The sequence below is a fragment of the Eschrichtius robustus genome, chromosome 3 (assembly GCF_028021215.1).
Source record: "Eschrichtius robustus isolate mEscRob2 chromosome 3, mEscRob2.pri, whole genome shotgun sequence".
NCBI lineage: Eukaryota > Metazoa > Chordata > Mammalia > Artiodactyla > Eschrichtiidae > Eschrichtius > Eschrichtius robustus.
Genome location: NC_090826.1, coordinates 168,413,684 through 168,702,041, shown reverse-complemented (window position 1 = coordinate 168,702,041; position 288,358 = coordinate 168,413,684). Strand labels below are relative to the sequence as shown.

Below are 288,358 nucleotides of genomic sequence, written 5' to 3'. Positions count from 1 at the left end.
CCTCACTTCCCTTTTTGCCTCACTGCTGCTTCCCTGGGATTGCACCCCCAATAGAGTGTTACATTATAAGATTTTGTTTCTGGTTCTTTTTTCCTAGAACTTCAGCTGACACACTAAATAAATATGATCTCTTCTTCCTTTGCCCCCAAATTGTACTTTTAACATCTCATTGATGATACTCTTTTCATTCTGCTTTGTGTTAAAGCTATTTCTGATGGATCCGCCCACACCATTTGCTATGTACTTTATATGTAGTGGACACTCAATAGTGCTATAGTTAAATGAAATTAAATTTGTATCATTAACTTCAAGTCAATGAGTAAAAACAATCATTCTAGTGATCAAAATATATTTGTCCCATTGGCCCCATAAACTATATTACCTTCAAAACTCTACTCCAATTTCTGCTTTTCCCAGAAGTATTGACACAAAACAATGCTTTGTTCCATTGGACCTCACTATAAATAGAAATATGAATACTTGCAACAACTTCGTGGGGATGCAGAAAGGCAGAGAAAACATATGGCTAATTAAGGACGGGGCGAGGGGACAGTTAATATTTCTAAATCCTTAATAGAATAACAGAGTTACCACCCCCTTGCCACCATCATGACAACGTCCTCCTTCCACCTCTGTGTAAAGAGTACTTCTAGATGTTTCCAAACACAGCATGTTCTCATAAATCACAGTGGCATTAACTGAATCTCCTTAGACTCACAAACTATCACTACAATGATAACAACAGGAAAAATATTACAAAATCCAATGCATTATTGATGCATTGTGTAAAGAATGCCCATTCAGTAATTACACTCCCTCCTATTAAAAATGCAGGATAGTGTAGTTGGCAAGAATTAAAATGTTTGCTATAAAAATAAATTTGAGGATTTTCTCTTTTTTTAATTTTTATTGGAGTGTAGTTGATTTACAATGTTGTATTAGTTTCAGGTGTACAGCAAAGTGAATCAGTTACACATATACATATAGCCACTCTTTTTTTTAGATTCTTTTCCTGAGGATTTTCTGATTCAAAGGCACTGTTGTTGTAACATTGGGAATATTTATGCCAGGATACTTACAAGCACCATTACCTTAGCATAAGCAGTGATTCACTTGTTGTTTTTACCCACTCTCCATAACCCCCTTCCCATGCCTCCACCACCAAATCCTCACTTGTGGCCCACTCTCTGTAGAGGATCTTTTTCTTATAGCCAGAGGCTTAGGACATGGCAAAGTGAGTAACAACAAGTCAGGGTCCCAAAATGAGACAAGAACAGGGAAAATTTCCAAAACGCTGTACATGGCTCTGCAGAAAAGAGCATGGAGAGAGCCACAGCGACAGGACAGCTAACGGACAACAGCCCTCCTCCCCTGAACTCGTGTTTTGGAGCCCCACAACCAACTGGGGTTCGGTGCGGGGGGGATGATCTCTATATGGAAAGGATTCAACGCTCATCGTGGCCACAAATCAATCTTAAACAGCCCACCCCACCAACATAAATGCTCTGGAAGGTCACATCCTCCCATCCAGACTTCACCCCACAGGTTGCCCTCTTGTGGTTTCCTTTGCCCTCTGAGTATGGTTCACTTTCATGCGTTTTCCAGAATAATCATTTTGCAAACAGAAGAGCAGGTGATACAGTGTTCTGGGATCCTGAGAAAGCCAGGGATAGGGGCAGGGGAGGAGCAGCCTTTGAGCAAAGGAGGTTTCAGTTCCACGAGACATGTAGGCACTTTCTTATTAACAGATAAACAGGACTTTTTAAAGTTTCATTTGCCTGAAAACATTATTTTGAAACAGACCCTTTCTACCATTTACAACTAGAAATGTTTTATGCCTAGACTCAGAAAAAGAGAGAGTAAAAGATAATTCCCTGGGGGACATTGACAACCTGGACCCTGTGAATGAAGATGAACTGGTTAAGGAGGAGCCTGGAAGATTTGCTCTATCAAGAACAGTTAAGGGGACTCAAGCACTGTTCTAGATTGAATTGGCTCTCCCAGAAAAGACATGTTTAAGTCCTCACCTCCAGAACCACAGAATGGGACCTTATTTGGAAATAGGGCTGTTGCAGATATAATTACTTAAGATGAGGTCATACCGGCATAGGGTAGACCCTTAATCTAATATGACTGGTGTCCTGATAAGAAAAAGAGAGAGACACAGAGGGAAGATGGCCATGTGAAGACACAGAGACACAGGGAGAATGCCATGAGAAGATGCGAGCAAAGATTGGAGTGATGTCGTTACAAGCCAAGGAACTCCAAGGAGCATCTGCCATCACCAGAAGCTAGGAGAGAAGCATGGAACAGATTCTCCCTCAGAAGGATCCAACACTGCTGACACCTTGATTTCAGACTTCTAGATTCTAGAACTACGTAAGAATAAGTTTCTGTTTTTTTAAAACACCCAGTTCATGGTGCTTTGTTACAGCAACCGTAGGAAACCAGTATTGATGCTGACCATGGAAAAGCTGTCTCCCCACATGAGAATGACTGCTACATCGAACAGGGTGTGTACGACCTCTGTGCGGAGTCAGCAAGAAGAAACAGGATCACTGGTCGCAGGACACAGCTCAACATAAAAAGAATCATGTAACAATTAGAGCTGCTTACCTAACTGAGTGTGGACCACCCAGAAGTCCATGAGACCCTTCACTGTATTTTGACTGTTCCTACAGAATCTAGATGACTTTTTATAAGGGGGATGGTACAAGGGGTTCATAGTTAAGATGATATTTTCACCTCTAAGATGTTTTAATTCTGTGTGTTTTTCACAAATATGGTTTGCCGCCATCCCCATCCTGATCCCCCAAGGAGAGCCATAGGGTTTAATGAGTCTCTGTACACCTGTACGTATTTGCCCTGAGGTGCTGGTGTATTATACATGTTTGCTAACATATTCGCGTTTCTTATTTTGTTTCATGATGCTGGTAATAGAATGGGTATGCATTTCCTAAAAGTACCCACCAGTTTTGTTTTGTTTTGTTTTGTTTTTTGACAGGAGGAAATGCTGTAATATGCTGATGGTAATGGGAAGTGGTGGCTGGTTTGCAGATGGATGATCAAGATTAAAAACAGAAAAAAAAAAGAAAAGAAAAAAAAAAAAAAAAAGCTTTGCATCAGGACACAGGACGCTGTTTAATCCATGGTGAGAGGGCTTGTATGTCTTGCACTAAAAATTACCTAAAACCAGTCAAGACAATTCCTGGCACTTTTTTGGTTGCTTTTTCCAGCTTTGAAATAAAATGCTATTTGCATTCCTTAAAAATCTAAGCAGTGAGATGAGTAACGTGTCTTACAATTAATGAGTTACATTTAAACCTGAGCAGCAACTCCGTGTGATCTCCAAGTCTAACAGATCGGGGAGGTCCTGTAAATGAAATTGCTATTCAGCAAACATATGTCCTTGGCGGTCCCTATTTGAGGACAGTCAGTGGGAAAACAAAAACAAGGAAAACCAATTACTGCAATTTGTGTACCAAGAAGGACTGCATTCGATCTATGCGTAGAAAAATTCCTGGGTACAAATGGAAAAATGGCACTTAAGTGGTTTCACCATCATTTTTACTGATGACTTTTCACAAGCATCAAAAGGCAGAGGATGAGAAGTGAGGGAAAAGGGCTTATGGTAACAGCAAGTTACTTCCAGCCTCTGGTTTGGATTACTCTACCCCATAACGACTACAGTGAAATGGGCTCTCTAGTTGATAGAAAAGAGAGTGAGAGATCTTGCTAATGATTAGTTAAACCAAGTGGCTCTGTCCTCTGTTTCTACCCCAGCTGGGTATTCTTCAACAACTCAATTCTGACACTAACCATCCGGGGTTATTATCAAACTCCACAGACTTAAAAACTCAGCCCTCCACGAGACCACCCTTATTCCAGCTTCCAGCCACAAGTTTCAGGGGTCCCCAGGCCACCCACATGTCTGACAAAATTGTTACAAATTTGGGGGTTCCCAGGACCCCCTCAGGTTCAATAATTCACTGGAACAACTCACAGAACTCCGGAAAGTGCTAACTTAAAATTGCAGCTTATTACAGAGGGTCCACACAGGGCTGGGTCTGGGAGGGAGTCAGAGCCTCCGTGCCCTTCCCCTGTAGAATCAGGCACCTCCCCGTCCCAGCACATCAGTGTGTTCATTAGCCAGGAAGCTCCACTGAGCTTTGGTGGACAGAGTTTTTATTGGCATTTGATTACACAGGCATAACTGATTCAATCATTGGCCACATGATTGAACTCAATCTCCAGCCCCCTCCCTTCCTCAGAGGGTGAGTTGGTCCAAGGTTCCAACCTTCTGATCACGTGTCTGGTCTCTCTGGTGACCAATATCCATCTTGAAGCTATGGAGGGATCCACGACAATTCACCTCATTAGCATTACCAAGGCACTCCTTCACTCAGGAAATTCCAAGGGTTTTTGAAGCTCTGTGCCAGGAACCAGGGACAAATATACCCAAATTCCATCACCGAGGTCAACCACTAAAGACCCAGTCCCGTCCCATCTCCTGTGTTCACCACACACTTGACCAGCACAGGTGTTTTACAGGGAACCCAAGACATCCGGCCTCACCCCGTCCCTAGGCAAGGACGCACTCAGTTATTCCTCTATCTGGTATAAACTTTTTTAAAATGTCATCAACTTGACCTCACAGTATCTTCTATAGTACTCTGCTAAATGCAAAGCAGCTGCCATCTGCAGTAGTAAGAGGAAAGGGACAGACAGAATCGTTGAGTCTGGGTTCTGTCGTCATCTCTCACTAGGCTCAAGTGAGGACAGACCTAGGAATGAAGCCCTGTGCTTGTTCTGTTAATAGACATATGGTTCTGGCAGAACTCAAATGTAAGCAGTTATTCCTCTTTACTAAAAACTCTGAAACCAGTCACTAACATTTAGTGAGCACTTAAGCATTTTATGTGTATTTAATTATTCAAACCCCTCAAATATCTTATGAGATATTAACCAATCCCCTCTTGATGGACATTTAGATTGCTTCTGATGTTTTTCTTAACAAAAGCAGTATTACAATGAAAGACAAGGGTAAACTCCAAGGTTTGGGTGTCACGAACCAAAACTTCAGCCACTTATTATTACCCCCATTTTATAAATGAGGAAACCAAGGCACAGAGAAAATAAGGATTATGGTTAAAATTTCAAAAACTATGGAAAGGTATTAAACGATAAGTTAAAATCCCCCTCCCTCTCCGACCCTCAGACTATTCACTAAAATTAATAACTATTAAAATTTCATTGTGAATCCTTCCTTATTTTAAGAATATCATTCCAAAGTGTTTTATTCATCAGTTAGGACAGTAAAATAGATGATAGATAGAGAGATAGATAGCTCTTTTCTTTATAAAAATGGAATCATAGTAAAATATATATTCCTTTTTTACTTAATGTTATTAATTGGCTATTTCTCCAGATTAGCACATACAAATTTACCTTACTCTCTTTTTTTTTTTTTTTTTTTTTGGCTGCATTGGGTCTTCGTTGCTGTGCACAGGCTTTCTCTAGTTGTGGTGAGCAGGGGCTGCTCTTCATTGCGATGTGCAGGCTTCTCATTGCAGTGGCTTCTCTTGTTGCGGAGCACGAGCTCTAGGCACGTGGGCTTCAGTAGTTGTGGCGTGCGGGCTTCGGTAGTTGTGGCTCGCGGGCTCTAGAGCGCAGGCTCAGTAGTTGTGGCACACGGGCTTAGGTGCTCCGCAGCATGTGGGGTCTTCCTGGACCAGGGATCGAACCCGTCTCCCCTGCATTGGCAGGCGGACTCTTAACCACGGTGCCACCAGGGAAGCCCCACCTTACTCTCTTTAATTATATATCATAATGTATTTAATCCATCCCCTCTTGATGGGCATTTACATTGTTTCCAATTTTTTTCTCAGTAAAGCAATATTACAGTGAATGATGAGGGTAAACCCCAAGGTCTGAGTATCATAAACCAGCACCTCATTTATCTCTCATCTCTCATCCAGAGCCATGGTAGAATCACAGATACCCTCACAATATTGGCCCTGAGACAGCCTCAGAGTCTGTGCCCCAGCAGTGTTCATGAAGCTATGCAAGAAGCATCTTGGGTCTGTGTTTCTGCTCAGTGCAGGGATGCAGACCCCAATCAGGGAACTGTCCCTCCCACCAAAGCAAAGTAGAAGGTAAAACTTCCCAGTATTTCAAAACAACAGAGAACACGGAAATAAGACACCCAAGCAGTTGGCCAAAACACAGAATACTTATATCAGAGTAAAGCCCAAAACCTGACCTGGACCTTCCATGGGGGAGGAGCATCCTGAGTGGAAGGGCAGGTATTTCAGAGTCAGGAACCACTGCGACCCTGCCTTTTACCAGTGATCTGACCTGAGCATTAGCCTCGTTTCCTGATCTAAAAGGCAAAAAGGAATAATAATTTGGGGCATACAAAGGAAAAATGTATGCAAAAATGTTACATAAAATACTGTGATACCAGCTAATGATACCTTCCAAATATTCCCTCACATACGCCCAGGTAGCCAGAGATGTTTGTTATCATCTTGTCTATGCAGCACTTCATTCAGGCACTTTACATCTGCCATCTGCTTCATCCTATAGTAAAGATGAAATTAGGCAAAATCTTCCCCGGTTTACCTATGGAGAAAGCATGGCAAAGTAGAGAAGTATGTTAGGGGCAGGCAGATATAGTTATAGCTGAAGGCACTTTACAGGAGAACCAGAGCCAGAATGCTGCCGGCTGCCAGCTCAGAGGGCTTTTTCTAGTCATTTACATCCTTGTTTTTTGCTGTGGACACCAGCACATAATATAATGCCATGTTCTATCATCTCTGGACTGGAGTAAAAGATGTAGCAAAGTGCATCATTATCATGATCATGTACCCACTTTCGTGACTCTATTTTCCCTGTTTTCCTGTGGTGGCTTACTTCCCCTGGATGCACCGTTTTCGTTCTACAATCATTAGCTGCAGACATGAGTTCCAAGGATTAGAGAGACACAGTCAATCTGCATGATAGATGGTGGTCCTGTGTTCTTGCCTCTCCTGGCCGGGGCAGCTCATGGCTTGCCAGAACCAGACCCCAGAGCAGCAGACTCCACATAAGAAGAAGTGAACCTCCATCAGCTTAATGCAGGGCATGACCAAAGGATGCTGAGTGTTAATAGGCTGGATTCCCTCTCTGGAGAGTCTAAAGACAGGGATCAGAAGTGAAGCGATTAATAACGCTGGATAGTTCCTAGGCACTTAGTACAATGATTCATCGGCCTCATAAAGCACTTAGCAAGACCCTTGCGGAGTTCATATATACACTTTCAACGCAGAACGGCACAGAGCAAAACCATAGGCTCAGACTTCAAAGAGCTGGTTTCTAGTCCAAGACCTGCCACTTTCTAGCTGTGAGAGCTCAGGCAAGTGTCTTACCTCTCTGGGCCACAGTTTACTTATCTGCAAAATGGCGATAAATGATACCTGACTCGTCTACCTCTGAGACTGTTGGGAGAATCAAGCAAGATCACTCACTTGACAGTGTTTTATGAACTCGGAGATATGACATAAAGTGGTTTCGATGACACAATGATAGTGACGATTGATCGATCGATCGATTGATTGATTGATGGCGTCCTTCCTTCCCAGACCTAGTACGGTCCTCATTATCATATTCATCTTCCGTGAACAGGAGAATCACGATTAGACTTTTGTGAAACAGATTTACTCCTCACAGGATGTTCTTTCTGTAAATGAGTTTTCGGTAATAATCCTGCACTGAACTTCCATAGCGGGAAGAGACTAGATTCCAGAATTCCTCACTTTTCCAAGGCCCAGTCAAGAGGCAATGGGAAGTTTGATGCCGTGTCCTCTCGGCTAAAGGTCAATGTCTGTGAGCAACTAGTAAGTTCAGGCATATGTGTATCTCTCTTTCTCATGCTAAATTTTCAATTAAAAGGACTTATCATTAAAACCATTAGCTTTGAAAATTGGTTTGCTGAGCCTGACTCCCTGCCTTGATTGGCAATATTTTGCAAATTTAAATGTAATTTGCAGAATTGCAAGTATACTTTTATTTCCTGAAGTCTGTAAAGAAGACAAATGTCCTTGTTCTAGGAAAGAGTCACAGGCACTATAAAGTTTTTTTTTTATTTTCTTACTTGTTCTCACCACAAAAAAGAAATGATAATTATGTGTCATGACAAAGGTATTGGCTAACACTATGATGGCAGTCATATTGCAATATATAAATTTATCAGATCAAAACATTGTACACCCCAGACTTACACAATGTTGTATGTCAGTTATATCTCAGTAAAATAGATATATGATAGATTGATAGGGAGATGGATAAATAATCAACAAACAACTTAATCCCTGGGACCCATGACTGTACCTCACAAGGAAAAGAAAGCTATGTTGCCGAGCTGATCAAGTTAAGGACCTTGAGATGGGGAGACTGCCCTGCCAGTATTATCCAAGTGGGCCCTAAATATAATCACGTGTCATATAAGAGCAAGGCAGCAGATTTGACACAGACATATAGAGGAGAAGGCAGTGTGACCATGCACAGAGGCTGAGATTGGAGTGATGCAGCCATGAGCCATGGAAGGTCCCAGCCACCCAGTTGGAGGAGGCAAAGAATGGTTTCTCCCCTAGAACCTCCCGAGGGGGCACAGCTCAGCCAACACCTTGATTTCAGTTTAACTACACTGATTTCAGACCTCTGGCTTCTGATACTGTGAGAGAGTAAATTTCTGTTGCTATCAAGTTGTGGCCATTTGCTACAGCAGCCACAGGAAACTCATACATTGATGTTAGAAATCAATAATTCCAGGGTAATCGGAAAGATGTGGAATTATAAAAATCAAAGAAATTAAATATACTGTACATACTACTATTAAAATTAAGTTGAAACTATCAATATGAACTCATGGATTCTTAAATAAGATATTGCATTGACTCTAAGAATTACCTTTTTGGTTAGTTTTTTATTGAAGTGTAATTAACATATAGCATTGTGTTAGTTTCAGATGTACAACATAATGATTCAATGTTTGTCTACACTGTGAAATGATCACCTCAAGATGTCTAGTCAACATCTGTCACCTTACATGGAGTTGACCCTTGAACAATACAGGGGTTAGGGACGTCAACACCACACACAGTCTAAAATCTGTGCATAATTTTGCAGTCGGCCCTCCGCTCCACAGCCATGGTTCCACATCCCTGAATTCAACCAACCATGACCATGTACTGCCTAGTACTGTAATACGTATTTAGTGAAAAAATTTGTGTATAGGTGGACCCTTGCAGTTCAAATCCATGTTGTTCAAAGGCCAACTATAGTTACAAAAATTTTTTTCTTGTGACAAGAACTTTTAAGATTTATTCTCTTAGCCAATTTTCAATCTGCAATACAGTGCTATTAGCTACAGTCACCATGCTGTACATTACATTTTATGTTTTTACTTATTTATTTTATTTTTTTAAGTTAATTTTTATTGGGGTGGGTAGAGTTGCTTTACAATGTTGTATTAGTTTCTGCTGTACAGCAAAGCGAATCAGTTATACATATACATATATCCCCTCTTTTTTGGATTTCCTTCCCATTTAGGTCACCACAGAGCACTGAGTAGAGTTCCCTGTGCTATACAGTAGGTTCTCATTAGTTATCTATTTTATACATAGTAATGTATATATGTCAATCCCAATCTCCCAATTCATCCCACCCTCCCCCCACACCTTGGTGTCCATAAGTTTGTTCTCTACATCTGTGTCTCTGTTTCTCCTTTGTGAATAAGTTCATCTGTACCATCTTTCTAGATTCCACATATAAGCAATATTACACAATATTTGTTTTTCTCTTTCTGACTTACTTCACTCTGTATGACAGTCTCTAGGTCCATCCACATCTCTGCAAATGGCACAATTTCGTTCCTTTTTATGGCTGAGTAATATTCCATTGTATATATGTACCACATCTTCTTTATCCATTCCTCTGTTGATGGACATATTGGTTGCTTCCATGTCCTGGCCATTGTAAATAGTGTTACACTGTTTGTGGGAATGTAAATTGGTACAGCCACTATGGAGAGCAGTATGGAGGTTCCTTAAAAAACTGAAAATAGAACTACCATATGACCCAGAAATCCCACTCCTGGGCATATACCCAGAGAAAACCATAGTTCAAAAAGATACATGCATCTGGTGTTCGTTTACTTATTTATTTTATATAAAGTACCTGATTATTCTTCCTTTAACAGATATATTAACCCTAAAGACTAATGCAACTCTTTCTCATTCCTCTGACAGAGTAGAGTGTTAGGGGACAAGAGGTTGGCTGGTCCTGGTTGTTCAGTTCCTTGGGGTCCAGGGTGGAGCCCATGGAGGGCGGGAGGGGGTCACAGAGGTGAGACCAGTGAGGAGAGTCATGTGCCGTGTCCTGCAGGAGAGCCGGAGCCAAATTGGAAATGGATGTCAGACCAAGCTGTCAACCCTGAGGATTTAGCCAGCAATGGAATAAAGACAATGGGCCAAAAAGGGACATCGAGCAGTGACAATATGTCCCAGTGTCACTATCTACGGGATCATCGTATCAATTGCCAGCATCCATTTGCCAGTGTGCGCCAGGATCACCTAAGTGAATTAAGACGATGTAATACTTTGTGAGCTGCATGACTCCAGAAATCTGCTCATCTAAATATTTTAAATTACCTTGTTTAAAATGTGCTTCTCTACTACTCTTTAATATGGAATCAAAAAGGTACAGTGTGGGAGGGGAGTAGCAATTATCTAATCAATCTCCCTGCCTATAGGCAGGCTTCCTTCATTTATTCCAAGCAGACAAAGGTCTATCCTCAAGAAGTCTGAAGAAGACAAACTCACAGCTTCCCCAGGTAATTTTCCTATAAATTTAATCACGTTTGCCAAAAGAGACTTCTCCTCCTGGGATTGTGCTTCCCAGTTCTAAAATCACCAAGCCCATATTTGCCTTCCCTCCTCCATTTTTTCTTGATCTCTGCTATATTTTCCTAATGACCCCTTCTCACGTAGCTTTTCTAGCACACCAAATTTGCTTTTTATTTCCAATGGCATCAAAACAGATATTATACACTTAAAAATGTATGTGCCAGAGACTATGTAAACAGCCAAGTCTAAACTTGACTTGTTTATCAGGCAGGAAGACAGAAGCTCCCTGGCACCTAACTCAGGACATGTGCACAATTAGAACCAAAAGGTGCACTGCACTCCGTCCAGCTGGACACATGCCGTGGCTTAAGCCAAGAAAGTGAGCATTGGAGCCCCATCCAGACCTGTAACACACGAGCTCTTACAAGGAGGCTCAGCACTAATCTCCCCTTCCACCAGGTCACCGTCATGCCAACCACTCCAAAGACACTCCTTTTCTGAGCCCTTCCTCGAAGAAGGAGCTGGGGATACGGCCAAGAATCACATCTTCCATCTGGAAAATGGATCCCAGGGGCATGTGTGCACTGATACCAGGGTTGGGTCTTATGGTGCTAAACTTCCAGACTCTATTTAGAGGAAGGGAAGCTGCTTCCAACTTCCCAATCACCTTCCTGTCTCCCCAGTACTCTCTCCCCACAAACACACACACACATATAAGGTCACGGACAAATGTCTATTAACCTCCTGGAGGAAGTGTGGCCCTGCCTGCAAGACTACAGAGGTTCCATTTGTATTTTGAATTGTTTTATTAGGGCAAGAATTTGTTAAGAGTGTAGCATACACATACACATATGACATATCCCTGGCAAGCATACCCTCTGTTGCACAGATTCATTTATCCAACAGAGTGCTGGTATCCTTAGGAATAGAAGTAGTTGTGGCATCAGTAGTAATAGCTAATAGCTACCATTTATTAACTGCCTCCTATGTATTAGATATTGTTCTGAGTGCTTCACATCCATAATTTCCAATCATCACGTTCACACTTTGACTTGAGTTTTTGCTTCTTCTTCTACTGATGCTGAAATGGAGGCTCAGAGAAGCTTAGACACATGATCAAAGTCACACTGCTCATCAGCAGAGACAGAGCCAGGATGCAGGTCCAGCTCCATTCTGGTCCAATGCCTGGGCTCTTCACACTGCGCCACAACCAACCCCTTCTCACAGTGAGAACGAGGTGGAAAAAGGAATGTGGGTTCCAAGTCCAACCCGTCTGTTGACTAAATCTCCTTGGATGTAATTTATGACCCCAGTACTTGGTTGAAATAGAGTTGGCCTCTTTTATGACTTTTTTTTTTCCTTGCAGACATTTTGGCTCTCTTCTCTGAGTGCTTTTCTCTTTTCTTAATCTACTTTTAGCATGAGAATATTTGCACATATAAATAACACCCCCTCATTTGCATCTTACCAAGACACAAGTCAAAATGCTCTTGGGTGTGTTATCTATCTTCCACTGTATGTTCTCCTCTGCTTTGCCAGTTCCACGTTTTCTTTTTCTTTTTCCTTTTTCCAATTCAGCCATGTAGGATAAATAATACACTTGTTCTATAATTGAAAATTAATCTGGAAACAGAGGGCTAAGTTGTACAGCATGTGAGGAGGACAGGTCCTGGGGAACATTTCATCTCCCTCCTAATATTAAATGGTTTCACCAGATGTTATGAATGTGAGGATATAAACTTTAGCCCCCAGAAGTCTGAGTTAGTAAAAAGTTTTTTAATTAAAAATAACAGAATAAGGGCTACTGTAAGTGGAAAAAATTGCCAAGCTATAGACTATATTATTTAATAATAGGCTCTACATCTCCAGATTATCATTAATTTTATGAACCTAGGCACTTTATAAAACATTGATCTATTTAACATTCTTCTTCTCTCTACCTGAAACAATCATACCCTCTTCCTTGCCCTACTTTTCCCTCCCCTGGCTAATTTCACTCATCCTTTGGGACTCATGTTAGCTATCACTTTCCCAAGAAGTCTATAGACTCCCCAGGTCTGGGTTAGAAGACCTGCCTATGGACCCACAAAGTACTGTATTCTCCCCCCATTATAGCCCTTTAAGTCCTCACTCACAGTCCTTTCCACTCTTACTCCTAACCAAATCCTAGATGATACGCATGTCCAGGAAGGTAAACCACCCACGTGATGATACATCCAGCAATGTGATCTTGAAGTTCATGGATCTCCCTAACTCTGCTCATTTACTCCACTGCATTTGGACCACCTATCCTCATGGCCACACCCTGATTTTGTCATCATCCAAAAATCGTGAACTCCAATATTCTACTCTCTGGCCATTCTTCTAGCCTCTAAGTTCCCATAGTTTCTCATTCCTACTACACTTACTCCCTGGGCTCACAGAGTATTCTAGTCCCTTGGCTTCTCAAATTTTTGCAATCAGCAGTACTTTTCCTTCCCATCCAAGCCTACATCCCTGAATAGGTTACCTGAACTATCCTGTCTGCTAACCTTGATTACCTTGCATTGTTATCTGTCTACCACATTACCTAGGAATATTCCAACCTTGAGTCAACCCTCCAATCCTCCTTCTCCATCCCTGTATCCACCAACTGCACCACTGACAAAAATCAGGCAGCTCTCAGGCTTGGTTCCACTACATATTCATGGCTCCAAAATTCATCTGAGCTCTAGCACCAACCAGCAAACCTTTGACTTGTCCTTGGTCAGTGCCCTCTTCCATTCTCTGCAATAATTATTCCAAATGTTTACCATTCTCTTTCTATCCCTTAGATTTCTTTCTTTCAGTGGATGATCTTACCTCATTCTTCATCAGTGAAGCTGAGGTTATGAAGTGTGATCTTCCTCATCTTTTCTCACAATTATCTGTTAATTTATTTACACCCATATCAGTTTTGATTCCTTCCCTCCAACCTCAGAAGATGTGGTATCCTTCCACCTAGGACCTTGCTCTTATCTCCCTGGACATGGTCTCCTCCAGAAACCTCCATAACTTACCCCCCACCCCTTCCATGAAGAACATGGAAGAAACAAAAATCAGCATACCAGCCTTCAAATAATTTAAAATCTGCTTAGAAAGACAAGGTGGAGAGACATTGGGCCAAATAATAAAGCAGATGAGTAAAATCCTCAGCCTAGTATTGTCTCATGAATCTACTACCCAATCATAAAAGTCAATACTGAAAAGGACTACGAGGTCATCAGATGCCTCTGTTCCAGGCAGGCATCCAACTAAATGGACCAAGAAAGATAGTTGTCTCATCGCCCATTAAAATCCTCCAGAGATGGAAATTCCAACAAGTTTCCATTCCAAATTGGCAATTGAACTTCCCTTAGGAGCATTCAGAAGAGATGTATTTTGACGGTGAGCCAAACCTTTCAATTGTCTCCTCTTTCTTAAAATGCCTCATTCAAAAATACCACAAGGCAATCAACTAAAATTACTTTCTGGAAATGAATAATGTGAAACTCTGGGAAAGTACAGTCAGCCCCGGGACTATCAGAGTTACAATAGAAAAATTTCTTCTTGGCGGACTTGAAGATAACTTACAAGAGTAGGGTGATCTTTGCCTGGTAGCCAAGAGTAACCATATCTGGAGAGTGAGACATGCACACACGCACACACACACAGCTTACTTTGCCCCAGCCAGAATCTCTGATGTCCCTCTCTCCCTTCCTCTGCTTTTTCATTTCTCCCTGGGAGGCTCAGTCTGAAGCCCTGATATTTGCCCAGCCTGCTTGATAGAAGTCATCCAACCCTGTGTAGTGACTGATAAAGGCCTTGCAACAAGGTCATTAATCCTGGACAGTCAGCCAAACCCAATGCAGCAATCACAAGGCTGATGCTCTCTGTTAGCCATGGAGTAACTCCACTTTTCCTCTAGCCTACAGCATCACAGATGCGAGACACTGGAACCTAAGAGCAAGGACCACTGCACAGGGGCAGCCAGAATCCCCCAAAGAAGATTCCTGCCAGTGAATGTGAGACCGTCTGTAATAGTCATTAGTAAAGTAAAGCCATGTTTTAAAGCTCCTGCTTATACGATTTAGCCAAACTTTATGTCCAAGATATATAGGCCCCAGATTTTCCACTCCTAAAATAGTTTTCCTTCTTGGAAGGATTTTGTCACTGAAATACATGAAGAAGGCTTGAAGTTATTGGGAAACAGTGTGGTGGTATGTATTAAAGGGCAGGGAACCCAGTTAAGAACAGGACTGAGAACCTGGACCTGTCTCCACCACTAATGTACATACAACAGTGACCAAGTTGGAGCTCTCTGTATCCGTGACCACAAAATAAAGAAAAATTAGGGAACTAGGAACACAATGCAGGTAACTAGAAGTAAATTATATATATATATATATATATATATATATATATATATATATATATATATATATATATATATATGTATATATATACACACACGTATATATAATTCATATATATGTGAATATATATACATATATATCCATGACATTATTACTGCTGCATATTTATAAAATGGACCTTACTTTTAATAAAAAGAACTAAATAATTTGACGACTTAATTTATTCATTTCAAATCATCTGCTCCTTCCATCAACTTTGAGAAGCATCATGGCATGAAAGAACAGAGTACTATATGGGGAGTCATCTAAATTCATTTCACCAGTGAGAAATCCAAGACCCAGAGAAATTAGAAGACTTATCCAAGATCTCACAGCTTTTAAATGGCCAAGTCCAAATTCCAGCCCAGGTCTTCTGATTCCAAAATATGGTTCATTCTCTACAAAAGGAAAATGCTGCAGGTTCTGCACAACTTATTACTGAAACTCACCAGTTATTGCCCCTCCTAGAATATTCTTCCAAATTGCAATACCACATGGATCTTGCTGAGCAAACTCTATATCAAATTTAAAGCCTCCCTGACTTTAAAGTTCTACCTGTTTTAACAGGTTCAGTGCCTCCAGTCTCAGTACTAAATATGTGGAGTTCTGTATAATTTTTCTGTTTGTATGACAGCTATTCAAAAAGAACAGGTCTCAGAGGAATTGCTGGTACAACAGGTGTAGTTTGGGATCTTGCAAGGAGCTCAGTACCCTATTAGAAATGTGTATTTGGCATTGCCTATGACTGTTTTGATGTAGTCTTTAAGAAAAAAAGGCCACTTTTCTAGACTATAATGGTCAAAGAGTTCTCCATGGAAAGAGTTTTAAACAAAATACTTTTGTGCAGATATAGATCACCAACTTACATGAAGTTCTTTGGAATATAATTACTTATTAAAAAGAATGGATTAAAGCAGTGTTGTCCAATACAAATACAATGCAAGTAATTTCATATCTTCTGGTAGCCACAATTTTAAAAAGTAAAAGGAAATAGGTGAAATTAATTTTAATAATATATGTTATTTAAATTCAGTGTATCCAAAATATTATCATTTCAACATGTAATCAACAAAAAAATTATTAACAAGATAGTTTACATCCTTTTTATTTTCATTCTAAGTCCTGGAAATCTGGATTAGCCACATTTCAAGTGCTCAATACCCACACGTGGCTAGTGGCCCTCTATTGAACAGAACAAGGTTAGAGAAATGTATTCATTCAAGGGGATGCTCATGGTGTGTTTTTAGGGGGGAAATGCAAGGTAGAGGATATTAGATAGTAAGAGTTCATGTTTAAGGGGAAAAAGGAACCTACACATGTCAGGTGTGTTTATGTAGGCTTGGATGAGTATGAAGAAAGATGTTAAAGAGTATGTACATCAGGCTTTTAACACTGGTTATTTCATGAGAATACGATTTGAATGGGCTGGGTGGTAGATAGAATATTGCTAGCTATTTTATATACATCTTTGTATTGTTTCCCACATTACAATGAGTCTGTATTAATTTTTTACTTTGTCTTCAATCTACCAAATAAATTGACAAAAGCTGGGGGGCAATGGGTTTAAGAAGAGGAGAATTTTAGTTGATACAGCAATCAGAGCACAAGCTTTCAGAAAGAAAGCAAATTAAAGAAATTTTATATTTAACTCAACACACTTAATGACAAAAACAAATCTGTTTGGAGATGACGTAGAAAAATAATAAGTTGTTATTTGAATCTTAGAATCAAAGAACATTGGAGAATCAGAAGTCAACTCCTCCTCCTGCTCCATCAAAGAAATTCTTCCACCTCAGCTTAAAGGGAAAACATTTGGTGTCTTACCAGATATAGCCAGAGCTAAAAGGCCACTCCTTTGTCAGGAATCCCATTCCAAACCAACAGCCTTCCTAACCCAAGTTTCTCTCCACATTTCAAATGAAAACACCAGAACTTAACAAGTCAGTTAATAGCAGGCAGAAGTAAAAAGACATTGCCCCAGTCAGACCAAGGCCAAAGGCTACTTTGAGAAATGGGTAGTGGACAGCAGGGTATCAATATAGTTCTGAAGGTAGATAAGGATCACCAAACCCAAACCCATCCCAGCAGAGAGGGGCCAGGAAACGGCTAGAGAAAGGAGTTCAAGGAGGGCTCAGAGTAGATCCTCAAGATCACCCTCACCACTACCACTTGACAAATCTTCCTATTCCTGTAATTCATCAAATTATGGCTTAATCTTTGCACACTGCAAAGTAAAATGGAAAACTGTGTCAATAAAAATGCTGACAAAAATACAGCCTAAAACATACACCTGGATAATTCAGAGAAATTAATTGGAAACAAGAGTTGGCTAAACAACTGGTTCTCCATTCCACTGAGGTTAGGAAAGCAGGCCCCTTAAAAACAAGATAGAATGGAAGCCTTAAACTTCATTTAAAAAGTAAAATCTTAATAATAAAAAAAAGATAGCATGACAACTCTTTTCCCATTCAGCTGAAATTATTTTCCATAGTCCTTTCCTGAAGATTATTCTCCATGTCCTCCTGTAATCAACATAAGAGACTTCCACTTACAAATCAACTCATCCATGAGCCATATCAAATGATGAGCTAATGCCTTTTGATCTGGCGGACTCTCTTACAAACATGTGAAAGAGACTCCCACAATAATGACTCAATACCAGAGTTCTGAAAAGAATAAATCAGCAGACACTGGTGACTTTTTTAAAAAGTCAGCTGTGGGACTTCCCTGGTGGTGCAGTGGTTAAGAATCCACCTGCCAAGGCAAGGGACACAGGTTCGAGCCCTGGTCCAGGAAGATCCCACATGCCATGGAGCAACTAAGCCTGTGCACCCTGACTACTAAGCCTGTGCTCTAGAGCCCACAAGCCACAACTACTGAGCCCGTGTGCCACAACTACTGAAGCCCACATGCCTAGAGCCCATGCTCTGCAACAAGAGAAGCCACCGTGATGAGAAACCCGCACACCACAATGAAGACCCAACGAAGCCAAAAATAAATAAATAAATAATTTTTTTAAAAAACTCCCTAAACCAACCACTTGAGAGTAAAGGGCAGTCTGGGACATCCATCATACTGAAATAAATGTGACACCACCCCATGCCAGCATGGTGTGAGGCACAAGGAGAGGGGAACACTAAGGGCCTCTGCCCTCAAAGAGCTTCAGTTCAACCAGAGCCCTCAGATGGACGAACACGGAAAGTCAGCTCTAGCAATCCCTGAAATAGGCCAAGTGACAAGTGGGGTTGGCTGGGGACAGTCTCAGTGTGTTGTTCCACCATAAAGATTAACGGCCTTCCTTCCCACCCCCCCAAGAAAAAAAAGCTCCCTCTGCTTAAATAAATAAATAAATAAAAAGTCAGCTGTATGGACTCAAGGTCTAAGGAAAGGAAGCAAGGAAAGAGGAGATAGACAGAGGACATATGGATAAAGCATGATGGGTGGAAATGAGTAGTGAGACATGTAACAGAGCTTCAGTTTGCTATTTGCAGTTAATCATAGCTCTCTGATGCTATAAGTCCCTCTTCCAGAAAAAGAAAAAGACCGCAGAGTGGGAAGACCCTGAATTTACCTTCTGCCACAGACACCAAAATTACAACTACTTACAGAGCAACTATTTATGAGAATGTCCTAATGATTAGCAGAAAAGAGTTCCCACAACTAAAGACACAAAAAAGGAACCAGAACAAGATTAGTAAGGGGGCAAAGATGCAATATAGTCAGGACCCACACCCCAGGTCAGTGACTTACAAATGGGAAGAATATCAAAATCATACATGTCCTCCCCAAGAAGCTAGGGGTCTGAGCCTCACATTTGGCTCCCCATCCTGAGGTCTCCCATTAGGAAAATGAACCCCCAGAATGTCTGGCTTTGAAGGTCAGCAGGGCCTGCATGTGGACAACCAGAGGGCTATAGGAAACAGAGACATCACTCTTAAGGGTGCACACAAAATCTCACACACTCCAAGGCCAGTGCAGAAGCAGTAGTTTGAAAGGAGCCTGGGTCAGACCCAGTTGCTGATCTTGGACAGCCTCCTGGTGAGGCAGGAGGCAACTGGGACACTTCCCCCCCAAGGATGGAGACACTGGCAGCAGTCATTTTGGGGAGCTTGTTCTACTGTGATAACACAAATGGTAGCAAGCACACACGTTTTGGAATCCTCCCTCTAGCCTATAAGCATCAGGGACCTGGCCCCACACACCAACAGGCTGGAACCAGCCCAGAGCCCCTCTGGGCTGTGCAGACAACTACAAAAGAAGCATAACTCACCCTCCAGCAGACCTGCAGCCATTGCACAAGACATGGGCTTGTAGCAAACCATGGTGGGGTTCATCCCCGCCTGCCAGTGTGCCCACAAAAGTCAGCCCTGCCACAAAAGAAGGTCCCACACAGCCTACATAGGAGGCACTCCTAGAGCATATTGTTCTAGTGACCAAGGGGAGCATGCTGCTGGGCCCCATAGGACATCTTCTACATAAAGCCACTTCTCCAAAATCAGGAAATGTAACCGACTGACCAAATACATAGAAATAAAAAGAGAATTAGGCAAAGTGAGAAGACAGAGGACTATTTTCCAAAGTAATGAAACATAACCTCAGAAAAAGAACAAAACAAAGTGGAGCTAAGAAAACGACCTGATAAAGAGTTCAAGGTAATAATTATAAAGATGTTCACCAGACTCATGAGAAGAATGGATGAGTGATAATTTCAATAAAGTTATAAAATATAAAGAAGACCAAATAGAGCTGAGGAATACAATAACTGAAATAAAAAATACACTAGAAGGAATCAACAGTAGATTAGATGAGATAGAGGAATGGCTCAGCAATCTGGAAGACAGAGAAGTGGAAATCATGCAAGCTGAACTGAATAAAAAGGAAAAAGAATTTTTAAAAATGAGGATAGTTTAAGAGAATTCACGTTATAGGGGTCCCAGAAGGAAGAGAGAGAGAGAAAGGAGCAGGGAACATATTTGAAGAAATAATAGGTGAAAATTTCTCTAACCTGGGGAAGGGAACAGACACACAGGTCCAAGAAGCAAAGAGAGTCCCAAACAAGATGAACCCAAAGAGGTCTATACCAAGACACATTATAATTAAAATGGCAAAAATTTAAGATAAAGAAAAATATCTTAAAAGCATCAAGAGAAAAATAACTAGTTCCATACAAGGCAAATCCCATAAGATAATCAGCTGACTTTTTAGCAGAAACTTTGCAGGCCAGAAGTAAGTGCACAATGTGTTCAAATGATGAAAAGAAAAAACAACAACCAATGGACAGATCATTGAGGCAGAAAATCAATAAGGAAATACTAGCTTTAAATGACACCTTAGACCAGAGAGACTTAATTGATATATAAAGAGATTTCCATCTGAAAACAGCAGAATGCACATTCTTTTCAAGGGCACATGGAACATTCTCCAGTATAGATTACATGCTAGGCCACAAAACAAGCTTTGGTAAGTTTAAGAAAACTGAAATCATAGTAAGCATCTTTTCCAACCACAAAGCTATGAGACAAAATCAACTACAAGAACTGCAAAAACCTCAAACACATGGAGGCTAAATAACCAATGAGTCACTGAAGAAATCAAAGAGAAAATCAAAACATACCTGGAGACAAACGAAAATGAAAACACAATTATCCAAAATGGCAAAAGCTGTTCTAAGAGAGAAGTTTATAGCAATACATGCTTACCTGAGGAAACAAGAAAAATCTCAAATAAACAACCTAACCTTACAACTAAAGGAGCTAGAAAAAGAACAAGCAAAACCTAAAGTTAATAGAAGGAAAGAAATCAAAAAGATCAGAGAAGAAATAAGTGAAATAGAGACTAAAAAAATATAGAAATGATCAGTGAAGCTAATAGCTTGTTCTCTGAAAAGATAAACAAAACCTTTAGCCAAACTCATCAAGAAAAAAGAGAGAGGGTCCAAATCAATAAAATCAGAAGTTAAGAAAGGAAAAGTTACTACTGACACCACAGAAATACAAAGGATCATAAGAGGCTACTATGAACAATTACATGCCAATAAAATGGACATTTATATGCCAATAAAATGGACAATTATATGCCAATAAAGTGGACAGAAGAAATGAACAAATTCCCAGAAATGTATAATCTCCCAAGACTGAACCAGGAAGCAACAGAAAATATGAACAGACCAGCTTCCAGTAATGAAATTGAATCAGTAACTTTAAAACTCCCAATAAAAAAAGTCTAGAACCAGATGGCTTCACAGGTGAATTCTACCATTTAGAGAAGCGTTAACACCTATCCTTCTCAAACTATTCCAAAAAACTGCAGAGGAAGGAAAGCTACTGAATTCATTCCATGAGGCTAGCATAGAATCACCCTGATATCAAAATAAGACAAAGATATCACAAAAAAAGAAAATTACAGACAAATATCACTGATGAACAGATGCAAAAATCCTCAACAAAATATTAGCAATCTGAATCCAACAATACATTAAAAGGATCATACACCATGATCAAGTGGGATTTATCCCAGGATTTTTCAACATCTGCAAATCAATCAATGTGATATGCCACATTAACAAACTGAAGAATAAAAACCATATGATCATCTCAATAGATGCAGAAAAAGCTTTTGACAAAATTCAACATCCATACATGTTTAGAAAAACTCTCAAGAAAGTGGGTGTAGAGGGCAGATACCTCAACATAATAAAGGCCATATATGACAAGCTCACAATTAACATCATACTTAATGGTAAAAAGCTGAGAGCATTTCCTCTAGGATAAGGAACAAGACAAGGATGCGCACTCTCACCACTTTTCTTCAACATAAAATTGGAAGTCCTAGCCACAGCAATCAGACAAGTAAAAGAGATAAAAGGAATCCAAATTGGAAAGGAAGAAGTAAAACTGTCATTATTTGCAGATGACCTGATACTATACATAGAAAATCTTAAAGATGCCACCAAAAAAACTATTAGAGCTCATCAATGAATTCAGTAAAGTTGCAGGATACAAGATTAATATACAGAAATCTGTTGCATTTCTATATACTAATAACAAACTATCAGAAAGAGAAATTAAAAAAACAATCCTATTTACCATTGCATCAAAAAGAACAAAATACCTAAGAATAAATCTGCCTAAGGAGGTAAAAGACCTGTACTCGGGAAGCTGTAAGACACTGATGAAAGAAACTGAAAATGACACAAACAGATGGAAAGATATACTATGTTCATGGATTGGAAGAATTAATACTTTTTTTTTCAATATTTATTTATTTATTTACTTAGGCTGCCCTGGGTCTTAGTTGCAGCCTGCAGGATCTTCATTGCAGCATGCTAACTCTTAGTTGTGGCATGCATGCAGGATATAGTTCCCTGACCAGGGATCAAACCCAGGCCCCCTGCTTTGGGAGCGTGGAGTCTTTACCCACTGGGCCACCAGGGAAGTCCCAAATTAATATTTTTTAAATGACCATACTACCTAAGGCAACCTACAGATTCAGTTCAATCCCTATCAATTTCAAAATGTGTATGGAAAAACAAAAGACTCTGAATAGCCAAAACAATCTCGAGAAAAAAAGAATAGAGCTGGAGGAACTATGCTCCCTGACTTCAGACTATACTACAAAACTACAATACTCAAAAAGGTATGGTACTGGCATAAAAACAGACACATAGATCAATGGAACAAATTAAAGAACCCAGAAATAAACCCAGGCACACAATTAATGGTCAGTTAATCTACAACAAAGGAGGCAAGAATATACAATGGGGAAAAGACAGTCTCTTCAATAAGTGGTGCCGGGAAAACTGGACAGCTACATGTAAAAGAATTAAACTGGACTACTTTCTCATATTACATACAAAAATAAACTCAAATTGATTAAAGTTATTTAAATGTAAGACCTGAAACCATAAAATCCTAGAAGAAAACATGGGCAGTACACTCTGACATTGGTCTTAGCAATATTTTTGGGGGGTCTCCTCAGTCAAGAAAAATAAATGCAAAAATAAGCAAATGAGACCACATCAAATGAAAAAGCCTTTGCATAATGAAGGAAACTATTAACAAAACCAAAAGGCAGCTTACTGAATAAGAGAATAGTATTTTATTCTTTTAGATGCAATTGTAAATGGAGTTGTTTTATTAATTTCTCTTTCTGACAGTTTGAATAGATATTTGCAAATGATACATCTGATATTTGCAAATGATACATCTGTTAATATCCAAAATATACAAAGAACTCATACAACTCAACATCAAAAAAAAATAAACAATCCAATCAAAAAATGGGCAGAGGAGCTGAATAGACATTTTTCCAAAGAAGGCATACAGGCACATGAAAAGATGCTCAACATCACTAATCATCAGGGAAATGCAAACCAAAACCACAGGATGTCACCTCCTCACACCTGTCAGAATGACTACAATCAAAAAGACAACAAATAACAAGTGTTGGCGAGGATGTGGCGAAAAGGGAACCCTCATGCACTGTTGGTGGGAATGTAAGTTGTTGCAGTCTTTATGGAAAGCAGTATGGAGGGTCCTCAAAAAATTAAAAATACAATCCAGCAATTCCACTTCTGGGTATTTGAAGAAAACAGAAACACTATTTTAAAAAGATATATGCACCACTATGTTTGTTGCAGCATTATTTATAACAGCCAAGATGTGGAAGTAATCTAAATGTCCACAGAGAGATGAGTGGATAAAGAAGGTGTGGTGTATATATATATATATATATATATATATATACATATACACAATGGAATATCATTCAGCCATTTAAAAAAAATGAAATCTTACCATTTGCAACAACATGAATGGATCTAAAGGATATTATGCTAAGTGAAATAAGTCAGACAGAGAAAGTAAATACCATATCATCTCACTTATATGTGAAATCTAGAAAACAAAACAAGCAAAAAGAAAGAAAACAGACTCATAAATACATAGAACAAATGGGTGGTCACCAGAGGGGAGTGGGTGTTGGGCAGGAGGGGGGAATAAGTAAAGGGGATTAAAGGGTATAAACCTCCAGTTATAAAATAAGCAAGCCATGGAGATGTAATATACAGCATAAGGAATATGGTCAATAATATTGTAATAACTTTGTATGGGGACAGATGGTTACTAGACTTATCATGGTGATCATTTCATAATGTATGAAAATGTCAAATCACTATGTAGTACACCTGAAACTAATATAATATTGTATGTCAACTATTTCGATAAAGAGAGAGGCAGAGAGAGAGAAGTTCAAGAGAGTGTGCAAATAAAAACATTCTAGATATATATTGCTTGGGGGACAAGCATTGTCATTGTCTTTTGGAGTCTCATGACCATCTCTTCCAGTGTCTCCCTTTGGTAGCATTTGAGGCATTTTAAGACTTCCATGATGTCAAAACTTGATGGTAATGTGATTTATTCCAAATATCCCTTGATTCCTCTAATAGCTCATTATGAAGCCATCATATATTAACTTGTCCAAGGTCTTGGACTTTTCTGTAATCTCAATCTGTGATGTGTTTTAGAGAATAAAAGTTCCATATAACAGAGTCAATGAAGGCTTTGCTTGTGTTTGTCCTTAAACTGTTTCTCTAAGCCTTTAAGGGTTGCCTCTAAATTCTGTTACTGTGAAATTTACCATCAAGTCCATGTTTGTGCTATGTTTGTTCCCTTATAGTTTTCTTAACTTCTAGTGTTCCACCCTCAACCTGTACATACTGGACAGCCAGAAAAACAGACAGATTGGACTGTTATTATTTTTGCCTGGAAGGGTTTCACAGTGGAGGATTTTCTACCAGAAAAAAAAAACTTTAAAAGCCTTAGCCTCACATTAAGTCCCCACTTTATATCAAGGTATGAGGTCCATATGGAACCTCCAGGAAAGAATATAAATAGAAAAGTGGCAACAAGAAACATGGCACCTATTTAACAAATTGTTTGCTAGACTAAGAGCTTTAATCACCTGTCCCTGGCTCTTTATCTTCTTACCTCCTACCTATCCTCTGGTTTAAGATGCAGTATCACTTCCCCCAGAAAGCCTCCATGACCCACCAGTTCCAGGTTGTAAGCTCTCAAGGGCCGCTATAACACCTTCTCACTCGCCATTTCATCATTATATTATAGTTGCCTTTTATTTATCTGTACCATGTTCCCTGAACCGGACCGTAACTCCCATGGCAGTCTTGGTTTCAGACATTATGCCCAATGCCCATCACAGTGCCCCCAGACAGTGCAATAAATAGATGAGAAATGCATGGGTGAGCCATTTTATCATAAATAACAAACTTTTGACTGCATTAACAAAACAATGTAATGTGCATCCTTAAAAATTTATAAGCCATGTGTGACCAGGTCGCATATGAAGCCTCCATCACACTATCCACTCCTCTTACAGCAGGGCTCAACACCTCAATATACCCCAAAAATTGATTAAAATTCATAATTCAGTAATAAAAGTGAATACTTTATTGAAGAGTTCATGGGAAGACAAGGAATAAGGTTTACATTCTCATACCATAAGGAAAATTTTCTTTAAAATCCCCTGCATACTTTTCTATTCTTTCCCATGAAGTTCTCCTAATAGCCCCATCACCCATCTTCTCTTCTCACAGCCCCCTTTCCAGCCTCGGAAGCCCCCGGACACAGCCCCCTTCCTCTCTCAGCCCTTCCTCAGCTTCTGTCCATCTCCATGCTTTAGGTAGCAAAGATTCATTCCAACTTGCATTTGCCCCATCATCACCCAGCCCAACAAATAAATGCTTCACCTTGGGATCCACCCTCATTAGAAAGCTGAACTATATATCCAAATTACATAAGCTTTCCCTGAAACCTACTTGTAGATTGCAAATTCATAGAGGGTAGAGATCATGTCCACTTAACCAGCCAGACCAATTCCACATCCAATCTACCTTCTTGGCCTCCACTCCTGAAAGATTTGACAAAAAGATCTTTCCTTTTATTCTGTGTATTCTGTGATCATCACCTGTCCGATCAGAAGTGGGAGGGGACAGGGGTTTCAGCAGAAATTGTTTTTAAATACGTTTCAAGAACCTTGAAATACCTCTTACCAAGTGGACATCAAATACTTTGAATACTAATCATCTCAGTCAAGGTTCAATCAGAAAAGCAGAAGCAGTAAGAGCTTATATTAAGAGATTCATTACAAGAAATTACCTATGCAGTTGTGGGCACTGGCTGAGCACACTGCTATCCCTAAGGCAGTGAGTCAGGAAAGAAAGATCTCAGTGTTACCGAACTCAGGTCGGGCTGCTCACCGCTCAAAAATCAATACTCGAAAGAGAGACACATGTTGGTAGAAAGGAAAGTTGCTTTTAATCAGAATGCGAGCAATCTGGGGAGATGGTGGACTCAGTGTCCCCCAAAAACCATCTCCAAAGAGTCTGCTCGGCCATGAAAGTTTTTAAAGGGAAAAAGGGAAGTAATCTCAATCATTGAGATAGGGGGTCAGAGTCATTACCATGCTCCACTGTGTGCAGGCTTGTGTGCAGGCTTGTTGACTCCTTGTGATCTCCCTCTAGATATTATCTTGTTCACACAGTTTAGTCACACAGTTTGGGAGATTACTGAAGGGGAAGCTAGGGAAGAGATCTGGTCATCTGTTAATCACTTATTCTTCATTTCCACTTACTTGATCTACGGAGAGAACCAACACCTTAGGCAAGGTATTGTGTGATCAAAAGATTTGAAAGGTGTGCTTGGGCCAGAGATGAGTAGAGCATGCGGGGGGAGGGGGGGGGGTGCTGGTTAAAGGTTAGTGACAAGACAAAGGGACCTCCCGCAGAGAGCTCTTTCCTGCCAAAAGCTGCTTACGTCGGTGGGGCTGGAACACACAGGCACAGGCTCAAGCTGTCATCCAAGAGCAGAATTCCTTCTTCTCCTTGGGAAGCCGCAGCCCTGCTTTTAAGGCCTTCCACCTGATTCAGTCATGTCCCCCCCAGGTGATCCAGCATGATCTCTCTTAGTTAAAGTCACCTCCTTGGGGGCAACATGATAGATAACTATATCTGCAAAATGCCATCATAGCAAGACCTAGATTAGTGTTTGTTGAATAACTGGGGACTGTAGCCTACACAAGTTGACACATCAAAGAAGCCATCACACCATAGTAAACACAATAAGAAGAAGAAGATGCACCTGTGGATCATTCCATGCCACACGCTTCACATATGTTATCTCTTTTACTTGCCATAATCACTCAATGTGACATCACTATCTCATTTTACACAAACTCTTCCGGATGACGATTAGGGCTAGAATGCCATTGGGAAGGCAGCAGCTTGTACAATACTCTGATACGTTTTAGAGTTATTAGCCAACTGCTCTCCATTAGTACAGACAGGAACATGAAGGGTGGAGAGGAAATTCCTCCAGCATCTAGTGGAGAACGTGACAAAAGGCTCCTGGTTGGTGTCCCCATATCCCATCCACCAGGGCCCACCTCCCACTTGCTCCTTCAGGGACTGTTCATCAAGGAACTTCAGAGGCCAGAGACTTAGTACAGAGATTTAATGCAGACCAGGGTTTCTCGGCTGCAGCATTACTGACATTTGGGGCTGAAGAATTCTTTGTTGAGGTGCTGTCCAGTGCATAGATAGGACATTTAGCAGCATTCCTGCCTCTGCCCACTAGCTGCCAGTAGCAACCCGCCCTCCCTCTAGTTGTGACAACCAAAAATGTCTCCAGATGATGCCAAATGTCCCTGGAGATGGAGAGGAGGGAAAGCAAAATCCGGTTGAGAACCACTGGTGTAGACCAAGAGTTCACACAGATGACACGTAGAAGGAAAGTGTGGAGGCTACAGCGTGATCACTCCAAAATAGAGGTCAGTGGTCTCTCTCCAGGAACGCACTCATTATTTGGGAACACAACGTACTCTCACCTTTAGGCATGCTCTGCTCCCCCAGCTACATGTCCTCTTTGCCTGGATAATTTCCAATTGTTTCAGACTCTCTGAGCACCTCAAGTCTGGGAAAGGTGCCCCTCCCATGTGTCCCCCACAGAGGCATTCATTGCCTGGTCTCCTGGCCTGTCTCCCCCACTAGATATAGGTTCCATTCCAGCACTAGCTGTGTCTTACTCAGCACTCCATCACCTATGCCTATCACAGTGCCTATCAAAGACTGGTGCTCAATTAATACTCTTTTTTTGATAATAGTAAAATCTAAATTTTATTAACTTTTTCACCCCGTGCCAGGCACTGTGTTAAGAAAGAATGAAAGGGTAACCTGTTAATGAGGAATGAATGAATGAATATTGAATGGGAAACCTAATATAAGCTATATGTTATCCATCATGGTCAGAATTATACTAATTATCTCAATACTGAGCATATTCCTAAATATGCAATGCAAAGACTAACAATTTGTAAAGAATTTGTATCCTGTTGTGATATTGTGATTATAATAAATATATATTTGGGTCATCCTTCAGGGTTCCTGGTTCAGCTCCCAAAACCCTTGGAATTTCCTGAAAAATAAAAGAAATGGGATCACTTTTTGTTATAATATTTTGTCCTTTATCCTCATTTCCTGAAATCCCTTCAGAGCCCTCAAGGTGAAATGGGTATCACGTTATCAGCCCCTTTCCACCACAACTGAGTTTATGTTAATGAGGGGACTTTTGGAAATCACCTAAGAATGGGGGCTGGTTGCCAGGGGAACCAAGCTGAATAGATGGTTGGAATTTTTAGTCCCACCCCCTGATTTCTGGGGAGGGAAAAGGGGCTGGATGTTGAATCAGTCACCAGTGGCCAATGATTTAATCCATCATGCCAATGTAATGAATCCTCCATAACAACCCCCAGAAAGGACAAGTTTTGAACAGCTTCCAGGTTGGTGAACCAGAACGCTCCCACGTGCCATTGTGTTGGGACCCAAATTCCATTAGGACAGAAGCTCCTTTGCTCGGGAACTCACCCTATGTATCTCTTCACCTGGTTGTTGATTCCTATCCTTTACTATCCTTTGTATTAAACCAGAAATCAAGTGAGTTAACTGGTTTCCTGAGTTTTGTGAGCCCCTCTAGCAAATTAATTGAACCCAACGGAGGGGTTGTGGGCACCTCTGATCTATAGCCAGTTGGTCAGAAGCACAAATGACAACCCGGACTTACAATTGGCATCTGAAGTGGCGTGCAGTCTTGTGGGACTGAACCCTGAGCCTGAGGGATCTGACACTATCTCCAGGTAGATAGTGTCAGAATGGAGTTGAACTGTAGGTCACCCAGCTGGTGTCTGAGAATTGCGTGATGGTGTGGAGAAAAAAGCCCCTACGTTGTAATTGGTCCCAGAATTGAACCTATGAAATACATCTTACATTAAAACTTCAATGAACATAGTTTGTCCATCCATAATAATATGGGGGGGGGGGCATTTAAGGTATTTCCATCTTTCAGAGACATAAGTAGGAATATCAATTCTCACATTTCACTGATGGGCGATGAGTCGCTTGATATTCAGTTCTTGTTGATAGAACACCGGATAAACAGCCTTTTCTGAGGCAAAGACATGGTTTCTACACAAACTTAGTCACTTTTGAACCCCTGAACCATAATAAAAGGATCACCAATTTCCCGTTCCCCCAAAAGGCAGTTACCATGGGCCCATAGAGACATTTCTATTCTGTACTTAGCCTAGATTTTACACAAGGGACTAAAATGTTGTATTATTTGAGCCCAATCCATCAAAACTAATGAGCCTTCTGTGCTTTATGGTTCCTCCTCTCCATCATAGGCTATTATCGGTGACCTATGTATCCTCCTCTTTCCAGAGCTGCCCGGGGGCTCAGCTACATAACTCGGGCATAACTGTCTCGTAGTCCTGCAAGCAGCCCTGCATGTTTGTGCAGATGGCCGTGCTGAGAATCAATTCATCAGATGGCTCCAAAGAGCTCTGTGCAATTAAGGATATGCAATGTGGAAAAGCCCCAGACCCAGACAGCGTACCCAGCGCTCTCCATTCAGACCTTCCAGTGATCACTGGCTCAGCCCTGTTCCTCCAGTGGTGAGAGGAGTGACCTAGAAGGAGAGGGACGGGCATGCTCCTGTGCAGTGCTCAGTGACCGTTCTGAAATCACAGAAGGAGAGCAGTTGGAGAAGTAACCTCAAATAAATATTCATGAGAAGAAAATCAATTATCCACCTTATGTGCCACCTGCCCTACCAACCCAACTTAGCCCACACCTGTGGCAAGCAGAGGGGGGCATACACACAGATCACGGGCTTCCCCTTGAAGGCACTCACAGAGTCCAAGGGTCCAATGCCAAGCCAGGAATTTTGGCACACCTGACCTGAAAAGATGGAATTGTGTGTGTGTGACCTTTAAAACAGGAACCAAAGCCATCGAGAGATGGCATGGGGTAATGGAAAGAGCACAGCTTTCCGAGTCAGACTGGCCTGGCCTCATATCCCAGCATTAACCCTCCTTAACTCCTGCCGCTTAGCACTGATTAGCTGGACAGGTTACCCAGACTCTGAGCCTCACCATCCTCACCTGCAGAGTAGGGAGAGACACCTACCTGTGTCGAGGGCTGGGAGACAGGGCAGAGGGACTGAGATAACAAACGTGAAGCATCCAAGCGTGGCTGAAATGAACAACTATTAGTTCCTCCTGTCGCCAAGGATACCATGTCATGGGGGAGAGACTCGATTTGCCAGGGTCAAAACCATTAACACTGTGTCTAGTGGTGGACGAAGGTATGCAAATCCTAGAAGTTTATTGACTCCCCACAGGACTTTTTAAGGACTTGACATATTTAAAGGATTTGGTATTAATATAAAATATTTCTTGACTATTTTTCAGTTGTTTTAAATAAGGTAGCTCGTTGCATAAATTCCTTATTTCTGCATCCAGAGCTATGACAAGGACAAGGCCACCAGGGTTTACCCAGCATTAAAACATTTAGAACACCTCAAAATTATAAACTGTGCTTTCAAAAGTGTTTTACAAAATGGCAGAAATGAATGGAACCAGAGAGCCGAGGTCAAGAGCAAAGACCCCCATTCGCCCAGGGGCCGCTTCTGAGCTCAAGGACTGTAGTCCCACGCTCACACCCCACTCTCCTCCCCACCACGCCCAGTGGGAGGCAAAGGATGGTCTCCATTGCCCCGAGGCTGATACTCCCTGGCAGTACACTATCCCCAACTTCATGAAGCCATCCGAAAGCAGACTCTGGCTTCCTACAATGAAAATTCCAGCTTTCAACATCACTCCAAGTGGGTGGGGTAGGAGAGATGGCAGTTAAATGGGGGGACCCTATGAAGAAGACGATTTCTATTCTAAGTGCTTATGATTTGCGTCCAGGCTGTACCCTTTTTTGCTTTGTTTTTTGTTTGTTTTCCCAGTTTGTTCATCTGAGTGTGTGTTTGAAAAACCAGGGAATAGAAGGAGGAAGAGAAAGGATTTGTGTGATTGATTACTCCACCCGATAAACGCCCTGGGCTCATGATTCAATGGTGCCAAGAGAGAATCGAATTATTCTAATTCTGGGCTGTGGAACCACTTTCCTTCGCCAAAGCAGAATAGGGAGCAAGTCGTTGGAGGCACCTGGGCCCCTTCCTGCCTTTCAGACAGCCAGGTGGCCATCGCTGCTGCCTCCAAGCAGAGACAGATGTCAACCACCAGAGCCTCTGTAACCTGGAATTCTGCTTTTACATCAAAATTTCTCACCCTCCTCACAGGGAGGGGGACCAAAGTTTGACTCAGTGTTGCAAGCTGGCTTCACCCATGTGTCACACCTGCCCTCTCCCGGCCTGTCCACAACATTCACACCTCCCACTGATGGCCATGACTGCCCCTCAGCTCCCGGACCCACACAATTCCCCCAAATAGAGATGGACAGTTTGCAAGAGAAAAGGCAGCAAACAAGAGACCTCTCGTGCAGTCTCACCGCCTCTCCTACCCTGAGGGGAGACACACACACTCGCCAGCCCATTATCAGAAGCCTGAAGTATCTACGTTAGAGCCTCAGCCTTTGAACCCATGAAACCTCATGCTTGAGGGTGGGAACAGAATGCAGGTTTTCCCCTCAAACCTGGAGTTGTGCAGAGTAGGGCAGCCCGGAAGAGGAGGGGGAGGGAAGGAGGAGAAAAAGAAAAAGCTTGGTTCATAAGACCCTGCTCTTTTGGGTCAAGTCTTCTTTTCACAAGTTCATGACCATCCTCCTCCACCATAGCCTTTCTAAGGGTTTTGAGAAAGAGCCCTAGAAGGAAAACTGTAGCTCCTTCCCTGCCCTTGGCTCTCTGGAAGCCCTCTCCATCTCAACGCCTGGGCCCACACAGCCTGGCCTTGGCCTCACCTGCGACACATGTGTTCACTCCTCCCTGCCCCTCTCTCCGAGGCCCCTTGGTACCCAGCCTTTCCTCCCTCCTGCCTTTTGCTTGTAGGCCCATATGCTGGTTGGCTCTGCTCCCCCAGCTGTATCCCAGTCCTGTCCATTGGAAACACCCCCAGATCCAGCTCATCCTGGGGAGGCCTCCGTGAACGGCCTCGACTCAGAGCGCAAGAAGGAACTCAGGAGGCCACGGAGCTGGTGTTTGTCATTATCGCCCCGGGTTCTCTTCCATACATTTTCCTACTGTTTCCATTCCATAAAAACCGTGATGAAGGTCACTGAGGGTGATGCAGAGAAATAGGAAAAAGCAAACAAAGTCCCTCGTGCATCCTTCTCCGGGGACGCATGGGCCTCGTCCGCAAGCAGAGCTGCTAGAGCGACATGCGGCCTCAGGCCAGTGTTTATCAGCAGAGCCTGGCCCAGCTGCGGCGTCAAAGGGAGGCTGAAGGATTAGAGAAGGGCAAGACGGATGCGGCCCCTGTGAGTAGTATGGAGGTCAGCAAGTCACTCTGTCCAGCTATAAATACACGAGGTGTGACATCTTGACAAATGCGGAGATCTCCCTTATGTTCTTTTTGATGGCAACTCTGGACATATTACAACCCAGTCGCTGTATATATATATATTCAGGACCTGACAGCTCCGCAGAATGCCTTTCCCCACACAACACGGGTATTCTCTGTTGCGGCCTGCGACTCGGAGCTGGGACAGCGCTGGCCTTCAGGCACCAGCAGGAAGGTGGCTCAACCACAGCTGGGAAAAGGGCTCACTTGTCTGCCCCGAAGGTTCGGGAACAAGTAAGGATCCTGAAGGGTCCTGCCATCACCTCCACACTGCCTGGGCCACGTGGTGAACAATCATATTAAGTTTCAGCTTTAGATGTAGCACATGGCTTTGCAAAAGTCTGGACAGAGGCCTTGTCATTCCCTCTCCCACTGTCTTTCCGGGAAAAGAGATGGAGGATGAGATGATAAATCTCACGCCCCTTAGACAAAACCAAGCCCATGATTCTCCGCCAAAGATAATTTCGTTCTCCATGTGGTGACTCGGCGTAACACCTGTTATATTAAAGGTATTTGAACGTCCTCTTCCCTACCCTGTATCCTTGAACTGTGGCCTTCCTTTCTGCTTTTCCAAGCCCTGCCCCAAGCCTGCATCCAGGAGCTTGTGTTTTCCATCCAGGGGAAGTTCCTCCCCAACCCTCACTGGCTACAGAAACCTCCTTATTCTCTTTCACACATTGTTACCTCTGCCTGGAATGTCCTTCTCTCCCTCCTTGCCCTTTTGTCCAACAAGAAATTCCCACTTCCAAGCTCAGCTGGGACCCCCGCTCCCAGGCTGCGCTGACCCCTCGCTGCCTTCCCACCTTGTAAGTAAGTGCCTCTCCTAAAGCCTTGACTACACTGTTTTGCAATTACGTGTTTACATGTGTCCTCCCAGGAGTATCTGATTTTGTTCATCTTTATTTTCTTCATTGCTCTGCCCCCAGCCAGCATGAGAAGCATTTTAGATGAATTGAATACACTGACCAAGACCCTGGTCTCTCTACTTAATTCTCCAACTCTCTCCCAAGACCAGCATTATTCAGCCGGAGCTGCGTTCCCGCCCTGCTTTTCAGAGCAGGGAGGGAAGTCATGAAGGATGCTCACCATCCCTGACAGTTTTCTGTCACACCTCTCACTCCAGATAACGTCCTAGGACAGGCCACCTAAAAGAAATCTTTTTAAACTATGCTTTGGAAACCAGGTTTGGTAGCAAAACCCCTTTGTCACACCAGGACGGTCAACAACACACTAGGAGAGAGTCAGAAGAGGGAAAAGCAGGAGAAGGGCCTCGGATCCTGACCTGACAGCAGCGATGTCCTGAGGATGCCAGCCCTGTGCCAGCTCCCGAAGCCCCAGAGCAGACCCTTCCCCCGAGGGCCTTTAGGCAGAAGCGCCTCCCACACAGGGCATCTGAGGATGAGGGGCAGCCCACAGGGAACAGGACGCTTCATCAGACATGTTTACCCTGCTGGCTGCTGGTGGCCAACTATTCTTTACCAGAACTAGACGATACATTTCATCACCCACCTGAACTTCAGCAGATGGAGAACTTGATGGGGATGACTTGATGAAAGAATCACTTGAAGGGGGAGGGATAAATTGGGAGATAAGGATTGATATATACACACTACTATCTATAAAATAGATAACTAATAAGGACCCACTGTATAGCACAGGGAACTCTACTCAGTACTCTGTAATGGCCTGTATGGGAAAAGAATCTAAAAAAAAAAAAAATAGAGTGGATATATGTATATGTATAACTGATTCACCTTGCTGTATACCTGAAACTAACACATTGTAAATCAACTATACTCCAATAAAAATTAAAAAAAAAAAAAAAAGAATCACTCGAAATAGGAGGATTATAATATAGGCTGTGGGCCTCTGTTAACCCATCTAAATATCTCTGTACTCCAGACTCAAGGGAAGCCACCTCTTCATCACAATAACTCCTAAATTTATGGGACCTGGCCACCTCTCAAACATTTCTCTTAGCAGAGAGATGTTCCTACAAGGTGGAAGGTCTTGACTGCCTCCATCAGGAAGAAAAAAATATCAAACTTGCACCTGACTGACCCTCAAACTAAGTCCTTTAGTGTTTCCCATCTATCCCCTTTCTGCCTCCTTGGTTAAAAATGGGAATGGCATTATGAATTGGCGAAGTAAAAAGAGAATGTGATCTGGAGTAACAGAGACCAAGGTTCCAATCTCAGCTCCACCGTTTACTACCTGTGTAACCTGGAGCAAGCTCTTTGATCTTGCCAAACCTCATTTTCTTCATCTGTAAAATGGGAATGAAAACGTACACTTCAGAAGGCTAATGTAAGGAACAACCTAATGTCTATAAAGCATCTAGCAGGTTTCCTGCAATGGAAGAAGTTCAGTAAATGCTACTCCCTTCACTTTGACCCAGGTTCCCAGAAGGTAGGTGTTATATGTGTAAAAAGGGCTTCATAGTCAAATAAATTTGGAACATGCTTGGTTAGACAACTTGAAACCCATTTCTTCTCGGCAGGACTTTTCAGAACCTTTAACCTGCCAATATGAGCTGTGAATCTCCAGGAGGTACTATAGTACCGAGGCTTCCCAGGCCACTGTGACCACAAAACCCTCCTCATAGACACCACTCAGGGGCAGTGCTCTGTGGCTTATCATTTAGGAAATGATGCTTTAAATTAAAGAGAATATAGCAACTAAATGTCACACTGTTCAGACGACCTCTTCTGGAATATGTAAATAGCCACTGGTTCCCTTTAGGGAAACCATCATCAAAGTAGAGAAGTCGAACTCAGTTTTCTTCCCCCAAAATTACTGCATAAAAGGAGTGCTTATCCCAGCCCTAACTTTTTGCTAGACATGGACCATCTAGCAGTACCCGCTGCCTCGGCTTCACTGCTAATTATCTCTGTTGATGTTTCCCAGCACTCGCTTTTCTGGAAGAATCAGGGGCCAAAAATAAAAGTAGAGGGGTGAATGATTCAGCATTTTTTTAGGTGTTTGTCTGATTGGATGCCTCATATATGATTGTACTCTAAATAGGGATTTCTGGGCCAATTTGTAGCAGCAGAGAAATTTTCAGCCATTTTATTAAGTTTTCACACCCTGGTAAAGGAAGCAGGCTAAAGACTTGCATGCCCGGTTGGCAGAGATAGAAACAGACAGCCAGATAGTGCGGCTGGAGAGCAAACCACCACGAGAGGAGGGCATAGCCTCCCTGAGGCTCTGGTTTAGGCTTAAAATTGTCTTCTATTGTCATCGTCACTTCTACTCATCAGTTGCGGATCCTGGCATGTTGTGAAACACGCCAATCCTGCTTGTAAGTAAATTTCACCCTGCAGAGGAAGGGAATTAACATGCATGCTCCCTCTTTCCAAAACTATCTGCCAGGTGTGAAGAGCCCCTCTAGACGCCGTGGTCCAATCAAGCTCTGCCTAGTGACCGGCCGACAAGCTTCACACGAGGTTGTGGATTAGATGCAAGGACAGTTTATCCCTTCATGCAGATGAGAATGTCAGACGGCTCGCCTTCACCACCGTCCCCTGAATCCCAGGGCACACTTAATCCCGCCGCTAAATCAAATGCAAAGCATAATGGTATCGACTTGGGCCAGATGGAGGCGAGAGCTTTAAAAATAAGTGTTAATGTTACCAAGTTGCAACCTCAATATCCCCCTGTCCCCGCATACCCCTCCCAGCTCCCTCCAGCTGCTTTCCTCTCAGTACCATCCCATGCCTAGAGCAGTGCCTGCTCCAACAAAACACACGGTCATTTCTGCAGAATGAAGAACATCTGTTGAGCTCTTATGCTAGGAAGCCCTGTGTGGGGATCTTATCCTCACACCAGCTCTGCTAAATAGATAGTCTTCCCATTTGACAGATGATAAAATCATGGCTCAGACACGTTCAAAACATACCCAAGGATGCTCTCACAGCATCTATATCCCAGGCAAGGCCAGAGAGGACTGAGGAAATGGACAGCCAACCTCCCCATGTCTGAAGTGGAGGACATCTGACTGAGTCACTGTTGAGTTGCCATTCCAGAAACTTCGAATATCGTTGAAAATGGGAAAGAGTAATGCTCCGTTTGTGATCTTGACACAATAATTTCCCTCATCCATCAAGTGCTTCCTATTTGCCAGGCATTATTCTGCATAATTTATATATGTTACATATTTAATCCCACAACAACGTAATTAACTAGGTATGATTCTTGTCTCTCATTTCAGAGAGGAGAGGACTAAAGTAAATAAAAGTCAAATGAATTTTGAAACGTGCAAGAGCCAGAATTCAAATCCAGACAGGGCAGCCTGGCTCCAGAGCCCACACAGACTCCAAGCCCTCCATTTTCCCATCCTCCTGCTTTACTCTCATGGCAGGGAAGACTTCTTTTCTCATTAGATTAAGCGTAGTGACCAAATTTTATTCATCTTGTATATATGTGTATGTATAAACACACACAAACACACCCTTAGCACAATACATGGCACATAAGTGCCTTGTGAAATTTTAATTCTTACATTAGTTAACTCTACCTGACTGTCTCTTTTATGTTCGTACTTTGTAAGTGAGAAATCATGTATTATTTTGGTCCCATTTTTATAGGCAAGAGGTTGCCTTATCTCTTTCCAAACAGCTTTCAGAACTCATCAAAAAATAAAAAGGGAGTCCACTTGGAACAAAATAGCAGAAGCCACATCTGAAAATAGGCTCTTCTTAACAAACACACCAAACTCTCAGGAGGAAGTTTAGGGAAGCAATTTGGGGAACTGATATGACTCACTTTCACCAATGATCATCGACAAACTGCCTGCTGACGGCTGAAGAAAATCTAGGAGCTTCTATCCTGCAAGATTTTGACAAGACCTGCTTCAGCCCTGACTGCCACTAAAACCACCTGGGAAACTTAAATGATGCTCAGGCCCATTCAGAGGCCAATTTTGTTGGTCCGGGGAGGGGTGGGGGGTGTGTCCCCTCTGGCACATCAGCCTCTTTTCAAAGCTTCCAGGTAAGTGTAGCCAAGGTCGAGCCTCAATATACTGCGTTCAGAGCGGGACAGATTTGTCGGTGGAAAGACTCAAAGAATGTTCCTTACAAATACAGCCCAAAGCATAGGTCCTCACTTTGGAATGGTGTTGCGTTTTCATTCAGTTTTTCAGGGCATCTTCACAAACAGAAGGTGTATTGGTGGGTGACTGACCTCTGCCCACTGAGAAGACAGAAAGCTGAGGTAAGTCCATTGCAGAGACAGGTCAGCGGCAGGTGAAGACTTTAAAAATCACCAGCTCACCATCTATGGGGTCAACCTGGCACTCCCCAGCCCACCCCGTGGAAACAGCTTCTGCCCCCAGCCCCACCCCAGGACACCTGGCAACAGTCCAGCCAGCACAGCCCACGGTGGGACCCCCAGGGGGTGCTCACAACACGGGCACAATGTCTGAACTGTCCACTGCTGCACACCCAGGGCCTGGAACAATGTCTGGCATGTAGTAGGTTCTCAATAAACATGTGTCAAATGAGTCATAATATCGGGAACACTTCAAGCAGGACAGTCAACAAATTCTCAAAAAGTCTGTGGGAGGAAAATAACTCAAATGACTAAGGCCACAAATATTCCAAAAGCACTCGACTCAACCAACAAACATTTCCAAACTATTATATAGAGAATGGATAAAAAACAAGGTCCTACTGTATAGCACAGGAAACTATATTCAATATCCTGTGACAAACCATGGAAAAGAATATTGAAAAGAATGTGTATATATATATATAACTGATTCACTTTGCTGTACAGCACAAATTAACACATTGTAAATCAACTATACCATCAATTTTCAAAATAATAATAAATAAATAAACAAGCGTTTCATCGGAGCAACTAAGAGCTTAAAAAAAAACTACATATTTTTATGATCTCATGTATTTTATGTAATGTCCAGGCATGTGCTCAGCATTGTATAAATAGGTATTTATACACAATCTAACCTAAGCTTCAGAGTTACTAAAAGCTTCAGAGTTACAAAAAGGTAGAAACTAGGATTAACTCGACTTGAATGTTACAAATGAGGAAACTGCAGCTTATACAGTAATTTGGCCAAAGTCAAGCAGTGAGTAAATGGTGGGGCTCCCTGATACGGAGTCTGTGCCTTCTCACCCCACTCCTCCAAGGCAAGGTATGGAATACTCTGGATTAGAGACTCACAGCTGCAGGGAGAGCTAGAGGAAAGAGAGCATGGATGACCACAGACTAGATCCTTCACCCCCTACCCCGGCCGGGGTGTTGAGGGCAACAATATGACCTTGTCATGGTTTCAGAGAAGCAGCTGTAAATCCTCCCAGTTCTCCCAGATTCAGGAGCCCAGGATGGAGTCAGCGAGGTGATTCAGTTGATTCCCAATCTCTCTAGCAAGACTCTAGAGAGCAGTGTCCCCACCTTCCTTGGGTCTCTCCCACCTGTGTCAGCCTCCCTCATCACAGAAGAAGGAATCAACACCACGGAGACCACCTGCACTTGGTCCTTGGAGGGAGGCTGGTCCTTGGTGGAGGCAATGGTGCGGTCATGGAGGGAACTGTGGCATGATTCAGACTACAGAAACTGTAATCAACCTCGGTATGGATATTTGTGTCTCACCCAATCACTCACCTGCAGAACAACTTAATAGCCGAAGCAGACCCTTCAAACTAAATAGTACTGTAGATCTACTAACACGTGATTAGTAGGAGGCTCACATTCACCCATCCTGCAACTGTCAGCTCCTCTCTCCTTCCCTTCCTCCCTCCCTCCTCATGCCCCCTCACCTGTGTTCCTGAGCACCCTATACCCACACATCTCTGAACGAGTCCGTGCACACGGCAGATGAGTCATTCATGTATGTATCTGTCTCTTCTGCTAAGCTGGGATACCCTCAGGGCAAGGTCCAGGTCTTAGGCATCAGTAGATCTCCAACATCTTGCCCTGCTCCTGGCATGTGATTGGTCCTCACGTTGGTGGTCCGGGTTAAAGTCCAACCATCAAGCCAAAGTGAGGAACATTACCCAGGTCTTAGATGTCAGAAGGTCCTTGTGCCTTTACAGGGGTTCAGCATAAGCTGTTAAAATATAAATCAGAATACATGGGATCCCTCTTAGGCCAACTTTCCTTCCCCAGACACCAGGCTACTGACACACTTCAGTGTTGTCCCCACCACTTCGGCCTTCTCATCCCCAGGTCTCTGACCCACAGAGGCACAATGAAGCATTTTCTTTCTTTCTTTCTCTTTTAAGATTTTTTTGATGTGGACCATTTTTAAAGTCTTTATTGAATTTGTTACAATATTGCTTCTGTTTTATGTTTTGGCTTTTTTGGCCACGAGGCATGTGGGATCTTAGCTCCCCGACCAGGGATCGAACCCGTACCCCCTGCATTGGAAGGTGAAGTCTTAACCACTGGACCACCAGGGCAGCCCCACAATGAAGCATTTTCATCACTGTGATGACTCATTAATACAGACACACAGATTGGCCTATTCGCCAGTGCACGTGAAAAACTAGATATGGAAAAGGAAAAACTTGATCCCAGGCCAAGGAGTTTGCACAGCTTAAATTTATCCAAATTATTTTGGCTTTATCACCACACTGCAAAGTCTACAAGACATGGAAGCAACCTAAATATCCATCAACAGATGAATGGCTAAAGAAGATGTGGTGTGTGTGTGTATACACACACACACACACACACACACACACATATATATATATATATATAATGGAATATCACTCAGCCATAAAAAAGAATGAAATAATGCCATTTGCAGCAACATGGATGGACCTAGAGACTATCATAGAAGTAAGTCAGACAAATACAAATATATCATATAACTTATATGTGGAATCTTTAAAAAATGTACAAATGAACTTATTTACGAAATAGACTCACAGACGTAGAATACAAACTTATGGTTAGCACAGGGGAAAGGGGGAAGAAAAGATAAATTAGGAGTTTGGGATTAACAGAAACACACTGCTATATTAAAAATAGATAAACAACAAGAAGCTACTGTATAACACAGGGAACTATATTCAATATCTTGTAATAACCTATAGTGGAAAAGAATCTGAAAAAGAATAAATATATATATATATTATATATATATATGAATCACTTTGCTATATATACCTAAAAGTAATATAACATCATAAATCAACTATACTTCAATTTAAAAATAAATAAATAAAATGAAAAAAAAATGCAGAATTCTGGTAATGGGCAAGTTTAAACCAAGACCCCCTCCTGCAGTTACTTGCAATTACCACTTACTGCCTGAATCTGCAGTGAGCTGTGCAGAAATAGCCAGTGTTCCCCTGGGGCTCTGCATGCCACCTGTTGAGGTCTCTGGTGCCACCTGCAGCCTCCCGATGCCATCTCCATCCTCAGTAAGGCGGACAGAGTGAGGGTAGTAATGTTCGGTGTGAGAGAGGGAGAGGGTGCATATAATAATGAGATGACAATGGAGATGAGGCCTTGTGTGAGCAGCCTGGTGACAGCAGATAGAAGTATAAGAAGGATCCAGACTTCTTGGCCTGTAAAATGTTCTGAGCACCTCAATTCCAATGGGACTTGGAACCCAACGCTGCCAAGCAATTCTCAGATACCAGCTGGGTGTCCTACAACTCGACTCAGTCTTGACACTATTTACACAGAGATAGCATCAGATCCCACATGTTAAGGGCTCCGTCCTACAAGACTGCCCTCCTCACCCCACTTCAGATGCCAGTCAAAAGCCCCGGTTGTTACCTGTGCTTCTGACCAACTGGCTATGAATCAGAGATTCCCACAACCCCCTCCTCCGTTTTGATTAATTTGCTAGAGCAGCTCACAGAACTCAGAGAAACATTTTACTTACTAGATCTCCAGTTTATTAAAAAAAGGTTATAACTCAGGAACAGCCAGATGAAAGAGATGCGTAAGGCAAGGTATGGGGAAGGGGCATAAAGCTTCCATGCCCTCTCCAGGCTCACCACTCTCCCCAAATCTCCATGTCTTCATCAACCAGGAAGCTCTCCTAACTCTCTCTTTTTGAGTTTTCTATGGAGGCTTCTTTACAAAGTCATGATTGATTAAATCATTGGCCAACCTTGATTGATTCAACCTCCAATCCCTCTCCTCTCCCTGGAGGTCTACAGTGGGACTGAAAGTTCCAGCCCTGTAATCATATGGTTGGCTCCATTGCCAACCAGCCCCCATCCTTAGGTGAGGACCAAAAGTCATCTCATTAACACAACAAAAGACATCTTTATCACTCTCATCACTTAGGAAATTCCAAGGGTTTTAGGAGCTCTGTGCTGGAAACGGAGACAAAGACCAAATATATATTTCTTATTATAAATCACAGTATCACAGCCTAGCGTTCAGTCATCCAACAAGACTGGCTGGAGTCAAATCCCAGGTCACCACGTAAGAGCTGTGAAACCTTGGGTAAGTCCCTGCCTGTAAACTGGGTTATCATGACTGCATGTCATGGGGCCGCCATGAGGATTAAGTTACTATCTGTATATAACTGTGTTGCAACAGTGTCTGGCACATGATAAGCGTCATAAGTTTGTTATTATCATTATCTGGATTTCAGTCCACATTTCTGATCACCTAAGTGGCATCAGACTCTCTTAGCCCTAGTTCATTCAACTTTCCTTCATTCATCCAAGAGATACCTCTTTTTATTTTTTTGAATTTTTTTAATTTAATTTTTATATAGCAGGTTCTTATTAGTTATCTATTTTATACATATCAGTGTATATATGTCAATCCCAATCTCCCAGTTCATCCCACCACCACCACCATCCCCCGCCGCTTTCCCCCCTTGGTGTCCATACGTTTGTTCTCTACATCTGCGTCTCTTTTTCTGCCCTGCAAACCGGTTCATCTGTACCATTTTTCTAGGTTCCACATATATGCGTCAATATACGATATTTGTTTTTAAGAGATACCTCTTAAGTGCACAATAAATTGAACTACCTGATCATCTCTGTACTTGCCCTCAGAGCTTTCCCACCTAGACCATATTTCCTTCTCTGCACGGCCAAATCCAAACTCTTTGAATTCCCAACCACCTCCCCTATGAAGCCTTCCAGGTTAATCCCAGTGGGTGTGGCCCCCTCCTCAATTCACAGGGCACTTCATTTTTCCTCTCATATAGCATTTAATACTGTATAACTCAAACCTTAGCTTGAAGCTCCCTAAGGACAGAACCAGTATGTTATTCATCTGTATGTTTCCCACAGTATAATCTCTCACATATAGTATGAAGTCAATAAATAAGTGTGGAATAAATGAAGGAGAATTTAGGCTAGCAACCAGGAGAAAGAGGCTCTCTGGCCTCTTACAAGAACCTGTTTAAAGAAACAGGAGATCATCAATTCAACTCCCCTCCCCCAAAATTGATGCCAAAATCTCAGCTTCTTTGTACACCGGTGCCGAATTGAATCTCGGAGACAGTTTTGGGTGAAGTAGAAAAGGATAGCTTTATTACTTTGCCAGGCAAAGGGGGGACACAGCGGGCTCCTGCCTCAAAAAACTATGTGTTCCCCACTTGGAGAAGATAGTGAGAAGTTTTATAGTAATGGTTCAAAGAGGGCGTGGTCAGCTCGTGGACATTCTTCTGATTGGCTGGTGGTGAGGTAAGTAGGAGTCGGCATCATCAACCTTCTGGTTCCAACTGGTCTGCGGTCTACGTGCTTGTGGGCAGCATACCATTGTTAATCGTTAACTTCTCCCACCTGGAGGGGGGTTCAGTATCTGCAAAACAGCTCAAAGATATAGTTGTGTGTATCCATTGATGGGGAACCAGGACCCTGCCCCAAGGGTGCACTATTGTTTCTCTTGACTGTTTGTTTCTCCCTGGTCTGGCATCCCCTCCCTTCCCTAATTAACAACTGCTTGAACCTGCCCATTGGAACTCAGGGAAGGTCATGGAGGCTGAACGAAGCCTATTTCCTGTAATGAAAGAAATGGGGAACACAGAAAGGTTTTGTGCCCAGGAGCCCCACAGGGCCCTGCTCAGTATCAAAATTACTGAGTACCTATTATGTGCAAGACATTGCACAAAGCAACACAGAATTGTTTCTTTTTTTAATTAGAAAGATTCAATTCCTTCACTGTAGGATCTAATAATCAAGAAAAATGCCCAGTGCCCATGTGCAGCTTAGAATGCTCCCCCATCTCTGCTCCAGGACCAGGAGGTGAAGCTGTAGCAGTCACCAAGTCCCCTGAGAATCCAGGCACCCAATTCCAACCAGACCCCAAACCCAGCAGCTCTGTGAGTGAAGCCGAATCTGGCCTCTGTACCCCAACACCAAATAAGATCTTGGAGACAGAGTTTTGGGTGAAGTAGAAAAGAATAGCTTTGTTTGATTTGCTATGCAAAAGGGGCAACATCGGGCTAATGGCCTCAAAACCGTGTGTCCCAACTTGGAGGGTGTAGTGAGAAGTTTTATATAGTGGGTCAAAGAGGGCGTGATCAGCTCGTGGACACTCTTCTGATGGGTTGGTGGTGAGGTAAGTGGGAGTCAGCGTCGTCAACCTTCTGGGTCCAACCGGTCTGGGGTCTAGTGCTTGAAGGCAGCATACAGTTAACTTCTCCCACCTGGTGGGGGGTACTGTATCTGCAAAGATATTGTTGTGTGTATCCATTAATTGAGAACCAGGACCCTGCCCCAAGGCTGCAGTATTGTTTCTCTTGGCTGTTCTTCCCTTGTCTCTGAAAACCCTCCCTTCCCTAATTAGCAATTGTTTGAACCTACCCTTGGAACTCAGGGAAGGTCATGGAGGCTGAATGAAGCTTATGTCCTGTAATCAAGAAATGGGGGACACAGAAAGGCTTTTGTGCCCAGGAGGCCCACAGGGTCCTGCTCGGTTTCATGAGGCCTTCCCATATGCCCATAGCACATAGTTCAAACCTTCTTTGCCCTCCCTAAAAACTGCACAGTCTCTCACGGCCTACCACCTCATGGCACACTTTACCATTATCCTGGGGCCACCAGAGTGAATGCCTCCATTTCTCCCACTTACGCCCATCCTCCCCCCTTCCCCACATTGCTAGGAGACCCAGCCTTCTTCCTTCCAAAGGCTGCCCTTTCCTGTGCTCAGGACCCCGCTCCTTATTTTGATTTCTCCCAATCTTTCTCCCTCCCTCCAGCATCTTCCCCTTTAAATTTCCATAAATTATTTCTCCTTTGCTTACCAGGATCAGCTCTGCCCAGGGCAACCTTGGGCAATTCACTTAACCTCAACTATAAACATTAAGATAACAAAACCCATCTCTCAGATAACGTTAGGTCTCCTTGAGAACAGAGATCACTTATTTTTACTCTTATTTGGGCATTCCTCAATATCTTGCAATGGGCCTGGCATATAGTAGGTATACAATAGATGAGACAGGGCTTCCCTGGTGGCGCAGTGGTTGGGAATCTGCCTGCCAATGCAGGGGACACGGGTTCGAGCCCTGGTCTGGGAAGATCCCACATGCCGCGGAGCAACTAGGCCCGTGAGCCACAGCTACTGAGCCTGGGCGTCTGGAGCCTGTGCTCCACAACAAGAGAGGCTGCGATAGTGAGAGGCCCGCACACGGCGATGAGGAGTGGCCCCTGCTTGCCGCAACTAGAGAAAGCCCTCGCACAGAAACGAAGACCCAACACAGCCAAAAATAAATAAACAAATAATAATTAAAAACTTCCTTACAATAGACGAGACAAACATAAGATTAATGAGTAAGTCCCAGTATGAACCAATCAAACCTCCCATATTAATTGAATCAGTTTTTCTCTGAGGAAGAGCATTTGACATTAACACCTCACTCCCAATCAAGTGAGAAAATCCTGGCTGGGCCCCTTATCTCAGAAAGTCTTTTTTAAAAATTTTTTATTGGACTATAGTTGATTTACAGTGTTGTGTTAGTTTCAGGTGTACAGCAGAGTGATTCATTTATATGTATACATATATCCACTCTTTTTTACATTCTTTTCCCATATAGCTCATTACAGAGCATTGAGTAGAGTTCCATGTGCTATATAGTAGGTCCTTATTAGTTTTCTATTTTTTATATAGTAGTGTGTAATGTCAATCCCTATCTCCCAACTTATCCCTCACAGCCCCTTTCCCCCCGGTAACCATAAGTTTGTTTTCTAGATCTGTGACTCTATTTCTGTTTTGTAAATAAGTTCATTTGTACCATTTTTTTAGATTCCACATATAAACGATATCATATGATACTTGTTTTTCTCTGTCTGACTTACTTCACTCAGTATGATAATCTCTAGGTCCATTCATGTTACTGCAAATGGCATTATTTCATTCTTTTTTATGGCTGAGTAATATTCCAGTGTATATATGTACCACATCTTCTCTCCCCATTCCTCTGTCGATGGACATTTAGGTTGCTTAAGGAAACCATAAACAAAATGAAAAGACAACCCACAGAATGGGAGAAAATATTTGCAAACAAAGCGACCGACAAGGGATTAATCTCCAAAATATACAAAGAGTTCATGCAGCTCAATATCAAAAAAAAAAACCAAAAAACAATGCAATCAACAAATGGGCGGAAGATCTAAATAGACGTTTCTCCAAAAAAGACATACAGATGGCCAAAAACACATGAAAAGATGCTCAACATGACTAATTATGAGAGAAATTCCAATCGAAACTACAATGAGGTATCACCTCACACCAGTCAGAATGGCCATCATCAAAAAATCTACAAACAATAAATGCTGGAGAAGGTGTGGAATGCAATTTGGTACAGGCACTATGGAGAACAGTATGGTTACTTAACTAAAAATAGAGCTACCATATGACCCAGCAATCCCACCACTGGGCATATATCCGGAGAAAACAATAATTCAAAAAGCTACATGCACCCCGATGTTCATTGCAGCACTATTTATAATAGCCAAGTCATGGAAGAGTCTTTTAGATTCAGATCAAAATGTGATGCTATCATCCAGATAGCAATGCCATCCTTAAGCCTCTCACATCTCTAGGCAGAGCTGAGCTGCTGGGCAAATTCACGACTCTCATCGATGTGTAATATAGACCTTGATCAATTATAAGACTTCAGTCGTTTATGGGAACAGAGTTGTTATGCTGTTGTGTTATATAAATGTGATTTCTTTGTGCTGGTGTATAAATATTATTTGTCAGTATAAATAATTTGTTATATCAATTTGCTGGTTTTACTCATCTGTAAATCCTGAATCTCTAAAAACCCTGATATGTGACTCATGTACCCATGCTTCCCCACTCCTAAGGGACAGAAGCCTTTCCTGTCACACATGCTGCCCTCTTAAACTGCCATCCTGGGTCTCACCTCCCTTTCCTTATCAAACCCTGCTCACAGTAACTTGAATCATGCCCTCCCATACCTGAAGCTCCTGAAATGGGGGCCACCCTCTCCCATTCAGCTGCATCCTCCAATCCCACTGCCAGATTGGTTAGCATTTTCTTGGACTTCTCTACAAGATTTCAAACCACTAAGCAGCCCCTCTTTCCGGAATCTCTTGCCTTGGTTGCCAGGACAGGACAGCACCTCCTGGCTCCCTTTCCGCCTCATCCCTAACCCACCCCTGTCCCCCAAGTTCCAGCCTCAGACCTCTGATCCCTCATTCCTGAAGAGCTCACTTATGCTTTGGCTCCCACCTCCCCTTCATGAGGACACAACCTCCAACTCGGGCCCCTCTAGGCTCCAGGCTGGAATTTCCAGCAGCGCCCTGGACACCTGCACCTGGGCGTCCTGCCAGCTCCATGTTTCTAACACTGGATTCCTCATCATCTTCCCAAAGCACATTCCCAGTCAGAGATGCCACGTCTCTGTCCATCCACTTGTTCCGCAAGCACGGGGCAGGTCATGCAGCAGCGGGCAGAATCAGGCCCCCGCCCTCAGGGATGAGAGAACTCAGACAGTAATCAAAGAAATAGATATAAACTACAACCCAGATGGTGATGAAAGAAAATACAGCAGGCTTCAGAGACAGCTGCAGCGAGAGGCTCTATTTTACGCGGATGTTTATCGCTCTAGGTCAAGATGCGCTCCTCCAATAAATGAGTCTGGAGAGAGAAGAGAAGAAGATCTCACCGTGGGACACACTGATGTTTAGAGATGAGGAGGAGGAGGAGGGGCAGCCTGGGAGACAGAGGAGGAGCTGCTAGGGAAGTAAGAGGACAATCAGGAATGAGGGCCTAGAGGCAAAGGCAGGAAAATGTTTCAGGAAGGTCAACCGAGGCCAGGGCCCCAGTGGGGTGAAGACTGAGAATAGACCCTTGGATCTGGCAACATGGAAGTCACGGAGACGAGACAGTGGCGTGTGGAGAAGGAGACGGATGAGAGAACGAGAGGTGAGGAACGAACTAGAAACAGCAAGTCTTCCGCAGAGCTTTGATATTCAGCGGAGCAAAGAATTGGAGCAGCAGCTAAAAGAAAACAAAATCTAGGGTGGGGTTTGTTATGTTGGGAGATTACCGCATATTTGTATGCTGGTGTAATCTAGTGGAGAAGGAAAATTTATGGGGAAAAGAGAAGAGGTCGTTGCAGAAGCAAAGCACTTGATGGGAGAGAGGGTTTAGGACCCGGCGCGCCTGTGGACAGTGTACTTCCAAGAGGAGCAGGAAAGGGTCTCGTTGACACCTCCCTAAAGCCCTAATCTCGTCTCTAATCTACACTCCAGATTCTTCAGTCTTTAATCAATGGCCAGACATGGTCTTTTATTCACCCCGTACTGTCGATCACTTTCACCGCTTGGTTTTTGTTCTCACCGCCCTCACTCACAGCTCTATTATTACAAGTCTTCTTCTCTACAAAATATGTTTGCTTCAGGGTTCAAAGCACAATCACAGGGAGCCCTTGCCTGCCCAGATGAGCAGGGCAAGAAGTTTCTCCCCATCGCTGGACATGGTCTGTGGAGAAGGGGAGCTCCTTGCGGCCTGTTCCCGCAATCATGGCCCTCCTGATGCTGCTCTCCGCTGCCTCCTGCCCATTTGCTGTCTCAAGGCAGAGGCCTGGGCTCCCCGATGGAGCCCAGAGAATGAAAGCAGGGCAAAGAGAAGGCCCCCAGTAGCCACAGCTGCTGTGACCAGTGCTCTCCACACTCACCCACGGATCCCAAGACGACCAGACCTCTCGTCTTCTGACCTGCTCATTCAGCAGAAACAGCCTGGACCAGGGGCAATGGCTCGTAGCAATGACCTCTTTCCAGCCACAAATTCTTTTTTTTTTTTTTTTTTCAATAAATTTATTTAGTTAGTTATTTAGTTTTTGGCTGCATTGGGTCTTCGTTGCTGTGCGCGGGCTTTCTCTAGTTGCACTGAGCGGGGGCTACTCTTTGTTGCGGTGCGCTGGCTTCTCATTGCAGTGGCTTCTCTTGTTGCGAAGCACAGGCTCTAGGCACGCAGGCTTCAGTAGTTGTGGAACGTGGGCTCAGTAGTTGTGGCTCGCGGGCTCTAGAGCGCAGGCTCAGTAGTTGTGGCGCACGGGCTCAGTTGCTCCGAGGCATGTGGGATCTTCCCGGACCAGGGCTCGAACCCGTGTCCCCTGCATTGGCAGGCGGATTCTTAACCACTGCGCCACCAGGGAAGTCCCACAAATTCTTTAGGGAACAAGCACAGCTCTGTGGATGCCTAAAATCAGTCCTGGCTTCTCCTGTGGCTTTGCATGGAGGTGTGCACCTGGCAGGCACAAGGCAAACACTGTTGAAGCTGCTCTCCGACTGCCACAGCTGGGAGTCACCCTGCAGGGTCAAGGGTAGCTCATCCCCAACATCGGAGGTGCCCCAGGCCTTCGCACAATCAGAGTCTGGGCCTGAAAAAGAAGGAAGGTGCTCTTTCTCCCAGCCCAAGGACTGCCTTACTCTTGCCCAGGATGATTGACAGCTGAAACATCAATTTCTTGAACAGTAAAATCCCATCCCTACCTGTAAGGACCTGGCCGTTTTCTAGGAGCTCAACGATAAAATAATCCAACATGAGTATATTTTCCAAAGTCTAAGCTATCCAGGCCTCTCAATGGCTTGTCAATGAAGGTAATGCTAAGTGTTATACAGATAAACCCCCAAATATTAAGAGTGAATCCAACAGAAGTTAATTATTGCTCTTATAAAATCCATTCGGTACTGGAGAGCTGGATGGACTTCTGGTCCATATAGGCATTCAGGAGCCAGGCTAAGAGAGCGTCAGGCATCTTCAACACCCGGCTTCCAAGGTCACTGCAGGGCAATTCTGACACCAACTATCTAGACTCAGCAAAGACCACACAAGTTTAGGGCATGGACCCCACTTAAGACACCAGCTGCTAGCTCAGGCCACCCACACTTCTGCCCAACTAGCTGCAAATTTGGAGGTCTCCACAACCCCCTCAGGCTTGATAATTCACTGTGACTTGCAGAACTTAGAAAATTATTGTATTTGCAATTACAGTTTTGTTACAAAGGATACAAATCAAGACCAGCCAAATGAAGGCAAGGTCTGGGAGGGTCTCAAATGTGGAGCTTCCATGTCTTCTCCCCAGAGAATCAGGATGTGTCACCCTTCTGCCACATCAGTGTGTTCACCAACCAGGAAGCTCACCCAAGTCTCAGCATCCAGAGTTTCCATTACACAGACGTGATTGATTGAATCATTGGTCACATGATTGAACTCAATCTCCAGCACCCCCCCACCCCCCCACCCCCGTCCCTTTCCCAGAAGTCAGGAGACCAGGCTGATATCACACGACTCAAAACTTCCATCTTCTGATCTCATGGTTGTTCTTTCCCATGGCCAACCGCCAACCTGAAACTATCAGCGTGCCCATAGTGAGTCACCTCATTAGCACAAACCCAGCTGTGGTCCCAGGGCCCATCATGAATAACAAAGACAAACACTCCCTCCAAGGAACCTGGGACAAAGATCAGACAGATTCTTTATTATACAATGGTCACCTTGGTCCTGATAACGGAAGAGAGAAAGTAGACAATTTCCCAAGAAGTAGGTATGAGTCAGGCCTGGAGGCGATATACATGGCCACACCTAATTGCAAGAGGATCTGGAAATTTTGGTCTAACTGTATTCCCGGGAAGAAGAGAAAACACATTTGTTGAACAATAATGCCACACGGATACCTTATTAACCTGGGATAATAATATTTGTCTTAGAGGGACAGGCTGAGGATAAGAGATTATAAAGTTTCTTAGCATATTACTTGGTACATGATGGGCAAATGACTAGCCTCCTGACTATTCTCCCTTCCTCCTTTCTCCCTGGTCTGTCTTCTCTCTATTCTTTTCTACCCTTTGTTTCCTCTTTAATATTTCTGAAAGTTCTACTTTTCTCAAATCTTTGCCTACTCCCCACCCCATCTGGAGAACGTTGACAGTTCCCCCGTTGCCTTCAGGGCAAAGTCCAAACTCCAGAATCTGGCATTAAGGCTCCCACCCCAAGTTTCCTACTCCCCCACCAGTAACCCCCCATCATGAAACAACTCCTGCTCTCAGAACATACCATGCAGGTCTGCTTCAATTAGATTCTATCTGATCTCTGGCCCCGCCCAAATCATATGCATATTTCAAGAACTAACTCATTTCCCATTTTCTCCATGAACCTCTACTGACCACCCAGGTGTCACTCCCTCAGACTGAACATGTCATCTCTTCCTACGGGGCATTTGTGATACTTCTTCATATTATTCATTAACTTCCATCTGTGTAAGTCTTCCTCCCGCAACTCTATTCTAATTCCCTGAGGGCAAGAACCATGTCCTGTACTCCTTGCATCTCTCTAGGTTACGTAGGGCAGCACTTCTTTGCAGAAAAGAGACCTAAATAAGTACATGTTGATTGAGGCATAAACTTCAATAGTACAATGCACTAGGAAGAGTTCAGATCTGAGCCTAAAATCCAATTACAACATTTTCAAGCTGCATAATCAGAGACAAGTTCATCCTTGAAGACATCTCTAAATCCAGGCTAATTAGTGCTACCAGACAGGGCGGTTGTGAGTAGTAAGTGAGATAAATGTATGTAATGCACCTCGTGAGTCCCTAAAACACAGTGTGCCCTCAACAAATGTTAGTTCCCTTGCCCAGCCACCCTACCTGAAACTGACGACACAGAATGACCTGGGAGGAGACAGGCAAAGCTGACAAATGTACTTTACATTCCAAAGCTCAAAGATCCTGGCCCCGGGGAGGGCGGTGGGGCTCAGCTCTTTTGACAATATGTGGAAGACAAGATGCTCTTTGACTCTCGGGAGGCCTGAAACGGGGTTTGGGAGATGGCGAGATGCTAGCAAGTTCAAAATCAGAGTTATTTCAAGAATCATTTGCATCTCAAAGGTCTGACCTCAGCAGGGAGCTGGAGACTGTCCACCGCTCTGTCACTTTGGCAGGAAGGTGAATGCTCAGCCCCGAAGAATCACTGGCCCAGACAGCCCTGGTTTAATAGCCCAGCAGTAAGGGGACTGGCCTGTCCCAAACCAAATGGGGGAGGATGGGGGCTCACTTGCTCTGGCCTGGACCAGCAAGCTCATGTCCCCCTTCCATGCTGACAGATGTCTTAAACTGGCCATTAGGAGAGTCACCCTGTGGGACACCCAGTTGATTCCATGGCTCTTTATAACACGATGAATGTGTGCAACTCGGGATAAAAATAAAGCCCTGCACCTACGTGGAGGAGTAGATGTATATCTGTATGTCCTTCGAATTATCATCAGTGATTAAACGAGAACTCATTGCATATTCTTTCCAGAGCAGCCTCTAGGCACTTTCTAATCCGAGGGAAAAGGCAGAGTCTCTGCTTCTCATATGGGGCAGTTGAGTCTCCTGCCTACTTGCTTCCTCAGAGACCTGAGCTAGCCTCCCAGCTCTACCACCCACCTGCCCCAGGACTTTCCGAAGTGATTCACCTTCGTTTCCTCAGATGTACTGACCTTGAACGTGCCGTGAGCATTAACTGAGAAAGCTGATGTCCCTAAAGTGCTAGCGCTGCCCCTACTGCGCCGTCCATGAGAGCTATCAGTACATTATTACACGTCAGGAAACTGAAGAGCAGACACTAAATTGTAACAGTTTATTAAGCATGTGTAGGGACCGAGTCGGGGCAGACACAAGCAAAAATGAAAAGGGACTGAATTGGTGGGAATGGCATCAGCCCATCTCAATTCGAGGCCCCTCTACTGGCTTGAACACTTCCTCTGACGTCACGTGTGGCTGTCTGGCCACCTGATTTGCAAACCATCTCAGGTTCTGATCGATGTGCATGCTTTTGGAGAAGTTCAGGCCCTCTCGCAACCATCCTGCCCATTCAAGCTATATTTTACAGATGACAGCAGAACACGAAGGCTTCAGTGAAATGACATTTCCAAGGTCAAAGAGCTAGTTGGTGGCAGAGCTGGAATGCAGGACTGTTGGGTCTGCAGTCACTTTCTCAATCCTGTTACCTCCCTTTCTAAAGCCCTGACCCACGTGGGACTTTGCAGTAGTGGCTACAGATTGTGGAGACCAGTGGCAAGATGATTGTGAATTTGCGTCAGAGCCAGTGAGTCCAAATCCATTTACAATTGGGTTGGAGAGCCCGCATGGTGACTGCTGGCCAGAGGGGCCAGTGAGAAGTTTGGCCCCATCACCATGACAACATGTAAACAGTACTTCCTCCTTTCCAGTCCCATCCATGGCCACCTGTGATCTTCACTCTGCTTACCTTCTAACGTGGGCCAGAAAAGTGATCCCTATTCTAAGTGGTAAAAAACCTGAGGGTCAAAAAAAGTGGCATGGCTGCCTAAGTGCAGGGCCAGGCCGCTCATAATTCAGGAAGAGCTAACCAGACAATTAGAAGGGTCTTCGCATGATGGCTGCACATTTATGCAAAAGTCGTGACAGAGGCACATCAGTGCCAGATCCCAGGCCTATGGCTGAGCTCAGCTGCTTCTCATTCTCTTCTGAGGCCAGGCCTGCTGGGAGGTTTCATTTAATTGTGTATTTTTATCATTTGATATATGTAGCCAGATGCCTGTAAGCAATAAATGCCCTTTTCCATCAGTTCCAGCAAGAGAATGTACCTGCCATGGTAGTATTTGCTTCATTGGGCTGCTGACTTATTTTAAGAACTAAATCTTTCCTGTTACTATATTTTTCACTCTGGGGTGCATGTACTCCAAGACTGACATTAATAACTTAACACGGAAGGCACCGTCCTCTCGCGTGAGAACGTAGCGCCACCTAGTGTCCACTCGCGCAACCGCAGCCAAGATAAATAACGGTGGTTAACCTTGACAAAAGTTTCGTGTTCTGAAGGAGAACTGCTACACGCGTTCTTCCCTTCTCGCATAATAGAGCTTGCCTAGCAGTATTATATTTGTCTTATTTTTAAGATAAATAAGTTAAGACACAAGGCTCCAACAAGAAAGCTGAGTAAGTTTTCTACTTGCCAACTCCGGGTCATACTTTCCAACTTGGGTGGCTGTCATTTATAAACGATGAGCTCATGAGAGAGGAGGACTAATGCAACCCCCAGGTGCCCGAAGCACAACCGTGGAGCAAGGCAGCCCTCCCGCGGGACCTGATGCAATCGTCTTGGCTTTATTTAGCCTTTCATACCAGCGACTCTAAGCTCTGGATGCAGGATTATCCTCACAGAACCCCTAAGGAGTATAAATCTCAGTGTTATTATTACCTGTAGGAACTCAAATGTAAAGAGGTGTTAAGTCTTTCCTCTGTGGCAACTACCCAGAGACGGGGCTGTTTACAGCCCCCGTAAACTCGGTGCCCCTTTGCTTCCCTGCCAGTGCAAGAACCAAAGTCTATCATCCCATTATCACTCAGTGGTTCTGGCCTTCAAGCTCCCAATTCTTTCCAGATACCTAGAGCAGAGTTTCTCGACCTTGGCACCATTGAGTTGGATGACTCTTTGTTTGGGGGGTGGGTGGCCTGTCCTGTGCACCATGAATGTTTAGCAGCGTCCCTGGTCTCTACCCACTAGATGCCAGTAGCACCCCTCTCCCCCGTTATGACAATCAAAATATCTCTAGACATTGCCAAATGTTCCCTGGGCGTGAAAAATCACCCCTAGTTGAGAACCACTCTTCTAGAAGGCAAGTACACAGAAATATAAAAACAGTAATACTAACAACAACTACTACTGCCACTGCTACCATTTAAAAGGCACAAATTGCATGCCAAGGGGTTTATGACATTATCTTATTCAATCTTCACAACCAAGAAACCAGTTTGTGTTGACTCTCTAAGGAAATACGTTACAGATAAAGAGACTGGAGCTCAGAGATGTCAGGTAATGTGGCCAAGGTCACACAGCCGGCAGTGGCAGAGTTACCATTTAAAACCAGGCTTTTGTGACTCCAAACCCTGAGCTCATCACCACCTCCAGATCCTGGGACCACAGATCACAGGTGTTTCTGGAACAGTCTTGATTGTCCACAGTCCTTCTAGAGTGTGCTAGCACCATTAAAATAGTATATCCAGATTTAGGTTTAAAGACATGAAGACTGTAGCTCTTCTCTGTAAGAAGATCAATCCAAAGTGTTATGGCAGAGGAGATTTTGCTCCAGGGGAAAGCCCTGGGTCTGGGTTCAGACCCTGTGGTCAATAATTGAGTGTATCGCCTTTATTTGGGGTCAATTATTTAAGCTCTCAAAGTCTCTGTCTATTCATCTACAAGATAAAAAGGATGGGTTAAATGAGGTTTTCAACCCTGGTTGCACACTAAAATCGTATGGGGAGCATACTAAAAGGAATGCCTAGGAGTCACCCCAAACCAATTAAACCAGAATTTCTGGGGCCTGGGCAATAACATTTCTAAGCCCCCAGGTAACTCAGTGTGCGGCCAGAACTGAGACTCATGGGACTAAGCCCCTTAAGTTCTGTGTTTCTACCTTAGGACCCAACTCCCCTTTGACGGGAGGTCCTCTTTTCCCCCTTCCACGACACACAAAGCTGTTTCGGGGGTGCCTAGCTTCTCTGTCTCCTAAGACTGTCCCAAAAGCCTTGAACAATTTCCTGGGACCCCCTCAGTGTCTCAACTGCCCTCCAGTCCCTGAACTCAATATTTCCAGCCTCTCATCCTACCAACCCAAAGTCTGGAAATCCCACCCCACGGTCTATGGCAGGTGGTGGGTGGAAACTCCTTCTACAAAAGGCTGCAAAGAGCAGGGAACATGACAGAAGACAGCTGACAGCTGCGTCCACTGAAAGACTATCCCCCGCCTGGCCTCACTGAGCGCTTGCCCTGTCTGACTTCAATAAGGTTAATTCTAATCCGTGGTCTTTGGGGAGGTGAGAGAATCTCCTCTTTCTGAACATGACTCACTGCCTCCTATTTCAGCTCAAAGGAGAGTGATAACATCTCACTCAGCAGGTCCCCGAGAGGAGCTCTGGCTGCAGAAATGGGACTGCATCCCTTCTTTTGCCTCCTGCCACCTCCGTTTCTGTGAGCAACACTCCCACAGACGATAGGAGGGCTTCACTCAGTACTTCCAGGTACAGATGAGTAATAAAAGTAATTTACATCAGTAAGCGCTCCCCAGACACCAGGCTCCGGATAGAGTATTGACACGCACTGCTTCATTTCTTCTTCCCAAGTACCCACATGAGAAGGCGTTATTGTTATTAACATCATAATCATCATTATCCCCATTTTACAAATGAGGAAAGCGAGTTGTCTGCATTCACCGTTCCTGTTCCTCGGCCTTGGTCCCCATGACGCCACCAACTATCTGAATGATGGCGGTTTCCCACCAGCCCATGAGCTCTGCAGGGACAGGGACCACATCCGGTTTGGTTCATCACTGACTCCCAGACTGGCAGGAAAAGAGCCAGAATTCAGACTCAGGTAGGCTGGCCCCTATGTGCCTGGGAAGTCTGTAAAGAAGGCTGAGAAACCATTTCCTGGGAGCTGAGCAGCCTGTCAGGAGTGTGGACCATGACGGACACGAAAGAGAGTATCGAAGGAGAATAAATGGCCAGTGGCGTCAAGTGCTGCCAAGACACCAAGGTTTTATCCATGACGAGGCCAGGGAGGGTCATTTCAGGGGAGCTCTGGGGTAGAAAGGAGCTGGAGAGTTGAATGAGTGGCAGATGAGAAATGGAGAGAACCGTTACCAAGTCCAAGCTTGTACTGCTCACCGCAAGACGGGCCAATAAATTGAGAGACAAATTGTTGGGGCAAGAAATAGCGACCTTATTTGGAAAGCCAGCGGACCAAGAAGATGGCGGACTAGTGTCCCAAAGAACCATCCTCCTCAAGTTGGAATTCAGGCTTCTTTTATACTAAAAGACGAGGGGGGAGAGTCCTGGTTCCAGCCAAACTCCAGAGGAGATGTGTTCATTTCTTCGTCCCTGCAGCCATTCACACGTGGGCCTGGGCCTGTGAGCTAAACAAAGGTATTTTAGCTTAATGCTCATTACCTGGGAGGCAGGGTTCCCAGAGAGGGGCCATTATGTATAATTTAAGCTTATAGGCAACATCCCTTTAGTGATTAACTTGTAGCAGAATACAAAGTTTCTTCCCTGTTACAGAACAAGTGAAGACAACTCCCTGGAGTGGAGGGAGAGTTTGTTTTGTTTTGTTTTATTCTGTTTTATTATGCTTTTTGTGAGAGAGACTCCAGCATGTTAAAAGCTGATGGGAAGTGTCCAGTGGAGATTGAGATGTCTCGAGGGATAGAGGGCAGAGTGGGTATTGCAGGGGCCCAGCTGTCTCTGCCACAGCCAGAGGGAAGGCCAGAGAGCCAACCAGACCTCGCAGGTCCACATGGTGGTACCTGAAGGGGAAGTGAGTCTGGCCCTGGGCTGGCATCTTTACACCAGAATTTTGTTCTATCCTCACGACCACCCTGGGAAGGATGGACACTTTAGCCCCTCTGCACAAGTGAAAAAAACGGATCCTCAAAAGTTAGGTAACTTCAGTGCAGCCAGCAAAGGGCAGAGCTGGGCTGGGCACCAGGCCCCTCTGACAATGAAGACTGAGCTGGTCCATGGTGCAGCCTGGAGCCCTCTGCAGTCAGCAAAAGGTGACCAGGACCAGGTGTCGCTGGATTCAAACTCAGTTACCAGACCCCGAAGTCCATGGTCTTCCCGCTGCCCTGCCCTCCCCCTGCCTTTTGATCTGCAAGTGATCAACCCTCACCTTCCCGGGGTGAGCCAGTCTTTGTTGGCTCAGTAGCTCATGAACAGATGCCAGGATCAGCGGCGCCAACCAAACGAGACCTTGTCTGAGCTAGTAAATTAGCTCAGCAGGTGGTGGGGCTAGGGGTGCATCTTCTCCAGCCTCTTTGGTCTTCACCCCTCCAGATTCCTCCCCCCCAGGACAACCTAAACACCAGCAACCCCGGTCCCACCGCTAACTGGCCGTGCACCCTGACCCAATGACGCCCCTGCACGGCTGGTGCACACCTAGCTCCAGACTCAGAATTGAAGCCCGTGCATCAATCCCATCCAAAAGGCCAGCAACCTGATTAAAATTCTGTCTGAGAGAAGTCTATCTTGCATGAGATGGGACCAACATCCAGGAGCTGAATTTTGTTACAATGATTTTAATAAGCGGGTGCTTTCCATCCGGTATAGGGCAGGGAGGCATTCGTTCTTGAACTGCCCCCAGGAAGGTCAGACTCTGCCCACCCACGTGTGGGAGGCGTCTGGCCTGTTAAAATCAAACACAAACAGAGACCAGACTCACAAAGTCCCTGAGCAGACAAGACCAGTTTAGTTATACAAGCAAAGCTTAATTTAGCTTCTTTTGCCAAACAAGCAAGGTTAACGTGACCTGGATCACTTCTTCTTTATGCTGCTGAAAATCAAAAGCAAAACTTAAACTGTTCCCCAAAACTGATACAAGGTAACCAAGAAACCAATTCTTTTTCATTTCAGAGAATTCTAATATTGTAAACAATTCTAATACTGTAACCAATCGCTGCAAAGAATCAACAGTCACAGACTCTACACTATATAAGCTGCTCTATAGCAATATTCCTTGGAGCCTCGTTCCATGGTTCGGTTTGAGTGTTCCCCATTTGCAAACTATCCTTTTGGTGCGTGCACAATACTCTTACTATTTACTGCTTCAGTGATTCATTGGTTTTACTTCTGTTTTTTTTTCTGAACTCTTGACAGCCGGAAGCGGTGTGGGTCCGGGTTGTTGAGAAGAGCTGTGTGCCCTGAGTCATTCTGGAGGATGCTACAGCCCCTCCCACCAAGGGTCTGGGCAAATGGAGGAGAGGGTCATCTAGGACTCAGGGCCCCTGACTCCAGCATCCCAGATTCTGAGCCCCTGAGCCCCTCCTGTGTCCTGAGTTCCTACCAACCTGGGTGTGGGGTGGGGGGGGAGGCGGGTCAGAATTCAGACACCTGAGCCAGGCAGCCAGCGTCACTGGACACCAAGAACATTGCAGTGCACTCGGGTATTCATCCCTCCTCTCTGGCACTGAATGGAAACCTGGATGGCAGGGATTCCTATCCTGCTCATTTTGAATCTCCTGTAACTAGACAACCCTGTATGCTCTATGCTTCCTGAGACACGGGGCCACAGTCCCTAACTGCTGTCACTTCCACTTGTGAATCTGTGTCGGGTTTATAAAACAATAGGGTCCTCGGCTTCCTGCCCCTCCCCTTCTTTAGTGTTGCCCCTCCCTCTCCCCATGCCCAGACTCTGGGTTTCTCCCAGCTAAGGGGTCCTATTCCCACCCCACACCCCTAGATCAGTTGTGGGTGGGTGTACAGAGGGACCAGATCCCAGGGACGACCCTCCAATTTCCTCCCTCTCTTCACATCCTGACCCTCGGGTCCCCACTAAAGAGCCTACCTTTCATCTTGGACGTCAGCCCCTTCCCCTCCCGGGGCCGAACTTCCTCATCTTCAAAATGAAGCGCCGGCTACATAAACTTGAAAGTCCCCCCTGACCCTTACACCTCACATCCTCACCTGATTTTGGATGGGATAGAATAAGGCCTGCTCCCAGGACAGCAGATGTAGGAACAGTGATGCCAAGGATGGTGCAGGAGAGCCGCTGCCCCAGGTGGGTGGAGAGCCGACCTCTGTCCTACTTCCCCACCTCCGGGATGCAGGAGACTCAGCCCTGCACAGCTGGAGAGAAAGGACAGCTTGTGGGTGACGGGCAAGCAAAGCAAACTGCCATGCAAACTGCTGCCTTACAGCAAAAAAAAAAAAACAAACCACAGCATAGTTGAGGGACTTCTGTTTCCATCTCCTCCTCTCCCTTCACCCAAATTGGACCTTGGATGCCTTCCCTGCTCCCAGTGCCTCAAGCTGGAATCTCCCGCTGAGATGTTCTGCTCTGGGTCAACCATAGACTAGGGGGAGATGTTCAGCCTATGAAGAACAATGCCTATCATGTTTGTATCTGGCACTTCACAATCTCTGACCACTTGTCAAGTTCACAACCGTGTTGAATCCCCCAAAGTGCTCTGAGATAGAGCCAAAATGATGGCCTCCATTTTACAGGTGGTGAAAGGGCTTGAGCTAGGGCTCGATGGAGGGGGTCAGGAGAAGGAGGAAGGGATATAAAATTAAATATAAAACCCTCCCAGGCATGTTCCTCTAATGCCGTGCTACTTACAAGCAAATTAAAGTCTTTATAGGATGCCCACCCAACTGATCTTTCATCCCGTCCTTCATCCTACATTTCAGAAGTTTGAGTTGAGAGGAGAGGGTCCATTTTTCCATCACATCCCACCCGCGGCTGCCTGCAGATCCTCTTCACCAGGGCTGTGGGAAAGGCTGGTGCAGGTGAAAATCCCTGGTGAAGCTCCCACTGGCCAGAAGCAGCATGGGATCAAGGGAATGGAGGGAGACCTTGCTGCTGCCTTGATTCAACGCCTGACCTACTTGTTGCAGGTTAAATTGTGTCCCCTCAAAATTCTCACGCGGCAGTCTTAACCCCCAGTACCTCACAATGTGGCCTGTTTGGAGACAGAGTCTTTACAGAGGTAATCAAGTTAAAGTGAGATCGCTAGGGTGGATCCTAATCCAACATAACTGGTGTCCTTATAAAAAGGGGAAATTTGAACACAGAAATGGACGCATATAGAGGAAAGAGACACCGGGAGAGGACAGCCATCTACAAGCCAAGGAGAGAGGCCTGGGTGGGATCCTTCCTCAAAACCCTCGGAAGGAAAGAACCCTGCCGACACCTTGAATTTGGACTTGTGGCCTCCAGAACTGTAAGACAATGCGTTTCTATTGTTGAAGCCCCACCGTGTTTGATATTTTGCCAGGGCTAGAAACAAATGCACTCCTCAAAATCACCTCCGATGGAAAATAAGCCAGTTCTTGGTGCTTTTGGCAAGATGACGTGAGACGTTAAAATCAGGCTAAGATGTTACAGGCAGAAGAAGCCACGTATAATGAGAAATGGAGGGGTTTCCTAGGCTTGCTTGAGAGGGAGGAGAAGTTTGTATGCTAAAAATGAAACTAACCGAGGAGTTTGCCCTTTATCCTGAGAACAATGAGAAGCCCCTGGAGGCTCCTGGAGCAGAGGAAGGAGGAAAGCCTCGCAATAGGACAGTCAATCTCAGGGCAAAGGGCGGGGAAACAGGACAATAAGAAAATCTGATAGGCCAAGGAAACTAAAGGGTGTTAAAAATTCCAACTTGTATGGAGAGGCTGTGGGAGTGGAAGTAAAGGAAAATGATGACACGACACCTCCCAAAACGTCTCCCTGATTTCTCCTGGCTCACAAAATGAACATCATAGTAGACGTCATTCATTCAGCATTTATGGAGCACCTACTGTGTGCTAGACACTATTCTAGATGCTGGGAATACAGCGGGGAATAAAACAAAAACCCTTGGCCTCAAAGAAGGAACATCCTAACCTGGAGAGAATAACAGACATAATAATAAGCACATTATCTAGAAGGAAAGAAAGTTAAGTAGCATGGGGCAAAAGGGCAGGATAAGGAGGACAGTGCAGCTTTAAAGGGGCGGGGGCGGGGTGGGTGTCTTGTTGAGAAACGGAATGTGAGCAGACACCTGAAGAAGGTAAGGGAGAGAAGCCTGCAGACCACTGGGAGCGCGTGACCATCATCCTCTCCTTCGTGCGCTGATGGATCATGCTGCGGGCATAATTTCATTCCTTCAGTAAAGAGTTAATTAAGCAAAAGGAAATAAGGCATCGTTTCATGATCCCAATCATTAAAAAAAGAGCAGGGACAGAGCTTTACTGATTCACTCTGATGTCTAATAGTATGTAATTACTCAATAAATGTGTTGAATCAATTAATTCATCCATAATCAATAACTTATTTAATTTATAAGAACCAAAGACACCCCCCATAACTTCCCTACAAGTGCGAAACTTGATACAATTTGTCATAGAAACAGTAGACTGGAGAATTTTTTAAGACGTAAAGGTATCACTCATAACATCATCAGAACATTATTTCATTTTTGCATTTTCCCTTCCAGCACTTATCTGTATGCATAACTTATCGTAGGTATGATTTAGTATTTTGTAATCATAAACATACAATTCTGAGACTGGGCTTTTTTCTACTTATTATGTTGTCTCTATAATTGTCACTGATAGAGGATGCACAGGGTCAGTTTCAGACTGCCAGAAAGCAATGTTGCTTCCAATGTCCCTGAACTAGAGAAGGGCAGGTAGCAAGTAGGCTCCATAGCTCAGTGGTTAGAGCACTGGTCTTGTAAACCAGGGGTCGCGAGTTCGATCCTCGCTGGGGCCTTATGTTCACTCGTGCTTTTTTTTTTAAAAAATCGTCCTGTGTAAACACACACCAAAATGCAAAGTGATTTCTGAACACGTTACTTCTGACAGGATTAAAAGTTACTCCTGAAATGCAAATCATGAGCATCCTTACTGTGCTTTAAAAGTGACCCGGAAGAGAAAATCCTGGAATGCAACAAAGAGCAGGAAAAAGAAAAGAAAAGCGGTCCTCTGCGACCCAGCGCTACCCGGACCTGAGGCCCAAGCACCGGCAAAAGGGAGGCGCGAGGCTCCACCGGCTCGTTTTCAACGCCCTGCAGACTCCCAGCACTGAGTTACAAAAGGCAGAGGAGCGGCCCGCGTTGGGAACTCGACCTCGGGCGGGGCGCGCGGAGGCGGTGCTGCGCTTGCAGTTACGCCGCGCGGCCGGCGGGCGGCGCTGTGGCCAGGCTCCCACTCTCCTGTTCCCGGCCGGCGAGTGCACGTTCCGACACTATTCCCGGGGCTCAGAGAATGGCCAGCGTGGCCTGGACTGAGGCCCGCGCTGTGATGACACGTGGCAGCCCTGGCTTCGGAGCCCAGCCTGGCTCCAAGGTCCTGCCCCCTTCGAGAGGAAGGGGGAGCGATTCATAAAAATAGTCTCGGGCTGTTTGGGAAGCCAAGTTTTGCAACCGGTTTCATTTCTCCGTTTTTTCCCTGAATTCCAGAATGTCGCGTGACAGTAGGGTCACGAGAGCCTTTTCTGAATAAATGAATTCTCTCCACCCAGGATTTCTTGATAAAGGATTGCCTGGAAAGTAGCCACTAACCACATGTGGCCACTGAGTGCCTGAAACGTGGATATTCCGGATTGAGATGTGCTGAAAGAATAAAGCACACATTGGATTTAGAAAATTTAGTACCAAAAAAAAAGTGAACTGTCCCATTAGTAATTTTTAATTGATTACGTATTGAAACGATAATACTGTAATATATTGGATTAATTAAAATAAATACATTAAATTTACCTATTTTTTTAATGTGGCTACTAGAAAAATTTTAATTACATGTGTGGCTCCCATTTGCAGCTCTCATATTTCTGTTGGATGGTGCGGGTTCAAGGAGCCAGGGTCCTGTGACCTTGAGTTCAAGGTTAATTCTTAACCTGTGCTCACACCAGGTAAACCTTTCATCTCTGGGTCTCCCAGAGCCAGTACTGTGCCTGGCAAGCGGTAAGCATGGCATTGGTTGAAATGAAATCACATATCTCCCCAACATAATCTAAAACTCCACAGAGAACAAGAGAATGTTTTTGTTTTTGTTTTTTAACACCTTTATTGGAGTATAATTGCTTTACAATGGTGTGTTAGTTTCTGCTTTAAAACAAAGTGAATCAGCTATACATATACATATATCCCCATATCCCCTCCCTCTTGTGTCTCCCTCCCTCCCTCCCTATCCCACCCCTCTAGGTGGTCACACAGCACCGAGCTGATCTCCGTGTGCTATGCGGCTGCTTCCCACTAGCTATCTATTTTACATTTGGTAGTGTATATATGTCCATGCCACTCTCTCACTTCGTCCCAGCTTACCCTCCCCCTGCCCCACCGTGTCCTCAAGTCCATTAAGAGAATATTTCTTAAAGGGGTTTAGTTTTGAGAATGATGTAACTGTAAGAATTTCTATCTTGGCTTGCAAGATTTTAGCTCTGGAAAAACACACATGCTTTTGTTGGTTATTTTGCCCTTCTATGGTCTGGATATCTGCTGCTAGGAGTGCTGGGAGACAAGTGGTCAGAGTGCCTTGAAGAAATAGGCCCCATTCATGCAAGAAAAATATACATAATTATCACATAAGGGGTATCACTTCACTGGCGCTGAATGCCTTTTTGCAAAGCCATTTCAGGTCCTCAAATACCTTAATACCAAGACTCCTTACCCTGGCTTTACATGGTCATCAAGTAACAGAGTTAGTAAGAAAAAGATGCATTCCAGTCCCATCTCCCTCCAGCCATTCCCAGTCCTCATCTTTCATCCCCTTCTCCCTCCTCCTGCCGGTTTCTATAAAGAACAAGCACATGAATGTGTGCATTTTTCTGAACCTTTCAACTCCTCAGGCTCTAAGGAAGTTGAATACATGTTGGCTGTGACCTAGTGGTTGTTTTCTCACAGTCCTACCCCTTCATGAAAGTTCACGGGCATTGCCAGCCATCTTCCAAAAAATAAAGCCACTTTGCCGGAAAGGAATACCCTGCCTCTCCCCCAGGTTCCCGGAGTTTCAGGGTACCTGTTCAGTTCCCTTCTCTAGACCCGCTATCCTGTTGAAAAGCTGTGTTCGGAAAGCCTTGAATTTGATGGATGTGGTCCTCTATTTTAACACATGAATTCTGAGCACCTTTCTCCCAGGGCTCAAAACACTTTCCAGTGTTTAGGACTCTGCTCTTTCACTGCTGAGGGTGCAGGTTCAATCCCTGGTCGGGGAACTAAGATCCCACAAGCTGCCCAGCGTGACCAAATAAATAAATTCATTAAATTAAATAAAAACATGACACAAAAAAACCCACTTCCAGGCCAGAGCCTTTTTTTTTTTAATTGAAGTATAGTTGACTTACAATACTGTGTTAGTTTCAGGTGTACAGCAAAGTGATTCAGTTATATATATACATTTTTTTCAGATTGTTTTCCATTATAGGTTATTACCGGATATGGAATATAGTCCTCTCTGTTATACGTAAATCCTTGTTGCTTATCTATTTTATGTATAGAAGTTTGTATTTGTTAATCCCATACTCTAATTTATCCCTCCCCACCTTCTTTTCCCTTTGGTGACCATAAGTTTGTTTTCTATGTCTGTGATCTGTTTCTGTTTTGTGTATAGATTCATTTGTATTATTTTTTTAGATTCCATGTATAAGTGATATCATATAATATTTGTCTTTCTCTGCCTAACTTCACTTAGTATAATATTCTCAAGGTCTATTCACGTTGCTGCAAATGGCAATATTTCATTCTTTTTTATGACTAATAGTCCATTGTGTGTATGTGTGTGTATACACATACATACATATATATATATATATATATATATATATATATCACATCTTCTTAAACCAATTGTCTGTTGATGGGCACTTGGGTTGTTTCCATGTCTTGGTTATTGTAAATAGTGCTGCTCTGAATATTGGGGTGCATGTGTCTTTCCAAATTAGAGTTTTCATCTTTTCTGGGTATATGCTCAGGAATGAGATTGCTGGATCATATCATTACTCTGTTTTTAGTTTTCTAAGAAACCTCCACACTGTTATCCATAGCGGTTGCACCAATTTACATTCCCACCAACAGTGTAGGAAGGTTCCCTTTTCTCCACATCCTTTCCAGCATTTATTATTGTAGACTTTTTAATGACCAGTGTGAGGTGATACCTCGTAGTTTTGATTTGCATTTCTCTAATAATTAGTGATGTTGAGCATCTTTTCATATGCCTGTTGGCCATCTGTATGTCTTCTTTGGAGAAATGTCTGTTTAGGTCTTCTTCCCGTTTTTTGATTGGATTGTTAGTTTTTTTGATATTGAGTTGTGTGAACTGTTCGTATATTCTGGATATTAACCCCTTGTCAGTCGCATCATTTGCAAATATTTTTTCTCCCATTTCATAGGTTGTCTTTTAGTTTTGTTGATGGTTTCCTTTTCTGTGCAAAAGCTTTTAAGTTTTATTAGGTCCCATTTTTTAATTTTTGCTTTTAATGCTTTTGCCTTGGGAAACTGAGCTAAGAAAATATTGCCACGACTTATGTCAGAGAATGTTTTGCCTATGTTCTCTTCTAGCAGTTTTATGGTGTCATGTCTTATATTTAGGTCTTTGAACTATTTCAAGTTTATTTTTGTATATGATGTGAGGGTGTGTTCTAATTTCATTGATTTACATACAGCGGTCCAGCTTTCCCAACACTTGCTGAAGAGACTGTCTTTTCTCCATTGTGTATTCTTGCCTCCTTTGTCATAGATTAATTGACCATAGGTAAGTAAATTTATTTCTGGGCTTTCTATTCCATTCCATCAATCTATATGTCTGATTTGTAGCTTTTACTGTAGCTTTGTAGTATTGTCTGATGTTTGGGAGGGTTATACCTCCAGCTTTGTTCTTTTTCCTCAGGATTGCTTTGGTAATTTTGGGCCTTTTGTGGTTCCATATAAATTTTAGGATTATTTGTTCTATTTCTGAGAAAAATGTCATGGTTATTTCAATAGCGATCACATTAAATCTGTAGATTGCTTTGGGTAGTATGGGCATTTTAACAATATTAATTCTTCCAATTCAAGAGCATGGGATATCTTTCCATTTCTTTTTTTTTTTTTAACATCTTTATTGGAGTATAATTGCTTTACAATGGTGTGTTAGTTTCTGCTTTATAACAATCTTTCCATTTCTTGAATCATCTTCAGTTTTCTTTATCAATGTTTTAAAGTTTTCAACATATAGGTCTTTCACCTCCTTGGTTGAGTTTATTCCTAGGTTTGTTTTTTTTTAACCCAATTTTAAACAGTTTTTTTTTTTTTTTTACTTTCTCTTTCTAATATTTAATTGGTAGTGTAAAATACAACAGATTTCTGTGAATTAATCTTGTATCCTGCTACCTTGCTGAATTCATTTATTAGTTCTAATAGTTTTTGTGTGGAGTCTTTAGGGTTCTCTATATAGAGGACCGTGTCATCTGCAAATAATGACAATTTTACCTCTTCCCTTCCAGTTTGGATACCTTTTATTTTTTTTTTTCTTGTCTGATTGCCGTGGCCAGAACTTCCAATACTATGTTAAATAGAAGTGGTGAGAGTGGGCATCCTTGTCATGTTCCTGAATTTAGCAGGAAGGCTTTCAGCTTTTCACCATTGAGTATCATGTTGGCTGTGGGTTTGTCATACATGGCTTTTGTTGAGATATGTTCCCTCTATACCCACTTTGGTGAGAGTCTTTATCATGAATGGATGTTGAATTTTATCACATGCTTTTTCTGTACCTATTGAGAAAATCATATGGTTTTTGTCTTTTCTTTTGTTAATGTGATATATCACATTGATTGATTTCCATATGTTGAACCATCCTTACAACTCTGGAATGAATCCAACTTGATCATGTAGTACGATCCTTCTTATGTATTGCTGGATTCAGTTTGCTAATATTTTGTTGAGGATTTTTGCATTTATATTCATCAAATAGGGCCAGACCCTATTTTTGCCACATGTCTTTGAAGAAAGATTGTACAGGAAAAAAAATGAGACAGAGTGAGCTCATACATTCTTTCCAGAGGTTAGATCCAGTCTCCCTGAACTACACCAGGATTTTCAGCCATCTTTCAACAAAATGATGCAGGGTGTAAGCTCTCCCATCTTTATGTTGATATCTTCATCTGAGAAGCTAAAAGTGTAAAATATCAGGGTTGGTCAGACCCTGAAGTTCATTTCTATCCTGGAGAGTGTGTACAAAGAATGTCGCCTGCCATTTCAGTAAACAAAGGATGTTGTGGCTATCAAGCCATCAGCCACTGCAGCCTCCCCTGACAGTGCACCCTGAGGGGAATTCAGGATGGAGAAAAACAGGAGACTGGCTCTAGAGAGTTAAGATGCATACCTAAGGAATAATTTCAATGAGCCCAGACTCTTGCATCTTCCATACGTAGAAAAGCACTAAGATCTTTAACTTGAAATGTCTCTTTTTTGTGATTAGCATTAATCTTTTGATGTTCAACCACATGTTGTTTGTTTGTTTTCAGCAAAAACTCCCATATGTCCTGGCTCCTCCCTTACCTCTTTGGAACAGTCCCTCAGAGCTACCTGAGAGGCTGCTATCCTGTGCTATAGTCCTCAGTAAGTCTGCCAAATAAAGTATAATTCTCAACTTTTAGATTGTGCGATTTTTTTCAGTCAACTAGAGTGTTCATAAGAGCTACAAAGGTAGGCAAAAGTAAAGAAAAGCAAAACCATGAGACAGGGCAAAGGAAGGTAGCTAAGACATGATCTAAAAATGATCTTCAGAAAATGATGACCAGTGTTTTGCATCTTTAATAAAGACAAAACAAGAGGAAGAGAATCAGAGAGGCTTGGTGTATTTAGATTAGGTTAGGTTACCCTAACAAATGGAGCTTGCTAAAGAAAAAAGTGGAATCTACTTCTTTGGAAGTCTAAAATAACCTGTCCAGGATATGTCTAACCTCATCTAAAGCAAGGATCACGTGACCTCTAAAAGTCCTTAACAACCCGGGCACTTTTGTTTTTGCTCTGCTTGAGTCAAATTGCCTATACCGTTCTGGATGCTTTGCACAATTTGGAGAACTTCTTGAAGACAGGGATCATTTCCTCTCTTAGCTCTTTTCATTCCTCAAATACCTGGTTAAAAGCCACCAACCCTCACTGAGACCCCTCCAGGGAAGCAAGTTCACCAGAGGTTGACAGGGGCATTGGCTCAAGTCCAGCTGAACAATTCCCTGCTCCCTGGCTGCTGTGGTCTAGGGCACATGGCTTAACCTCACCAAGCCTCACTTTCCTCACCTTCAGCATAACTTATATGGCAATACATAAGAAGCAAGGTTTTGAGGTTTCAGATAATATAATATATAAACTTAGCACACGACAGGTATGCAAAACATAGTCACGTTTATTATGCTATTTGCCAGGGCAAAATAATAGGCACTGGAGGTACAGAACAGGACCTGACCTTATTCAGACCCTGATCTGTACAGGGGGCAAAGGAGATGACCATTTTAGAGGGGCTCTCCTTGGAAACCTGTTTCTACAGTCCTCCTCTTTGAGCTGGGATGAGGTACGGGAGTGACATCGTTCTTAGGCAAACTGGTGAGGCACGTCACATTTCTTAATGCCAGACAAACATAAAGGAGCTCAAAGGAGCTTGTGCGTTTGAGCAAGTGCTGATTTAGTACCTTAGGTCACAGGCATTTACAAAGCAAAACATAAAAGCATAGTGGAATTCCAAGCAGGTTTACAGACCAGTGCACATGAGTAGCCAGGTGCCCAGGCAACATGGGGTTTGGTCTCCCCGCAGAAGCTGACAAGGAGCATCCGTTTAGATGGAAAAATTCCCGTGGACAGGACAACCACAACCGTGCCGCCTAAATCAAGCTCTCTCCGCCGGTTCCCACCTCCACCCCCGGCTTCCCATACGTCTAAGGTCACCTTCAGCGGTAGCAGCTTCCGCGTGGCAAGGTGGTTCTCTGGGCCCTCGTCCCCTGACCAGCCGCCGAGACCGAAGAGGCAGAGGGACACTCCTGCCAGCTCGCCTCCACTGTGCCAACTGGCTGCCTCTGCCTCGGGGGCGTCTCGGGCTCTTCTTCCTCTTCCCCTGGGGGCCTGGGGACCACGCTGTGGCTCTCTGCTTTGCACCAGACCTTGGAAAAGTCTTCCTGCTGCTTGTGGCAGAAGCCGGCTTCTTGGAGGAGCCTTTCTGAGACGAGGCCCGGTCTGGACTGGAGGCTAAAGTTGCATTGGACAGTTTTCTAGCAGCTTCCTCGGACTGCTCCTTTAGCAAGTCCAGCACCGTTTCTGGGAAACAAGCGTTTATTTAGTAGAAATATTAGTTCTGGAAAGTAGCTCGAAGGGAAGTGCCGCCCAGGAATCCTATGCCCACTTGAGGGTTCTTGAATATAAATTCTTTTGAAATTAATATGTTTAATTCCCTGACCTTGATCTAAATAGATTACTTTTGTAATGGGACCACTCCAGAGATGCATGGCTCTAGAATAGTTCCCTTAAGATAGTGTCCCTCCCCTGTAAGTCTTTCCTGACTACCCTACCGGGAGGAAGAGGTTCTCACTCTGAGGGCCCTCTCAGTCCCCTGGACATCCTTCTCGCCAGAAGGATAATAATGCTATATTTACTTCTTCATTTGCCTGCGCTACATGCCCTCCTCTCCTTTGAGTTTAAACTCCTACAGGTCAGGTTCACTGCTGTATCCCCAGGGATTGGCACAGGGACCGCCACAAAGTAAGTACTAAATGAATGAATGAATACTTGAACGAACGAATGAATGAATGAATGAATGGCAGCAGGTCACAGCAGAAGCAGGTGCTGCCCCCTCTCACCCTGGTACACAGAGGAGACATACAGACTGAGCCACAGGTCATAGCCCTCAGCCAGAGGATAAGCCTTAGGTGAGAAAATAAGACCTGCCACCCCGGGATTGCAGCTGTTTGCAGAGGGCACTGTGCTGGCACCTCAATGCCAAGGCCTGAGCCTAAAGACAGAGACGGACTCACTGGCAAGTGGCCTGAACTGGACCCGCTTACTCTTGGTTTTCACCGGCACCGGCTTGTACTTGCACTTGCCAGGAGGTGCTCGCCTAAAAACAGAGAGAAAAAGTGAGGATACAAGACTCTGAAGATGGAACCACGAAATCCCGGTCACCAGAAGGCATACATGTGCAAGAACTGGGTTCAGCCCTCCCTTATCCATAGGGATGGGACAGATGTAACAGGAAATCTGCGATGAGCCCAGACAGAGAGGAGAAAGGACATGGACATCACAGGGACACTGCAGGCCCTACGGGGACAGTGTAGTGAGGGGGTTGGAGCATGGGCTTGGCAACAGAGAGAATAGGGTACTAATCCTGGGGACCATGGGCAAGTAAACCTTGCTAAGTTCCGATTTTCGCTTCTATAAAATAGAAAAAGTAATATCACCCATCCTCACAGGGAGACGGGGAGAATTAAATAAGAACTGCGTGCTTGGCACACCATAAGTGATTGATATATAACTTTTTTTAAAACACTTCGGCAGTTTCTTTTTTTTTATTTTTTATTTTTAATTATTTATTTTTTAAATTTATTTATTTATTTATTTATTTTTGGCTGCGTTGGGTCTTCGTTTCTGTGCAAGGGCTTTCTCTAGTTGTGGCGAGCGGGGGCCACTCTTCATCGTGGTGCGTGGGCCTCTCACCATCGTGGTCTCTCTTGTTGTGGAGCACAGGCTCCAGACGCACAGGCTCAGTAGTTGTGGCTCACGGGCCCAGTTGCTCCGCGGCATGTGGGATCTTCCCAGACCAGGGCTCGAACCCGTGTCCCCTGCATTGGCAGGCAGATTCTCAACCACTGCGCCACCAGGGAAGCCCCGATATATAATTTTTTAAATTATTTTTTAAATGAGATTTTTAAAAACGCTTGGAGCAGTGCTCAGCACATACAAAAGTGATTCCCATTAAAGAAAATCTCTTCAGATACTCATGGCATGGCCCCTTAAGTAATGGCAGCCTCTCTGCCTCCTAGTATTCTGATTCTTAAACTGCTGTCCCCTGGGTGCATCTTCTGAAATAAAAGGGACTTTGCAGACTAGGAACACTCCCAGCTAGTTGGTGGTAAAGCCAAGATTCAAACCCAGCATCCAGGGTCTATGATTCTAAGGGAAGGGCAGAAGGAAAAGATGGAAGGGGGAAATCATACATAAATAACCCAACTGCTCCTTAGAATGCTGGGGAGGGTGCATTTAGTGCAAAGACGGGCTGAAGAAGTAAGCAGAGCAGAATCTGAATCCACTGCTACAGAAGTTTGTACAGTTCAAGTCGTCATTATAACTGAAGTGAACAGGCAGTGCTGAAATGACTGAGCCAGAAAGAGGAATGCATTCCTATCCTCTGTCACCTCTCACCAGCTCTACCTCGGGCAAGGGATTGAAGGCAGCTAGGCTCAGTTACCTAATCTGTAGACTGAGGGTGTTACCCTGTCTCACTGGGATTCTGTCAGCATCAAATGTCAGCCTGCACACACAGCACCCAACACAGTGCCTGGGACACGGAAATGACTCCATAAATGTCAACTGAGAGAAAGGTGCATGAGAAAGGATGTCTTCATTGTGAAGCAGCCTCTACAGTTGCTTTATGATTGACCTCTCATGCCACTAGAGGTAAGCTAAATTATCCCCCAACGAAATCAGGAAGCTGTCAAAGGAAAGAAAAAGGGATTCACATAGGAAACCTGTTGATAGAAAGAGCAGAAAACTCCCCACCCAGGCACCGTCAGCCACTGGAAGCACTTTAAAGACCCTGGGTTTGCTGCATCCCTCAAGCACAGGAGATCTGCATGGAGTGGACCCAGCAGTGGAGACAGCCTGTCCCTAATTCACCCCTGACAACCCTGCACTCCACCAGGAGAGCCCCCGGGCACAGCCTCAGGGACTGAGTCTCTTCTGGGAACTTCTGAGAACACCAAACCTGAGCCCGGTTGCCAAGGGGAGCTGTGCTGGGCTGGGCTTCGGAGCCCTCACCAGCAGCAAAGGTCCTCTGAACACCACCCCGGATATGGTAACATAAACCTCACAGGGAAGTCTTCCTCTGCAGGTCTACCTTCAAGCTGACTCACGGGGAGACTTTCTGGCTTTGGGTAAGAATCCTGAGATAAATCCCGCACACTGCCCAGAGCTCTCAGGATGTATACACTGCATCTCTCTCCCAGGGACAGATAAGGACACACCTTCAACAACCTCACAAATGGGAGGCTGTAGTATGGCTTTTGCCTGATGAGTTGAAGGTTGGTTAGTCTCTGAGAGAGGTGGGCAGAGAAGCAGAGTTAAACATCATAGAGTCTACCAAGTGAATAAATACTGTCACTGAATTCCAGAAAGGATCAGGTGGAGACACTGAGAAACCTGACAGTTTAAGATACAGCTCCCGGGGATTGGTCCCAGGACCTCGCAGATACCAAAACCCACTGATGCTCAAGTCCCTTATGTAATATGGTATGGTGTTTAGCATATAACCTACGCATTCTCCATATACTTTAAATCATCTCTAGATTACTTACGACACCTAACACAATGTAAATGCTATGTAAATAATTGTAAATAAATATAACTGCTATGTAATTAGTTGTAAATATTACATAAATAGTTGCCAGGGCATGGCAAGTTCAAGTTTTGCTTTTTGTAATTTTCTGGAATTTTTAAAAATATTTTTGATCCACAGTTGGTTGAATCCACAGACGTGGAACCCACAGATACTGAGGGCCAACTGTATGTGCCAAAGACCAACCCATGGGATAGGGCATCAATATCTACTCAGGTGGGCATAGGTGTACACCCACTGTCAGATGATCCCAGACAGAAGTTTCCAGAAGCATATTAAAAAAAAAAAAAAAACAAGACAGGAGCCACAGGTCTAGACTAGTCATCCTAGAAAGGCTCAAGAGCCTCATTTCCAACCACAAAGAGACCGTTTCCCAAATATTCCATAATTCCTACAGATGCATTGTCCTACACATTTGTCTGCCCAATCTGCTTTTTTTTGTTTTAATTTATTTATTTGGTTACTCCGGGTCTTAGCTGTGGCACGTGGGCTCCTTAGTTGCAGCATGCATGTGGCATCTAGTTCCCTGAACAGGGATCGAACTTGGCCCCCCTGCACTGGGAGCTCGGAGTCTTAACCACTGCGCCACCAGGGAAGTCCCAGACCAATCTGTTTTGCATCTAAAAGAAAGATACGCTTCGTTGATCATATCTGGTAACTCTCGGGGAGTGAGGACTGTTTTTCTGACCTGCCATGGCGATAAAGACCAATTCCAATCACCTGAGAAGAAAAGGTAACCCAAGTCTCACCTCGATGGGTCAACAAATTTGTAAATGGATCCATGCGGTGTGTAGGCGCTCGGGTAAGAGGTGGCCAGGAAGTAGAGTTCCCCTGATAAAATAGGAACAGGCCATCAAGGACAGGACACAAGGCCGGGCCAAGACAGCTGAACGCACAGAAAATCATCACCAGGGGTTGTGGCCCTGAAATGCGTGAGCCCCAGGAAGGGGTCCCTGAAATCCCGACTGACAGTGAGGCTGTCAGTGAGCTCCCCAAGGAGAAAGTCCATCTCAGCCCCCGAGACCGGCTTGGGGTGTCCCCCAGCAGAGGCACGTTTCTGCTCCTGTTCCCTGAACCAAAGGGCTTCTCATCTCATTTATCACCTCTTTACTTTCAGAAACTTCACCTCGGTGAGCCTCCATCTCCCTCCCCAGTTCTTCACTACTGATAAGGAGTCTCCGTGAAGCCCAGACGTAGGCAAGCCACAGGCTGAGGACCACTTATTAGATACTTTATATTCTATTACCCCTTCCTTACTGTGTTAGTCCCCCTTCCCCCATCTCACTGTGTCCTCTAGCTCCACCTTCTTCAGGCTTGGGTTCCTTATTTCCTGTGACATCCCCCACTCCTCAGCACCCCCTTGGTCTTCTCCACACCCCACAGAAATCACCTCCACCCACCATCTTCCACATCTCTTTTACCAGGGGTCCCTGTTTCCTCCCATTTCCTAGTGTTTGAACTCCAGAAAACACCGCTCCCTTCTCACAGTAAGTACCTCATTCCACCTCATTTCATGGTTCCCTGTGAGGGACAGTGTAGGGTTTATGAGCCCAACTTTGGTTAGATAAATCTGAGTTTGAAATCTGATAACACCCATTACCATCTGTGTCGTCTTGGGCAACCTCTCCACCTAGATAACCCTCGTGTTATTTATTCATTTGTAAAAGGGAGATAAGAATACCTCCCCTAATTATTAGGTAGTAAACGAGAAAGTGTTCCGTCATCGGCAGTTCCTCTTACTTCCTTATGTCTCTGTTCCCTAAAGGCTGGCACCGTGACAGTTTTGTAAGCCTGACACAACTTTTGTGCTATCACACTGGGTTTAATGCACTTGCTGTTGTGCGCTTTACACAAGCTCTCCCTCAACCTGATGGAAGGAAACGTCTTAATAAGGTGCAAATTGGAAAAGCCTAGAGCTTTAGACAGCTCTGAGATAGTTAAACAATCTTCTTCCTTGAATTCGTGGAGAGCAGTGACTAATGTTTGTCTCCGGCCGACTGTGAGACTGATGTTCTTTGCAGAGGTAACGCACACAAGGTAACAACTGCCTAATAGACTTTGGTTTTGTGTATTGACAAACTGTATTTATAATCTTCCCCTTGTAAGGGGGTCTGAGGATTTAGGATGAACCCTTCCCTAGAGCCAGTTTGCCCCTCTGATTAGAAACTCCAGGTACCATCCAAGGTGATGCTGACTTTAGATAAATGAGGTGTCTACCAGCTGTCTGCATGTGCACAGGTCACCCTCGGGCAGGGGTCCCTCCAAACCACGCAAACAATTTCTGGTCTAAAAGGAGAATTGGAAACCCTGCATTGCTGCATATTCCCTACACATGACTACAGTCGGTGTAAATTATATGTTCCAAACATGCCATAGATTTCCCACTGCATTTTTAGGGGAAGACAATGCTAGAAGTGAATTTCATCTGTAGGGTCTGACATTTTTTTAAAATGTATTTTAGGGCAAAAAAAACACACCAAAAACCTATAACAGGCCATGTAAAGCAAAATGCATGCAATGTGAATTTACTGCAAGCTTTATGACCTCAGCCAGTCCCCTTGAGGATGTGCTTCAGTGACTGACATTCAGAAATCCAACCCATCAGAACTCAGCGACGGGTAGCCCCACGCCCGCCACTCACTCATTTATTTACTCACTCGCTTATTTGTGCCAGCTGTTGGCTAGAAGAACTCAGGAAATAAACTGTAGCAACAGTGAAGGCAGAGCTCTGGCGCAACTAAAATGTGGCTTATCTCAAGCTGGTGACTGATAGTAAAATAATGAAACAATACTGACTTCTAAATAGGTCAATAATGGGAAAGACCATAACACATGCAGAAAATCTGAATCACTCTTTGCAAAAACACAAAAGCAAGCAACTCTGGAAGAAAATAACTTGCCTTGGGGAGAGCCTCCCTGGCTTTAGGGCTGCCCTTGGGCAAAGTCTGGCTTGGGAACACTTTGGCAAGTCCACTCCATCGAATCGGCCAAGGACACTTCGTTTTGTCTGCCAAATGTACTTGAGTGGTATTCAAAAACTGCCTTGTTTTCTCCTGCAAGAAGTCTACCGGCTCAACAAACCAAACCTCCAAAACCTGGGTTTTCTGTGGCATCCTGAAAAGGAGCAAGCCACAGAATGTGGCAGCCCAGGGGCCCCAGGCAGGCTGCCTCCTAGGGTCTCCAGCCTCTGGGGGGGTCCAGCCTCCTTGGGGCACCAGCAGGAGAGAGGCCCCACCACGGCCTGTGGTTTTCACATCATCTACTTTCCAGTAAGCATCACCGGCCAGCCTGTGGTTTCTCTGCTTTTTTGTATGTTTGGACTTCCAATGTGGAACTCACAAAGACTTTTCTCTGTTAAGAACGCTTAAATTTTCCAAAATATCCTCTCCTATAAAATATTCATCCTGAACTATCTATTCATAAGCTAGCTGAGAGGGAACGGTGCAGCTGCTGACCGGTTTTCTTTATGTCCAACTCAAGTGAAGCTCTCGTACAGCCAGCCATGGTTCAGAGTGGAAAGTAACCAAACACTGAGGAAACCATCACGGCTTTGGTTTACACTTGTAGAGAGTCCTGTGTCTGGAAGGGACCCCTAAGAGATCATTTTATTCTCTTCCTTGCCTCCAAGCAGGGCTAGGTGCAGTGCCAAATACCGGAAGGATCACAGGCCTTGTTGCCACTTACATAAACAAAAAAAAAATTTAACTTTCAAATTGACACATAACTTATGTAAAGCTGAAATTAAAACCTCATCTTCTGATTTCAAAATTTGAGGATATTTATTAAAGCTGAGTCCCTCTCTCTCTCTCCCTCCCTCCCCCCCGCTTTTATGTGCACGCGTTCCTTGCTTTGCTGATGCCCTTAACATATGCCTAATCTCTCTAGGGAGTAGCCTCCTACCTAGCTGTCTACCCTTTTCTCAGATCTCTCAAGAAAGAAATTCTCGACAGTTACAGAAAGATAGAGAAGATGAAAAGGCAGAGGGCTATGTACCAGATGAAAGAACAAGAAAAAACCCCAGAAAAACAACTAAATGAAGTGGAGATAGGCAACCTTCCAGAAAAAGAATTCAGAATAATGATAGTGAAGATGATCCAGGACCTCGGAATAAGAATGGAGGCAAAGATTGAGAAGATGCAAGAAATGATTAACAAAGACCTAGAAGAATTAAAGAACAAACAAACAGAGATGACCAATACAATAAATGAAATGAACACTACACTAGAAGGAATCAATAGCAGAATAACTGAGGCAGAAGAATGGATAAGTGACCTGGAAGACAGAATGGTGGAATTCACTGCTGCGGAACAGACTAAAGAAAAAAGAATGAAAAGAAATGAAGACAGCCTAAGAGACCTCTGGGACAACATTGAACGCAACAACATTCGCATTATAGGGGTCCCAGAAGGAGAAGAGAGAGAGAAAGGACCAGAGAAAATATTTGAAGAGATTATAGTCGAAAACTTCCCTAACATGGGAAAGGAAATAGCCACCCAAGTCCAGGAAGCGCAGAGAGTCCCATACAGAATAAACCCAAGGAGAAACACGCCGAGACACATAGTAATCAAAGTGGCAAAAATTAAAGACAAAGAAAAATTATTGAAAGCAGCAAGGGAAAAACGACAAATAACATACAAGGGAACTCCCATAAGGTTAACAGCTGATTTCTCAGCAGAAACTCTGCAAGCCAGAAGGGAGTGGCATGATATACTTAAAGTGATGAAAGGGAAGAACCTACAACCAAGATTACTCTACCCGGCAAGGATCTCATTTAGATTTGATGGAGAAATCAAAAGCTTTACAGACAATCAAAAGCTAAGAGAATTCAGCACCACCAAACCAGCTCTACAACAAATGCTAAAGGAACTTCTCTAAGTGGGAAACACAAGAGAAGAAAAGGACCTACAAAAACAAACCCAAAACAATTAAGAAAATGGTCATAGGAACATACATATCGATAATTACCTTAAACGTGAATGGATTAAATGCCCCAACCAAAAGACATAGACTGGCTGCATGGATACAAAAACAAGACCCATATATATGCTGTCTACAAGAGACCCACTTTAGACCTAGGGACACATACAGACTGAAAGTGAGGGGATGGAAAAAGATATTCCATGCAAATGGAAATCAAAAGAAAGCTGGAGTAGCTATACTCATATCAGATAAAATAGACTTTAAAATAAAGAATGTTACAAGAGACAAGGAAGGACACTACATAATGATCCAGGGATCAATCCAAGAAGAAGATATAACAATTATAAATATATATGCACCCAACATAGGAGCACCTCAATACATAAGGCAACTGCTAACAGCTATAAAAGAGGAAATCAGTGGTAACACAATAATAGTGGAGGACTTTAACACCTCACTTACACCAATGGACAGATCATCCAAAATGAAAATAAATAAGGAAACAGAAGCTTTAAATGACACAATAGGCCAGGTAGATTTAATTGATATATATAGGACATTCCATCCAAAACCAGCAGATTACACGTTCTTCTCAAGTGCACATGGAACATTCTCCAGGATAGATCACATCTTGGGTCACAAATCAAGCCTCAGTAAATTTAAGAAAATTGAAATCATATCAAGCATCTTTTCTGACCACAACGCTATGAGATTAGAAATGAATTACAGGGAAAAAACGTAAAAAAGACAAACACATGGAGGCTAAACAATACGTTACTAAATAACCAAGAGATCACTGAAGAAATCAAAGAGGAAATCAAAAAATACCTAGAGACAAATGACAATGAAAACACGACGACCCAAAACCTATGGGATGCAGCAAAAGCAGTTCTAAGAGGGAAGTTTATAGCTATACAAGCCTACCTAAAGAAACAAGAAAAATCTCAAATAAACAATCTAACCTTACACCTAAAGAAACTAGAGAAAGAAGAACAAACAAAACCCAAAGTTAGCAGAAGGAAAGAAATCATAAAGATCAGAGCAGAAATAAATGAAATAGAAACAAAGAAAACAATAGCAAAGATCAATAAAACTAAAAGCTGGTTCTTTGAGAAGATAAACAAAATTGATAAGCCATTAGCCAGACTCATCAAGAAAAAGAGGGAGAGGACTCAAATCAGTAAAATCAGAAATGAAAAAGGAGAAGTTACAACAGACACCGCAGAAATACAAAGCATCCTAAGAGACTACTACAAGCAACTCTATGCCAATAAAATGGACAACCTGGAAGAAATGGACAAATTCTTAGAAAAGTATAACCTTCCAAGACTGAACCAGGAAGAAACAGAAAATATGAACAGACCAATCACAAGTAATGAAATTGAAACTGTGATTAAAAATCTTCCAACAAACAAAAGTTCAGGACCAGATGGCTTCACAGGTGAATTCTATCAAACATTTAGAGAAGAGCTAACACCCATCCTACTCAAACTCTTCCAAAAGATTGCAGAGGAAGGAACACTCCCAAACTCATTCTATGAGGCCACCATCACCCTGATACCAAAACCAGACAAAGACATTACAAAAAAAGAAAATTACAGACCAATATCACTGATGAATATAGATGCAAAAATCCTCAACAAAATACTAGCAAAGAGAATCCAACAACACATTAAAAGGATCATACACCACGATCAAGTGGGATTTATCCCAGGGATGCAAGGATTCTTCAATATACACAAATCAATCAATGTGATACACCATATTAACAAATTGAAGAATAAAAACCATATGATCATCTCAATAGATGCAGAAAAAGCTTTTGACAAAATTCAACACCCATTTCTGATAAAAACTCTCCAGAAAGTGGGCATAGAGGGAACCTACCTTAACATAATAATGGCCATATATGACAAACCCACAGCAAACATCATTCTCAATGGTGAAAAACTGAAAGCATTTCCTCTAAGATCAGGAACAAGACAAGGATGTCCACTCTCACCACTATTATTCAACATAGTTCTGGAAGTCTTAGCCACGGCAATCAGAGAAGAAAAAGAAATAAAAGGAATACAAATTGGAAAAGAAGAAGTAAAACTGTCACTGTTTGCGGATGACATGATACTATACATAGAGAATCCTAAAACTGCCACCAGAAAACTGCTAGAGCTAATTAATGAATATGGTAAAGTTGCAGGATACAAAATTAATGCACAGAAATCTCTTGCATTCCTATACACTAATGATGAAAAATCTGAAAGAGAAATTATGGAAACACTCCCATTTACCATTGCAACAAAAAGAATAAAATACCTAGGAATAAACCTACCTAGGGAGACAAAAGACCTGTATGCAGAAAACTATAAGACACTGATGAAAGAAATTAAAGATGATACCAACAGATGGAGAGATATACCATGTTCTTGGCTTGGAAGAATCAACATTGTGAAAATGAGTATACTACCCAAAGCAATCTACAGATTCAATGCAATCCCTATCAAATTACCATTGGCATTTTTTACGGAGCTAGAACAAATCATCTTAAAATTTGTATGGAGACACAAAAGACCCCGAATAGCCAAAGCAGTCTTGAGGCAAAAAAATGGAGCTGGAGGAATCAGACTCCCTGACTTCAGACTATACTACAAAGCTACAGTAATCAAGACAATATGGTACTGGCACAAAAACAGAAACATAGATCAATGGAACAAGATAGAAAGCCCAGAGTTTAACCCACGCACCTATGGTCAACTAATCTATGACAAAGGCGGCAAAGATATACAATGGAGAAAAGACAGTCTCTTCAATAAGTGGTGCTGGGAAAACTGGACAGCTACATGTAAAAGAATGAAATTAGAATACTCCCTAACACCATACACAAAAATAAACTCAAAATGGATTAGAGACCTAAATATAAGACTGGACACTATAAAACTCTTAGAGGAAAACATAGGAAGAACACTCTGACATAAATCACAGCAATATCTTTTTTGATCCACCTCCTAGAGTAATGGAAATAAAAACAAAAATAAACAAATGGGACCTAATGAAACTACAAAGCTTTTGCACAGCAATGGAAACCATAAACAAGACGAAAAGACAACCCTCAGAATGGGAGAAAATATTTGCAAATGAATCAACGGACAAAGGATTAATCTCCAAAATATATAAACAGCTCATTCAGCTCAATATCAAAGAAACAAACACCCCAATCCAAAAATGGGCAGAAGACCTAAATAGACATTTCTCCAAAGAAGACATACAGTCGGCCACGAAGCACATGAAAAGATGCTCAACATCACTAATTATTAGAGAAATGCAAATCAAAACTACAATGAGGTATCACCTCACTCCTGTTAGAATGGGCATCATCAGAAAATCTACAAACAACAAATGCTGGAGAGGGTGTGGAGAAAAGGGAACCCTCTTGCACTGTTGGTGGGAATGTAAATTGATACAGCCACTATGGAGAACAATATGGAGTTTCCTTAAAAAACTAAAAATAGAATTACCATATGACCCAGCAATCCCACTACTGGGCATATACCCAGAGAAAACCGTAATTCAAAAAGACACATGCACCCGAATGTTCATTGCAGCACTATTTACAATAGCCAGGTCATGGAAGCAACCTAAATGCCCATCAACAGACAAATGGATAAAGAAGTAGTGGTACATATATACAATGGAATATTACTCAGCCATAAAAAGGAACGAAATTGAGTCATTTGTTGAGACGTGGATGGATCTAGAGACTGTCATACAGAGTGAAGTAAGTCAGAAAGAGAAAAACAAATATCGTATATTAATGCATGTATGTGGAACCTAGAAAAATGGTACAGATGAGCCGGTTTGCAGGGCAGAAGTTGAGACACAGATGTAGAGAATGGACATATGGACACCAAGGGGGGAAAACTGCGGTGGGGTGGGGATGGTGGTGTGCTGAATTGGGCGATTGGGATTGACATGTATACACTGATGTGTATAAAATTGATGCCTAATAAGAACCTGCAGTATAAAAAAACAAACAAAACAACTAATACTAAACTTTCATTGGGTTATTTGTATGGAAATATGTTAATATAAATGTTTCAGACACTACATGAAATTTCTAAAAATCTTATATTTGTATTTGTATGGAAATATGTATGGAAATATGTAAAAAAAAAAAAAAAAGAAAGAAATTCTCCGTCGTTCATTCACAGAAATTGCCTAACAAACTGTTGGCAGGGTCAGGAAGAGCCCAGCCCAGCCGGGGGATCATCAGAGGTACTTTCTCTCAGGCAACACCAGCAGGATAAACACCCACTGTCTGCCCCACTGTTGGCCCTGTTCACATTTGTATAATTGCAGATTAGAATAAAATCAGGAAAGAAGGAGCACATGCACCTCCTTCATAGTCAAAGGATTGAAGAGACTACAGTGTAGACCTTGGTCTGTCCTGAACAGTGAGCTGTGCAGTTCAACAAAGAAGGGGTAAGTCGGCATAGTCAATCTGTTTCCTCATTGGTGAAATAAACATAATAATTACATCATGGGGGTGTTGTGATTACTAAATAAGATTTTAAAATGTAAAGTGCTTAGAACAGTATCCACTACATTATAAAAGGTGACTAAATGACAGTGAAAATAGAAAAAGTGGTAGTTGCTTTTACAACAACAATAATAAGAGTAATAATAACAATAGTAATAATAATGATTATTATGATAGTAAATGTTCAGTTCACAATGCCTGTGATTATCTAAGTTCCAGTAAGCAGAAATAGAATAACCTTGTACGTTTGTTACCTGCTTCATCTTCAGCAAAAGAGATGATAAACTTGCTGTATGTGCTGATCAACCCTGGGAAGGCACAGGACTCAGTGCTGCCCAGGCAAATGTCCTTTTTCTTCCATTTCTTGGTTTTTCTATCTTCCTGCAAAGCCATAAGTCGACTAGATGAAAAGCAAAACCTTATATTTTAGGAATCCATATTTCCACCATGCAGGATATTTTTTCCTCCTAGAATCAGGGAATCCTTGACTACTAGGACTGAGTTTCCCACAGGAGATCAATAACTAGCCTCCCTCAGGAATCAAAAAAGCTGCTGCAGAGATATTTCAGTCACCCACTTGCCCTAGATGGGGAAGTTCACTTGCTATTATAAGAGGAGCTTGGTGCCCTGTGAAGGTTGCACCACTACAAAAGACTAATCTAATTTTTATTAACTGGCTAGTTGCTCTACACCTCTAAGCCTCTATAAAATCTATCAATCTATAAAATGGGGGATGGTAAGAGAATTTACCATAGGCAAGCATTGTGAATGTTAAATAAGATAATATATATAAATATCTCACTAAGTGTCTGGCATATAGTGAGGGCTCAAAACCAGTAACTATTATTATTATTATGTCTGTATAGTAGCAGATAGATGTCTCCTATTCCTCTGTCATCTATCTGAACTAAAAGCAGGTTTTTAGAAGAAAAAAGAAAGGAAGTTGGGTAACCAGGGGTGTCACCTGAAGAGTTTTATAGAAACAGAGATGCCCAACCACAGGTAATTCTAATGCATATGCTTTAATTAAGAATCACTGTAGATGCGGGTTATGGGAAAAACATAAAGAACAATTAAATCCCAAAGATCTAACAAGTGATGACAAAGGAACTGACCCAACTACTAACTCTACCTGATCTCTGTAATGAAGAATTGCAGCATGAAAATATTAACATCCTTTGTAACTAACATGGGGTAACAGGGACTAGAATTACCATTCCACCTTAAATAGTCAAAAACCTAGACAAAATAGAATAACAATGGTTTAAAAGATACTAGAGATCAGACAATGGAGGACTGTGTTCCCTAAGAGAGAAATAAACAAAGTGAACCCTACAATTGTCCCAGCTTACTACCTTGAAAGAGTTTCTAGCATAAGGAAGAAAAACATAGGCAGAGCCTAGCACAGGCCTTGAGTTGAAAAGACAGAGATGAGAGTCCAGGAAGACCAATGCAGGAAGAGTCTGTAGGACAGGTATTGGAGAGAAGAGAGCTGCACAGAGAATGGACTCCAGAGATCTGCAAAGGGTCATCCTCAAGAATCTATCAGTATACTTAACAGCAGACACATGTGAGGAAAATAGCTAAATCAAGGAAAGTAATTAGAACTAAAAGTACCTGGCACTTACTCAGGGTCAGAAATATTGGGAATGTAATTCACAGGGCATTGGGTAGAGTTTTTGGGAAAGTCTTGCCTCAATATTGAAGAATAGATAGTTCTAGAATAAGCTCTATGTTGGTCCTGCCTAACAAATATTAACAGCAAGATTTGAAAGGATCGAACTATTTCCAAGTAACTGAGATGTGTCCCAGAATAAAGCTCAAGAATATTTATAGGAATACAAAAATATTCAGCGCCCACAAATTAAGTTAACAATGTCTGGCATCCAATCAAAAATCACTAAGCAGGTAAAGAATGAGGAAAATATGACCCATAATAAAGAGAAAAATCAACAAAGCCTGACACAGAATTGACACAGGTGTTAAAATCAGCAGACAAGAACATTAAAAAGGTGATTATTACTATATTCTGTATGTTCAAAACATTAAATAGAGACCTAGGAGATATTTTTTAAAAGTCAAGTTTCTAGAGACAAAAAATACGTCTGAGATTTTTTTTTAAACCCACACTGGATGGGATGAATGGAAAACTAGACATTACAGAAGAAAAGATTCATGAACTGAAGACATAGAAATAGAAACTATCCAAAAATGAATTTAGCCAAAAAATTTAAACACGAATAGATCATCATTGAGCTGTAGGAAAACTTTAAATGCCCCAGTATAAATGTATCCAAATGAGAGGAGAGAAAGGGTGTGAGGAAACAGAAGTAAAATTTGAAAAATAAAAATAAAATTTTCCAGATTTGATGAAAGCTATAAATTCACAGATCCAATAAGTGCAACCAAGTCCAAGCACAAGAAATATGAAGATAACTACACCAAGGTATGTCTTAATGCAATTTCAGAAAACCAGTGATAAAGAGAAAATGTTAAAAGCAGCCAGAGGAAAAAAATGACACATAAATGTGGAGGAAAATGTATAAGGATGACAGCAGATTTCTCATTGGAAATGATGCAAAGTAGAAGATAGTGGACATTTTTAAAGAATTAAAGAAAGAATATGTCAACATACACTTCTATACCTAGCAAAAATATCTTTCAAAAAATGAAGGGAAAATAAAGACTGCAAAAGTGGAAAGAATTCATGACCACTAGACCCATTTTTCCAAAAATGTTAAAGGAAGCTATTCAGGCAGAATAAAAATGATCTCAGAAAGAAATATGAACCTCCACAAAGGAATGAAGAGTATTAGGAATGGTAACTGTATTCATTTTTACTGCCACTGTAACACATTACCACAACCTGGTGGCTTAAAATGACACACATTTATTCTCTTACAGCCTTGGAGGCCAAAATTCTGAAACGGGTTTCTCTGGGCCAAAATCAAGGTGTTGGCAGGACTGTGCTCCTGCCAGAGGCTCTAGAGGAGAATCTGTTTCCCTGCCTTTTCCAGCTTCTGGATGCTGTCCTTATTTCTTGGTTCATGGTCCCATGTCACATTGCCTTTTCTCTCATTGTTTCCATTGTCACATTGCTTTCTACCTCTTCTGTCTTCAAATTTCCCTCTACTTCCTTCTTCTAAAGATGCTTGTGATTACATTTAAGACCCATCCAGATAATACAGGATAATCTCCCAAATCATATGCAGTATGTTTTGTGACCACAATCAAACTAAATTAGAAATATAGCAGAAAGATTTTTGGAAACCTTCAGATAATTTGGAAACTAAACAACACACTTCACAATAAACTGTGGGGCAAAGACTCAAAAGGGGAATTAGAAAATATTTTTTTTAACTGAATGAAAATGGAGACAGATATCAAAATTTATGGGATGCTGTTAAAGCAGTACTTGAGGGGAAATTTATAGCACTAAACATATACATTAGAAAAGATGACAGGTCCCAAATCAATGAGCTCTGCTTCCATCTTGAGAAACTTTAACTAGAATAGCAAATTAAACTCAAAGCAAGAGGAAGGAAGGAGAGAGTATAAATCAATGAAATAGAAAACAGGAAAATAATAGGAAAAAAGTCAATGAACCCAAAAGCTGGTTTTTTAAAAGATCGATAAATTTGATAAAACTCTAGACAGACTGATCAGGAAAGAGAGAGAGAGAGAGAAACACAAATTACCAATATTTGGTATAAGTGACACAGTTATTAAAAGGATAATCAGAGACTATTTATGCCAATAAATTTGACAAATTACATGAATTGGACAAATTCCTTGAAAGGCAGACTACCAAGGCTCACTCAGAAAGAAAGAAATAAACTGAATAGCCTATATCTATTAAAGAAATTGAAATTGTAGTTAAAAATCTCCATGAGGAAAACTTCAGAGGACTTCTAGTTTCTGGTCCAGCATGTAAGAAGTTTGGAAGTCAGCACACCATCCTAACAATAAGCAAAAGGCTGAAAAAACTGAAAAATCAACAACTATTCTTAGATCCCTAAGAGAAGTGAGGTCACAGGGCAAACCACTGCCCCCAAAATTGGAGAGACGAACAGTCAGATACAGAGAATTACAATTTATAGAAAACCACAAGCAGAAACCTTCACAGGAATCAGTTCTGAGGTTGGAAAACCTAACCTATGATTGACAAATTGCTAGAAGTTCAGTGTGGGCAAGTCTGAGAGTTAGAAGCTGCAGGAGTGCCCAGTCATCGAGGGTCCCCACACTTTTGTGACTTTTACCTCCAGAAGCTGGACCAGTTTCCCACAGTAAATATCAGAACAAAATCTCCTTGTGCTTCCAGCAGTGGGGAGGGAAAAAGGAACCATTTTGAAATACACCAGTGCTTTCTGTTTTTCTTAACAAATGTCTCTCCTCAGGAGCAACTAACCAGAGACTAACCTGCCAGGATTTTATCAGAGCCTCACAGACCTGGGGAAGGTAAGTACCTAACTCCAGCCCACTGTAGCCATCCTGTCCCACCTAAATGTGTATGGAAGGGGGAGAGAAACTGAGAAACACAGATGACGTTCACAGTCCGGAGGCACAGGCTCACTAAAAAACTGAGACCTAGTCATAAGACTAGGACACTTCCCTTCCCCCACACCTCAACACCACTTTGCTAAAGACCTATTTACAGCAGTTCCTTTTACCCAGTACATCATAATCAGCAATTAGGAAAAAATTACAAGGCATACTGAAAGGCAAAACACACAGTTTGAAGAGAAGCAAGCACCACAACCAGACTCAGACATGGCAGGGATGTTGGAATTATCAGACTAGGAATTTAAAACAATTATGATTTATATGCTAAGGGCTCTAATGGATAAAGTAGACAGCATGCAAGAACAGATGGGCAATATAAGCAGAGATAAGGAAACTCTAAAGAAGAACCAAAAAGAAATGCTAGAGATCACAAACACTATAACTTAAACGAAAAATGTCTTTGGCAGGCTTATTAGTAGACTGGACATGGCTGAAGATAGAATCTCCGAGTTTGAGAATATCTCAATAGAAACCTCCAAATTGAAAAGCAAAGAGAAAAAAGACTGGAAAAAAAAAGAGCAAAATGTCCAAGAAAAGTGAGACAACTACAAAAGGTATAACATAAGCATAACAGGCATATCAAAAGGAGAAGAGAGAAAGGAACAGAAATATTTTAAACAATAATTATATAGAATTTCCCCAAATTAATGTTCGATGCCAAACAACAAATCTGGGAAGTTCAGAGAACACCAAGCAGGATAAATGCTTTAAAAACTACTCATAGGTATATCATATTCAAACTACAGATAATCAAAAATAAAGAAAAAAAATCTCAAAAGAAGCCAGAGGGGGGAAAGAACTTTACCTATAGAGGAGCAAAGATAAAACTTACATCAAACTTCTCCACATAAACCATGCAAGCAAGAACAGTGTGGAGTGAAATATTTAAAGTGTTGAGAGAAAAAAGCCGCCAGCCTAGAATCCTGTACCTGTGAAATTATACTTCAAAAATGAAGGAGAAATAAAGACTTTCTCAGACAAACAAAAATTGAGGTAATTTGTTGCCAGTACCTCTACCTTGCAAGAAATGTTAAAAGAAGTTCTTTAGAGAGAAAAAAATGATATGGGTCAGAAACTCAAATCTATATAAAGAAAGGAAGAGTATCGAAGGAATAAGTGAAGGTAAAAATCAAAACTTTTATTTATCTCATTCTTCATTGATCTAACAGATAGAAGTTTGTTCAACATACTGATAGCAACTATGTATTTGATTATGTATGCTTATGTATATAGTAAAATAATAGTGTTATTAAATTATAAAATATATTATTACGTTAATAACTATTATTTATTATATCACTGCTATAATTATTATATATTAATAATTATTATATATACTTATGTATGCTTACATATAAGTGAAATAAATGGCAACAGTAATACAAGGGACAAGAGGGAGGAAGTGGGATTATTTTATTATTGTAAGACACAGACTACCCTTGAAGTGGTGCGATGTTATTTGAAAGTGGACTTAGCTTAGTTGTAAATGTATATTGCAAACGCTAAGCAACCACTAAAAAAAGATTACAAAAAACAGTATAACTGATATGCTAAGAAAGGAGAATAAAAGGAATCAGATAAAGTGTTCAATTAAATCTGCAAAAGGCAGAAAAAAGAGTAGAAGAAGAAATAGGAACAAAGAACAAGGTCAACAAATATAATAGAAAGTAGTAATGAATATGGCAGATATTAATGCAACTATATCAATAATCTCTTTGAATGCTGATGGTCTAAATGTACCAATTAAAAGACAGAGATTGTCAGAGTGGATCAAAAAACAGGACCCAACTACGTGTTATCTACCATTAAACATCAGATCTAGATGGCTTCACTTAGAAGGAAGAAACACGTATTTTACACAAACTAGTCCAGATAATTAAAGAAGAGGAAATACTCTTCAACTCATTTTATAAAGTTCACATTAACCTGATAACAAAATCTGACAAAGATAATACAAGAAAGGAAAACTACAGCTCACTATTTCTTCATGAGCATAGATGCAAAAACTCCAAACAACATATTAGTAAATTGAATTCAACAATATATTAAAACAAAAACAATATGTTAATCAACTATAGCTTGACCAAGTGGTGTTTATCCCAGGAATGCAAGATTACTTCAATGATCAAAAAAATCAGTCAATGCAATTCACCATATTAACAAGCTAAAAATGAAAAAGCCACATGATTCTCTCACCAGATGCAAAGATGCATATGACAAAATGCAACATCCACAACTAATACAAACTCTCAGCAAACTAGGAATTGAAGAAAATGTCCTAAATCTGATAAAGGGCATATACAAAACATCTACAGCTGACATCATCCTTATTGGTAAAAAATTGAATGCTTTCCCCTACTTCTATCCAACATTGTACTGAAGGTTTGAAGTGAAGCAACAAGTCAATAAAATAATAATAAAAGGCTTCCAATTCAGAAAAAGAAAAAAGTATCTATATTCACAGCAAAATGATCTTCTACGTAGAAAATCTAATAGAATCAACAAAAATGTCACTTTAATAAGGAGTTCAACAAGGTTGCTGGATACATGCTATAAATATATTTAACAAAATTTAACATAGCACCAAACACTATGAAATACTTAAATGTGCAAGTCCTTTGCAGAGAAAACTACGAAGCCTTGTAGCAGTTTTATTCACAATATCCCCAAACTGGGAACAGACAAAGCATCCATCAATAGGAAAACAGATGAATAAACTGTGGCATATTCATGCAATTGAATATTACAAAGCAATGAAAGAGACAAACTACTGATACATGCAACAACATTGATGAATTTCACAGACATCACTGAATGAAAGAAGCATACCCAAAAAAAGAGCACATACTATATATATCCCATTTATATGAAGTTCCAGAAGCAAAATTAATCTGTGATGAGAGTGGTTATCTCTGGCTTAGTGTGTGTGTGTGTGTGTGTGTGTGTGTGAGAGAGAGAGAGAGATAGAGAGAAAGGGGTGGTACTCACAGGCAATAGTCAAGAAGGAGCCTTCTAGAGTGATGGAAATGTTCTGCATCTTGATATGATTGGTCTTAATATGAGTGTATACATTTGTAAAACTATCCATCCATGCTCTTAACACAGTGCATGTTGTCATATGTAACTTATACTTCAATAAAAATATTAAAAAAAAGAGAGAGGACATCAGTCCTTCCTTACCCACTCATGAAGTCCCCGAAGATGTAGAGGCCATTGAGATTTGGGGATTCACATCCACGGTAGACGTAACCTCCAGTGACAGATTTCCCCACTGCGTGGCCATAAGCATAGATTGGCAGAATATCATCTGTCCAGAAACAAGGAAAAAGAGTGAGTGTCATGGCTAAAAACTGGGAGCTTCAAGGAGGAAGAAGGGAGCTTTTTAATGCAGTTGCCTGACTAAGTGGAGAACATTTCATCTCGTGGTCTTTGGGAGGACAGGCAGCCAAGCGTATCATGTCTATTTTTCTCAACAGACCAGCCATGATATTCTTGAGCTTCCCATTTGACTGGTCTCTGAAAGCAGAGAGGAAGCCTAAAATTCTCCCATATGTGGGGCAGTGACCTGGAAATCCACACACCTAAATTTTCCCCCTAGGTTGATATTGCAGATCCTCAGGTTTAAGGATTTGGAATATTGCAAGGATCTGGATGTCTGCTTTGTAACTTAAGAGTGTAAAGAACAGGACCCTCCAAGGCCTTCCCAGGACAGATTACCCGAGCCCTCCACATGCCTTTTGTCTGTAGAAAAACGTTAGACAAAGAATAAATTTAATCAGAGAAATGAAAAAATGCAGAAGCAAGGAAAATAGTCAAACAGGACAAAATAATAATAGTTTAGTCATTAAACAAAGTCAAGGATATTTAGTTCCTCCTCAAAGGCAGTAGATAATATACTGAGCCATATCCTTTGAGCTGTTTTACAGATACTGAAACCCTCACCAGGTGGAAGAAGTTAACTACATGATGGCCAGACTGTAGCCATGACATAAGCTGCTCCATCTTCCACCGTTCCAAGAAATGGCCTCAAGAAAATAGAAACAAACCAACCCTGGAACTAAAGATTAACTGTATTTAAAACAATCCAGAAAAAAAAAAATCCAATCAAGATGACTCTGATCAGACCACACCGCATGACCAATTTCAAGATGATTGTCGGAGATGCCTGTGCTGTCCTGCATGTAGCCCTCTCCCTCCACCTATACACCCTTGAAACCCCCCTTTAAAACTCTTCCACCTGAGTGGCAAGGGGAAATTGGTTCTTTGGGAAATGAGTCCACCTTCTCCCCAGGATGGCCAGCTTCCTCAATAAAACTATCTTTCCTTTTACCCAACACTTGTCTCTCAGTATTGGAATCTTGAGCAACAGAGCAGCCAAACCTGAGTTCGATAACAAGAGGACAAAAAAGACTAAGCAATGGTGATAAAGTCAGAAAGTTGGAATTTTAAGCCAAATGAAGTTTCTAAAGCACACCTTGATTATTGATGCTTAGGCATTATACTATTACTTGATTGTACACAGAATATCATTTCAGTGGGCCCTCCCAAATGGTAAATAAATAAAAACATATAGCCACCTGTTTTCCTCTGCCCGTGGTTCAAAATTGTATGCCTGAAAATCACATGAGTAACTTATTTAAAGTATAGATTCCTAGGTCAATCCCACCCACCCCCAATCCACCCAGTATTTAAATTAATTAGGTTAACAAGCACCAAGGCGTTTCAGGTGCCAGTGGCTGGAGGACCACCCTAAGAAGCACGAGCCCACAGGACACAAACAAAGGCACCTGCAGGGCAAGACACTCCCAGGTTTTATTCCCCCACGTCCACCTGCAACTCACTGAACTCATTCAAGAAATCAGAGAGCTTCGCACTTACCCAAAGAGGCGTTGTGACAAAGTTTTTTGTCGTAACATTCAAACCCTTCCTTTGCCCTCCAGCCATAGTTCCCGCCTTTAACAATGATGTCAACTTCTTCAAACCTGTTCTGTCCCACATCCCCACAGAACATCCGGCCTCGGCCCTGGCGCGTGATGGGGTCCCCTCGGTCCACGGCACAGCGCCACATGTTTCTGACCCCGTAGGCGTAGACGGCTGGATGGGCCCCTGGCTCAGAAACAAACGGATTGTCCAGGGGCACTCGGTACCGCCTGCCACCTGAGCCTGCCCCATTCACATCGATCCTTAACACTTTTCCCAGCAGGGAACTTCTGAAAAGAAGAAGGCCAAGAAACAGGCACAGGATAAATATGCAGATGTGAGACTGCTGGATCAAATGCTAGTTCTATTTTTAATTTTTTGAAGAGCTTCCATAATGTTTTCCATAGCAGCTGCACTATATGTTTTGCATCCCCGCCAATAGTATACAGAGGTTCAAATTTACCCAGATCCTGCCAACACATGTCCTTTGTTTGTTTAGAATACCCATCTTAACAGGTGTGAGGTGATATCTAATTGTGCTTTGGATTTGCATTTCCCTGATGATTAATGACATTGAGCACCTTTTCATGTACCTGTTGGTCATTTGCGTGCAAGATGAATAAGTTCTAGAGATGCGCTGTACAACATTTTCCCTACAATTAACAATATTGTATTGCACACTTAAAATTTTTAAGAGGGTGGATCTCATGTTACGTATTCTAAATAAAATAAAATGTCACAGAACTAGAGGAGACTGCCCAAGACAGCCTACTGATAGTTGATCTCAAGTGACAACCAAGAATCACATGGGGAGGTAATATACACACACATACTCGCTCTATATATACAATATATAGTGTTAAGACTTCCCGATTTTTGACTCAAAGAGAGCTACTAGGCAAAAGTTTGATGTAGTCCTGGTCCTTGTGACACAGAGCAAGTTGCAGCTTCAATTTTTCTATTTTTATAACGGGATGGTTTCTCTCAGGTTTGGTCTAATACTATGAATTTTTTAAAGGAGCTGGTTCTATTCTTCCTCATATAACAATGTCGTCAGTGGAAAGAACAGAGGCTTTTAAGAAGCTCTACCAATGACTGTGGTTCTGAGCCTCTGTTTCCTCCTTTGTAACTACCTTGCAACGTGGTTGTGATGTAAGGGTTAAATGAGTTATTGTGTATATAGCATGTCATGCAATTCCTGACATACAGTCAGCATTCGACATATGTTAGCTCTTTATTATTGTATTACCAACCCTAATATTTTTATTACTAGGGATACTGAGAGCCACGTGCTTGCTGGGTGCAAAGGGCAGAAAGATCAGGTGTCGTTTATCTAGCTAGCACAGCCTCGCTGGGCTCCTGTGCCAGATTGTCTGAGTTTGAATTCTGGTTCTGCCACTGACTCCCTGTGTGACCTTGGACAAACTACTTCACTCTTCTCTGCCTCTATTTTCTTGTCTATAAAATGGCTAGCATAATACCTACACTTCATAGAATCCATTCATTCCAAATGTATTTATGGCATGACGCCAGTGCCAGGCACTATTCTAGGTGCTGGGGATACGTCAATTAAGAAAACAGACTAAAATTTTTGCCCTTGTGGTTGTCAGAATTACATGCTCAAATAGACATAAGCCTTTTCGAACAGCACTGGACACCCAGTGAGCATCCAATATACATTAGCTCTTATTAACTGACTTCTCATGTGTCTCCACATGAGACACAGTGCCTGGAACACAGTGATCAATAATACTGTTGAGTTGAATTGAACTGGATGGTCAGATCTTGGCATAGTAAATAATGTCTTGCTAATACATATTTTTTAAAAATTCTGAATTCATCTCTACATGGCCCTCTGAGAGTTACATTGAGCACCCATAATATTAATTACCAAATTACATTATGCCTGAAATGTATAGGACAGAAAACCAAATATTCTTCCCATTGCGTCAACAGAGGGGGTTACATCTTACAGTAAGTGATCTGGGTTTGACCCTCTGCAGATTCCATCTCAGCAAAAACGTTACACCAGGGCTCATCCTAAATTTTAGGGACAGGGGCCCAGCCTCCATCCAGCTTACTTGTTCTGAGCATTTCCAAACTTGCCGAAGGGATCCCCAGCCTGTCCTCCATCCCCAGTAAATATGTACATATAGCCATCCAGGCCAAAAAGAAGTTGTCCACCATTATGATTTGAGGCTGGTTCTTCTATCTCCAAAATGACCCTGGAAGGAAAAAGAAACCATGCTTTGATACAAACTGAAACAGCATCCTCTTGAGACATCCGGAAATGACTGGTCCAAGCCAGCCAAGACCTGCTTCAGAGTTCCCAAGGATCACAAAGCAGGTAGCTCGGGGGCTCTGGGACACCCCTCATCTCCTAGTATGACTCCCTCATGGATCATTTTTCTTTCATATCCTGAATTCATGAGCTGTAGACACAGCTGGGTAACAATCACCCTTTTCTGGGGCTCAGCCTTACTCTCTGCTCTACAAGAACTCTCAGTCCCTTCCTTCGGGCAACCACACAGGGGTCAGTCTACCACTTCTTCATGCTCTTCAATCCCCTAACCTGTCTATATGGGAAGAGAGAGACAAGGCAGAAAGGAGAAGGAAAAAAGGCGGAATGGTAGAGTGGAAGAGCAGGAGCGTGGGGTCAGTTAGAACTGAGCTCTTCATCTGACCAGGCATTAGTAACTTAACAGCCTTGCGTCACAGCTTCCTGCAAGGATGAGAATTCCCATGTTCATGGTAAAGGGCCTGGGATCTAATGGTCACGCAATAATCAGAGGCTGCTATTATATTTAATATATTGATATTATCTAAAATCATTTCTCAAACCCTTATGGCTGCCGGCCTTTGCTTACCCTCTGTAAAATCAAGCAAGCATGGTTCTAGGTATAACAACTGTAAGGTGGGTGGCTATAGCCATGAATAAGCCATGGACTCAAGAAGCTAACTTGGGTTAACCTCAATAATCAACAATGACTCCTTTATCATCATTATAAGCTAGTAGCTCGAAACCCAGGAAAGCTCCCCTATATCATCTCAGAGGACTGACTGGCAATATTTTGAAACACAGTACACAGCCATAGATTCTCGTGTGTATGCCTCACCTCTCCGATTTGGGATCAGCTTTGTTGGGATCTGCCCGAGAAAGCTTCATCTCACTAATCCGGATCTTTTCGACCCTCTTCTTGCCCAGGCATGAATAATAAATATAGAACTTGCGGTTGCGGTGGAACTGGGGATGAAAAGCCAACCCCAGGAAGCCTCTCTCATCCCCAATCCAGGGAGTGGTCAGCACGATGCTCTTGAGGTCCAGGAAGGGTTGCTCCAGGCGACTCCCATCAGGCAGATAGACCCACACCACCCCCACCTGCTCGGCCACGAAGAGGCGATGGGTGCCGTCCCCAGCGTGGACCATGGAGACCGGGTTCCTCAGCCCGTTGGCCACCTCGGCCAGGCAGAGCTGCAGGCAGCCGCGAGGGTCCTCGGCCACCACCCCCAGGTTGCGGTTGAGATGGTCACTCCTCAGGACGTTAGGGAAGCAGTAGTCCTTGTCGGGAACGTTGAGGAGGTGGCAGAAGCGCGCGCCATCCTTGTCATGGGATTCCTGGAGGCGGCGGTCATTGGTGAGCAGGGAGATGGCAGAGTGGCAGTTAGAGTGGAATGCAGAGCAGTAGTCAGAGCAGAGGCCGGGAAGGTTCCGGAGGGGCGTCCGCGGGTTCTCAGCATCGTAGAGGTGGGCTGCGTAGGGCGAGCACTCCTGGAAAAGAAGAGGCAGCTCAGCCCCAGCGGGCAGACTGACCACGGTGGAGCTGGAACCAGTTTTTGAGCAAACAGTGGAAAAAAAGATCTGGGAAAGAACCAGGATTCTGGAGCTCCTGTTACCAACTACTGGTAAAGTTCCTCTCTGGGACCCAAATTTTCTACCCAGTTAATGCTTCTGGAAAGCAGAAAGGAAAAAAAAAAAAAAAAAAAAAGCCTCATATTCACTACACTGTCTCTAGCATTTTAAGTTCATTCTTGACATAGTTTTATTAAACGATCAATTTTTTCTAAAAAAGAGAGAGTACCAAATGTCTCCATCTTTCCCTTTATCATAGATGCTGTGTCTGTAAGATTTAATTTCTTTATGCACATCTGAGGCAATGTGGCAAAAGCTTTACATTTGTTGAATCTCAGTGTTGGATCCGTAGTGTTAATTACTTAATTTTCTGTGCTTTCCCGTATGTTCAAAATATTGTATAATTTAAAAATAAAATGATCAAAATGAACACGCTACATCATTCCCAGAGATTAGGCCTCTAGCAATTTCTTCCCTTATTTATTAAAAATATTGAAGTGTTTAATATATACAAAACACCATGCTGGGAGCCACAGAAATTTAAATTGTGGCTATGGGGCCATATGACTGCTCTTGACAAACATACAAGGACTGTGAATCAAAGGAATATCTGCTACTTGGGCCTCCCTAAACTATAGCGTTTTCTAGGAGGAAAATAGAATATTGTGGGCAGACACCCAACTCTCAGTAGTGATGAAAGGCAGAGGCAAGTGAGATGAGGAAAGTAAGAAAGACCAATTTAAAGGGGGTAGTTTGGGGCTGTGGAGTAGGGCAGGGTCCTCTGGCCCAGAACCTGCTTCTGACCACTGATGCCTCCCCCAGGGCCGTCTCATTCACGTCTGTTCTCTCATCACTTAACAGAGGGACCAGCAGCGTTTCTCGGATATGTTGAGTTCCCCATTCTTTCTTATTTCAGCCCTGATTGCAGACTGCAGAGCGACTTCCTGGTTACCGGGAAGGGCAGAAGAAAGCCCAGAGAGTCACAGCGTCTCTCCCTGGGCCGTCTGTTTCTATTTAGGATACTTGTCAGAGCTGCTGACAAGAAGCCATAGGAACGGCTCTGAGTCCCTGACTGAGCTGTCCACCGCTGGGGAGTAGAAAGAAGAAGAGGGATGGGAGACAAAAATAAGGATGAAATACCCAGGAGCAAAGGAGGCTGTGGACATATAATCACTCCCATGGCACACTCTTATGCAGCAATATTAGAGTTTGCACAGTTGCCTTTACTCAATCAGCTCAGGAACTATCATTTCTCTGTCTTAGAAAATGAAGGCCCAGGAAGAGTCTCTACTGTGTGCCAAGCACTGTCCTCTGCACGGGGGCTATGACAGTGTGCAAGGTGCACAAAGGCTCTGTTCTAGTGGAGCTTACGCTTGCCCCAGGTCAGAGGACCCCTGAGTGGATGGGCCAGGGCTGTTGTGACTCTACTTTGGCGTGGTGTGATCAAAAGGGCACGAGACTTGGAGCCTGAGCCTCCGGATTTGTGCCCCGACACTGTTTGACTTTCAGTAAGTCCTATAAAACTCCTGATTCCTCATCAGTAAAATGGGGGGTCCTAGTAGCTGCCTACAGGATCATTGCTGGGAACACACCACGTGTGGGGGGGGGGGGAAGAAAGAGGGAGAATAAAGTTGTGAATTTTAATAAATAGACACTTGTAGCTTATTCTTTTTTGTTTCATTTTTGGTTTTGTTTTTAATTTTATTGAAGTATAGTTGGTTTACAATGTTGTGTTAATTTCTGCTGTACAGCAAAGTGATTCAGTTATACATATATATATTCTTTTTCGTATTCTTTCCCATTATAGACATGTGTAGGTTATTCTTATTCCTCAAATCCTTAAAACAGGAGAGCTGTTGAATTTGGCTTTCTGAAACCTCACCCAAAAGGGAAGCGGGAGGCAGGAGAGAGGGAGGGAAGAGACATTTTTATCAGGGGAATATCTCAGAAATTAAGAGTCTCAGTGTTGCTCATAAGAGCCCAGCTTCTGCCCAGATGGTTATCCCAGAGTTAATTCTCCAGGAAACAGCCAAGGGGTGGAGCCCGAGGTGAGAGAGGACAGCCCGGAGCGAGGCCTCACAGGTGGCTGGCTTCTGTGCCAGGCTCTGCTATGTTCCCTTCACTGGGAGTTGGGGTGGCCAGTTGGCTCTGGAATCACAGCAGGAGAGCCAAGTAATTGCGCTGCCATGCCCAGGCGGGTCTCAGATCAAAGGTCTGCCTGGATTTGCTGTGTCTCACCCCCAGCACGTCATTAGAGCGCTACTCCTCACGGCAACCTATTTCACCTGCTCTCCAACACGGACTCTCCCCTCTACCCCTGAACCCCTCTTCCCACAAAGTCAGTGTGTGCAGTCTGCATCCAGCGTGGGTTCGGGCTGAGCCCTACTGAAGTGATGTCTGCCAAGGATGTGGGTTTTGGCTACTGGAGAGCCAGGAGAAGCAGAACCTCTGAGTCACTGCCACTCAGCAGCTTGAAGCTCTCCTAGGCCAGGTCTGGAAAGCTGGGGAGAGCCCCCATCATCACACCAGAGACCCCCTGGCACAAATGACCCGGATGAGGGCTGCATCCCAACGGATGCCACCACTCCCCCCATGTGCTCTGTGAGCACCACAGGTGTGTGCTGTGCCCAGCTCTCAGAGCCCTGCAGGGAGGACCCAGACCACGGCTGCCCAGAGAGCTCCGTGAAGAATACCAATCGCGTTCTTCTGGGGCCTGAGAAAGCATCAGGGCCCGCAGTACCCCAGAGGGAGAGCTTTGGGAAACCTGTGGGAACCAAACTCTGCCTCAGTGTGTCTGTCCAGAGCCTAAAGCCCCAGGTGGAGGCAGCCGGCGGGTGAGCAAGCTTCTAAAGGGCTGGGCGCCCAAAGAGCCCTCCCTGCCAGGACCCCCGCCGGCCAGCCCAGCACCCCATCGGCTGGGGCTGGAGGGCACTCTTCTAAGCTGGCTCCCTCACTTCCCCAGAGGGTTCCGCTCAGACCTACCTGGCAAAGGATGTCTTTAATGTAACCGCCGCACCGCTCGTGGCCCTTCAGATCAAAGTATTCCATGATGTCCCAGTACCGGGCAGCGATGCGGTGGTCCTTACGCTGGTCACAACAGCCGAAGGACTCATAGTCAGAGCAAAACTCAAGGTGCAGGAGGGGCTGGAAGGGGGGCCCATAATCCAGACACTGGGGGTGCCCCTGCAGCAAGCCCCCCTGGCCCAACAAGACCGTGAGGCAGAGGCAGAAAATTCGAGAAGAGGTAAGGAGCCAGGGGGCCCGACCACCCCTGGGAATGGACCTCCTGAGCATCCTGGTCCTGGCACACTCCGGCTGCTGTGTGCTCAGGCTGGCTTCCTGCTCTCTGCTCTTTCCCTCCCTCCCTCCCTCACTGAGTTTTTCTTCCTTCCTTCTCTCCCCCCCACAACCAGGTTCACTGAGGCGGTTTCTGAGCCATGTCCCTTCTGGGAGCTGGGTAGCTGTCTCTTGTGAAAGCAGTGAGAGGCGTCCCTTCTCCTCCAGTCCCCTAAACAGGAAGCTGGTACAAGGCCTGCCCTGACTGCGGAGCTACTGGGGTGCTGGCAGAAAGGTGCGGTGATGTCCACGGCAGACATGCCGTGGTTCATTAAAACTGCAAAGAATTCCTGCAGGAAATCCCCACTTTGTTTATAGTCCTTCACAAGCTGAGCAGCCCAGGATCTCCAAGGAGAACGCCACACGTTACACGGTCCCAGACAGCAGACTGGAAGGCGATGCCGTGCCAGCAGCAACACGGGAACATGGGTGTGGGTCTGGGAAGACAGAGGGGGGATGGGGGAGGCAGTGGATGGTGCAGTTCCTGCCATCCGGAAGGGTGGGTATTCTGAGGGGACATCTCACGAGTTAAGAGGAGACGGTGAATATAACTATCGTGGTGATCGTTCTGAAATGTATGGAGACAGCGAATCCCTACATTGTGTAAAAGGAACTAACGTAGGGTTGTGGGTCAATTACACTTCAGAAACAAACTTATAGAAAAAGAAATCAGATTTGTGGTTACTGGCAGGGGCAGGGGGTGAGGAATTGGATGAAGGCCGTCAAAATGTACAAACTTCCTCCTTACGTTATGCTATGTTATAAGCTAAATGAGTACTAGGGATGTAATGTACAACATGACAAATATCGTTCACACTGCTGTATGTTTCATATGAAAGTTAAGAGAGTAAATCCTGAGTTCTCATCACAAGGGAAAAACTTTTTTTCTATGTCTTTAATTTTGTATCTATGTGAGAGGATGGGGTCATCACCAGACTTATTGTGGTCATCATTTCATGATATATGGAAGTCAAATCATTATGCTGTACACCTTAAACTTATACAGTGCCGTAACACAATAAAACTGAAAGAAAAGAAAAAAAAAAAAGAGGAGATGGTGAAGGAAAAGGAGGGAGGGTGGCCTGGTGAAAACACGGCATCGGCAAGGACTTTTAGGGACAGTTTCATCAGGAAGCACAGAACATCTGGGTTCTTTATTTTTGCCAAATCTATACTTGCTTTGGGGGCATCCCTCCTCACTTAGCATATGTTTCAACATTAGTACTGAAGAATACTAATACATCTTTTGCTTTATACATGTCCCTGGCACATAACGGGCCTTTGATAAATATTTCTTGAATGAGTGATAAAGGACACGGCACCCCAAACTCACACGGCCCCAAACCCAAACCCAAACAGAGGCACGAACAGGGGCTCAGGCTCACAGGGAACATTTGGTACCTGAGCTCACTTTCCTTTGGGTATTTTCCACGGTTTCACTCCAGCCTGAAATGTCCCTACTGGCAAAAACTGCCCTTTGAAATGCAGAAATGCAAAGTCAAAGATTCTTCTCACTGGCTCCCCACCACCACCACCAATAGCCTTTGCCACAGCGTCACCAAGAAGGGACACTGAGCCTCAATCTAGCCAAGGCTGTGCTCATGATGCTCTGGATTAGGAAAGCCCAAAGTAGCTTTTAAAATACAAACAACGTTTTTGTAACTAAGAGAAAAGTCAAGGGGAGGGAGTGCTTAGAATGATCCCCAAACAGCCCTGCTCTCCTGGGGGTACTGTTCAACATCATACCTCGTTGAATGTTGCGTTTTAAAACATAATACAGCATCAGTAATTCATTGGTGGCTGTGCTGATTCCACGGGGTTGTTTGCTCGAAGGTCAGATAACGTCATCGCTCTGGAAGCCTTGGGCGGGAGGAGCTACACTTGGACCAACTTCCGCCAGTGAATCTACAGCCCCGAGGCCGCCTCAGAAATGGGAGGTGACCGTTTACCCTGTGATGTGTAAGAATGAGTGCATTCTCCTCTTGTTCTGTGTAGGACCTGAGAGTACCTTTTGATTGTACTAACGTTTGTCTCACTTTTCCTTTGCCATGAAAAAAAAAAAACTGAGTCCAAAGGAATGCCTCCTTTTTGGAAAATAATTCTAAATGATTCTGTTTACAGAATTAGAACTCGGCATTAAAAAAATAAACTTGGACATATGAAAACACAAATCTTCCTACCTACTCAGGACAGATCTTATTGCTTTGGGCAGAGTGGATTACAAAATTAGCAGGGAGAGATTGGCTTGCAGGTCCCATCAGATGTAATGACAGCATGAATTTCTCATTATTAAAATATGTAATATTTCAGATGGGACTGCATAATATTTGAGATATAATACCATAATACATGTGGTTATATAATAATTATGCAGTAATTAATTTTATAATAGATGTCGCAATGTCAGTTCAGTAGGTTTGTATGATCATGTGCAAAGCTTATGCTGGAAGAGGAATGTTGAACAGAAAACTGATGCATGAAACAAACTTTTTCAAGAAGCTTATGCTCTGAGAAGAAAAGTTAAAATAAGTTTCCAAATAATACAAGGCAGATTATATTGAGATAATAAGGAAGGAACAAACTGCCAGTGGATTCCAAGGAGGGAGAGATGACATCAGGCTGGAGGGGACAAAGAAAAAAATCTTAATGAAGGTTGAGCAGGGTTTTGAGATAAGGCACAGATGGGGAAGAACTGACGACAAATTTTGACTGTGAGGTGAGCTTAGGAGATAAACCTGGAACCACCAGCTGGGCCAAGACTGAGTATCTGAAATCACTTTAGCTCTCACTTTTGAAGCAGGCATGATATTTTCTTTAAAAATTATTGTATTAGTTTGCTAGGGCTGCCGTAACAAAGTACCACAAACTGCAAGGCTTCAATAACAGACATTTACTGTCTCACAGCTCTGGAGCCTGGAAGTCTGAGATCAAGGTGTCGGCAGGGTGGGTTCCTTCTGAGGTCCAGGAGGGAGAATCTGGCCCTCGTCCCTCCCCTAGCTTTTCAGGGTTTACCAGCAATGTTTTGCATTCCTTAGCTTGTAGATACATCACCCCAATATCTGTCGTTGTGTTCACACAACTTTCTCCCTGTGTGCATGTCTGTGTCCAAATTTCCCCTTTTTATAAAGACATCAGTCAGATTAGCACTCACTTTAATGGTCTTATTTTAACTTGATTACCTCTATAAAGATCCAATCTCCAAATAAAGTCACATTCTGAGGTTCTGGGGGTTAGGATTTCAATACATCTTTTTGGGGACACACAATTCATCCCATAGCAGTTACACATACACACACGTTGTTTCCTATGGCAAGTGCCTTTTTTTAAAATTTATTTTTAAAAATTTATTTATTTATTTATTTATTTATTTTTGGCTGTGTTGGGTCTTCGTTGCTGCATGCGGGCTTTCTCTAGTTGCGGCGAGTGGGGGCTACTCTTCCTTGCAGTGCGCGGGCTTCTCATTGCAGTGGCTTCTCTTGTTGTGGAGCACGGGCTCTAGGCACACGGGCTTCAGTAGTTGTGGCACGCGGGCTCAGTAGTTGTGGCTCGTGGGCTCTAGAGTGCAGGCTCAGTAGTTGTGGCACATGGGCTTAATTGCTCCACGGCATGTGGGATCTTCCCGGGCCAGGGCTCGAACCTGTGTCTCCTGCATTGGCAGGCGGATTCTTAACCACTGTGCCACCAGGGAAGCCCAGCAAGTTCCTTTTAAAAACGATGTTGAGAGGTTAAGAGTCTGGTGTTTATCCTAGAATCAGGTCATGGAATAAAATAGAAAAAATAGAAAAAGAAATGTTCCAGCTCAGTAGCCTCTCATATAGTTTACTGATTTCTCTGGCATCTATCTGCGTTCTCTCACAGTCTGAAAATGAGCAGGCATGTTTGAGCTCAGGGAAAGTATTAACAATTCTTCTCATTTGTATTATGTACTATAGTTTATGAAGTATTTTCTCACTTCATCTCATGTGATCTTCACAATAATTCTATTAGCTAAGCAGGGTAGATATGCCATTACCAATGTATAGACAAGTGGCTTAAGTCTGAGAGGTTCCATGAAACATTTAGGGTCACGCTTTAGGTGACTGCAAAAGATGGCAAGAAAATTTAGGTGTTCTGAATTACATCCCAGATTTTTCTCATTCCATCATGATGCATAAAAACATTTTTTTAAAAGAAAGTACACAGACTTCCCTGGTGGTCCAGTGGGTAAGACTCTGCGCTCCCAATGCAGGCGGCCCAGGTTCGATCCCTGGTCGGGGAACTAGATCCCACATGCATGCCGCAACTGAGTCCACATGCCGCAACTAAGAAGCCCGCATATGGCAACTAAAGATCCCGCATGCCTCAACTAAGACCCAGCACAACCAAAATAAATAAATAAATATTAAAATAAATAAAAATAAAAAAGAAAGTACAGCAATCAATTTTACTTGTCTCCATTCTGTAGGTAAAGAAACAATGAAAGCTTATGATAAACCCAGGATTCAAACCTAACAGTCTCCTGGGGCCCTACCCTTGGCAGAAATTCACCAAGATTATTACTGCCTATGGGACAGGCGTGCTCAGTCCATAACTTTCATAAATTTTCATTCAGTTCTACTCAATATTTAATAAGCCAGAAATTCTGTTAGGTGTTGGTGATATGGAGATTATTAAGGCTACATAATACACAACTGAGAAAGACAGATGTACAAAGACTATTAAACAATGTGGTGATTTCACAAGAGGCTGTATGGGGAGGGATCAGTGAGGACACAGAGAGGGAACCTTCCATGCCCAGGAGAAAGGATGGGTGATGGATCCCCTCTATTCTTTTTCCTGCTCCCTAGCTCAGGGCGCTGCAGGTTATAAACATGACTAAACTGGAAGGCGGTACACATAGCACAGACGGAGTGTGACCTTTGGAACCACACTGATCGGATTATAGTCCTAGAGCCAGCACCTACCAGCCGTGACCCTGGGCAAGTTACTTCATCTCTGAGGACACCACTTTCTTTCTTGTTAAGATAGGGATAATTCATAGGACTGCAGTGATGAGATGACGAAATGTAAAGCCCAACGTGCTTGATAAATTTTAGCCATTATGACTCATGAAACTAGCTTTAATCTTAGTGGGCTTAAAAAAATTTCACATTGCTCTTATTGTGCTATTAGATACGAACATTTGATAACCATATCTACTCATTTCTCCTTCATTCTCACCTCCATCCTGCTAGGGATCATGAGAATTCATAAATCCTATTTTAGAGTTTTTGACTATAGGTTTCAGGGAGTAGATGCCCTGACGATCTTGGCTTAGGCTTTGAGATTTTGTCCACATCCTCTGGGACTTTCACCCTTATAGTGTTGATCTTATACGGAACTCCTTTACCACCCAAGCATGGACTCCCAGTGGTGAAGCTGGCCCTATTCATTGGTAGTTTTCACTTGCTTTACTTTGGTTCTGTGGGGCACCTACTTGTTTCACACAAATATTATAAAGTTGGGTAGTTATTTGTTGATAGTCATTTATTTACGAAGTATAAAATATCGAATTAAATTATTGACAAAGCATAATTTGTCCCCTAATTTTCTGACAGATGGTTTGAAATTGGTAGGAATATAAGCCAATGGGGAAAACGTGTGGTTTGCCATCTTAATATCGGACTTGCTCTGAAGTTAGGGAGCCTTCATGGAACTCAAATACTAGTTATCTGAACAGTAAATGTATATGAGCCAAGACAGTTTTCAAGAAGCACTTACTCCACCAGTTACCACAACATATTATAAAGCTCAGCTGATATTCCAGGAAAGTTGTTCTTGGCTTCTGAGCGAAGCTTTCCCAGTGGGCTTCCTGTATGACCCTGGAACACTATTTCTCCACTGTCCAGCTACCTACTGCTGCACTGCATTCTGGTTTCCGAGAGAAACGAGAGGGACACAGTAGTTCTAGAGCATGTCTTAGATTGCTGTGCCAGGCAAACATGCAAACCAACAAAGCTGGAATCCTTTAAAGTTAGGCCAGTGCCGCTCTCTTTTTCATTCACTCAGGACCCAAGTCTAGTGGAAACCAGCCGCCATGTCATGAGGACACTTAGGCAGCCTGTACTGAGGCTTTCCACCAACAGATATGTGAGTCATCTTGGAAGCCAGTCCTCCAGTCCTGCTCAAGGCTTTGGCTGACAGCAACCCATGCCAACATCCTGACTGCAACTTCAGGAAACCCTGAGCTATGCCTGCCCAGCTAAGCCACTCCTCGTTTCCTGACTCTCAGAAACTCTTCATCCCTACATACCTTACATGCTCCCTCAGAAACATGGATTTACAAACGCAGAGTTTATCACATGACTACTGGATCTGAGATTTCCTGGAGCAATCCTAAACTATGAATAAAGAAATGGATACTACAGGGGTCATCTCTTTGGGGCAGTCTGTGGTTACCAACTGACTGATGCACCTCTGGTTCTTCTTTCTGGAAGGAAGAAAGAAGAGGAGGAAACAGTGGCCTAGTAGGCATCTTCTTCCCTCTCACTGACCAAGACTGTGTGTTGCATGACTACCCCCTGCTACAAGGGAGCTGGAAAATCAATTCTTTTCTTTTATATTCTCCACATTAGAGATAAGAAAGGGAGAAAGGAGTTAAAAATGGACTCTGAGCTAGCCAACCCACAGTATCAATCACAAAAAAATGCCCAAAGAACTTTCAGAGATACATAAACCCCCAAAGAAAGGAGAAATTCTAAGGAACCCTACCACCTTACCAACAATACACTTCACAGATGATTTTCTCTCCCAACATAAAACTTGCAAACTTGGGCTTCCCTGGTGGCACAGTGGTTGAGAATCCGCCTGCCAATGCAGGGGACACGGGTTCGAGCCCTGGTCTGGGAAGATCCCACGTGCCACGGAGCAGCCCGTGAGCCACAATTACTGAGCCTGCGCGTCTGGAGCCTGTGCTCCGCAACAAGAGAGGCCGCGATAGTGAGAGGCCTGCGCACCGCGATGAAGAGTGGCCCCCACTTGCCGCAACTAGAGAAAGCCCTTACACAGAAACGAAGACCCAACACAGCCATAAATAAATAAATAAATAAACAAACAAACAAACAAACAAACAAATAAATAAATAGATAGATAGATAGATAGTTAGGCCAGTGCCAGCTAAAAGCAACCAGGCCCCTCTACCCTCTCTGACCCAAATGAGTCCTCCAGAGTCAAAGGTAGCTCTCTACCAGAGGTCACTTAACCCCACACTGCCATGTCTTACTACAAAAAAGAGAAAGAGGAGTTCTTTTCTAAATCCTTCTGTGTTTCCTCAACAGAACTCATCACCAATATATTCTTCATGGTGGTAAACCTAACATGGATCATTGAGCATGTAAAAGAATACACATGTTCATTTAACAGTCCCACAAGTTATATTTTATTACACAATTATCAGAGGCAAATTATCTGCAAACAGCAATAACTGCTGTAGAGCTATATGCTCTGATTAAACAAATATATTTTTATTTGAAGATTATTCCTTAATAAATGTTACATTTGACAGTACAAAAAAAAGAAAAAATATATTTACGAAGAGCAAAGGCAATGAGACTGTTTCTCTAGCTATAACGGATAGTAAAAGAAAATATAAAAAAATATAAAAATAACCTTTTCATAGCCAAATAAGCTACCTTCTTAAAATACCAAATAAATAAATACATTTAAAGCTATCAACTGAGTTACTACTCTGTAGCTACTAATCTGAAGTAACTAAAATTCAGTATCAGAGTCCTGGATTTACAATGCTGTATTTTTTCACTGATTTCTTCATCTGTTTAATTTTCTTCTTTAAGACTTGATGATCTTGTTTTGAAATATTCCGAAAATATCTACAATCTAAGAAACAAAACAAGGCAAAATAAACAGAAAGTTTTAATACTTATCATCAAATTCTTCAAGTATATTTCTACATTTTAAAAATTTTGCTTCAACTCTGGCATACTGATGATTATAAAAGTAGACGGATTTGTATTACCTACACCAATATGTCTAAGCCCATTCTCAGAGCTGTCACCAATGAAATCTACTGCTTCCTACATACAAAAATATTTCTGATCCATCATAATTAAAGCATATACTTTAGCTTGTTTTCTACCTTCCCTCCTAAACCTTAGTTAAGGTGATATGCATATTATATATATATTCATATATTAAATGAGCCTTCTCCAGAAGCAAACTACTAGAGCTTCCTTCTCAATGATAAGTTGGTAAGAGAGCCAAAGACACATCTATGACAATAAGGAAGTTCTCTGTAGAAAACCCTGATGTGAAGAATTAGAATAAACAAATCATAGGTTAGAAGAGATCAAAAATTTAATCTAGCCATTCCCGCCATCTAGCAGGCAGCTGGATGGTGATCATGCAGATATGCCAAAGGTGCTCATCACAAGTTCTACCTGCTTTTCATAGTCTTACAAAGCTAAGAGGATCACTAGTTAAGTATTTCAGAGACATGAATCAAATTCCTGTAAGAAAAATGTAAACTAGATATTATAAGAGATTTTCTCTATTTAATAAATGAGACCATAAAAAAATAGGAAAATTAATTTTATTACAGTCTCAGCTTGCATTTATTCATATTCTCTGGGAAATTGCTAGAATATATATTGTACCTAGAGTAACAATTTTATTATCCCTGAAAATAGTAGGTGAGAACTGCTAATATTTTATTAGCTGGGAAGCAGTGGTGTGTGTGGTGTTAATATAATAATTTGTGTTGCTAAACACATCTACCACTTCAGCAAAAACAAAATACTTTGTACACAGATTTCTGCTTCTGTCTAGAACACAGAAAACTGGAAAAAACTCTGCTACCAATCTAACACAGAGAAAAAGCCAAATAAACTACCATTCCTAACTTCAAGCCCACCGAGCTAAAGTCACAGGGCAGCCAAGCAGCCTGAAGTGCTGGGAGGAAAGGCCCCTCCAAGGAGAAATGGGCCTGGTTCACCCTGAGCAGAGCATGGGAGGAAGGGCAGCCACGGTACCCTACTCCAAGCACAAAGCAAAGGGAGGCCACGACTAAAATTCGAATCCCAGGATGTGATGAGGGTAACCAGATCAAGAACAAAACCCAGCACAACTCCCAATAGACTGACTCAACCCCCATACTAACACCCGGAAAGAAGAAAAGGTGAGCCCATTCTCAGACATTTTATGCCTGATATTCGCAGGATACCTCAGAATGTATAAAGCACTTTGATGTGGTGTTTGTGTGATGCTTACAACGATCCTGTAAGCAAACAGGGCAGGTGTTACACTGCCCATCTCAAACAGAAGGCTCCCAAAGGTTAACTGCTTGACCTAAGTGACCTGGCAAGTAAGGGAGAGAATTGGAAAGTTAACCCAGGTCTTCAGACCCCACTCAAACACAGGTACCTTTTGATATCTGTACCAGAAACCTCTATACTCATGAAGTAGAAAGTCACAATCCAAATCACATTTGTTTCTTGTCATGAGTACATCAGAGAGAAATTTTTAAAACTACTTTCATGTTTACTAATCCCTTTCCTCCCATAAAATCAGTTATTTTACTAATCTTAGTAACCATCTGAAACATTAACTGAGAATACTAATTCCAAATCAATACAAATTATATCTAAACCGACCTGAAGAATCTCTTTAGGATACTTTAAACTCCCTGGCCACACACTGCTTACTCATGGCCACTGTGAGGTCACTTTCTTCATCTCTGGACACATTCTGTGGCAGTCTCATTTCAGTACTGGCTACCTTTCTATATTTCAGTGGTACAAAGCAGGTGAGCGTTTTAACAGCCAAGATATTCCCCAAAGAAAAGACCAATTTCCCTTTCTTTTAAGAGGACTTTTAAGTAAGTTAATAGGAGGTATTTTTTTTTTCTTTTCTGAAGGGAAGAAAATGTCTCATCCTTACAGCAACAGGTAAGTAAATATAAATAACAAAGCTGTCATAAAAAAATGAGGTCAATAAAGAATATTTTTTTATGTCTAATATAGTAGACAAACTCAGTAAACTTTCTCTACAGCACAGCCAAATGGTCATTTGCTGTGAAAACGGTGCATCCTTTATCTTAATGGCCCCTAAAGATACTCAAGGTAGCGCATAAAAACCAATGACGATGAACAATATGAAATCACTGTTTCTAATCCATGGAAATTCACTACAAGCAGATCACCTGGCCCGAATTCAGTATTCATTTTTCCACTCAGCAGTTATTTTTCCAGCATCTAATACCCTTAGATACTGTTTAGGTAAACTCTAATATGAATGAATGGTCACGCTTTGTAATTTCAAAATCACCTGAAAGCTATGGCTAGATAAAAAGAAAACAAAACATGCACCTTTTCCTAACAATAACCCAGCTACCAAAGCTTTCTCACAAGCCAAAGCTTTATCTTCCTTCCAATCATTTTTTGCCCGAAAGTAGCTGAAGTGAAAGCTTGGCCACCAGTTTTTCCTGGAGTTCCACTCTTCTTGAACCCAGGCAAGATGACTCCTGGAAAAGAAAAATGTTAAAAGGGAAGGTCACTGATGAAGACAGACCTATAGTGTCAGAATCTGAACTTAAGTAGGGTCTGTGGAAAGATGACAAGGAAGATGTTTCCAAACTAGCTTCTGAGTATGGCCATGGCATAGCACACGCATGAAAGCAAATCCTTTTTCATTCTCTTTGATCTCCACGTCCCATTTTCCATTTAATGAAAGAGCCAGTTCAGTACAGCACAGCAGTTAACAGCACAGACTCTAAGGTCAAAATCTCAGATTCAAATCCCAGATCTTCCATCTACTATCTATGTGATCTTCGGCAAGTTGCTTAATCTCTCTGAGCCTCAATTTCCTTGAGGATATTAATGGTGCCCATCTCGTAGCATTGTTATTAAGATTAAACTGGTCTATAGTATAGCAAGTGTCATATAAAGCTCTTTGCATGCTTTATATGGTACAAAGTAAATTTTCAACAAATGTTAGCTATTGTTATTTATTTCTTAAAAGTTACTTTAAAACCTTACTTTAAAATTATATGCTACAAAGAATTACTATCCAAATTGAGATGGCATTATTATACAAACACAGGAACACATAGGTTTGACAGTTGAACCCAGGCAATGCTAAGTATTCATCAATAATTTAATAGAGCAAAGACTTATTTAGTACCTATTTGTCCCTGTGGCAAAACTTCTAGAGGTTTAAAAAGTGAGCAGCACATTTCTCTGCCTTCAAGAATCTTGGGGTTAGTAAGGGTTTGTACAGTGCTTTAGATTTGGAAAGTGGTTTACAGTGAGTACATCAACATATCACACCAAAAATACTTCCTCATCAAGACTGTTCTAAGGTCAAGTCAGGTCTGAAGCCTGAAGCAAGTTCCCACTGATAATGAATTTCCTAAGCAACTAAAATGGATATAATAAATCAATGAAATTTAATTTTTGTGATATCCTTTATTCTCTCACACACAAGGTAAAAATGACAAGGGCCACTCCTTTTCTTTTACTCAAAATGTGGCACTGATGATTATTTTGATCAGAGGGATAGCTTTAGATACCCAGCTCACAAGGGACTTAATAAATATTTGCTGAATGAATAACCGAGACGATTTTATGAGGTCCTAAAAAACCCACTGAAAATGACTGAGAACAGTTGGGAGAAAAGCTGCTTCACATGTGATCTTACAAGTTGATGACACAAATCACAAACAGCTTTACAAAGAATCTAGTGAAGAGTGGAGGTGACCCCTTCTGGTCCCTATTCCCAATTAGAAAGCACAAACTTAGCTCTTAGCAGAGTAGTGGTAAGGGCTATTACCCATTTTGATAGCACAAAAAATCTGGATAGAATTTTTTATGTTTTACTTGTGACTTCCTATTTCCTGTTCTTCTGATGTACTCAGAAAAAAACAGCTGAAGACACAGTTCAAGAAATCCAAAAACATAAACAAAGAACTTTATTAGCTAAAATATTATAAAACATTATTTATGCTGATCCAGTAATAAACGCTGTATGTTTCTTACTTACCCCATTAAAGTCTGTCTGAGATATTTTGCCAAATATTTCCAAGCAGTTATATTTTTAGTGCATCCAGCAAAATCTAAGACTCCAAATAATACCTCCAACCCCAGTTTATGGTGTTCTTCGTTTCCTGCAATGGTCACAACAGCTAGAGTTTACAGAAAGCACTGAAGAGCGCAAAGCTAAAAGATTATATTCCACTGATAAAGTATCACTGAATCATAAGCCTTCTAGTTTGATTAACAGTTTAAAACAATTCATTGTGATCATACTCTCCTGTGATGAATCTGAAGAATTCGATAATTTAGTCCACATTAATGAAGGCAGGGTGGTGAGTTTGATCTCTATATGGTTTATACTACTGAGAACATTACTTAAGGTACTGGCCCTATTTGGGCATTTTATATATGTTCTCTTCTATTAGGAGAAGAACCGAGGTAGTCCCAGTACCTACTGGACTTAACAAGCGGATTTCCTATGAAGAATTATGTTCTTTTCTATACTGAGCTGAATCCCAGTAAAGATTAAAATGAGCTGAATCATATAAATTGAAGCCGTTTTTCTTTTGCAACCATTGTCTAAATTCTATAGCAGAGGTCAGCACACTTCTTCTGTAAAGGGCCAGACACTATATAAGTTTTGCAAGCCTTACAGGCTGTCATAACTACTCAACACTACTGTCGTAGGGCAAAAGCAGCCAAAGACTGCTTTTATATTTATGTATATAAATAAACGGACATGGCTGTGCTCCAACAGAACTTGATTTATAGAAACAGGCAAGAGGGGACTTCCCTGGTGGTGCAGTGGTTAAGAATCCGCCTGCCAATGCAGGGGACACGGGTTCTACTCCTGGTCCAGGAAGATCACACATGCCGCGGAGCAACTAAACCCGTGCACCACAACTACTGAGCCTGCGCTCTAGAACCTGCACACCACAACTACTGAAGCCCGCGCGCCTAGAGCCCGTGCTCCGCAACAAGAGAAGCCACCGCAATGAGAAGCCCGCGCACCGCAACAAAGAGTAGCCCCCACTAGCCCCAACTAGAGAAGGCCCGGGTGCAGCAACGAAGACCCAATGCAGAAAGAAAGAAAGAAAAGAAGGAAAGGAAGGAAGGAAGAAAAGAAAGAAATATTAAAAAAACAAAACAAAACAGGCAAGAGGTGGATCCGGCCCATAGCCACAGTCTGCTGAGCCCCAGCCCCAGTCTACAGCTTGTCTGCACAAAGAGATTTAAAACAAACTACTTACCTGACTTTCTCAGTAATCTATGGAATTCTAACATCAGTTTATGAGATGGTACAATCTGATACAAAATCTGGAAGAAAGGATAATCTTGTAATTTTTACACATTCGAAAGGCGTTTCTCTAATTTCAGCTTACTTTCAAATAAAGTTCTTACTATCTAATATGCCCTCAGTAAAGGAATCAAGGATTTAAAAGATACTTTGCTTTTATCCAGTTCAATTTTGGTATAGAAAGGTGTTCTATGTAAAGCTATTTAAAAAAAAAAATCCCTCCTAATAACAAGATAGTTGGTTGGGAGGGTGGGGGGATGTGGATAGACGGAGACTTTTTATTTTCTCTATACTTATACTGTTCACCACACTTAAAAACTTAATTTTTTTTCAGTAGCAGGACTGAGGAAAAAAATAAAGAAAAAGAGAATCAATATCACATAGGAAAGATATTTAATATTTATTGATCACAAAAGGTCCCAGAATATACAAAACAAAACCCAAAAAAGGCAAGGCTAGTTATTTTGGAAGATTGTATTCAGGAACACAGTACATTAAGAGTATTCAAGTCAATATTTTTACAATCTTTTTACACAATAGGGAGAAGTTAAAGGTTTTTCTTTCTAAAAATAGGATGGACAATTTTTATGAATATGCAAAAAACAGGATTGAAAGTATATTTCTCACTTAAACACATTTAATATTAGAGATGAATTTATTCTGTCTGCTGCTGAGGTAATTTAACCTTACACTGAAATAATTTCCCACAAAATGAAAAGTAAATTTGTTAATTTCTCTTAATAGTTTTTAAATTAGAGATCAATCAACATGATCAATATACCAATATCAGAGAGTATTATTAAAACTCAGTTTTTACAAAATCACATTTTTTTTTTTGATTTAGGGAATTCTGTACATGGTTCAATTCACTTAGATTTTTTAAAAATATTTTATTGAAATATAACATATGTACTAGAAAGGTACACAAATCATGAGTGTGCCATTCAATAAACTTTCACAAGCTATACACATTCACATAATCAGCACACAGATCAAAAGATAGAACACTATCAGAACTCTGGAAGTCTTTCATCAGTTTTGTAAAATTCTTAGCCGTTGACTCATTAAATATTGTCTTTGCCTGTTTGTTTGCTTCTGAACCCCATTCTCTCTCTCCTTTCCCTGGGCTCCAATTACAAGTAGTTCAGACCTTTCACCGAGTCCTTTGTACACTCTTTTCCACACTTTTTATCCTTTTTGCTCTTCCTTCTTTAGCCTGATTTTCTACACAGTTCATTAATTCTCTCTTCTGCTATGTTCAATCTATTTAAACCCATTTATTGAGTTAATTTCAAATACTGTATTTTCCAAAAGGAAAACCAGAATTTCTCTAAATCTATCTTGTCTTGAAGATAAGAGCTGAATACAGTTATTTTCTGTTCCATTTTTAAAAGTCTTTTCAAAACACCATTAATGATTGACAATTAAAATTTAAAAGTATATTATGCAGTTTGCAAGTAAGACTGTGGTACTGATATAAAGATAGACATATAAATCAATGGAACAGAATTCAGTGTCCAGAAATAAACCACATATATCCATGATCAATTAATTTTTGACAGTGGTGCCAAGACAATTCAATGGGAGTATGAAAATTCCTTTCAACAAACAGTGCTGGGACAACTGGATATCCACACGGCAAAAGAATGAAGCTAGACCACTACATCACACCACATACAAAAATTAACTCAAAATGGATCAAAGACCTAAAGGTAAAAACTAAAATTATAAAACTCTGAAGAAAACCTAGGTGTAAATATGTGTTACCTTAGACTAGGCAATAGTTTCATAGATATGACACAACTAAAGCACAAGCAACCAAAGGAAGAACACTAAATTGGACTTTATCAAAATGAATCATTTTTGTGCTTCAAAGAACACTATCAAGGGAACTCCCTGGTGGTCCAGTGGTTAGGACTCGGCACTTTCACTGCCGAGGGCCCGGGTTCAATCCCTCGTAGGGGAACTAAGATCCCGCAAGCCGCCCCACTCAGCCAAAAAAAAAAAATAAACCATTATCAAGAAAGATAAAGATAACCCACAGAAAGGGAGAAAACAGAAAATAGTTGCAGATCATATATCTGATAAGGGTCTAGTATCCAGAATATATATAAAGAACTCTTACATCTCAACAACAAAAAGGTAAGCAACCCAATTAAAAAGTGGGCAAAGGAATATTTCTCCAAAGAACATAAACGAATAGCCCATAAGCACATGAAAAGTTGGTCAACATCATTAGTCATTAGGGAAATGCAAATCAAAACCACAATGAGATACTACTTTCCATCTACTAGGATGGCCATAATAATAATAATAATACAGTAACAAATATGAGCGAGGATGTGGAGTAATTAGAACCCTCATACGTTGCTGGTGAGAACGTAAAATTGTGCAGCTCCTTAGCAAAACAGCTTGGCAATTCCTCAAAAAGTAAAACAAAGTTAGCATATTCTGGTGATTCAACTCCAAGGTATGCATACCCTTTCAATTCAAGACAATTGAAAATGTCCCACAAAAAGTTTTACACAAAAGTTCACAGAAGTATTATTCATAATAGCTGAAAAGTAAAAACAACCCAAATGTCTATCAATTGGTTAATGGATAAACAAATGTTGTATATTCATACAGTGGAATAATATTGAGACATAAAAAGGAATGAAGTATTGACACATGCTACAAAATGGATGAACTTAAAAATATGCTAAGTGAAAGAAACCAGTCACAAAAGGCCACATATTGTATGACTCCATTTATATGAAATGTCCAGAATAGACAAATCTATAGAGACAGAAAGCAGATTAGTGGTTACCTAGGGTTTGGGTGGAGAGGGTGGGTGTGGGCTAATGGGTACGGTGTTTCTTTGGGGGGGTCATTAAATGTTCTATAATAGATTATGATAATGGTTGCACAACACTGTACATATACTAAAAAAAATTGGATTGTGCATTTAAAACAGCGAATTTTATGTTATATAAATTCTATCTCAAAAAAGCTGTTAGGAAAATGTAAAGTGCCTTGAATCAAGAATAAACCAGATTTTCTTTAAAAACATTTTTTTAAGTATTATGCAGTAAAACAAAGCCTGTTGAAAACTTTATAAAATGTACAGTTTCCACATCTGAAGGTTTGATAATGTCAATTTTGATGACTATACAAGTACAGATTAGAGCTAATTGGCTTTTTAAAAGGAAGACTGGTAGAAAAGGATTTTTCTCAGTCATTTGTATAGGCTGAAAAGGACCTTTCTTTTTCTTATTCCTCTAAAATATGATTAGAAACTGACCATGAAATACATAAAGAACTCCTAAATTCAATAACAAAAAACTGAAATACCTAATTCAAAAAAAGGATGTAAACAGACATTTCTCCAAAGAAGGTACACAAATAACCACTAAGCACATGAAAAGATGCTCAACATCACTACCATCAGGAAAATGCAAATCAAAATAAAAATGAGATACCACTGCTTCGTACACCTCAGGAGACCTATTATCAATTTCTTAAAAAAGGAAAGTAACAAAGTGTTGGTGAGGATGTGGAGAAATTTAAACCCTCATGCACTGCTGGTGGGAATGTAAAATGGTACAGCTGCTATGGAGACAGCTTGATGGTTCCTCAAAAGGTTAAACAAAGAAGTATCATATGATCCAGCAATTCCACTCCTAGGTATATACTTAAAATAACTGAAAGCAGGGACTCAGACACATACTGTACACCGATGTTCATAGTGGAGTTACCCACAAGAGCCAAAAACTGAAAACAACCCAAATGTCTACTAAGAGATGAATGGATAAATAAAATGTGGAATATATTTATATAATATATATATGATATTCCATTATATATATATAATGGAATATTATTCAGGCTTAAAAAGGAAGGAAATTCTGATACATGTTATAACATGGATGAATCTTGAAAACATTATGAAATAAGACATAGAAGGACAAATACTGTATGATTCCACTTAGATGAGGTTCCTAGAACGAGCAAATTTATAAAGAGACAGAGTAGAATAGAGGTTGCTGTATGCCTGAAACTAACACAATATTGTAAATCAATTATACTTCAATATATTAAAAAAAAAAGTAGAATAGAGGTTACTAGGGGTTGGGGGAGCCATATTGTTTAATGGATACAGAGTTTCTGTTTGTGATGATGAAAAAGTTCAGGAAGTAGACAGTGGTGATCGTTGCACAAAATTGTGAATGTACTTTATGGCAATGCAATTAAAATGTGCACTTGAGGGACTTTCCTGGCGGTTCAGTGGTTCAGACTTCGAGCTTCCAATGCAGGGGGCACAGGTTCGATCCCTGGTCAGGGAACTAAGATCCCAGACGCCACATAGCATGGCCAAAAAAAAAGAAAAAATGTGCACTTGAAAATGGTTAAAATGGTAAATTTTGTATTACATATATTTTACCACAATAAAAAAAATTTTAAGGAATACCATATACAGTGACAATCCCAAACTTGAAACACTTAGGGGTAAATTTAACAAAATATATACACTGAAAACTACAAAACATTTCAGGGAGAAATAAAATACCTGAATTAATGGAGAGACATACCATGTTCACAGTTTGGAAATCTCAGTATTAGTAAGATGTCTATTCTCTCAAAATTGATCTACAGATTGAAAATCCCAACAAGATATTTTTGTAGCAATTGACAAGCTGATTTTAAAATGTACATGAAAAGTCAAAGGACCTAGAGAAGCTAAAAGCAATTTTGAAAAAGGACAAATTTGTATGACTTTCATGACATGATTCCAAGACTCGCTGTAAAGCTACAGTAGTCATGATGTGCGGTATTGGTATACAGATGGAAATACACATTACTAGAACACAATAGAGTCTATATGCATGGTCAGTTGATTTTCAACCAAGTTACCAATGTAATTCAACAGGGAAAGGATAGTCTTTTCAATGACCCTTACCTCACACTACACAAAAAAATTAGCTCAAAATCTGTCACAGACCTAAACATAAAACTGTAACACTTCTCGAAATAAAAACACAGAAGAGAATCTTCATTATCTTGGAGTGGGCAAAGATTTCTTAGACAAAAAATACTAACTGTAAAAGAAAAACGAGTAAATTGTACTTAATCAAAATTAGAAATTTCTGCTCTTTGAAAGATACTGTAAAGAAAACAAAAAGGCAAGCCACAGACTGGGAGAACATATTTACCATCCATATACCTGACAAAGGACTTGTACCCAGATTATATAAAAAAACTTCCAGGGCTTCCCTGGTGGCGCAGTGGTTGAGAATCTTCCTGCCAATGCAGGGGACATGGGTTCGAGCCCTGGTCTGGGAAGATCCCACATGCCGCGGAGTGACTAGGCCCGTGAGCCACAATTGCCGAGCCTGCGCGTCTGGAGCCTGCGCTCCGCAACAAGAGAGGCCGCAACAGTAAGAGGCCCGCGCACCGCGATGAAGAGTGGCCCCCGCTTGCCGCAACTAGAGAAAGCCCTCGCACAGAAACGAAGACCCAACACAGCCATAAATAAATAATTAATTAATTAATTTTAAAAAAATGGTACCCATTCTCACAATTTAAAAAAAAACAAAAAACAGAAAAAAAACGAAACAAAAAAAACTTTCAAATCAATAAGAAGACAAATAAGAGAAACTGAACTTTCATACTTTGATGGTGGGAATGTCAATGGTATAGTCACCTCAGAAGACAGCTGGGCAGTTTCTTAAGTTAAACATATACCTTCCAGTAATTCCACTCTTAGGTAACTACCAAAGAAAAATGAAAATATGTGTGCACACAAAAACTTGTACATGAATGTTCACAGTGGTATTCATAATAGCCAAAGAGTGAAAATAACCCAAATGTCCATCAAGAAGTTAATGTATAAAAATGGAATAATACTCAGCAGTAATAAGGAACAAATTACTGATACAATAATATGGATAAATCTCAAAAACATTCTACTGAGCAAGAAAATCCAGACCTAAAGAAAAAAAAAAGAGTACATACTGTCAGATTTCATTTATATGAAATTCTAGAAGAGATAAAAACTAATCTATAGTGACAGAAAGCAGATCAGTGACTGCCTGGGGCCAAGAGTAGATGAGCGGCTTGGCTGCAAAGGGAAATGAGGGACTTTGTAGGGTGATGGAAATGTTCAATATCTTGATTATTAGAGTGTTACATGGATGCATGTATTTGTTAAAATGCATCCCAGTGTACATTTAAAGTATCTGTTTTATTGTATGTAAGTTAAATTTCAATAAAGATGATTTCCTAAAAAAAAAAAGCAATGCAGAACTTTCCAACCAGGGTGACAAACAGTTTCTGAAATACTGATCCTCTCCCCTCCGTCTCACTTGGGCAGAAGATGGGGGAATGGTAGTGATGGGGGGTCTGCCGGGAGCCTGCAGCCTCCTGTCTTTACCTCAGTGTACCATACATACACTATCGTTTTCTCTGGATGCTATAACATGAAAGTTGGAAAGCAGTGACCTAAGAATGTCTTAAAGTAGATCCCCAACCCTGTTCAAACACTGACATAAAAATTCTCTACCTTAAGCACACTTATCAGTTTCTCTCTTGGTGCCTTCTCTCTCTTTAAAAAGTTGTATAAGTAGATATGAGCATTTGGATTTGATGGGAACTTTTCATCATAGGCGTAATTGGTAAGCACCTCTCGGGCTCCATCTTGATCCCCATAGAATTCCAGCATCTATATAAAATAAGTCATGATATCTTAGCTAAATTCTGTAAGATAGCTATATGAAATATCATGTACAACTTAACTTTATTGATGAGCACAAAAAAAGTCATACAACTGAAAAACAGCATTCACTATATAGGGAACAATAGTGATGCCAGTTTTTGCTTCCACCAGCATATGTTACAACCTCCATAGAACACAGAAGATCATAAAAAAGGGCTACATGGCTTCCCATATTTCCCTTATCATATTTCATTACTGAAAAATGCAGCAACTTCAACATAAGAAGTGTTCCTATGAGAAATAAAGTCTTCAAAGTAGGGCACACTAGGACCAAAAAAAGACCATACGATGCAACTAACCTCAGTGCCCTACACAACTTTAGCCACAAAAGGAGTGCATAAGGAATTATAATTCCTTTCCTTTCATTCCTTCCCATCCTGACACAGGAATTTCCAGATTCACTAGCATACGGTTTCAGAGATTATCTTCGGACAACATAATTATCACTTTAGCACTAATGAAACTTTCAAAAAGCAAGGGACTTCAGCATCCATGAATACTGAGGGACTACTGCATTTGGCCACGACACATTATCCAGTGGTGAAAATAAACACAGTAACGTTTACAGTATATTGGTAAAATAAACAAAAATTATTCAGACCAAAAAAAAGCATCATATTCTTTTTATTTTTAAACAATTTTCTCCATTAGTTCCTTTCTGATCAATAAAGATTAAGCTTATAACAAAATGAAACTAATAAAACCTTATGAAAAGTTTACTTACCTCTACATAACTCTTCACAAAAGGGTCCCAAACTCCAGGAATTTGAATCAATGCACAAAGGTTTATAGATGTCTTCCAGCTGTGGTTCAGCATATTCTGGGACGCTGTGTTGTAAGCATAATCATCCTCATCTGTCCAAAGACAAAAGATTTTTTAAAGTATTCAGTACTGAGAACTTCCGCAGAATCAGTAATCAATAAACTACCCACAAGAAAAGCTCAGACCCTGATGGCTTCACTGGTGAATTCTAACAAGCACTTCAAGTATAGTACTAATTCATCACAAACTCTCCCCCTAAAAAAAGGACAGAGAGAAAACACTTCCCAACTGATCTATGAGATCAGAATCACCCTGATACCAAAACCAGACAAAGACGACACAAGAAAATTACAGACCAATATCTCTTATAAGTATAGACGCAAAAATTCTCAACAAAATACTAGCAAACTGAATCTAGCAACACATAAAGTGGGATCTATTCCGGTAATGCAAGGTTGTTTAACATCTGAAATCAATTAATACAATATTCCAAATCAATAGAAAAATGACAAAAACCTCATAACCATCTCAATTGTTGCAGAAAAAGCATTTGACAAAATTCAATAACCCTTTCATGATAAAAACACTGAACATCTAGGAAAAGAAGGAAGTTCTTCAATATGATAAAGGGCATCTTATGAAAAACCCACAACTAATATCAGAATTGATGGTGAATGACTGCAGGCAAGAGAGAATGTCCTCTCTTGCAACTTCTATTCAACATTATAATGGAGGTTCTAGGCAGGGCAATTCAACAAGAAAACAATACAAACAATGTCTAGATTGGAAAGGAAGAAGTAAAACTATCTCTACTTGCAGATGACATGATCTTGTACATAGAAAATCCTAAGAATACATTAAAAACGTATTATAACTAATAAATGAGTTGAAAGTTGCATAACATAAAATCAACACACAATAATCAATTGTACATCTATATATTTGCAATGAACAATCCAAAAATGAAATTAGGAAAATAATGCCATTTACAATAGCATCAAAAACAATAAACTACTTAGGTATGAATTTTACAAAAGAGACATAAAATTATAGTCTGAAAAGTAGCATTGTTCAAGGAAATTAAAGAAGACCTAAATAAATGGAAAGACATTCTGTGTTCATGGGTTGGAAGATTTATTAAATTAATCTATAGCTTTAATGCAATTCTTATCAAAGTCCCAGCTGGCTTGTTTGCATAAATTGACAAGCTGATCCTATAATCCATATGGAAATGCAAGGGACCAGGAATAGCCAAAACAATCTTTAAAAAGAAGAACAAATTTGCAGGATTCACACTATGACCTCAAAAGTTGCTATAAAGCTACAGTAATTAAGACTGTGATATGGGCATAAGTATGGATATATATAGATCAATGGAAGAAAATTTAGAGTCCATAAATAAAACTTCATATATGGGCAACTGATTTTTGATAAGGGTCCCAAGACAATTCAGTAGGAAAATAATAGCCTTTTCAATAAATATGCTGGAACAACTGAATACCCACATGCAAGATAAAGTTGAACCCCTACCTACCTCACGTGCTATAAAAAAAAACTCAAAATGAATTTTTAAAAAACAACTGTAAAACTATATAACTCTCAGAAGAAAACATAAGTCTAAATCTTTGTGACCTTGGAGTAGGCAAAGGTTTCTTGGATGCGACAACAAAAGCACAAGCAACAAAAGAAAAAAAAAACTGAACATCAAAATTAAAACCTTTTGTGACTCAAAAAACACCATTAAGAAAGTAAAAAAGATAACCCACAGAATAGAAAAAAAAACATTTCCAAACCCTACACCTATCTGAAAAGGGACTTGTACCTAGAATATATAAAGAACTCTTATAACTCAATAATAAAATAATAAGTAATTCAATTAAAATAGGAGAAAAGGATCTGAATGCAAATTTCTCCAAAGAAGATATACAAATGGCCCACAAGCACATGAAAAGATGCTCAACATTATTAGCCTCTAGGGAAATGCAAATCAAAACCACAAGATACTACTTCACCCCCAGCAGGATAGCTATATCAAAGACAGATAATGGCAAGTGTTGGGAAGGACGTGGAGAAATTAGTACCCTCCTCATACACTGCTGGTAGGAATGGAAAATGGCACAGCTGCTTTGGAAAACAGTCCAGAGGTCCCTCAAAAGTTCATAGCAACATTATTCAAAATAGCCAAAAAGTGGAAAACAACCCAAATGTCCATCACCCGATAATGGATACATAAACGTGGTATATCCATACAATGGAATATTAATAAATAAAATAAATAAAAAGGAATGAAGTGCCATTACATGCTACAATGTGGGTGAACCTTTAAAAAATTAGGCTAAGTGAAAGAAGTCAGTAACAAAGAAGTCAGTCCTACATATTTTAGGACTCCATTTGTATGAACTGTCCAGAATAGATAGATCTCTAGAGACAGAAAGTAGTTTAGTGGTTGCCTAGGACAGGAGGAACTGGGGAGAGTCGAGAGTTACTGCTAATGGCTACAGTGTTTCTTTCTGGGGTGATAAAAGTGTTCTAAAATTGATTGTGGTAATGGATGCACAACTATGAATATTCCACAAACCACTGAATTTATACTTTAAGTGGGTGAATCATATTAAGAATCAGATCTCAATTCTCAATAAAGCTGTTGTTCTTAAAAAAAACATGAGATTACCACACCCAATAAATTGGGTGACATGAAAACTCTGACAATAACAAACAATGAGGAGAAGACAGACAAAAGAAAGCCCAAATCAGACTACTAGTGGAATATAAATTGGTAACCACTTTGGAAAGAGTTCAGCCTGTTATACAGTAAAGCTGAAGACATACATACTCTGTGACAACAATTCTACTCCTAGAAATACACACATATGTGTGTCACTACACGTGCCCAAGAATTTCAAAGCAGCATTAATTACAATAGCCCCAAACTATTAACAACCTAAATGGCCATCAATATATAGAAGGAATAAATAAATTCCATGAATATCATACAATGTATGGTTTTACAACAATAAAAATGAACAAACTAGAGCTAATTCAACTATATGAACACATGTTAAATGCTGAACAAAATATGCAAGGCCCCAAAAGAATATATACAGTGTGAATCCAAATATGACACTGAGACATAGGCAGAACTAAATTACAGATACATACTTGAGTGGTAAAAGTATTTAAAGAAAACAAGGGAGTAATTACCCTTGAAGTCAGGACAGTCTTCTTGAGACACTGGGAGGAAGTGTGATTAGGCACACGTGGGGAACTTTTAGGGGGTCAGCCATGTTGTGCTCCCTAATCTGGGTGCAGTTACACGGATGTCTGCTTTATAATTATCCATTCTACCAGACATTTGTTTTACACACTGTTTCGGGATATATTTCACAATCTTAAAGGTTTAAAAGGAGAATCAGTCTTTCGAAAGCAACAGCTGATAGAAGCACAAACACTTTTTGGTACCAGTGCCACTTTTTGGCCAAAAAAGTAGCCCCCACCCCCAAACAGGGATTGGTATTCTCTTCCCAGTGGATCAATTGAATAAATATCAATATGAACCTGGAAATGAAGTGGTAACAGGAAAGTAGGTATGAAATGATATCAAAAAAAAAAAATGGTTAAGAAAGAAAGGCAGATCCCTGAGTAAGTACAAGTTAGGTATGGATTTACCATGGAAGGGGATTCCCAGCCACCAAGTGCATCAAAGCCAACGAGCACAGGCCACAGCAGCAAGGAAAAATCCCAAACCAGCTCTGAGCATACATTCACATGTTCCATTCTTATGAGTTGGTTATACAAAACCAGTCCTAACTTTTTTTCTCATTAAACAGAAACATGAGGTTAAAGACCATCTAAAGAGCGCCACATATTATCCCATCTTTATCTCTTGTTGCTACAGAAGAGTGTCAGCTGCAGAAGGTACTGAATTATCTATCCATGGCAGTGATGGTGTAAATGCCACATTCCAACTGCTTTAATCATCATATATTTGCTTGAGTTCTACTTAAAGTGTAAGAAGAAAAGTAAATACTGACTTTAAAACTTACCTAAATCAGTATCAGCAAGCCTTTACGGCAGACATTATGGCACGGTTAGCAAAAGAAATAGAGGACAGATATATGACCTCAAAAGATTGATGAATCTAGACAGGGAGATACAACACAAAACACACATGAAAAAACTTAGAATGATTAAAAAGCAAGAGGTGAAGAGCCAAATGATATAGGCTGAACATGCAGCTGATACGTTAGACTTAAGGTAAAAGAAGGCAGGGTCTAATGAGTCTTGAAGGGCAGATGGCATTCTAGAGGAGGAGAATGCACAAAGGCCTCACAATATTATCATGATGAAGACAGCATTTCAGAAGTGTCTTGGGGGAGATCAGAGATGGGAAGCAGGAAGGGAATTTTGAGATTAGTGAACCCACATGCCCAGAGACCAAGGAAATACTATCACATAAGGACAGTAAGGAAACACTGCTTAACACAAATGATGTGATAAATGTCAGAACTGAGATTTGGGTGGAGGATGTGAAAATAGAAAGGAAGGGGTCAATCCTAGAGGAGTTATGGAGAAAAACTATACAAGGGAAAAAAAGTACAGAGAATCACACTGCTCCAAAGAACAGAAATTTAGGGACAGGAGAGGATGACATCACCACGGAAAGTCAGTTTGAGAAGAACACATAGTCAATTTTTGGGGTGGTCAGTAAATCAAGAAAACTGTCTGTTCTGACCTTTATACAGAAGTGAAACAACATTATCTTGCCCTACTCTTTAAACGTATTTTCCTAAGAAACAACATAATGAAACAAACTAAACTCCACTGTAAACACAGAGGAAATAATGCTTCTTATATGCAATAATGCCTGCTGAAGAAAATTTGTAACCTATCTTGGAAATCATGTTTAAGAAAGCAGTGAATCTAAAATGGTCATGAACTTAATCTATAAATCACCTAACTGATGTCTGAAAAGTTTTTTTAAATATCAGAAATTTTATAAAGGATGATCAAGAATTTTACATCCACAGAAATGTCTGTTCTCTGTACTATCTGGATAAAGCCGGGCTTGGAAGTAGGGGAATTAGATTACTCCTCCAGACCCTTTCTGTCCCTCTGAGTCAGCCTTACTACTTATCACTCATATTCACTCACCAAGCTGAGACAATTCCATCTTCTTTTTAGACCAAATATAATACTGCAAAAGCCCTTTATAGGCCTGAATAAGGTTGATTAACACTTCCTGAGAAGATGACTTTTCACCATATCGCCATGTCTCTGCCTGGCTGAGATTTCTGTTCGCATCCTCAAGCATACCATGATGCAGAAGGTATAATGCATGTTGTAAGGAGATCTGCAACAGTAAGAAAAAGCCCACCGTCACATAGGTCATTAGATAACCCTCAGTCAAAAAGCTCAGTAAATATATGATACATTCGGGCTAAGACCTTGGTAGGACACAAATGATGGAGCAATATTGTCCTCATTATCAAAAATTTCAATCTAGCAGAAAGACAAATGAAAAAATTATCATTACGTAAACGAGAACTAAATTATATAAACTTACAAACAGAAGGCAGTGTGAAAAGAACAGGGACGTTGAAGACAGAGTCCGGGCTCAAATGCTACTTTAAAGCTACACAAACCTGAGTAAGTTACTCTTACCCTTTGTGAGTCTCCTCTTTCATATGGAACAATTATTATTAACTCTTCTGAAGGCCATTAAGGGGATTAAGTGAGATGATATTTGTATACCACCTAATACCTAGTTTAGCCCATAGCAGACAATAAATTATTTTATACATGTTACATAAACTCAGAGAAAACATCTTAATAAGGGGTGTTGAAGAATGGCACTGGTTCAAATGGAAAGTGTATGCCTGATACAGGAGAAGCAATAAGAATAATTCCACACAGAGGGGAGGGGCAATATAGGAGTGGGAGATTAAGAGGTACAAACTATTATGTGTAAAATAAGCTACAAGGATACATTGTACAATACAGGGAATACAGCCAATATTTTACATTAACTATAAATGGAGTATAAGCTTTAAAAACTGTAAATCACTATACTGTACACCTGTAACTTACACAGTATTATACAGCAACTATACTTCAATTTAAAAAAAAAAAGAATAATTACACAAAGAATGAGCAGTACAAGTAGGGAGGACATTAAGGAGGAGAATAATGGGAAGTACAGTTAATCATCTGAACAGAGTCAGAGTTCAAACCTTCATCTTAAACTACTGTAATAATTTCTCAACTGGTGTCTCTAATCCTGCCCCACTACAATCCATCTTCCAAAGATGGATCTGACCGCCAAAGAAATCTCATTAGTCATTTGTGTAAGATCTTTCAATAGTTCCCATTGCCTACAGAATAAATATCTAAGCTCCTTAGAAATGGCACACAGAGTTCAGCTTACTTCCCCTGGCTTCTCCCCACGTGATTTTTTAGAGTAACTAAAGCATTAGACACAGAGCTATTAAACTCTTTATTACCCCCTGCCATGCTAGACTACTCTTTCCCACAGTATGCACTGTGAATACCCACTAGCTTTATCAGACTCATCTCAAGCCTCATTTCCTTTCTTTTCCGACTCCCCTACTCATTCAATCCCAGCCCTTTCCAAAATTCCAGAGAGCCGACCATTTTCCACTTTGTCTTCTCACTGTACAGTACATTTCTACTATGGCACCCATAACCATTTATTCCATTTACATGCCTGTCTCCCCCTACTGCAAGAACCATGGCTAGCACATTGTCTGGAAAACAGCAGCAAGTGTTTTTAAAATTATTAACAGCAAAACATGTTTTATTGCCTATCCTAACTACCACCCTCAGACTCCAGAGTATGAAATAAGGTTCCTCTCAGGTTTCTTTACTTCAACTGAGTAGATTCTATGAGCTTAAAAGGATCTAACCAATAATTTACTTAAAACTCTACCTTCCCTCCCCAATCAAATGGCTATCCAGTTTCTCCCTGAAAGAAGAAAATGGGAGCACACAACACCAAGGCAGGCCATTCCCTTTTTCCAATTGTTCACACACAAAATTCTTCCTGAAGTAGAACCATATGCTGCCTCCATTTAGTTTTTACTTATAATGTATGTGGTCTACCAGAAAATAAGATCATAAGAGAGAACCTGGCACATAAGAGAAGCAAAAAATTTTTCCTAAATTAATAAAATCTGAAAAGAATCCTAAAATAGGTAAAATCATTTTTCAAAATTAGAGAGCAGTGGGAATACAAAATGCTACAGCCACTATGGGAAACATTTTGGTGATTCCTAAAAAAGTTAAACATAGAATTATATATTCATACATACTTTATATATATATATATATATGTATTTGTATATATGACAAAAAATATGACCCAGCAATTCTAGTCCTAGGTATATATCCAAAGGAATTGAAAGCAGGAACTCAAATAGATACTTGCACGCCAATGTTCACTGCAGTGTTATTCACAATAGCCAAAAGGTGGAAACAACCAAACAAGAGATGAAAGGATAAACAAAATTTCATAGATACATACAATAGAATATTGTATTGTATTGAGCCATAAAAAGGGATAAAGTCTGATACATGCCAACACATGGATAAATCTTGAAAACATTATGCTAAGCGAAACAGCAAAACATAAAAGGACATATTATATAATTCCACTTATATGAAATACCTAGAATAGGCAAATGCATAGACACAGAAAACAGATCGGAGGTTACCAGGGCCTGGGAGGAGGAGGGAATGAGGAGTTATTGCTTAATGGGTACAGAGTTTCTATTTGGGGTGATGCAAAAGTTTTGGAAATACTGGTGAGGGTTACACAACAATGTGAATGTAATTAATGCCACTGAATTACACACTTAAAAATGGTTAGAATACCACATTTTATGTTATACATATTTTACAGCAATTTAAAAATATTTGGAAAATAGGAAAAGTAAAAACAAAAAACCAGAGGGTAAATATTTTAGGCTTTGCAGGCCATATGGTCTCTACCACAACTCTGCCATTGTCCTACTAAAAGCAGCTACTCACAATATGGAAATGAATGAGTGTGGCAATGTTCCAATAAAACTTTGTTTAGAGGCACTGAAAAAAAATTAAAAAGCAAAGCATTTAAAAACTTTATTGAGAAAGTGCTTTTAGTCTCATATATACCAGACAGAGGGAGATGTCATAACATTTTGGAGTGTATCAATTCTTTTGGATAAGGCTTTTATTAAAGGAGAAAGTTCCACCTAAACATTAGAAACATTGAAACATTTTCACACATGGATCAGAAGAGTCAATATTGTGAAAATGTCCTTACTACCCAAAGCCATCTGTAGATTCAATGCAATCCCTATCAAAATACCAATGGCATTTTTTACAAAAATAGAAAAAAATAATCCTACAATTTGTATGGAACCACAAAAGACCCTGAATAGCCAAAACAACCTTGAGAAAGAACAAAGCTGCAGGTATCACATTTCCTGATTTCAATCTATATTACCAAGCTACAGTAATCAAAACAGGATGGTACTGGCATAAAAACAGACACATCAGACAAGTGGAACAGAACTGGAAGTCCAGAAATAAACCCATCCATATATCGCCAACTAATATTTGACAAGGGAGCCAAGAATACTCAAATGGCAAAGGACAGTCTCTTCAATGAATGTTGTTGGGAAAACTAGATATTTACATGCAAAAGAATGAAACTGGACCCCTAACTTACACCACTCACAAAAATTAACTCAAAATGGATTAAGGACTTAAAGGCAAGATCTGAAACTATAAAACTCTTAGAAGAAAACAGAGAAAAAAATTCCTTGATATTGGTCTTGGAAATGATTTTTTAGGGTGTGACACCAAAAGCACAAGTAATAAAAGCAAGAATAAACAAGTGGGACTACATCAAACTAAAAAGCTTCTGCACAGCAAAAGAAACCATCAACAAAATGAAAATGCAGCCTACTGAATGGGAGAGAATATTTGCAAATCAAGTATCTGATAAGGGGTTAATACCCAAAATATATAAAGAATTCATACAACTCAATAGCAAACACAACAAAAAACACATTACAATTAAAAACGGGCAGAGGACTTGAACAGACATTTTTCCAAAGAAGATACACAAATGGCCAACAAGTACATGAAAAGGTGCTCAACATCACTGTCAGGGAAATACAAATCAAAACTACAGTGAGACATCACCTCACACCTGTCAGAATGGCCAGCATCAAAAAGACAAGAGATAACAAGTGTTGGTGAGGATGTGGATAAACGGGAACCTTTGTATACTGCTGGTGTACATTCTCTTCAGAATGTAAAGTGGTCCAGCCACTATGGAGAATGGTATGGAGGTTCCTCAAACAAATTAAAAGTAGATCTACCATATGATTCAGCAATCCACTTTTGCATATATATCCAAAGGTGAAATCACTATCTCGACAAGATACCTGCACTCCCATGTTCACTGCAGCACTATTCACAAAAGCCCAGACATGGAAGCAATCTAAGTGAGCACTGATGGATGAATGGATAAGGAAAATGTTACACACACACACACACACGATGGAATACTATTCAGCCACACAAAAGAATGAAATCTTGCCATCTGTGACTACATGGATGGGCTCTGAGGGCATTATGCTTAGTGAAATAAGTCAGACAGAAAATCGTAATATTGTATGATCTCACTTTTATGTGGAATCTAAAAACATCCGACCCATAGAAACAGAGTAAAATGCTGGCTGCCACAGGCTGAGGGGTAGAGAAAATGGGGAAATGTTGGTCAAAGGACACAAACTTTCAATCATAAGATGAGTAAGTTTGAGGATCTAATGTACAGCATGGTGACTATAGCATTTTTAACTTGAAAACTGCTATGAGGACAGAGCTTTAACCTTCTCACCATAACAACAACAACAAAATGGTAATTATGTGAGGGGATGGAGGCGTTAACTAACCTCATTATGGTAAACATTTGGCAATATATCCATGCATCAAATCATCACATTTTACACCTTAAACTTACATGATATATGTCAATTATATCTCAACAAAGCTGGAAACAATTTTTTTCTCAAGTATTCAAATTCCCAATTTGTTTAGCTGTTTCCCTTTTCCAAAAGCATCAATTCTCAGAGACCTCAACTGACTTAAGTAAACATATTAGAATTTGGCCCATCATCATAATGACGCACTACTGCCATCTCTGAAGGACTGATTCTGGCAGCCAGAGATACACAAAGAGAAGATACTTTCACTCAGACAACGTGGTAGGCAACAGGAAATGGAGAAGTAAATGGTTCTCACGATGCTGCTTTCTTTCAGCTTCTCTTATTGACCCAGGTGTCTTACCCCTTTTCTCATGCTTTTTACATTATTACCTACCTCATCACTGAGACAAGCAATTTTTAGAAATGAATGCCGCAGATGTAAATTCACAAAACCTATATACTCACCTTCAAGTAATTCATGACACCAATATTTTTCATCCGGTCAGCAAAGGTATTGAAAGTCTCCACATTGCTTTTGGGATGATAATAAAGAATTTCACTTCCAAGCCTCCAAATAATCTGTCAAAACAGAAATTACTAACAAAACTGTAAAATCCTTGCCTAAACCAGTATCTAAGAAAGCTATTTTTTTCTGATTACAACGTTAAAAAACCACCTACAGTTCCTTTTTCTAGACACCACTACCGTCAACATTTTACTGTACTTTACCCAGTGAAACTAATATTATATCTTATGGGGTAAAAATCTTTTCTGTTGATTAAATAAAAATACCAGGTAACTATAATAGTAGTTAGTAGTCTAAAGAAGGTAAGCAGTTAAGATACATATTGAAAATAACATTTTTAACTAGTATAGCAGGAAGAATATTGTCAGAAAACTTGGGTTCTATTAATATTGGCTTCTTCACTGCTCTCAGCCTCATATTTATTATCTACCAAATGAGAGCTATGGACTAGATGTTTCTTGAGATCCCATCAAGTTCTACAACTATTGACTATATTTAGTCTATATTTAGAGCTCCAATTTAAGAATTTTCATCAGCTATGGACAAATTTTAATAAAAATATTTTTGTCCCAGAGCACCAAAACTTTGGTGACAGAACTTGGAGCTCTTCTTTTGCATGGTCTATTCTCTTACCCCAATTTAAAGTAATTCAATAATAGTGACTTCAAAGTAAATTTAAGTGGATTTTAAATCAATTCTTTCTCTGAACATACATACTGATTGTTTTGTGTAATCATAATACTCATCTTCCCAACTCAGAAAGATCAAGATTTCATTTACAGAACACCAAATTGCAGTATTTTGATGCTTACAGAAAATGTGGAGATTATCCTATCACAGTGGTTCTTAAACCTTGTTGTACGTAAGAATTACCTGGGACACCACTGAAAGATAAATATTCTAGGGATTCAGACTTCAGTTCAGTAGAACTGGAGTGCAGCACAGGAATCTATATTTTAAACAAAAGCCCTATGTGATTTAAACAGAGCCCAAACAAGTGTCTGGAAACCACTGATTTAATTCTTTCATTTTGTAAAACAAACTCTGGACCAAAAGAGACTGTAACTTGCCCAATGTTTTACAGATCTATATAACTTTAGTCCATTAAGTAAACTTTCAATCAATGGTTAAATTTTTTTCTTTAATATTTTTTGGCTCTATTAAATATCTAACTGATGCAATGGTTACTGTAACAGTAAAAGTTACTTGAGATATTCATGTGAAGTTATTTGTGGATAAAGTGTTTACAGAATAAATTTAACAATATATGCCAGGCACTGTTCTATATCCTTGCCCTTGTGGAATTTACATTCTATTGTAGAGAGACTGACAATAACCAAGAAATATAATAATTAAATTGGCAAGTATTATGGGAAAATAATGAAGCAGGATAAAGGGATCAGGAGTGCCAGTTGGAAAGTGAAGGGGGTTGGTGTGCAGTTGCAATTTCATTTTATTTATTTATTTATTTATTTTTGGCTGCGTTGGGTCTTCGTTGCTGCACGTGGGCTTTCTCTAGTTGCAGTGAGCGGCGGCTACTCTTCGTTGAGGTGCGCAGGCTTCTCATTGTGGTGGCTTCTCTTGTTGCGGAGCACAGGCTCTAGGCACGCGGGCTTCAGTAGCTGTGGCTCACGGGCTCTAGAGCGCAGGCTCAGTAGTTGTGGCACATGGGCTTAGCTGCTCCACGGCACGTGGGATCTTCCCGGACCAGGGCTCGAATCCGTGTCCCCAGCATTGGCAGGCGGATTCTTAACCACTGCGCCACCAGGGAAGCCCCAGTTGCAATTTTAAATAGTCAAGGTAGGCCCCACTGAAGGTGTGACTTGAAGGAGGGTGACCACAGTGATATTTGAAGAAAGACCTTCCTAAGTAAAAGAAATAGCAAAGGCAAAGGCAATCAGGAAGGAGTATGGTTGTTCAAGAAAGAGCAAGGAGGCCAGTGAGGTTGGAGAAGGAAAAGCAAGTTGGACAGTAATAGGAGATGAGGTCAAAGGGGGAAGGGGAGTGGGCAGAGCACGGAGAACTTGCAGGCAATCAGAAAGACTCTGGCTCTTACTCTGAGTGAAATGGGAAGACACTGCAGTGTTTTCAGCAGAGGAGTGACATGATTTGACTTATGTTTTAAAGGGACTATGCTGCATCATTAATCATTAGGAAAATGTCAACCAAAGCTACAGTGAGATACCACTTCACAACCACTAGGATGGCTAAAATCAAGAAAACAGACAATAATACGGTTGGCGAGGATGTAGGGATGTTGGAACCCTCGTATACTGCTGGTGGGAACGTAAAATGGTGCAGTCACTCTGGAAAACAGTCTAGTGGTTCCTTAAGAGGTTACATATATTTTATGCCCCAGCAATGCCACTCCTAGGTATACACCCAAGAGAAATTACAACATCCATACAAAAGCTTGTACATAAAAAAAAAAAACCTTGTACATAAATGTTCAAAGCAGCATTATTCATAGTAACCAAAAGTGGAAACTACCTAAATGTCTAAAAACTGATGAATCGATACATAAAGTGAGATAGAGCCATACACTGGAATATTATTTTGCAATAAAAAGAAATGATGTACTAATACGCTACAATATGGAAAGGCTTGAAAACATTATGTTCAGTAAAAGAATTCATTCACAAAAAGCCATATGTTATATGATTCCATTTATATGAAATGTCCAGAATAGAAAGTAGATTACTGGTTGCCAGGGGCTGGGGGTTGGAAAGGAGCGACTACAAGTGGGTACAGGGCATCTTTTGGGCAAGATGAAAAATGTTCTAAATCTAGATTGCTGTAATGGTTGCACAGCTCTGTGAATATATGAAAAAACACTGAACTGCTCAATTTAAATGGGTGAGTTGTATGGTGTGTTAATATATCTCAATAAAACCAGTTTTTTTTAAAAAAAGGATCAGTCTGGTTATTATGCTTAAAATAGACTGCGGGGGTAGGGGAGGGCAAGAAGTCATCTAAGTGAGGTGAGAGGGACTTGAGTCCAGGTGCAGCAATGGAGGAGGTGAGAAGTACTCAGACTGCAGGGAGCGTGTTTTCAAAGTAGAGCTAACAGGATTTTCTGATGGTTTGGATATGGGGTATAAAAGAAAAAACACCCCCGAGTTTGGCCCTCGCAATTAGACACATAAAGGAAACGTCACCTGAGATGAGGAAAATCAGGCCGGACAGCGATATCAGAAGACCTAGTTTAGATATGTTACTATGATGTGACGTACCATACTAGCTGATACTAGACATCAAGAGGTGACGTTGAGTAGACAGCTGGATACAGGAATCTGGACTTGAAGAGAGATGTCAGGACCCCAGATACACAATTGGGGATCGCCAGCATGCAGACTGAATGTAAGGCTATGAAACTGAATGAGATCATCAAGAGTTCAGATAACGATAACAACTAAGGGTTAGAGTTCTTGGGTAGTCCCACGTCAGAAAGCAAAGGAGAAGAGGAGCAGTCAGAAAAGGAGACCGAGGAATGGCCAGTGAGGTAGGAGAAAAAACTGAGAGTACCGTGTCCTGGAAGCCAGACAAAGAAACTATGTCACACAGGAGGGAATGATCTACTATGTTTAATATTGCGGACAGATCAAGTCAGATGAGCACTGAGAATCTGCCACTGGATTCAGCAACATGGAGATCACTGTTGACCTTGACAAAGCAATTTGGTAGAAATGGTGATGGCTGGTGGGCAGTCTAACTGAAAAGGGTTTGGAAGGGACAGGTACACACAACTCTCTCAAGGAGTTCTGCTGAAAGGCAGAATGGAGAAATGGGGCACAGCCTGTGGAAGAAGTAGGGGTCAAGAGATGATGCTAAATGGGAGAAAAAACAACATGTTTGTTTGAAGATGGGGAACGTCCTACAGAACGGGGAAAATAAGGACACAGGGAAAGAATTATTTAAATGAATGAGTATTGGGGAATCTGAGAATTCAGATTTAAAACTATTTTTGTCTCCTTTAAAATGATAATAGGAAAAAGAAGTGTGCAAAAAAATGTCCTCATACAAACTCTCTACCCAAAACCACTTTTAGTAGCTTTTAGTAAAATCAGTCAATAGCAAAAGCTATCCTGGGTGGAGTTCAAGAGGCAGAAACTCCCAGGATTCTGTCCTATCTTCCAGCAGACTCAGACTTTACTTACCTCCGGTGCAATCTGTCTTTTGTTGCTATCTGAATCTTCCAAGATCTGAAAGTAACTGTGCATGTATTCTGCAGCTCGCTGCCACTGGTGCTTCAGCAGAGCTTCTTGGATAAGACTTAAACAAGCACTTGTTGTCTGAGCAAAATCCTTCTCCTGTTTTCCTCCAGTCGCTATAAAGGTTAAAGAGGAGAGTCTTGACCCACAGTGACCCCAAATCAACAATTTAAGAAACTTATTTCTGATAAGCATAGTTTTAACAAGTAGAGCAGTAGGTATTACTTAACCCAACCCATCCCCAATTCCAAAGCTGGCTCCATTTGAAACAAACTCTTCCATCCATTTTAACTAGTTCTAGCAAATGAAAAAAATGTCTAATTAGAAGATGTCTAATTTGACATTCTCGGGCTACTGGGATCACCAGATCCTTCAAATCTGATTCAACTGTCCTTTCATCCTTGCACTAAACAATCTGGTAAGAATCTCTTAAAGAGGGCCCCAAAACACAGTCCCAAGTATTTAGAATGGGTAAAAATCATCAGGGTCATCCTAGGAAAGTATGGTCTTTTTTACCTACCTATGTTCTGAAAACACCAAGAGGTGCACTTTTATTTTTTAAGGACTGAGTTCCCAGTAACTCAGTGATGTAAATGCAAATGAGATAATAATTGTAGACATTAGCATTTGTATCTCTAAAGTACTGACAATCCTCTTAAGAATATTTGGGCTTAGTTACAACCCCAGTTATGAGTAACAGGTGGCATATTGCCACCTCTTCTTCCCTTCCCACGCTACTAAAGACGCGTACAGGCCAGCAGTCTTCCATTTGGGGTACCGTCACCCCTGGGAGTACACAGAGACTAGTAAGTACCATGCAAAGATAGTTTTACAGCAATCAACCTGCAGATCTTCAACTTTCTCACATATTCTTTCCTAAAATTGATCTGCTAGAAAACTGTGCCTATACACAAGGCTTCATGATCAAAATCATTATATTTTACCTTAAGGTGAAAATACAGGTGTTTAGTGTTGAGAAAGTGAACGACTCTAACACATCCATTTGCAAGTCAGGTGATTTTTAATTCTTTGCTTATCAAAATTGTAGGAGAACCTAGTAATTTTTTATTTTAGATCACTAAGTAATTTTTTCATAAATAATTCAGAAGGAATCCAAAGACATGATACATTGCTATAATTAAACTCCATTCATTGCCAGCTAGTTACTTATGTGACTAAAGTTTCTCAGAATTTCCACCATTTAAAACAAAATACGGTAGAATTGAAGCTAAATCTTTTCTCATTCTAGGAATACGTAATATTCATCCACAGATATAAGAACTGGAAAAAAGTGATAACCTTACCCATTTTATTGAGATAAATAAGCAATAAAAATTTACCTTTAATACTTAAAATTTAACAAAAATTGTAACACTACTTATGTTATTTTGATTAGGTGGGTACAAAAATCAATTACAATGATTTCTTAATCCAGAAGAGATTTTAATACTTAAAACCTTACAGGATATTAACAAAAATTAATTAAATGTAGATACATACTTTATGGCAAGAATAAAAGTATAAAGAAAAAGAAACAATATAAAATTTCCATCTATTAAAAGCTTTTTCATAAATACTAAATGGATGATAAAGGTATCACATCCCTATATTATTTAGATTCCACCAAACTATTTTTTTAAGTCACATGATAATTTCATTTAAAATTGCCAATATATGCCAAAAATTATGCCTTTTGCAACTCTCAAACTTATGATACAATTTTTAGATGGCACCTTAAAACTGTACAAGACAGTACCTAATTCTTCAGGAAAAAAAAAAGTAGAAGACTATTTCTCTTTTTTTTTTTCCCTTAAAGATTTATTTATTTATTTGGCTGTGTTGGGTCTTAGTAGCGGCACGCGGCATCTTCATTGCAGCACGCGGGATCTTCAGTTGCGGTGTGCCAGATCTTTTAGTTGCCGCATGCAGGATCTAATTCCCTGACCAGGGATCAAACCAGGGCCCCCTGCATTTGGAGCACAGAGTCTTAACCGCTGGACCACCAGGGAAGTCCCAAAGACTATTTCTCTTGACCAGTGCTTCTCAAACTTTTTAAATGTACATACAAATCACCTGGGGCTCCTGATGTAGTCTTAGTATCCCCAGGGAGCTTATTAGAAATGCAGACTACTATGTCCCATCCACCTCTCTGAATTAGAAGCTGCATTTAACAGGATCTACATCCAAACTCCCAGTATCAGCAGCAACACCAGGCAGCTAGGCCAACAAAGTGACAAAATACCTCTTCCCTAAAACCTCGGTTATTCACCTAAAGGAAAACTGATCTCAGGCCAGACTCCCTTCTACCTCTCAAGTTTTCACAGCTCAAACTGGAACTCAACTTTAGACTAGGATACATAAATCCTTGGAAAATTCCCCTCCTGTCTTCCAACTGAGCCTAATTACCTCAGGAGTAGCTCTCATTTCATCCTTCGTGAGCAAAAGATAATCTTCTTTGTTGCTGAAAAACTTTAAGAATAACTGTCAAGGAAAATAAATTTGATGGAATGAGGTACAATAAAGAACCAGTGCCATCAACCTAATTTCTAATTTCCTTGAAATAACCTGGAAACTTGTCAGCCTGTCAACAAATATTTTTTGAGCACTACCACAGCCAAGCACTATTCTAGGTGCTCAACATACAGCTTTATTACAGATTGGTGCCCACCTTCCAAGTTTTTATTCTAGGGGACACACCCTTCAAAACGCCAAAAGAAATTTAAGAGAATAAAAAATAAATAATTGTTAGGCAATTGTGTTTTCCTACTATGGTTAATTACCACTACAATGTCAATATTACCTGCAACTATATTCTCATTGCAGACAGAAAGTATTTGGGGTTTAACAGGCTATCTGTACTATATGAAACATGTCTAAGCATGTAAATTCTGGTCTTAAACCTACTTGTTTGTGGACTGACTCAAGCTCTCTATAGAACACTGGTGACAGACACATGCCCAGGTATGCCTTAAAACTAGCAGAAACTTTAGATTACTAGTTCCCTACAAGGGGTGAGGTAGCATCCCCTCTGAAGTACCATTCATTCAAACCTGGCTCAAACCATGTACATTAATTCAGCAAAAATAAAATGAGGAAAGAGGAAGTAAACTATTATTTTTTCAACACTCACTATGCATGAGGCTCTATGCTAGGCACTTTACATATATTATCCCTTTTTTCAATACATGTATCTCAATGTAGGCTTTGAGATCAGATAGGCCTGGATTTGACTCCTGATACCGGCATTAAGAATTTTAACTTCTTCTGAAGTTCAGTTCCCTCACCTCTAAAATGCCTTGCACATAGATTTACTGAGGATTAATTTACTGATAATTAAATGAGATAATATTTAGATTAAAAAATAAAGAAATAAGAGCTAAACTCTAGGAGCCAGGGAATCTCAGTCAAGGGAAAGAAAGCCAGGCTAAGAAAGATATATTTGTGGGCAATTAGAAAAGTGCTGGTTCAAATGTATCCCCAGGACTACGACCCAACACGCCAACATACAGAAAACTGCTTCTTTTATATATTCTGATAAGGAATTTATTCCATAGAAAAACTTGTTTATTTCTACATTAGATGAAAATAGAAGAAAATATTCCTTTCTTGAAATCTATTATAAATCAATTCTATTAGGGCTTATTTCAATGCAATTCAACAGAAACTTCTGGTATGTACTCCTCAGTGGTAGAGATCATATCTTCTTCAACTATGTATCCCCAATATTTAACCAATGCCAGGGATATAATAAATGCTCAGTAAGTATTACTGGGGGAAAAAAAAGTGTATCTACCATAATACAGACTGTTATTAATTCAAAGGAAAAGAATTCTAAAAGAAAAAAAAGAATCTATTTTTATTATTTCTTTTTTATTAACAGCCTAAAAAAAATCCTCATACATTCTTATTTTGAAAGTTGAACCAGCTTGGTTATCCATTTTTGTATCTATATTGAATCTTATCATCTCCTTGCATTAGAGCTGAAATGGCTATATGTTATTTTACTTACCTATGGTTTCTATATGCTTTTGGAGCCAAGGAAGACACATTCCTGTACCAGAGGGCACACGCGGTTCCTCCTGTTCATCCTCTGTTGTGGGCCTTATCAATTCTTCACTGAAATCACTCATACCTATTCCAGACTGAGAATATCAGTTACTTTTTGTACATCTTAATCTACAGGCTTCTGAGTTATACAGAAAGACAGCCATCTTTTATCTAATAAATATCAATGATCAACAAAATTAATTGTACCTGGTAGTTCCTTTAAAGTAAGAAATGAATTTAATTATGTCAGCAGCAGTCAAAATGAATGACCCATTAAAAAAAAAAAGACAACTGCAACTACTACTATATTTCAAGAAGATACAAAGATAGATAAGATACTAACCTTTTAAGTTTAAAAAAAGTCATCTAGAGGAAGAAACATCAAAATAATGTATAATAAAACAATATGACAAATAATAACAGTAGTAGTTAACATTTATTGGGCCCTTTCTATACACCAGGGCTATTAATCCTTACAGAAATCCGGAGGTAAGTGGTATTACTTTCTTCCATTTTCATGCTGAAAAAAACTGAAGGGCTCAGTGAAACTATGTAACCTGGCTCAGTGTCACAAAAAGGTGAGGACAATATTCTGGGAACTAGAACACCAAACACATTTGGCATGAACAGAGTTTGGGGTGTGAGTGGAGGAGGGGGGCGGAAGGCAGATGACGGGAAAAGAATCTACAAAAACAGCCTTGTGCCAAGCTGAGTTTGGACTTAACCGTCCAGATGCTCAGGACCCCTCTCCCTCCTTCCACATATCCAATTGATTATTAGGTCCTGCTGGTAATACCTGCTAGTACTTCTCCTATCTTCTCTCTGCTCCGCAACTCTACACCACTCCCCTGGCTCGGGACACCTTCAAACTGTGTCTGGATTGCCGCATTAGCTTTCTAACTACCCTGCCTCAAATTTGGCTTCTCCACATCACAACCCGAATAAACCTTTCAAAATCAAATTCTGTGGTTACGAGCACGGGTTTGAAATAACACTTGAGTTTGAACCCGACTCACACGTATTTTAAGGAGTCATTCCAGAAGAAGCTCTCCCTTCCCAAATTCTCAAAGCCTAAACTGGTGTCTTGCAGTTGTCACGGTAACCAAAGCTGCCCCACCCCTCCAGGCTCGCCCTCAGAACTCAAGGTTTCAGAGGATCAGGAGAAAATATGAGCAGAACACGGGTGAAACCTACTACAGCCATTCCCGTTCCACTGTGAACGCAGGCAATGAGATGGAAGACAACCGCGGGACTTACCTGCCTAAAGCCAGAGTTCTTCTGCGACACCAAACTCAGTCTCCAGACTCCGGACCAGCGTGAGCAGACTCTCACAGGAAGCGGAGTTAGCGACTTGAGAGCGGAAGTGTACAAAACCTGACCCCGACGCTACGGCGGCGCGCAGACGCAGCCCCGCCCCTAACTCCCGATTGGGCGCTGGAGGCGCCTCGACCCGGAAGTGACCCGGAAGTGGCCGTGGGCAGCCGCCTTCCCATTGGATTGGACCCAGGTGTACATCTTAGTCTGTCTCAGCGGAAAGAAGTGGGAGACTTTAGTTTCAAATGAAGATTAATGCAACGGGAGGTCGGCTGGATGAGGGTAACAGTCCAAATAGCAGAATGTCAGTTTACTCGAGTAGTTCCCCGTACGACGACCTTTCAGTTACTGCTTGGCTTGCTGGCGCGTGCCGCGAGCCTCGGAGGCGCGGCTCGTGGCCCTAACAAGATAAATCTCTGCATAGCCTGTTAATTGCTTCCTTGAAATCTTTTTCCTTTTTCATTAAAGGTTTAGCTTTGAATTTAAATGACTCTGACTGCTCCCCCAAAATTTGGACGAGAATATCTTTTCCTTCTCAGCGGGAGTGGTTCTGTGCACCGGTCTGGAGTCACTTTTCATGAGGAACGTTGATGAACTTATGAAATAAGGGTTGAAAGTAAGATGGTTAAATGTGAAATGAGGGAAAATTGAGGGGTTCTAGGGAAGATGACCCTGGAAAAGCAGAGACTCGTTGGAACACAATATTTCCAAAATTTGGGGGGTTCATCTGTGAAGGAAGAGTCAGACCTTTTTCGTAGCATCAGAGAACGGAACTCGGACTAAGTAGTGAAAGTTAAAGAGAAGCAGCTTTAAAGTCATTACAAGAGTTTTGTTCATAACTAAGGCTGCACAAATAATGGCATGGGCTCCCACAGGAATCTTTTGAGTTTCCCCTGCCCTGAAAGTGAACCATTTGAGCAGAATCACAATATTGTACAGGTGATTAAAGGGTCTAGTGAGAGTTTGTACAGGGATTCCTTAAAATGCTGAAATACTTGATTATATGTTGTCTTCATAAATACTATGCAGTAGCTATGGGCTTGTGAGAAAAATTCTCCTGCTGCTTTTTGTGTCATAAATCCTTGGTCTCACTCAAGCCCCTGCTCTAACTCCACAGGCAAGGCTGACCTAAATGACAGATGTGGTCCAAGAGGACACACAGAAGATAATATAGCCATACTTTTATTGTATGAAGGTTTGGTCTGGCTACATTTCTTCCCCTGCTATGAAGTATAATTTCACCAGAGCCAAACTAGAATGGATTTTATCTGGCTAGAAATTCATGCTGTCACAAAAATGGGGAAGATATTTCTGATTTACCTTAACATTATCAGACAACTGTAGACAACAGTAGACAAAAGACAGAAAGTTAAGAACTAACATTGATATCTTTCTGTGCTCTACCTACCTCTTTCCTTTTCCATGGTACAATTCTGGTAGAAAATGTTGGAGAGAAGAGAGTAAAAAGAAAATGACTATGCTACCGATAGCATAAACAAGATTAAAAAAAAGAAATGGCATGACAAAAATGCAAACATAAAGCAAAGCATACCAAAGACTTCTAGATTCCAATCTAGGAGAAAACATGTTCTAAGGAACAAAAAGATGTTCTTACAATTGCATTGTGCCAAAGAGCAACTTAACATGATGAATTACATTTTTTTAAAAACTGCAAACTCTTATTTAGACAATCTTATTCCCACAAACCTTTCGATTATTCCCGTGAAGCTTTATTAGATTACTTGCAATCTAATAAAGAATGTTTCAGACACCAATTAGAAAGATTAGATTCACCTGAAAATTCTCTAGAAAAGATACTTCTTAAATCTCATTAAAATGAACTTCACCAGGTTTTCTCACCTCTGACATGAGACAGTGTCAAGATTTCCAGTCCTAAATGCTCCTTTATGAGGAAGAGACCTTGGCCCAAGACAACTAACAGCTCCTTGATCTCATTCCATAAAATTCATTCTAGCCATAAGAAAAGAAAAATCATTTGTGTAGGTTTTTTGCTGACCTTTAACTTACAATCTGCAGCAGGGGTCAACAAACTCTTTCTCTAAAGAGACAGTAGATATTTTAGACTCGGTAGGTGATACAGTCTCTCTGTCACCACTACTATTTAACTCTGCTGTTGCCGCACAGAAGCAGTCATAGATAAATGTAAGTGAATGAGAATGTCTGTGTTCTAATAGAACTTTATTTACAAAAACAGGTGGCAGGCTGGATTTGGCCTATTGGCCATAGTTTGCCAACAGTTGCTCTAGAGTACCAATTAATGTTTATGCTTACAACAGAGATTCGATTAGTATACCTACATACATACATAAAATTTTAAAGATACATGATCATATTAGTGATGATTGTTGTATCCAAAAGATATCTATACTAAAAATAATTACTGATATCATCATACATCTCAATCATTATGATAGTCACTGACTATATTGCTTCTCCTGGGTGCTTTAACATACAACTGGTAGCTGTTAATGCCGAGGAGTAACTGCGTTCTATTGTGGAGAAACCTGGTTATAAGAGGTAAATGAGATCAGCCGTCATGAAGATGATGTATATTTACTTAATTACAATTTTTTTTTTTACCACGCCACCTCGCGGCTTGTGGGATCTTAGTTCCCCCACCAGGGATCAATCCCAGGCCACGGCAAGGAAATAGCCAAGTCCTAACCACTAGACCACCGGGGAATTCCCACTTAATGACAATTATTATCCAAATAACTCTACATACTGCATCTCAACCTATATTCTCCTAAGTTTTAATTGAGAAGCATGTTCTTTTGTTAAGAATAAAGGGGAAAAAATCCACTGCAGTCATTCCAAATAATTCAAAATATATCCATGATTTGACTATTAATACAAAGAAAAAAATACAATTAATTCAGGTGTAAATTTAAGATAAGAATGCAGAAGAGGGAACAAATGTGGGAATGTGGAAGTAGAACAATATAAGACCCCTCTCAGAGGAGAGAAAATTCAAATTCAGACATTAAGACATCTAGTAAGGTAGTATTAGCTTTAATTTTATTTATATATATATTTATATATATATAAATATATATATATGTATAATATCTCCCTTGTAGATCCAAGTAACTTTGATATATAGGGATTTTTTTTCTTAGGTTGATATTATAATTCGTTTCTTTTACAGAATATTCACAACCGCAGGTGCTTTGTTAACTGATCAGATTTTAACAAAAGTCTTAAGCAGTGCTTCTCAACTGGGAGGTTGGTGTCCTTTCTACTGGGGGGGGTGTGGATGCATGGGGGCAATTTTTATTTTGTTACCATGACTAAGGATGGTACTAAAATTTCATAGCCAGGGCTAGGATTTTTGTATATCCTGCAACTGGTAGGAATATTCCACCCAAAATGCCAATAGAGCTCTAGTGAGAAACATTTGCCTAAACAAGTTACATGTTCTGCAACTGTGTTTTCCTACAGTTCAACCTAAGGGGATAAGGGCTCTTGTGCAAATTGTTTTATTACACATTTAAATGTCATTCTTGGTTTGTTTATGTTTGTCAGGAATAGTAAATGTGTTTAAGGTAATTATGAAAAATAAATGATAACAAAATAAGTCTGATTGCAAACAAAAAATTGGAGGTTTTGAGATAATCACCATCATTCTTTCTCTTTCCACAGAAGTTCCAAGAGAGGTTGGCCAAAAATATTTTAAATCCTAAAACACAATTTTAAGCTTTGCTTTTCTTTAAAATGTATACAAAATAATGTGCAAATGTGTATAATATATGGTTTGGATCTGGTGTTAATATTTAATCCCTGCTTTCAAGAGCTGTGCTGCCTTTAAATGTGCCTAAATTGAGATGTACTGTAAGTGTAAAATACACACCAGATTTCAAAGATATCATATGAAATAAAGAATGTAACATGTCTCATTAATAATTATTATATTTATTACAAGTTGAGATGATAATATTTTGGATATATTGGATTAAATAAAATTTATTAAAATTAACTTCATCCGTTTTGATTTTAATGTGACTTCTAGAAAATTTAAATGACATATGTAGCTGGCATTATATTGCTATTGGACAGCATTGTTCTAGAGAATCAGTGAGAACTAAGGGAAATATCAAGTTATATTTAGATTCTCTGTTTAATCATTCTAGTTTGATGTCATTGATTCATCTCTTATGTATTCCATACCATTTCAAATCCCATGTAGAATTAAATTGGAATGAGCTTTTGTACTTGCAGAGAATTCTTACTCTTTCGGTGTGCAATTGCTTAGGATCCACTCTTGAGTGCAGTCTTCATAATGGTATTTATGTTCCGGATCCTAATTTATACTGCTTGTATCAATCAAAATGCTGAACATTCAGGAGGTTTGCTGTGTATGATCTGTAACATCTGCTGTGATTGTATGTTACGTCAAGGGCATATTTTCTCCCTCTCAGCTCTCAATGTCTCCTTCCAGAAGGCACGTTTGACCTCACAAGCACACTTTGGGGGTTCTGTTACCCTCCTTGCTACCTTTTAGTAAGAAGGAAACAGTTTCCATGGTAGAGGTACTATCAAAAAATGTCTCCTCTGTGACAAAGTCATTGATTTGCTGAGACTCTTGTACCATCAACCATTCCTATTGGCTGTAAGAGCCTGAAGTTCTGCTGTTTAATTATTTAAGCAACATAAATGGGCAACATTTTAATATATTATCCCATTGCTTCTATTTATTTATTTATTTATTTTTGGCTGCGTTGGGTCTGTTGCTAAGCGTGGGCTTTCTCTAGTTACGGCGAGCGGGGGCTACTCTTCCTTGTGGTGTGCGGGCTTCTCATTACGGTGGCTTCTCTTGTTGTGGAGCACAGGCTCTAGGCACGCGGGCTCAGTAGTTGTGGCTCATGGGTTCTAGAGTGCAGGCTCAGTAGTTGTGGTGTTCCACAGCATGTGGGATCTTCCCAGACCAGGGATCAAACCCACATCCCCTGCATTGGCAGGTGGATTCTTAACCACTGTGCCAGGAGGGAAGTCCCTCCCATTGCTTCTTATAGAAACATTATGAAGTTTTACCATGAGCCCCAATGTTACAGACAAGGAATCTGAGACTCAGAAAAGTTAGCAACTTGCCTAAGGTCACACAGTTAGACTTCTGATACCTAGTTTAATGCTTTTGACTACATTCTCTGCCTATGCTGTTGTCCTATTAAGGAAGTAATTCCTATCTGAAAACCATAAATAGGTAAAGCCAAACAGTCTACACTGTGGAAATTGTGTTGTCCAGGCCCTAACCCTGGAATTTGTTCTGTATTTGATCAAAGCACCAAATATTTGACTTCTGTGAAAATAGTGCCAAGGTAAATTAGGCAGAACCGGAAACAAGAACTTCTATATAAGCCTATGTGTTACTGGCAATTTCAGATGTTTGAGTTTCTTTCTTAGTTCAGTAGAAATGGGAATAATATTTGTCAGGACTAGACAAATAGTACATGGTGATAGAAGACCTTGCCTTGTATGTGACGCACTCCCAGGAGAACATACCCTTTGACATGACTTTGACGTGGCTTTTTAATTGTAGGAAAAGGATTTAACTCTACTGGCCATGCCCAGCACAAATCTTCATTCTCCTTGGCGTTTAGAACAGGATACTTGCTTAAATTCCACTTGAGTTATATGATCCCTTTACTTAAAGTCTGATAGCTTTCTGTTTTTTATTCTAAGTCTAATTTATTGTGCTTGATTAATAATCTTTCAAAATCCGACCTACCCTAGCCACCCAAATTTATCTACCACTACTCTTTAACAGGATCATTTCACTCTAGTAAGATTAGGTCTCATTACTGTTGTTGTCTTTTCTCTTATGTTTCTTTGTGTCCATCCCTAGTCTCCCTGCTCTATCACTAAGCAACCACTGTCATAGGTTAGTTAGAATTTTCTAGAATTTTATATAGATGCAGTTTTACAGTGTGTATTATTTTAGGGGTCTGTATTATTTCACTCAGAATTTCTTTGTTGTTGCTAGTGTCAATAGTTCCTTGTTATTGCTGAGCAATATTCCAAAATTTAACATCTATTTAGCTGTTGATGGACAGCTGTTTTTTGTTTGTTTGTTTTTGGTTTTTTTGTGTGTGGTTTTTTTACTATTACCAATGAAGCCACCATGAACATTTGCGAACAAGTCTTGGTTTGGATATATACTTTTATTTCTCTTGAGTGAATATCCAGGAGTGGAAAGACTGCATTCAAATGATAAGGTGTAATTTTTAAAGAAACTGTCAAACTGTTTTCCAAAGTGGTTGAATCATTTTAAATTATAACCAGCAGCGTTATGAGAGATCCAATTATCCTCATCCTTGGCAACATCTGTTATGATCAGTCTTAAATTTTAGCCATTCTAGTGGATGTGCCATAATAGCTCATTATGGTTTTGATTTGCACTTCCCTAATGACTAATGGTATTCAATATCTTTTCTTACATTAATACATACCTGCCACATTTGTATCTTTAGTGAAGTGTCTGTTTAAATTTTTGACCCACTTTTTTCAAATTGGGTTTTTTGTCTTCTTATTAATAAGTTGTAATCGTTATTTATATATTCTAGATACAATTCCTCTGTTAAATGTATGTTTTGCAAATATTTTCTCCCAGTCTGTGGTTTACCTTTCCATTTTCATAACAGTGAATGTAGAAGTGAGAGCAAACTTTTTTTTTTAAATTAATTTATTTTATTTTTGTTGCATTGGGTCTTCGTTGCTGTATGCGGGATTTCTCTAGTTGCGGAGAGCAGGGGCTACTCTTCATTGCGGTGCGCAGGCTTCTCATTGCAGTGGCTTCTCTTGTTGCAGAGCACGGGCTGTAGAGCGCAGGCTTAGTAGTTGTGGCACACGGGCTTAGTTGCTCCGTGGCATGTGGGATCTACCCGACCAGGGCTCGAACCCGTGTCCCCTGCATTGGCAGGCGGATTCTTAACCACTGCACCACCAGGGAAGCCCCAGAGCAAACGTTTTTATTTTTATAAAACCCATATTACTGATTTATTTATTTTAGAGTTTGTGGTTTTTGTGTGTATTTTTGAAATCTTGGCAAACCTGAGGTCACAAACATTTTCTCCTATGTTCTCTTCAATAAGTTGTTCTTACATTTAGGTCAGTGATCTATTTCCAGTCAGTTTTTGTATATGGTGTGTAGTAAGGGTTGAGGTTGATTTTTTTTTTTTTTAACATATGGCTATTCAATTGTTTCAGCACCATTTATTATAAAGATTAACACTTCTCTATTGAACTGCCCTGGCATGTTTGTTGAAAATCAGTTGCCTATATATGTGTAGGTTTATTTCTAGACTGTCTGCTCTGTTCCGTGGACCTATTGTGTGTCTGCTTACACTAATATCACACTATTATAATTAATGTAACTATAATAAGTCTTGAAAACCGTAGTGTAACTCTTCCAACTTTCTCTTTTTCAAAGATATTTTGGCTATCCTATGTCCTTTGCATTTCCACATAAATCTTAAAATTAGCTCGTTGATTTCTACAAAGAAACCTGCTAGGATTTTGATTGAAATTACATTAAATTCATAGATCAGTTTAAGTAAAATGGACATTATTACAATATTAAGTCTTCCAACCCATGAATATGGTTTAGCTCTCCATTTATTTCGTTGTTTAATTTTCATCAACAGTAATTTATACTCTTCAGTATTCAGTTCTTTCACATCTTTTATCAGATTTACCCCAAAATATTTCATTTTGGGTGTCATTGTAAAAAGTATTGTGCTTTTAATTTCACATTCTGATTGTTCATTGCTGGCATATAACAGCACAATTAATTTTTGCATATTGTTCTTGTATCCTGAAACCTTGCCAAACTTACTAATTCTAGTAGCTTTTCTGCAGATTCCTAGGATAGTCTACATAGTCGTTGTCTGCAAATTTCACTTCATCCTTTCCAATTTTAGGCCTTTTATATTTTTCTTGCCTTTTTCACTACTTCAGTATAGTGTAGAATAGAAGTGGTAAGAGCAGACCTCCTTGACTTCTTCCTAATCTTTAAAGGAAAGGGTTCAGTCTTTGATCAATAAGATTGACACTAGCTATAGGTTGGGGGTTTTTTAAATAAATTTATTTATTTATGTATTTTTGGCTGCGTTGGGTCTTCGTTGCTGTGCGCGGGCTTTCTCTAGTTGCGGAGAGCAGGGGCTACTCTTCGTTGCGGTGCGCAGGCTCTCATTGTGGTGGCTTCTCCCGTTGCGAGCATGGGCTCTAGGCAGGCGGGCTTCAGTAGTTGTGGCATGTGGGCTCAGTACTTGTGGCATGTGCGCTCTAGAGCTCAGGCTCAGTAGTTGTGGCACACAGGCTTAGCTGCTCCGTGGCATGTGGGATCTTCCCAGACCAGGGACCAGAGCTCAAACCCATGTCCCCTGCATTGGCAGGCGGATTCTTAACCACTGTGCCACCAGGGAAGTCCGCTATAGGATTTTTTTTTTTTCCCGCTATAGGATTTTTGTACAAGCCCTCTATCAATATGAGAAAGTTTCCTCCTACAGGCATACCTCGTTTTATTGTGCTTTGCATTATTGCTTCACAGATATTGTGCTTTTTACAAATTGAAGTTGTGTAGCAGCCCTGCATGGAGCGAGTCTATTGGCTCCATTTTTTCTGACAGCATTTGCTCACTTCATGTCTCTGTATCACATTTTGGTAATTCTCACAATATTTCAAATTTTTTTCATTATTATCATATTGCTCTTTCATTATTATCATATCATATCTGTGATCAGTTATCTTTGATTTTACTATGACGACACTCACTGAAGGCTCATATGATGGTTATTATTTTTTAAGCAATAAACTACTTTTTAATGTACTTTTTTAGACATGATGCTATTGCACACTTAATAGACTACAGTATAGTGTAAACATAACTTGTACATGCACCAAAAAAATTGTGTGACTTGATTTATTGTGGTATTTGCTTTATTGCAATTGTTTGGAACCAAACCCACAATATCTCTGCGGAATACCTGTATTCCCAAGGTGCTGAGAATTTTTACCAATAATAGATGTAAGATTTTGTCAAATATTTTTTGGTATCTATTGAGATGATAATATTATTTTTCTTTTTTTAATGTTCACATGATAAATTACATTGATTGGCTTTGGAATGTTAAAATAACCTTGCATTCCTGTGATAATACACACTTGGTAGTGATGTATTATAGTTTTTATATATTGATGGAATCAACTTGATTAAAATTATGTTAAAAATTTTTGCATCGGTATTCGTGAGGCTTTTGTAATATCATTATTACAAGGTTATTTTCTGGCTTGGTTCTCAGATAAGTAGAATGGGTTTGAACATATTTCACTCTCTTCAATTTTTCTGGAGAAGTTTGTAGTGTACAATTGGTATTATTTTTTCCTTTAATATTGATAGAAATCATTAGTGAAGCTATCTGGATATGGAGTTTTCTTTGTTGGAAAATATTTTTTCTCCTAGCCACCAATTAATTTCTCTAATAAATAAATATGGGGCTGTTCAGGTTATCTTTTTTTTTTAAAGTGAGTTTTGATAGTCTGTGTGTTTCAAAGACTTGGCACATTTCACTTTAATTGTATAATTTATTGGCATAAAGTTGTTCATAATATTCCATTTATATTCTTCTAATGTCTGTAGTTATGTCCTCTGTGTCATTGCTGATGTTGGCAATTAGTGTCATTTCTTTGTTTTCTTCCAGATCAATCTGACTAGAGCCTTGTAAGTTTTATTAGGATTCTCAAGGAATCAACTTTTGTTTCGTTGATCTTCTCTATTTTCTTTTTGCTTTCTATTTTATTGATTTCTGATTTTATCTTTATTATTTCCTTTCTTATGCTTGGGTTTTAATTTGCTCTTATTTTTCAAGTTTCTTAAGGTGGAAGGTGAAGTTATGATTTGAGACCTTTGTGGTTTTCTAACATAGGCATTTAAAGCTGTAAGTTTTCCTCTAAGCAGTACTTTAGTAACATTTTACCAATTTTGATATGTTGTGGTTTCAATTTCATTCACTGTGAAATACTTTCTAATTTCCTGTTTGATTTTGTTCTTTGATTCATGGGTTATTTAAAAGTTTGTTATTTAGATTCCAAAATGTGGAGATCTTTTTGTTACTGATTTCTAATTTAATTCCATGAGATCAACAAACATACTTTGTATGTTTCAAATTTTTTAAAATGTACTGTTCTATGGCCCACAATATCATGGTAAACGTTCCACAAATACTTGAAAAAGGAATGTGTATTCTGCTGTTTTGGGGTAGTGTTCTATGGAGATCAATTAGGTCAAGTAAACTGATGGTATTGTTTAAGTCTTCTATATCCTTATTGACTCTCTAATTATTCTATCTATTATTGAGAGAAAGACGGCTTTTGAAATCTCCAACTATAATTATAAATTTGTGCAGTTCTCCTGTAAGTTCTGTTTTTGCTTTATATATTTTGAAGCTTTCTTATTAAGATGAACAATTAAAATACATGTATCCTCTTGATGATTTAACTTATTTAAAATTATTAAACAACTTCCTTTACCCCGGTAATATTCTTTGCTGTGAAATCTACTTTGTCTGACAATAATATGGCTACTCCAGCTTCCTTTTGATTAGCGTTAGCTTCATTCATCTTTCTTTACATTTAACCTATTTGTGCCTTTATACTTAAAGTGTGTTGTTTTTTTTTTATAAATTTATTTATTTGTTTGTTTTTTATTTTTGGCTGTGTTGCGTCTTCATTGCTGTGCAGGGGCTTCATCTAGTTGCGGTGAGCAGGCTTCTCATTGAGGTGGATTCTCTTGTTGCAGAGTATGGGCACTAGGCGCATGGCTTCAGTAGCTGTGGCTCACGGGCTTAGTTGCTCCGTGGCATGTGGGATCTTCCCGGGCCAGGGATCGAACCCGTGACCCCTGCATTGGCTGGCGGATTCTTAACCACTGCATCACCAGGGAAGCCCAAAGTGTGTTTTCTTATAGGAAGTGTAGAGTTGAGTCTTGCTTTTTATTTCTTTATTTTTTAAAAAATATTTATTTATTTATTTATTTAGTTGCACTAGGTCTTAGTTGTGGCACTCGGGATCTAGTTCCCTGACCAGGGATCAAACCCTGGATCCCCTGCATTGGGAGTGCAGAGTCTTAACTACTGGACCACCAGGGAAGTCCCAAGTCTTCCTTTTTAAAAATTAAATCTGAAAATCTATACCTTTTAATAGGGGTGTTTAGACCATTTATGTTTAATGTGATTATTGATAAAATTAGGTTTAAATCTATGGTCTTGCAATTTGCATTTTATTTACCTCATCTGTTCTTTGTTCTCCTTTTCTCTTTTTCTGTCTTCCTTTGGATGAATTGAGAACGTGTTGTCTGTTTGTTGGTTTACTAGCTATAACTCTTTGTGGTTTTGTTGTTGTTGTTACTATTGTTATAAAGTTCATAATATGCATCTTTAACTTATTACAGTATTCCTTCATGTGATATTTTATCACTTCCCTTATAGTTTTAGGTCTTTACAACAGTATACTCCCATTCTTCTTCTCCTGCTTTTATATGCTTATGGTCATACATTTTACATGTATGTACATATGTTATAAACATCACAGTATAGTGTTATTATTTTTACTTTAAATAGCTAATTATTTTTAAAGAGAATTTTTAAATGAGAAAAATTATTTTACCTTTTATTTATTTTAAACAGAAATATATTTTATATTTGTCCACATATATACATTTATTGTACTCTTCACTTTTTGGTGTGGATTCAGATTTTCATCTGGTATTTTCTTTCTGCTGAAAGACGTCAACATTTCTTGCAGTGTAGATATGGTAATGATGAATTCTTTTAGCTTTTGTGTGTCTGAAAATATATTTCACCATCTTTTTTGCTTTGTTTTGTTTTTCACATTTAGAAATTTGCTTTTTGGCATGGGAATCTTCTTATTTTTTTGTAACAGTGTTATTGACATATAATTCACATAAGTATACACTCACCCATTTGAAGTGAACAATTCAACAGTTTTTAGTATAATCACAGAGTTGTGCATGACCACAATCAATATTAGAACATTTTCATCACCCTAAAATGAAGTCCTGTACCTTTTATCTGTCACCCCTTTCTCAGCTCCCCCATCTCTGCCAGCCCTAGGCAAACAATAATCTACTTTCTGTCTCTTCAGGTTTGTGTATTCTGGACATTTCATGTAAATGGAACCATACAATATGTGGTCTTTTGTGGCTGGAGTTTTTCACTTTACATAATGTTTTCAAGGGTCATTCCTGTTGTAGCAAGTATCAATACATGTTGTAGCATGTATTATTTCCCCCATTTCTTATTTTGGCTATTGTATTGATATACAGCATTTTATTTATTTATTTACTAATTTATTAGTTGGGTGAACATTTGAGTTGTTTTCATTTTTGGCTATGATAAATAATGATACTATGAATATTTGTACACAAGTTTTTGTGTGGGTATATGTTTGCATTACTCTTGGTTCTATACCTAGGATTGGAATTACTGGCTTATATGGTAACTCTGTGTTTAAACTGTTGAGGAACTGAGATATTGTTTTTCAAAGGGGCTGTATTCTTTTACATTTCTACCAACAATGCATGAGATTTCCAGTTTCTCTACATCATTGCCAACACTTGTTATTATCTTTTTTTTATTATAGTTGTCTTCTTTTATTTTTTTTTTTACAGTAATAGTTGGAGACTTTAATATCCCACTCTCAACAATGGACAGATCATCAAGAAGAGAATCCATAAGGAAACAGTGGATGTGAATAACACTGTAAACCAAATAGACCCAAAAGACACATACAGAACACTCCACTCAACCACACTAAAACGCACATTATTTTCAAGTGCAAACAGAACAACCCCCAGGATAGACCACATGGTAGGCCACAGAAAAAGTCGTAGCAAAAAATTTTTTTAGAACATCCTTGTTGGAGTATAATTGCTTTACGATGGTGTCTTAGCTTCTGGTTTATAACAAAGTGAATCAGCTATACATATACATATATCCCCATATCTCTTCCCTCTTGTGTCTCCCTCCCACCTGCCCTATCCCACCCCTCTAGGTGGTCACAAAGCACCGAGCTGATCTCCCTGTGCTATGTGGCTGCTTCCCACTAGCTATCTAGTCTACATTTGGTAGTATTTATAAGTCCGTGCCACTCTCTCACTTCGTCCCATCTTACCCTTCCCCCCCTTGTGTCCTCAAGTCCATTCTCTATGTCTGCGCCTTTATTCCTGTCCTGCCCCTAGGTTCTTAAGAACCATTTCTTTTTTTTAGATTCCATATATATGTGTTAGCATACGGTATTTGTTTTTCTCTTTCTGACTTACTTCACTCTGTATTACAGACTCTAGGTCCATACACCTCACTACAAATAACTCAATTTTGCTTCTTTTTATGACTGAGTAATATTCCATTATATATATGTGCCACATCTTCTTTATCCATTCATCTGTCGATGGACACTTAGGTTGCTTCCATGTCCTGGCTATTGTAAATAGAGCTGCAATGAACATTGTGGTACATGACTCTTTTTGAATTATGGTTTTCTCAGGGTATATGCCCAGTAGTGGGATTGCTGGGTCATATGGTAGTTCTATTTTTAGTTTTTTAAGGAACCTCCATACTGTTCTCCATAGTGGCTGTATCAGTTTACATTCCCACCAACAGTGCAAGAGGGTTCCCTTTTCTCCACACCCTCTCCGGAATTTATTGTTTGTAGATTTTTTGATGATGGCCATTCTGACTGGTGTGAGGTGATATCTCATTGCAGTTTTGATTTACATTTCTCTAATGATTAGTGATGCTGAGCATCCTTTCATGTGTTTGATGGCAATCTGTGTATCTTCTTTGGAGAAATGTCTATTTAGGGCTTCTGCCCATTTTTAGATTGGGTTGTTTGTTTTTTTGATATTGAGTTGAATGAGCTGCTTGTAAATTTTGGAGGTTAATCCTTTGTCAGTTGCTTCATTTGCAAATATTTTCTCCCATTCTGAGGGTTGTCTTTTCGTCTTGTTTATTGTTTCATTTGCTGTGCAAAAGCTTTTAAGTTTGATTAGGTCCCATTTGTTTATTTTTGTTTTTATTTCCATTTCTCTAGGGGCTGGGTCAAAAAGGATCTTGCTGTGATTTATGTTATAGAGTGTTCTGCCTATGTTTCCCTCTAAGAGTTTTATAGTGTCTGGCCTTACATTTAGGTCTTTAATCCATTTTGAGTTTATTCTTGTGTATGATGTTAGGGAGTGTTCTAATTTCATTCTTTTACATGTAGCTGTCCAGTTTTCCACTTTTTGAAGAGGCTGTCTTTTCTCCATTGTATATTCTTGCCTCCTTTATGAAAAATAAGTTGACCATATGTGTGTGGCTTTACCTCTGGGCTTTCTATCCTGTTCCATTGATCTATGTTTCTGTTTCTGTGCCAGTACCATACTGTCTTGATTACTGTAGCTCTGTAATATAGTCTGAAGTCAGGGAGCCCGATTCCTCCAGCTCAGTTTTTCTTTCTCAAGATTGCTTTGGCTATTTGGGGTCTTTTGTGTTTCCATACAAATTGTGAACTTTTTTGTTCTAGTTCTGTGAAAAATGCCAGTGGTAGTTTGATAGGGATTGCATTGAATGTGTAGATTGCTTTGGGTAGTATAGTCATTTTCACAATGTTGACTCTTCCAATCCAAGAACATGGTACATCTCTCCATCTGTTTCTATCATCTTTAATTTCTTTCATCAGTGTCTTACAGTTTTCTGCATACAGGTCTTTTGTCTCCCTAGGTAGCTGTATTCCTAGGTATTTTATTCCTTTTGTTGCAATGGTAAATGGGAGTGTTTCCTTAATTTCTCTTTCAGATTTTTCATCATTAGCATATAGGAATGCAAGAGATTTCTGTGCATTAATATTGTATCCTACTACTTTAGCAAATTCATTGATTAGCTCTGGTAGTTTTCTGATAGCATCTTTAGGATTCTCTATGTACAGTATCATGTCATCTGCAAACAGTGACAGCTTTACTTCTTCCTTTCCGATTTGGATTCCTTTTATTTCTTTTTCTTCTATGATTGCTGTGGCTAAAACTTACAGAAGTATGTTGAATAATAGTGGTTAGACTGGACAACCTTGTCTTGTTCCTGATCTTAGTGGAAATGGTTTCAGTTTTTCACCATTGAGAACGATGTTGGCTGTGGGTTTGTCATATATGGCCTTTATTATGTTGAGGTAAGTTCACTCTATGCCTACTTTCTGAAGGGTTTTTATCATAAATGGGTGTTGAATTTTGTGGAAAGCTTTTTCTGCATCTATTGAGATGATCATATGGTTTTTGTCCTTCAGTTTGTCAATATGATTTATCACATTGATTGATTTGTGTATATTGAAGAATCCGTGCATTTCTGGGTTAAACCCCACTTGATCATGGTGTATGATCCTTTTAATATGCTGTTGGATTCTGTTTGCTAGTATGTTGTTGAGGATTTTTGCATCTGTGTTCATCAGTGATATTGGCCTGTAGTTTTCTTTCTTTGTGACATCTTTGTCTGGTTTTGGTATCAGGGTGATGGTGGCTTTGTAGAATGAGGTAGGGAGTGTTCCTCCCTCTGCTATAGTTTGGAAGAGTTAGAGAAGGATAGGTGTTAGCTCTTCTCTAAATGTTTGATAGAATTCACCTGTGAAGCCATCTGGTCCTGGAACTTTTGATTGTTGGAACATTTTTAATCACAGTCTCAATTTCAGTGCTTGCGATTGGTCTGTTTATATTTTCTATTTCTTCCTGGTTCAGTCTCAGAAGGTTGTGCTTTTCTAAGAATGTGTCCATTTCTTCCAGGTTATCCATTTTATTGACATATACTTGCTTGTAGTAATCTCTCATGATCCTTTGTATTTCTGCAGTGTCAGTTGTTACTTCTCCTTTTTCATTTCTAATTCTATTAATTTGAGTCTTCTCCCTTTTTTCTTGATGAGTCTGGCTAGTGGTTTATCAATTTTGTTTATCTTCTCAAAGAACCAGCTTTTAGTTTTATGGATCTTTGCTATTGTTTCCTTCACTTCTTTTTCATTTAATTCTGATCTGATCTTTATGATTTCTTTCCTTCTGCTAACTTTGGGGGATGTTTTTGTTCTTCTTTCTCTAATTGCTTTAGGCGTAAGGCTAGGTTGTTTATTTGAGATGTTTCTTGTTTCTTGAGGTAGGATTGTATTGCTATAAACTTCCCTCTGAGAACTGCTTTTGCTGCATCCCACAGGTTTTGAGTCATTGTGTTTTCATTGTCATTTGTTTCTAGGTATTTTTTGATTTCCTCTTTGATTTCTTCAGTGATCTCTTGGTTATTAAGTAGTGTATTGTTTAGCCTCCATGTGTTTATATTTTTTACAGATTTCTTCCTGTAATTGATATCTAGTCTCATAGCGTTGTGGTTGGAAAAGATACTTGATACGATTTCAATTTTGTTAAATTTACCAAGGCTTGATCTATGACCCATGATCCATCCTGGAGAATGCTCCATGAGAACCCGAGAAGAAAGTGTATTCTGTTGGTCCTGAACAGAACGTCCCGTAAATATCAATTAAGTCCATCTTGTTCAATGTATCATTTAAAGCTCTTGTTTCCTTGTTTATTCTCATTCTGGATGATCCATCCATTGGTGAAAATGGGGTGTCAAAGTCCCCCACTGTGATTGTGTTACTGTCAATTTCCCCTTTTATGGTTGTTAGCATTTGCCTTATGTACTGAGGTGCTCCTATGTTGGCTGCATAAATATCTACAGTAGTTATATCTTCCTCTTGGATTGACCCTGTGATTGTTATGTAGTGTCCTTCTTTGTCTCTTGTAATACTCTTTATTTTAAAGTCTGCTTTGTCTGATATGAGAATTGCTACTCCAGCTTTCTTCTGATTTCCATTTGCATGGAATACCTTTTTCCATCCCCTTACTTTCAGTCTGTATGTGTCCCTAGGTCTTAAGTGGCTCTCTTGTAGACAGCATATATACGGGTCTTATTTTTCTATCCGTTTAGCCAATCTATGTCTTTTGGTTGCAGCATTTAATCCATTTACATTAAGGTAATTATCCATATGTATGTTCCTATTACCATTTTCTTAACTGTTTTGGGTTTGTTATTATAGGTCTTTTCCTTCTCTTGTGTCTCCTGCCTAGAGAAATTCCTTTAGCATTTGTTGTAAAGCTGATTTGGTGGTGCTGAATTCTCTCAGCTTTTGCTTGTCTGTAAAGGTTTTAATTTCTCTGTCGAATCTGAATGAGATCCTTGCTGGGTAGATTAATCTTGGTTTTAGGTTTTTCCCTTTCATCACTTTAAATATATCCTGTCACTCCCTTCTGGCTTACAGAGTTTCTGCTGAAAGATCAGCTGTTAACCTTATGGGGATTCCCTTGTATGTTATTTGTTGCTTTTCCCTTGCTGCTTTGAATAGATTTTCTTTGTATTTAATTTTTGAGAGTTTGATTAACATGTCTTGGCATGTTTCTCCTTGGATTTTCCTGTGTGAGACTATCTGCGCTTCCTGGACTTGATGAACTATTTCCTTTCCCATATTAGGGAAGTTTTCAACTATAATCTCTGCAAATATTTTCTCAGTCCCTTTCTTTTTCTTTTCTTCTCCTGGGACCCCTATAATTCGAATATTGGTGCATTTAATGTTGTCCCAGAGGTCTCTAAGACTATCCTCAATTCTTTTCATTCTTTTTTCTTTATTCTGCTCTGCAGTAGTTATTTCCACTATTTTATCTTCCAGGTCACTTATCCGTTCTTCTACCTCAGTTATTCTGCTGCTGATTCCTTCTAGAGAAATTTTAATTGCATTTATTGTGTTGTTCATCATTGTTTGCTTTTCAGTTCTTCTCGGTCCTTTTTAAACGTTTCTTGTATTTTCTCCATTCCATTTCCACGATTTTGGATCATCTTTACTATCATTACCCTGAATTCTTTTTCAGGTAGACTGCCTATTTCCTCTTCATTTGTTTGGTCTGGTGGGTTTTTACCTTGCTCCTTCATCTGCTGTGTGTTTCTCTGTCATCTTATTTTGCTTCACTTACTGTTTTGGGGGACTCCTTTTCGCAGGCTGCAGTTTCGTAGTTCCCATTGTTTTTGGTGTCTGCCCCCAGTAGCTAAGGTTGGTTCAGTGGGTTGTGTAGGCTTTTTGGTGGAGGGGAGTAGTGCCTGTGTTCTGGTGGATGAGGCTGGATCTTGTCTTTCTGGTGGGCAGGACCGTGTCCAGTGGTGTGATTTGGGGTGTCTGCGATCTTATTATGATTTTAGGCAGTCTCTCTGCTAATGGGTGGGTTTTATTCCTGTGTTGCTAGTTGTCTGGCGTAGGGTGTCCAGCACTGTAGCTTGCTGGTCATTGAGTGGAGCTGGGTCTTAGCGTTGAGATGGAGATCTCTGGGAGAGCTTTCGCTGTTTCATATTATGTGGAGCCAGGAGGTCTCTGGTGGACCAATGTCCTGAACTCGGCTCTCCCACCTCAGAGGCTCAGGCCTGACACCCGGCCGGGGCAGCAAAACCCTGTCAGCCACACGGCTCAGAAGAAAAGGGAGAAAGAAAGAAAGAGAGAGAGAGAGAGGGAGGGAGGGAGGAAGGAAGAAAGAGAGAAAGAAAGAAAGAAAGAAGGAAGGAAAGAAAAAATAGTTATTAAAATAAAAAATAAGTATTAAAAATAAAAAAAATTAAAAAGTAAGAATTAAAAATAAAAAGAATTAAAAAGTAAGAATTAAAAATAAAAAGAAAGAAAGAAGAAGAGAGCAACCATACCAAAAAACAAATCCACCAATGATAACAAGTGCTAAAAACTATACTAAAAAAAATACAAACAAAAAAACAGACAGACAGAACCCTAGGACAAATGGTAAAAGCAAAGCTATACAGACAAAAATCACACAAAGAAGCATACACATACACACTCACAAAAAGAGAAAAAGGAAAAAAATACGTATGTCTATATATATAAAAAAAAAGGCAGAAGAGAGCAACCCAATCAATATATCTACCAATGATAATAAACTGTAAATACTAAAGTAAGATAAACATAAATCCAGGAACAAATTAGATGCAGAAAGCAAACCCCAAGTCTACAGTTGCTCCCAAAGTCCACTGCCTCAATTTTGGGATGATGCGTTGTCTATTCAGGTATTCCAGAGATGCAGGGTACATCAAGTTGATTGTGGAGATTCAATCTGCTGCTCCTGAGGCTGCTGGGAGAGGTTTCCCTTTCTCTTCTTTGTTCTCACAGCTCCTGGGGTTCAGCTTTGGATTTGGACCCGCCTCTGCGTGTAGGTCGCCTGAGGGCATCTGTTCTTCGCTCAGACTGGATGGGGTTCAAGTAGCAGCTGATTACGGTGCTCTGGCTCACTCAGGCCAGGGTGTGGGCGGGGTACGGAATGCGGGGCGAGCCTGCTACCGCAGAGGCCAGTGCCACGTTGCAACAGCCTGAGGAGCGCTGTGTGTTCTCCTGGGGAAGTTGTCCCTGGATCACAGGACCCTGGCAGTGGCGGGCTGCACAGTCTCTCAGGAGGGGAGGTGTGGATAGTGACCTGTGCTTGCACACAGGCTTCTTGGTGGCTGCAGTAGCAGCCTTAGCGTCTCATGCCCGTCTCTGGTGTCTGTGCTGATGGCTGTGGCTCACTTCTGTCTCTGGAGCTCATTTAGGCGGTGCTCTGAATCCCCTCTCCTCACGCACCCCAAAACAATGGTCTCCTGCCTCTTAGGCAGGTCCAGACTCTTTCCCAGACTCCTTCCCAGCTAGCTGTGGCGCAATAGCCCCCTTCAGGCTGTGTTCACGCAGCCAACCCCAGTCCTGTCCCTGGGGTCTGACCTCCGAAGCCCGAGCCTCAGCTTCCAGCCCCGTCCCGCCACCCACCCCATCGGGTGAGCAGACAAGCCTCTCGGGTTGGTGAGTGCTGGTCAGCACCGATCCTCTGTGTGGGAATCTCTCTGCTTTGCCCTCCGCACCCCTGTTGCTGCGCTCTCCTCTGTGGCTCCAAAGCTTCCCCTTCATCCAACCCTCACCCCGTCTCCACCAGTGAAGGGGCTTCCTAGTGTGTGGAAACTTTTCCTCCTTCACAGCTCCCTCCCAGAGGTGCAGGTCCCGTCCCTAAGCTTTTGTCTCTGTTTTTTCTTTTTCCTTTTGCCCTACCCAGGTACATGGGGAGTTTCTTGCCTTTTGGGAAGTCTGAGGTCTTCTGCCAGCGTTCAGTAGGTGTTCTGTAGGAGTTGTTCCACATGTAGATGTATTTCTGATGTATTTGTGGGGAGGAAGGTGATCTCCATGTCTTACTCCTCCGCCATCTTGAAGGTCTCCCTATTATAGTCTTCTTAGTGGATATGAAATGATAGCTCATTGTAGTTTTGATAGTTCATTGTGGTTTTGATTTCCTAATGGCTAATCATGTTAATCATCTTTTCATCTACTTATTGACCATTATATATTTTCTTTGGAGAAATGTCTATTCAAATTATTTGCCTATTTTTAACTAGGTTATTTGTCTTTTTATTATTAAACTTAAAGAGTTCCTTATATATTCTAGACCTAAGTCCCTTATCAGATATATGAATTGCAAATATGGTTGTCTTTTCACTGTCTTGATTAGATCCTTTGAAGAGCAGAGGTTTTAAATTTGATGAAGTCCAATTTATCTATTTTTCATTTGGTTGCTTATGCTTTTAGGGTCATACCTAAGTCATCATTGACTACTCCAAGATTTCTCCCTATGTTTTCTTCAAGGATTTTCAATCTTCCCAATTTTACATTTAAGACTGTGATCCATTTTGAGTTAATTTTTGTATGTGGCTAAGGTAGAGTTCAGTTTTATTCTTTTGCATGTAGATATTCAATTGTCCCAGCACCACATGTTGAAAAGACTTCACCTTATCTTTGAAAAATATTTTCACGTGATATACAACTCCAGAATTTCATACTTTACCCCCAGCACTTTAAATATATTGATCTTCTGTCTTCTGGCTTGCATGTTTCCAAAGAGAAATTTATCTTTACTCCTACGTACATAGTGTGTCTGTTTTCTCTAGACGAGTTTCAATTTTTTTCCATTATCACTGGTTTTAAGCATTTTGACGTGCATTGGTTTAATTTTATTCATGTTTCTTGTGTTTGGGGTTTGTTGAGCTTCTTAGATCTGAGTTTTCATCTTATTTGGAATGCTTTCATTCATTATTTCTTCAGATACCTTTTCTGTCTCCTACCTCCTTTAAGGACCCCAATTACATAAATATTGGGCTAACCGAAGGTGTCCACACTGATGCTCTGTTCATTTCTTTCAGTCTCTTTGTTTCATTTTGGGGAGTTTATATAACTATGTCTTCAAGTTCACTAATATTTTCTTCTTCTGTGTCTAATCTACTGTCAATCCTGTCCAGTGTATTTTTCATGTCAGCCATTGGTTTATTCACCTAAGTTTGATTTGGATCATTTTTCTATCCTCTATGTTTTCCTTTACATGTTTATGCTTTCCCACAGAATCTTGAACATATGAAATATAATTGTGTTAATGTCCTGTGTAATAATTCTATTATCTGTGTCATTTTGGAACATTCCTATTGATTGATTTTTCTTTTCATTATGGTTTGTATTTTCCTGCTTCTTTGCATACTTCATAATTTTTTTTTGTATTCCAGACATTGTGAATTTACCTTGTTGAGTGTTGGATATTTTGTACTCTTTTAAATAATCTTGACCTCTGTTCTGGAATGCAGTTAATTTACTTGAAAACATTTTTATCTTTTCAAGGCTTGTTTTCAAGCCTTGTTAGGCAGGATAAGAGTAGCTTTAGATCTTAGGCTGATTTTTCCCTTTACTGAGTACTCTACCTGATGAACTGAATATGACAGGTTTTTCACTCTGGCTAGTGAAAATACAAACTATTCTCTACTCCAGTGATTGTTCTCCTTTTTCCCTCAGTGGTTCTTTCCCTGGCCTCAGGTAGTTCCTCACACACAGGCACTTATCATTACTCAGTTGAAGACTTGAGAGAAACCTTCTGCAGATCTCTGGAGCTCTCTCTGCAAAGTTCTCTTTTTTCCCATGTAGCTCTCTTCTCTCCTGTACTCTTCCCTTATGCATTCCAGCTGTGTTGGCCTCCCCAAACTTGCAAATCTGTCTCTTCAACTCAAGGCAATCACCTGTTTGAGTTTCCCTTTTCTGGTTGTGTCCTGGAAACTTTATCTGGGAAGTAAGTTGGGACAATCATAGCACTCGCCTCATTTGTTCCACTTATTTTAGGGGTCACTGCCTATACTGTTTGTTGTCCAATGTGTAAAAATTATCATTTCATAGATTTTGTCTAGTTTTCTAGATATTGAATTGAAGCACAGAGGGAGGGTAAATCTAGTCCCTGTTACTCCCTCTAGACTGGAAGCCATAGTCCTTAAGAAATGTTTTATCCTATTCTCTGGACTCTGAGTGGTTTCAGCATTGGGAACAGACTGGGTTATTTCTGATCACTTCAGTGTTAGGCCTTATGGATGTTCCTGGGTAGGCACGATGGGAGGTTTACAATGATATATGTTATTATGCTGTCTTCTATTTGTTTCAGATGTACTTGTGTTGTTTTCTCAATCAGATTGCAAATTCTCTAAGGTCAGGGACCCTCCATACCTTATACTTTATGCTCTCCCCGCCACCAAACTACACACATTTATTTTTTGACTTTTACTCAACCTTTACTTAGTGGAAATTCCAATTGAGGTGTTAACAAATAATGTACTTGAGATTAGAATTTATGTTGAACATCTGTGTTTAAATGCTATGAGTAAAGCTGAATGCTGATTCATCCACTATAATTATATATATGCAGGCAGGAAGAACTACTACCACCACTCTCACTGTGGTCAGCTGAGATTTTTTTTGATTAGCCACCAAACTTGTTAATATCTCTTTAAGGCAATAATAATAGTAAAAAATAATGCACATAAACCCCTGGAAAATCTACAAACTAAGCAGCCAGTTCCTTAGTAACTGAGTACTCTCACTCATATAAAAGCATATGTGAAAATCAGTCAAATTAAATATTAGTGAAGTGATATTCAGTTAGGTCATTTTGGAATTTTGCTTTTTCCACCAATGAATTGTCATTAATACTGCTCTAAATAGAAATAACAAAAATTAAAATGACCTCTTTATCTGCTTTAATATTCTGATAAGATACAGGAAAAGAGTACAGTGCAATTTCATTCACTCCCTCCACAACAAATATGCCCTCAATCAACAGTGCATATATTCCAAGTTTGGTTTCCAGTGTTGAGGGTGCCGCTGAAGGGAAAACACAAAATGCCTTGCTCTCATGGCATATTCCCTCTCGGTACTATTTATATATGGAGCCTCCATGTAGGCTAATAGTGTAGTATATTTACAATACATGAGGAATTATGGGTTCATCTATCAGATCATTTGTTGAGTACCTAATACATTCTAGACGTTTTAGACATTTTCCTTGGGGATTATGTTACACAATGAGCAAGGCAAATTCCTTTCTCCCATGAAGCTTATATTTGGGGGAGGTGGGCAGTCAAATAGATAAACAAATGTAAGGCAGGTGGTAACTGCTCTGAAGAAAAATAAAGCAGGGTGATGGGCTAGGTAATCATGGGAAGGAGTTCTTGTTTATATAGGGTGATCAGGGAAGGCATCTCTAATAAGATATGGTATTGTTACAGACCCTTGATGAAGTGAGGGAACTAGTTAGCCAAGCAGACTATTTAGGGGAACCGTTCCAGGCTGAGGGAAAATTGCAAGTGCAAATGCTCTGATGCAGGAGTGGGCTTGGTGTATTTGAGCGAAACTAACAGAGCCAGGGGAGGGTGCTAGGAAATGGGGGTAAAAGGGATGAGCAGGGTCAGATCAAATAAGACAGTGCAGTCCATAATAAAGTCATTGCATCTGACTTGGAAGTGGAAAGCTAGAGGAAGGTTTTGAGTAGAGGAGAGACATGACCACATTTATATCACGAAATGATCGCTCTGGCTGCTATTGAGACAATAGACTTTGGGAGGGCAGGGCAGAAGCAGGGAGAACAGTGAGGAAGCTACTGCAGTCTTTCAGTTGAGAGATGATGGTGGCTTGGCCTGCAGTGTTAGCATAGGAGACGGTGAGGAGTGGTCAGATCCTGGACGTATTTCAAATGCTTATGCTGAGTGAAAGAAGTCAGACAAAAAAGAATACATAATGTATGATTCAATTTATATCAAATTCTAGAAACTATTCAATACAAATCAATCTGTAGCAACAGAAGGTTGTTTGGAGACGGGCAGGGGAGGGGAGGGAGGGATTACAAAGAAGCATGAGGACTCTTTTTGGGGTAATGGATATGTTAATTACCTTGATAGTGGTGGTGGTCTCACGAGTGTGTATGTGTCAAAACTTATCAAATTGTAAACTATAAATGTGTGCAAGTTATTGTATGTCAATTACACCTCAGTAAAGCAATTCAAAGAGAGTGCCCAGGATTGTCTGATGGATTGGACTTGGGGTATGAGACAAAGAGAAGTCAAGAACAGTTTGTAAGTTTTTGACTTGAACACCTGGGAAATAGAATTAAATGGCCAGTTATTGAGATAGGGAAGATTGAAAGGAGCATGGTTTGAGAGAGAAAATAAGAAGTTTGCTTTTCAACATATGAAGTTGGAGTTGCCTATTAGACACACCTAAGATTCTAAAGCAATGAAACACAGAGTAGAAAAGAAAAGAAGAACTCCTCATGGCACTGCTATTTGGACAGTCACCTAATCTATTGTACATTCTCTCCAGACAGCATGGAAACGACACTGGACCAATGGGACATCTCATGGCCCCTATAGATAAACAACTGTGAACATCTCTCATCTTTTCCTTTATTCAGCATTATGGTTTGCATGGATGGGCCACATTCTTTCCTCTTGCTTTTAAAGAATCCAGTCAGTTTGGGAAACCAACTAATGCATTTGATTGGCATTCAAGGTTGATAAATAGCCTTGGCAGAGACAACAGTGAGAAGACCCTGGTCACAGACAAATGCAATGTACTCATCTTGAAAATGAAGATAGTAATAGGACCTACTATTGTTGTGAAGATACATTAAACAAATTGATCATATATATATATATATATATATACACACACACACACACACACACACACACCTTAGAATAACACTTGGACGTAAAGAAACTGCTCAATAAATGTTAGCCACTATTGATTAGCTTTTTCCTCCTAACGACATTTATTCTTTTTAAATTAATTTTATTTTATTTATGGCTGTGTTGGGTCTTCGTTTCTGTGCGAGGGCTTTCTCTAGTTGTGGCAAGCGGGGGCCACTCTTCATCGCGGTGCGCGGGCCTCTCACTATCGCGGCCTCTCTTGTTGCGGAGCACAGGCTCCAGACGCGCAGGCTCAGCAGTTGTGGCTCACGGGCCTAGTTGCTCCGCGGCATGTGGGATCTTCCCAGACCAGGGCTCGAACCCGTGTCCCCTGCATTGGCAGGCAGACTCTCAACCACTGCGCCGCCAGGGAAGCCCGACATTTATTCTTTAGTCGTTTTGATGTGAGTTGTTTCCACTAAATTGTGGGCTTCTTTAGACAAAGGCCTGATATCTTGTCTGTTGATCTACGTGTTTCCCCTCACCATCCTAATGCTTTGTCCAGCGTCTGGCCTGAAATAATAGCATAAAAGGGGAGCTCAATATATTTGCATTGAATTAAATTATTCTCCCCTTATGGATAAAGACCCCCAAATCTGAAGATCTCAGCATGAGGAGCCATTGCCCACCTCCAACCCCCAGGGCCGGGGGTGGGGAAAAAGACCAAGCAGGCCACCGGCTCTATTGTACGTCACCGACCCACCATTCCACTGACACCTCCCTTTCCTAATATAAGGGGGTCATGGGATGGGGCCCCCCAAAACCCCTGGGAGTCAGAAGAAGACGGAATCTCGAACTGGAGACTATCAGTGGTAAATCGTGGGTGGGATTTGGTAGTTCGGAAAAGGAGGTACCAAAGCAAGAAGGGGGGGGTGAGGGTGAGCAAGCTGGAGACGAACCAGAAATCAGAAGCTGCAAGAAGGTGTCAAAGAAGACCTGCTGTTGGGATGGCGCGGGGTCGGAGGATCCAAAGTCGCAGAGAGGGGTGGGCGAGGGAGGGAGTCTCGCGGAGGGCCGACTGCGAATGGACAGGGGCAAAGGCAGGCGATTGGACGAGGGAGAAGATAGAGTCCCGGTTGCCAAGGCAGCAACCGGAGGAGAAAGCCTTGGGAAGGAGGTGCGAGTGCGGGTCCCCCTCCTCCTCCCGGACCCCCTCCATCCCCTCCCGGAGGCCGTGCTGACGTGTCGGTCAGGGACTCACACCCCGGCGGGCACCGCCCCGCCCCGCCGCGCGTCCCCCCGCCCCCCGCGCTCCGCCCCCCGCCCCGCCCGGGCCGCCTCCTCCGCGTCACCGGCTCCGCGAGGTGACCACAACATGGCTGCGGCGCCGGGGCTCCTCTTGTGGCTGCTCCTGCTCAGGCCGCTCTGGCGGGTACCCGGCCAGCCGGACCCGAACACCGTCCGGCGCTTCTCGCAGCACAAACTCTGCGCGGACGACGAATGCAGCAGTGAGTGCCCGGGAGGGCGGCGCGGGGGCGGGGGCTCGGCAGCGCACCAAGCCGGCCGGGGGGGCGCAGGCCGGGCGGGCGGAGCGCCAAGGTGGGCGAGCCCCGGGTCCTTGCGTCTGTCCCCTCCGGCCCTGCGGGCGCCCGGGCCAGCCGGCCCCGGCCGTGGGGGGCTGCACCTCCCACTTGTTGCCAGCTGTTCATTTTTCTTTTGCCGACGGAGGCGGGAGGCGGGAGGTGGGGGTGGGGGGGTCGGAGGTGGCCTCCGGTTTCCCCGGGGATCGCTCACAGCGTCCCCTCCTCCGGCCCGCCCCGGTTCCGAGGAAGGATGGGGTGGCGCGCCGCGCTCCCTGGGCTCCCCGCGCTGCCCGCAAGCGCTATCCTGCCCCCTCGGCGGGGACCTCGCTGGGTGCAGTCCGGGGGCAGATGCGCTAAGGGCTCGGTGGGCGTCTTCCCTGCGGCAGGTTGCTGGTGGGGCTCGGGAAAGGCTTCCTGGCGCTGCCCCTTCGCCCCTCTGCTTCACTGGGATTCGGGGATCGGACCGCCTTTTGAACAGGGATTGGAGTTTAGGTTTGGGACGAGCCTGGAGTCCAGGCTTGCGGTGTGTTCCAAGGTCTCCTCCCCGGCTCTGCCTCAGTTCTGTCATTTCTGTGCTTGGAAGGCTCCTGCAAGCAGCCAGGCAGGGAGGGCACCGGAAAGGCCAAAATCTTTCGTTCTCGGAAGAGGCCACCTGGGACCAGCAGCCTCCTCTTCGCGCAGGAAGCGGAATGGTTCCTTAACCGAGAATTGGCGGTGGGAGGGCGGACTGCGGGCGTTGAGGAGGGCAGAGAGCCCCAAACTCAGGTGAAGAGGATTGTTAAAGTAAAAACAGTAAATACTGCAAGAGTTTTATAAACCCAACTAGCTTCAGCCTTAATCATTTGTGCTCTTGGGCTGTCTTCCTGTGTGTTTGCCGGACAAGTATCATCCTTGTGGCCTCCCGGCCGGTCTCAAATAACCTTGTAAACTTACCGATAACCGCTTCAGAAACGGTTGTTCATCTGTTGTAACCAGTACCTATAGAAAAATGTTCGTTCTGAGGAGGCCGAAGCCTACAGTTTAGCTATTTATATTCAAAATGGGTGTTATTCGAAACCAAATTTCACTATTTGAAGAACTGTAGCACTGCCAGCTGTTAGAGGAAAGAAAGGAGGCAGTCTTTGATTTGTGTTTAAGCCATTCCTAGAAGTAACCCTAGGACTGATGTAAATAAACGCCACAAAAGTAGAGCAACTTCCATGAATTGTTCCTGCAGTTTTCTCAGAGTAAATCCGGGTTATTAGCAAGCAGGGTTGGATATAGCAGATGTTTGCTATTCGTTGCTTTCAAGCACTATCCTACCTGGGTTCCTCAAAACCAGTTACCTAGAGAATCACATCACTGATGCTTCCTTAGTATGGAGACATGGTGTTGGAAGGGCCCATGGTGGTCACATAACATGAGAAATGGCATGTGTCAAAACAGATGTAACCAAACACAACAGGCAGCAGCTAGAGCAGGCTCTGGGTCTGTGTTGTGTTGCCTAAAGTGTTTACTTAGTAAGGTGTGTGCTTGTGAGCTGTCTTTGTGTGCTTTTCAGATAGCTGTTCCTCAGTGCGCACTATGTTGTTATCTGATTTATTATTACAAATCTGCAGTGATCTCTTTTAAGGGGGAATAAGAGATACATTGCCGTTTCCAATTCTGATAGAATCCCCAGTCTTAAATTGTCCATCACCTTCAACTTGGCCTCTCACCTAATTATATCTGAATTAGGATGCTGACATGTATTAAAATAATAAGATTTTAGCTTTAAAATCCGAATAACCCCCTTTATATGTTTGTCCCTCAAATACGTATTTAAAGATGTGCTTTAATGTACTTATTGCTAATTGGCTGTTAGAAAAAGTGTTATTTCCCTTTCATTCTTCTTTTTCTCTGCTACTTAATTGCATTTATTGTCCATTTCATCTTACATTAGAAACTGTGTATTTGGCCAACAAAAAGAAAAATATTGCTTCTACCAATTTCTAGATCGAGTGTGATTTGTCCTGCATTTTAAGACTGAAGGTAACTACTAAACAATTCTCATAGTTTTGCTTGTCCCTGCCACATATGATTTTGTTTATAGAAACAAAACCCACTTGCCTAATTTTGATTTTGTTTATAGAAATAAATAAACCTTAATGTTGGGTATAGTCAACATTATATACTTTCAGAAAAATAATATCTTGTAATGTGACTGGATCCATAATAGGGTGTGATGTCCTTTCCCGTTAATTTATCCATCTACTGAGGGAGAGAGCAACTTGACTGCAAATGAAATGGACAGTGTTTACTGCTGCGCGGTAACAGTTACAGCCACTTAAAGATATAGGGCCTTTCAGCGGTTAGTTCAAGTTAATTGACCCCTTGGGGGTTCTTGGGTGCTCTCCCCAATTACCTGTTACCTCTGCATTTAGTCATGCTTACACTAGTAGCATCTGCGCTCGAATTTACCCAACTGCAAAATGAAGCCTTTTATGATTATGCAACAGCAAAGACTGAGGACTAGACGGAGAGGGAACCAAGAGCTTCACTTGAGACCAGCCATGTGTGGCGGTGGACGCATTGGGAAAGTTTCCCTCTCTCCTGTCTACTTGCAGGGGGATGTCATGATCTATAACCAATAAAGCTCTATAGAGGCTTTGCGCATATGAGTTGAAAGCGATTGGTTCCAGAGAGTACTGGAGAAACTTGATTGTTGTTTACAGTGGATTCTTATATTTCCTGATAAGCCAATATGGACTGTGGAAGTTGAATCCTGATATCTGCTTTTTTTTTTCTCTCTCTTTATATACAGTGTTAATGTACCGGGGTGAGGCTCTGGAAGATTTTACAGGCCCGGATTGTCGTTTTGTGAATTTTAAAAAAGGTGACCCTGTATATGTCTACTATAAACTGGCAGGGGGATCTCCTGAAGTTTGGGCTGGAAGTGTAAGTAAAAATTTGACATACTTAATTTTCTTCCTTTTTATTGGCTTGTTTAGCACTGTAGATTTCTTTTTTTTTTTTTTTTTTTATTTTGGGCTGCTTTGGTTCTTCGTTGCTGTGCGCGGGCTTCCTCTAGTTGCGGCGGGCGGGGGCTACTCTTCGTTGCGGTGCGTGGGCTTCTCATTGCGGTGGCTTCTCTTGTTGCGGAGCACGGGTTCTAGGGGCGCGGGCTTCAGTAGTCGTGGCTCGCGAGCTCTAGAGCGCAGGCTTAGTAGTTGTGGCACGTGGGCTTAGTCGCTCCGCGGCATGTGGGATCTTCCCGGGCCAGGGCTCGAACCCGTGTCCCCTGCATCGGCAGGCGGATTCTTAACCACTGCGCCACCAGGGAAGCCAGCATTGTAGATTTAAGAAACTGTTTCTTGGGGTCTTTAATGGAGTTAACCTGTTCTCTCTGCTAGACTGTGGAAAAAGAGGATGGTTCTGTGTCCCCAGGTGGGGACACAGAAGAGGGCCTTCAACAGAACTGCACTGCTTCTGGCTATCACTCCTCAGCATCAAGTTCTAGGCCTTACCAGCCACGGATGCTCTGTACAGAGTAAATAAGGATGTGGTAGATACATATACAATAGAGTATTATTCAGCCATAAAAAGTCTGCAGTCTTGCCATCTGCAACAGCATGGATGGATCTGGAGGTTGTTGTGCTTCGTGAAATAAGGCAGAGAAAGACAAATACTGTACGTTATCACTTATAAGTAGACTCTTAAAAAGTAAAAACGAATGAATGTAATAGAACAGAAGCAGACTCACAGATGCAGAAAACAAACTAGTAGTTACCAATGGTGAAACCTGAAAAACCTTAACTTCATTGTTTCAAAAAGGAAGTATTGGGTTTCCCTGGTGGCGCAGTGGTTGAGAATCTGCCTGTCAACGCAGGGGACACGGGTTCAAGCCCTGCTCTGGGAAGATCCCACATGCCGCGGAGCAACTGGGCCCGCGAGCCACAACTACTGAGCCTGCGCGTCTGGAGCCTGTGCTCCGCAACAAGAGAGACCGCGATAGTGAGAGGTCCGCGCACCGCGATGAAGAGTGGTCCCAGCTTGCCACAACTAGAGAAAGCCCTCGCACAGAAACGAAGACCCAACACAGCCATAAATAAATAAGTAAATAAATAAATAAAATAAAAAATTTAAAAAAAAAGAAAAAAAAAAGTATTTGGGGGCTTAATCCTGTAAAGTATGCAAGGTAGTGTTTCAGGTATTCACGTTTAGAGTTAATTTTAAAAATAATTTTTTTCTAAATTATTCACATACCTAATCATGTGTGCTGTTTCTGTTAAAAAAGCAAAATGTCATTTTCACTGTGTGCTTTCTTGCTTGTTTTGCTTGCAACTGCTGGGGCATCCTTTTCCTGCTTTTTTGGACAATTGCTCCCCCAAGTTCACTGAAGCAGCTCTATTCCCAGCCAGCTCTGTGGGTGCCAGGACAGCAGACATGGAAATCAATGACTTTGTCATGCTTTGATGTTTTTAATGAGGAGATTCACTAGGAGTGACCTGATTGGGAGGCTTATGAGCTCTTGTCCTTTCCTTTTTATGTGATGTGTGGACTGGTTATTTACTGAAAGTAATAAGAGTCCTCAATGCCCTTAGGATTGTACATACTTAGAGAAACACCCAGTCCCAAATGTGAAAATTTTCACTCTCAATAAAACACCAAACAAACAACAGGAAAGAGGGCTTGAGAATCCCCCATCGGGAAAAATCGATTTATTTTGCTGGCAGTCCAGATTCCTAGGGAGGAGTCTTGTAAGACCATCTGGTCAGGTACAGCCCTTGTATTTAGGTGGGATCCCAGTTGAATCACCATATTCAAAGAAGAATCTATTCTGTTTCTTTCAAGTCTACTGCATGAGATTTCTTGATAGTCTGTACTCTTGGAACATTTTTTCCAAGTCCCTAGGCTGCGTTTTTCATATAGTGGTGAAGCTGGAGCGTTTGGATAAGTGAACTTGGCTTTGCATTTTCCCTCTTCCACACCTTTGCTCACGACCATATTCACGTCTAGAAAGCCTGACAATCTTTCTGGTTCCCAGCTCTGACCCTGCCTTCCTAGGGAAGCACTGCCCTCAGCTCCCAGCCAGAAGGGATCTTTGCTGTCTAATAATTGTTTAGGTGGCACTTTGTTTGCACTGCTCATGTGGCGTTCCTTTTACTGCCTTGTGTTGTAGTTAATGTGTGTGCTGTCTTTCCTCCTGTGAAGTCAAAAGCTCTGTAAGGGCAGGGCCCATGTCTTACCCATTTTCCTTGTGAATATTTCCTTTCAGGGCAGTGGCACTTATTTACATTTGTCTTAATAGTAGCTTATGCAGAATTTGTTCTCTTGAAACAATTCCCTTCCCCTGCCTTCCCTTCCCTTGCCTTCCCTTCCCTTTCGCTTTCCCTTCCCTTCCCTTGCCTTCCCTTTCCCTTTCCCTTTCCCTTGCCTTGCCTTGCCTTCCCTTCCCTTCCCTTCCCTCCCCTTCCCTTTTCTTTCTTTTCCCAAATCAAATCAGCAGTTCCTTGGCAGAGATGATATATGGAAGCAAAATTAGATATAAAGCTTACTTTCAGTCATGAGGGCCCATGATTCTGCATCTTTTTGTCAGATCATAAGAAACGGGACCCACTCAATGTAAAAATACGGAGTATTTTATGACCTATGGTCTCAGTTGACAAAGATTATACAAAGATAAATGTATTTCCTTTCTCCACGTAGCTCTGATTTCTTTCCCTTTTCCATATTCTCTTAATAAAATAAAATTTTCCTGAGAAGGAAGTAAATGTGTTTTCCCTCAGTCTCCTGTGTCATTTCATGAACCTTATACTTAAGGAAATTAAAAACTATCTCTCCTGAGCTTTCAGAATGGTTTTTGTTTTTATTTCTTAGTTTTCATCCTGCAGCTTCTTATTGTTTCTTAGAGTTTCAGACTTTAACTGCCAATGTAGCAATTTAAAATTGCCTTGTCTTATCTAATCTTCAAGGCAGTATTCTACTAAAACTGGCTTTCACATAGTTGCCAGATATAACAAGAGCCCTGGTAATGAGGATATTTTAGGGGTTACTGATAAGATAGCCTGTTTTTTCTTTTTGTGCATTTGATCTGCACGTCAATCTCCTTTAATGATTGGAAAGAGATCTGCTTCTCCCTTTCAGACTGTAGCTAGCAAAAGACAGTGTATGTTTCTCAAGAGGACAAACCTAATATATCTTAGCTGTTAGCGCTATAGATAAATGGGATAATCTTCTATAGAGGTTTACTTTGCAAGAAACTAAGCTTGCTGTGTAATTAGTATGAATTTTATTTTCTCCCCAAATACTTGAAAATCCATTTGTTGAAAAAGCTAGTATAGCCCATGATATCAATAAATATTTGCCTTTTGTTGTAGTGGTCATGCATTTCAGAAATGTTTTTTTTACTTGTTAATTTTCATGGCTTTTTTTTGTTTGTACGGTTCTTTTTGGCTGTGTTGGGTCTTCATTGCGGTGTGCCGGCTTCTCATTGCCGTGGCTTCTCTTGTTGCGGAGCACGGGCGGCTTTCAGTAGTTGTAGCGCATGGGCTCAATAGTTGCTGCGCATGGGCTCTAGGGCGCACAGGCTTCAGTAGTTGTGGTGCGTGGGCTCAGTTGCTCCACGGCATGTGGGATCTTCCCGGGCCAGGGATCAAACCCGTGTCCCCTGCATTGGCAGGCGGATTCTTAACCACTGTGCCACCAGGGAAGTCCCCTCATGGCTTTTGTTTATTGGTTTAAGAAAGACTTCTAAGTACTGGTTTATGAGTGATACTGTGAAATGTGCAGATAAATTCTTGTTAGAGGTTATTTGGAATTGTTTCTAACCAGCCTTGATTTACATAGTTTTAATCACGTAATATACAATAATATTCTCTTATGCAGATCTTCTAGCTACTTCAGAAATCTCACTTTATGTGCCCTGTGTTTAAAATTAAGCTGAATGTTGAAAGAAAACTTAAGTGGTTTTAGAAAAGTTGCCCTTACAACATTCTGTACTTAAGTTTTATTGGAATAATAATCTCTGTAATCATAATAGCAACTATGCATCTCTTGTGGTTATATCTACCTATCTATATGTTTCCTCTCACTACTAAGAAGTCTCTCATTTATATTTCTTCTACAGAATTTTTATTGATATTCATTTCTTTTGCCCATTTAATATAGGTTGGGCGTACTTTTGGATATTTTCCAAAGGATTTAATCCGCATAGTCCATGAATATACTCAAGAAGAGCTACAAGTTCCAACAGATGTAAGCTGTGGATTTTTTGTTGTTATTGTTCTCAATTATAAATTGGTTTATAACTTCATCAGTTACATTCAATTAAGTATTTTTGCAAGTCTTTTAATGTGTTTTGATCAAAAAAAAAGTTAACATCTGTGTATCAGATTTTAATTTATTAGACACCTTTAAAGAAAGAAAGGAAGGAAGGAAGAAAGAAAGAAAAGTTTGAAAAGAATTTACGGGAGACTTTATATCATAATCTGATAGTTATACGTTGAAGCAGGTGTTCTTATACAAGGCTATGTATACTTACTCAGGATTTTTCTTTGCTATTTTATGTGAGGAAAAAAGGACGAAGAATTCAATATCTTTGTATTTAGTTATTAAATTTAGGAGGTAAATACTTTTTTTTACAAGTAAGATGAGAAGGTGTCTCACTTTGAAAACTACTCATTGAATAGCTTTTAGACATTTTAAGTATGTAGAGATCAGGTTAAATTAATCAAACCCCAAATTACACTAGGTTTTCTTATTGACTCTAATGATTTAAGGGATTAGAGTTATGTGATAGATTTTGGAAAAGGGAACCTGAGCATTTCAGATGAGGTCCAGCCTCAAATCTGCAAGGTCCTGACTGCACAGTCTATAAAGCATTCATCCAGGGTGCACCAACTTAAAATAGCTTTGTGATGACAAGGATTTTGTGCTCTGGGATCCTCATTCCAGCTGATTATTTTCTGGAGTTTTAAAATTTATAAGAATTGATACCCACCTTCAAACAGAAATCTTCGAATAACTCTTTGGTGTTGCTGCAAGAGCATGTGAGCTGCTGGCCTGGGGCACTTCTCAGCTGAGCTCGGCAGAATGGATGAAGTCATAGAGCCATTGCTGTTCTTGAACTTTCCTTGTCTTTTCGAGGGACATGAAATCAGCCCTATTGCCTGTTAGGCTTCACTCCTAATGAAGATGCTGCTGGGCGGGAAATATGCATGAGACAGCAGCTCACTGGTCACAGAGACCTCACTTGTTGGGGATTCTGCCTTCTCATTGTACCTCTCACTACGTGCTTCCCTCAACATTAAGAAATGGCTCAGAAATGCACGCGATGGGAAGAGGAATCATTCATCCTTACCACACTTGTCAGGTCTCTCCAGAGTATTGTGAGAGTTTAGTTAGGAGAAGGAGATTATCTTTGTTGGTTTTTTAACGTTTCCTTCTGTTTACGACCCATTTTATGTCAATTTGTTTACTAGCAGAGGAAAGGAAGACTATAGACTTACAGGTAGTCTAAAAGCAGATCTTATTGACAGCTAATCAGAACCCTGATTTAGAGTAGAATGTATCCCTCACTGAATCTTGTTTTCAAGCTGTACTTGTGGTGATAGTTAAGTGGGGAGCCCCTTGACACCATTCTCTGTTCCTTAACATTTTTACTTCCCCTGCACCTGTATTTCAGTAAGGTGCTTCTAAAGCTGAGTTATCTTTCCCAATCCAAGGAAAAAATGAGCCAGAAATCTGTTGTAGACTTAGAGCCTGTCAGCTAGGTGATTCTCCCTGTTTCCAGCTGGGTAAGCAGAGAAGCACAGCGTAGAGGGGAGGATGATGGAGATGCTGGGTGGTCTTCCAGCTTCTGGGCAAATTAGTATGAGGTAAATTCCCAGAACATCAGGCATAGGTATTGGAAGTCGGGGGACCCAATAAATGATACCCTACTTTTCCCTACTTGTGCTTAGAACAAATCGAGAAACCCAGGAGTCAGGTAGATGGAGACCAAAATGTCACCATTACTTACTGGTAAAGCTTTTTGGAGAACACGGCTCAAGTGTGCGGAAATTAATGGGCTTTTGAACATTGCAGTCTAGAATAAGACAGACTTACCCAGCCACAGGCAGAGCTAGCCAAGTGGGGTTCTCCCCAAGGGGGACTGTCCCTGTAAAACTGACAGCATGGAAGAGAGAGGGTGTGTGTCTCTTCCATCCAATCTCAAGCAGAAAACAGGGATGGTGCAGAGCAAACCCACCAGCCACATGAATCATTCCTCCCCTGGGGAAGAAGAATGAAGGGAAGCCAGGAGGAGCATTACTCAGGTAGAAGTCCTTCCTCATGGAAGCAGGAAGCCAGGGAAAAGTGGGTTCCATCCTCCTATCTCCCGACTCCCCAAGGTTGGCACAAAAGCCCCTCTAGAGCCAAACATGAATTTGAGATCATCTCTGTCATTAGCCTGTGGGTAAGCGTTTGCTCTTGTGACACTCGGTTAGTGACACACTAATGTTTTTCCTTCCTTTGCAGGAGACAGATTTTGTTTGTTTTGATGGGGGAAGAGATGATTTTGATAATTATAACGTAGAAGAACTTCTAGGATTTTTGGAATTGTACGATTCTGCCACTGGAGATTCTGCGGAAGTTAAAGAAGAAACTTCTCAGCATGTGGAAGAACCTCCTGAAGCGTCTAAGGGAAGTGACCCTGAACCTGAGCCAGTAGAACCCAACTCAGAGGAAAGTGAAAGTATATTATCAGAAAACACTAAGGAACTCAGGGAAAGACACGAGGCTCAGAAGAGCCACCCCCATGTAAATAGTCAAACGGGTCATGCTCAGGGAGAGCGTTCTTCATTTGAACCTTTTGGAGAAATGCTGCAAGATAAGTTAAAAGTGCCAGAAAGTGAAAACAACAAAACCAGCAATAGTTCTCAGGTCTCGAATGAACAGGAGAAGATGGATGCTTATAAACTTTTGAAAACAGAAATGACTCTGGACTTGCAAACCAAATTTGGCTCAACTGCCGATGCACTTGTATCAGATGATGAGACAACCAGACTCGTTACTTCGTTAGAGGATGATTTTGATGAGGAATTGGATGCTGAGTATTACACAGTGGGGAAGGAAGAAGAGGAGGGTGAAGAAAACTTTGATGAGCCGCCATTACTAACCTTTATAGGTGGAGAAGATACGAAAGCTCCAGCGAACTCCGGAGTTGAGAAACATTCAACAGAGAAAGAGCAGAATTCAAATGAAGGCCATGAAGTTGAGGAAACTCAGACCCCTGGCATCAAAAACGGTGCTAAAAATATACTAACAACCTGGGAAGATACCATCCTCTCTGATGTCACAGAAGGTAAAGAAAACACAGGTACAGATTTAGAGAGTACTGAATCAAAGGAAGAAAAGGAAGGGGATGATGCGTTAGTCCTGGGCAGCAAACTGGGGAAACCACAACGTGCAGTAGATCATATTGACCCTGAAAAGGCAGCAGACGGCCTTTGGAATGTAGAAGTCCCTAACACAAATAATGACAAAGACCCAGAAGTGGACACAGAACTTCACATTAAAGGAAAAGGGCGGAAGGTTGAGGAACCCGAGAGGGACCTGGTGCAGGATGAGGCAGGATTAGAGGAGGAGATGCAAGAAGGCATGACTGTGCGTGTTCCTCCTCAAAGCGGCCACCTCAGCTCCTCGCCAGCGGCTGAAAAGGGTACAGAAGCATTAAAACCAGCCTTTGCCAACCAAGAGGATGACCTAAAAGGAGCAACTGTTCATATCGCAAAAGAAATGCTCCGTGAAGAAAAGCCTGGAGGGCAGAGTTTGGAAGGTGCCTCAGAGAGGGAATCGGTACCTAAAGTGGCAGGGAATCAAAGGGACGAAGGAAAGATGAAACAGGAGTCCGTGAGTGTGGCACCACTCTTGGGCGGCCATCAGCATAATGCTTCCAAAGAGAGTATGCAGGAAGTAGATGGTTCGGTAAACAGACCAAAACCACACATGCTCTTGGGGGAGCATCCAAGTGAGGAACTTATAAAGGAATGGCTTCTTAAACCTCAAAATCAGACTGGACCCTCCTCCCCAGGTGAAATTGGTTTGCCAGGAAAACCAGCAGAAGAGGGTCCCATTCTGGGAAGAAATCTTTCCTGGCAGCAAGGAGATGGGGCCGCCGCAGTGAATGAGCCAGCGAGGGAGAAGAGAAGGCTCTCTGAGGAAGAGGCCACAGAGGTCACGGTGGACGCCTCGGATGAAGGGCACAAGCCACTGCCGGCCACGCAGGAGGTAGGAAAAATGGGCCAAACTGATAGCACAGAGGGACCAGGTTTCCACACTGAAATACCAGAAGCAGAAGATGACGACTACAGCCCCGAAGAACTACTGGAGGATGAAAACGCTGTAAGTGCAAAACGGTCTAAAGAAAAAAGCCCTGAGATTCAGAACAAGAGGTTAGATGTTGACCTGCAAGTCCCTGAAAAAGCTGTTTTAGGCGCCATTAAGACTGATCCTGCAACTGAAGAAAACAAAGAAGAAACTAGTAATATATTGGAAAATGAAAGGAAAAATGAGACTGCAGGTAAAGGGGCAGACAGTCTAGGCAGGGACCCAGGTAGTCCAATGGTGGAAAAGGAAGAAAGCTCTCATGGGGATCAGAAAGCACAGAGACCCTCTGAAGGAAGCGACTTTCCTGGCAAGAAAGAAAATCAGACTCCAGAGTTCAGTGAAGCGTCTCAGAATGAAGATCCTGATTCTCTTAAAGAAGACAACCTTGAGGAACACCTGAAGACCTCAGGGCTCGCAGAGAAGCCTGGGATAGAACTCTGGAAAGAGGATGAGGAGGAGGTACAGAAACTCGTGGATGCAGGAAGCCAGGGGTCTGCTTCTGAGGACCGTGATGATGACCCATTCCCCTGGGCTCCACGTGCACCTGTACCGCCTGAGCACAGCGTCCGCGTGGAGGACTTGCCCACAATCAGCAGCTTCTTTAAAGATCAGCCGTCTCTGCAGCGCTTCCAGAAGTACTTTGACGTCCATAAGCTGGAAGCCATGTTCCAGGACATGTCATCCAAGCTGAAGTCGGCACAGCGGGAGAGCCTGCCCTATAATGTGGAGAAAGTCCTAGATAAGGTCTTTCGTGCTTGGGAGTCCCACATTCTGAGCGAGGCAGAGAAGATGCTCGATGCTCGCGTGATGGAGAATAGAGACCTGGGGATGAAGGACAGCAGCATCTTTGAAGAGGCTGCGGTGCTAGATGATGTTCAAGACCTGATCTATTTCGTCAGGTACAAACACTCCACAGTGGAGGAGACTGCACCCCTGGCAGCGGCGCAGCCTGCAGAGGAAGGCTGGGGTGGACCAGTGGAAGGTGAGGTGCCCACCCGTGGCCTTGTAGGGTTGGGCTCGAGAAACGGGTGTGGGGACCAGGGGGCTGCTGAAGCACCTCGTGCCGTGCTTGTAAAGCTCCGTCCACAGGTCCCAGCGTGCCCAGAGGTGAGGGGCAGCACGGGGACGCCCACACGGCCCTTCCCGCCTTCTTTCTTGGAGGCTGGAGCGTGGATAAGGATTTCTTGCCCTGCTTTTCCCTTAGACAGTGAGACTGGTAGCATTCTCAAAAGGAAACTTCATAAAAAGAGAAAGATACGAACAAGAAAATGACGCACAAAGTAGACCTGTTAACAACGTACAGGTTTCATGAAAGGGCTTTTTTGAACACATAGAATAACTGCTGTCTGTCCAGGGATTGACTGGCATAACTTTTAACTCGATGCCTTGCCTGAGTTTCTTCATTCCCTCCAGCTTTCATCTTTGGTGGATGCCATGTTCTTTCCTGCCTCTTTAGGGCAGTCACTTGGGTAGTTCAATTCTACCAGGCCCTCGGGTTCTCGCATACAGATTAATCAAGGATCAAACCAGGATGCAGAGCCTTTCTAACACAGCACTTGGCGGAGAAGCCGTTGAGGAAATAGTGATTGAACTGACCCTGAGCCAGCATCCTAGATAAGCTGATTGCTAGCTGCATAGTCTTTTCTCTGTCTCCATGCTTTTCAAATGGAGGCATTTGAACTGAGGGTATACGGCAGAGTAACAGGGGGTCATAAAGCCACAGAAAAAATGTATCTTCCCAGAATGCCAATTTGGAGACGGGAACATTTTTACTTTTAATCAAAGCAGCTATATTTTGGATTAGAATGCAAAACTCAAATGAATTTTCAGGGTAAACTGTGAGGTTTCAAAGAAATTCACCTTTGCTGTGGGTCACATTGGGCTATGCTCTGAGCCTCTTAGGGACAGAAATGAGTTCACTCCTTCTGACTCTTGGAGGTACTTTGAAAATATTTGAAAGGCACTTCAGCAAGCTGCCTTTGTATGTAATGCCCTTCTCTGGGCTAGCTCTGTGAAACAAGCATGCTTGTGTATGAAGCGGGTCTCTTATTTCTGGGTGGAATAGATGTCTCCTATTTCTGCTCTTGACTGGAATTCCCTTTTGCACGTTTATCTATGTGGGCATATGTTGGTTTGCCAAGAGAAGTTAGGCTTATTGAAGTCCCACCATAAATATATGTATTTATGAAATACTTTGGGATGAGGGTTTTTTTTTGCTTTGTTTTGTTTGTGTGTTTTGCCGCGTGGCTTGTGTAATCTTAGCTCCGGGACCGGGGATTGAACCTGGGCCATGGCAGAGTGAAAGCACAGTAGTCCTAACCACTGGACCACCAGGGAATTCCCGGGATGAGGGTTTCTTTGTCAATTTCATTGTGTAGCTTAGGCGTCTGTGAAGTGAAAGGAAAGCAACTGAAACTCTCTTTTTCCTTGCCCAGTTGTGCCCCACGGGATGCTAGCACACTGAGGGCAGGGGTGAGGGGCCCTGGAGATGTGTGGTGAGGGGCTGCTGGAGGGGGGCTGTCTTCGAGCTTTGCCAGCCCAGTGCGTTCTTCTCCCCTATAGACATACAACCAGCGCTGGAGGAGAATATTCCACAGGAGAACACAGAAGTTCTTATAATGCAGATTCCTGAAGAGCCCAGCCACTTGGATCAGCCTGTGACCAGTGACATGGGTACATCAGAAGTGTCCCAGGAGCCAAATACTGAGACAGCTGGAGACCCAGGTAAAGCTTGCTAATTTTTCTCTACAAGCTAGAAGCCTATCCTAAAGAAGCCCTCCTAGGAGATTTGTTGCTAAAGGTAGGAAATAGAGGGGAGAATAACACAGGTGTGAATGCATTAAAAGTAGGAAATCCCAGAACTAACAGAGAAAAGCAGGAGTCAAGACAGATGGAGATCAATCATAGGAAGCAGGTCAGAGACTATAACTAACCTACCAACCAGTGCTTGGCTAGCATTAGCTTATGCAAGTAACTTAAATCTAAAATACTATTCTTAAAAAGCCTTATGCTCAAAAACAGTAGTTTGCTGCCAGACCAACAGCGGCAGAAACTCTGGGGGTGGAGACCGGCAATCTGTTTAACAAGCCCTCCAGGGAATTCTGATCTGTTACAAGTTAAAGTTTGAGAACCACTGCTCTGAAACTCACAAATTCTGTCTTCCCTCCATCCACCCCTCCCCTCCCCTCCAATAGAGTACATTGTAGCTTAGTTCTTTTGTTAATTTACTACCTGGACATAGAAGTTTCTTTTAAAACAGTGAGGGGATATTTATGTCTAGATATCCTCATACTATAAGATGAGAGGAAACAGTACAGAATTTTTGCAGTACATAATGGCCCAGTGTAGACGGACCCCTGTGAACAGTACTTAATCACTGAGCACAGTAAACATCCAGTGGGAGAGCAACTCATTTCATCTGGATTGAGAAAGTTGTTTTAAAAATAAAGTTTCAAAGAGTGCAACCCAAGTAATAGTATCAACAGCTTTGTAATTTTTGTGTAGCTCACTCATTTTACCAATAAGTCATGACAGCTGATTGTGTTATTTTGTCTATCCAATATGGCAATATGAATCATTACCATTTTACGTTTTTAGAGGCCATGGTCTCTAACCATAGGTAAAGCATTACCCTGTGATACCACAGGCCTGGCAGCACTGGGCTGCCCCCCTGACTTAACCCCCTTTAAAATATAGGAGAGGTCACAGCAGGAAGAGGAATTCAGCTAATTTGAGAAGAAATGGCATGTTAGAGGTCTCCTGTGTTCCAGAGGATGTTGCATTCATGTATAATACTCTCCACTTCTAAACTCTTGTAACTCAAAAAGGTTCTGCTTGTTGAGAATGAGTCATATACCAATAAGACTTATTACTCTCTTGCTTAAAAACATTCAGGGTTGGGAAAGATTTTGCTTGCAGAATTAAAAACAGAGGTTTTGCCTTGTCCTTTAAGTTCCAGCACAAAATGGCATCAACTACCTTTAGAGTCTGATCTTCCCAAATGGTCCTTCATGCATCTCAGGTGTTGAGGTGCTGACCTGATTGGGAAAACCTCACCAGTGGTCAGATTCATAGGTCAATAGCGATGGAATCTCAGGGCTGGAAGAGATCTGAGTGGCAACTAGTCCAACTTCTCACTAATTGCTTCTTGGACTCCTAGCTGTTCATAAGAAGCACCCCAGACCCAAATAACTCATCCTGAAATCTCCTCCCTACCACCCCCTCATGTGGAGATCCTTTCAGGAACAGCTGGAATTCGACCTTTTTCACAGCGCTACACGCCAGGCCCCTACCTTGTAAGCAGTTGCCTTTCATCTCTCTTGGTGTTTACCGTATTCCCTTTTGTGTAGCTGTCATTCATCCATTGCAGTAAGCAGTTACTGAGTGCCTGCCAGGTGCCAGATGCTGGTGCTGAGTATGGGTGCAAGTCTGCAAACTAACACTCTTTTTTTATTTTCAATTTTGTTTATTTACATATTCTCTCACATAAAAGGAAACAGAAATCCATCAGTTTTTAACCAACTCAGAATTACAGTTTTTCAGATTTAAAAAAGATCATCCATTTGGATAGATTTACTAACACTCTTTTTTTACTCATTGTTTGCCTGAAGTTTCTAATACAGTGCTTCACCAGCACTAAATAAATGTTTGTTAAATGTGACAGTGTGTATATGGGAAAAGCATAAAATTCTGGTTTTCTCAATCCCCATGAGTCTGTATTGTTCAGATAGCAGTTGCATTGCCAGGGATGTGATGGAGGGACTGCTGGTGGGTAGAGTGGGTTGGAGGTGATGTTCACTTTATAATTGAGGATGTGATGGCTCTAATGGGGGTCCGGAAATTTTTTTATATAACTGTCTTCAGGAGAAGCACATACCCAGGCAGAGTGACTGATATTTAGTGGGCACTCAATAAATATTTTAAATGAAGAGAAACAAATCTTATTCTGAAGCATAAATAAAGTATTAGCTTTCTCCCTCAATTTTAGGGATAATTACAACAGAAGTCACTCCTATCGATGCTGTTGATGCAGAAAAGCAACTAGAAACAAATGCTGAAGAACCATCAGGTGTCACACCTTTGGAAAATGCAATTCTTTTCATATATTCATTCGTGTTTTATTTAACTAAGACGGTAAGTCTGACATACAATTTCTTCAAATAGAATGTTGATCATTGCAGTTTTCAAGTTGATTTTAAGCATGAGATGAAGAACTTAAAATGGCTTTATGAAAATTACTCCTGAGCCTTTGAAGGTAGCCTCTGAAACAAGCCGCAGGCGTGTGATGTTGGTTGGTGGGTTCTTAGCTCAGTTCAGCACTTGAGAAGGATGTGCTGCCTGCCAGCACTAGACGTGTGCACACCTGTAAAACGCGGTTCTTCCCTCGAGGACCTTTCAGTCTAGCAAGGCGATAAGGACACTGACTTGAAACACTGTATGATATGGGAAGGAAGAGAAGTATTTACCTGATGGTGGAATAATATGTTGAATAAATTAATTCACTGAGGTGGGAGGACGGTCAGAGAAGGTCAGAAGTTAGCCGAGACATGTTTTGAGCAGGGTTGAAGGACCCATGTGAGTTTGATTTGTAGTTTGTTGTTGAATAGGACTGGGGGAGATGCAGTCACACGGAAGAAGGCATGTTTGAAGAGTTGGGACATGAAGAAAAGGTTACTTGGGGAAGCCAGGGAAGCGTTAGTTGGTGTTATCCAAGTATAGAGTTAGAGGGTCGTGGTCTTTTGGAGGGAGATGGGCACACATAAAGGAAGTTGTGTGTCATGATAAGTGATGTTAGGGATGGAGATCCTTTGAAGGCTTTAAGGAGGAAGGAAGTGTGGTCATATTTGTTCTTAGAGTCACTTATGGCAGAATATTTATCCAGATTTATCTGTCTGAGTCCTGATCCAAATGAGACATTTAATCTGTCCAGAAGCTTAAGCTTTTTAGGACTTAGCGCCCCCTTGTGGTATTTGTTGAAATTCCACGTTCTTCTTGGTAAATATGGGAATGAGCAAGCTTTCCGAATTTGGAGACAAAGATGCCCTTGGAGCTATAGAGAAAGTATTGTCTCCAACAAAAATATTTTTCCTTTAGGTTCTGTTATTTCAAGACTTTTGTAGGAAAAGGGGTTATTTTTTGTTATTTCAAACGCAGTGAGGGTGGTCCGGTTTCAAATCCCAGGTTTGTCATTCAGAAGCCTGGGCAAATTACTAAGTTTGACCCTCAGCTTCCTCATCTTTAAAATGCAGACAATGCCTGCTCCAGTTGTTGTAAGAATTAAATGAATTGATAATGTCAAGTGTCTCGTGTAGTGCCTGGCATTTTATAGGATCTCATCCCCTGCCTACTTCTCATTTGGATGGTCAGAGTGCAGTGTAAAGACATTGACTACCTGGGGAATTCAGGAGAAGGGCCACCAGGATGGGAGAGATGGAGGAAAAAACCAAACCATTTTTCCGTTTTCTCCATGGTTGTGGTAGTGGAAGCCACCCCGGTGATGGTGTGCATGACTTGTGCAGTCAGAATAATGAAATTTTCAGTGATTAAGGCAGTCTTAGAATTCAAATTTGGCTATCAGCATGAATCACCATCACCTCTAAAATTTCACAGCCTCCAAATGTGGGAGGAATTCTTCATTCATTTTATTTGTGGATATGCACAGAGCCCTGTTCCAGTCCTGGGCTGGGGGACACAGATGTGGTAGAGGATACAGTCTCTGCTTGAGGGATGGTGGGAGAAGACGCAGACATGAATAGCAAGAGAAAAGGGCGCATGTTACAAACTAACAGTGATTTGAAAGGTATTGTCAAGGAAGTATTTTGATGGCCCAGTATGTACAGAGTATTGTGCTAGGAATAAAAGAGTCTAAGAGGTATGAAGCATCTTTCTGATTTCTGAAAGGCTTAAAAAGGGGTGTATCAAATCTATATGAAAATTGGAAAAATGGAAAACATGAAATCGCTTTCGTGAAGTATCAAATAAGTAGTATAGATAATTATTTGATAGAGCTGGGGAATAATGGGGTACTGACTTGTTTGGGAAAACTGCACCGGAAGTCAGATGCATAGATCAATAGTTAATGGAATCTCAGGGCTTGGAGAGATCTGAGAGAACAATTAGTCCAACTTCTCACTAACTGCAGTAATTTCCTCTACTGCAGCCCTGACTAGTAGTTACGAGGTCTGGGCATCAAAAATTCCTAGTGTTATCAACCTACCTTATAAGGCTACACATTGCTCTGTTGGCTAGTTCATTCTTATATTGACTCCAAATTTTCCTCCATATGATTTTTTTTCTCTTAGAATCTAATTCCTTTTCTATATAGTAATCTTTTAAATATTTGAAGTTATTGCTTTAATTTGTGGGGTTTTTATAGTGTTTTAGCATGGAAAAATTTCAAAATAGTACTAGTAAAAGAGAGAAGAGTAAAATGAACTCATGGGCCCATCACTCGGCTTAACGGTAATTCCTTAATATCACCCATTATTTGACACATTTCAAAATCCCCTCCCCTCCTTTTAAAATTGTTCTTACTTAATTTGGGATCTTGTTGAAGTCCAAACGTTATAAGGGGTTGATATATGCCCTAAATCAACTTTAATCAGATATATATTACATATAACAAAGTGTACCCATTTTAGGAATATGGCTCAGTGAGTTTTAACAAATGTATACACCCGTGTAAAAACAACCATAAGCAAATACGGAACATTTCCTTCGTTTGAAAAAGTTCCCTTGCGTACCTTCCCGATATATCCCCCGAACTACCTGCTCCAGGCAACCACTGACAAAACTTTTTCTCATATAGATTAGCTTTTCCTGTTGTAGAATTACAATTATAAATGGATTTATAGTTAGGATTGAAATTGCCCAGTCACATGGTAAGTTTATTTTATCTTAGAAACTGCCAAACTGTTCTCAAGGATGACTGTACCATTTTATACTTCCACTAACAATTTCTAAAACTTCCAGTTGGTCACATATTTGCTAACACCTGGTATTATCAGTCTTAAATTGTAGACATTCTAGTGGGCGTGTCTTTGAGGTTTTAATTGTATTTCCTGATGCTTTATGATGTTGAGCGCTTTTTCATGTGGCCATACTTTTTTGTTGGTTTATGTGTGAAATAGCTCTTCAAATCTTTTGCCCCTCTTTATTATATTTATGTTTTTTTCAATTTAATTTTTATTGGAGTACAGTTGATTTACAATGTTGTGTTAGTTTCAGGTGTACAGCAAAGTGAATCAGTTATACATATACATATATCCACTCTTTTTTAGATTCTTTTCCCATATAGGTCAATACAGAGTATTGAGTAGTGTTCCCTGTGCTATACAGCAGGTCCTTATTGGTTATCTATTCTGTATATAGTAGTGTGTATATGTCAATCCCAGTCTTCCAATTTATCCCTCCCCCCCCTTCTTACCCCCTGGTAACCATAAGTTTGTTTTCTACATCTTTAACTCTATTTTTAGATAAGTTCATTTGTACCCTTTTTTTAGATTCCACATGTAAGTGATATCATATATCTCTGAATGACTTACTTCACTCAGTATGACAATCTCTAGGTCCATTCATATTGCTGCAAATGGCATTATTTTGTTGCCCTCCTTTAAACGGGGGTTTTTTCTTTCTAAATATTAAGGTCTAAGAGTTCTTTATATTCATATAGTTTAGATACAACTCCTTTGTCAGTACATATTGCAAATAATTTCTTCCAGACGCTGGCTTGGCCTTTCAATCTCTTAACATTGCCTTTTAAAGAGCAAATTTTTAACTTTGATGAGCACCATTTTATTAATGTTTACTTTTATGTAAAGTGCTTTTTATTTCCTGCCTAAGGAATCTTGGGCATTTCCAACGACGTGAATATTTTCTCATGTTTTCTTTTAGAAGTTTTATAGTTATTCCTTTCATGATTAAGTCTGTGTTCCATTTTGAGTTAATTTTTGTGAATGATGTGAGGTAAAGGTCAGGTTTCATTTTTTTCCCCCCCAAATGGATATCCATTTGCTCCCATACCATTTCTTTCCCCTTCAAATTACTTGGCACCTTGAGGTGAAATCAGTTGACCATATATGCATGTCTCTTGCTGGACTTTATTCTGTTCCACTGATCTCTATTTCTGTCCTAAGACAATACCACACGCTTTTAATTACTACAGCTTTATAATAGGTCTCGCAGTCAGGTAGTTCTTTTGCAAAACTGTTTTGGCTACCGCATTTCCATGTACATTTTAGAATCAACTTATCAGTTTCTACAAAAAAGCTTGCTGAGAGTTTGATTGTTATTATATTGAATCTATAGATGAGTTTGGGAAGAACTGATATCAACAAATATTAAGGCTTCTAATTAAGTTCATCTCTACATTCATTTAGATCTTCAGTTTCTCTAAACAATGATTTGTAGTTTTCACTGTACAAGTTTCATGTGTATTTTGTTTATGTATGCCATGTATTTCATGGTTTTTGATGTTGTAAATGGTATCTTTTTCACATTTTGTTTACAGTTACTTTTTTTGCTGATGTGTAGAAATATAGTTGACTTTTGTATATTGACCTTGTACCGTACTAAATTTACTTATTATTTACTTATTATCTTAGTACTTATTTACTAAATTATCTATTATTTCTAGAGGGAGTTGTAGATTTCATAGGATTCTCTGTGTAGATGATCATGTCATCTGTGAATAAACACACCTCTTTAAAAAGTCAGATTAATTAAAGCATAATTTACATCTAGTAAAATTCACCCTTTCTGTGTACAGTTCTATGAGTTTTCACATTATTTTTTCAAAAAATTTTTGCGTCCCCTTTCTCTTGCCTCTGCTTCTAGAACTCTAACTATACATATGTTAGCTTACTTTATGTAGTTCCACAGGTCACTGAGGCTCTGTTCTTTTTTGTTGTTTTTTTTAGCCCTTTTATGTCTTTGCTTCAGTTTAAGTACTTCCTGTTGCTGTCTTCAAGTTCGTTGATCTTTTCTTTTGTGGAATCTAATCTGTTGTTAAGCCCATCAAGTGAATTTTTTATTCCTGATATTTTATTTTTTAGCTCTAAAAGTTCCACTTAGTCCTATTTTATATCTTCCATTTCTCTCCTTAGTATGGTCATTTAAAAAAAATTCTTAAATATATTTTATGATTCTCTTAAAGCCCTTTAAAGCTAATATTCTGTCATCTCTTGCAATTTCTTGGTCTGTTTTTACTTATCTCTTAGTTATGGGATACATTTTCCTGCTTTTTTCCATGTCTAAAGTTTTTTTTTTTTTGGTTGGTTTGTTTTTGTTTGTTTTTTGGATGCTAGGCACTGTGAATGTGAATGTTCTTGGATGCCTGGGTTTTGCTGGCTTCCTTTAAAAAGTATTGAAGTTTGTTTTGCTAAGCTGTTAAGTTACTTGATGATCAGCTTGATCCTTTCTAGTCTTATTTTTAAAATCTGTTAGGAGGTGTAGTATATGTATAGTCTTTACTCCAGGGCTAGTGTTTCTCTACTATGATGATGTTATTCTTCTGTAATGTACTAACTGCCTTGGGCATTCATTAACGTTAATTCATGCTGACTAGCTGAAATACAAATGTCTCCCAGCCCTGTGTTAACTGGAAATTGTTCAGCTTCCAGCCTCCTTATAGTTGTTCTTTTTGCCTGTAATTGTTCTTTGCTGATCCTCAAGGAATCTTGCTTACACAGGTGCTGCTCTGAGTTCAGCCCAAGACTGAAGGAGTCATCCTTGCAGATTTCTGGAACTCTTTCTTTGTAGTTCTCATCTTTCTGGTAACTTTCCCTGCATATTTCAGGCACCTCAGTCTCCCTGAGCTCTCATCTCTGCCTCCTAGTGAGACTGGTGTACTCTGCTTTGGTTCTCCCTGCCTGTACTGAGGTCTAGAAAGTGCCTCTAGGCAGAAAGCTGGGTGATCACAGGGCTCACCTCATTTGTTTCCCTTCTCTCAGGAGTCACAATTGTGTGCTGCCTAGTATTCTGTTTCTGAAAAACTATTTTTTTTCATATATTTTGTCCAGTTTTCTAGTTATTTACAGTGGGAGGGCAAGTATCAGATTAGTTACTCTGTCTATAGATGTCTCTTTTTTGTTTGTTGCAATGTATTCATTGAAGAAACAGGTTTGGCTGCTAGGGGGTATCGTAGTGTGGATTTTGCTAACTGCATTCCTCTAGTACAATTGAACATTTTCCCTGTTCTTTAAAAGATTTCTTGGGAATTGGTTGGTCAGATTGGTAGTCAGATTCAGTTTCAATTTTGTTTGGCAAGAATATGTAATAGAAGATGTATACTTCTATCAGAAGGCAGCTAATGTCTAGATTTCCCTCTTTTTTTGATGTTACTAGTCATTGGTGACACTGACTAAATCTGTATCATAGGCTGCAGAATGGTAATTGACTATATTATTCCTACTTCATGTAAAGGCTGGGATACTTCTACAAAGAGAAATTTACAATCAACTATGCTTTACACTGAGATTTGGTGTGTATAGTTAAGGCAGTATAAATATTTGATTCTTTCTGTTTAAATAGTTTTCAAAATAATGAGTTGTCTTCCCAGCATTATCCAGAGATTCCCAGAGGCTTTTGTGTGTCTCTTCTAATTCTTTTTTAAGAATCATTATGATGTCATGAATTTGAAAATATTTAGTGTGTCACAATCCACTGTAGTTATTATTCTTATCAGTGCTCAATTTCTCCCATTGTTGGTCAGTGGGAGCCTCTTCAGCTTGGCTCCTGGGCCCTTTTGACACCACCTCATGGTCACTGGTACCTTCCTTGCTTTCTAGTGTAACTAGATATTCCAAGCTCATTTTGTACCTTTTCTGCCCGGATCTCGAAGGAGCTATTTCTCTAAAGAGCCCTGGTTCCTTTTAGTGGGAAATGGTATTTAGAGGCAACATTCTGGGTACTAAGATTGCTTATTGCTTTTGAGTTGGCCAACAGGTCTAGGCCTTTTTTAGAGGACAAAGCTAGGAAATATGTGGGGATTTTCTTATGTGAATATTCATCATGATGGCATGTGGATGCTCCCAATCAGAATTAAGGATGCTAGTGGAATGTAAGCTAACCACATCTATCTGACATTGTATTTTCTTTCTCCAGTGTTGGAAATCTCAGTTTTTACTGACATCAACATAATTATTTACCTTATTTTAACAATATTCACATAACAGTATTAAAAATACCAATATCAACACTGCCACCAGCGATACATTATTGAAAATATTGCAAGGATGTTTTGCAATTCTTTTTGTCTTTAACCTATATCCCACTAGGGTATGCCTGAAATAATTCCTTAATGTTGTTCTCCCACCAGCTTGATACACAGTTAGGTTAATTGTTTCATATTTGCTTTCAATTTTTAGGGATTGTTTTTTAAGATTTTTTATTTTATAATTATCTAACATTTACAAGAGCCCAAGTCAATTTGTAAAACAAGGTCTATTCAGAGAAGTCTAACTTTTGTCCTAGTTTCATCCAACCTGTTGATACCCTCCTCTGTAGGTATTTTAAAAATTAATTTCATTATCTACCCTACCATTAAAAAATAAGCAAATGATTTCTGCATCTAGCCAAGATAGATAGATTTTTAGGTACCAGCTTTACCCTCCTAACTGAAACAGCTAAAAAGAAAAACTCAGACAAAATACATGAAACAAGATTTTCAAGTCATCAGGTAACAAAGGACAGTAATTCCTGAAAGATAGGGAACAGATGCCATGAGGGCTACAATTGTTACATTTTATTGCCTTGAGAAAGTTCCCAGCCTGTGGCACAGAAAGGAGGAACCCTGAGTTAAGGGGATGGAGCTGAAAGTCCAGGGAAAGCAAAGCAGCTAGAATTCACAGCACGGAGTACCAAAAGGAGAGCACTACACAGAGAGAGAACCCTAGGGATGTTTGAGAGGTCCGCTTTGAGTATTCATCAGAGTATTGATCAGCACATGAGTGTGACAAGACTATTCAAGGTCAGAGAAACACATCAGTGAGTAGAGGGAACAGTTGCTGACACAGGGCCAGGAACAGTACCTCCTGTTTCTAGGGGAATTGGGTAGAGTTTCAGAAGGGTTTTGCCTCAGACTAAATGTTGCTCATGTCTTACATAACAAATCTTAAAAGCAAGACCCAAAAGAATCAGATTGTTTCCCAGTGATTTACCTGCATCCCAGGACAAAGCTTAAGAATATCTGTTGTATTAGCTAGGGTTCTCTAGAGAAACAGAACCAAGAGGATATACATATAGGAAGAGATTTATTACAAGGAATTGACTTACACAGAGATGGAGGCTGAGAAGTCCCATAGTATGCAGTCTGCAAGCTGGAGACCCCACAGAGCTGGTGGTGTAATCAGTCCAAAGTCCAACGGCCTGGGGAGCTGATGATGCGATTCTAGTCTAGGTCTGAGGGCCTGAGAACCAGGAGCACCAAGAATAGAAGACTGATGTTCCAGCTCAAGAAATCAGGGAAGAAGGGACAAATTCCTTCTTCTGCATTTTTTTCTATTCAGGCCCTCAGTGGATTGGATGATGCCCACACTGGAGAGGACAATGTACTTTACTGATTCCATCAATTCAAATGCTAATCTCATCTGGAAGCACACACAGACATATCCCAAAATGACATTTAATCTGGGTACCCCATGATCAGCCAAACTGACATAAAAAATTCACCATCACATTTATTCATAATGTATGGCATCCAGTCAAAGATTACCAGGCATGCGAAGAGGCGAGAAAAGATGACTCATTATGAGGAGAAAAATCAGCTAATCAAAACCAATCAAGAACTGCCAGAGATGTTAGAATTAGGCAAGGATAGTAAACAGTTATTATTACCATTTAAGTAGAGACATGAAAGATTTTTTTTAAAAAAAAGACCCAAATCAAACTTCTAAAGATGAAATGCCTGAGGTGATAAATACACTGGGTGGGATTAATACTAGACTAAACATTGTAGATGAAAAGATTAGTGAACTTGAAGATATAGTAATAGAAGCTATCCAGAGTGAAACATACAGTAGAAAAAAGACTCAAGAAAAATGAACAGGTCATCAGTGAGCTGTGGGGACACTTTCAAGCACTGTAATAAATGTATAACTAGAATCCCTGCAGGAAAGGATAGAAGAGGTGTCCAGAAAATTATTTGAAGAAATAATGGGTGAAAATTTTCCAAAATTTATGAAAACTATAGACCCACAGATCTAAGAAGTTCAATGAAACCCAAGTATAAGAGGCATGAAGAAAACTACACCAAGACATATCATAATCAAGTTGATCAAAATAAGTGATAAAGAGCAATCTTAAAAGCAGCTAGAGAAAAGAGATTTTAGGAAGTAAGATAAGGTTGACTTCAGGTTTCTTTTTGGAAAAAAGGAATGAGAAAATACAGTAGAATAATATCTTTTAATATACTTCAAGGACTTCCCTGGTGGCGCAGTGGTTAAGAATCCGCCTGCCAATTCAGGGGACACGGGTTCAAGCCCTGGTCCGGGAAGAGCCCACATGCCGCGGAGCAACTAAGCCCATGTGCCACAACTACTGAGCCTGCGCTCTAGAGCCCGCGAGCCACAACTACTGAGCCCGCGTGCCTAGAGCCTGTGCTCCGCAACAAAGAGAAACCACCGCAATGAGAAGCCCGTGCACGGCAACAAAGAGTAGCCCCTGCTCGCCACAACTGGAGAAAGCCCACGCACAGCAACAAAGACCCAACACAGCCAAAAAATTAATTAATTAAGTTAGTAATTAAAAAATATATATATACTTCAAGAGCAATATTGTTAATCTCCAATATCATACCCAGCAAAATAATTTTCAAAAACAAAGATTAAATGAAGATTTTTTTTTCCAACATACAAGAGCTGAAAGAATTCACCAGCACATCTGCACCATAAGAAATGTTAAAGGAAGACCTTTAGGCATAAGGAAAATGACAACAGATGGAAATAATGGAGCTACACAAAGGAGTGAAGAATGCAGAAATGGTAGCCATATGGGTAAATATATAAAACCATTATCTCATTATTTAAATATCTTTAAAAGTTAATTTACTGTTTAAAGAAAAATATTATTAATGTACTTTGGGGTTTAGAAAATATGTAAAAATAAAACGTATGACAACAATAGTTTAAAGGTCAGGAGAGGGAGAAGTGGTAATAACTCTTGTAAAATTCTTATTGCATATATGAAGTAGTATAGTATCCCTTGAAGGTAGACTGATAAGTTAAAGATGTATAGTATAAACTCTGAAGTAACCACTAGAATAACAAAACAAGGAATTATAGCTAATAAACCAACAAAGGAGATAAAATAGGATCATTAAAAGGCTTGATTCAAAAGAAGGCAGAATCAGGGAAAAAGGGAACAAAGAACAGATGGGACAAATAGAAAAAAAAAAAAGATGCTAGGCTTAAACTTAATCATATCAAGCCACAGACTAGGAAGGAATCATTGCAAAGCATATATCTCATAAAGGACTTATATCCCAAATATATAAAGAACTCTCAAAACTCATTAATAAGAAAACTGATAACCCAGTAAAATAACAGCACCAAAGAAGATATGTGATGTGGACAGCAAATAAGCACAGTAAAAAAAAAAAAAAGCTCAACATCATTAATTATGAGGGAAATGCAAATTTAAACCACCCTGAGTTATCACTGCACACAATAGAATGACTAAAATTAAAAAGACCAAGTGTTGGAGAAGATGTGGAGGAACTGGAAATATACACTGCTGGTGGGGATATTAAAATGGTACAACCACCTTGGAAAACATTTTATCAGTTTCTTTAAAAGGTGGACATATGCCTGTCAGATGACCCAGCCGTCCCTCTGCTAAGCATTTACCCCAAAGAAAGATAAGTTATACATCCATAGAAGGCCTTGTATGTCAGTCTTCATTGCAGCTCAATTTGTAAAAGTCGAAAACTGGAAAAAACCCAAATGTCTATCAGCAGGTGAGTAAGTAAATAAATTGTGGTTTATCCCTACAATGAAACACTACTCAGCAGTAAAAACTAATGACCTATTGATATATGCAGCAACATGGATGAATCTCAATTTATACTGAGTGAGAGAAGCCAGAGAAAATAGAATACATAGTGAATTATTCCATATATATAAAACTTTAGGAAATGCAGATTAATCCATTAGGACAGAAATTCTGTGACAAGTGGTGGGAGGTAGGGTTACCAAGGAGATGAGACTTCTGGAGGTGAAGGATATGTTCATTGTCTTGAATGTGATGATGGGTTCACAGATGCACTCATCTTATCCAGATGTGCACTTTAAATATGTGCAGTTTACTGCATGTCAGTTTTACCTCAAAGCTGTAAAAAAAATAATTTCTCCTTTTATTTTTTTAGATAAAAATATACTTTTCTCCACCCCCTTTTAAAAAGATACGTATAGTCTAGACATCATACCCTAGCAGTATATAGAATTATTTGATTTCTTTTTTCCAGTTTCGTAGTACAGTTGACTCTTGAACAATACGAGTTTGAATTGTTTGGATGCCTAATTATACGCGGATTGTTTTCACTAAATGCATACTACAGTATTACACAGTCTGCAGTTGGTTGAATCCTCAGATGCAGAAGGATACCAAGGAAACTCGCATAAGGAGGGCCCACTGACTATAAATTGTATGGGGATTTTTGACTACTCAGTGGGTTTGTACCCCTAACCTCTGCGTCATTCAGTGGTCAACTGTATATACTGTAGTGAGTGTATTCAACAACTCCTCTGTCGATGGACAGTTTGGTTATTTCCAGTCTTTTGTTATTATGAGTAATGCTGGAATAACACGGTTTTGTGCATATATCTTTCCAACATTTGTTGTTATATTTCTAGTATCTTTGAGATAGAACTTTAGACATTGGATTGTTGCATCAGTAGGTAATTACACAGGTAATTTTGGGAGACGTTGCCAGATTACTGTTCATAGGGGTTGTTATCATTTTGTATAATGATCAGCAATGCATAAGAGTACCCATTTCCTCTGCATTCTCTCACTAAGAGAATATGTTGTCAAATATTTGGATCTTGCCAATATAAGTGAGAAATGGTATCTCAGTGTGGGTTTAATTTGTATTTCTTTCATTATGAGTGAGACAAAGCATGGTTCCCTGTTTGTGAGCTATTCCTACTTCTTTTCCTGAGGACTATCTATTCATTTTTGCAGCTCATTTTACTATAGGTTTGCTGGCCATTTTCTCTGTTTGTAAAGTTCTTTATATTTTAGGAATATTAACCCTTTGTAATATGTTACAAATATTTTTTCCGCAGGTTTTCATTGTCAGGCTTTGCTTATTTTGTGTTTTTGTATCCACGGGCTGGACACTTTTTTTTTTTTTTCTCCAAGTAATCAAGGTTACAAATCTTTTCCCTTGGATTTTGAGACCTAATTAGGAAGGTTTTACCCACTCATAATACATCCATATTTTTTTTGTAGTAGTTGTTCTCATTTTTTACATTCAGGTTTCTGACCCATTTGGAATGTATTCTTGTGACTAGTGAGGAAAAAGATCGAATTTTTATTATTTTCCATTTGGTTATCCAGTTAGGCCAACACCACCTTATTAAAAAGTCTGTTTCCCCCCCCCCCCCCCCAACTGACTCCTACTGTATGCTGAGTTGCCAACGCAGTTGGGCCTATTTCTAGATTTTCTGTTCTGTTCCATGGTCTGTCTGTCTGTATTATTGGGCCAGTACCAGACTGTTTTAATTACAGAGCCTGCTTCAACCGCCTGCCTACCTTCCACCCATGCCATGCCCTTCTTTTTCAGGCTTTTCCTGCTTGATTGTTCTAATGAATTGGCTTTATATTCAACTCATAGACATACCTTTAAAGATCTGCAAACATCGTTTTTCCCCCCAGGTTAAATATCCTTAGTTTCTTCCACTTTCAGAACGCAATTTCCAGACTCTTCCTTGCCCTTTTCCACAAGTCCTATAAACCTAAAATGTGGGACCCAGAACTGACCTCATTGGCATAGGTGTGGTAATGACAAGATTCCCTAAAATTACACTTTTTAAAGGGGCATCGGCACGAATGTGGGACAATGTGGACATTTGGAGTCCAGGAAGGGCAAAAGCAAGCAGGACTGGAGCGGGCCGGGAGGAAACCTGGCCCAGGAGACGGCGGCCGAGGCAGGGGGTGGTCCATCAGAGGGAGCGGGAGCGGCTTATCTCCTGTCTGGGCATTTTAGGGCAGGTGCCCGGCGTCTCAGCACCTGGTGACAAAAGGATCCAGCTCTGGGCAGGAGTTAAGTGGCCGGCCTTTCTCCTTTCCCCCAGCCCCCGCCCACTCTCCTCCTTCTCGAAGCTCCCGGGCCCATGGAACAGCGCTTTCTCTCCCAGTTCCTGCCGCAGGTGAGCCCTTTCATCTTCGCCTCGCTACTTGGTTTCTTCCGCGGAGGTCTCTTCGCTCTGCTCCCCCGCCCCGCTCGACCGTTGGTTTCTTCCGCTACGGCCCCGCCTACGGCGGGCCCGGCCTCCGTAGACTCGTGTACTTCCGCCCGGGGCCGTGTCTGATGACGTGTTTTACAGGAGGAGTAGGGCGAAAGTGCAAGCGGCTGGGGCAGGCGAAGTTCAGTCCCAGGTTCCGCCCCCTGAGCCGGGTCCTTTCCGAAGGAGGAAACGGTGATAGACAGGGGTCCGGTGCCATCCCGCGGGGAAGCGTCGCCTCCGCTCCGCTGTCCCGTTACGATGGACTCAGTTCCTGCCACTGTGCCTTCTGTCACCTCTTCCCCGGGGGACCCGGAGCTTCTGGGACCCCTGTCGGTGCTCTACGCAGCCCTCATCGGCAGGCTTCTGGAGGTGACGGGCCCCCGCCCCCAGCTTTGGCAGGAGGGTGGACGAGTTCTGAGCGGACGGGTACACTGACTGCCGGGGCGAAGCGGAAATATAGTGTGTTAGGCCCGAGGCGGGCAGGACGTTTCGGTGCTGTTTAAGGAGATGGTGGGAGTGTATTTGAGAAGGTTTTGTCGCGTGTTCATTTTTTAATTGAGTACTTATGATGTGCCAGGCACTGTGTTACTTTCTGGTACACAGTCGTGATCAAAACAAGCGAGCATCACCGCGTCCCTACGGCTGCTGTTCACGTAATCCTCCGCACCTTTGAGGGATGGGGCCAATATGATAGTTAACTTGTACAGGGCCGTGAAAACCGTGTAGAAGCAGACAGGAGTTTAGTGCGCTGTCTTTGAGGAAACATTTGAAATGAAAACACTGAGTTTATAGAAGACAGTTAGATTCAGAGCAGTCTATCTAAGCCAGTTAGTTATCAGGAAGTGTTTGAAGTTTCTCTGCGTTTGTCTGTCTGTGAATAGAAAACAATTAAGATTTCAAATCTTAGAGGAAAAGCTGATTATTTGCGTTGTTCATTATCACTTCGGTTTTATTTGCAGCCATAAAAGATTCTATAGTATGTTTCAACTTTATGTTTTATGTGGCTTCTTCAGTCATAAAAACCAGCTAAGAGAAAAGTATGATCCAGAGGGATTCGAGCCATGTGTTGGACAACATGATGTGTAGGGCTTATTGCAAAATGGAAATATATGCTCAACGTAAAGAGAGATTCATAATGTCTAAAAATACGTCAAGCCAAACAAGAAATAGTAAGCTGCCAGTATCCTCTTTTTATTGAAGCAGTGGAAACTATTGAAGAACTTTGAGGGGATAGCTATCTAATGGAGTTTGAATTCGATTTCTGCGGATGATTCTCTGTGACTGCTTTATTGTAAATTTCTTTCAGGTTTCCCACAATTTCTAATATCTCTATTTCAGCTAGTTGCTACATTGCCTGATGATGTTCAGCCTGGGCCTGATTTTTATGGACTGCCCTGGAAGCCTGTACTCACCACTGCCTTCTTAGGAATTGTTTCACTTGCCATTTTCTTCTGGAGAACTGTCCTTGCTGTGAGTAAATAAAATTAGCATATACTTTTAGACTCATAAATACAGGACTGTTTTATAATCACTTGCCCTTTTGTTTCTTTTTTAGTTACTAAGCTGAACACAAATTAATATTTATAATCCAAGCTAACAGTGTAGTCTTCGTTGGTAAAGACACAGGTGAACAAGACGACATGTGTATAATCTCAATGGGAAAACTTCAGTTTATAAATCAGAAGCCTTAAAAATGTTCGTGTCCTTTTATATAGTATAATACCATATCTAGTAGTCTATTCTAAAGAAGTAACCAATCATACATTAGAGATCTTGTACAGGGTGTTAAAAATGGAACCGTATTTATTAGAGTGAAAACTTCACAGAAACTAAATGATCCATCGTGGGGGGGGGTTATTAAATTATTGTTCATCTATATAATGAGATATTAGGCAGCTCTTAAAATTTATTTATTCCAAAGACATTAGGGCACAGAAAATGCTCACAATTTAATGTTAAGTGGAAAAAAGCAGAAACCAAGACTTTAAAGTGTAGATAAACTGTGTATTATATAAATGCATATATACGTACAGAAAAAATGCTGCACATGGTAAAAATATATATCAGGAGAAGAGGTAAATTTTCAGTCCTTTCCCTTATATATATATCTGTTTCACAGATTTTTCTAATTTGATCATGTGCTGTTGTGTTCAGAAAACATCTTTTTATTTGGAAATACATATTATATAGTGTCCAAAGACACACTACTAAAATTTTTATTCCTTAGGGTCTTTTTCTGTGCATAATTTGTCTTTCATAATTTGTCTTTCATGCTTATATATATATATATATATATATATATATATATATATATGTATTCTCGTACAGATACATGCTTATGATTCTGTTTCGTGGTCATCTAACGTAATTGAGGAAGAAGTCATTCTGTGTAAATGAGCTTTGCAGATGAAAAGCTTTCAGTTTCAGTTGAAGCTTAACAATTAAATGGCCAAAAGCATTGGATGAGTAGCATTCTAAACTTGAATATTCTGATTTCTTAATTTTATCAGACATATCATTGTTAATAAGCTTTCTCTCCTTGCACAAGTGATTGTAAAATCACTTAGAAAGAAGGGTCTTCTGCCTGGATTCTTGTGAAGACTCCTTAAACCTCATGGGGCTTTTCCTCAGATACAAGGAAAAAGAATAGAAAGGGTGAACAGAAGGGGAAACGGTGAAAACGTTTTCTGCTTCCCACTCGTGATTCTCCCATCTCAAAAACCCTGACATGGCTTAGATTTTTACAAGGTTATGTAGGCTTTATGTCCTAACTGCTGCCCTGCAGCCTCAACATTTGGGACCTTGGTCCCTACTCTCATTGCCTGCTTGTTGCATCTTCCTGCTTTCCCTCGCCTGTTGATTTGGGTGAAAGGAGGATAAAGGAAGCTTACTCCCTCATTAGCAAGGCTGTGACGTTAGAGAAATAGTTATTTATTTCTGTGTTGGAACTCTGAATGCAGTTTCCTGTAACAGCATCATTAAAAATGGTATTAGATACTGTAATAATATTGAGATCATGGATGATTTGTGGACTGATCTGAGCATCTCATCACCATTTATGACATTTGACAAGGGAAATAAGTTCTGGGTTACAAAGACATTTAGTAACACTTTTTAAAAAATTGAGTACTGCTTGGATTTTATTCTCCTGTAATTCGGTGCTGTCTTTAGGAGATGGTGTAGAAGATGTTACTTGTTATTTCTCTCATTGCTTGTGTATTTTCCTGTAGCAGTCTTCTTTTCCCTTTTAGATTTATGACTGCTATTTTTAGGGGGTTGGGAAAATCAGATGCTCCAGTCTGTTAGATTTCTAAATTCACCCAATAGCCAACTTTGACTAGGAATTCTAAGGTGTTTTCTGATGAAAGAGGCATATCTTAGTACAACAATCATGCCCTTAATTTTGTTTCCTCAGAGTCTTTTTCAATTATCATTGTTTCTGGATCTCGTTCTGGCTATTTGGGGTTGTCAAATAAATGATTTGGATACGTGAAGCATTAGTATATTAAATATGAAATCATTATTCCTTTTCACTTTTTTTAAATTGAGAAATAATTGACTAGTAACATTATATTAGTTTCAGGTGTACAAATAATAATTTGATATTTGTATATATTGCAAAATGATTGCCAATAAGTCTGGTTATTAACATCCGTCACCAATACATAGTTACAAGATCTTTTTTCCCCTTTTCCCCCCTTTTAAGATCTGCTCTCTTAGCAACTTCCATATATATAATAATCCCTTTCCATTATGGAACTTAAGTGCTCATTTAATAAGATTGGTGCTCATTGAAAAGATACATGAACGTATCTTTTTTTAAAAAATTAATTAATTTATTTATTTTTGGCTGCGTTGGGTCTTCATTGCTGTGCGTGCGCTTTCTCTAGTTGTGGTGAGCGGGGGCTACTCTTGATTGCGGTGTGCGGGCTTCTCATTGTGGTGGCGTCTCTTGTTGCAGAGCACGGGCTCTAGCCTCCCGGCCTTCAGTAGTTGTGGCACGCAGGTTCAGTAGTTGTGGCTCGCGGGCTCTAGAGCGCAGGCTCAGTAGTTGTGGCGCATGGGCTTAGCTGCTGCATGGCATGTGAGATCTTCCCGGAGCAGGGATCAAACCTGCGTCCCCTGCATTGGCAGGCAGATTCTTAACCACTGCACCACCAGGGAAGTCCCTGTGAATGTATCTTTAGTTACAAAAATAAAGTATTTACCTTCGTGCTTTTATCTGTCAGAAACTATTAATGAAGTATCACTACCAATTAAATTTGAAATATTTTTTAGTCTTTTCTTATTTTTTAATCCTGTGGATCCTTATGCTGAACCAAACCATTATTAAATTTTCATTCTGTTATGATTTGACTATTGTGTTAAGAACTATAATATTTCTATTAATAAGATGTCTTGACATCAAGTTTAACTTTATTTCTCTCTCTTTTAGGTAAAGAATAGAGTATATCAAGGTAAATATTCAGGCTTATTTTGTTATTTGTACTATTCCCTCAGTATTGGTATTTGATATGAGTTTTGTGTAAGCTAAAAGTAGATATGGTGACTTCTGATCTCTGATTGACTTACTAACTCCTGAACATTTTACTAATCCTAGGTTGCTAGCTTAGATGACAGAGTAGATGGTGATGCTAGTAGATGAGATAGGAGTTGAGGTGGCAGCAGGGAGAAGAGGATTCGGCTTGGGCAGATTGACTTTGAATGTTGAACTAGTGCAATTTATTACCTGTGAATCCTGTGCTAATGGTTTATTCCGTGCAGTAAATATGTATTTAAGTAGATACCTTGAGGAATAGAGATATGTCAATATGCTGGCATTTTCTGTTTCTGTTTACAAATGGCATGTATTTCAGATGATCACATTTTCTGAGAAGAGCGGTGCTCACGAACGGGAAAGACATTGAGCTAAAACATTTTACTGTATTTCCTGTCTTTGAGATAAGTTTAAATTGGAATCTCATTGAAGTAAGGGTTCTTATTATGTTTTTCTTAAATTTTAGTGTTTTTACACCCTTAATGCTGTTAACTACAGTTTGCTTTTTAAAGGCATAATAGTTATGCTGAGTTCATTTCCCTCAGAGTACCAGATAGCGTGTCTTTGCTGCTAATGCATTGGGTAATTCAATTTTTGATGATTTTATGGATTTCCCCCCCTTTTTAGTCACTGAACAGCAAATTTCTGAGAAGTTGAAGAATATCATGAAAGAAAATGCAGAGCTTGTACAAACATTATCAAGTTATGAGCAGAAGGTATTAATTATTCTTTTAGTTTTTTCCCCCTGTGGTTCCAGCTCGAATTATTTCCTCCTGTCTTACAGTTCAGTTGTTATGGTGTTTTTAAGTCATATTTAAACATTTTTTTTACCTCTTGCAAACTATCCAAATGTGAAGCAATCATCATATGTGTAAAGTACTGCTTTCTTCTCTGAGGGATCTCCTATTTGGAGATAAGTTTTTTTTTTCTTTTGGCTGTGTGGCCCGACATGTGGGTTCTTCCCTGACCAGGGATCGAACGTGTGCCCCCTGCAGTGGAAGTGCAGAGTCTTAACCACTGAACCACTGGGGAAGTCCTGGAGATAAGTTTTGGTAGCACTATAATTTATGTTTCTAAATTTTGAATGCTTTATTTTATTTAGATCAAGGAATCAAAGAAGCATGTTCAAGAAACCAGGAAACAAAACATGATTCTCTCTGACGAAGCAATTAGATTTAAGGTAAAAATCCCTTCTCTTTTTTGAGATTACATTCTAAAGACAAAAGAAAAATAATGAGTAATTATTATTAATACCTTTTTTTGTAGGATAAAATCAAGAATCTTGAAGAAACTAATGAAATTCTGGGTGACACAGCTAAAAGTTTGCGTGCTATGTTAGAATCTGAGAGAGAACAGAATGCGAAGAATCAGGACTTGGTGAGAGTTTTGCTGTTATGTGTTACTGTAAATTGGCTTTTGAACTATATTGTAGGTTGGGTGAGATGAACTCTGCGTTTTCCCGTGCTTTAACTAGAATAATATTGGGAGTCAGGGAAGTTGAACCTACTTCTATGCATTTTCGTGGAATTTTAAATGCTAATACCCCAAGTTATTAATTTTACAGGCCTCGGAAGTATTTTTGTCCTCAGCCCTGGGTAATTTTCATATTGCTTGGCTCTGCCCTTTGAAACATGTAGAGCAAATAAGAAATAGTTGCCCCTTTGAGTGGTCTTAGTACTTTGTTTTGATTTGTTTTTGCATGGTTCTTTTCTAAAAATAAACTTTAAATGCTAAAACAGTTTTTTTTTTAAATTTAATTAATTTATTTATTTATCTTTGGTTGAGTTGGGTCTTCGTTTCTGTGTGCGGGCTTTCTCTAGCTGTGGCGAGCGGGGGCTACCCTTCGTTGTGGTGCACGGGCTTCTCAGTGCTGTGGCTTCTCTTGTTGTGGAGCATGGGCCCTAGGTGCGCAGGATTCAGTAGTTGTGGCGCACGGGCTTAGTTGCTCCGCAGCATGCAGGTTCTTCCCGGACCAGGGCTCGAACCCGTGTCCCCTGCATTGGCAGGCGGATTCTTAACCACTGCGCCACCAGGTAAGTCCCTAGAACAGTTTTTGGATTACATAAAAGTTGGAAAGATAGTAGAGAGGGTTCCCATGTATTGCACACCCAGTTAAGCTTGATCAGCTGGCTGAGGTAGTATTTGCCAGGTCTCTCTGCTATGAAGTTACCCTTTTTCCATCCCCTGCATATTGTGCTCTTTGGAGGGAAGTTACTGTGCACAACCCACAGTTACAGAGTGAGGAGTTATGCTCCATCTCCTCGACACATTCCTTGATAAATTGTGGAATTCTGTATCTGAGATTTGGCTCTTCCCCCTCAAGTCCAGCCATTTTTAGTTTAGCAAGAGAATTTTTAAGGGACCTTGGGATTTTTTTCTCTACCACTAGGAAAAATCACTGATTTGAACTGGTTTACTTGAATTTTTTTTCATTTTCTTTCCTTTGACTTTCTTGTCTCGTCATGTACCACATTATTTCATAACTAGGAAAGTTGTGGATCGTATGAAATATTTATGTCTTCAGTATTTTCTTTCCTCATGTCTTTACATTGTTGACTTTTCTCCTAGGCCAAGACTGGATCATCTGCTTTTACCTGATATCTAGGGGATGGCTCTGGGATGTGTTTTGTTAATGTTTCTTCTTTTTATCATATATCCCAGTGTTTCTACTGAAATTCTAATACATTTTTGTGTTCTTTTTCCCCATGGCAGATATCAGAAAACAAGAAATCTGTAGAGAAGTTAAAAGATGTTATTTCAATGAATGCCTCAGAATTTTCAGAGGTAAAGCGCTCTACACTTCCTGCAAGATATATTAATATGATGTCTTGGTATTTTGAGGAGCAAACATTTGATGTGTGCTAGAAAATGCAAAAGACAAAAACCGTATGTCTAATTGGGAAAGTAACTTTTTGTGTGTTTTTCTTTGGAATTATTGCACTAATAGGAATGTTTTGCATTAGGTTCAAATTGCCCTTAATGAAGCTAAACTTAGTGAAGAGAAAGTGAAGTCTGAATGCCATCGGGTTCAAGAAGAAAATGCTAGACTTAAGAAGAAGAAAGAGCAGGTAACGGAAAGTTAACGTCATAGATTATGTAAACTAGAAAACCAAATATCATTACCTCTTGAATATCTTTTCTTGGATATGGTTTTTAAGGAAATGAAGTATGTATGCAGGATTCAATTTTTAGATATGCAGAGTTTAAACTGCGCTTCCCAAATTGAGTGCATGTGTACATTCTCCATCTGTTCTAGGTTTTCTGTTCTTTTGTACAATTCCTTGCAGCTATCAGAATGTTTAGTCTTTGTTTCATCCAGCACCAGCCAATTATTAACTTGAATAGCCTCAAGAGGGCGATGGACTTGCTTCTTAGACCGAAGAATTAGGTATTTATTAGCCTCCTTTGAGCAGTTACTGTTTCTCTGACCAAGGGACGGTTACATGATCTGGAGTCTGGACTTGGTAGGCAGTGAGACGTGCCCTTCTGTTCCTACTGGAAGTGAATTATTTGAACTGGCTGCAATTTCCTGAAGGATGCAATGTACTAGATCAGTGTCCTTGACAGCTCTTAGGTTCTCACTGCAGTTCTGAGGGATGGAGTCACTCTCCCCTCTCCCTTAACCAAGGCCATAGTATAGTCCCTAATGACGAGCCAAGGAGAAGCATGGCTCCCTGCTTCCCTGGCTCATTTTTTGTGGTCTTGCTGTCTCCAGTGCAAAAGCCATAACGTTTAGAAATTCATGTGTTTTAACTTTCCAGTTGCAGCAAGAAATCAAAGACTGGAGTAAATCACATGCTGAGCTCAGTGAACAAATCAGATCATTTGAGAAGTCTCAGAAAGATTTGGAAGTAGCTCTCACTCACAAAGATGATAATATTAATGTGAGTTCATTCTCCTGAATACATGCTTAATTCTCATGAATTCTCATGAATCTGGGTAATTGAAATTGAGAGGCTCATTCTAATAAATAATCCTTTTGCTTCTTTTCTAGGCTTTGACTAATTGCATTACACAGTTGAATCAGTTAGATTGTGAATCTGAATCTGAGGGTCAAAATAAAGGAGGAAATGAATCAGATGAATTAGCAAATGGAGAAGTGGGAGGTAAGATTGGTTTCAGGGAGGTTGGACCTCTTTTTGCCTTCTAGTCTCTAAGTACACTGATGCTTTTTTCAGCGGTCTGAATTTCCTCTTTAGGGTTAAAGCTGTAGACGCCTGTCACTGAATTTGTACAGTTGGCCCTCTGAATCTGTGGGTTCAAATCCGTGGATTCACCCAACTGCAGTTTAAAAATATTTGGAGAAAAAAAATTCCAGATAGTTCAAAAAAGCAAAACTTCAGTTTGCTACATGCCAGCAGCTGTTTACGTAACATTTACATTGTATAAGGTATTATAAGAAACTTAGAGATGAAGTATGTGGGAAGATGTGTGTAGGTTATATGCAAATGCTGTGCCATTTTATGTAAGGGACTTGAGCATCCACGGATTTTGGTTTCCTGTGGGGGGTGGGGGAGGGGTCCTGGAGCCAATCTCTTGTGGATACCAAGGGACGACGATACAGGCCTGTATGCGTTGGGCAGAGGTGGGTTGCTGGCTTGTGGTACAGCAGTAGGCACGCACTGGAGCCAGAGCAGCAGCAGTCCTGTCTCCCAGCTCTGTGTACTGAACACTCCTCAGTAGGAGAAACTGCTTTCTGAACTTCATGCTTATCATTTCTGTAGCTCTGTGGTGTTAGGGCCACAACCAATTTCAAAAGTACCGAGTGGTTGGAGCCGTAAACTTAACTAAGCAGTTAGAGTGGAGGCTAAAGGGAAAGAGTGTTTACTGATGAGAGAAATGTTTGTAGACACTCTATCCCAAGTTGGATATTGTTCACATTGTGGGTGTTTTAAACTACACCTGGTAGCCGATTCAAGGGGAGAGCAGAGGAATGAGTCTCTCTAAATAAGATATTTGACTGGGGGCTGGTAGATCTGAGAGAGAAGAAAGAGCTTTACTTCACATATCCCTTCTTGCTCAAGTACAGCATAGATAATATTTTTATTGTACAAACTGGGAATTCGTTTTTTCAACCTAAGTTTTCACATCTCTTAAAAGTCAAATGGCTGAATCAGTTCTTTTGGTTAGTTTGTTCTTTCATTGAATGTTTGAACATGATAATTGTTTGGGGGAAATCAAGAAAATATAGCTAAACAGCAAGGAAGGAAAGAGCACTGAAATCCTTTTGTTTTTTAGGTGACCGGAGTGAGAAGGTGAAAAAGCAGATTAAGCAGATGATGGACATTTCTCGGGTATAATCCTTTTTATAGAGTACTGTAAGTGCCTGTGAATTCTTACTGTGCCTCACTTTTAAGACTGTTTCTCTCTTCTGCAAATTTTAGACACAGACTGCAATATCAGTAGTTGAAGAGGATCTAAAACTTTTACAATTTAAACTTAGAGCCTCCATGTCCACTAAATGTAACCTGGAAGGTAGGTTGCTTCTTGAAAAGAAATTGCCACTGGAAAAATAAAGAGTGGCTTCCTGTTTGCATGTTCTCACCCCCCTTGACGCTGGCCTCTTCAGCAAGTTCTCCAGTTCTTGTGCACACAAAGCGCAAATGTTTTATCCCTTACAGACCAAATAAAGAAATTAGAGGAGGATCGCAATTCCCTGCAGTCTGCCAAAGCTGTACTGGAAGATGAATGCAAAACACTGAGGCAGAAGGTGGAGATTCTGAATGAGCTCTATCAGCAGAAGGAGATGGCTCTGCAAAAGTAAGGTTTTCGTGGTTCATTGTTAACAATTTTGTCATCTAACTAAATGTCTGTACTACTGTAGATAATCTTGTCTTTTTTAAAGACTGTTTATAGTTTTTTCTGTCTGTAATTAGTATAGATTTGTCTTTCTTCCTTTCTACCTTGTTTCCCATAACTTGCAATTTTTTTTTTTCCATTTTAACTAATTGTCAGCAATTATTGCCTGTAATTTACTTGAAGCATAGTAGTTATTGGTACTAACAGTAGCTGTTCTGGAAGTGCTTCTTTTGACGATTCATACCCTTTCTGAGGCTCCACCACTTCACGTTTCTTTTGCTGTTGTTACTTAACATCATTCTGATTTGTCTTGCATTTGTTCCACTAGTTTTTAATATAGCCTTTAAAAATCCTGAGTGATTTGTATGACATGATTTTAAATAGAATAAATACTTCAAAAGGAGTGTTTAGTTACTGACAGTATTGTAAGTTTTGGACTTAATATAGTCAATATTCAGACTATACATATATAATATGTAATTGTGGCAAGGTTGTTGGGAGTTTTGAATATAGAAATGCTTGTTCCATCCTCGGAGCAACTTATGAGATAGGTACAATTATTATTTGTATATTAAGTATAGGAAGCTGAGGCTCAGAGAGACTAAGTAACTTACCCAGTATCACATCATAGTGAAGCAGGGCCTTGTACTAGGTTTTTCTGACTCTATAGCACATGCCCCTAACTTTTTAACTGCATGTGTTCTAAATGACAACCATATGGAAACCATAAAAAAAAAAAAAAAAAAACCTGTTTCATGTGTACGTTTAGGTATTAATCTTTTGAAATATACATCTCAAATTTGGAGTTAGATATCTTTTGAAAGATATACTTTCATAGTTCAAGTTCTCTCCACCAAAAATACCTGAATCCTCTAAAATAGTTTATTGGTGGCAGTTGCTATTTGTGTTTGCTCCTATACTTCACTCTTTGGCATTTATAGCAGTCTATGAGCAGGCTTATTTTGCTAAGCAAATTTAATCTTTTTCATATGCTTAGGTTGCTATTGCCAGATGCCATTAAACATTGGAACCATACCACTAACTTTTTCTCTAATTCTTTGCTCACCAAGAAATTAGATTTTCCAAGTTTTATTCAGGCCAGCTCTAAATACCTGACTTGCTTCAGATAAATATTTCCCATTTCATTATTTATTATTATTTTTTAAAAAGCACTTCTCTGGGGACTTCCCTGGTGGCTCAGTGGATAAGACTCCACACTCCCAGTGCAGGGGGCCTGGGTTCGATCCCTGGTCAGGGAACTAGATCCCACATGCATGCTGCAACTAAGAGTTCGCATGCCACAACTGAGGAGCCCGTGAGCCACAACTAAGGAGCCCGCCTGCCACAACTAAGACCCCACACAGCCAAATAAATAAATAAATAAATATTGGGGGAAAAAGGCACTTCTCTGCCACCAGTAGTCATCTGAATCACCTAAATGGCAATTGTCTTTCTTTATGATATAGTTAGTGTGGCACTATTTTATTCAACTCCTCCAGCATCCATTCAGTCACCATGTCAGGGCACAAATTGCATGCACTTCATTCCCCAAAGCCACTGTGTATGCTCAGGCCCAAGTCATCTTTTCTGCCAGCCCTTAACTAATCACCTGTCTCCAGTTTCTCTTTCTTATACCTCTTCTTCCAGGTGTACAGCTGCTAGAAGGAACTTTCTAAAATACAAGTCCTTGTATATCATCATGTGGTTTAAAATCTGTCGAGGAGGCCCCCCCATTCCCTTCAGGGTCAATTTCTGACTGTTTGGCAGGCACACACGGCCCCTCAGCTGTCCTGAGCTGCCTCTCCAGGTGCATTTCCTGCAGCTCCTTCTGATGCTGCCTGACCTGACCACAGTTCCTTCATGCCACTCTGAGCTTCTGTGTAGTTATGCATGCTGCTTTTTCTGTAGTAAAAATGTCCTTTTACATTATTTCCACCTGGCAATCTCCTGCCTACTCAAATGTTTATGTTCCTTAAAATCTTTTCTAGAGTGAGTTGTGGCATAAATAAATAAATAGGTGAGTACTCATTTTTTCCTTATAATGTAATTCCTAAATGTATATTTAGGTTTAAATCTACATATTGGTATTTGCTTTCTATTTGATGGCCTGTTCTGTGTTCCTTTTTCTCTTATTTCTGTCTTTTGGATTATTTGAATATTTTTAATAATTCTGTTTTTCCCCTGTGTAAGCTTGGTAGTTATTGGTTGCTTTACTTGTCTTCATATACTTACCCTAAAGACCACAGCATGTATCCTGGACTTATTCAGTCAATAGATTTACCTCTTTATGGACTTTAACTCCCTCCTGAGTTAAGATGCTTCTGCATTTTAATTCTTTGTATACTTAAACTCCACAAGATATTTTCATTGTCTATTACAGTGCTTCCCGGCCAGTATTCACTTGATTTACACACATATTTATACAAGCATACCTGGTTTTATTGCGCTTTGCTTTATTGCACTTTGCAGATACTGCATTTCTTACACATTGAAGGTTCGTGGCAACCCCGTGTCAAGCAAGTCTTTCGGCACCATTTTTCCAACAGCATTTGCTCACTTTGTGTCTCTGTCACATTTTGGTAATTCTTGCAGTATTTCAGACTTTTTCATTATTATATTTGTTACGGTGATCTGGGATCAGTGATCTTCAATGTTACTTTAAAGATTATGAAGGCTCAGATGATGGTTAGCATATTTCAGCAGTAAAGTATTTGATAGTTAAGGCTTGTATGTTGTTTTTCAGACATAATGCTATTGCACACTTTATAATAGACTACAGTATAGTGTAAACATAACTTTTACATTCACTGGGAAACCAGAAAATTCCGAAACTCGCTTTCTTTCCCTGCTTTACTGTGGTGGGTCTGGAACTGAACCTGCAGTATCTCTGAGGTCTGCCTGTAGTTCCTGTAGTTCTTTATCCTCTCCTATACCTTTGGTCTTCCATTTGGGATCACTTTCATTCTACTTGAAGAATGTCCTTTAGTGACAGATTTCACCAACTTTGTGTGAAAATGTCTTTATTTTGACTTCATTTTTTAAGGATATTCTGCTGGCTCTGGGATTTTTGCAGTTATTTAATTCCAGCACTTTAAAGATAACCAGTTAGTTTCTGGTTTTGAAGTTTCTTTAAGGAATCCAGTATCACTCTTATTTTCCCTGTTCAGATGTCTCACCCCTGCCGTTGCTGCCTTTAAAAGTTCTCTTTTGGTGTTTCAGCAGTTTTATTGGGAGGTGCCTAGGTGTGGACGTTTTTGGTTTGTGTTTCTCTTCTCCTTCCCCTCCCCTTCCCTAACTGTTTTGCATTTATGCTGTTTGAGGTCATCAGCACCTCCTGAATTTTTGGGTCTCTCTCCATATGTTGATTCTGCCTCATTCTCTCTTCTTCTGAGATTCCATTTAAACCTTTTTTTAAGTAATTTCCCCTATGTCTGCTACATTCTTATCTATATTTGCTTCATTCTGGATTTTTTTTCTGACCTGTCTTCCAGTGTGCTAACATCTCACTTCAGTTATCAAATCTGCTACTAAAATCATTCATTGAGTTCTTAATTCCAGTTACTGTGTTTCAGTTTTGTAGTTTCTAATCCTTTGCTGAAATTTGTAATCTTGACACTTTTGCTTCCGTGAATATATAAGGCACAGTTATTTTAAAGTCTGTGTGATAATTCCATTATGTGGATCCTCGATGGGTCATTCCTCTTGTCTTTTAGATTTTAATCACAGTGTCTTGTGGGGTGCCTAGACAGTTTTGATTGAGTGGCAAACATTGTAGAGGGAATTGGAGGCCTAGAATGGTGTTGTTTTCCTAGAGAAAAGATTTGAGTTTATTTCTAGCATGTGGTCATTATTTTAATCCAGTCAGCAATAGAGGTCATTCAAAAATGGCTTAGTTCCGGACTTCCCTGGTGGCACAGTGGTTAAGAATCCGCCTGTCAATGCAGGGGACACGGGTTCGAGCCCTGGTCCGGGAGGATCCCACATGCTGCAGAGCAACTAAGCCCGTGCGCCACAACTGCTGAGCCTGCACTCTAGAGCCCGCGAGCCACAAGTGCTGAGCCCACATGCCACAACTACTGAAACCAGCATGCCTAGAGCCTGTGCTCCGCAACAAGAGAAGCCACTGCAATGAGAAGCCTGCGCACCTCAACAAAGAGCAGCCCCCGCTCGCCACAACTAGAGAAAGCCTGCACGCAGCAACAAAGACCCAATGCAGCCAAAAAAAAAAAAAAAAAGGTCTTAGTTCCTTCAAAGGACACTGCATTGCTCATTTGGTACTCCAAGTGCACAGCTCTTTCTAGCCTCAGCCTAAAGCCCAGGGCTTTTACTAGGGTCCCTCTCACTGGTAGCCCTGAGCTCCATCATTTTCTATGCAGCAAGGAATCTTTTGAAAACTCTGTTCAGTAGCCTCCTCATATCTCTACATTGTCTTAAGTGCATGGGTGAACCTAGGGGAAAAGTGGCTTCAGATGCCAGGCTTATTTGTATTTCTGAGATTCCTTTTTTTTTTTTTTTTTTTACTAGATCTTGGCCTCATATATTAGCTTACTAGCTAATATATTAGCTCTCTGATGCCTTCAAGCATGTTCTTTATATTTTTGTCGAATGTTCTATTTGTTTTCAGTGTTCTCAGACTAACTCATTCATTCCTGGAAGCAAAATTCTCTCTGATCTTTTTTCAAGACCCAGTTTTCTCACATCTCTTCCTGAGTCAAGGATTGTTCTGTTGTTAGGTACATCGTTTACACATTAAACTGCGAACTCAGTGTGGGGATAGTACTTTGCCCATATTTTTATCTTTAGCATCTTACTAGGTAAAATATATTATAGCTATTCATAAGACATATGCTGAGTATTGAATGGACAATTACAAAAGAATATACAACCCTTTTTCTCTTTGATTACTAACTGTTTTTACTATAGCTCTTCTGATTATGCTTCTGTTTCATAGAAATTGTTTCAAGTTTCTTTTGAATCAGAACTATGGTCAAAGAAGTACAAGGGTAACAAGAAAATAGCATTTTAAAACCATGTTGCTACCATTGCAGTCTCTGTTACAGTAGATTGATATCTTGAGCTCCAAGGTTAGTAGGTTAAAACCAGTTTCCCGTAGATGATACTCTGATTATGGGACAGCTTAGATTCTTTTTCTATCCAGTAGACATGGCCAATTCTAAGATTTTTCTCTTTCCTTTAATCATAATTCTATTGAAGTAGGCAGTAGGAGTCCCACATCTGAAGTGTGGAATTAATCTGTGGTTAATTGCACAATTAGAAGACGTTCTAAAAGGGTTTTTGGGGGCTAATTATCATGGTACCAGCCTTGGATTGAGAAATAGTCCTTCCAAGATTGAAGTAAGAGAAGTAATTACAGGTCTTTCCATGGCAGAAATAAGAGCAATAATTATCCCCTGCTCTATCCTAGTAAGTTTAATTGTGTTAGGTTGATCAGCCCTGGCTTTCCACATTGAAGTAAAAATGAGCTTTCATTGTCTCAAACACAGGAAACTTGCCCATGGGGCACAGAGTGTTTTTTCCATTTGTTTGTTTCATTTACTAGTGAGTAGAGAATTAGGAGGAGAAGTTTAAAAATGCAGGTGATTTGCCAACAGGCCAGAGTTTGATTTTTATCCCTAAGTGGCAGGTTTGAATTCCTTCCTATGACTTGTTTGTATGTGTGTTTTAGAGAGGATGGGAAGTAACAAGGAGGCATTCAGACAGACGGCTGGGAAAGCAAGAGAAACACTTTCATTTGACAACTGATTTTATCTTAGGAAATTGAGTCAAGAAGAGTATGAGCGGCAAGAAAAAGAGCAGCGGCTGTCAGCTGCAGATGAACAGGCGGTTTTGGCGGCAGAGGAAGTGAAAACGTACAAGTGAGTTCAGCTTCTAAGGAGGGTGTCAGTGGCAGATGAAACTACCGTTGGCTTTTTAAAAAAAAAAAAAACTGTTTTACACTGTGTAGAACAAAATGGCACCAGAAGCAGAAATAAGTGGTCAAAACATTTAATTAACATGAGAAAAAATAAATTTTAAGCTAACAAAGGAAAAATTGTTAAATTAACAAAAATTTCCTTACACCCAATACTGACAAGACTGTAAGGGAAATTGGTTCATGCCAACAGTTCTGAGTGGTTTTATATATCGGAGAAATTCTTTTTGGAAGGCAGTTTGCTGTATGATGTATTTGAAAACCATTAAAATGATCATGCTGGGGCTTCCCTGGTGGCGCAGTGGTTAAGAATCCACCTGCTAATGCAGGGGACATAGGTTCGAGCCCTGGTCCGGGAAGATCCCACGTGCCACGGAGCAGCTAAGCCCGTGTGCCACAACTACTGAGCCTGCGCTCTAGAACCCGCGTGCAGCAACTACTGAGCCCACATGCCACAACTACTGAAGCCTACACGCCTAGAGCCTGTGCTCCGCAACAAGAGAAGCCACTGCAATGAGAAGCCCTTGCACCGCAACAAAGAGTAGCCCCCACTCACTGCAACTAGAGAAAGCCCGCACGCAGCAAAGACCCAATGCAGCCAAAAATATAATTAATTAATTAATTAATTTTAAAAAAATGATCATGCCATTTGATAGACCCAGTAATCATAGCTCTGGGAAATTTTCTGTGGATATAATTAAAGGAAGAAAAAGCTTTTTGGAGAAAAATATTTATAGCAGGATTGTTTGAGAACATATTGAACAGTTAAGGAAATTATAAGGTATCAGTTCAGAATCTCCAGCTATTAAATAATAAGGAAGGAAATTATGCAGTATTAGTTTTGATCACAGTGTACTCTTATTACAGCCATGTAGAATGTGTTTTTATACATATGGATGAAGTCTGAAAGGGTACAGCTGTAGCTGTTAGAGTAAAGGGAACATGGCGAGATTGTTTAAAATATTGTTCAGTTGTGCTCTAAATGATCAAAGCAAGTTTAATTCTTAGGCGGAGAATTGAAGAAATGGAGGAAGAATTACAGAAGACGGAGCGCTCATTTAAAAACCAGGTAATAATTATACTGCCCTACAGCAGCAGACTTCTTTGCTTTCTAATACATATTATTATAATGAATCTCTGAACATATTTTTTGATGTGTTACCTTTTTCAGATCGCTACTCATGAGAAGAAAGCTCACGATAACTGGGTAAGATTTTTTTTTTTTCTTTTCTTTATTTTGTGTGTTGTCTACCACAGCTTATTTTGGATATTTTTTTTCTCCAATAGCTCAAAGCTCGTGCTGCAGAAAGAGCTATAGCTGAAGAGAAGAGAGAAGCTGCCAACTTGAGACACAAGTATGTGATTTTAAAACATATTTTCAGTGTGTTTTAGAGTCTCTAAAGGCTGTGCTGTGTGGTATCCAATAAGGAATTAATTTTCTATTTCATATTTAAATCCATTCTTTCTCTATATTCAAGATTACTGGAACTAACCCAAAAGATGGCAATGCTGCAAGAAGAACCTGTGATTATAAAACCAATGCCAGGAAGACCCAACACACAAAACCTTCCACGGAGAGGTAGGGAGCACTTTTAAAGGGCTGCAATCTATTTTTTGGTGAAAAATGTGTTTAAATTACTTTTTATTTCTGAATATGTGTGTAATATTTATGATGCCCTAGAAATTATCCCAAGAACTTAGAAAAAAAAGGTTCACTTAAAGTGGTAATTATTGCCTGTTGTCGTCAGGTCCCCTGAGCCAGAATGGCTCTTTTGGCCCATCTCCTGTGAGTGGTGGAGAATGCTCCCCGCCGCTGACAGCAGACCCACCCGCAAGACCTCTGTCTGCTACGCTTAACCGAAGAGAGGTGCCTCGGAGTGAATTTGGTGAGCATTGACGTGTTACCTTGCAGTAAACTGTTTCAAGAGTTTTTTCCTTCTTTGAGAATTCTAATGCAAGCAGCGGTTGAGAATTTGGGTCTGTCCAATATAAAGAAGGAAATTTCTTAATTTTGTCTTGGTGGATAAATAGTCGACTTTAGATTTGCTTTAGAACAAAAAGCATTTATTTATTATTATAACAATACTATTTGTCATGTATAAGTATATATGTAAAACAAATATGTAAATATCATTTATTCTTATTGTTGTTTGTTTCTTTTCAGATTTTTGCTGTGAAGTATAGGCCTTTATCTTTAAACTTATGTTGAGTTCCTCTCTTGAATAATATAAAAGTAGCCTTAAAACTATATAATTTATGCAGTGTACATCTATTTCTCATTAATGTGAAATGCTATAAGTCTGTTTCTAATCATAAATATGTCTATAATACTTGGTAAGATATGGAAGTCAGATTACATATAGACTGAAAAAACAGCATATACAATTGCCTGTAGCTTGAAGTACCTGAGCGGTGCTATTAACCTGTAGGTCTTTCAAATCCAAGATAGTTCTTACTTTAATTCTTTAAGTTTGTGCATAAATTGTTAGTGATTTCTCCTCATACGTATTGGGAGACCCATTTTAAATTTTGCTTTCTGGGTAGAACTGAAATCTGACCTGTCCACAATTGGTTTATTCTGAAAAATTCATGCAAGGGCTGTTATTTCTCTCTCAAGGGTCAGTGGATGGGCCTCTACCTCGTCCTCGATGGTCATCTGAGGCATCTGGGAAACCCTCTGCCTCTGGTAAGGGACCTAAGTGTGTTCAAAGAGTCTCAAATTGTAGAGGAGGTGGGTAGAGGACTTTGTATTCTTCTTCAGAGAGTATACAAGTCAGAATAAGTCTAAATCAGTTCTCTGGCCTCCCACAGATCCAGAATCTGGTGCAGCTCCCATGATGAACAGTAGCTCAAGAAGCTCTTCCCCCTCTAAGGTGATGGATGAGGGCAAGGTAAATTCTGCAGTCATTTTGAATTGTAATTAGGTATTTCAGGAAACATCTAACTTTTTCTACAACGCCCTCTCTTTGCCTCGTCCCTCTCCCTTTTGTGTGTTCTGTTATGTCTGTACCATCTCATTTACTTTTTGAAAAAGTAAACTGTTCTCCAAGAGCCTGAAGGCCCTTCAGTTCCCAGCATTACGTCTTTGGCTGAGCATCCAGTAGCACTAAGTACTTGTAGGTTGAACTGGGCTTTTTACTTGGTGTATTTCTGGAAAGGATCAGAGGAGCATGACACTCATCTGCTTTGCTTTAAATTGCATGGCAATACTGACCTTACTGTTGACTTGGAAGTGTTGCTGGGTTGCTGAAGTCTGGTTGGTTGGTTGGTTGGTTGGTTGGTTGGTTGGTTGGTTGGTTGGTTTTTACTCCTTTTTCCTGTTTTGGTTAGGTGATTAATCTCTTTAGAGCATCTGTTGTAATTAACCTTAAAATGTGAAAAGTCATCACTTCAATTCTGTATTGTGTGCTTCGGTGTTGAGTGCTCTAAGGCAAGTCAGTTCATCGTATATTGTGTAAATTCATCATTATTACGTACTTGCTTGGAAGTGTGCTATTTAAGAATATCTCCAGTGGTATACCAGGCAAGCCCTATTTTGAATAATCTGAAATTACAGATTAGTAACAGAGGATGTTTGCTATAAGTGAAGTACTGAATAGTGGAAATCTTTAATTACCTGTTGTGCCAGTTCCCAGCAGTAGCCTTGAATTATGTTCACATAAGTGTATTCTCTTGTGACTTGTGTAGCTGCGACAGCTGCTAAGTCCTCTGATCGTACCTCACAGTGCTTTACTGTGTTGACGTCGAGATACGTATTTTCATTATTGAGAATTTCCAGCCCAGCTTCCGTAGGGAAGGATGGGTCAGCACCTCATACTGTGAAGGACAGTGTTACTGGTGAATGGAGGTAGATGCTGGAGCTGTGCCTGCTGAACGTGTATAATATAACGTCAGCTCTGTTGGGAAATACCTGTGAGTTCCAGTGCAGGACTCCAGGAATACACATCGCTTGAGAGCTCTTTGTGTCCCAGGGCAGCCTGGCTAAGACCCAAGACCCCTTTGAAGTAGCGGACTGACTTCAAAGAGAGTAGAGCCTCCTCTGATAGCGGGGGCAGAGGAGGAAGAGCACTGGCTTGGAGTCAGGCTGATAGTGGATTCCAGCCCAGCCTCTTACGTGCTGTGTGACCTTCGGCAAGTTATCTAATACTCTCTGTGCCTCTGTTCCCTCATGTTTAAAGCAAGGTGAGATCTTATAACACATGAAAGGAAATTGAAGGTACTCTGAATATTAGCTCTTCTTACGTGTGTAGAAAATGGATTTTTCATTCCCTTTTGTTCTTTCCACTCTTAATATGGAAAAATGAGCTATTGTGGTGACGGGAGGGAGGGGCTGCCTAGAAGCAGTTTACGGTGTGTATGGTATGATTGTTAGTTCTTAGTTGGGAATCACCTCTGTTAATATCCTTTGACAGTCCTCTTGCATCCTCTTCTGTTTGCCTATACAAGCAATAATATGATTATGGTGGAAGCGTTCACTCTTCTGACATTCTTTGAACCCTCCCGAGCTGTCAGTGGGACAGATAGGAGGGGTAGAGTTTCATTGCCGTAGTTCGCTCTTTGGACAGGTGCCTGACATCTGTCTGCTTCATTGGGTTTTAGCTTTTACTGGTGTTGGTGCTTTTATCTGTCATATCCAAGTATTTCAGAACTTTCATTACTTCTCCTTTGCAGGTTAATATGGCTGCAAAAGGGCCCCCTCCTTTTCCAGGGGCACCCCTCATGAGCTCCCCCGTGGGAGGCCCTCTACTACCACCCATTCGATACGGACCACCTCCTCAACTCTGCGGGCCTTTTGGGCCTCGGCCACTTCCTCCGCCCTTTGGTATGATGATTGAATGGTAGTAATGGACTTGTGAAGTGTATTCATCTTTTCACTCTAATCCTAGATAAAATTTTAACAGTTGCTACGCAGGGCTGTGCAATGAAAGGGTAAAGCTGGCTGAGTACATTTGAACTTTTCTGCCAGTTTCTCAGGACACATGGGGTGCTGCATAATCTCCCTACACTGAGATGGGCAGTAGGTATCTCTTGTAGACAGGGGAAAATGGGCTGTTCATAGAAAGTCAGAAATATTATTTCTGCCTATGTTTCTTGAACATCTCTGGCTACATACTAGGCTCTGTTATGGATGGAATTAACTCTCCTAACTCCAAGAGCTTAAGGCGTCCTGTAGGACACATACATACATTATATGCAACATAAAACTTGTAATCACCATAATGGAAGTACAAGCAACGGGTCACAGAGTATAAAAGAAGGAAAGATTAATCCATCACTCCCCACCTTGGGAATAAACAGGAAGGAAATGTTAAAGAGAAGGTAGAATCTAATAGCTACTAGGTAGAATGTTGCTGAATTTAATTAGGTGGAGCTGGAAGGCCTTTCCCAGCAGGGCAGACACCTTGATTTTGATGGCATATGTAGGTCCATGCTGCCTACTGCATGAGTTTTTAATTGTTACAGTAACAATGGAATTTCCCTTATCAAAATTTACTAACAGTGAAGCCCTTATTTCATAATCTATCGTCTTAGTATGATATATAGTACTTCTAAGTACAAATCAAGCTCTTGTGAGATAAAGACAGCAGAATTGTGTTGTCGAAAAAAACCACAAGCGAGGTAGAGCCACGTTTAAATCCAGCCTATGTTGCTTCATGGCTGGCTGGCTACAGGCATGTAACTTAAACTTGCTGAGCCTCAAGTTTGCCCCATCTGTAAAGTGGGGATGCCACCACCTGACTTCCAGGGGTATGAAGAATTAACGATTAACATACATGGAATCATCTAAATTTAGATACGTTCATATGTAGTTACGTGACTGAATTTTAATTTTTCCAGGTCCTGGTTTGCGTCCACCACTTGGCTTAAGAGAATATGCACCAGGCGTTCCACCAGGAAGACGGGACCTGCCTCTTGACCCTCGAGAATTCTTACCAGGACACGCACCTTTTAGACCTTTAGGCTCTCTTGGCCCAAGAGAGTACTTTATCCCTGGTACCCGATTACCACCCCCAACCCATGGCCCCCAGGATTATCCACCTTCCTCTGCTGCAAGAGACTCACCGGCTTCCGGCTCCAGAGGTGAGCCCCCGCCTGCCTCTCAGAGCACTAGCCAGGGCTGTTCGCAGGCTTTCACACAGAGCCCGTAACTGACCTCGGACTTCTAGTCAGAGAGAAAGTGGACTGTGCGCTGTTCATGACGGTAGAGGATTTTCACTGGCTTCAGAATCCAAAAGTTGATTTTAAAAGGTTTGTTTTTAGAACTAAGCTGCCTTGGCAGTGTGCATTTTTGAGCCAAACAGTTAAAAAATATCATTTCCCCCTCCCCAAATAAAAATCACCTTGTGAGCTAGAGCCTCCTTACAACTTTGAAATGTGCAATAAAGAATACCTGTGTTTTAGTTAATGTAGCATATGTAACTGCTAAATGATTTAGAATGTCGTGAAAAATATGAACATTTCCTGTGGAAATGCTATAAGAACATGTATTTCCATTTATTATCCTATTTTTAGTGTACACCAGTTGAATACAGAGCAACAGTATTTATAAGGCTTGATTTTTAAAAAATACCTGGTCGCAAAGACTGTTACGCTAAAAATGTTTACTAAAAGATTACTAAACTTTTATCTCCCCTCTTGCTGAAGTTCTTTGTAGTAATAGTTCATAAAAATTTGGTTATTAATATTTCCCAAGTGTCTGTTGACTCATTGTTTTCTCACGAGACTTGTACCATTTTGGAAACATGTAAACTCAAGCTCCCAGAACTGAAGATGGTGACCTGGCAGCACACTTCCCTGGCTCACCGCTCACGAGTTCAACCTCAAAGTCACCGGGAAGCACCGCAACTGATAACGTTTTCCTTCTACTTCAAAGAAGTCAGTGGGCCAATTTGGACAGCATTCACGTGCTTTCTTGTGGCTCTGCCTGGTTGCGAACGGTTTTCTGAGTATGAGTTTACATGTAGCAAGACTTGTCTGACCTGATGTTCTGTTGCTTCTACCGTTCTTGCGTTAAGGGTGCATAACGGAAAAATGACAATGATGTGTCATGACCATAAAAGTAAGAAAATTTCTTTCAAAAAATGTAGAGAGTCTGTTATTTCTCCTATACCTTGCCACTGACTTTCAAGGAATATGGCAAAAAAGGGCAAAGAGTAGGTAATACTATGAGAAAGAATGAGTTAGTTAGGATTGTGAGGCTTGTATCATGCCCTAGGTCAGCAACCATGGGCTGAACTCAGTTCTCTTTGTTGATTGCTCCTACTCCGAAATTCATATTTGAGTACTGGCACTTATATTTAAAAATCAGTAAATCTGAGAATCTAGGATTGCATCATACTTGCTATACCCATTACTGCACCAGGTCTTTTAAACAGTGTTTCTAAGAACTAACTAACTCACCAGACACTTCATAGTAACTAACTTTGTAGCACGTTTCAAGAAGTTTTAAGATTTCAATTAAATCAGAATTATAAAAGGTTGATATTGTTGTTCACGGCTAGATCATACTCTTGCATTCTCTGAAGTTGTGTGATGTAATGATAGATACTACTGAAATCTGCACCGCGACTTGTCACCTTTAGGATATTTAGTCCTCTTAAGAATACCTTATAAAATAAAGCAAATGCTTCACTGTGAAACAAAACTTTTTCTTTATACTAAACTAAAAAAGATGCCACTTTAGAAAGATATGGACCGTTGAAAGAAGACAACTCTTCCAAAATTCATAACGAATACATAAGGAGTTTTTCAGGAAAAGAGAATTCCATCTCTGTGTCCTGTTTATTATCAAGAATAGAAGAAATTTAAGAGGAAAACTCCATAGTTAACAGCATAGGTTATTTTTAACCATGTAAAATAAAAAGATTAAGTCACAAATACAGCTTTTGAGTGTATCAGTCTCTTCAGGACGTGAAATAATGGTGAAGTTAAGATAATTTCGAAATTTAAATAGTATTTAAATATAGATTACACCAGTTAGGAAGATAATATAGTAGCAAAGGTAAATTAAATCTATTTCAACATCAAATCCTGGAGTCTTTTTCTTTTTTTTAACCTCTAAAGCCTTTTTGGTGTTTATTCTCTGTTTCGTATTGAGAAGTCAGTCAGTTGTAGAGAACTTCCACCTGTGGCTTAGCCGAGCGGCCCCAGACTTGCCGCCCCTGCCGCCCCTCTCAGAGCCCTCTGTCTGCACCCCTTCGGCAGCCCGGCCCAGGCAGGCCGCCAATTTGGAGAGGGTGTGGGGGGCATCACCCTCAGTCCCATCAGCCCCGACTAGCTTGAAAATTACACCTGTTTCAGAAGTCATCTCCAGCTAACTGACTGACGACTGTCTTTCTGGGCTTGGTTGCTAAAATCATCTGAGTTACAGAGCAGCAGCGTTTCAGCCTGGAAGTCTGCTATAGTTGTGGTTACTGTTCAGTGGCTGAGCTTTTCATCGAAAAGTAAATAATCTGTGGGATGTGGAGTATTCTGTGTCTACTGCTTCAAGACGGTCGCTCGTTTTGTTATTTCATTCAGGTCTGAATTACAAAGCTAAGCTAATCACGCGGTGTTCGATTTAAGCTTCTTTAACACTGATGAAAGGCATTTGGAGTTCATCTACACCATACTTTTGTGAATGACAGCAGATGTGACATAAACTATCACCTTGATATACATGTCTTATGGTCTATGAGAAAAGAGAAAGAACAATGTATCAGTTTTGCTACATTTTAATGGTAGGTTTTTTTAAGGGATTATTTTTAGGTCTTGTCAGCAACATCAAACAAAAGGTACTGAGTACTCCACAGGGTACAGAGCGCTGCCAAGCACCTCAGAAAATGTACGTGACATGGAGAACATGTGGTTCTTGCCCCCTGAGGAGCTTACAGTCTGGGGGCCGGGCCGGGGCCGGGGGTGGGGGGGGCACGGGGCTGACAAGTCACAGTCTAAGAGTTGAGTGAACAACAAAGTAATTTATTAAGGCAAATTCCTCATCCCCTCAAGCTACTGTGGATGGAATCATCTGGAATTAAACTAATCAAGAGGGAGGCAAGACTAAATTGGGTTGAGAATTCTTCAGGCTCATATAGTTTTTTAACATCCATCATAGTAAACAGAACTGACCTAACAGACAACTGAAAGTGGAGACTAGATCTCTTGAAGTGCAAGGGCTAGAACTTAATTGTGGTTACTTATTTTAAAAAGCAAACATACTGAATGGTATTGACTAGGCTTATTACACGAGTTTAAAAATAGGCCAAGTACTGGCACTGCGTTCCCCTCATGCTAGCATTGGTCATTTAAAAGTGAACATTAAATATGTGGGCTCCACATCTAACCCACAGAATGCCCACCCCAAATCTTAAATGTTCTGTGTATCAAATATCCACCTCGTGTGTACTATGAAAGTTTTATTTATGCCCCATTATTAAGTCAAAAGAATGTAAATAGTCAAATTATAAAAAGCTAATGACCTGCATATTTCCATATGGATGAATGTCAGTATATCTACATAGGAAATAAATGGCAATCCTATCTACCTATATAAAAAAAAAAATAGAATATCTCCAGATTTGCATACTCAGCACTGTAAGAAGAGGTATGCAGGTTCTAAGGTTTCACAATCAGTTGTCAGAAAAACAGCAGTTATTCCTGCGGTATCTTGTTAGCATCTGACTCAAATTATTTTTAGATTACACGATTTAGAAGACTATAAACCCACCAAGAATTTGTTATTATTCTGAGATGGTTCCGTCACTAACCCCAGAATCACTATCAGAAAGAGTAACGATGTGATGTAGAAAAAAGCTAATCAACATGACTAAAAACATGCTCACTTTCAGAAAAACGATCCGGTCATCTGGAAAAATCACAGCTACCGCCTGCGAACACACCCATATGGGATACTGATTAGGCCAAGGCACACTGTTTCTAAGCAGGAGAACCATGAGATCAGGGTGAATCAAGGCCGTCTCCGAGAAGCAGCCTATAAATTTCCAGACTGACCTTGGGCAGCATAATTGGTCCAATTCCTCTCAAAGCAGTTTCACACTATCCTACCCACATCAACCCAAAGTCTGACATTAACTCGAAAAACCAAAGAGCATATTGGCGCAGAAGTGGACAGGTGTGTAAACTCTAGCACACTCTTATTGCTGTATTAAGTGTGAAGGTGAGCACATTCCACCCACAACAGTGTCGTTCCAGGAAGCAGGGCAGGAGTAGTGGCAAATTAGAAAAGAGGCTATTCATTGCACGATTAATAGAAAAGTGAAAACGTTTCAAGATCTACAGTAAGCCTGTATCCAAAGGAGTCTTTTACATCAGTGACGTGCTGGACTTTGAATTCTGTGCTACAGCTTTGCAGTGGACTCACTCTGGCCTGCTGGCCTGGGTACGACTTGCTCCCTGCCTGTTGAAGGGCGAATGTGCTACACAGAGCTAGGATGGTTTCTACTGAGTGGTAAGATTCACAGAAGTTCCGGGGTATTCATGTCAGGATCATTCCTTGTGCAAAGTTTGATGCAGATGAAGATAAAGTGGTTTCTTGGTCAATAATTGCAATTTCTTTCTTTTAAAGTCAGTGGGTTTCTTGTACCTGTAACCACAATAGAAAAGCCATTGATAACTGATCTATTCCCGGGTTACACGTTAAGAAGAGAGTGTCGTCACCGTTAAATTAGCACTACTTCTGTATGTGCGTCACTTACAGCTCTATTACGATTGGCCCAGGTTTAATTTCATCCATCTCCATGAAAGCAAAACACTTGGTGCTGGTAAACCTTTTTTTAGGCTTGTAGTGTTTGAATTCAAAGAAAATAGCTGCACCTAAGGAATTAAAGCAAAGCAGATTAGCCACAGACAGCACATTTCTAGTGTCAATAAATTTTCTTTGATCGCCAGAAGCCTATGAACAAGCAACAACTGTCGTAATTTTACAAAGTAACCTCTGTCAAACAATCTCTCTGATGATACGACTGACTATGGTTGTCACCCCAAAACTCGTCTGTACCTGAATGGAGGGACAGACATGTCTCCGTATCATCCTATTCTACAGAGTAGAGCAAAACTTCTTGAGCCAGAATGACTCAGGAATGTAAGTAAGTTCATCCACAGGTAGAATTATAAAATATTAAGAACAGAAAATACTAAATACTACCAAAAAATCCCACAGAAGATACTTGTTAAGTATTAACATTACTCATAGAAACGCATTAAGTAGAAAAGGCATGTGAAAGAGTTCATCAAAAAATCCAAACTTAGTTTCTCGAAACAAAAACTCAAAAACTCAAAAATTCAGTTTTTGGGAGTTTGAAGTTTGGAGTCTGAACAACAGCTGGTTCAGTTTTTAAATGTTAACTGCTTCCTAATACCTCTCTCAGTGTCCAAAGCCCTGTTTTGTTTTTCCTGGAATGACATGTGCTTGTGTGAAGACAGCGCTAAGCAAGACGAGGGCTTAGAGAGCACGCCCATCCCACCCCTCCCCCAGTGAACAAGTGGTGGTGAAACATGTAGATAGTTTCCTCTCCCCAAAGCCCAACAGATAAGCTCTCTCCACCTCCCCACAGAGAAAAGCTAAGAACAGAATAATAAGTCGCCTCATCTGTGTAGCCAAGAACAATTAATTTCTAAAGAAGGCAAGGAAAGAGACGGAAGGACGTCAGGGTCTCCCTGTTAACTGGCTCCTTGTTAACACAGGCTTAATCAGAGCGGTGCTGGATCTTGCTTTGCTTTTAAAGACAGTTAACGTACATCTAATACCTTCACTGATGACAAAACTCACAAGTGACCAGAAGTTTAACAATGTTCAGAAATGTGTGCGCAGCCCTGGCACCTGGGTCCAGATGGAGCGCTTCACATGTCAAGGAAGGAAAGAAAAGCCAATCACTTAGGAGACAAAGGGATGTGGGTGAGGGAGAGATGGGCGTCTTTATTTATTTATTTGCCGAGCCGCGTGGCTTGTGGGATCTCAGTTCCCCGACCAGGGATTGAATCCGGACCCCAGCAATGAAAGTACCGAGTCTTAACCACTGGACCGCCAGGGAATTCCAGAGATGGACATATTTAGCATCTGCTACCAACACACATGAAAGGATTACAATTGTTAGGTTACCGGTGACCTCGGTCCCCAGGTGTATGACCCTGCCATGTCCACAGAAGAGTAGCTTCTCTTCTCCCTTCCACGGCAATAACAGAGGCATTTTATTATTTAAAAACCTCATAGACCTTTAAGATAGCAGATCACATTTCTTAGTCTCTTCAGCTATGGAACCCATCTCCTTGTCATCGTGATTGTGTCTGAGGTCTGAATAAATGTGAAAATAAAGTCACATTTGAAAACAGCATTAAGGTCCAAATATGATGCCATCATTTTAAGGAAGTTAAAAAAATTTTATTATTCATCTGCATCATCTGTAGATAATATATTTCCTGCATTGCTGGTACGCACAGCTCTATACTTCATGGCATTTATAAGAGAGGACAAAATGTAAAATGAGAATAGCCTAGGAAGATTAACTGAAATGCTTATAAACATAAAGTACACTCATTAGCATTAGTCTCAGTTACAATGACAGTCACTGTACATAACAGATTCAAAGCTGGAGAATAAAGAATCAAATTCTGAATATAGTTCTACTTTTAGCATCACAAACCTTTGGTTAATTTTTCAACATGCTTCTGGAGCTCAATGTCCACATTAAAATGAACATACGTATCTTCTTTTCTTGAAGCCACGGGAGTATCTTGCACAGGAGTTAAATCTATGCCATTCAGATCTAGAGAGGAAAAAAAAGTTTCTGCTTCGAGCCTTCAAATACAAAGACTTAAAAACTGCAAAGGAACTGCAAAGGGCTGTGTTTTCTGAAGAGGCAAAAGCTGAGAGGAGATTCTGAGGCCAATAAAGACCCGTGTCTGGGGTGAGCAGGTACCTGAAGGCGGCTGGTTTGCAAGGTCATGTGGAGGGCACGGCGTAGAGAGGGTGGGAGACCCCCATGGATAGGAGGAGGAAGCCTCCTTACACATCACAAAATTGGATCCTTACTAGTTAAGAGGTGTCTCCTGAGGACACGGGCCAGTATATTTTTGTGGATTACATTTGGGGATGTAATATACCCCAATGGTGCTCCTACCACTATTTCCCAACCTTGCTCGGGTGCATGACGTGGAAAGGCCGATAAATCTAACATTATCAGAATTCCCCTGCTGTATTCAAGTCAGAGGACCAAACAATGGACACGACAGCTGCCAAGGAAACTTTTCCATGAATGAACACTTCTTACATGTATTACTTAAATTCTGGTTCTACTTGCTGTAACATCAGCTGATTTACAATAACCAGATGGCACACTGCGTATGGTATACTGCTGTAATTTTTGGAGCCAGGAATCATCCAGTTCAATCTAATTCAACACAGACTCATTTAATGACTACTCAGTGTTCATGTATTATTCAGCAGACCCATCTTAGGGACCTTAAAGCAAGAGAGTACGTTTCGTTCGATTACTTCAGTTCCTAAAGTTATTTAAATAAAACATGTTTCAGTTCAACCATATGCAAAGGTAACATAATATCTACATTTCATTACATTTTCTTGTATTTTACAGTGTTTGTTCCTGAATGAGAATGTAGTTTTGTGAATGGCCTGTCAAACACTGTAGGGTATAAATACCTCCCGGTAGACCATGGATTTGAGAACCAGTAACATCGGAAGCTGAAGTGTCACAGGGTCAGCGCTATGGATCATGGTCTCTCCATGTTAAAATTCTTGTCTGGGGCCAAAGCCCTTTTTCTTTTATTCGGTACTAATGAACCCATGGGTCTGAACATTTCTATGATCGGTAAAAGTTCCCTCCATTTAATTTCAGTCCATACCTGTTTGATTCGTCTCAAACTGCAGGTTTATTAACTGTAGACTGGATTAACTGTGCAGTTATTTCTGAATAATAGTGTGACAACTTCATCGTCAATCACCCAATAATTATTTTTAAAAGACTGTTGAGCACTTTACAAATAAAGTGCGGTATAAAATGCTTGGCAACAACAAAACAATTCAATCACTGTGGCTTCCCTCTTAAACCAATGACCAAAAAAGTTGTTTTCAAGGGAAAAAAGGGTTTGCCATTGGATAGAAAAAAAACAAATCATGCTTAATAATGACGGTAACATAGTTACGGATAAGAAATAATACATCACTCGTCTAATGTCCCGCAGGATTATGTTCAGGGCGTGGATGTTCATGGAGGCATCCTATTTCCCTGTCTCCACTCATGGTTAATTGAAGGCCCGATTCTCATCCACCTCTGCACAGCTGTCCTATGTACAAACCTCTCTTGGACAGGAACGAGAGGACCTGAAGTGGAGGCGTGGGAAAACAGGAGAACACTGGGCTTTGCAAAGAAAACCACGCACCCTTGGAAGGTGGGGGACATTTTTTTAAACTGTTTTCTGAAGGATGCATCTGGTGTTAAAGACAGTGTGTCTGTCTAGTCAGCACCCTTGACGGAATTTTAAGAATAAAAAGATATACACAAAGAAAAAGCCAAAAGCAAATAAGAGAGTAAGTTATGGATAGGAAAGGATTTTTAGTAAATCTCTCAGAAATGTTTGGTGAAGGAATGATGACCATCTCTTCCCAGGGATTTTGCCTCACTGTAAAATCAACTAAAGTAAGTTGTCACAGATATAAAACATCCCCTCCCTCTCCCCACCAAAAAAGTTCCAAATGAGAAGCAACATTATAAAATTCCCCAGAGGGAAGACAGATATACATAGTTATTTACCTTTTACACTAACTGTGATATAGGGATCAATGCATTGCCCAGCATCTTTCAGGCCAATTTTCTCAATTCTGATAGTGAGTAATGTCATTCCTGGTTCTGATGGCAACCTTGGTAATAAAGTACCTGGCAACGGAGAAAGAGCAATAAAAACGAGCTCTACCAATAATTTCTAAGTAAATATTTTAACAACATAGAGAAGATATAACTTTGCTCTTAACTGGCTTAGTAACTAGCCAGGCATTATTTTGGTTTCCAAAACTTCCAGACACTTGATGTTATTCTTCTCAGACAAATGCTTAATTAGACACAAGATACATCTACACTTCCATACTTCATATTCAACAGTAAAGCATAAATTACTAACTCAAGTTTGTTAAAATTCCAATCCAGGAAGCCCAATTACAAATTACCACGTAATTAAGAATGTACATAATATATATGCTTCACATTTACTCCTATATAATACACTCCATATCTCAACATGAAGTGGTAGAACAAGAACACAAAAAGCTTTATAAACATTTGTTACGTATTTCTAAAGTTTGAAAAATTTAATAACAGAATCAATAAATCTTTCAGCTACTATTAATCTTTCAAGAAATAACGTATAACTTACTATTTATATATTTAACTGAATAACTTTACAGTGTAATTTCCCACTCCTTTCTTCATCCTATTCTGTATGATCTATCCTCTCAGAAATCAGTCCTACTGAGAATGCCACAAAAAAACCACAAGAGTAATTGTATGTTTGAAATCTTTTCCATAGATCAATTAAATTTTTTAAAACTGAAAACCACCCAGAACCACGCAAGAGCATTCCCCACCAAGAAAATGACGTGAAGAAAGAAATCGACTGTACAGTTTGTTCATTTATTTCAAATAATCGATGAACAGATGCAAACAAAAGTTGATTTTAATTTAATATGTATATAGTACCACAAACTACAGAATCTAACATTTATAAAGGACTTTGGTTGACACTCTTCAAGTTTCTATCCAACAATGTGTTATTCTACTTTTAATGAGGAAGTATTTGAAGTACATGAATCAATCAACTTACCATGTTCAAAATATATTATTAATACATTTAACTGACTGCAAATGTGCTTGAGGGAATTTTAGGGGGCAATGAAAATGTTCTCAAATTGGATCACACTGATAGATGCACAACACTATAGATTTATCAAAAGTCATTGAATTGTACACTTAGAATGAGTGAATTTTATGACATGAAAATTACTATAGAAATCCAAGAGTCTTAACTGGTGATACCTGTTAAAAATTTTTTTTGACTAATGACAAGGTAGAAGTATAAAAAGCAGAAAAACCAAAATGGGACATTCAAAGCAGTATTTAATACTGTTTCAAAATTAACATTACGTTTTCACATGAAATATTTTGCCGTATTTCAACACATTTTCAATTTTCACAAGTTTTCTTACACTAAAGATAAAAGGTCTTTACTGCACCCACTGTCTATTCTTTAAAAAAATTTTAAATTGTGAATCTAACACATATTCAGAAAAGCAAATAAAACGAGTGTACAGCTTAATGAAATGTCGGAAAGCAAGCATCCACGTAACCACCACCGAGGTCAAAAAATAAAGCATGACCTCAGGAGTTCCCTTCTATCCCCACCCGATGCTCTTCTGAATTCCTCCTCACTACCCTGGCTTTTAAAATCACTACTAAAAAGCATCCCTGTATAATTATGTTTTGCCTGCTTTTGAACTTTAGATTTATCCAACTGTTGTCAGTTGCTGTAATTTGTTCATTTTTATGATTGTCCAGAATTAGTATAGTATAGGGGTTGTACAAATATACCAGTTCTTGTATCCATTCTTCTGTTGACAGGCATTTGAGTTGCTTCAAGTTTTTGGAAATTGTTAATGCTGCTGTAAACATTCTTGGATACATGCTCTGCTCCACCTAAGCACACATTTCCAAAGGGAGGACTTACTGAGTCACATGGTGTATCACCTTCATGTTTGCTATGTAATTACAAACTATTTTCCCAAGTGGTCGTGTCAATTTCTACTCCTAGTACAATCTCCATTGCTCCACATCCTCACTAGCACTTGGGAGTTGTCAGATTCTTCTTTTTTTGGCCGATTTAGGTGCAGAGAAATGCCAATCTAGTCTTAAGCTCATTTTGCCAATGATTAATGAGTTGAGCACCTTTTCATTTAAAAATAAGCATTTGTATTTCCCTTTTCCTGAAGTATCTATTCAATTATTTTGCCCACTTTACTACTGAAATGCTCACCTTTTTAAAAAAAAATTTATTTATTTATTTATTTTGGCTACACTGGCTCTTAGTTGCAGCATGCAGAATTCTTAGTTGCGGCATGCATGCAGGATCTAGTTCCCTGACCAGGGATCAAACCCGGGCCCCCTGAATTGGGAGCGTGGAGTTTTACCCACTGGACCACCAGGGAAGTCCCTGAAATGTTCACCTTTTTCTTACTGATTTGTAGGAGTCCTCTAATATTTTGACATAAGCTTTTTGTTGGATACATGTTTTACAAATAATTTCTCAGTGGCTTTCCTTTTTAAAAAAAAAATCTGTACAGTGAAGGGTAACATATTAAAACGTGTACAAATTCTAAGCACAGCTTAATGAATTTTCACAAAGTGAACACACCTGTGTGACTAGCACCATATCCAGGAAAGAAAGACACTACCAGCATGTGTAGAGCCTGACATGTGCCCCCAACACGCACCCAAATCACTCTCTCTCCCAAGAGATAACAGCTATTCTTGACTTTTAATACCATGATCAGTCTTTGCATGTTTAGAATGCCTTTTCTGTTTATGGTGTCTTCTGATTATGGTAAATTCTTAATGTTAATGTATTCAAATTTCTCAATCTCTATTCCTTTATAGTCAGCGCTTTCTGTGTCCTATTCAAGAAATCTTTCCCCAGTCCAAGCTCATGAAGGTATTCTTATTATAAGAGCTTTTTTGTTTTGCCATTCACATTTCATTCTATAATCCACATAGAATTAATTTTAGGCTACGGTGTGTGGTAGGAGCCCAATCCCATTCTATTCCACGTGGACACTCAATTGTCCCAGCACTACTTACTTAATAGACTGTCATCTCACCCATGTATCTGCAGTGGCATTTTGATCATAAATCAAGTGTGGGTCTGTTTCCGGGCTCCCCATTCTCTCACTGGACTATTTCTTACCCTTGCACCACTACCGTGAGAGTCTTGATTACCATAATTTTACAAAAAGTCTTGACATTTGGTAAAGCAAATTCTCCCGCCTTGACATTATTCTTCAAGAGTTTTAACTACTTTTAGCCCTTTGCATTTCCATGTAAATTATAACACAACAGCTGTCAAGTTCTTAAAAAAAAACACAAAAAACCCTGAAACATCAAATAACAAAAACACTGTTGGAACTGCAGTGAAGTTCAGATCAATTTTAGGAACAGCCACATCTTTACAAATTGCTTCTTCTAACCCACGAACTGGAGTATATCTCTCCATTTATTTAAGACTTCTTAATTTCTCTCAATAAAGTTTTACTGCTTTCTTCACATGGGTCTTATACTTTTCATTGGATTTATTAAACTATATTGATATTTTCTGATATTATTATAAATGTTATTTCATTTTCTAAGCAACTGTTGATTGTTTATAGAGATAAAATCAATTCTTTTTTGGTACATAATTTTTAAAAAATCAAGGTACAATTCACATACATTATATTAGTTTCAAGTATACAACATGATTTGATATTTGTATATTGCAAAATGATCACAATAAGTGTATAGAATCAATTTTTATGTACAGATTTTACATCCAGGAACCATGCTAAACTCTTACTTTTTTTTTTTTAATTTTATTTTATTTATTTACTTTTGGCTGCATTGGGTCTTCGTTGCTGTGCGCAGGCTTTCTCTAGTTGTGGCAAGTGGGGGCTACTCTTCGTTGCGGTGCGCAGGCTTCTCATTGCAGTGGCTTAGCTTGTTGCGGAGCACAGGCTCTAGGTGCGCGGGCTTCAGTAGTTGTGGCTCGCGGGCTCTAGAGTGCAGGCTCAGTAGTTGTGGCCCACGGGCTTGGTTGCTCTGCGGCACGTGGGATCTTCCCGGACCAGGGCTCGAACCCGTGTCCCCTGAATTGGCAGGTGGATTCTTAACCACTGGACCACCAGGAAGCCCCTCTCTTACTATTTCTGATTATTTACCTACAGGTGCTTTTGCATGTTCTACACACATATTCATAAAATCTACAAATACTTTTTATCTTTTATTTCTGTTTTCGGTCCTAGTGCACTGATGAAAAGAGGTCATAGTAGGCACTATGTCTTGTTATTGATCTGAAAAGGAATGCTTCAAGTATGATTTTGGCTCAAAGCATCCCTTAGAGAACACCCAGAGAACTGTTCTGTTCTCAGTCTGCTAGAATTTTTAAAAATCAGGAAGAGATTTAGAATTTAAACCTTTCTGCATCTATTCAGAGGATTATGAGATTTTCCTCCTTAATCTGCTAATGTGAATTGCCTTGATATATTTTACTTATTGAACAATAGGTTCTGAAAAATCATCAGTTCATGGAGATTTTCCTGATTATTATCTATAGTATTCTATAGTATTATCCAGCCAACCTACATATGGCAGGTTGTTTCTAATATTTTATTATTACAGATTACACCATAATAAACAACCTGGCGTATATGCAAATATTTTCTTCATATTATTAGAGGTGTATCTTGAGAATAAATTCCTAGAAGTGAGATTGCTGGGCCTAAGAGTAAATGTGTACTTCTGCTGTTACTGTTAAATATTGCTGAATTCCCCTCCAAAGGGACTGTACTATTTTGTACTCCTACCACTGATGAATGAGCATCTGTCACAGCCTAAGCAACAGTAGTTTTAATTTGCATGTCTCTTATTATAAGTTGAGTATCTTTTCATATGTTTAAGGGCTATTTGTACATCTTTGTGTGTCTGTATGTATGTGTGTACTGTCTGTTCATGTCTTTTGCCCAGTCTTTTAATGTGCTTGTTCGCCTTTGTTGTCAAAACTTAAAATTTTTATTTATATATTAAGGATGTTAGCCCCTTGGTCTTTTTTTACTTTGACCATGGCTTGCTTTCTTTGACAGTCAAAAGGTGATTTCTTATCCAATATTCAAAGTCAGTGATAATGAGACTATGTTTTTCCCAAGTGAACATTAAAACTGGTTTCTACCTTTGGATGAATCAGTTCATAATCTGTAACTGTCTAGCTCTTTTAGTTGAAATGAATGAATGGGATGACATTTCTTTCCTCATTACCAACAAACCTTTTTGCCTCAGACCACACTAAAATCTAATCTAACTACTAAATATATTTCTAACAATTCAATACAAAGGCAGTGATTTCAAGCTGCAAGTTAATTTATTCAGCTTCATTATTCTATAATTCAAGGTAGCATGAAAACGTTCCATCATGAAGGTTCAGTTTCACCCTCATTACACCTATTAAAGAGTATCTGCAAGCTGACTATAAAATGAAGACTACAAATGATATAAAAAGGTGAATATTCAAGGCATTTCATGATGGTTTCCAGTGTGCTCTCTCCCTGTATGACCAACTCCTACACACTCGGAGTGTCAGTTCAGGCTAGATTACCTGTGCTGAACTCCCTTAGCCTTTTTTTTTTTGCTCACCCATAATACACCGCGCACATCTCTAACCATAATTATGTACTGTTGGCTTTGTCTTGTTGACTACATAGCAAGCTTCCTGAAAGACAAGTCTGGGTAACCACTCATTTTTTTATTGTTTGGCATTAGTAATAAACAGATCTTTTTTGAATTAATGTATTGTTGAATAAATAAATGAATTTCACAGCTCTAAAGGTTATATTATGTTCTAGTAAACAAATGGCTAGATAATATATATTATATATGTATCGATGCACTGTCTTATATGACATGTGCGTGAAAGAAGATAAAATACGAGCATAATACCATACCACCTGCAGCTCCTGGGTTAGATGAGAAATGTAGCATGTTCGTGTATCAAAGGTAAAACCATATGATAATCAGAAATCAAAGCACTACATTAAAAGAAGATTTCTAAATTAACAATTAAAATATTCAACTACATAAAGTAATAGGAGAACAAGCAACTACACTTGTAAAACTTGAAGACTGTAATCAGGATAAGAAAAGAAATTATCATACATGATCTGGTATAGACTACGCTTTTCCAGCTAGAACTAAATAACTTGCTATTAAATCTAGAGCAAGGATCAAAAATAACAAATGTTCTTCTATGCGGTAGCACTGCATAAATAACAGATAATCAACGCTTACAGAACACTTAACTACGTGCCAGGCAATGTTCTAATCCTTTATATGTGTCAACTCATTTAATCCTCACAATAATTCTATGATATAGGTGTTAATGTCAGTCCCATTTAGTTAGTAGAAGGTGAAAATTGGGGCACAGAAAAGTTAGGTAACTTGTCCATTATCACACAGCAGTCTGACCCTAGAGTCCATGCTTCTAACTGCCATGTCCCATTTGCCACTTTTGTAATTTAATTGTCCACAAAGCCTAAAAAGGACCTGCAGGATAATCTGCATCTCAAGGTCCTTAACGTAAGTCCCTTTGCCATGTAACATACATGCTCACAGGCTCTTGGGATTGGAATATGGATGCCTTCGGGGGACCATACAGCTAACTGCCTAAACCAGGATTTCTCAACCAGGTTTCCGCAGAATCCTAGGGGTGTGCTGGAGCTGTGGCTAGGAGTTCCACAGAAGAGAGTGATTAAGAAGGAATAAACGCCACCTGAACTTTGTGCGCTGAGCAATGCGTGTTCACTGTGATGGACAGAGACTGGGCAGTCCCCACGGCAACTCTATTACGGGTCTTTGAGCCTCACATGGCAATGGGCAGCAGGACCACGTTCATCTGGCTGGATCCATTTTTAGTTTTTCATGCGAGAAAGGGGCAGCGACTGGCAGTTGGTAAGCTCTACAGTGCACGGAGGAAGGCAGCCCGGTGCTGTCAGCCTCTTCGGATTTACCTACCCTACCTCCCCAGTGTACCACCAACTGGAGCAAACATGTCCTACTGCTGTCAAAGAAAACTGGGGGGAATTATTTGATTCAATGTGGCTTCTGAAGAAGAGGTATGAGCTAGGAGAGGAGGATTCCAAACCTAAGCCTACAGATGATTCTGATAAGGTAACAACAATGAATCACAAGCTCCAGGGTCATTTTACTGCACTAGGGCAATAGGGGACACACCAAAGTCCACCTTGATGATGAAAACTATCTATCAATACGTTGTATTTGGACCAGTAATCCAAGTTGTCCTATTCCATAGTGCATCAACTGTGGAAGACAATTTATGAACGCAGCTATGGCTCCAGAAACATTAAAAAAATCACTTAACTACAAATCACAACCATTGACAAGGTGCTAATATTTGGGGATTCTATTAGCCATTTAAAATAAACAGAGTAAAGGGAACCCTCTTGCACTGTTGGTGGGAATGTAAATTGATACAGCCACTATGGAGAACAGTATGGAGATTCCTTAAAAAACTAAAAATAGAACTACCATATGACCCAGCAATCCCACTCCTGGGCATATACCCTAAGAACACCATAATTCAAAAAGAGTCATGTACCACAGTGTTCACTGCAGCACTATTTACAATAGCCAGGACATGGAAGCAACCTAAGTGTCCATCGACAGATGAATGGATAAAGAAGATGTGGCACATATATACAATGGAATATTACTCAGCCATAAAAAGAAACGAAATTGAGTTATTTGTAGGGAGGTGGATGGACCTAGAGTCTGTCATACAGAGTGAAGTAAGTCAGAAAGAGAAAAACAAATACCGTATGCTAACACATATATATGGAATCTTAAAAAAAAAAAAAAAGGTTCTGAAGAACCTGGGGGCAGAAGCGGAGGAGCAGCTGCAGCCCCTCGTCCTTCACCTACAACTCCTCTGTTCCTAGGGAAGCTGATAACACTGCAGAACCTAACGTAAGGAGGATCTCCTCACGTGGACCGGTTGGTTCTCTGTATGGGGCCAAGACACTCTGGAAGAGAGAGATTTCAGAGAACCAGACTAGGAATGGACCACCAGCCCAGAGACCAGGAGTCTGTGTGTTAAGTCCACAGGAGAAAACAGAGGTTACATGGAAACTGAAGTCAATGAAATCCTTTGAGACCCTGTCCTCACACGATTTTTCTTTCTGGTCTAAAATGAAAAATGGCATGATGGTCTTTGTTCCAAAACAGTAGTATATCATCACCTAGACAAGACCCCTAAAGAGGCAATGCCTTTTTGGATAGTTACTGAGGACTGTATCTTTTGAAAACACTGTGATTTGAGTTTGCTTATTAAGTAACTTTATTTGCTTGACGTTTTATGTGATATTGTACAGATGTTCCCACGGGCGTTGGTTCTAAAATAAGAGGTGAGTTGGTCCTTATTTTGCCTTAGTGCTTCGGAAATTAAACATCATTAACAAGGAGTATATTAATTTTTTATCCACACTTAGAGCAGAGTTCAATCAGGTGTCCAAAATGTAGACTAAGCAATATCATATATATGTGATAATACACATAATCTTGTTAGTTTTCATTGCTTTAAATGTATAATACTTGTAACTAAACTCACATATCTAGTACTATTGACACAGATTCTCTGTCATCCAAATTTCTTTTTTTTTTTAAATTAATTAATTAATTTATTTAGGCTGTACCAGGTCTTAGTTGTGGCACGTGGGCTTCTTAGTTGCAGCATGCGGATTCTTAGTTGCGGCATACGGGTTTCCTAGTTGCGGCATGCAAACTCTTAGTTGCAGCATGCGTGCAGGATCTAGTTCCCCAACCAGGGATCAAACCCAGGCCCCCTGCATTGGGAGCACAGAGTCTTACCCACTGAACCACCAGGGAAATCCCTGTCATCCAAAATTTTTTAAGTGCACATTTCTTTGTGCTGCTAAAGCATGATAAAAAAAAAAAGGACATACATGATAATACTTTGTATTTAAGTAGCATTTTTTTCTTTCAAGATAAATACTTTAGTTATTCTGGGATAATTTTAAACATGATTTAAGATAATGATATTGATCAAACCAGCCACAATATTTGGTAGATAGGTAACACATTAAAAGTGTCTTCAAATTCTGGCAATAGATAATCTTTGCAAATGACATTGCAGGTAGATAAAAAGTTATGGAGGGACCATTTATTTGTTTTGAAACACTGAATTCAATTTAGAGGTAGAAATTGCGGTAAAACATTAAAATACACATACAAGTTCTTTTAGCAAGTAATTTATTGTCTAGCAGTTGAGGAAAATGGGTTCCTCTGAGCTTTCACGAAAAAGAGTTTGAAAAACTGTAAGACATTTGTTCGTGTTTAAACTTGCTTTAAAAGTTTGAAACAAAATCTTAGGGGCCATTATCATTTAAATAATATTGTATCTAGGTCTATGAAATTAAAATTATAGCTGATTGAAGTTGTTTGCATTCATAAAGAGTATACCAGTGTCACTACCACATTTTGGGAAAAAAATAATAAACACACATCCACAAAGTCTAGAAGGAGTCAGTGGGCATGTGCTTCATGTAGAAATGCTAGTTTAAAAAGGGCAATCCATCATTCCCTACAGCAAGCAAGGAAGAGTTCCCCACAGGTGTCTGAGTTGAAAGGTTGAATTGCCAGAGTACTTTCAAAAAAGAGTAGGCCAGATGTTGCTGGGTGCTTTGAAGATGAGGGCTGCAGGATGCAGCATACTTAACAGACATTTCATATGAACCAGTCTCTGCAAAGCTCTGAAGAAAACCCTTTAACTTCAAGTGACAGGATTCTTGGATTTAAAAGAAAAGGAATTAACTTGTAAAAGGAAATCCTGAAATACTTCCATGACTGCTTGGGCTTGAGAGAGAGAAAAATTATAAATAAGTCTTACATCTTATTAAAAACCAGTCTGGAGAACAAGAGAACAAAATCAAAGAGTATTTTCCTTCCCTTTATATACTAATCAATGCCTGGGTGAGGAACACTTTCTCTGATTCTTCTGCACAGCCTGAGAACTTGAGACTTTTGGAGAAGAAAAAGAACTTAGCAAGCTGTGGTCTAACCGTACCCTTGAGATAATATTCACCGCTGTGGCCCTAGGCATGCTCTGGATTTCTGTGAAAGAAGGATGCCCTGATAGTCATAGGAAAGCAATGAACATTTTGCTGCAATTTTCAACTTCTTATATGTGTGAGTAAGAAAAAACTTCATTTCAGCTGAAAATGAAATTCATGTTTGCTTATTTCTCAAGTTCAACTCAGAACTGAGTACTTGTGCAGGAAAACCCAAGCACAGGTTTCACGCTGAAGAGGTAAATTTCATTCTTTATTTTTAGTTTCAAAAATAAACATGTTTTATGCATATTTAAGCCTATATAAGGGCTCAAAAAAACAACACATTTGTATAATTTTGAAACTGCTCAGCCTATGTTTGAGTTTAATCACGTCATTCAGTAAAAAAATGTTTTTTAAAAACTTGAAAATTCTGTCTTGGCTATTTTTTATTCATATTTCTTGGGCTTATGATTTTAAGAGCTTTATATTCAGCAATGTCAAAACATTTTTAGGCCATAAAAAACAGGTTATAAATTTATATCCTTGATTTAAATGAAATCTACCAAGCCTACCTTTAAAAGAATTAAATCCTACTTTGGCTTAATCCAATTATTTAACAAAAATTTATGATGTTTGCCATATGAGTTTTCTAAATTTTGAAAAGGAAAAAGATTAATACCAAAAAAGGTAAGAGAAGGCAATTATACTTCAATAAAGATGTTAAAAAAAAAAAAAAAGGTAAGATAATATCTACCTCCCCCCCTCCCCCCATTAAAGGCTGGCTAAAAAGTCACTTTCGGTTTTAAATGGGAAGAAACGATTCTGGGTCCTACCACACCTGCACACCGTACCTTATTCCTCATTAGCCTCACAGCGGCGGTGGTTACAGACCTGGAGGCGTTTGTCAGCACGCATAAACCTGCACACTAAAAAGGGTGAATGTTGTATATGTAAGTGACACCTCAATAAACCTGACTTTTAAAAAAAGTCACAACAAACTTACAGTTCAGTAACTTATATAAAAACAAAGGTAATAAATAAAAAGTCACAACAATTCCCAGAACTATCTTGCCACCAAACGCAGACACAGCCTAGGCATAACTAAAATCTTGGATTCTCGCAGAATAACAAAGAAAATAAAACGTTTCCTGCTTTACAGTTAAGTGAAAGGTTAAATGCCATCTTGTTATTTTGATGATGTCAATGAATATAATTTTATGAGTTATTTTTTAATGACACCTACAGGTCGTGGACAATAATGACCCCAAACTAAAAACGGCTCAATTAAACTACATGTACTCGTTCAAAAAAGAAATTCAGAGAATAGAAGGGTTCAGTAAGCCTTCTGTACCTCTGAAATGAAATACCACAATGCTGTATCAGTTTACAAAAATCTATTCAGTTTGGGCTTACTCTTACATAGCAAATGGATTTAATTTATGGCAGAAGTTTCTTTTCAACTCAGCAACCTGAACCTCATAAAAACCTTGATCTGTATGTTTCATGGCTTACATCATCTGCTTTAAAGATCTTGTTTGCTACAGAAGTACAGCAAGCGAGCAAACAACCAAGTCAGATAGAAATTTATAGTACTGGAAGCTACGGCAATGATAATATGTGGTTTGCAAAGGGAATAACAACTATTCAGTTAGTAAAACAGCGAGATAATTTCTCTCACCGTCTCAGCAATTTTGAAATTTCCTACATATATGACAAAAACAAGAAAAATACATCTCTCTTTTCATAAAGCAAGGTACATTAGGAATAATGCCCTATACCAAAGAAACATTATTAACAACAAAAGCTACCATCTACAGTAATTTTCCCAATAATCCTATAGTGTAGGTATTGTTATCTCCATTGAAAGATGATGATGAGAATAATCACCGCACTACCATTCAGCATATGACAGGTACTGTGCTAAAAGCTGTATATGCTGTACCTTGTTTAGTCTTCACAGGAACCTTATGAGTTAGGCATGATTATCACCCCATTTTATACATAAAGAAATTGAGGTTCAAACTGGTTTAAGAATAGGTGCAACTAGTAATGGACAGAGGTTAGACTCAAGCCCAGTGTCTGTTGGTTCAAGTCTATGTTGCTCCAACTCCATAATGCCTCCTCCCCAAGGGGCATTATAAACACTGGAATATCTCTATTATCACTGTAGTACTTTATTGCACTTCGCAGATAATCGCATTTTTTACAAATTGAACATCTGCGGTAACCCTGCGTCAAGCAAGCAAGCCAGTCTATTGGCGCCATTTTTCCGACAGCATTTGTCCACTTCGTGTCTCTGTGCCACATTTTGATAATTCTTGCAATATTTCAAACTTTTTCATTATTATTATATTTGTTACAGTGATCTGTGATCAGTGACCTTTGATGTTACCACTGTAACCGCAGATGTGGTGGAAATAGCAAGAGAACTAGAATTAGAAGTGGAGCCTGAAGATGTGACTGAATTGCTGCCATCTCATAAAGCTTTAACAGATGAGGAATTGCTTCGTACAGATGAGCAAAGAAAGTGGTTTCTTGAGATGGAATCTACTCCTGGTGAAGATGCTGTGAAGACTGTTAAAATGGCAACAAAAAATTTAGACCATTACATAGACTTAGCTGATAGACAGTGGCAAGGCTTGAGAGACTTGACTCCAATTTTGAAAGAAGTTCTACTATGGGTGAAGTGCCCTTAAAGAGCACTGCATGCTAGAGGGAAACTGTGAAAGGAAGAGTCAACCTAGGTGGCAAACTTCACTGTGCTCTTATTTTAAGAAGGTGCCACAGCTGCCCCAACCTTCTGCGACCAGCACCCTGATCAGTCAGCAGCCGTCAACGTTAGATAAAACTCTCCACCAGCAAGAAGGTTACAACTAGCTGAAGGTTCAGGTGAGGGCTAGCATTGTTTTTAGCAATAAATTCTTTTTCTTTTTTTAATATTTGTTTATTTATTTATTTTTGGCTGCGTCGGGTCTTCGCTGCGGCACACGGGCTCCTCTCTAGTTGTGGAGCACGGTTTCCAGAGCGTGCAGGCTCAGTAGTTGCGGCGCGTGGGCTCCAGAGCGTGTGGGCCATGTGGTCGCAGCACGAGCTCTCTAGTTGTGGTGCACGGGCTCAGTAGTTGCGGCGCGCGGGCTTAGCTCTCCCACAGCGTGTGGGATCTTAGTTCCCTGACCAGGGATTGAACCCGAGTCCCCTGCGCTGGAAGGCAGTTTCTTAACCACTGGACCACCAAGGAAGTCCCAGCAATAAAGTATTGTTTTAATTAAAGTATGTACCTTGTTTGTTTAGACATAATGCTATCACACACTTAACAGACTATAGCGTACACGTAACTTTTATATGTACTGGGAAACCGATAAATCCGTGTGACTCGCTTTCTTGCAATACTCACTTTGTTGCGGTGGTCTGGAACCAAACCTGCAGCATCTCCAAGGTGTGCCTGTCCTTTTATTACCAAGAAAGTTATCAGGATAACACATAAATTGTATCTAACTGTATTTTAGAGCTTCTGGCATCTATTTTAAAATACATCACAATATATCAGCACACTACACTAAAGTGAACTATTATAGTTTACCAGAAATGAAAACTGTGTACTGTATAAGAACAGAACAGAGTAAAACAGTAATTGGGAGAGGCAAGAAATTTATCCAGGGTGCCTGCCTAGGTTACTGACAGAGAGGGAAGATCTCTGTAAACAAAAAAGCCTTGCCATACGTTATTTGCTTTCCTAAAACAAGATGGGAAGAAAAGGGCATTTGCTCAGTATTCATTCTCCCTGGGTCCAGTTTTAATGACCACAATTTGATTAATTAAAGAAGTACTTACAACAGTGTACAGTAAAGAGTTAACATAGCAGGCCTGAGGCGGTTACTCTCAGAAAGGCCTGAGTACAAGGTCGACCCCTGACTAGAGTCTGGGAATCTGGGTTTTGGGAGGGTTCCTACTATCCCCTGATAAGAATGGTCACTGTGCCTAAGTTATTTTTACAAACAACACGGTTTCCGCTGAATTATCTGCTTTCCTTCTGGGAGTCTGGAATTTTGGTCAGTGCTAGGCAGAGGGTGCCTATGTGATCAGCCGCCAGTAACAGCTCTGGGCATGGAGTCTCTAATGTGCATCCCGCTTCCCTAGTGGACACTTCACGTGTGTCATTGCAGTCTGTCACTAGAGGAATCAAGCACAAGCTATGTGACTCCACTGGAAAAGGACCCTTGGAAGCTGGCACCTGGTTTCCTCCAGACTTCGCTCGTGTACCTTTTCCCTTTGCTGACTTTGTTTTTGTATTCGTTCTCTGGAATAAATCACAGCTGTGAGTACAAATCACGTGCCGAGTCCTGTGAGTCCTCCTAGTGAATCTCCGAACCCGAGGGTGGTCTTTGGGACCCCAAAACAGACGGTAAGATACTTTCAGACTGTACTTACGAAACAGCTACTGCCCAAAACATGACCATTTGCTTCAGACCGGCATGAACCCTGGAGGGGTTTTACTCCCTACTAGCGAATGCCAAAATAAGTTCCAAACACCTTGACCTTGCATTGAGTTAAGTAATGTATATTTTTAACAAGTGATACTCACCGGGAACTCTAGCAGGAAAGGCATCAGGAGACCCTGCTGCAGCACCACCCTCTTCTTCATCTTCTTCAAATTCCAAATGCTCTTCTTCACCAGGTGCTAAAATTCTTCTACATGCGAAAGGACAGAAAAAAGAGTGAGCTACAAAACTAAATATACTAGAGAAGCCGCATAGCTACTCATTCCCTAGGCAAGACGTTGATATAAAAAATGCTGACAGAGAATGTTAACATGTTACTACTAATGGTGTCAGTAAACCAACGTTGATATAAAACATCCAGAAATCTCTGAAAAACAGCTACAAAATAAGATGATAGAATAAGAAGACAAATCTTGGTGCTTATTTATTTTACCTTAAGGGGACAGGCTGAACATCAAATGGGAATTCTTTATTATATGTAAGAATATTCTTTAGGACTAGAATAAAAAGAGAAAGACATAGGAATTAATCTCATGAATCAAAATAAACAACTTTATTGCCAATGACTGATTTTTAGTCAATTTTACTATGCCTGTTAATACTTTTTTGAAAATTCCCAATCTTATCATCATCCAGCGCCACAAACCATTGACTATCTTAGCAAAATGAAAATATCCATACTCCAAGTACCAGTAATTTCAGAGTATTGTTAGACCTCCAAGGAGAGTAACTGCTAGGGTCTCAGAGTCCTTACGGAAAATGAACCCCGAAATAGTTCTATGTACAAAGTCCTAGGTGAGACATGGGGCACCAGAGAAGAGAGTAACTCCTCCCTGGAGTATTTAAATTAAAAGATTGGTGTCAAAGATGACTAATGAGAGGGACATGAGCATATCTTATTCTACGTCCTGATTAGACTTCCCCTCAACTCCATAAAACTGGTAAAGTTTATAGTAGTGAGGTTATAATTCTCATACGCATTTTACCATAGTATATTACATATGTGTAATATATACATACATATATGTACATTTATTCGTACATACACACACACACACACACACACACACATACAAACACAAAGAGGGATTTACCCTCAAGAGAAGTCTTCAAACAACATGGTACCACCTCCTGTATTATGGTTGTAGTCAATGACTATATCCTGGCATGTAAACTTAAAGAGAGGTGCTATATGTAACTTAGTGCTTCATCTCTGGTCTTATGGATTCCCAGTAACTACCTACAACTATATGAAGGTGAAGTAATAGCGTTAATTGGGCAACCCAAAATATTTCTATGATTTTATACTCAACTTATTCCGTCTCTCTAATTTTGGAGTCCTGTAGTTGAGAGCTAAAATAGGTATGGATGTTGTCATCCCCAAAAAGGAAATCCCTGCGTACAGGTTGCAATTATATGCCTTACTCCAATCGGAGCTGGATGTGTTTATCAGACTTCTTCTAACGTATGCACTCCTACTAAGCCCTTCGGGGAGAGATGTCTGAGACTCGGGTCTAGATTCTCACTCATTCTTATTCTCTCTCCCTCTCCAACTCTTACCCTCATTCTTCCTCTCTTTTTCTTCTCCTCAACAAACGTGCACTGAGTGCTAAAGATATGGCAGTGATAGAGACAGAGGGTTCTTGCCCTCATATATGGATCTTAGATCCTCGTCAGGAAAAGCAGACAATAATAAGCCAACAAATAAACAAGATAATGTTAAGACTGCGATGAGTGTAATGAAGGACACAGAGGATGCTTGTGTACGTGGAATAGAGGGATAACTTCAGCTGAGGTGAACAGGGTAGGCCTCTCAAACCTGAATTGCTAGAAGACATCTGAGCCATGACCTGGATGAGAGGAAATGTCCACAAGTAGCTCTGGGGCAAGGGCTCTCCAAGAATTAGAGAACACGCGAGAGCAACAACAAAGGCTCTGGGGCAGGAGCTTGTTCAAGGAATAGAATGGACTGCAGAGCTGAAGTCTGATAAGCCAGGGGGAGTAGCAAAAGATCTGAAATCAGATCTTAGCCCTACAAGGATGTTAATGACTTGAGCATTCACATAACTACTCTGAATCTCCGTTTCCCAAGTTCTAAAATCAGAATACCATTTCCTTCCCAGACTGTTGGGAAAATTAAATAACACAGTATATGAAATTGCATGGGAACATTTAAAGTACCATAAAAGTGTAAGTCTACATTATTATATGGTAATTTATTTCTCCACAGTTTTCCCTATCTGGCTGACTAGAATCCTGTTATTTCAGATCTCACTAAGAAGGACTATTTTTAAAATTATAAGACTATCCTCTCTAAACTTGGTGCATGAATGCTCCTTGTAAGCTATTCATTCAACTCAAATATCAATTAATTCATCAGTCCCCAACCTTTTTGGCACCAGGGACCGGTTTCATGGAAGACAATTTTTCCACGGACCAGGGGTGAGGGAGGGGGTATGGTTCAGGTGGTGATGCGAGCGACGGGGAGCGACGGGGAGGGACGGGGAGCGACGGGGAGCGGCAGGTGAAGCTTCGCTCGCTCACCGCCGGCCACTCACATCCTGCTGTGCAGCCCGGTTCCTCACAGGCCACAGACCAATACCAGTCTGCGGCCCAGGGGTTGGGGACCCCTGAATTAATCACTTACACAGTACTATGCTAGATACTGAGAACAGGGAATGGGTGACAAAAAAAAAAAAGATCATGTATATCCGTATCAGAAATGATCACATTTTAATAATAAAAAGGAAAAATCAAACCTTAAAATATGTACAAAACAACATCAATTAAAAAGTTGAAAATCATATTAGTCATTAAGAATATCTTGAATTTGTATTATAACAGAAGAATTAAACAGTATTTTCTTTCCTCAGGTATCAATGCTTTGAAAAGGAAATGTTTGTTTTGGAATAATAGCCTCCCCTTTATTTTGTATTTATAAGTATAGAGTATATCAGATATTTAATTTGTGTGAATAATTTTGGAAGAAAAATAACAGCTCCTTTCCCCCTTTCTGTAAATGTAGGATAGGTTTCCATTTTCACCAACTATGGAATAACAGGGATTCTAACGCCCTTTTAAAATAGGGTTCTACATAAACTTTACATAGGATTTTTGTTCTGACACTAATATTGATATTTTAGGAGGATTTAGAGAAGAGAGAAGCAAGTTTATAATTCCATGGAAGGTATTATCATGAGCATGGAGTCTACCACCATGGGGGACTAAGTGGCTCATCCAGTAGAAACCACACACACAGGCCCACCCTCTACTGGTAAGACCTCAGCACTCCCAGCCTGCTGTCACGGAGCAGGCCCTGCAACCCTCCGGAAGCTGACACTAAAAATCTCACAGACACACACCCCAGATGTATTCTTCTTTTGTGGCTGACAATTTTCATTTTTGTGGTAGGCAAAAATGAGCAAGTGCTTCCCATCTGAAAGGTTATTTTTTAAAGTATGTGAGAAGATTCCCTGAAGACATTCAACTTAAAAATCTGCCGAGTTCATACTACAGGCAAAGCATTGAATGAGGCTCTGTGGGGAAAATACATAGGTTATTCACAATCTTCTTGAGGAGAGAAATAAATATAAGTGAGAATAATACAGGGCAGACCACAATGGTGGCTATAAAAAGTGCTCCTAGAAAGGACATGAAGTAGAGTTTAATTATGGCTAGGGAAAGCACAGAAAGCTTTCAGAGAAAGGTGGGATTTCTTCGGGGCCTTCAAAGATGAATTAATGGAAGGGAACTTCACAGTTTATGGGGTCGTCACGGGGGGACAAGTTTGAGTAAGAAGTAGTCTGTTACTAAGGATTAACATAAGAAAATCAAGTAAATACTACTTTCAAGATCTTAGTTTTAGTATGAATTTCAGACAGGATTATATTTTAAAAACTCTGAAGGAAAAATACATTAGCAAAATAAACCAACTAGGTCTAACATGTTGAAAGACACAATCATTCATTAATTTCCTTTCCTTAACATTCTTAGAAGAGGCAGAGGCCAGCTTGACTAAGAACACTTAATCTGAAATACAAACACCAATTTACAGAAAATGTTTAATTCTGATAAAATAATTAACTCATAACAAGTGCCTAGATTTTATAAATTCAAAATTAATTACAGAACATATCCTACTGAGATACAATATACACATTTATGTTCCTTTTAGAGGCAACAGCAAACTAAAATCATCTAAAAAGATAATAAGTACCAGGAAGGGAGAAGTCCAAATGAGAAGCATTATATAAATTCAAACTATGACAAAATGAATCCCAATAATACTCTTTCCTCTCCATTCCCACACCAAATCTTAAAAAAACAAAAACAAATAAACAAACAAAGTAGAAAACTAATGCAGATTTTACTCCAATCTTCCACTGAGATATGGGTCAATAATCTCTCAGGAGCTTGACCTGAAGAACCATGATATTTAGGATTGATGTCAATACCGCACCATTCCAAGTATTAATAACAGAGTGCAGTGGTAGGAATGCAGGCTTTGAGATCACTTAGAACCCTGGTCAAAATCCGGTTCTGGCATTTACAAGCTGTAAGATCACGGGCAAGTGTCAGTAAGCAAAATGCCTTGAGACGATTTATCTGAGTGCTTGGCATACTGCTGCTACTCGAAAAAATGGCAACCATTATTACCAACGAGAAAGTCTATGAGGCAACAGGAGGAATAATTGAGTGTGTCTATGGAAAGAGATAATAAACATCTGAGTATAAGCGTTTACAAACTTTACAGTCATCCTACATACCTAACAGATTCTTAAGTTTTATTTGGAAACAAACTGAAAAGAAATGGGAAATAGTGACTAGGTAAGGATCCCAAATCCTAATTATTCTTATCATTTAAAATTGAACGTTATGATTTTCTTTAGAAACATCATATAACTCAGGCATCCTAACTGCAGCTGAAATCTTTTTTTTAAAGCCATCAATGTGCTTTTCTTAAAATAATCTTATATATAGCCAGTTGCAAAAGACCATACATTATATGATTCCATTTATATGAAATGTTCAGAACAGGCAAATTTATAGAGACAAAAAGTAGATTAGTGGTTGCCTAGGGCTGGGAATTGGGGGAAGCTGGAGGGAAATGACTGAATGCTAATGGATAAAGGGTTTCTTTACGGGGTGATAAAAATATCCTAAAATTGACTGTGGTGATATTCAATACTTGTGCCCTTGCTTATATTTCAAACATTTCCTCTAAGAGAACATTCATTTGAACCAGCAAAAAAGCTTCATCTAGCAGCATCTTAACCACCAAAATATTTGAAGGAATTGTTTACCTCAAAAAAACTTTCAGGAAGGAAAATGAGGGCAACAAGGAAATATTTTATAGAGCAGATCAAACAGCTGGACGGCAGTTTTCAGTGACACGCAGTATAAATAGGCATCAGTGACTGTAACTTTATATTCTCCAGTAGACTCTACTGTAAATGTTTACCAAAGTAATCTAATTACAGTCTTATTAAAGGGATTAAAACAAAATAAAGGCTAAAACAGATAGAGGTACGACATAGAATCAAATAATTTTTCATATTCTATAATGAAAGTGAACCAAAGAATAATTACTATAAATATTATAGGAATTATAAAAGCACAAAAAAATTACATAGCACTAGATATTAACAGAAATGACTCAAATCAGCATCTCTGCTAAATAACCTTAATGTCCATAATAGCTCAAATATTTTTCTAAAGGAGTATCACTAAAAAATATAAAATAAAACTTACTTGGTTCTAGCTTCTTCAGATCCTCCAGTTTAAATTCTTCTTGGGACTGTGTGGACTGAATTTAAAACATGCGTATTACATATTTTTATTACAAAGATTTCCCTGCACCCTATGTCTTTTAAGTGGTTGACGACATATTTCAAAAAGTAGCCAAAATAAATGAATCTATTTCTTGCTTTCAGGGTAAAAAAATAAAAAATTCCAAACTGGTTTTTGTTTTTGTGTTTTGGGAACATTCAAGCTAAAAATAACAGAAAAAAAATTGAAGTCATATTTTTTATTTTTACAGTTTATATAATATGAACTAAATCTTTTAATATGAGTTTAACCCATGAATTCTTACTGTTATAAAACCTTGCTGAGACAATACTGCTTTTGGCATGAACGCTAATATTTTATCAGAATAGTTCACAATAATTTCTTTTCCTTATGTTAAAAAGTTGGAGGGGGGTAACCTATTTACCTGTAAAGCTGCACTTCGTAATTCCAAGCATGTTGCAATTTTGCCTATGGTTTTCTGTAGGAAAAAGAAAATGCTATAAATACCAAATACATCATAACTGTTAGTTGTCCAAATCATCAAGTTAATTTTCACTGATAAGCGATCTATAAGTTTAAAAAATAAGTTAAATTTTACTTCTTTTAGCATCTTGCAGACTTTGGAGATGAGAAACAGGAGGTAAAGGGCTGGGATCACGCAGAGAAGGTGAGTATATATTCACTCCTGACCTAATGTGCCACAACCAATTTTAAATCAAGTTTGCTTTGATGATAGCTTTAGGTATGATTTAAAGGGCTATGAAAAGGACTTCAAGCATCTTCCCTCCTAAGCTTTACCTTCTCTTCTTCTCCATAAAGTCTGATATTCACTGAAAGACTTAAAAACAAAAATATCTGAAAGTTAGCACAGTGGTATGATTTTTGACTCAAATCCAATCTTGACTTATTCAATTAAATATATCAATAATACTAAGCAGAATCGATACTTGTGGTAAATGGTGGTAAATTTTACAGTCAGATCTGAGCTATAAAATGGATACAAGTGATAAGGCATAGTCCCTGTCTTTAATAAGCTCATGTTTCTATTATATAAGACACATTCAGAATCACTGTAACATAAAGCAGAGGCACTTGATTCTATAGGGCTTCAGCAAACTAAGCGGTAATATGTCCTGGAGGAACAGGACAAGAATGGGAACTAGGATTCACGCCCCAGTGACTGGGAGGATTTCTACAACTAAAGTACTAGGAAAACTGTCATGGTTCAGTTGTCTGAAGTCCCAAACTGAAGCAGGGGGAGATAGGTTTGAAATGTGAAATGTGTGTGTTGGGGGAGGGAGGTCATTATAAAGGGGACCTTCTAGGACCAGCTGCAGAATCTGTTATTACTTTAGCAATAAATTATACAGATAGTTTTTGGACAGAAGAATGGCTATCAGATTTGCCCTTTAAGAAGACTGTTGCGATAACAGTATCCATAGGGTGAAGGAGAAAAGGGAAAAGACTAAAGGTAAGATCAATCAGGTTATTTCAACTGTCTACGGAAACAGTAATCAGAACAAGAACATGAATGACTAGGGTTGAAATGAAAGGGAGGAGACCCATAGAACAAATATCTGCCAGAGCAGGCAGCTGAATTATGCCCATCAAGACTTTTAAATCGTTCCTAATAAAAAGGAATAAATCCTGACAATAAAAGTGAAGCATATATGTACAATATTTGCAATGCCTTCACAAAAAAAATATTCTGGAAAAAAAAAAAGGATGTTTTTCTATACATACTGACGACCTGCAAAAGTTTAGTCAATTAGATTTGGTGGTTTTCTCTTTCATCAATTTTCTTTGGAAGATAAATGAGGAGAAAAGAGGAGTAACAAGTATTGTCCTGGTAGCTGGCATCCAGGCTAGATGGCACTATGCAATTATCATGTGGACCATAAACAGCTGGGACAGCAGTTCACAAAATAAAACACTAATTCTACAAATAACAAATGCTAGAGAGGATGTGCAGAAAAGGGAACCCTCCTACACTGTTGGTGGGAATGTAAACTGGTGCAGCCACTATGGAAAACAGTATGGAAGTTCCTTAAAAAACTAAAAATAGGGTTGCCATATGATCCAGCAATCCCACCCCTAGGCATATATCTGGAGAAAACTATAATTAGAAAAGATACATGCACCCCAATGTTCACAGCAGCACTATTCACAATAGCCAAGACACAGAAGCAAGGTAAATAAACGTCCATCAAGAGATGAATGGACAAAGAAGATGTGGTATATATATACAATGGAATACTACTCAGCCATAAAAAAGAATGAAATAATGCCATTTGCAGCAACATGGATGGACCTAGAGATTATCATACTAAGTGAAGTAAGTCAGAAAGAGAAAGACAAACACCATACGATATCACTTATATGTGGAATCTAAAATATGACACAAATGAACTTATTTATGTAAGAGAAACGGACTTACAGACATAGAAAACAAACTTATGGTTACCAAAGGTGAAAGGGGGAGGGATAAATTAGGAGCTAGGGATTAGCAGATACAAAGTACTATATGTAAAATAGATAAACAATAAGGTCCTACTGTATAGCACAGGGAACTATATTCAGTATCCTGTTATAAACCATAATGGGAAAGAATATGAAAAAGAATATGTATATATATCAATATGTATAACTGAATCACTTTGCTGTACACCAGAAGCTGAAATCAAGTATACTTCAATAAAAAAATTTTTTTAATTTAAAAATATATAAATATATAAACCACGACTGAGCAAAAGACATGACTCTTGGTCAAGGAACAAGTAACAATATTTAACTATCTCCACAATCTTTAAAAATTTCTTTTAATCTTAATATAAGAGTTTAGAAAATGTCAAATTTTATTTTGAAATTTTACATTTAAATATTATATTTAATATAATTGCTGCAAAAGGAATCAAGATACTCACAGATTTATTTACCCTCTGAAAGAGCTGTTGTGGAGGAACCAGCAACAATCTTTTCTACATAAAATCTAATAACCCCAAATCATTGTTCATATATATCACTCAAATCTGACAAAACTAGTAAATAATTTTAAATATAAATATAATTATATAGTAATAGTAATAGCTAACAACTATTGAGCAGTTACTAAACGACAGACTCTCCTAAGTGATTTACACACATTAAGTCATTTAATCCTGACTACAACCCTATGAGTTAGATACAACCATTTTATAGATGTGAAAACAGAAGACAGGTTAAGCAACTTGCCCTGGACATCAGTGTATTCTATACAATAGCAATATATACAACAAAGTAATACACTTATTTTAATACCATTTGGCCATACTTTTTATGTTCTTTAAAAACTGGTTTTGAAAAAGGGTTGTCTGTATTAAGGGACACGTACCAGTGAGTAAGTCTTTAAAAATACTAGTTAACTCCTTTTCCTTCTTTACTATACAATCCATTTGATTTGATGTTTTTAACACTTAAGGTAAAATGTAGTTTAACAACTATGAGTCCACTAATAATCTATTTTAAGTTTAAATATTTCTTCAAGTTAAGCAGAAGCAACAGTTTTTTACACAGAATCTACTGAACTATGGCAAAATACCAATAGGCATTATTCATAACTATTTTAAGGGACCACACCCAACATCAGTATTAAAAAAGGAGTGAAACACTATCATTTTCAGCTGTAGCAAAACATGCAGCATTTATTGATGTCAAAATCAAGTGCTTGCTACTGTAATTATTTCAACTTTCTTAGAAAGAAATGGTTCAGAAAAATTATTAAGAAGCACAAGGTCATATGTGTCAGAATATATATATTGACTATTAACTAATACACATTAAGACTAAGCACTCAAAGTAAGTGAAGTTTAATTTTAGAAAGATTTAAATAATTAGCACTTCATTCAAATTAACTGCTTATACCTACTGTGGTATAGAAATGGAAAATGTTGTCATTTTCAGAATATTGGCTATTTTACTTTGTCACTTGCTAGGGAAATGGCAACTCAAAAAGAGCGGTTAAAGGAAAAGATGAAATAGAAATATACAAATAAAGAGCTAAAGTAATTTTGCTAAAACATATCAAGGAAAAATAGGTTGAAAAAATGCACATTGTTGAAGTAGTATAGTCTCAATCCAGACTTAATTTTTTACATTTAGACAGCCAGTCGTCTACTCTTTAGATGGCGGGGGTGGGGAGGAAAGAAAGGAAGAGAGGGAGGAGGCAGTGGAAAGGGGGGGACCTATAAAATGTAAAACAAGCATATAGTGCTGGAATTCTCATTACCACTAAATGTGATTCAAAACAGGGAAAAACCTTCTAAGCATCATGAGACAGGATGTTCTATTCTGTCCAGAAACTTACATGAGAAAATCTACTACACCAAAGCAGGGAATTTAACGGAATGAAAGCTTTTGGCAGCTATTTTTTGGCTACTAAACCCCGTTGTTATAATGACAAAACTATTAAGAAATGAAATGAAAGCTATGTCAACTGATCATGAGGGAAAATCAAATAAGAATTATAAACTTGCTTTTTTTTCCACCAGAAATCTTTGAGAATATTTTGAATAGAAAAGCCATATGAAGATTTTTTACCATCAACTAATAAACTTTAGAGAGATGAGTAGTTCTACTTTAGAGTTCTTCAGATTTAAAATAAATATTGTGAAGATATATATGTTACTCTCTAAAAAAATAGGATTCCTCTAATCTTAAAATAATAATCATATACAAATAAATATCAATAACTTAAGATCTAACAAAGCATTTATTCATCAAATATTTTTGAAATCTTACTGTGAGCTAACAGTAAAAAGCTTCATAAAGAAAGCACTTTAGAAATATGGTGGTTTTTAAAAATCTTCTTTGAAAGTTCCACAAATTATTAAATGGTTGGCATAATTCTAAAACTTGTCACTGCTACAAAAACATTTAAAATAGTAAAAGCATAAAGAATATAATTCCAAATAGAAAAAATATAGAACAATTTTGCTTAATGTAAGGAACATTCTCCATTTTCCTCTTTTAAGGAAAACACAATCAAATTTCTTCTCCTTTGGCTTACATGCCAGGTCTGGCATTCAATTAATTTTGCAGACCTAACAGTTGGTTTCAAAATTTCCCATAACATGTTCTTCAGACCCAATGAAATATTATAAAGGGAGGAGGAGGGAGACTTCCAAAGCCAACAAATTTAAGAAATACTCCATTACCCAAACTCTTTAAAATCCAACATACACATTAGCATACTAAAAGCCCTGACAAGTCACAAACTCTGTTCATATAACATCTATTAATTTTTCAGAGTCAATGTTCTCCAGATAATGTCTGGGAAATCTTTGTTTTCTAATCATTTATTAACTTGGAGCCTCTAAGTTTTTCCTTATGTGACATTGAAATAAGGCCTATAATGTCAATATGAGGTTTCTGGCCCGTTGTGAATGTTTCACCTGTATTTTTAAAGAAAAATAAATTTGTAAATGCATACGACTTGCCTTATATTCATAATGTAGTACAGAGTGATTTGGGGGTCCTTCTCCAAGCCCAAGGAATAGGGAGGCAGGCACAACCTCTCTCTGTAGTCACTACTGCCAGCCACATTTGCCTCCTAGGCAGGTTTATAAATAATAAATACCTCAGAAATCAGGCCTCCAGGAGGGGAGGAGGAACAGACTACCTCAAAGGTAGAGGTCATTTGAAGATTTAGGGATACCTTTCAAGATCATTTAGGGTTATCTAATCCCTCATTTCATACATAAGGAAATTAACGCCCAGAGACAGAGACTGGATTCAAGACCAAGTCTTCCGACTCCAGATCTCAGGCTCATTCCTTTAGGTCATGGTGCCTCCTGGGCCTTGTGGAGGGTCAGATCTGTGTAAGCTGAAAAAAGACAGCAGCCGGGTGCCTACTAAGAACAGCTACAAATTAAAGATTAAATACACAGCACTGTCAAACACCCCAGCTGCATCCTTAGAAAGTTAAAGAAAATTAAGAAAAAGCTAATTTTTTCTTGTTAGTCTAATCATCAGCAAAGCTCATTTCTTGATGACATTTTTTAAAACTTTAGTATGTTTTAGGTCAAATCAGTTTATATTTGAGGTCGTGTTGCTCATAGAGCCTATACCTAAGCAACAGATGTTGGAGACAAGGCATATAAGTAACTCAAGGCAAACAGGTGATTAAAGTATGGCTGTCATTAAACTTTTTAATTTCCTAAGCTTTCATTTTGTTTCCATAGCCATAACACACTTTGTTAGCTGTTAATTTACATACTCAGATATTTGAGATTGTTTCAAAATATAGATGTTTTAACTCTCAATTCTGTGATGCCAGCTGATCACTTCCTTAGCAATTCGTAGACAGATTTCACAATTCTTAGAGGTGATAAAGCATATAGTCCTTCTTCCTTTCCTTTTGCAAACCGGACAATTCCTCTGTGGTAATTATTTTCCAGGGCTAAAATCCTAAGTTTCCTAAATCTATTGTGGATATTAGCAATTATTAAGGAAAAAAGAAAAATATACTTTTAAATTTTAAAACTTCTATTGCTTTTTAAAATACAAAATAAAGGGCTTCCTCGGTGGCACAGTGGTTGAGAGTCTGCCTGCTAATGCAGGGGACACGGGTTCAAGCCGTGGTCTGGGAAGATCCCACATGCCACAGAGCAACTAGGCCCATGAGCCACAACTGGTGAGCCTGCGCGTCTGGAGCCTGTGCTCCGCAACAAGAGAGGCCACGATAGTGAGAGGCCCGTGCACCGCGATGAAGAGTGGCCCCCGCTTGCCGCAATTAGAGAGAGCCCTCGCACAGAAACGAAGACCCAACACAGGCAAATAAATAAATAAATAAATAAATAAATAAATAAATAAAATACAAAATAAAGATACACTAGATGACACAGACCCAAAAAAAATTTTTTTAGTTATTTTTTTTCGAATTTTTGAATTTTATCTTATTTATTTTTTTGTATTGCAGGTTCTTTTTTTTTGATTTTTGAATTTTATTTATTTTTTTACACAGCAGGCTCTTATTAGTTATCCATTTTATACATATTAGTGTATACATGTCAATCCCAATCTCCCAATTCATCCCACCACCACTGCCCCCGCCACTTTCCCCCCTTGGTGTCCATACGTTTGTTTTCTACATCTGTGTCTCTATTTCTGCCCTGCAAACCAGTTCAACAGACCCTAAATATTTTTAAAATGCAAACATACTAACTTGTGTAAGAAATATGACTGACCCTAATTTTTGGTGTTAGACTTATAAAGATGAATCAAATGAGTACAGGCCAAAGGACTAAAACCAATTTGTTTAGGCTTACTTAAAGAGTGTGCAAAGAATCACTCCCACTCCCACTCCTTGTACAAAAAGAGAATAAAAGCAAATTAAATCGCCATAGTTTTTACAATGTCTTAAGAGATGAGAGGAAAACTGACATGAATTTTTTTCATTATCTACGAGATTAAAATTTAACTTAACACTAGATACCTTGAGCCAGGAAAAATAAGAATTGTTTCCTCCCATTTCTTCTCACTGTTTTACAGTAAAGCTTCTTAAAATATCCCATTTTTCACAATCTCTAGCAGTACAGGGAATCAATTTGATACATTAAAATTTTAATTCAAGGAGAAAGAGCACCCTTGAAACATTTTGCAACTTTATGCACTTATTTTGTTGATGGATTCTTATGCCAAATTCTTGACTTGAACTAATTTTTTTTCAGTGGTGGCTTTTTTGTTTTTTGTTTGTTTTCAGAGGAGGTGGAGAAGGAGTTAAGGAAGTTCAGAGTTAAGTAAGTACTGAGGTGGGATGCAATTACTCACAATCAAACTCCAGTCTCTAGTACCCCTTCCTCCCCAACCAAAGTGTGGATGGTCTCCACTAAAAGTCTAAATGGCTGAGTAAAGAAATTCATTAAGTGAGAAATTCATTACATGGTAAATCATGTGGTATCTCTAAAGTAATTACTTAATGTTCAGCAAAGCATAATCAGTATCATTCTTTGTACTTAAGTATAACAGTTTTTGTTGTTTGTTTTTGCTTAATGGACTCAAAAGACAGAACCCTTTTCATTTGGAATCTGATGTATCTAGAGATTATTTTATGGTACCTTTTGTTCTTCTGTGAATTCAGAATTATTGTGTTGAGCTTGGGCCTCTTTTTGTAGGTGTCTTGCTAATCTGTAAGAAGAAAAAAAATTCTTTAAAATTGAAGGAAAGCAAACTATTTCAAGTGAAACACGGTAAAATAATTTAATTCTTAAAAAACAGTGAAGTACAATAACACTTTTCTTCTGTTTTCAAAGTATAAATCTACATTATCTTTAGAATCTAACTCTTTATACAACGACAATGGAAAAAAGATACTTTTCATACCATTTCACTGGGACAAATTTCAGCTCTAGACAGCAAAAACAGAATCATAGAGTTGGAAAGAATCTCAAATGACATCGAATTCAACTTTCTTTAGTACACACGAATTTCTTCTACAACAAGCCAAGAGCAGTTGTCCAGATTTGGCTTAAACACTTCCAGTGAGCACCAATTAATAGTACCGGCCAGAGGTACTTTTATCAGTCTATCATTAATTTGCTGATAAGATTAGTTCAAATTACAGCCATGACAAAGTGATGATACTCTGTCAAATTATACTTTTGAATGTATTTTTCATGGCAAATAAAGAAAATCCTCTACCGATCAGACCTGGAAATCACTGTTTGCCCAGTTACCATCATACTTAAAAACAGCAGCTAGGCCTCGGATGAGCTTTCAAGGATGGATCTGTGTTACAAGTCTAAGCTCAACTCTTACAGCTAAACAATAAAAAGACAAATAATTCAATTTAAAAATGAGTAAAAGGTTTGATTGAACAGACATTTCTCCAAAGAATATATAAAAATGGCCAATAAATACATGAATAGCATATCATTAGTTATTAGGGACATACAAATTAAAACCACAATGAGATACAACTTCACACCCACCAGGATGGGTATAATTTTTAAAAAGAGGGAGGACAACGTACAATGGGTATTGGCAAGGATGTGGAAATTGGAACCCTACCACTGGAACTGATGGTAGGAATGTAATATGGTACAGTCACTGTGGAAAGCAGTTTGGCAGTTCCTTAAAAAGTTAAGCATAGAGTTACCATATAACCCAGCAGTTTCAAAATCCTAGGTATATTCCCAAGAGAACAGAAAACATGTTCACACTCACACACACAAAAACTGTACACGAATGATCACAGGAGCAGCATTATGTGCGATTAGCCAAAAACTGGAAATACCTAAAATGTCCATTAACTGATGAACGGATAAACAAAATGTGGCGCACACATTCAAAGGAATGTTATTTGGCCATAAAGAGGAATGAAATACTGATACATGCTACAACATGAATGAACCTCAAAGACATTATGCTAAATGAAAGAAGCCAGATATAAAAGATCATATATTATATGATTCCATTTACATGAAATATCCAGAATAGGTAAATCCATAGAGATAGAAGGCAGATTAGTGGTTGCCAGGGGCTGGGGAAAGGAGAGAATTGGAAGTGACTCATATCAGGTAAAGGGTTTCTTCTGATAGTGATGGAAATGTTCTGGAATTAGATAGTGGTGATGGTGGCATAACATTGTGAATATACTAAAAACTAACAAATTGTACAACTTTACAATGATAAATTTCATGTTACGTGATATTTATTTTAATTTTGAAAAATTTGCAGTGGGGGGAGAAAAGAAAATAAAGAATTGAAAGGATTTTTTTGGTGAGACATTTTGTAACTACAAAAGAATTTGAAACTATAATTCCCAAGCATACTATGCTATCCTAGGTGGGGAATGGAGGCAGGGATACAAAGGGTAGCAAGTGCTAAATTTCCCACCAGGCCATTGCAAAAGACAGTTCACCAAGTTTCCAAGAAGTCTTAGATGGAAGTTCTAATCTATGCAATCATGTCTTTAAAGATCAAGTGTAAAGTTCACTTGATGACCTCTATCTAATCTACGAAAGGTCTGCATCCTCCTTATCATAACGCAAGAAACTCCTACATAAAATCATGTTTGCCAGGATAGCTCTACCATGTTACTTAATCAAAGTGCTTCCATCCATTTATTTCTTTTCCCCCAAAACTGGAAACCCCAGAATATTTGTCCTAAAATGTCATTCATAGACCCACTCCGTGGATTTTATACAGGAGTAAGTACAATTAGAAATAGCCATAGCCATACTTGTCCCGTACCTGGTTTCCTTTCTAACTCTTGCTGGCCTACCATCTAGGTAGAGTTCTCTTCAGGAATCACAGTCTACACTTAACAACGTCAACTACACATCCCTGAATTCAGGGAAGTTATAGTGTTGCACAGTTTCTTTATTCGACAAGTTCTACACACAATATGCCAATAGTAACTGTAAACCTAAGCAGGTCACTGTCAGAAGAAGGATATAGCTCTAAACTCCTGCTCAAATATTAACAGTCAGTAGACAACGATGTTAAATTCAAACAGAATCCTGTTTTTAAAAATTAGGCAACAGACTGGAGGAAATATTTGCAAATCATATATCCTATCTGATAAAGGACTGATATCCAGAAAATACAAAGAACCCTTCTAATTCAATAGGGAAAAGACAAACAACTCAATTTAAAAACAGGCAAAAGGTATGAAGAAACACTTTACAAACAAGATTTACAGGGAAAATAAGCATCATAAGAAAAGACACTCAGTATCACTAGTCGTAAGAGAAAAGCAAATGAAAACCACAGTGAAGTACACTACATACCCACTAGAATGGCTATAATCAAAGAGACACACAATAACAAATGCTATCAATGTAGAGAAACAGGAACTCTCATATATTGTTGGTAGAAATGTAAAATGGTACACCCAGTTTAACCAACCAGTTTCCCTTTAAAAATTACACATAAATTTACCATATGAGCCAGCAATTCCACTCCTATATCTCTACCCAAGAAGAATCAAAATATACGTGCACCCAAAGACTTACATGTGAATGTTCATAGCAGCGTTAATAATAACAGTCAAAAAGGAGAAACAACTCAAATGTCTACCAAGTAGTGAATGGATACACAAAATGTGGTATATCCACACAGTGCAATGCTACTCAGCAGTAACAAGGAACAAGGTACTGATACATACGACAACATGGATAACTTCAAACACATTATGCTAAATGAAAGAAGCCACATACAGATCACGTATTATATGATGCAATTTACATGAAATGTCCAGAAAAAATTTCATTTCATCTTTAGAGACAGAATATAGATTAATGGCTGCCTGGGGTTAGAGTGGGAACATGGAATAACTGCAAATGTGCATGAGGGATCTTTGCGGGCTGATGGAAATATTCTAGAGTTTGACTGTAGTGATGGCTGCACAACTTGGTAAATTTACTAAAAGTTCACTGAATTGTAAACGTAAAATGCTGAATTTCACTGTATATAAATTATACCTCAATAAAGTTATTTTAAAAAACTTTTTGTAAAACCTAGGCAAAAAAATTAATTTTCTAAGCCCATAAATGACTGCACCATTTTAAGACAAAGTGAGACATAAATCTGTCCACTGAGGGAAAATCCACCTGCTCTGGGTATCAGATGAGCAGGTAAAAGAGTTGACATTCTATTAGTAAAGGTAAAAAACCTATCAAATATTTTCCTCTAGAGAATAACCTCAGTTTCCAAGGGTGCCTACAGGTAATACAGGACTGTTCTCAAGGGGAAGTTTTAAATATTCTTAAAGCACATAAACAAGTGACCCACAGAAACCCCACAGCAATCCATGACAGAAACTGGTGCTTCTCAAACTATTTAGAGTGAAGAACTAGTTTTTTCCCCGCAATCTGTTCCAGGCTAATACTTTTATAAAATAAAATAAAAACTATCATTAAGATGTCACACCACAATGAAATTCCTAAATTTTAAATCCCCATTTCTTTATTTATCTCGTTGCAGACCAGCAAGGACGTGGGACCACACCTTGAGAGGCACTGATACAAGGCATAGCAAGGACGATTAACAGGGCTTATCCAATCTTCAAACTCACCCATTCATTTAACAAATATTTATTGAGCATCTGTGTGCTGGATTAATGCCTCAGGACAGATCCTGTGAAATAGCTGATTCTAGGCAGCAGAGTCCATGCCACTCTACCCTAAGTTAAGGGGCAGGTACCCCCAGGCTGCTGAAAGAGGTGGCCTGCTGGAGGGAGTCGTTTTTAATTGATCATGTACATTTTGGATAGCAATTTTAGTTTTGACATAATTTGTTTAAATCTTCCAACGGTACTGTGGCATCAACTCCTTAATGCTCCCACAGCACATTCCTGAATCAAGCCATTCACTAGAATACAACAATTAGTGCTACTCTGGACACTATGTATACAGTAGAGAACAAAACAGACAACCCCTCCTATACCCTGTTCTCAAAGAGCTTACATTCAAGTGGGGAGAGAGACAACCAACCAAATGAACACATAAAATATATTGTATTTTAGATGGTGATAAATACTATAGAAAAAATTAAGCAGGATTGGGGGTTGGATCTGCAAGACTGAGGTAGAGGGAGTGGGAGTGGACAGCATACTTAACCGGACAATTTTAAATAGGGTGGCCAGAGAGGGCCTCACAGAGAAGATAATATTTGGACAAAGACGTGAAGGAGGTGATCAATCAACCCAAGGAGATAATGGGGGAAGAGTGTTCCAGAAAAAGGACAAAAGCCCTAAGGCAGAAGCATGCTTCAGGAAACAGCAAGGAGTGTGGTAGCACTTACTCTTTTCCTACTTCTGTAATAGCAATACCCATTTATTCTAAAATCCTCCAGCATTTCTCACAGTGAAAAAATAAATAAATAAATAAACAAAATCCTCCATTAGACTCAATACTTTGAGGATGGATATCAAATCTTATTCATTTCTGTACGCCCAGCTCTCACTTGCTGAGTGAGGAAACTGTTTAAGCTGTGATATTCTTACCTTACGATAGATAAGTACATACACGTCCATTCCCTTCCCCCACCAAGGTCCCCATCCCATGAATTCACTCCTGTGTGTTGCACGGCTGTAAAGACGCGGCTGCCTCTGCAGTCAGAAAGACCAGTTCTCCCAGACTCCTTCTCCTTCTTCTCGCTCAGTATCTAGTCAGTTACTAAATCCCATCCATTCTTTTTCACATCATTTAGTGGCCCCCAAATGGCCTCCCTTTCTCACAGATAATTCAAATAAAAAAAAGACAACTGGCCTTCATTTTTGAGTGTATTAATTTTAAATTCAACATCATTGTGTATGTAGCCTGTATGTTTACAAAATTTAAGCCAATCATCACATATTTCTATTCAAATTCGACACTGGTGGTTTTTATAGTAATTTTAGAATTACTCTGAATCATTAAGTTCAAGGTTAGTAACTGAGGTTCAACAATAGATTTGTTGGTGCCTATTACTCTCTTGCTGAGATATTTTTAGAAATTCCAGCTAAACAGCTTGCATATTCAATTTTCCTTTGTAATTTCAATTGGACATGGTATTCTTCACTTTCCATTGTGAGGTCTGCTGCTGAGTGCCAACAGCTGCGATGTCCCACCATCACAAGTGAGAGGCAGCTTTAGATTTCAGGCTATGCAAGTTTAGTTAACGCAGAATGAGTATACATGGGTGCTCACTATCTAACTGGCTACAGTATGGACGGATACATTCTCTGGGAATGAAGGAAGTCTTCTAATCTGTCCAATTCACTTCTACAACGCATCTTTAATAAATGCCTTAAACACTACATAGTAGAGCAGACAGGATTTGGAACTGGGCGAAAAAAAAAAAAAAAATCCCAGACTTCACCAGTATAGTTCTGTGACCCTAGGTAATCCGGTTAACCTGAGCTTCCTCATTTGCAAAATGAAAATAATAATATTCTCACCGAGCAGTTGCAAGAGTAAAGTGAAATCAAGTGAAAGTGCAAAACAAATGACAGTAGTTGTAACACATGGCAAAATGGCCCAAACCATGGTGGTTTTCAGGGCTTTTGAAAACTACAGGCAATTCAAAGTCAGTAAGATGAGATAGAGAACATCCACGTATTTAAATTATCTTAATGGTCAGATAAACACAAGTAACGATTGTAGAAAAAGAATACAGGATTTAGATCTTCCAAGCACTAATCGTGTATTCTTTCCAAAAGACGCTGGGGCGGATTTTACTTACACATGGTTTCGAACAATAACTTGCTTTAAACCAAGAAGTAATTACTGGCAACAGTTTGCAAACAACGGCATTTCAGCAGGCAGTTCCTATTTTCAGTAAAATGTGCAAGAAACTACAAGCAAGGTTTAATATATACGCAAACTTTGTCTTTTAATTTTAAAAACACCCCTGAAGTTTTGGGAGGAAACCATAAAGGGAAAGAAATCGGACTTGGGTAGATCAAAGAACCTGGCGCTCACATGTACCCTGCGGCTATACATTATACACAGGAAAAGGAGGAGGGACCCAAGGAGGCGGTGGGGACTCCTGTGCGTGGTCTATTAATTCACATTTTGCTCTCTTCTGTTCACATCCTGCAGGGACTCCACCCAGAGCAACCGAGCGAGGGGGTGGGTGGGACTCACCCAGCCTAGCAAATAACAGTCCCAGAAACCGAAACGGAATCGAGGTGAATTGGGAAAACACGGCTCCCCAGAAACAGGGGTGGAGAAGGGGCGCGAGAGGAGACCTTTCTTTTGGCTGAGGAGATACCTCCGGCCTCGCTGCCTCCTGGGGGCACCCCCTCCCCTCCCCTCAATCGCCACCAGTTCCCTCCTGCCCTACACAGGGGAGGAGGAAGGCACCGTACACAGAGCGAGGCCCCTCATCCCGGGGACTTGGGCGGAGAAGACACAAGTATTCCTCCGAGATTCTAAAAGAGAAACTGAGGGGCGGCAACCTGAGAGAGGCGGAGGAGAGGGGAAAAGGAAACTGACTGCAGAGCGGGGGACCCGTGAGACGGTGGCAGGGAACTCAGTAGGTAGCCTGAATGGGCTGGCGCCCCAGGAAAGAAGGGCTACCTGTTGCACGGAACTGGCCCTGCTGAGGCGGAGAGCGAAAAACCCCAGAGACCGGACCTTGGTCTCCAGGGCCAGTGGGATCTCAGCCCCAGCGCCTGCGGGGCCCCACCCTGAGAAGCCTTGGCTGCAGATACAGTGATGAGAGACACCGACAGAAAGAAGCGGGAGGCGGCCGACTGGAGCCGGTCTGGCCCGCTCCCGCGGTTAGTCACTCACATCTGATACTCGTCTATCGCCTCCACCAGCTGGCCCCAAGAGTCGAAGTCGGCGCCTCTCCTAAAACTGGCGCCCCAGCGCTGCAGCAGACTTCGGGTCACCTCCGACATGGCCGGTCCCCACCCCGTCCCCTCCCGCCCCTACCCCAGCAAGGCCGGGCTCTAGGGCGCCATCCTCCCCGGGCCTGGCCCCGACATTAACAGGGCCAAAAGGAACCGCTACGGCCACCGCCACCACCCGCCAAGGAGCCGCCCAAGCCCATTTGCCGCCACAGCCAAACTTTGCGGCTCTGAAGCGGCCGCCCCGCCGAGGCTCCGCCCCCGAGGCCCCGCCTCGTGTTAGGTTGAGGCCGCCCCGCTCCACCGAGCGGCCGCCATTGTTATCGCGGCATTCTTCCTCGGCGTGGGAGGCCCGGCCAGCTCTGCTCTTTGTCTCTGGAGGAGACCGCAGCGCAAGAGGAAAGACTGTGGAGGGATATCTAAGAAAGGGCTGAGGAACGGAGTGTTTTAACGGGGCTGCGACAACGCGGCAGCCTTAACCCCCGAGCGGCGCGCACTGCCGCCTCGGTAGCTGTCATGGCCGCCCTGACCACGTGATCGGCTCCCGCAGGCCTGGTTTCCGTCGCTCTAGTTCGGTAATCCGGGCTCTGCGACTCCCTCCCTTTCTCGTTTGCGGACTCGGACACTGCCTTTCTTCCCTCTGGAGGGGTACTGTACAGACATCGAGAAATCCGGTAAGTATGTCATGAGGATGGGCGTTTCCCAGTACTATCCCTACCCCTGTCGTCTCCCCGGAGTCCCAAGCAATAGGGTCAAGATTTTTACACAGGTTCCATAGACTCCCGGATAGTGGTCCCCAAAAGTCTCCTTCAAGTGTTTCAGGGCACTAGAAGGAGAATTTTGGGGACCACTATCCGGGAGTCTATGGAACCTGTGTAAAAAGTGCCTTGAAACAAACGAGAGAAAGAAATTCACATTAGCCCCACGAATCAATGGTATTAACAGCTAGATTCACCGAATCGCCTTGCCGGCGTCTCCACTAGCAGTTGGGGGGCGGGGGGGGAGGGTCTTATAGCTACATAGGGGTTTGTTTAGGCACCTTCTGCCCGCCTCTCCCGGGTAGATAGTATCGGCTTTCCACGAAAATGCCTGTTCAGGAGGAGCACGCTAAGGTGTGCGCCTGCGCAAGGTCTTAACGGCGTTAAACCGGACGGGGCCTGGGAGGAAGAGGCTGGGTGGTAAACAGGAAGTGGACGTTGGGAGCTCGGGGGCGGTAGGTTTGTTGTGGGACCCAGGGTCTCCGGCGTGGGGAACCTTTGCCGGTAATCGGACTCTTCCTGTGGCAGCGGGTTAGGTGACAGCCTCGATCCGACTGTTGTGCTGGTGGCTTCAAAGGCACCCTTCATTGCACCTGCAGGTGGGTGTGTCGTCCTTCTACCCCGCCCTTCGAATTCTTGAAAACTGGAGTGCGGGTCTCTGACCGGACAGATTGGGCAGGCGTAGAGAACACGGTACTTACCCTCTTCGTTCCTGAGGTAAAGCTATACAGAGCTTAAGACATTTTCATCCAGGACGTGGGAGGCCGTCTTAAAAGAGTATTTGTGGAAAATTTGTTGACACAGTCAAGTGTATCGTGTGACGTTATTTCTGCGAGGCTTGGTTTATATGCACAGAGATGCAGTATTAGTTTACTTAGGTTATAAAGGAGATTTACGTGGATGATGTTTAGAAGGTTATAAATTTTTGAAGGACTTGTTAAATGTTTTGAGCTACTCAAATGAACTTGCTCAATTTTTCATTGAATACACAGTGCGTTTCCTCATCCTTAAATAGCTGGTGCTCTCCAAAGCCGGTTTTGCCATGAATAAATATGGTAAGGGAGGTGCATAAAGTAGATATTTTTTACACTGTGCAGCCCACGGTTTTTTCCCGATAAGAAAAATCCATGGACAACATTGCATATAATGCTTTCAAATTAATTAAATCTTAACCGATTTTGTCTCCCACTTCCCGAGATCTAATTGCCATATTTAAGTCTTCAACTACACCTTCCTGTATTATATTCACTATCTTCCCAAGGACTTTTAAGCAGGTGACACACTCCTTTTTTTTTTTCTTTTTTAACTTGAAAGGTGGGGAACTTAATTTTTTTAAGTTGTTATTTCACTTAGGTAGTTTTTAAAATGTTTTGGTTTTTAAGGATAGACGTTATTTTTTTAATTTATTGAAGTATAGTTTATTTACAATGTGTTAATTTCTCCTGTACAGCAAAGTGACTCAGTTATGCATATATACATTCTTTTTCATATTCTTTTTCATTATGGTTTGTCCCAGGATATTGAATATAGTTCCCTGTGCTATACAGTAGGATCCTGTTGTTTATCCATCCTGTATATACTAGTTTGCATCTGCTAATCCCAAACTCCCGGTCCTTCCCTCCCCTACCTGCCCTCCCCCTTGTCAACCACAAGTATGTTCTCAGGATAGATATTATTTTTTTTTTTTTACCAACAAAACAATTTATTAGGGACTAGCAGAGAAATCACAATCAGCGATATGCAAAGATGGGTGACCATAAGCAAATACAGAGAACAAGCAAGGGGAACATGCTTTTATAGGGAAAAGAGGAGAGTTGGGAGGGGCTGTAATAACCAAAGAGTCCATTGGAGGAACCTGGGAGTCCAGAGTATGGAGGCTTCTCATTGGTTGGCCTGCTACAGTCTGACTGGCTGAGCTGCCATGGATGGAGAGAACTTTTCTTCTTCCTTCTGGTAGTAACCTAGAGGTACCTTCCTGTCAGAGATGTAGGTTTACTTCTCTCCTGTTAACTGAGGTCTCCTAGGGGGACCTGAGAGCTCCCCCTACAGGCCTGTCCCAACTCCAACTCTACCTGAGGTTTCTTCAGTTATACATACTAAATATGTTTATAATTCAGCCATTTTTTACCATTTTAATGATAGATATTATTGATCAAGTATCATGTGGGGTTTTTTATCATGAAAATTTTGATTCTTATTAGCTATTCTGGGGAAAGTATATTTATTATAGAACACATGCTACAGCCAATCAGTTGGCATCAGCAATATCATGTGGGAGATACGGTTAATTTAAAACCTATTTGTGGGCTTCCGTGGTGGCGCAGTGGTTGAGAATCTGCCTGCCAATGCAGGGGACACGGGTTCGAGCCCTGGTCTGGGAAGATCCCACATGCTGCAGAGCAGCTAGGCCCGTGAACCACAATTACTGAGCCTGCGCGTCTGGAGCCTGTGCTCCGCAACAAGAGAGGCCGCGATAGTGAGAGGCCCGTGCACCGCAATGAAGAGTGGCCCCCGCTTGCCGCAACTAGAGAAAGCCCTCGCACAGAAACGAAGACCCAACACAGCCATAAATAAATAAATAAATAAACAAAAATTAAACAAAAAAAACAAAAACCTATTTCTATCAAGTAATCTTAGCAGTCTAAATACGGGTCACCATTTGAACCTCTTTCGGAATCACGTTCCTCTGGTCCTGTGCCCTTCTCATTTGCAGCTGTCCAACCAAAGTCAAGTACTCCGCTCCTCAGAAGTGTAGTTTGGGGACCAGCAGCCTCAGCATCTCAGGTCCTACCCCAGACTGTTGAATTAGAACCTGCATTTTAACAAGAGCGCCCCACCTCCTGCCCCGACGTGATTTTTATACACATTAAAGTTTAAACATTACTGCTCCAATATATTCAACATTGCAGTTACTGTGAGCACATTTACAAATGCTGTTGTTTTATAGGCCTGATCTAAACATAGGCTGCTATAAACAGACAGTTAAAACAAGATTGATGTATGGCAGTGAAGCATTTTATTTATGTATATGTCTGTTTTATATATGTTTTATGTTAAAATGTAAATATCCTGTAGTAATTTTCAACTTTAAAAAATATTTTAATATGGTTTACATTGCTTATTAAATGTTTTATCTTTAATTTTTATACATTTGTTTTTTGTCAATAGGAAACACCTGGAGAGAATGACACATTGGTTTCATAGGAACCCATTAAAAGCCACAGCTCCTGTCCCTTTTAACTATTATGGCGTAGTCACTGGCCCTGCTGCTTCAAAAATTTGCAGGTAAGTTTGTCAGTCTCCACAAGTATTGACTGAGCCGCCCATGGATACAAGGTACTTTTTTAGGGTCATGCACAATGCAGAAGTATGTAACACACTGTCCCTAACCTTAGGCTCCTTATAAACTTATAAATGACATGTGAAAAGTTAAATCATAGATTATTTAAACTGGGTCCTCAAGTTTAGGTCAGTGAGTGAGTCCCAGAGAGACTAAACAGTCACAATTAAAGAGTTAAGCTATACGTTACAACAGTATAAGAGACTCCACAAAGTCATATATGGATATTGTTCATTGGCCAGATAGTAAATTAATTGAGTTCTGAGCAGGGAGAGGTCCCTATGACCTGAAATAGCCTTCAGAGTGTTCAGTAGGAGAGAGGACTTGAGCTGGGGTTTAAATGAATTGTATGGCCTAGATCAGGGGTTGTCAGACTGTGTCCTGCAGATTGGCCCAATGATTGTTTTCATAAGTAAGTTTTTATTAGAATATAGCCTCCCCCCCCCACTTATTTATATATTGTCTATGGCTGCCTTTCCTCTATACAGTAAGATTGAGTATTCCCAGGGGAGACTTTATGACCCACAAGGCCTAGAATATTTATCTTCAGGCCCTTTGCTGATCCCTGACTTAGATAGTAAGAAGGGAGAGGAGAAAGTCATTTCTGTTAGGTAAACCTTTGTTCTAGGGAGTATGAGTACAGCAGTTTAACTGGAACAAAAGAGATAGATGCAAGAGATATTTCGAAGGAGGCATCAGCTGGCCAGATGTCTGATTTGCTCTGGAAAGTTGAAAAGGATTCATTTAGTCTATGAGATGCAGAACCTAGATGATCAAGACATTGGTGGTACCAGTAAAGGAAAATCAAGAGAATTCCTACTTTTTGTGAAAGGAAGTAATTGGAGCATAAGGTTGATCTAGACCAGGGGTCAGCAAACTTTTTCTGTAAAGGGCTAAATAGTAAATATTTTAGGCTTTGTGGGCTACATACAGTCACTATTGGATATTCTTCTTTGTTCATTTTTGCAAAATTAAGCTGTGGGCCGTATAAAAACAAGTTACAGGTTGTAGTTTGCCAACCCCTAATCCTAGACATTGGTCCCAGCTTAACTGTTTTATCTGTAGCATTGGGCAAGTCTCTTAACTCCTTTGGATCTAATTACTCATCTGTAAAATTAATAACCTAAATTAGATACTTCTAAGGTACACTTTTCTCAAATTCTGTCATTTTAATATGAATATAATTTTGCACAAGTTGGTTTGCAGGTGATGATTGAATGCCTACTTGGAAAGAGCTAGCAAAGTATTCGAGTCTAGAATAAGCCTTAAGGATTCAAATTTTGGGGACTTCCCTGGCGGTCCAGTGGTTAAGACTCTGCGCTTCCAATGCAGGGGGCGCGGGTTCGATCCCTGGTCAGGGAACTAAGATCCCACATGTTGCATAGCATGACCAAAAGGAAAAAAAAAAAAGAATTCAAATTTTTTTCCGAGTCCAGGAATTACTCCCTCCCAGCTTTTAATTAAATAACTCAACAATGACAGATTCATAAGGTAGCCCATCCCATTTTTGGTCAGCTGTATATAATTGTTGCTATATACTTTCTTGGAATCACCCTCCTTAGAGCTGGTACCAATGAATAAACATTCCATCTTAAACCTGGTTTAAGTTTGTGCTCCTTTCTAAACACCACTGCTACTTACAGTCAGTCCTTCTAAATCTTAAAATATTTGGAATGTTAGTATTACTTCACTTGACAAAGAAATTTGAGTATATGCTTTATCCCAGACACTAAGTTCTGGGTATACAGTCCCTACTGTCTGTCTTGGTGCTTACAATTTAAATTTAGTCTTCAGTCATTTACACCCAATTGTCTTCAGTCATGGTCCATGTAATATGATTTCTGGATCCCTCGCTAAGCAAGTTGTCTTCTGAAAGAAGAGGTGTAACTGGAACAGGACCAAGTTAGAGCTGATAATGTAGATCTAGGATTAGATGTAAAGTTATACTCGTAGATGAGACCTCAGAAGAGAGAAGAGCAGAAAGCCAAAGACTGAACATTGCTGGAGGTGGGAATATGAAGGGGACATGGAAGAAAATAGAGAAGGAACTTTTAGAGATAAGAGGAGAATCTGGAAAATTTGGCGTTATTAGAATCAAGGGAGAAAAGAATTTCGAGAAAGAAACAATAAATGTCTGCAACATTTATTGCTGCAGAGAAGCAAAGGAGAATGGAGACGAGGGAGCAGTTTTAAAATGACTAGTGGCCACGTGTTTTTGCATGTTTGTGTGTGTGTTGTATTATAGAATGCAATTTTAAAATACGGTTTTGTACTTAAGTACATTTTGACATAATGTCAAATTTTGAAAATTTAAGGGGATACTAAAATTATGTATAAATGTTAAATTTCCATTTTTCAAAAAACTTCTATTGTGAACTGGTCAGATTAATTTACTCATTCTTAATTCTTTCCTCCCGTCTTAAAAGCTTGTGTTAGTTTGATTTTTTAAAATTAAAACTTGCTGTGTATTTTTATTATATAATTGTATTCATGATTTGCTCCTTTAGCTGGACTGAGTTTATTTTAGTACAACTTCTAAAACAATTGTTACTAGAAATTTCACTTACCTCGTGTTAGTCCTAATTAAATTCATTCCTGTATACTTAGTAATATCTTAGAGGAGGCGGTGTGTGTGTGTGTGTGTGTGTTTTTAAGCTTTTACAGTTGAAACTTTTAAGCCACTTTTACATAGATTCATTGTAATACAGCTTACTTAACATTACTATCTCTTTTCTGTCTCATTTAAGTGACTTGAGATCATCTAGAGCACGACTGCTTGAATTGTTCACCGATTTGAACTGTAATCCACAAATGATGAAGAATGCAGCAGATTCATATTTTTCACTTTTACAAGGTTAGTTATTTAAATCAATTTAAGTTTTTAAAAGTCAACTATGTAGAAGTTCATATTTGATTCTTAGACTTTTCAAATTTGAATAGTTTAGTCTTCTAGGTTATATTCTTCAGTATGCTTGAGTATCAGAAATGTGAGAATGTAAAGGTGGTATGTGGTCTTTCTAACATTTTGAAAATTAAATGTGTGCATATTTCATATTATGTTACCTTAGGAGAAGGGGATAGAGGGGCTGGGAATTTCATTCAGGTATCTGAAAAAGTCATTATCTGAAAAATGTTCTAAACAGACACGTGATATTTCCTGTAAAACTGAAAATGTTTTCTACCTTTTTATAGGTTTCATTAACTCATTGGATGAATCTACCCAAGAAAGCAAGTTACGATATATTCAAAATTTCAAGTGGACTGATACATTACAGGGACAGGTTCCAAGGTAAGCAGCACCAACAGTACTAAATTCAAGCCATTTATGTAACTGTTTAGCTAGTGATTAACTCATAGCCTCTGTGTGGAAGAACTAAAATGTAAGTCTGATCAGCATTTTGCCTTATCAGGAAATTAATGTAAAACTTTTGACCTAAACTCCTAATGCAGTCTATTAAGTACAAACAGAATTTGTTTCTCCTGGACCAAATCATTTTTGAGATAATCAATATAAACGTTAACTAGATTGAGCAGCCTTGACTTTTAATAACACACAAAGAATGGTTTGGGAATTTGAAAACCAAACCTAGATTTTGGTCTTTGCCTCCGTCCAAGCAGAGCAGAATTTTGCTTTCTCCGCTACTTTCCTTTTCTGATGGATAGTTCAGATGTCTCTGGTCAATCTCCTTCTTTCTCTCTTTCTCCCCAGTTCCACCCCAGCTCCATACTCTTCTGACTGACAGTACTGTATTTGTTTTCTTCCTAATTTTACTGTTTCTGCTCTTTTTAAAAACTTCCCCTCCGAACTTTCTCATCGTTCACTTGAAACTAGTTAGATCTAATTACAACAGGAAACCGATCATAATGGTGCTAAATTTTTAACTACTTTTTTTTTTTAAACACCATTGGGTTGTTTAAATAGTCATATATCTTTATCTCAGTTTGCTTTAGAATTAACCATTTTATAAAATCAGAAGGGAAGGAAATGGGGATTGCCAAACAACCAGGGCAGGCATTACAGTGGAAGGGGTGTGGACTTTGGATTCATACACACGTAGATCAGCCTCAGAGCTTCTCCTGTGTGAACATCTGCTTCCTCAACTGTATGCTGGGGTTACAGGTATAGGGCTTTTGTGAGGAACAAAATAGGAAATTTTGTATTAAGGGGCTGATATAATGCCAGGCATTAATAGACATTCAATAAATGTTAGTTTCCTTCCTTCCTTCCTTGGGAATATTGTATGTAATAGAATTCATAAATTAGGTAGGAAGTTGCGGACTGTGGGTCCTTTGCAAATTTTAATATTCTGGGATACCAAGGTTTTCCAAGTAAGTCCTCATTTTCTGTTTTTCTTTATGTACCCCTTTGTACTTCATCTAAAATTAAGGAATATTTTCCTTAAAAACTTTTTTTAAAGAATCAAACCTCTACCATTGTTACATTACAACGCTTTGGCAGATTCTAAAGTGTTTTGTATTACATAAATTTGGCACTTTTCCCCACCATGCTAAATTTTCATTCCTTGTGACAGCATTTCTCAGCATAGTTTTATGAGACAGTGAAGAATTATGTGATAAAGGCCTTAAGTTATAATGTTGAGTATTCAGTACATCTGAGATTTTTAAGTTATTTAATCCTTGATTGCTACTTACTCAATGAAAAGTGTGCTGTTGAGTATATCTGTTCTGAAAAATGTTTTTTCAACTGTATACGCTCTTAACTACTACCTAGATGTGGTACAATAGAAATGGAGTGTTTGGGAGCAAGGCAGATTGAAATAAACAGAGGGTAAACAGGAGAGAGCTATTCATGAGACTCCATAAAAATTAGCAAAACTCTCTTATTATTTAAAGGTAAAGTTATAAATTAGATATGCCTCTTAGATCACCATTACTAGAATTACTAGATGTAATTAGTAGATGTAACTCATTTGAAAGTTCCCAGTGCTGAAAAGAATAAGCCGTTAAACTATACATTAAATTTTTTTGGCATGGTAAACTGTTTTAAGAAGTTTGTTCATAACTGTCATATTTTTGTATGTTATAATGTATATTAAATGTATATATAAGGTATTTTTGAATTACATGTTTTGTAACAAATCTTTTTTTTTTTAATCTAAAAAGTTTCCATGTTTCTATTCCTTCTAAGATGGAGGCAGCAATTAAATAAAAAATACAAAGCAGAATCATGATTCTAGTTTCTTCCCTTTGGGTAATTTTTCTGTATCTTTATTAGTATTATATGTGTAATAAGGGTATTACTTCAGGTTTTTTACTTCATCGTTTGAGATAAGTGAGATAATGTGTATAAAGAATTTTCAGGGTCTCATCAGAACAGCAGTGAATAAAAATATTATCTTATTTGCTTTGTGAGCTTTTTGCCATCTTTGTGTCATGTTTAGTTATAGAATCTGAAGGAGACAAATAAGATATAAAATACACTTATTTTTGAGACCTTTTTCTTTGTAGTATACTAATTGGCTTGGCATTCAGAATCTTCTACAGTTTTCACATCAGCTTGGCTTTTTGCTCTCCTGCTCCTCGATTTCTCTTTATGAACTGGCAACTTCAATCAGGCTAGTTGGGTTACTGCCACCAGAAAAATCTTTATCATTTCTTGTGCGTTAACAGCATCATTCCCTCATCAGGGATGTCCCTCTGCTTCCCTTCTAGCCCTTCTAGCCATCTAGGCAAATTCAAGCTCTATTTATACCATTAAGCCTTCTTTAACCATTCTAGCCTGAAATGATCTCTCCTCTGAAGTCCATTTTCTTAAAATGTGGTATAAGAATCACCTGCTCCAGAATCAACTGGATACTTGTTAAAAATGCAGATTCTGGGCACTTTCCAGACTTTCTTTGTGGGATAAGTTCCAGTAATCTGTATTTTTAAAACTATTCAATGTACAGTAACCTTTGGGAACTACTATTCTCACGTTTACTGTTATGAAGTACATCGTGGACCATTATGTTTAGTCATTCAGTGTTAATTGTGTGTGTGTGTGTGTGTGTGCTTGTGTCTTATCTCCCAACCCGTATTAAACACAAGGACTCTTCATTTTTTCAGTTAGCATTTAGCTCTTTATGATTTTGTATAAGTTGTATAGCAGGCTTCATATACAGATGTCTCAGTCATTGACAGTACTTAATGATCATGTTTATAATTCTAGTGCCCAGCAGGATGCTGTTTTTGAATTAATTTCCATGGGATTTAATGTAGCTTTATGGTATACCAAATACGCTTCAAGACTGGCTGGAAAAGAAAAGTAAGTTAAAAGGGGAGGGTTATGTGCATATGTATTAGTTTTCAAACATATGGAGCTTCATTATTAAAAAGTCTAGGCTCCTGATAAAAAGTATCACTTCTAATAAATTTAAGGTTGCCTCACAATGTTACTATTGTAAGTATTAGAATTATGGAGCCCACTGTTAGAAGGGAAAACATTTTTTAGTAATCTTGTCATGGGGGTGGTCTTTCTGAATAAAACCCCAAACCAAGGAAAAGGTTGACTGTTTGACCACATAAAGTACCATAAACAAAGTTAGAAAACAAATGACAGATTGGTCAAAAAAATTGCAGTGCGTATGACAAATTGTTTTTATAATGCTTTTACAAATCAACAAGGAAGAGATCAACAGATCAATCGAAAATAAACAAAGGACATAAACAGGCAATTCACAGAAAAATACAAAGCCTTATAAGTATGTGAAAGATGTTTTGAAGGATTAAGGAACTGTGAAATAAAATGAGATACAGTTTTTATAATAGTACAACTGGATATTAGCAATATGAAACTGGCAACTACCAACTGTGATGCACCTGAACATGGGAATAATATGCAGCCATTTAAGAATGGAGTTGAATTGTATGTGCTGATGTAAAATTGTCTCTGAAGTAATTTAGGTGATTAAAACAAGAGCAGAGTGGTAAATATTGTGTATGTATGTGTTTTTTAAGTATGTGCATGCATTAAATGTATATTGATTTGTATGCTTGTTTATTATGCACAGAAGATTATCTGGAAGGAAAAACAAGAAGCCTTTGTCCAGACCCCTAAACAGGAGCTCTCTTTTTCACTTGTAGTATCTTCTCTTTGGATATTTTTCATGTGCATTTGTTAGTTTCTTAAGTGTCAAAAGGAAGAAAACCTAGTGAAAAACACAAATGACTAGCTTCTGTGGTTTTATGAGAATGTATTAGTTGTTGGTTTTAATACCAGAAATGGGATTCATCCTGTAATGAATGTAACCACTATCTTTCAGCATAACAGAGGATGAAGCAAAAGAAGTCCATCGAAGCTTAAAAATTGCAGCGGGGATTTTTAAACATTTAAAGGTAAAATAATAGTAATAAAATATATTCTTAATGCTTTAATTCTTGAATAATTTTTATTTCATTCTTTGCGGGGTGGGGTGAAGGAATTGTTTCATCATGTAGAAAGAACTAGTGTGTGTTCTGTTTTCCTTATGTTAAGTACTTTGTTGATGAGTGCAGCCAATTACAGAATATTAAGTGTTTCCACTTCAGAAAATCATTGGTGAATTTTACAGTTAGACGATGCAAGTGGTACTTCACTGCTTATTTTGCGGTCTCTTCTGAAAAGATGAGAGAAAACAAAGCCCAAAAATTGATAGTTCTGAGCATTTCTCTTTGCTGTCTGCAGCAGTTGCCAGGAGCAATCATGATTCTGCAAAACCAGATTTTCTGAGTATATTCTCTGTATTTCAGTGAAAATGCCAGCGGGGCAATCAGTACACACTAATTATATTAAATTGCCTGGAGATGTGATGGGAATTAGGGGAAAGACTTAACGTATTTTCCAACCAGAATTACCCCCACCCCATTCTAATTAAACTGCTATTTACTGAAGGCTACTGGAGGCCAGTGTTGCGTTTTCTCATGGTAAGGTAGTTTTACAGTGATGAAAAAGCTGTGATCCTGAGTGAGCTACAGAACTGTAGTCTTCTTTATATTTACTATTATTAATGTGAATGAACAGTTCCGGCTGTCATGCAGAAGGGAAATTTGGTTTCCGTTTCAGTTAAACATTTTCTAAGTTGAGAATATGACTTGCATATCTAAGCAATTTATTATGACCCAAATTATGCTCTTGAATTTCTTATTTTACAAAAATTTATAAAAAGCTTTAAAAGTTTTAGTGTACAGGAAATTTTATTCTCTGTAAGCTTAACATTGCTCCGTTTTACACAATCTTTGTTTGTACCCTAAATTTCTGATAAATCCCCAAATTGAATATCTCACAACTTCAGTTTTCTTTCTAACAGCTGAGTTAAAATAAAACTTGGCTTCTTTGTTTTTTTGTTTGTTTTTCTTTCTCTCTCAGGAAAGTCATATCCCAAAATTAATTACACCGGCAGAAAAAGGGAGGGATTTAGAGGCACGACTCGTAGAAGCTTACATTATCCAATGTCAAGCTGAAGCTCAAGAAGGTATCTTAAATATTGTAAGATTTTTTTAAAGAAAGTTTATATTGGCATTTAGTTCTTTTTTTAAAAATCAGAATTAGCTGGAATTGAGTTTCAGGATTTGAGAAATTTATAGTGAGGAATTTTAAAAATTGATTTTTACCTTTAGCATTTGCCTTCATTTTTCATTAGCTGGAAAAGGCCTTACAGTTTAATAATTTTTTTTAAGAGGATTTTGATTTCATGCCATTTCTGGCAGCATAAAATTAAGTCTATAACTCATCTTTCCCCCCACTCTACCTTGCTCATTTCTTTTCTGCTTCCACTGTTTGGCTTACCTTGAAATCTTTGCCATTCAGTGGCAGGAAATAAATGAAGACTTATGTGAAAACAGTAAAGAAACTTTGTTGGCTTTTGTTTTTCTTTATTTCAGACTCCAGTGCCCTGAAAGTATTTGTTTCCTCTTACATCATGCGACTTTGTAGTAGCGGTTTTCTGTGATTAGTAATTGGCTAGTGATTTATTTAAGGAAGTGGTATCAGAACAACAAGCTCAGTGTTTTTCTGCTTTGTTATGTTTGCACTTTCTGTAGCTTTTCACGTTAAAATTTTAACAAACTGTATTAAAATCCCAAATAGATATCAGACTGTCTTTTGCTATTATAATTGAACTTAAGGTAAATGCAAGTGAGCTTAATCATACATTCACTTCATTGTGTTTTGGTTATAGTAACAATTGCTCGAGCAATTGAACTGAAACATGCTCCTGGACTAATTGCTGCCCTGGCATATGAAACAGCCAATTTCTATCAAAAAGCTGGTAAGTTCTATTTTTAGTCTTTAGATTTTCACATTAAGCTCTTGGCTTAGTAGGGAACAAGCAAAGCAAAAGGACTCTCAGATTGTTTCATCTTTTGCAAAGCTGTAGTAATAGCTGCATTATTTTATTAATCTTGTTTAAAAGAAAATAAAAGAATTAGAGCTGTTCACCGTTAATATGCTCCATAACTTCTAGTGAAAAGGACGATGCTATCCTTTTTAACCAGTTACATCTAATAATTAAACAGCTGTTTTTCTTTTGAAATGTTTTTGGTCTTTATAACAACCTTGTAGTTACTATCCTTATTAAGACAAGAAACTGAAATCCAGAGAATTAACATAACTAATCTGTAATTTAACTGCTAGCAGGTGGGAGGCTGGGACTAGCACTCAGGTCTTCTCCTTAACATATTATTCTTTTCAGTCACTTATTTAGGAAGCATGCATATGTTTCTATTTATGAGATGGTTACTCTTTTAGTTGCTGGGTATACGGATTCACAGTCTCCGGAAGGAGACAAACATGTAACCACATTATTATAGCATGAAATAAGGTGTGGTTACAGGGGTGAAATAAAAACCTAAAGGATCTGGGCATGCTAGAGAAGGCTTTCTAGAGGAAGGTGGTGGTTCAGCCTTATTTGGAAATAGAAATAGAAATTCTAGGTTTGCTGGGATGCTTTAGCGTATGGGAAGAGTAGAACATTCTGTAGTATATACAGAGATTAGAAAGAACTTAGCACATTCTGGGACTGTGAGACATGTTTTAGCTGAAACAGGATGAGAGGTAGGAGCAAAGGTTACGAAATGCATATGTGAGGCTATGCATATGTGAGGCTATGAGTTGGTCTGTAAGCCTATCTAAGAAGTTTGGCCTTCATTCGGTAGGTATTTGGGACCCCTTAAAAGGTAAAATAAAGTCAATCTGACTTGACTGGACTTGAATTTAAGAAAGGTCCCTATCATTGCAAGATGAGAAATGGGCTTACTAGTGAAGGAGTAGTAGGCCGACTCTACTTAGACCATAATCATTTCTTCCTAAGTACTGTGGAAGAGATGATGAAGGTTTTCAGAAAGACAGCAGAGTAGGAAATGGAGAGGAAGAAATACATTCGAAAGGTGTTTGGCAGGATATATGAGCATGTGTGTTTGATACAAGATGCAGGGATGGGGTGGTGAGTGAGGGTTAGGAGAGTATCCTTGCTTCTGACTTGGGTGACTAGACTACTCTTGGCATTGCTGTATTATGAAAAAAGGTTGGAAAGAGATACTATAATACTATTCATATTTAATTTGAAGTTCTTAGTCATTTCTATTTTTATCATTATCTCAAACTTAAATTGCATTAACCATCAAATCAAAATAAATAAATGAATAAATAAAAGCACTTTAAATAAAGCAAGGTTTTTCAAGTGTAAATGCTTGAGTTTTAGACTTGAATGGCATGCTGCTTTTAGCATCTGAACACATAAGCTATAAGTCTCCTAGTGAATCAGGGTGAAATTATATTTTGCTTTTTAAAATGTAACTTTAGATCATGCTTTATCCAGTTTGGAGCCTGCATACTCTGCTAAATGGAGAAAATATCTTCACTTGAAAATGTGTTTCTACACAGCTTATGTAAGTATTTTTAGCCCAGAAACAATGTAACTTACTGTCTCTCCAGCCCCTTGAGCACCAGTTCTGTCATCTCGCCTGACTCTTCGTTAGCATTTTACAGATAATGGACAGCTCTCAATAAATGTTCCCTGATGGTCAGTGCAGCCATTGTGGAGTAAAGCGAGTGGAAGGAGATGATGTAGAGCTGGGTTATAGCAATGGAATTACCGTTCGATTCAAACCCACTTTTAAGCTGGAACCTTCTGCAAACTTCATGAGAATTCTCTCGTTTCATCCTGTTCACTGAGAAAGATATTTACTAATGCTAATCTTAAGACTTACCCATATAGTGTATCACCTGGGTTGGTGAAGAATCATAAATAAGATTTCTTATACCTTATAATCTGCTTTCAGACACACTGCATAAGACCATGTGCAATCCCTGCATTGATGGTAGACACTTAAAGAATAAGCATGTTCTACTCCAGCCTGGTAACATTTTTCTTAAGACCTGTTTAGTCCTTAACCTCAAATCCTCCCTCCTTCTCCCTCTGCATTAGGACACTAATTTCCCTCCTTTATCCCCTCTGCCCTAATTCTAAAAACAGGTTTCAGCAAATAGTTTTTGCTCTCAGTCCATGGTTAGAAGGCTAGTTTGGCTCAAGGCTTGACATAATTCCACTTTATATACCAACAGAGATGGGGGGAAGCTTATTCAAGTAAAGAGATGTAAGGGACTGCATTGATACTTCAAACAATGGACTAAGGCATTTCTTTGTCTGATGCATATAGAAAACGATGATAGTGGAAAGCATCATTTGAGGAGAGAATGAATAAAAATTTGTTTCTTTTATCAGGCTTATTGTTATCATGGTCAGACTTTGTTGGCTAGTGATAAATGTGGTGAAGCAATCAGGTCTCTTCAAGAGGCAGAAAAATGTAAGTATTCCTGCCAGAATATTAACTCCTCTTTTAAAGACTAATGTTTAATCATAAAGGGAATGGGCAGTTAAAAGAGATTTTGGCGGAGTTCATGAAAGGGAATGAGAATCAGTGAAGTAATTGGAGAAAAGAAAAAAGTGCTTCGAAAACCTAGAACTTGTAGAAAATACCTGCCTACCCCTTATACTGTTGTTGGTAGTGCTCTTACACTAGTTAAAGAGCATCTCTGATTAATAGCCTTTTTAGTATAAATAATCAATAATTAATTATAATCAAATGACTGTATATCCCTTTCACATGCAGTTTATGCAAAGGCAGAAGCATTATGCAAAGAATATGGAGAAACCAAAGGCCCTGGACCAACAGCCAAACCTTCAGGACACTTGTTCTTTAGGAAACTTGGAAATCTTGTGAAGAACACCCTTGAAAAATGTCAGAGAGAAAATGGATTTATGTGAGTACAGCTCAGTATGATTTTAGTAATATTAATAACGGTATAGTATATGCAGTTGGCCCTCTGTATTCTGTGGGTTCCACATCTGCGATTCAACCAACCGCAGATGGAAAGTATATGGGGGGGCAGGGAGGGGGGATTCTAGAAAGTCCTTAAAAGCAAAACTTCAATTTGCTGCAGGCCAGCAACTATTTACATAGCATTTACATTCTGTTAGGTATTATAAGTAACCTAGAGATTATTAAAGTTTACGGGAGGGTGTGCGTAGGTTATGTGCAAATACTACTTCATTTTATGTAAGGGACTTAAGCATCTGTGGATTTTGGTATCTTCCGGGGTTCCAGAACCAATCCCCCAAAGATACGGGGGGGACGAACGTATTTATAATGTTTGAATATTAATATTGTTTTAATAATATCGCAGTTTGTTAGTCTCTATTCCCGTACATTTTATATCAAGTTGCATTGAAGTTGATCGTTAATTTTCTATTTAAATTGGTGATAGGGTTCACTTGTGTTAGACCTAACTTTTATTCTGCTTCTGATGATAACATATAAAAGCAAATTTTAAAATTCAAACATGAATTATTAACATATAGCCCACGTCTACTGTCCTAACTTTCTCTTACCTTTGTTTCCCTGCCATTCCTTCTCTGTGTGTTATATATACATATCTTCTCTTGACATACTCATCTCATTCTGTTTTCAGCCATGTATAAAGCAGGTAAATTAATTTTCTGTCAGTTCTGTCTAGGCCTGTCAAGCAGTTTTCCATTATTAAATCAGTGTTGTTCAAACTGTAGGTCAGTACCTATGGAGGTTGTAGAATTGATTTTGTCCCTGCTTTTTGTCTCTTGCATTCTTTCCTTTATATTCTGCATCTGGTCATGCTGCGCTCTTTCACATCCTTGAACATGCCCAGTTTAACTTTTACCACTTCCTTTGGAAAGCATCCCTGACCCTCCAAATCTGCCCCTCTTTTAATTGCCCCACTTTTGTGTTCTCATGGCACTCTACATCCCTCATAGCTTCAGTTACATTGCACAGTTGTTGACAGGGTTTCTTGACTTTGTCACCTACTCATCTGTAAACTGCGTGAGACAGGAAATTCTTCTCTATGTAATTCATCATTAAGTTGCCATTTCCTTGCACAGGGTCTTGGACATAAATAGACACTCAAATAGTTAACAAATAACTGAATGAATTGCTGTTTCCGTTGCCTTTTGCAGTTACTTTCAAAAAGTTCCAACAGAAGCCCCACAACTGGAACTCAAAGCAAATTATGGTCTCGTAGAACCTGTACCTTTCGAATTTCCTCCTACAAGCGTGCACTGGACACCAGAAACGTTGGCTGCTTTTGATCTCACCCAAAGACCCAAGGATGACAGTGTACGAGATTGGGTTTTTTCCATTCATTCACAAAAATTTAAAAAGAGAATTCAGACTTCACAGTTTGATATTGTCCTCTATTTAAATAGATGCATATATTTGTCTACATGTTAAATTAGCTAATTACAGTGCTTGGTGTAAACTCTGAACTCTTTCAGAGGTAAACCTCTAGGCCCTAATTGTCTTCTGATTTTTTACATAGTTGACTGATGTTGTTTTCAACACATTATCTTGCCTTTTTACAATTCGTCAGAGCCTCCTTTAAGAAGAGTGTGGGAGGACAGGTCTAAAAAGGATGGCTCATCCATGTTTATATTGCCATAGCATTGCTGTTTTTGATTTAGCATAGTGCATGGTATTTGAAGATTTGACCTAATTTCAACATTCTGTGACATCATCCAGGGGTAAAATTAGACTGCTTTTATTCATTTATATCTAAGTACATCTTAGTGTACTAAACCAAATGGTAGATTAAGTGGAAATTTTGAGGTTTGGTTACCAAAAGAGAAGGGGTCTGTGAAAAAAGGGATGGGAATTATTTTGTAACCATAGCTGCTTCCTTGAAATTGTGTTTGTTTTTTTTTTAATATAACTTCCTACCCGTACTAAAACCATTATTCCTTAAAATAAGTTTTTGCATCCTGTTCAGCCTCTTAAATAATGTCCTAAGAGTAGCCTGTTACTGTCGCAAGTAATCTTCAAACTTAAGGCTTCCGTGTGCACAGGGTGATGGCTCAGTTTCTCCCTCCTCAGAAGGAGTAAGAGTACCATTAGCTTGATTTTCGCCTACCCATCCAGGTTTTCATCTTCACTGAAATGTTGCTTTCCTGTTATGTCTTTAAATGAATTGGTTTGTATGTAGCTTCTGGCACAGCTTTGTTAGTCTCCGTGCTGTGTATTTTAGTATATCATCTTTATATTAGTCTGAAGTGGAATAGATCTAGTGTTTGTTTTCCAGATCTTAGTTTATGTACTTACACTGTATTTTTCTTCCTCCGTAGGCTAAACCCAAACCAGAAGAAGTGGTGAAACCTGTGAAAGAACCAGATATCAAACCTCAAAAGGACACTGGGTGCTACATCTCCTAAAATACATTGATACAGTGTGCACTTTGAATTTTCTTCCAGATAAGATAAACCGTGGAACTGCATCTTTCTTGAAATGATTTCTCTGAAGCCTATAGATTAATTTAATGCATTCAGAGGGAATCTGCCTTCAGTTTATTTGTTCTTGATTTTTAACACAGTGAAAGTGTTTCATGCTTTGTTTCCAAACTCCTTTTTAATCAGGACAACCTGTGAAATATTTTTATTGTACTTCTAAAGGGCATATTTGGGGGTTGGGTTTTTCTTCCTGAACTCTGGGTAGTAGTAAGTTTCAGGTTAATATACTATAGGCCAGAATCATGTGGTTTCAGGTGTGGTTTTCTATCTTCACAAAAAAAAGTTTATTTTCCTTCCTCTTATTTGATACCAGAAGAATGACAGGAGTCAGTTTTTAACAGACAAGGTTTTTTACCCTCTCCATTATGTCAGTTGTAGCACAGGCTTGTTATCCTCTGTGTCAGTTGCCTTTTCTGGTTGGGGAAAAAAAAAAATCACTTAGTTAAAGATCGAAAAATCTTCATACCAAATCCCTTATATATGTTAGAATCTATAATTTACTCACAAATCAGTGTTTATAGGTATGTTGAGACCATTTAAGAGCTTACTCTTATGCTGATAGCCCTGTACTTTGTTTCAGTCTCAGTAAGCAAACCTACAATATTTTTTAAAGTACTTTTTTCTAATGGATTTTTTACTTAGGGGACTTAGAACTTGGTAACAGCTCTTAGTGTTTGTGTGAGAAGACAGAGTGAAAATGTTTTTGCGGAAGTCAAATAGTGCATGATGAAAAGAACTTTTAAGCCTAAACAAGATCGGTTGTCCTGAATTACACTGGTAAATCTCTACTACTTTGTTACAGAAGTTAGAGTAAAATGCCTTTGTTACCTGATTTCAGTGTACATGGTTTTTATATAGTTTTCTAATACACTTATCCTGTCAGAATTGTGTTGCTTTAGGCCAAAGGCCATAGCAGAAACTTAGCAAACAGGTACAGTATATCTTAAAAATACCTTGTAATATTTGAAATAATTTAGTATATACACAAACCTGGGAAATAGTGGATACATAATACTTTAACAAAAAAAATCACACATGTAGGTTTATCTTCTTTTGATTATTCTCCTGAGGCATCACCTAATTTTTCTCTTATAAATGACAGATTGGTTCAAATAATAGAAGTAGTAATAGTAGGGAATGTTGAGAGCTTACTCTATGCCAGGCGCTGTGCTGAGCACTTACATAGATAAACCTTTGAATCCACACAGCAATTCTGTGAGAAATAAGTAAAATCTGCATCAAGTATTGAGATAGGAATAAACATTTCATTATGAAAAATAGATTATACCTATATGAATATTGTGTTCAAATAAATGATTACTTAAATCATAGTTTATACTCATGGGAAAAAAAGCTACATAGAATCAGTGAGGTTTTTTTTTTTAATATATGGAAATGCTAATTACTCCTTGCTATATAACATTTAATATTTGAAGCTGCAGTTTTCAGAATAAGTGGAGTAATAACTGAACAGACGTTTATTTTGTTGTTTATAGAAAAAGCACTTTAATTCCCCTGTAGTTTTGTGCTCTATGCCATTTACTGACAAAACTTTAAACCGTACTTGATGTAAGCTTATTACTCTTGGCCTGTAAGATCTATTTATTTTAGAAACTAGTGCTTATTAGTTACTACATTTTCACTTTTGAAAATTTAGTAACTAGGCTAAATTTATTGACACAATATGTGTCAATTTCACATATTGACATTTTTATGGGTCATACTTCCATACATGGAATGAAAACGTGTAATATGCTCAGTGCTTCTGTAAAGTGCAGTAAATACTGGTATTACATTTAATCAGTAATTGGCAACTTTAAGCTAAGCAGATAGTAAATATTCTGTTGACTCAGCAAAGGTGACACTTTGTGACTAAAATATCCCATTATATATAATATTCTTTGAAATCGTGTTCGAAATTTGGGGAAGTTAATAAATGTAAAGAAGTTGCATGAATGTCATAGATGTAACTATTTGTGTTAACTATTGCATACTTAGTTTAAACCAGATAACAACAGCTTACATATCCTGCTAAAAGTGTTAATATACTGAATTATCTTTTTATTTATGAAAATAAAAGTGATTTTACTTCCATTTTCATTGGAATTTTTGTTTTTCAATAAATATTTTTATGTTTATTAAGCCAGTAACAAGGTTAATACAATGTAAAATCATAATTCTTCACAGTTGTATTTTAAAATGACAGATGCATTTGCATCAGTTGTTTTATGCTACATGAATTCATTAAATACTCAACGCTCCTTGACCTATTTGGTTTCTACTTATGCTTATTGGTACTTAACCACCTTTTAATCTTGAAGTAGGGTTTCAATCAGCCTGCATATATTTTTATTCACAGTATTATCCAGCATGCTGCAGTCTTGTATACGGTGGTGAGCTAAGCTAGAGACCTTATCATTATTGCTGTACAGTACTCTGCAGAAAACTTTGTACTTTGGAAACTTTGAGGTGGCATTTTCAGTACTATATAAATGTACTCAAATAAAATCATATTCAGAAATATTTCCTTATCTTCTAGGGTAATCATGCTTTCGAAAATGAGGCATTTTTTATCTCGATATGTGCATAAAAATAAACTTGTGTCATTTGGTTTACTATACGTTTGTATCTAAAGACTTTAATCTGATATTTGAGTAATTTGCTTCGAATTTACACTTTTGTTTTAAAAAATGTTTTTGTAGTAAACTAAAGGGATTAAAATAGTTAATCTGGAGGGGGCGCCTACTCTGAATGATAGAACAGAAAGCGGTGTTGGATTGTACTTACCCAAAAGGCCAGAGCTATCACTTACGCGATGATGTGCTTGAGGCGGGTGTAAGCTCATAGCTCCCTCTCAGAGTGCTCCCCAGAGAAAATGTTAGAGCACCCAGCGGCTTGACATTGTCTAGAGCTTCTCTGGTCGTTTGCCTCAAGCTACTGATCTCAGCCTTCTGGGGCTGGCTGGGCAGGGCCTAAGGCGGCTGGAGCTCCCAGGCTGGTCACCTTCAGAATGTCAAACAATGAATTTCCTAGATCATCTGCTATGGTGTAGGGAAAGTTGAGAAACACCCCAATAGGACAGGCATGTCAGTAATGTCACTCTTACCCCTGGTGGTTGGGTGCATGTATATGGTCTAATACTGAAAATAAAGGTAAAAAAGTCCTGCCAGGTGATGTTCTGTCAGCATTTCTCAAGGAGGAGCAGTGGTTTGTTTATACGTGTGTTTGTTTATTCACACTTCACATATATCCTCCCCAGAATGCCTCACTCTGCCTGCCTGGGGTGAGTCACGAGTTGGAGTGGGCCCATCTCAGGTGAAATGGCGTGGAGAGACTGGCAGTGAGTGCTGCCCTGTGAAGTGGGGCTTTGGCCGTCCCATCCTTACTCTTACCAGAGGCTCAGCCTTCAGACGCCCTCAGGGGAAGAGGGAAAGGGAGGAGGGGGCACCGCAGGCCCAGGGGAACAAGGCTGATGCGCTCTTGGTAGTTACCCAGGGCCGGTTCTTGGCTGTGTTACCCTGGTTCATTTGAAAAAAAAAAATTTTTTTTGTTTTTTGATTAATGAAAACTGGAAGAACTCTAGGAAATTTGAGGTATTATACCTTCCCAAAGTTAAACGCCAAGATGTAGAACTAGTGTGTTATTTTGTTGATAGAGCTGACAATGCTGTGTTTCAGTGAAGGAGTTAATTAAAATGAAACGGTTAGTGTGTAAATGTAATGAAAAAATATAAGGTAGCCATTTTAACATCAGGAAGTAAAGACAATTATAGGACTGTTCTCTTTGTTTTTCCAATCTATTATATAGTACCTTCCCCCACCCATTGAAGTGAACTGACCGTATGATTCATTTATTAAACAAATACTGAGTTCCAGCTGTGTCAGGTACTGTAGTGGCAGGAGGTAAAGCAGGGAGCACACAGGTAAAACCCCTTCCACCCTGGCTGGTGGGCGGGGCAGAGAAGGAAGGGAAGAGGGAAACAAAAACAGGATAAGTGAAATATAGATTGTGTTCAATGTTGATAAGTACTAAGGAGACAAAACAAAACAGTGACGTAAGCTGTCGAGTGGTGGGGGTGGTGAACGAAGTCGGCTGGTTCTTTGAACAACTGGAGCCCCGGGAAGACCTCGAGTCAAAGACCTGAAGGAAGTGAGGGAACAAAGTCTAAGGGAAGACAGCCTCATCCAGAGAACAGCCCGCACAAGGTCCCTGCAGGGGAGAGACCCTGTGTGGTCAGGGAACGGCAGAAAGCGGGCCAGTGGCTGGAATGAGACAGCTCAGGGGGAAGGTATCAATAGAACAAAATGGGGCCAGAAAAGTACTGGCGCCAGATCTACAACCTTGTAGGCCATTGTAAGCACTTTGGCTTTTACTCGGGGTGAGACGAGAACCCACTGGAGAATTTTAAGTACAGAAGTGACATGGTATGATTTAACATTTAACAACTGACTGCTTTTTGAGTGTAGATGGTAGGAGGCCAATTAGGAGATTGCTGCAATAATCCAGGTGACAGATGATGGCTTAGACCAGGGCAGTGGCAGTGGAGTGGTGGTATTAAGACTCTGGCAATAGCCCAGAGAACTTCCCGTTGGATTTAATGTGAGGTGTGATTAAAGGAGAAGAATCAAGAATGTCTCCAATGTTTTTGGCCTGAGGATCTGGAAGAATAAGGTTGCCATTTATTGAAATGGGAAGACTGCCAGAGGAGTAGATGTGAGTGTGTGAGTGGGAGCTGGGTGAGTGGGGGAGTAGTTTCAGGAAGGAGAAGGGTGCACTGAAAGTATGAGCAAGAGGTTTAGACATGGACTGAGTTGTCTGTTAGCCCTCCAAGAAGACACGTCAAGTAGACGGTAGATCTATGCATCTGAGATTCAGGGAGATAAAAATGTTGGCTATAAATGTGTGTGTAGATAGTATTTAAAGCCATAGGGCTGGGACTTCCCTGATGACACAGTGGTTAAGAATCTGCCCGCCAATGCAGGGGACACGGGTTCGAGCCCTGGTCCGGGAAGATCCCACATGCCGCGGAGCAACTAAGCCTGTGTGCCACAACTACTGAAGCCCGTGCCCCTAGAGCCCGTGAGCCACAACAAGAGAAGCCCCCGCTTGCTGCAACTAGAGAAAGCCTGCACACAGCAACGAAGACCCAATGCAGCCAAAAATAAATAAATAAATTTATTTTTTAAAAAAAAAACAGCCATAGGGCCAAATGAGGAGTAGATGAGTCCAAGAGCTGAGCCCTGGTGTACTCCAGTATTGAAAGGTCAGGGAGATTATACAGTATGTTAATTACATTATATACTTGGGAACAATCCTTGATAAACTAGATTTGGGCTTTTAAAGAAAAAACTAGAGGTTCTCCTACGAATTAAACTGAGGTAAAAAACATGTTGTGGGGAATACTAGACCCTCTGAAATATCACTTACAAAACATCCCGGTCTAGGTACTTGGTGTGAAGTTGGCAATGCTCCCAAGATTTTGGTAAATAAAAATAAGTAGATTCCACACAGTTCAGTATTGAGCCCCCTCTATAT

At 40.1% G+C, this 288,358-nt stretch overlaps 5 protein-coding genes and 1 non-coding gene across 12 annotated transcripts; 3 read left to right on the top strand and 3 right to left on the bottom strand.

Moving 5' to 3' along the window:
- Window positions 1–62,822: 62,822 nt before the first annotated feature.
- TRNAT-UGU (transfer RNA threonine (anticodon UGU)) lies at window positions 62,823–62,895 on the top strand. Its single transcript has one exon. It is a non-coding gene; the product is annotated as a tRNA-Thr (tRNA).
- Window positions 62,896–69,980: 7,085 nt separating this feature from the next.
- HHIPL2 (HHIP like 2) lies at window positions 69,981–99,775 on the bottom strand. Its single transcript, XM_068537656.1, has 9 exons — window positions 99,464–99,775; window positions 95,748–96,400; window positions 94,713–94,856; window positions 92,590–92,921; window positions 90,892–91,018; window positions 83,403–83,548; window positions 74,444–74,525; window positions 71,119–71,201; window positions 69,981–70,405 (listed from the first exon to the last, which is right to left on the bottom strand). Exons 1-9 carry the CDS (start codon window positions 99,773–99,775, stop codon window positions 69,981–69,983), a joined length of 2,304 nt encoding a protein of 767 aa, XP_068393757.1.
- A 7,692-nt stretch (window positions 99,776–107,467) lies between these two features.
- Window positions 107,468–140,742, bottom strand: TAF1A (TATA-box binding protein associated factor, RNA polymerase I subunit A). Of its 2 annotated transcripts, none has more exons than XM_068541785.1 (11): window positions 140,673–140,742; window positions 139,378–139,510; window positions 135,315–135,484; window positions 131,097–131,210; window positions 125,788–125,986; window positions 120,598–120,728; window positions 119,661–119,819; window positions 113,073–113,139; window positions 111,830–111,953; window positions 110,158–110,312; window positions 107,468–107,671 (listed from the first exon to the last, which is right to left on the bottom strand). In XM_068541785.1, exons 2-11 carry the CDS (start codon window positions 139,496–139,498, stop codon window positions 107,559–107,561), a joined length of 1,353 nt encoding a protein of 450 aa, XP_068397886.1. In that variant the 5' UTR covers window positions 139,499–139,510; window positions 140,673–140,742; the 3' UTR covers window positions 107,468–107,558. The 2 variants fall into 2 exon arrangements, with proteins under 2 accessions (XP_068397886.1, XP_068397885.1); XM_068541784.1 differs by having other exon boundaries at window positions 139,378–139,500.
- Window positions 140,743–140,959: 217 nt separating this feature from the next.
- MIA3 (MIA SH3 domain ER export factor 3) lies at window positions 140,960–219,846 on the top strand. Of its 3 annotated transcripts, none has more exons than XM_068541781.1 (28): window positions 140,960–141,011; window positions 170,186–170,319; window positions 174,532–174,618; window positions 176,881–179,713; window positions 181,294–181,455; window positions 183,719–183,864; window positions 198,516–198,647; window positions 201,613–201,634; window positions 202,342–202,430; window positions 202,817–202,894; window positions 202,981–203,091; window positions 204,427–204,498; window positions 204,678–204,782; window positions 205,476–205,598; window positions 205,709–205,820; window positions 206,953–207,008; window positions 207,099–207,189; window positions 207,336–207,474; window positions 213,288–213,389; window positions 214,454–214,514; window positions 214,617–214,652; window positions 214,733–214,800; window positions 214,924–215,024; window positions 215,194–215,331; window positions 216,063–216,131; window positions 216,257–216,336; window positions 218,117–218,267; window positions 219,284–219,846. In XM_068541781.1, exons 1-28 carry the CDS (start codon window positions 140,975–140,977, stop codon window positions 219,592–219,594), a joined length of 5,646 nt encoding a protein of 1,881 aa, XP_068397882.1. In that variant the 5' UTR covers window positions 140,960–140,974; the 3' UTR covers window positions 219,595–219,846. The 3 variants fall into 3 exon arrangements, with proteins under 3 accessions (XP_068397882.1, XP_068397881.1, XP_068397883.1); XM_068541780.1 differs by lacking the exon at window positions 140,960–141,011 and adding an exon at window positions 167,164–167,328; XM_068541782.1 differs by lacking the exons at window positions 140,960–141,011; window positions 170,186–170,319; window positions 174,532–174,618; ... (1 more) ...; window positions 181,294–181,455; window positions 183,719–183,864 and adding an exon at window positions 197,286–197,546.
- A 2,297-nt stretch (window positions 219,847–222,143) lies between these two features.
- On the bottom strand, window positions 222,144–264,168 carry AIDA (axin interactor, dorsalization associated). The gene is made up of 10 exons (XM_068541790.1): window positions 263,878–264,168; window positions 256,711–256,780; window positions 249,042–249,095; window positions 248,579–248,633; window positions 243,261–243,324; window positions 242,911–243,017; window positions 228,211–228,333; window positions 226,084–226,206; window positions 224,140–224,257; window positions 222,144–224,027 (listed from the first exon to the last, which is right to left on the bottom strand). The coding sequence occupies exons 1-10, from the start codon at window positions 263,985–263,987 to the stop codon at window positions 223,931–223,933; spliced, it is 921 nt and encodes a 306-aa protein (XP_068397891.1). The 5' UTR covers window positions 263,988–264,168; the 3' UTR covers window positions 222,144–223,930.
- A 66-nt stretch (window positions 264,169–264,234) lies between these two features.
- Window positions 264,235–283,655, top strand: BROX (BRO1 domain and CAAX motif containing). Of its 4 annotated transcripts, XM_068541786.1 has the most exons (14): window positions 264,236–264,610; window positions 265,294–265,411; window positions 267,863–267,979; window positions 270,782–270,888; window positions 271,227–271,323; window positions 274,204–274,299; window positions 275,297–275,369; window positions 276,379–276,484; window positions 277,190–277,279; window positions 278,812–278,897; window positions 279,734–279,815; window positions 280,122–280,272; window positions 281,501–281,660; window positions 282,662–283,655. In XM_068541786.1, the coding sequence occupies exons 3-14, from the start codon at window positions 267,879–267,881 to the stop codon at window positions 282,746–282,748; spliced, it is 1,236 nt and encodes a 411-aa protein (XP_068397887.1). In that variant the 5' UTR covers window positions 264,236–264,610; window positions 265,294–265,411; window positions 267,863–267,878; the 3' UTR covers window positions 282,749–283,655. The 4 variants fall into 4 exon arrangements, with proteins under 4 accessions (XP_068397889.1, XP_068397887.1, XP_068397890.1 ...); XM_068541788.1 differs by lacking the exon at window positions 265,294–265,411 and having other exon boundaries at window positions 264,235–264,610; XM_068541789.1 differs by lacking the exons at window positions 264,236–264,610; window positions 265,294–265,411 and adding an exon at window positions 265,119–265,293.
- The last annotated feature ends 4,703 nt before the right edge of the window (window positions 283,656–288,358 follow it).

Coding starts and splice junctions, on each gene's coding strand:
- HHIPL2 (XM_068537656.1), bottom strand. CDS start 99,775: ATGCTCAGGAGGTCCATTCCCAGGGGTGGTCGGGCCCCCTGGCTCCTT. Junction 94,857..95,747: donor GCTGATCCCAAATCGGAGAG/GTGAGGCATACA, acceptor TTTTCCTTCCAG/GGTCATTTTGGAGATAGAAG. Junction 70,406..71,118: donor CCAGTTCAGGCCACTTGCCA/GTGAGTCCGTCT, acceptor CTTGTTTCCCAG/AAACGGTGCTGGACTTGCTA.
- TAF1A (XM_068541785.1), bottom strand. CDS start 139,498: ATGAGTGATTTCAGTGAAGAATTGATAAGGCCCACAACAGAGGATGAA. Junction 135,485..139,377: donor AAAGCATATAGAAACCATAG/GTAAGTAAAATA, acceptor TAACCTTTATAG/CGACTGGAGGAAAACAGGAG. Junction 107,672..110,157: donor TGGGTTATTGTTAGGAAAAG/GTGCATGTTTTG, acceptor TTTGTTTCTTAG/ATTGTAGATATTTTCGGAAT.
- MIA3 (XM_068541780.1), top strand. CDS start 167,196: ATGGCTGCGGCGCCGGGGCTCCTCTTGTGGCTGCTCCTGCTCAGGCCG. Junction 179,714..181,293: donor CTGGGGTGGACCAGTGGAAG/GTGAGGTGCCCA, acceptor TCTCCCCTATAG/ACATACAACCAGCGCTGGAG. Junction 207,009..207,098: donor AGATGATGGACATTTCTCGG/GTATAATCCTTT, acceptor TGCAAATTTTAG/ACACAGACTGCAATATCAGT.
- AIDA (XM_068541790.1), bottom strand. CDS start 263,987: ATGTCGGAGGTGACCCGAAGTCTGCTGCAGCGCTGGGGCGCCAGTTTT. Junction 249,096..256,710: donor AATTCACAGAAGAACAAAAG/GTACCATAAAAT, acceptor TTTTTCCTACAG/AAAACCATAGGCAAAATTGC. Junction 224,028..224,139: donor GGGCCAATCGTAATAGAGCT/GTAAGTGACGCA, acceptor TTGTGGTTACAG/GTACAAGAAACCCACTGACT.
- BROX (XM_068541788.1), top strand. CDS start 267,879: ATGACACATTGGTTTCATAGGAACCCATTAAAAGCCACAGCTCCTGTC. Junction 267,980..270,781: donor GCTGCTTCAAAAATTTGCAG/GTAAGTTTGTCA, acceptor GTCTCATTTAAG/TGACTTGAGATCATCTAGAG. Junction 278,898..279,733: donor TGTGTTTCTACACAGCTTAT/GTAAGTATTTTT, acceptor TTCTTTTATCAG/GCTTATTGTTATCATGGTCA.